The sequence below is a fragment of the Populus nigra genome, chromosome 12, assembly GCF_951802175.1.
Source record: "Populus nigra chromosome 12, ddPopNigr1.1, whole genome shotgun sequence".
NCBI classification, from domain to species: Eukaryota; Viridiplantae; Streptophyta; class Magnoliopsida; order Malpighiales; family Salicaceae; genus Populus; species Populus nigra.
The window spans coordinates 193,636-432,175 of NC_084863.1; the positions used below are offsets into that span (position 1 = coordinate 193,636).

The 238,540-nt window shown below is 36.0% G+C and overlaps 30 protein-coding genes and 1 non-coding gene across 51 annotated transcripts; 14 read left to right on the forward strand and 17 right to left on the reverse strand.

The window, feature by feature from the left end:
• Positions 1-44,769: 44,769 nt before the first annotated feature.
• On the forward strand, positions 44,770-49,089 carry LOC133669880 (uncharacterized). The gene is made up of 8 exons (XM_062090208.1): positions 44,770-44,927; positions 45,733-45,814; positions 46,115-46,301; positions 47,046-47,200; positions 47,453-47,596; positions 47,706-47,809; positions 47,931-48,075; positions 48,788-49,089. The coding sequence occupies exons 2-8, from the start codon at positions 45,743-45,745 to the stop codon at positions 48,866-48,868; spliced, it is 888 nt and encodes a 295-aa protein (XP_061946192.1). The 5' UTR covers positions 44,770-44,927; positions 45,733-45,742; the 3' UTR covers positions 48,869-49,089.
• Positions 49,090-49,452: 363 nt separating this feature from the next.
• Positions 49,453-53,570, reverse strand: LOC133669879 (aspartic proteinase-like). 3 transcript variants are annotated; one of them, XM_062090205.1, is made up of 14 exons: positions 53,194-53,570; positions 52,733-53,100; positions 52,602-52,662; positions 52,404-52,498; positions 52,205-52,317; positions 51,909-52,077; positions 51,771-51,810; positions 51,374-51,438; positions 51,132-51,245; positions 50,988-51,052; positions 50,166-50,322; positions 49,967-50,086; positions 49,772-49,860; positions 49,453-49,671 (listed from the first exon to the last, which is right to left on the reverse strand). In XM_062090205.1, the coding sequence occupies exons 1-14, from the start codon at positions 53,231-53,233 to the stop codon at positions 49,587-49,589; spliced, it is 1,581 nt and encodes a 526-aa protein (XP_061946189.1). In that variant the 5' UTR covers positions 53,234-53,570; the 3' UTR covers positions 49,453-49,586. The 3 variants fall into 3 exon arrangements, with proteins under 3 accessions (XP_061946189.1, XP_061946190.1, XP_061946188.1); XM_062090206.1 differs by having other exon boundaries at positions 53,250-53,569; XM_062090204.1 differs by having other exon boundaries at positions 52,733-53,569.
• Positions 53,571-59,876: 6,306 nt separating this feature from the next.
• LOC133670072 (probable L-cysteine desulfhydrase, chloroplastic) lies at positions 59,877-63,429 on the forward strand. Of its 2 annotated transcripts, none has more exons than XM_062090496.1 (2): positions 59,877-61,381; positions 63,160-63,429. In XM_062090496.1, exon 1 carries the CDS (start codon positions 59,905-59,907, stop codon positions 61,375-61,377), a length of 1,473 nt encoding a protein of 490 aa, XP_061946480.1. In that variant the 5' UTR covers positions 59,877-59,904; the 3' UTR covers positions 61,378-61,381; positions 63,160-63,429. The 2 variants fall into 2 exon arrangements, with proteins under 2 accessions (XP_061946480.1, XP_061946479.1); XM_062090495.1 differs by having other exon boundaries at positions 59,881-61,381; positions 63,153-63,429.
• A 1,997-nt stretch (positions 63,430-65,426) lies between these two features.
• On the forward strand, positions 65,427-69,353 carry LOC133670093 (uncharacterized). 2 transcript variants are annotated; one of them, XM_062090549.1, is made up of 4 exons: positions 65,427-66,024; positions 66,159-66,512; positions 66,594-68,583; positions 69,051-69,353. In XM_062090549.1, exons 1-3 carry the CDS (start codon positions 65,975-65,977, stop codon positions 68,554-68,556), a joined length of 2,367 nt encoding a protein of 788 aa, XP_061946533.1. In that variant the 5' UTR covers positions 65,427-65,974; the 3' UTR covers positions 68,557-68,583; positions 69,051-69,353. The 2 variants fall into 2 exon arrangements, with proteins under 2 accessions (XP_061946533.1, XP_061946534.1); XM_062090550.1 differs by having other exon boundaries at positions 66,594-68,578.
• Positions 69,354-69,845: 492 nt separating this feature from the next.
• Positions 69,846-71,411, reverse strand: LOC133669433 (NEDD8-specific protease 1). Of its 2 annotated transcripts, none has more exons than XM_062089563.1 (2): positions 71,054-71,411; positions 69,846-70,787 (listed from the first exon to the last, which is right to left on the reverse strand). In XM_062089563.1, exon 2 carries the CDS (start codon positions 70,713-70,715, stop codon positions 69,987-69,989), a length of 729 nt encoding a protein of 242 aa, XP_061945547.1. In that variant the 5' UTR covers positions 70,716-70,787; positions 71,054-71,411; the 3' UTR covers positions 69,846-69,986. The 2 variants fall into 2 exon arrangements, with proteins under 2 accessions (XP_061945547.1, XP_061945546.1); XM_062089562.1 differs by having other exon boundaries at positions 69,846-70,728; positions 71,054-71,408.
• Positions 71,412-71,945: 534 nt separating this feature from the next.
• On the forward strand, positions 71,946-77,186 carry LOC133669104 (pentatricopeptide repeat-containing protein At1g62670, mitochondrial-like). 2 transcript variants are annotated; one of them, XM_062089126.1, is made up of 4 exons: positions 71,946-74,579; positions 74,718-74,777; positions 75,291-75,342; positions 76,470-77,186. In XM_062089126.1, exon 1 carries the CDS (start codon positions 72,181-72,183, stop codon positions 74,353-74,355), a length of 2,175 nt encoding a protein of 724 aa, XP_061945110.1. In that variant the 5' UTR covers positions 71,946-72,180; the 3' UTR covers positions 74,356-74,579; positions 74,718-74,777; positions 75,291-75,342; positions 76,470-77,186. The 2 variants fall into 2 exon arrangements, with proteins under 2 accessions (XP_061945110.1, XP_061945109.1); XM_062089125.1 differs by lacking the exon at positions 74,718-74,777.
• Positions 77,187-80,213: 3,027 nt separating this feature from the next.
• On the reverse strand, positions 80,214-83,857 carry LOC133669201 (uncharacterized). Of its 2 annotated transcripts, none has more exons than XM_062089253.1 (3): positions 83,470-83,855; positions 81,551-82,994; positions 80,214-81,467 (listed from the first exon to the last, which is right to left on the reverse strand). In XM_062089253.1, the coding sequence occupies exons 1-3, from the start codon at positions 83,744-83,746 to the stop codon at positions 81,134-81,136; spliced, it is 2,055 nt and encodes a 684-aa protein (XP_061945237.1). In that variant the 5' UTR covers positions 83,747-83,855; the 3' UTR covers positions 80,214-81,133. The 2 variants fall into 2 exon arrangements, with proteins under 2 accessions (XP_061945237.1, XP_061945238.1); XM_062089254.1 differs by having other exon boundaries at positions 81,315-81,467; positions 81,555-82,994; positions 83,470-83,857.
• Positions 83,858-86,758: 2,901 nt separating this feature from the next.
• LOC133669202 (uncharacterized) lies at positions 86,759-88,946 on the reverse strand. Its single transcript, XM_062089256.1, has 2 exons — positions 88,482-88,946; positions 86,759-88,038 (listed from the first exon to the last, which is right to left on the reverse strand). The coding sequence occupies exons 1-2, from the start codon at positions 88,741-88,743 to the stop codon at positions 87,038-87,040; spliced, it is 1,263 nt and encodes a 420-aa protein (XP_061945240.1). The 5' UTR covers positions 88,744-88,946; the 3' UTR covers positions 86,759-87,037.
• Positions 88,947-94,053: 5,107 nt separating this feature from the next.
• Positions 94,054-97,789, reverse strand: LOC133669200 (uncharacterized). 2 transcript variants are annotated; one of them, XM_062089251.1, is made up of 2 exons: positions 96,784-97,789; positions 94,054-96,350 (listed from the first exon to the last, which is right to left on the reverse strand). In XM_062089251.1, the coding sequence occupies exons 1-2, from the start codon at positions 97,043-97,045 to the stop codon at positions 94,360-94,362; spliced, it is 2,253 nt and encodes a 750-aa protein (XP_061945235.1). In that variant the 5' UTR covers positions 97,046-97,789; the 3' UTR covers positions 94,054-94,359. The 2 variants fall into 2 exon arrangements, with proteins under 2 accessions (XP_061945235.1, XP_061945236.1); XM_062089252.1 differs by lacking the exon at positions 96,784-97,789 and adding an exon at positions 96,435-96,555.
• Positions 97,790-101,327: 3,538 nt separating this feature from the next.
• LOC133669809 (nuclear envelope-associated protein 2-like) lies at positions 101,328-106,391 on the forward strand. 3 transcript variants are annotated; one of them, XM_062090113.1, is made up of 6 exons: positions 101,335-101,457; positions 102,061-102,310; positions 102,509-102,616; positions 104,865-105,326; positions 105,427-105,528; positions 105,963-106,391. In XM_062090113.1, the coding sequence occupies exons 2-6, from the start codon at positions 102,119-102,121 to the stop codon at positions 106,131-106,133; spliced, it is 1,035 nt and encodes a 344-aa protein (XP_061946097.1). In that variant the 5' UTR covers positions 101,335-101,457; positions 102,061-102,118; the 3' UTR covers positions 106,134-106,391. The 3 variants fall into 3 exon arrangements, with proteins under 3 accessions (XP_061946098.1, XP_061946096.1, XP_061946097.1); XM_062090114.1 differs by having other exon boundaries at positions 101,328-102,310; positions 102,509-102,592; XM_062090112.1 differs by having other exon boundaries at positions 101,332-102,310.
• A 467-nt stretch (positions 106,392-106,858) lies between these two features.
• On the reverse strand, positions 106,859-110,126 carry LOC133669808 (flocculation protein FLO11-like). Of its 3 annotated transcripts, none has more exons than XR_009833977.1 (5): positions 109,814-110,126; positions 108,091-109,563; positions 107,886-108,003; positions 107,418-107,804; positions 106,859-107,117 (listed from the first exon to the last, which is right to left on the reverse strand). XR_009833977.1 is itself a non-coding variant. In XM_062090111.1 (4 exons), exons 1-4 carry the CDS (start codon positions 109,878-109,880, stop codon positions 107,636-107,638), a joined length of 1,827 nt encoding a protein of 608 aa, XP_061946095.1. In that variant the 5' UTR covers positions 109,881-110,126; the 3' UTR covers positions 107,238-107,635. The 3 variants fall into 3 exon arrangements, 1 of the variants encoding a protein (XP_061946095.1); XR_009833978.1 differs by having other exon boundaries at positions 107,117-107,227; XM_062090111.1 differs by lacking the exon at positions 106,859-107,117 and having other exon boundaries at positions 107,238-107,804.
• Positions 110,127-113,505: 3,379 nt separating this feature from the next.
• Positions 113,506-116,013, reverse strand: LOC133668906 (serine/threonine-protein kinase haspin homolog). Its single transcript, XM_062088911.1, has 7 exons — positions 115,380-116,013; positions 115,228-115,289; positions 115,025-115,155; positions 114,863-114,933; positions 114,734-114,786; positions 114,195-114,261; positions 113,506-113,932 (listed from the first exon to the last, which is right to left on the reverse strand). Exons 1-7 carry the CDS (start codon positions 115,476-115,478, stop codon positions 113,813-113,815), a joined length of 603 nt encoding a protein of 200 aa, XP_061944895.1. The 5' UTR covers positions 115,479-116,013; the 3' UTR covers positions 113,506-113,812.
• Positions 116,014-122,576: 6,563 nt separating this feature from the next.
• Positions 122,577-123,375, reverse strand: LOC133668905 (uncharacterized). Its single transcript, XM_062088910.1, has one exon. The coding sequence runs from the start codon at positions 123,229-123,231 to the stop codon at positions 122,608-122,610; it is 624 nt and encodes a 207-aa protein (XP_061944894.1). The 5' UTR covers positions 123,232-123,375; the 3' UTR covers positions 122,577-122,607.
• Positions 123,376-134,928: 11,553 nt separating this feature from the next.
• Positions 134,929-139,755, forward strand: LOC133670055 (probable receptor-like protein kinase At2g42960). 2 transcript variants are annotated; one of them, XM_062090475.1, is made up of 8 exons: positions 134,929-135,340; positions 135,836-136,524; positions 136,629-136,733; positions 136,953-137,075; positions 137,144-137,314; positions 137,442-137,571; positions 138,691-138,903; positions 139,345-139,755. In XM_062090475.1, the coding sequence occupies exons 2-8, from the start codon at positions 135,860-135,862 to the stop codon at positions 139,459-139,461; spliced, it is 1,524 nt and encodes a 507-aa protein (XP_061946459.1). In that variant the 5' UTR covers positions 134,929-135,340; positions 135,836-135,859; the 3' UTR covers positions 139,462-139,755. The 2 variants fall into 2 exon arrangements, with proteins under 2 accessions (XP_061946459.1, XP_061946458.1); XM_062090474.1 differs by having other exon boundaries at positions 134,930-135,475.
• Positions 139,756-147,423: 7,668 nt separating this feature from the next.
• On the reverse strand, positions 147,424-149,634 carry LOC133669758 (S-adenosylmethionine synthase 2). The gene is made up of 2 exons (XM_062090025.1): positions 149,474-149,634; positions 147,424-148,926 (listed from the first exon to the last, which is right to left on the reverse strand). The coding sequence occupies exon 2, from the start codon at positions 148,916-148,918 to the stop codon at positions 147,737-147,739; it is 1,182 nt and encodes a 393-aa protein (XP_061946009.1). The 5' UTR covers positions 148,919-148,926; positions 149,474-149,634; the 3' UTR covers positions 147,424-147,736.
• A 3,167-nt stretch (positions 149,635-152,801) lies between these two features.
• On the reverse strand, positions 152,802-152,874 carry TRNAF-GAA (transfer RNA phenylalanine (anticodon GAA)). Its single transcript has one exon. It is a non-coding gene; the product is annotated as a tRNA-Phe (tRNA).
• A 640-nt stretch (positions 152,875-153,514) lies between these two features.
• Positions 153,515-157,420, reverse strand: LOC133669832 (E3 ubiquitin-protein ligase HEL2-like). The gene is made up of 7 exons (XM_062090157.1): positions 157,035-157,420; positions 156,587-156,871; positions 156,107-156,315; positions 155,956-156,004; positions 155,764-155,853; positions 155,576-155,638; positions 153,515-155,398 (listed from the first exon to the last, which is right to left on the reverse strand). Exons 1-7 carry the CDS (start codon positions 157,200-157,202, stop codon positions 153,842-153,844), a joined length of 2,421 nt encoding a protein of 806 aa, XP_061946141.1. The 5' UTR covers positions 157,203-157,420; the 3' UTR covers positions 153,515-153,841.
• A 3,021-nt stretch (positions 157,421-160,441) lies between these two features.
• Positions 160,442-164,468, reverse strand: LOC133670075 (ATP-citrate synthase alpha chain protein 2-like). The gene is made up of 13 exons (XM_062090500.1): positions 164,277-164,468; positions 164,017-164,135; positions 163,387-163,563; positions 163,133-163,294; positions 162,941-163,021; positions 162,577-162,628; positions 162,194-162,308; positions 161,999-162,080; positions 161,787-161,882; positions 161,556-161,657; positions 161,336-161,452; positions 161,129-161,245; positions 160,442-160,748 (listed from the first exon to the last, which is right to left on the reverse strand). Exons 2-13 carry the CDS (start codon positions 164,113-164,115, stop codon positions 160,677-160,679), a joined length of 1,272 nt encoding a protein of 423 aa, XP_061946484.1. The 5' UTR covers positions 164,116-164,135; positions 164,277-164,468; the 3' UTR covers positions 160,442-160,676.
• Positions 164,469-168,141: 3,673 nt separating this feature from the next.
• LOC133669472 (FACT complex subunit SPT16-like) lies at positions 168,142-173,043 on the forward strand. The gene is made up of 4 exons (XM_062089629.1): positions 168,142-168,224; positions 168,405-168,510; positions 169,378-170,676; positions 170,889-173,043. Exons 3-4 carry the CDS (start codon positions 169,395-169,397, stop codon positions 172,838-172,840), a joined length of 3,234 nt encoding a protein of 1,077 aa, XP_061945613.1. The 5' UTR covers positions 168,142-168,224; positions 168,405-168,510; positions 169,378-169,394; the 3' UTR covers positions 172,841-173,043.
• Positions 173,044-174,542: 1,499 nt separating this feature from the next.
• On the reverse strand, positions 174,543-179,439 carry LOC133669986 (FACT complex subunit SPT16-like). 2 transcript variants are annotated; one of them, XM_062090361.1, is made up of 4 exons: positions 179,045-179,439; positions 178,812-178,924; positions 178,667-178,703; positions 174,543-178,248 (listed from the first exon to the last, which is right to left on the reverse strand). In XM_062090361.1, exon 4 carries the CDS (start codon positions 178,174-178,176, stop codon positions 174,817-174,819), a length of 3,360 nt encoding a protein of 1,119 aa, XP_061946345.1. In that variant the 5' UTR covers positions 178,177-178,248; positions 178,667-178,703; positions 178,812-178,924; positions 179,045-179,439; the 3' UTR covers positions 174,543-174,816. The 2 variants fall into 2 exon arrangements, with proteins under 2 accessions (XP_061946345.1, XP_061946346.1); XM_062090362.1 differs by having other exon boundaries at positions 174,543-178,308.
• A 559-nt stretch (positions 179,440-179,998) lies between these two features.
• Positions 179,999-184,487, reverse strand: LOC133669987 (shaggy-related protein kinase alpha-like). Of its 2 annotated transcripts, none has more exons than XM_062090363.1 (13): positions 184,319-184,487; positions 183,373-183,547; positions 183,171-183,263; positions 182,812-182,871; positions 182,417-182,689; positions 182,101-182,175; positions 181,705-181,761; positions 181,479-181,619; positions 181,332-181,382; positions 181,064-181,159; positions 180,896-180,979; positions 180,436-180,538; positions 179,999-180,328 (listed from the first exon to the last, which is right to left on the reverse strand). In XM_062090363.1, exons 2-13 carry the CDS (start codon positions 183,484-183,486, stop codon positions 180,246-180,248), a joined length of 1,230 nt encoding a protein of 409 aa, XP_061946347.1. In that variant the 5' UTR covers positions 183,487-183,547; positions 184,319-184,487; the 3' UTR covers positions 179,999-180,245. The 2 variants fall into 2 exon arrangements, with proteins under 2 accessions (XP_061946347.1, XP_061946348.1); XM_062090364.1 differs by lacking the exon at positions 184,319-184,487 and adding an exon at positions 184,126-184,293.
• A 1,757-nt stretch (positions 184,488-186,244) lies between these two features.
• LOC133669569 (zinc finger CCCH domain-containing protein 3) lies at positions 186,245-187,576 on the forward strand. Its single transcript, XM_062089765.1, has 4 exons — positions 186,245-186,567; positions 186,710-186,770; positions 186,885-186,959; positions 187,286-187,576. Exons 1-4 carry the CDS (start codon positions 186,361-186,363, stop codon positions 187,390-187,392), a joined length of 450 nt encoding a protein of 149 aa, XP_061945749.1. The 5' UTR covers positions 186,245-186,360; the 3' UTR covers positions 187,393-187,576.
• A 202-nt stretch (positions 187,577-187,778) lies between these two features.
• LOC133669568 (pleiotropic drug resistance protein TUR2-like) lies at positions 187,779-190,565 on the reverse strand. Its single transcript, XM_062089763.1, has 2 exons — positions 189,874-190,565; positions 187,779-189,648 (listed from the first exon to the last, which is right to left on the reverse strand). Exons 1-2 carry the CDS (start codon positions 190,560-190,562, stop codon positions 187,875-187,877), a joined length of 2,463 nt encoding a protein of 820 aa, XP_061945747.1. The 5' UTR covers positions 190,563-190,565; the 3' UTR covers positions 187,779-187,874.
• Positions 190,566-196,823: 6,258 nt separating this feature from the next.
• On the forward strand, positions 196,824-198,945 carry LOC133669841 (polygalacturonase At1g48100-like). The gene is made up of 6 exons (XM_062090171.1): positions 196,824-197,237; positions 197,334-197,501; positions 197,594-197,638; positions 197,721-197,928; positions 198,031-198,112; positions 198,426-198,945. The coding sequence occupies exons 1-6, from the start codon at positions 196,824-196,826 to the stop codon at positions 198,943-198,945; spliced, it is 1,437 nt and encodes a 478-aa protein (XP_061946155.1).
• A 1,404-nt stretch (positions 198,946-200,349) lies between these two features.
• On the reverse strand, positions 200,350-203,707 carry LOC133670087 (uncharacterized). Of its 2 annotated transcripts, none has more exons than XM_062090526.1 (5): positions 203,400-203,707; positions 202,279-202,620; positions 202,049-202,153; positions 201,899-201,946; positions 200,350-200,857 (listed from the first exon to the last, which is right to left on the reverse strand). In XM_062090526.1, exons 2-5 carry the CDS (start codon positions 202,543-202,545, stop codon positions 200,615-200,617), a joined length of 663 nt encoding a protein of 220 aa, XP_061946510.1. In that variant the 5' UTR covers positions 202,546-202,620; positions 203,400-203,707; the 3' UTR covers positions 200,350-200,614. The 2 variants fall into 2 exon arrangements, with proteins under 2 accessions (XP_061946510.1, XP_061946511.1); XM_062090527.1 differs by lacking the exon at positions 203,400-203,707 and adding an exon at positions 203,219-203,364.
• A 4,188-nt stretch (positions 203,708-207,895) lies between these two features.
• On the forward strand, positions 207,896-212,698 carry LOC133670079 (inactive glucose-6-phosphate 1-dehydrogenase 4, chloroplastic). 2 transcript variants are annotated; one of them, XM_062090506.1, is made up of 12 exons: positions 207,896-208,312; positions 208,405-208,561; positions 208,953-209,188; positions 209,386-209,480; positions 209,927-210,041; positions 210,173-210,378; positions 210,516-210,624; positions 210,735-210,772; positions 210,877-210,997; positions 211,073-211,269; positions 211,974-212,174; positions 212,299-212,698. In XM_062090506.1, exons 1-12 carry the CDS (start codon positions 208,205-208,207, stop codon positions 212,534-212,536), a joined length of 1,821 nt encoding a protein of 606 aa, XP_061946490.1. In that variant the 5' UTR covers positions 207,896-208,204; the 3' UTR covers positions 212,537-212,698. The 2 variants fall into 2 exon arrangements, with proteins under 2 accessions (XP_061946490.1, XP_061946491.1); XM_062090507.1 differs by having other exon boundaries at positions 207,920-208,312; positions 209,106-209,188.
• Positions 212,699-216,108: 3,410 nt separating this feature from the next.
• On the forward strand, positions 216,109-216,465 carry LOC133669842 (protein NIM1-INTERACTING 3). Its single transcript, XM_062090172.1, has one exon. It carries the CDS (start codon positions 216,109-216,111, stop codon positions 216,463-216,465), a length of 357 nt encoding a protein of 118 aa, XP_061946156.1.
• Positions 216,466-217,974: 1,509 nt separating this feature from the next.
• LOC133669381 (pentatricopeptide repeat-containing protein At1g56690, mitochondrial-like) lies at positions 217,975-221,044 on the reverse strand. Its single transcript, XM_062089486.1, has one exon. It carries the CDS (start codon positions 220,866-220,868, stop codon positions 218,757-218,759), a length of 2,112 nt encoding a protein of 703 aa, XP_061945470.1. The 5' UTR covers positions 220,869-221,044; the 3' UTR covers positions 217,975-218,756.
• A 4,097-nt stretch (positions 221,045-225,141) lies between these two features.
• LOC133669265 (ADP-ribosylation factor) lies at positions 225,142-233,263 on the forward strand. 3 transcript variants are annotated; one of them, XM_062089330.1, is made up of 7 exons: positions 225,142-225,291; positions 225,815-225,978; positions 226,071-226,141; positions 228,382-228,501; positions 228,587-228,705; positions 228,798-228,879; positions 233,009-233,263. In XM_062089330.1, the coding sequence occupies exons 2-7, from the start codon at positions 225,831-225,833 to the stop codon at positions 233,012-233,014; spliced, it is 546 nt and encodes a 181-aa protein (XP_061945314.1). In that variant the 5' UTR covers positions 225,142-225,291; positions 225,815-225,830; the 3' UTR covers positions 233,015-233,263. The 3 variants fall into 3 exon arrangements, with proteins under 3 accessions (XP_061945314.1, XP_061945315.1, XP_061945313.1); XM_062089331.1 differs by lacking the exon at positions 233,009-233,263 and adding an exon at positions 228,969-229,231; XM_062089329.1 differs by lacking the exon at positions 233,009-233,263 and having other exon boundaries at positions 228,798-228,906.
• Positions 230,383-233,263, forward strand: LOC133669266 (ADP-ribosylation factor). 2 transcript variants are annotated; one of them, XM_062089333.1, is made up of 7 exons: positions 230,383-230,542; positions 230,936-231,099; positions 231,196-231,266; positions 232,423-232,542; positions 232,626-232,744; positions 232,837-232,918; positions 233,009-233,263. In XM_062089333.1, exons 2-7 carry the CDS (start codon positions 230,952-230,954, stop codon positions 233,012-233,014), a joined length of 546 nt encoding a protein of 181 aa, XP_061945317.1. In that variant the 5' UTR covers positions 230,383-230,542; positions 230,936-230,951; the 3' UTR covers positions 233,015-233,263. The 2 variants fall into 2 exon arrangements, with proteins under 2 accessions (XP_061945317.1, XP_061945316.1); XM_062089332.1 differs by lacking the exon at positions 233,009-233,263 and having other exon boundaries at positions 232,837-232,930.
• Positions 233,264-235,736: 2,473 nt separating this feature from the next.
• LOC133670143 (probable xyloglucan endotransglucosylase/hydrolase protein 23) lies at positions 235,737-237,066 on the forward strand. The gene is made up of 3 exons (XM_062090633.1): positions 235,737-236,103; positions 236,187-236,380; positions 236,487-237,066. Exons 1-3 carry the CDS (start codon positions 235,753-235,755, stop codon positions 236,896-236,898), a joined length of 957 nt encoding a protein of 318 aa, XP_061946617.1. The 5' UTR covers positions 235,737-235,752; the 3' UTR covers positions 236,899-237,066.
• Positions 237,067-238,540: the final 1,474 nt, after the last annotated feature.

Genomic DNA, 238,540 nt, shown 5'->3' on the forward strand with positions numbered 1-238,540 from the left:
GGAGAAAAAAGTGCAGATAACCAGAGAGAGGGACGAAGATTGCAGAGGTTAAAACTCAGGAGACGAATGGAGAATAAAGGGAAAGAGCTGGAATAGACGACACCACTGATCAACTAGCTAGCAAGCCTTCAACAACATTGCAACTCCTTCGTCTTCCTCCAAGTCTGTTCTTTTCACCTCTTGGCATGCCTTTTCCTTTATGATTGTACTGTTCAAGTGAAATATAATTCACTTGAACAATAGCCAGATCTTCTTTAAATGCATTTTCCCTCTTGAATAGTGTCTTGGCGTGAATGCATTATCCCTGTACAAGCATGGTTTATAGCACTGGAGTGTTTGTTTTTTTTTAAAATGCATTTTCCCTCTTGAATAATGTCTTGGCGTGAATGCATTATCCCTGTACAAGGATGGTTTATAGCACTGGAGTGTTTGTTTTTTAAAATGCATTTTCCCTCTTGAATAGTGTCATGGTGTGAATGCATTATCCCTGTACAAGCATGGTTTATAGCACTGGAGTGTTTGTTTTTTTTTTTAAAAAAAAAGCGTGCAATGGTTTATCATTTATGCTTAAGCACTGGAGTGTTTGTTGTAAAAAAAAAAGTTTTCTTGTGTGTTGCATACAACCAATACCTTAACATGTTTTGAACATTTTTTTTATATAAAAATATTGGAAGTTTCAAAAAATGTGTTTTCGCATGGATTTCTTAAATACAACAAAAATTATTTACTTGCATTTGTGGATTTTACAACATGTTTGTAAAACTCCAAAGGATATTGGCCAATATTCAAAAAAAATAAAAAATCTTATTTTGGGGGGAATTCATCTATTATTCACCGTTAATGTTTAGATAAAGAAATCCTAAAGGGATGAATATCCAAAATATTATTGGGAATAACTTGTTATTTTTCACTGTTAATATTTAGATAAAGAAACCCTAAGTGGTAAATATCCAAAATAATTTTCTAGGAATAATAAGTCATCACACATCCTTGAAAGAAGCATTGATTGTAATCGAGGACATTTTAATTTTTTACTCCATGGTTTACGAGCCGTGAGAGTATAAAATACAAAGACAAAAATAGGTTTTTAAAGCGCCCTAGATTTCTAAATTTTGGTCCCTTCTCCTTGCGATTTACGAGTCGCAAGCTCTTGAAATACTAAGGGAAAAATAAGCTTTTAATGCACATGAAATCTCCTTGGATTTCTATCTTAATAAATTTAGTTTGAATCAAACCTAGCTAGGAAAACTGATGGGATTAGAAAACACCAACACCATAGCAATTATAAAGCAAACCAAACACCAAACAACTTACCTTAGGTAGAGCGTACTATAGGAGTGCTAATACCTTCCTTTTACGCATCCAGTCCCTTGCCTTAGAATCTTTGAAATACCAGCTAGGGTTCCTAGTGATCAAAATACTAGGTGGTGACTCCTTTACACAAAAAAAAATGAAATCAATCGAGGGTCGCTGCGACGCCGCGCTCAGCCGCGAGGGTGCGATGCTTCTAATGAAGAGCTAGTATGTCATTCTCTAATTGATACTGTTTTTCAAAATTTGATTTCGTGAATAACCTTTGCAGATGATCCCAAACCTCCTTTGCTATCTCATACTTCGCCAACTGCGTACCTATAGAATGCTCAACAAAATTGTTGATCCAAGTAATGATCTTTGCATTGTTTGCTTCCCATGCATCTATCAAAACAACATCCCCCTCCTCAGTATTTTTAGGTATCACATAAGTCCACTAACATACCTTCACGTCTTCTTACCTTTAAGGAAATTTCTCATTACATAACTCCAGTACGAATAATTCTTTCCATCCAACCTCACACTCACAGACTGAAGCGAATCATCTTTTTCGGTAGCCATAATTAACAAACAAACAGAACCAGAATGCAAAAGTAGCGAAAGATAAAGTACTAGATTGCAGAAACTGAATAGATATCACAAATACTCAACAAATATCTTCTCGAAATTATACGATTACTCCAAAACACAACACAAATTGCAGAAGACAAAATACTAAAATAATTGCAGAAACTGAACGCAATTATCAAATTGCAGAAGCTGAAGGGAAGACGAAATACCAAATTTTACAGAAGTGAAAGATAAAATATCACTCCAAAATATCAACTCACTACAGAGTTGGATCCACGAAAGCTGTGTTTGGGATTAAGCCTCATTCTATAAAACCAGCTCTGATACTATGTTAAAACAATTTAATTAATACAAAAATAAATACGAACATGAAAGGGAAGAAAGTTAGAATTCTCCTCACTTGATTTGCATTATTGTTCTTCCTTTAACCTTAATACAAAGAGCTTATATATAGATTAAGCTGAAAATACTATTTTATCCTTAATAAATAAAACAAGATAAATATATTATTTAACAACTTAAACACTTTATTTTTACCTCATAAGTGAAGGATTCAATAAGAAGTCTTCCTGCAATTTTGATAATTAGCAGCCAGATAATAACAATGAAGGAGTAGGAATATTAAGTACCCTTGATTAATTGATGGCCATCACGTTTTCTTTTTATGTTTGATGAATATAAACATGGATTTTATTTATTATTTTGATTCCATGGGGACTTGAATGATTTGAGATTTTGGAGTTAAATGCGATAGTAATCTAACGCCATGAAAGTTTATAGCTATTGAAAGATTAATTAATAATTAAACATTTCTGACAAAAATATCGAACACCGGTAGAATAAATTGAAAGTCGAAGAAATTAATTACTCCAGGAGCCTTTGCAAGGAAAATCAGTGCGCACCAGCAGGTAAACTAGAGCAAATAGATTTAGGAACGCCTCAAACAAGTACAAAATAAAGATTGAGAAGGAAGATTGTCTACTATGGACAATAATTGCATAAATCAAGAAACCACAACCCCTCTTCTTGGCAATATGTTAGATTCCAGAACTAAATTCACTTCAGATATTCTATCCATCGATCGTCTTTCATTTCAGCTAGATAGCATCTTATACCAACAAGTGTAGAAATAACTTGGAAATTGATGGTACATTGAAAGAAAAAAAAGAGAGAGGAAAGAATATTCTTTCCCTTACAAATTAAAATTACTTTTTCCACCCTTTGAAGCTTGCCCAAACCGTTGGAACATTTTCTTTCCAGGCTAAATGGCTGGATTTTCAGTTAAAAACTGACCCCAAACTTGATGTTGACTTGGTCTGTTCAATCTTACCCATTACATCTTAATTTTTATACATTTTTTTAGGTTTACATGAGCCGCACATACAGACTTGCATATAATTTAATTGTACTCAGGATAAATACCATTTTCTATGCTTATAACAAATAATCATCAATGACATGCTGCATGACATTAACCACAGAGATTAAGTGGAAATATGTATGTGGTTTATTAATGAACTGCAACTGGTTCATAAATTTAGAAGGTTCCTCTTAAAGTATATTTGTACTTTTGTTGTTCAAAGATACCTTCAACGCTGTTAGTAAATTTGAGCCCCGCGAACATGCATGATAGTTGTATTGCTACAGAGCTCCCACTAATGATGTACCCAAACAATTACTTTCCGAAATGATTAACAAAACAGATTATAATAGAGAAGAGAACAAGGTGTGTGCATGAAACAAGAGTGCTACATTTAAATAACAATTTTTTATTATTATTATAAGCGAACTTCCATTCATTATTAATTACTTTGAATTCATGAGACAAACTACTGAATTAAGAATACATAATACATAGATTTAAACAAATGATATTACAATATGGACATTTTGTTTGATCAATGTGGATCAGAATTTAAGTAACAAGTTGACAACTTAGCACATAGCTGGACAACGTCTTGCTACGTTAAGCTGCATTCCCACCTGCTTGCTGAAAGATTTGGCGTTCAGATTCTGAGATTCGAGCTGCATGGAAGTTGGCAATGAAAACAGAAGCTTTGGAGTCGATACGGGGGTCGGGCTTCACAGAGACAAGTGGACCGTTGTCGTCGTCGAACGGCAGGATTTTTCTTGCTCCCATTCCATCATCGTTAGCATAGGATGCATCGTCACCTGTTCGTCGAGCCCTTCTACCCTTGAGAAAGCTGAAGAAAGAGGAAGCAGAAGGCTTCTTTTGCTTGTTGCCAACCATGATTTGATGAAGTGATGAGAAGGGGATTAAGGCTTAAGTAAGAAGTAGCTCTAGCTAGCTAGCTAGTGTGTTCACAAGGTAGTAGTTGTTGGTTTTGAAATGAGGAATGCAAGGCCTCTGTATTGAATTTATAGTAGGAGGGGAGGGAGGGAGGGAGGGTTTGGTCAGCTAATTAAGGAAGGTATCTTTCGATATATATCATAGTGGAGAATCTAGACTGGAGAATTCAAGGGTCACCGTGATTGATACATAGGAATGGCATGATGAAATATATATATATATATATATATATATATATATATATATATATATATATATATATATATAGAGAGAGAGAGAGAGAGAGAGAGAGAGAGAGAGATCTTGACCCTCATAAGTACTCTCTAGCTACTGTTTTGGTAAAACTTAAGGGCAAAGCATAAAGAATGTGGTCCGCAACTTAAATTAACCTGATAAAATGTTGGCCAATATCGACGACTCAAAGCAAACATCAATCGGTTGGCTGTCGATTAGTTTTTTTCTTCTTCTTCCTTGTGCTTTCTCCTCCTTTGAATTTGCCTTCGTTTCGTATACCTTTAACTTTGTTAGCTGTCGAATACCTAATTTTCTCGGGGGGTCCTTCCTTCCTAGCATTTTTCATCTCCTTTATAATTTCAAGCTTTCATAATTCATTACCATTTTATTTGTTCACAACTCCAATCAACATGCCAATTTGATCCCTTTTTTTCTCCTCCTCACTTTCATATGTACGTACCAACTATCCTCTTTTCCATAAAGTAGAAACCATTTATTCTTTGATGAATGATATTATTGTATTGAAGTCATGCATGGCCCTAGAAGAGATGCTTGCTTTTGTGTGCTCGTCTCTTAATTATTAATCGCTAATTAATGAGTAAACAATTATTGGTCAAGGCAATTAATCTTCCTTACATTGACCAAATTAAGCATGGAGTTTGGCAGATTTAGGTGAGGTGCATGCGTATGTTTGAAGGAAGAAGTTTCTACGTTGATCTTGCTTGCTTAAGCATGTAGTGTAATTAATTACATGGAACAATTTATTTTTTTAATTACCTCACTTTAATTTGAAGCTTGAGCAGCACATCATGTGCTTGAAAATGCATGATCTTACTAAGGTTTTATAAGCAATACCTTATTTATTAAAAAGAAAAGGGAGAAAGGTATTAAAAAAAGAGGGTAAAAAAGATTGATACTTGAAGATTTCTTTTAATTTTGAACCAATTGGTTCATGCACTTCTTCCTAGGGTTTTATACATTGAAAAGAATTTTGAACATGAATTCAACTTGGTTAAACAAGAAAAGGTATATACAACAAATATATTAATTCATTTTTATCTCAAACCACTCTCGAAAAACATTTAGCTTCCGTTGCTTTAAACTTACTCAAACTTAAATGACATCCATAAATAATGAGATATAAAAAAATAAATCCTATTATATTAGATTTATAAACACCTATGTGAGAATATCATTTAAGTTTATCTCGTTACGTGAACTTACAAATATAGATATGTGAAATTTATAAATAATGAATCTGAACAAGAAAAGGTATGTACAACAAATATAATAATTCATTTTTATCCCAAACCACTCTCTAAAAAAGTTCATCTCCCGTTGCTTTAAACTTACTTAAACTTAAATGAGATATGAATAAAAAATGATCCCATTATATCGGATTTATAAACACTTATGTGAGAATCTCATTTAAGTTTATCTTGTTAAGTTGAACTTACAAATATAGATATGTGGAATTTATAAATGATGAATCTGAACAAGAAAAGGTATGTACAACAAATATATCGATTCATTTTTAAACTCAAACCATTTTTTAAAAAAGTTCATCTCCCGTTGCTTTAAACTTACTCAAACTTAAAAGAGATATGAACAAAAGATAACCCTATTATATTGGATTTATAAACACTTATGTGAGAATCTCATTTAAATTTATCTTGTTTCGTTGGACTTACTCAAACTGAAATGAGATATGAACAAAAAATGATCTCATTATATGGGATTTATAAACACTTATGTGAGAATCTCATTTAAGTTTATCTCGTTAAGTTGGACTTACAAACATAGATATGCAAAATTTATAAATGATGAATCTGAACAAGAAAAGGTATGTACAACAAATATATCTACTTATTATTTTATTTATTTTTATTTCAAACCACTCTTTAAAAAGTTCATCTCCCGTGATACTAAATTTACTAAAACTTAAATGAGAATCATAAATAATTAAATATGAACAAAAAAAAAATCCTATTATATCAAATTTATAAACATTTTTATTGGTGTTGTAACCCATTTTTGAGTCTCCGCACAAAAAAAGAGAAAATACAAAAAAAAATATTATAAAAAATATAACAGTGAAAAGAGGATGCCAGAATACTCAAAAAATGATTGAAGAGGTTCAAAATTACAAAGATTAAAATTTGGTAGTATTTTGTTGACTGATAAGAGCCCTGTTGACAAAGAAAATTTAATTTGAGGAAGAAAAGTCCAAAATCATATGTTTATGGACTCAATTAAATTTTATTGAAGGTTTAATTGAATTTATAGAGGTTTTGATTGCAAGAAAAATTGATTTTGGAGTTAATTTGGGCTTTAATTGGAAGAAATTAAAGTTCTGGGGTCAAAATATATTTTTTTAGAGTTAATTTGGTCAAATCAAGGGCTTAATTGCATAAATATTGAAGTTTGATAGCTAATTAGGGACTTAATTGAAGAAATCCAAAACCAAGTTCCAAACTGAAAAGGCATGTAAATATAGGGGCTGTAATTAAAACTGGATCAGGGGCTAAATTGAAGAAATTAGAAGTTTATTGCTCAATTGAGGGTCAAATTGCATAAATTCAAGACCAAGAACCAAAGTGAAAAAGGCGGTCAACTTCAGGGCCGCTGTTTGATTTTTGGCAAGGATGCAATTGCATTGATTTTTAAATCAAAATTGCAATTTAGGACTTGATTGAACAAATCACAAATTAAGGACCAATGTGAACTCTAACACGTTTTTGCCGCCTTTTCCTTTTAAATGAAATAACGCATTTTATTCAAAACGACGCCGTTTAATGCATTGTTTATGGAAAAAAGAAAAGAAAAAAAAGAGAAGGGAATGGAACGGTGCTGTTTTGACGGCACTGTGGGTCAAGGTTGTCAAAAATGCTTTTTTGACACGACACGGAATATACAATATAAACTCGGATCGTAAACTCGAATCGTAAAATCATAAGTAAAAGTGAAATAAAGTAATAAACAATACAAATATCCAAACACTTAAAATACATGATTCAAATAAAAATTCATACATAATTTAAATAACTTTAAAATACAATACAATACAATTATGTCCATAGAATTTCATTAACTAAAAATTAACAAATTTAAAGCAAATAGTCTGTTGGTATGTCATATAAACTAAATATGACCTCATTGCCTTGATCTTCCTCGGCATGTATCTAGCAGTTCAACAATCAATATATATACCAATAAGGATGCATAGTGATGAGAATTGAATAAAATACAACAAAAAAACCAACATGGCAGCAAATAGATTTTTTAAATGAACTAAAATGAAACTATTTTAAAATTATAAGAAAAATGTAGCCTACAGGAGATAAAAATGAATTTTGTTCATTAGATTTTTTAAACAACAATACCGTCATAAGTTGTTCTTTTATCTCATTATTTATCAGACTTTCTAGGGAATACCAAAAGCTAAAGCAACACATACAAAGACCATTAGATCATGCGTCTTTTTGGCAACTGGGGTTGGTCGGCGTCTTTTTGAAAGGGTGTCGACATCTTTTTGAAGGGAGAGATGACGGTGACAGAGGAAGAAGAATCTTCTTCTTCTCTTGCTTCGCGCGTCTAGGGGAAGAAGAAGGCCCACAGTATGGTTGTTAAACTCGCGAGTTGACTCATATAATTTTACGAGTCAACTCAGATATATCGTGTGAAATCAGGTAGAAAACTCGAAAATCAGTAAACTCGGTTAAACTCAATCAAACTCGGTTAAAATCGGTCAAACTCGATGAACTCGGTAAACTCGGACCGAGTTTGACAAAATAACAAAAGCTATTGAATCTGTTCTCAGTCCTCTCCTCTCCATCCCGTTAGTCTCCCTAAAATTCCCCTTTTTCCTTTCCCCTTTCCCCAAATCAACCCTAGCAGAAGCAGATCTCACATTCTTTGATTCTCAAATCTTAAACCCAGCAAAAGCCAACGCCTTCCACTCTCTTTCTTTCTCTCAAAACCCCCATTTTTTTCTTTATTTTGTTTGCCTTCGATCTGATTGTCTCCGCCTCTTCGGTCTCTAGTTTCAAGTCTCCACTCTCTCTGTTTTGCTTGCTGGATTCTTTCATTAGTGGCCAGGTTTGCTTGCTGGATTCTCTCCTTCTCTATCATGTTTTAGTATACAAAAGAGGGCCATTAATCTTATATTATTTTTGGGTGATTTGGCAGTTAAATAATCTTAAACTTGCTGTTAATCTTGCAACTGGTGCTGAAAATCTTCCAGGTAGGAGAAGGAAAAAACGAGATAGGAGAGAGAAGGAGAAGGGCAGAGAGAAAAAAAACAGAGAGAGAAGAGGAGAGTAAGAGTAGAGAAGAGAGGGAGAAGATTGAAAAAAGAGAAGAAAAAGCAGAGAAAAGAACAAAAAACAAAGGAGAGAGGAAGAAAAAGGAGCAGCACCGTCGGCCACCGCGAACCACCAGCGACGCTGCCTGTCGACTCCAGCAACTCCGCCAACGACAGCAACCACCGCAGGTCAGCCCTTCTTCCCTTTTTTTTTCTCTAACTTCGTCCCTGCCTTCCCTCCATTATTCACGTAGCCTGTGAACAGTGGAGGGCACTGTTCACACGGGCTGGGCTGAGCCCAGCGCATGTAGTTGGGCCAAGTTCGGCCCAACCCATTTCCAAAAAATAAAAAAAAATATTGTTCAATATTTATGATTTCCCCCCTTTTTTATTTATGTTTTGTTTAATTCCGGTTTTTTTGTCATTTCAAAAATACAAATCCGGTATTAAGCTGCATTCCCAGCTGCTTGCTGAAAGATTTAGCGTTCAGATTCTGAGATTCGAGCTGCATGGAAGTTGGCAATGAAAAAAAAAGCTTTGGAGTTGATACGGGGGCCGAGCTTCACAGAGACAAGTGGACCTTTGTCGTTGTTGAATGGCAGGATTTTTCTTGCACTCATTTCATCATCGTTAGCATAGGATGCATCGTCACCTGTTCGTCGAGGCCTTCTACCCTTGAGAAAGCTAAAGAAAAAGGACTTCTTTTGCTTGTTGCCAACCATGATTTGATGAAGTGATGAGAAGGGGATTAAGGCTTAAGTAAGAAGTAGCTCTAGCTAGCTAGCTTGTGTGTTCACAAGTAGTAGTTGGTTTTGAAATGAGGAATGCAAGGCCTCTGTATTGAATTTATTGTGGGAAGGGAGGGGGGTAGGGAGGGAGGGTTTGGTTAGCTAATTAAGGAAGGTATCTTTTGACATATATTTTAGTGGAGAATCTAGACTGGAGAATTCAAGGTTCAGGTATTAATTCTTCAACTGCAGGCACAAAACTTGATCTTCATCCTCCATCTTTTAATTGGTCAAACAACCCATATCTAATGTTTTGAAAAATGGATCTGAAGTTAAGCTTCAAAGGAATGCATTAAACGTGCTGGAACATCCTACTAGGAATGAAGTGAATGATGATAACGATTTTGATACCAGCAGTTGCTTTGACATTGATGAACATGATTTCTACAGGGGCAGCGAGTTCCATAAAATTAGCAAGCCAAGGGTTCAACCAATCAGGCTCTGATACCATGTTAAAGTAATTCATGTCAAACATAAAAGGAAACTAGAATTCTCAATAATCTGTTTATTATGAGTGCTTAAGTTAACCTAAATACAAAGGAATTATATATAGGTTAAACTGAAAATATTATTCTACCCTTAATAAATAAGATTAGATAAATATTATTTAACAAGGAGAAAATTGACTTGACCCTCAGTGTAGCGTTGGTCACCTATCTAGTACTATGCTACTTTGAAACTGAGCAGTAGCAACAAATAATGTTCTTGACTAGCTATCTGTAACTAAGAGACTGTTTAGTATCGAGGTAGCTTTTATTTTTTTCTCAATTACAAAGGAAAAACAGTTTGGTTAACTAAATAGCTTTTATTTTTTGTACTAGGTCCCATATATAATTATATTTCAAATTTTAGTTTTGCATATGTTAAAATAACATGTTTTTTTATTTATTTATGGAGATATACTTTTCATTTATTTTACATGAAAAAAACTCATCTCATAGTAATTTTAATCAAACATATAGTTTTTTAAATCTTTTTTTTAAATAGCAACTAAAAATATTAACTTAAATCTACTTTTTTTTTCTCTTAAACTGCAATCATAAAAGCTATTACAACGCCAAATACGCACCAAGACTTTGTTTATTTTTAGGCTAACCGAGTAGTTGCGAAAAACATACAAGTCTAAGATGAGGACTGTTAGAGAATAATATAAATCATATCCTGAGACCTCACCTAATAGCTTAAACTATTGGGTTGAGATGGTTCTTTGACATGGTATCAGAGCCTTGATGGTCAAGTGGTCTCGAGTTCGAATTTCACCATCCCTATTTATTTGATAAAAAATTAAGCACAAGGTAATGTGAGCCTGTGCAAGTTTCAAGCCCAAAGGGCTTTCACTTGTGGGGGTGTGTTAGAAAATAATATAAATCATATCCTAGAACCTCACCTAATAGTTTAAGCTATTGGGTTAAGATGATTCTTTGATAAGGACAAACTAAACTAAACAGATAGAAAATTGAAAGTGGAATCAGGGAAATAAAAAAAGTAGTGAAAAGATGTAGCCATAGTGGAGTACAAAGTTTGAATTTGGAAGGTTTATAGAGCAGCAAGCACATGCATATGGTGGAACCATCAAAAGGGGACTTGTTATGAGGAATATCTGAACATTCAACGAAAAAAGAAGAGAAAAAAAAAAGGGTTCAACTTTTACTAATTAGATGGTTGCCATTCCTTACAGCTATACAAAAAAGCAAGCTAAAGACCCGAATGTCTTTGCTTTAGCTAGCCTGGAATCGATCAATACAGCTTACTGCAACATACGTTTTGCTTTGTCTTCTTTTCATTAATTATCAATCAATTACGTTATTTGAGAGAGGCAGAAGAGAACCGTTCAAGAGGGAGAGTTAAGCAGAATTACTCCCACTGTATACAATGAACGCCTCAAATATATAATCTGGTATATGATCATAGAGTTAATAATGCATACCTTGATCCCATTAACAAAAAGCATCTTCCATTTAAACCCTCTGTTAAGAAGGCATTGAGCTAGACAACTAACAATTAATTGTTAGAAAATTAAATACAGCTAGCTAGGATATACATATAAACATATATATATCAGCTAATAATTATGTCTGACACTCTATGTAGAAAGATAGAAGAATATATTGTACTAGCATGGAAGGATTCCTGGCAAGGAACCCTAGGGTGCAGGAGGGGTGGTCTCTTATTAGCTAGTTTAGTTCATTACATTGAGAATATGTCGAGCATGTGTTGTAGTTATGAAGAGATGCCTAGCTCATCGATATTGCATTTCTCCTTGAATTCTAATGGTACGCACGCAATGATATTATCATTCTGAAAGTTTTCAAAGCAACCCTCATCGATCCTTTTCTTTTGACTAGCTACATGTACTCAGAGACAATTATTTTTGATTCATTGCATATGATCATGAACAACTTTAGGCAACTTTATAATCAATATCATAATTAAACATTATAATGTCATTTTGACGTGTGTGTGTGTGTACTAGGTCAAGATTGAAGGTTTTTTCTTCGCATAAGCGTACAAGTACTTAAAGCCAAGACATGGCAGAGAAAAGTAACTAAAAAGGTCGCAATACAAAATTGGTACATCAAAGTAGAATTTTCATTATATTTTCTCCATCTAGAATAAGATTCGCAATACAACCATGCATATAAAAAGTTTATGAGGTATCTTTTTTCTGGGGATCTAATTTATAGTTTTATTTTATTTGTACAGCAGTCGCTCAAGGCCATTAATGAAAAGTTCTTCCTCTATACCTTCCTTAATTTAATTTTAGCAAACTCGTGATTAAGCTATAAGTGGGGTGAAAAGGAAAAGAATAAAAAGTGAGAGGTCTGTCATACAGAGATTAATAAAGGAAAAACAAAGTACAAAATAAAGATTGAGAAGGAAGATTGTCTACTATGGACAATAATTGCATAAATATTCAAGAAACTACAACCCCTCTTGTTGGAAATATGTTAGATTCCAGAATTAAATTCACTTTAGATATTCTGTCTATCTATCGTCTTTCATTTCAGCTAGCTAGCATCTTACACCAACAAGTGTAGAAATAACTTGGAAATTGATGATACATTGAAAGCAAAAAAAAAAAAAAAAATAAGAGGAAAGAATCTTTCCCTAACAAAATTAAAATTATTTTTTCCACCCTTTGAAGCTTGCCCAATCCGTTGGAACATTTTCTTTCCTGGCTAAATGGCTGGATTTTCAGTTAAAAACTCACCCCAAGCTTGATGTTGACTTGATCTGTTCAATCATACCCAATACATGTTTTTAGGTTTACATGAGCCGCACATACAGACTTGCATATAATTTAATTGTAGTCAGGATAGATCACATTTTCTATGCTAATAATAAATAATCATCAATAACATGCTGCATGACATTAACCAACGAGCAACCATAGCTAATTGATGGTTTTTTCCTGTAAAAAAAATGGATAAACTATCAGACACTATTTTTTCCCTAATGGATGATCAACCAATTTCTCCACCAATGATACAATCCCTTTTTCATGAAGAAATCTCAAAGCCTAAGTGTATAGTTGAAAATAATTGGGAGGCTTTAACCTATTGGTTAACCAACCTTTTATATATATATATGTGTGTGTGTGTGTGTGTGTGTAGGGCAATATACAATAGTAATGATGAGGTTACAACACAAGAGTATGACTACAATATTTCTAATATAGTATATTTCCTATATAGTACATTAATATGTCCCCTCAAGCTGAGGGTGGAGGATCAACCTGAAGCTTGAACCGAAAAGTAGTAAACGAAGCAGTAGGACGCAGTTTAGTAAAAACATCGGCAATTTGATCGTGAGAGGGGATAAAACGAATCTAAATCTCTTTCTTCACAATCTTGTCTCATATAAAATGATAGTCAACCTCAACATGTTTAGTGTGAGCATGAAAGATAGGATTTGCAGATAAGTAAGTAGCGCCTAGATTATTACACTAAAGGGTAGGAGCAGAGGTAGAGAGAATCTGCAGATCTCACAATAGATACTGAAGCCAGATAACCTTAGCAGTGCCATCAGCCAAAGCTTTATACTCAGCCTTGGTGGAGGAGCGAGCAGTTGTTCGTTGCTTGCTAGATTTCTAAGAGATAGGAGTTTGACCAAAGAAGACGAGATAATCACCCGTGGACTTGCGATCATCAGTACTACTTGCCCAATCTGCATCTGTAAAACCATGGAGAGCAAAGGAGGAACTGCGAGTGATATGTAAACCATAGGTGACCGTACCATGTAGATAACGCAGAATGCGTTTAACAGCACCCCAATGAGAATTTGTAGGAGCATGCATAAACTGACAGACTCTGTTAACAGTAAAGCAAATATCTAGTCGTATAAAGGTGAGATATTGGCGGGCCCCTATAATTTGATGAAACTGTGTAAGGTCAGAAAACAGAGGATCTGGCAGTATGGTCACTTTAGAGGTAGAGATAGGAGTATCGACCGGTTTACAAGAAGTCATACACGCTCAAGTGAGAATGTCAAGAATATATTTATGATGGCGTAACATTAGACCCATAGCAGTGGGTTGAACCTCAATTCCTAAAAAATAGTGAACAACATATAATTCAAGAAGTTTGAACTCTAAACTCAGAACTCAGTAACTGGATTAGGCAATGAAGCACAATAGAGTTACTACCCATACGCAGAATGTCATCAACATAAACCAGAAGATAGAAAATATCAGCACCAATAGACAAGATAAATAAGGAGGTGTCAACCTTGGAAGCAGTAAAGCTAATAGAGATCAGAAAATCACTCAGATAAGTGTACCATGCCCGTGGAGCTTGTTTTAAACCATATAAAGACTTATGCAATCGACACACATGAGAAGGAAGAGCAGAGTCAACAAAACCTGGAGGTTGTTTCATGTAGACCTATTCGGTAAGATCACCATTAAGGGAGGCATTATGAATATCAAGTTGATGAACTTTCCAATTACATGAGACCGTAATGGAAAACACTAATCTGACTATCGCATGCCTAACAACTGGACTGAAAGTTTTAGAATAATCAATGCCTTCCTGTTGAGTAAAACCTCAAGCCACCAAGCATGCCTTATACCGTTCAACATTGCCATCCAAACGGCGTTTGATCTTGTACACCCACGACAACCAATAACATTCATCGAATGATGAAAAGGAACCAAGGACCAGGTGTGATTAAAGTGTAATGCCTGAAGTTCATCACGCATTGCACAATGGCATGCCTCATATCTGTCAGCATCAGAGAATGTTAGGGGCTCACAAGCAGGAGAAGATAGTACCTGGCTGTTGGGTGTAGCAAACGTTGCTAGAAGAGCAATCTTCGGCAACCGCGGACGAAGAACCATCAGATGCTAACGAGCAGCAGACCGAAGGGTAGAAGGATCTGAACTGGGGAGATGCTGAAGAGGATAAGAGGAGAGATCAACACAAAGTTACAGACCTAGAGGAGAAGCAGAGGAAGGACCGGATCTCACAGCGGCAGAGTCAGGAGAGCTTGCTGCAGAATCAGATGAGGTTGCAGTAACAGACCTAGAAATATACGACCCTAAAGGAGGTAAACATGTTCCTGCAAAATGATCATTAGAGAAACATGCAGATGGTGACAGAAGGGTAAGGCTAGGTGGCGGTGGTATGGTGGTTGACAGGGGTGGGGGATGGTGGGCCTGTTTGGGTGGTGCTGAAGGTGTGCAGAATTGCCGGGTGAGGCATTTTGTGGGGCAACCGGGGGAAAATTAGGGGGGTGAGCAAGTTGGGCAAGTGTGTGAGCTGTGAGGAAGTAGTTGAGGGTCCTGCTAGCTGTTCAGAATATGCAAAAGGAAACACATTCTCATGAAAACAAACATGACGGGAGACATATATATGTTGAGAGGCGGAATCGAGACAACGATAACCAAGGTGTGATGAACTATAGCCTAAGAATACACAAGGTGAGGAATGAAAATCCAACTTATGAGCATGATACGGACGCAGAAACAGAAAACAAAGACACCTAAAAGTACATAGAAAATCATAATCAGGAGTACGATTAAACAGACATTCAAAAGGAGACTGATTTTAGAGGACAGGAGTAGGCCTGCGATTGATAAGATAGACTAAAGATTCAAACGCATAATTCCAAAATCATAATGAAGCACTACATTGACCTAAGACTGTAAGACCAGTTTCGACAATATGACAATGACGACGCTCAACACTGCCATTTTGCTCATGCGTACAAGGACAAATTAATCGGTGATGAATACCAATAGTTTGAAAGAAACTGTTTAATTTATGATATTCACCGTCCCAATCAGTTTGAACATATTTAATTTTAAATGAAAACTGACGTTCAATAAGTGTTTGAAAACGTTGAAAAGTGGAAAAGACCATCAAAAGAAAAGCGGAAAATACCATATATATTTTGTATGCGCATCAACAAAGATAACAAAGTAATGAAAACCATTAGAAGAAAACATAGGAGCAGGGCCCCAAACATCACTAAAAATTAAATCAAGTGGAGCAGTAGTTTTGTGACCCGTAGGTCGCAATGACAAACGCGAAGACTTGCTAAGCGAACAAGCTTGACATTGAACCAGTGACTGTCTAGAAGTACACATTATTTTATTTTTGAAAACTAAAAAATTAAAAATAAAAGACGTAGGATGACCCAATCGACGATGCCATAGATCAGCAGTGGTAGAGACGCAAGGAGACCAGTAAGCTTGAGGAATGGTGGTAGCAGAAGACTCCAAGAGAACATAGAGAGTACCTGTCATGGCTATTGTACCTGTTGTTGTTGGAGCGCCAACTACCGCGGGAACGACCTTTGTTACGGCTAAAATAGGAGCTGGTCTACTGCTGTGCAAGATGAGCAGAGGACAACAGAGATGGTGTAGGCAGTAGAGGTGGATTTGCAGCCAAGGATGGAAAAGAAGACTTATGCAGAAACTCATGAGTAAGAAGATGGCTGTAAAGGTCCGTGTATGACAGCGGTTCTGCCTTGGTCATGAGACTAGTTACCAAGTCTTTAAACTCACCACGAAGGCCATGAAATATATAGAGGTTGAAGTCTTCAAGAGAAAGGGGCCAACCAGCAACAGCCAATTCATCAAACAATGACTTGACGTGCTACATATATATAGTAACTGAAGCATCTCCTTGCCGAAGATCTTGAAAGGACCCATAGAGTTGTATAATGCGAGAATTAGATGGAGAAGCGAGCGTTTTCTCAAAAGTGTGCCAAGCACAAGAAGAAGTCTGACAATCAACCACAAGATGTAGGACGTCCATGGAGAGGGAGGAAAGTAATGCACTTAAAATAAGCTGATCCTGTTGCTTTCAATGGAGAAAAGAAGGGTTAATTGCTGAAGAAGAACTGTCAGAAACATGAGAGGAAGGACATGGCACTGAGCCATCAACAAAGTGAAAAACATCTTGACCAAAAAGATATGGTTTCATCTGCATTTGCCAATAGAGATAGTTTGTGGTTGTAAGTTTCAACGAGACCACTTGATAAGTGTTGGACAATGCAATGATAGAAGGAGTCATTGTCCCCGTGATGTGCAGGGGAATGGCAAAAACATGAGAGAAAGAGTCAAGGTTTGGCTCTGCAGGTTGGGGCTGCTGCTGATGGGAGAAAGAACTAATGACAGTAGCTTCAGAGTGGCTGGCTGGTTGGGCTACACCGCCGTTTTGGTGGGGGGAGTAGGCGGCGGCAGCAGAGTCCATTTTGGAGAAGAAGAAAGGATGCCAGCTGCAAGAAGGAAGAGGAGAAGGAGAGTTCTGACGGCAGAAAGCTCTGATACCAAGTTGAGAATAATTGGGAGGGTTTAACCTATTAGTTAGCCAATCTTTTCTAGATATATGTGTAGGGCAATATACAATAGTAATAATGAGGTTACAACATAAAAGTATGACTACAATATTTTCTATATAGTATATTTCCTATGTAGTATATTAACATGTATAAATACACCTAGTCACTAGGCAAACAAGGAAAAAAAATCCCATCCATGGCATTTTAGACAATTAAAGTCAGACAAATGTACAGCCAGACTTACAATCTAGAGTGATTCCTAGCAAGTACAACTTTGAAAACCAACCAATACTAGCCAAAGCCGCCCAGAGCTACGCCATTGAAAGCAAGACCAAACCAAACCACGTCAAATATGCAATCTCTAACTTTGACTTTATTTTTTATCTTATGTATATTATTTCACTTTACATACATATATTAACATAAGTATGGGAGAGTTCCATGTTCCTTAAAGAACTTTTTTTTTTTGTCAGACAAATCATAGCTAGATGTATGGAAACTTGTATACAAGTATTTACTTGTGTGTTTAAAACATTTGAGGGAACAAATGATGGTATATAAGAGGGGGGAAAAAAAGAAGAAGTTTTTCCTAAAAAAAATTATTTTACCCAGCTATTTAGGCTAGCCCAAAAAACTGGATTTTCAGCCAAAAACCCACCCTAGACATGTGTTGACCCTAACCTGGAATAATTTTCAGCCAAAAATTATACAAAATAACATGGAACAATTTTTAGGTCAAATATGCAATTCCTAACCTGGGTTTTTTTTTTCCTTTTCTTTTTGGATTTTTTTCCCTTACATATATATTCTGAATTAAGTATTAGAGGGTTTTCTGTTTCAGAGGACTTTTTTTTTTGTTAAACGAATCACAATTACTTCTCAAGCCCATTAACCCAGCGAGAGAGATAGATTAAGTGGAAAGTGAGTGACCATCAAGAAGAAGAAGATGGTGCACTAACATCAGCAAATGGTACAGAAAAGGAGCACATGCAGTGTGTGTATGTTGTTTATTAATGAACTGCAACTGGTTCATAAATTTAAAAGGTTCCTCTTAAAGTATATATATTTGTACTTTTGCTGTTCAAAGATACCTTCAAAGCTGTTAGTAAATTTGAGCCTCGCGAACATGATAGTTGTATTGCTGCAGAGCTCCCACTAATGACGTACCCAAACAATTACTTTCCGAAATGATTAATTCTTGAAAAGAGATTAACGAAACAGATTATAATAGAGAAGAGATCAATAAGGTGTGTGCATGAAACGAGAGTGTTACATTTAAATAACAATTTTTTTATTATTATTATAAGCAAACTTCCCAGCTCCTTGCTGAAAGATTAAGAATACATTGTACATAGATTTAAACAAATGATATTACAATGTCTTGCTACGTTAAGCTGCATTCCCACCTGCTTGCTGAAAGATTTGGCGTTCAGATTCTGAGATTCGAGCGGCATGGAAGTTGGCAATGAAAACAGAAGCTTTGGAGTCGATACGGGGGTCGGGCTTCACAGAGACAAGTGGACCTTTGTCGTCGTCGAACGGCAGGATTTTTCTTGCACTCATTCCATCATCGTTAGCATAGGATGCATCGTCACCTGTTCGTCGAGCCCTTCTACCCTTGAGAAAGCTGAAGAAAGAGGAAGCAGAAGGCTTCTTTTGCTTGTTGCCAACCATGATTTGATGAAGTGATGGGAAGGGGATTAAGGTTTTAAGTAAGAAGTAGCTCTAGCTAGCTAGCTAGGGTGTTCACAAGGTAGTAGTTGTTGGTTTTGAAATGAGGAATGCAAGGCCTCTGTATTGAATTTATAGTAGGAGGGGAGGGAGGAAGGGAGGGAGGGTTTGGTCAGCTAATTAAGGAAGGTATCTTTCGATATATATATCCTAGTGGAGAATCTAGACTGGAGAATTCAAGGGTCACCGTGATTGATACATAGAAATGGCATGATGAAATATCATATATATATATATATATATATATATATATATATATAGAGAGAGAGAGAGAGAGAGAGAGAGAGAGATCTTGACCCTCATAAGTACTCTCTAGCTACTGTTTTGGTAAAACTTACGGGCAAAGCATAAAGAATGTGGTCCGCAACTTGAATTAACTTGATAAAATGATGGCCAATATCGACGACTCAAAGCAAACATCAATCGGGTGGCTGTCGATTAGTTTTTTTCTTCTTTTTCCTTGTGCTTTATCCTCCTTTGAATTTGCCTTCGTTTCGTATACCTTTAACTTTGTTAGCTGTCGAATACCTAATTTTCTCGGGGGGTCCTTCCTTCCTAGCATTTTTCATCTCCTTTATAATTTCAAGCATTCATAATTCATTACCATTTTATTTGTTCAACTTGCCAATTTGATCCCTTTTTTTTCTCCTTCTCACTTTCATATGTACCAACTATCCTCTTTTCCATAAAGTAAAAAAAAAAAAACAGACATTTTCCATGAATACCTTTTCTTAATCATTGTAAAATCAGCTTTCTTTAATTTCTTTATCTTGGCCGTGTATATATATATATATATATATATATATATATTCGCTGTAAGGATAAGTAATATCACAACAAATATCTAGCAGAATATGTGTATGAATTGCATTTTCCAAATTACCTACGTACACTAATCATGATTTCTATTACAATTCCTTAAACATGTTTTCTGATGATTTAGAGAGTTTGAGAAAAATCTTCAAAGCATTGAAACAACAGAATAATTAATTTATAGTATAATTTAATTAATTTATAGTATAATTTATTCATTTTAATACACTAGAATTTGGATTAGCGTACTCTTTAGAAATTCTATACATAGTTCACTAGATAACGTCCTCTGAATATGACATTAAATTAATTAAGAGTAACTAAGACACGTTTTGTACTTTTAATTCTTTTTATCGTGGTTTTAGACTTTGACTTAATTACTCAAGAACAATTAAGCTAATTAAACAAGCAATTAGAGAGTTCGTACGTATTTCTAAACTCTAAATTCTACTCATATTATAAGCAATACCTTATTTATTAAAAAGAAAAGGGAGAAAGGTATTTTAAAAAAAAAGTAAAGCGTGCGTAAAAGAGGGTCAAAAAGATTGATACTTGAAGATTTCTTTTTTGAACCATTTGGTTCATGCACTTCTTCCTAGGGTTTTATACATTGAAAAGAATTTTGAGCATGAATTCAACTTGGTTAAACTAGATTAATTAAGAAGATAAATTTTGTTGAATACAACAACAAATTAAAAAATCTTGGTAATAATATTGATAAAGATCAAGGCTATATTATTTTCCTCAGTGATTACAACAGGGAATGATCAAAACCGTCTAGCTTTAAGGTGCGTACGTAGTATCTACAAACACTAATTAATACTATATTTATATATAAGGGCCAGTATTTGGCATCTATATGTGCATTCCCTACTTGTACTCAAGTGCACGGAACTATATATTTTTATACTTTTTTTTTTGCCTTTATATAACTTTTTTATGGGGACATGAATTTTTTGAAAATAAATTAATATATAATAAAAGGATAATGCCTTCTTGCTGTAAGCAACAAGCTCATTCATAATTACAATAAAATTGTGCTTATTCTAAGAGGAATGAATACCTTTTGACATAAGCCCAAAGCTCCAACCATGGCATTAAAGTAAGCAGTGACGTAGGCCTAGTCTCTCGCCCAGCCTTCTAGAAACCATTTATTCTTTGATGAATGATATTGTATTGAAGTCATGGCCCTAGAAGAGATGCTTTTGTGTGCTTGGCTCTTAATTAATCGCTAATGAGTAAACAATTATTGGTCAAGGCAATTAATCTTCCTTACACTGACCAAATTAAGCATGGAGTTTGGCAGATTTAGGTGAGGCCGTGCGTATGTTTGAAGGAAGAAGTTTCTACGTTGATCTTGCTTAAGCATGTAGTGTAATTAATTACGTGGAACAGTTTAATTTCTTAATTACCTCACTTTAATTTGAAGCTCGAGCAGCACATCTTGTGCTTGAAAATGCATGATCTTCTTGTTGAGTTTAATTCATATAATGAAGGAGATAAATTTTTATAAATGATGGTTTAATTAAGATTCAAACTCAAAAATGAAGGGAGGTTATAATTAACCTTAATTTATCTTGATCACTGAATCAAATTTTGGGATCACCATTATAGTACACATTACGATTTTCTTCGCATATCTTATATATATATATATATATATACCTCATTAAAAAGATCTATTCATGTGGAATAACATAAAAGACTCTCACAAAAAATCCAACTTTTTTCTTATTTTACATTTTTTATGGTAAGGAAATTCATTTGTTAGGAAGGTATTTCCCTACAAGGTAAGAGTGGAGAAATCTTGGGATGTATATTTGAAAAAGAAAAGGTGGTGATGGAAATTAAATACATTTTCCTTCCCTAAAAGTACTTTCCCCGATATCACTCTCTTTCTTGGCTAAAAATATAATGACTCATTTTAGTCTTTAATCATATCATAATTTAATTTCTTCATGATAAATGAATTATTTTAATTTAATCTTTTTAATCATGAAAAATATGTTTAGCCCAATTTATATATTTATGAAAATTAAATCTCTTTATTTATTTATTTTTCTTTTTGCCGAGCAAGCTCACAATTTTGGCCCAAACACAAATTAAATTGGGCTAAGCTTTAAAAAATAATCAGCCCGTGTTTTTGTTCCATGGGACACACTTGCGTTTTGAGTTTTGTCTGAAGACAAAACATAAAGGGGTTTGATTCATTGACCAGAAACCACAGATACAGAAGTTCAAAGGGCGAAGACTTTGTTGGGGTTTGGTTTCTCAGCTTCGATCCCATTAATTAATAATCAGGTAAATATAATTTACTTGTAATATCACACAAGCAAGCGGAATAACACAAATAAATAAAGCAGAATGCACAACCCAAACAACCAAAAATGGCATGCATCTGTGTAAGATTTTCATATCATTTTACATCAAACTTAGATTCTAAAATAATAAAATCTTAATAATTTAAAGATATCTCATCCTGCCCTCTAATTTTTCTTATCTATCTTTACATCAAACTTTTTAAAAAAATATTGCGTGGAATCTATAAATTATAAATTTGAACAAAAACAGTTCTGTTGCATAAGATCTATATAAAATCTAAATAAAAGACTGTGCATTAATATCACATTTGTATGGGGTTCATAAATATTAAGATTTAAAACAAATTTTATGTGCATCGAATATATATAAATTTAAAGTTATCATGTACCATTGTCTTAAATTCTTTCATCTCCCTTTTACATCAAACTTACAAACACTTGCATGGAATCATAAATAATAAAATCTGAAAAGAAGTTGATATTGTGACCTTGGAATTACAAATTTATATACATGCAAAATTTATAAATAAAAAACTTAAACAAAAAAAAGATATGTATAACAAATATATCAATTCATTTTATCTCAAACTACTCTTCAAAATCGTTTATCTCCCTTGCATTAGACTTCCTCAAACTTAAATGAGATCTATGAATAATAAAATATGAACAAAAAACTATCCCATTAAATTATATTATATTTATAAACACTTATATAAGAATTTCATTTAGATTTATCTCATTACATTGGACTTACAAACATAAATATGCGGAATTTATAAATAATGAATCTGAACAAAAAAAAAAAGCATGTACAACAAATATATCAATTCATTTTATCTCAAACCATTCTCTAAAAGAGTCAATCTTTGTTGCTTTAAACTTACTTCAACTTAAATGAGATCCATAAATAATGAGATATGAACAAAAAATAATCCTATTATATTGGATCGATAAACACTTATGTGAGAATATCATTTAAGTTTATCTCGTTACATTAAATTCACAAATATAGAAGTTTGATGGCCAATTAGAAATTTAATTGAAATAATCTTAAACCAAGGACCAAACCGGAAACGGAGCTAAAATCAAAAGATCTAATTACAATTTATCCGGGGGGCTTGATTACAAAAATACAAAACTCCAATGACCAAATCAAAAATATACATTTTGAATAGGAAAACGGTGCCGTTTCAGAGGCAACATCCATTCTCTTCTTCAGGAGCCGTTTCAACAGACAGGAATTTTTTCAGCAACAAAAGCCACAGATTGCTTCAGTTATGGGGAGCGTTTCACAGCTAATGCACGCCGCCCGTTACTATGTTTATGCAATAACGCATGCACTCTCTGGCTATAAAAGCAAGAGGAGAGACCGAGCAGACAGAGGGAGGAGGAAAAAGACGAGACAGAGAGGGAGAGCGTAAGGGCAGAAACAGTGGAGAAAAACGAGGGGGAAAACAGAGAGAGTACAGTGAAGAGAGGAAAGAAAACCGAGAGAGGGAGACGAATGAAATACAGAGAAAAAAAAGGTAGAAAGAAAAAAGAAGAGAGCAGAACAGGAGAGAGAAGAGGATAGGGAGGAGAGAACGAAGAAGACGACATAGAGAAAAAAACAAAAACAAAAACAGAGAGGGGAAAGACAGCAGAAAAACACGCAGAGAAGAGGAAGAATAACCATCGACCGGCCAGAATCAGCTCCCCAGGCCGCCGCCACCAGCACAACCACGAAGCCAGTGCAGAGAGGGGAGAACGTTGTGGAAAGGAGAGAAGACGACATAGAGAGAGAAAGGAAAAAAGAACAGGGGAGAACAGAGGAAGAAACGATAGGGCAGAAAGAAAACGGGGAAAATAAAGGAGGAGAAAACGAGAGAGACAGGGCAGAAGGGATAGGAAAGGAAAACAGGGAAAGCAGTTGAACCAGAATTTACAAATGAAAAGAAGAAGATGGAGGTCGCATGTTGTTGCCTTCGTTGCTTCTAGGTAAGCTTCTCCAACTTTTCAGATAATGCACAAACACTGTGCACTTTGAAGATTAATTACACCAGACTGTAGCAGGCGTGCGTGAATTGTTCACGCACGCTTGCTGGTGGAAACCAGCGGGGTCCAGCCTAGCTACATGGATTGAGCTCGACTCAGTTTAAAAAAATATTTACAAATATTTTGAAAAATTTGTGATTTTTCATGTATATTTTACTGCAGCTTAATCAATATTGATTTGTATTTTTATACTGTAAAGATACAAATCAAGTATTAAAATGCTCGGTTTTTGACAATATATATATATATATATATATATATATGTATATATATATATATATATTGTTTTCATGCATATGTCCAAGTCTCTTAAATTTTTTTTAAAAAAATCATATTGTATTTTCATATAACAAAGAAAATTTTAAAAATATGTATTAGCATGCATTTTGGCTTTCATAACCAGTTTATTAAAGTCTCAAGAACTAGACCAATATTTCAAAAATTCCAAAAAAAATATTTTGTTTTATTTTAATATCTAGGGTTATAATCTTATACATAAAACGTACTCCGGATATTAAATTTTTTTGTTGATGTTAAAATGGTTAGGTTTTATCCAATAAGATAAGGATCTCTTTACCGAAGATATCTTTTTTTAAACCATAGACAGACCAACAAATAGAGAACAACTTTAGATTTTATCAGACAAATAAAACAATGCAGCCTACTTTAGGTAGGGCGTATTTGGGGTGCTAATATCTTTCCTTTACGCAATCAATCCCCGTACCCGATCTCTGAGACCAGTTAGGATTCCTAGTGATCAAAATACTAGGTGGTGACTCCCATTCTATTTTTTTTCACTAATAAAAAACAAGAATTTCTTGTCTCCCCACATTTGCTACATTTTAGATAATTTTGAGGGTGGATATTTTTACCGCACACGTGCGACAGTGTATGTATAAAACATATATTAAATTAAAATTCTCTCATGCAACTATCTAAAATTCTCTTCTTATGATCAATTGATCAATCTTACAAATATTTATATGAGATTCATAAATAATACGAACAAAAAATAAACATATTATATTGGATTTATAAACACTTTTATGAGATTTATTTATAAAAAATCTAAACAATTACATGCGTACAACAAATATATCAAAATAAAGTTATCTCATACAGGTATTTAAAATTTTCTTTTCAAGATCGATCGATCAATCTTACAAATACTTATATTGAATTCTGAACAAAAAATAATCCCATCAATAGGATTCATTAACACTTTTATGGGATTCATATATAGGAAAACTAAATAAAATATGTATTTAAAACATATATTAAATTAAAGTTATTTCATACAATTGCTTAAAAGTTTATTCTCATAACCGATTCATCAATCTTAACAACACTTACTTACATGTATATGTCCAAACTAATGAACCTCTTCAATGATCAAGATAGAAATAGTTCTGCCAGTAAAGATGAATATTTTTTGTTCGATTTGATTTTGAGGTTAAAAATTTAAACTAATTTTTTTAAAAAAAAATTTAGAACTGCATCAAACTAAAAATCAATTCAAATCAATTGATTTTGATTTGGTTTGGGTTTTTTAAATAAAAGTCGGCAAAATCTAATTTTCTTTTTTTAGATAAATTAACCACGAAAGCCACCTTAGGAATTCATCAAATCCATCCATAACAAATTCACAATCACCATAGAAAACAGTTTTCAATTAACTCACAGAGAGTTTAACCTTACAATATGATATCAACAAAGCAAGCATTCACAAAAACCAAAAAAGAAATACTATTTTCCTTATCAGCTCTAGAACTTTAGCCCTCATCACACCTCAAAGCATTCCCCCACTGTATTTGATAACAAGTATTATGTTTTATCACTGGTTTCCCACTCCAATCAAACAAAATATACGTAAGATAGATTAGTAATTTTCTTTTGTCAAGCTAAGTTTTTGATGACTAATATGAGCAGGGTTACGGGAGAGGAGAGGAATCAAAGACATCTAGGAGAGGAAAAAAAATCGGTAGCAGGTGGAGGAGATCGACTAATCGAGGAGAAGGGGTCAGGGGGAGAGAGGGAATGGGGCGTATAACAAGAATGAAATTTAGAGTTTGAGTTTTTTGAAGAAAATTTTCAATTTCTATCCATGTTAAATTTAAAAGAGTGTTTAATTTTAATTTGAACAGGTTTAGTTTTTAAAACCGAGTTTAGTATGGTTTAATTAGTGTCAGACTTATAAAATTAAAACCAAATTGATTCAAAAGTAATGATTCAATTTGGATGATTCAATTTAGAACCAGAGTGTTTTTGATTTTTTTCTGTTTAATCAGTGTTTTAGCTTTTCACTCACCCTTACCTGCCAGCTCTATTTGTTACATCATGATAGAAAAATAAGAAGAAAAGAGGAAGAAGAAGGATCTATGAGAACCTCAATGAGCATGTGATTTAAATAATTAATAGTCATATATGGTAATTATGGTCGAGATTTAGAAGATGTTGACAGTGAGGTAACCCAAAATAGTTTATGTCCAGGTGTTACTGATCATATCAGAGTATCAAATTAATTACATATTTCAAGGATTATATTGATACGTATACACTTTATTTTTACCTTATAAGTGAAGGATTCAGTAAGAAGTCTTCCTGCAATTTTGATAATTAGCAGCCAGATAATAACAATGAAGGAGTAGGAATATTAAGTACCCTTAATTAATAACAATGAAAGAGTAGGATTTTATTTATTATTTTGATTCCATGGGGAACAATTACTTTCCGAAATGATTAGTTCTTGAAAAGAGATTAACGAAACAGATTAGAATAGAGAAGAGAATAAGGTGTGTGCATGAAACAAGAGTGCTACACTTAAATAACAAGTTGACAATTTGCACATAGCTCGACAACGTCTTGCTACGTTAAGCTGCATTCCCAGCCGCTTGCTGAAAGATTTCGCGTTCAGATTCTAAGTTTCGAGCTGCATGGAAGTTGGCAATGAAAACAGAAGCTTTGGAGTCGATATGGGGGTCGGGCTTCACAGAGACAAGTGGACCATTGTCGTCGTCGAACGGCAGGATTTTTCTTGCACTCATTCCATCATCGTTAGCATAGGATGCATCGTCACCTGTTCGTCGAGCCCTTCTACCCTTGAGAAAGCTGAAGAAAGAGGAAGCAGAAGGCTTCTTTTGCTTGTTGCCAACCATGATTTGAGGAAGTGATGGGAAGGGGATTAAGGCTTAAGTAAGAAGTAGCTCTAGCCAGCTAGCTAGTGTGTTCACAAGGTAGTACTTGTTGGTTTTGAAATGAGGAATGAAAGGCCTCTGTATTGAATTTATAGGAGGGGAGGGAGGGAGGGAGGGTTTGGTTAGCTAATTAATTAAGGAAGGTATCTTTCGATATATATCTTAGTAGAGAATCTGACACCGGAGAATTTGATTAATATGCGAATGGCATGATGAAGGATGCGTTTCTGGATTCCTAAAAAATTTGAATTTTTTTTTGTTAAAATTTAATATGATTTGTATGTTTTCGATTGTTTTGATGTGCTGATGTCAAAAATAATTTTTAAAAAATAAAAAAATATCATTGATATGCATTTTGACACGAAAAGTTATTTGAAAAATACTCACAACCACACTGCAAATATCATAAAAAGAGAGAGATCTTGACCCTCCTAAGTAATTTACTGCATGTTTTGGTAAAACTTAGCATATACAATGTGGACCATATTATTCTCCAAACATATTTTTTAAAATAAAAAATTTTTAAATTTAAAATATAATTTATATTATTCTCTAACAATTCATTTACTTTGCTTTATCCTCCTTTGACTTTTTTCTTTATCCTCCTTTGAAATCTTAGCCAATACTAATGACCCAAAAGCCAGGAGTACTCTACTTGACCCTCCTAAGTACTCTACTGTTTTGGGAAAACTTGAGGGCAAAAGCATAAACAATGTGGACCATATTATTCTCTTATCATACTTTTTAAAACTCTAATAATCCACAGCTTAAATTCACAGCTTAAATTCTTGGCCAATATTGAATACTCAAAGCAAACATCAATCGGGTGGCTGTCGATTAGTTTTTTTCTTCTTCTTCCCTGTGCTTTATCTTTGTTAGCTGTCAAATACCTAATTTTCTCGGGGGATCCTTCCTTCCTAGCATTTTTCATCTCCTTTCAGTTTTTTTCAGGGACACATGCACATATTACAAATAATTCTCTATTTCTCTGTTTTCAAATTACACACATATATTTTTTTTCTCTCGTAAGAAATTAATCCATTTTCATAAAGGAGAAAAACGTCATGCATGCATTCGAAATGCACGATTTCAATAATAAGTTATTTGATTTTATAATTAATAAAGAGGATGAATTATATTATTCTGTGTAATCATATTTTTATAATCTACTATAATAGTTTCTAATTAAATTATAAGAACTAATTAAGCACAGTACATATGAAAGTCGAAGAAATTAATTACTCCAAAAGCCTTTGCAAGGAAAATCAGTGCGCACCAGCAGGTAAACAAGAGCAAATATATTTAGGAAGGCCTCAAACTTCAATAAATTGAAACACTGTTAAATCTTTCAGTGTAATTATTTAATTATAGTTTCATAATTATCAACTAGTAGATCCTTAGATTCTTGCTTCACTAATAAGAATTAAGCACATATATCAATCCAGGCAAACATATAGTATCATGTTGCAGAAAAGCTTTTGCATTTTAAGTATTTTGTTAATTAATTAGTACTTTCAAATAAAAAATAAATATATTATAAAAAAATAACAGGTCTTAGTGTTTTACTATATACATAAAGACTTATAAGATTGTGAATTGCTATAGTGTAATGATGATTTTACTATTCCATAACAAAAACAATAAACTTGTCATTGAAAGTAAATAGTCTTTTCACTAAGATCTATTAATCATTATCTTATTGATTAGGACAAATTGATCTTCTTATAACTAATAAATGATCTTTTTAACACAATGAAATGATTTACTTACTCTTAAAAGAAAAAATAACTAAACTAGTAATCACAAGTTTTTTTTTTACTATTTTTACTTTCTTAAATATAGTAAAATAACTAAATTCTCCTTGGAAGCAATAATTACTTAAATGATGTTTAAGGGCTTTTTCGAGTTCTTTAAGGGCTTTTTCAAGTTCTTGATATGGTTTTTTTTTGTTATAATCAGGTTGACTTATGGGTAATTGAATAAATAAAAATATTATTTTTTTCATAAAATGGCTGACACGCGTCAATGTGTCGATCATTTATGTGTCATTCAGGCAACACATACGACATTGTCCAGTAGCTAGAAGCAGGCTTCAGTGGTGACATTCGAATCGTCTTGGCAACCTTGCCGTTCTTGAGCAGCGCATGTGGCCAATAGATTTCTGATTTGACGCCAACGATCTTTATATATATATATATTATCTCTTCTTGATTCTCGTGCTTAACTCTTCAATTTTTCGAAGCAATCATTCAAATTATTTTTCCTTCAAATTTAGTCTATGTTCTTTTGATTATTATTTTTTATTTAAGATAATTTACTAAATTGAAAAAAAAATGGATTTCACCTTCCTTTAGTTTTTTAATTTGTTAGATTTTGTCCCTTTTCTTTTGATTGGTACTTGTTTTTTTTAGATAAATTTTAAAATTGATTTTTTTTACAATTTTATCCTCCTTTATTTTATTTCTGTTAAATTTGATTCTTATTATTTTGATTACTTGTCTTTTTTTTACTTTGATATTTTTTTTTCAATTTCATCATTCAACATTAAACTGGTTGGAAATTAAGCTTCTTGATTAAATCTGGGTTTAGGATTTCACATGTTACTTGTTTTTTTTTAACTCATGTTTTTTTTTTAGTTTCTTTCTTTAACATTTATTTATTGAAGATTAAGCTCTATTATTATTTTTATTTGTTTTCTATATGATTTTCACTGATTTTGAAAGTCATCAGGGTTATCTCAGGTATTTTTATTTGTTGTTTTTTTGTTAAATTTAGCTTTTTTAAAAGAAATATTATTTTTAAATTAAGTTAAATTAATTGATTAAATCATGAGATGCTTGCTTCAAGATATTTTGTTTGGTTTGCTTTTTGGTTCGTTGCTCTTATAGCACATGCAACCTCTTTTGGTGTTATCGAGCAACCTTTCATGGTACTGTTAAAATCATCTTAGTGAGCTTTTTTTAATGGTGAGATGGTGTCTATGACATAGCAATGATGAGTCTTCAACAAGTTTTCCTTTCTTATCCTCTCGAGTATGCTTTTTTTATTACTGTTTTTTCCCCGCTTTATTTACTGTTGATGTTTTTTTTAATCATATTATTAAATTGACCGACCTTATTGAATGTAATCAAGTCAATGACTCGAATCTTAGATTTTTCTTTCTTCTTTAAAAATATTGGTGTTGGTTGAACATCTTTTTTTACTTCAGGAGAAAATTGACTTGACCCTTAGTATAGCGTTGGTCACCTATCTAGTACTATACTACTTTGAAACTGAGCAGTAGCAACAAATAGTGTTCTTGACTAGCTATCTGTAACTAAAAGACTGTTTAATATCAAGGTAGCTTTATTTCTTTCTCAACCACAAAGGAAAAATAGTTTGGTTAACTAAATAGCTTTTATTTTTTGTACTGGGTCCCATATATAATTATGTTTCAAATCTTAGTTTTGTATATGTTAAAATAACATGTTTTTTTTATTTATGGAGATATACTTTTCATTTATTTTACATGAAAAAAACCCATCTCATAGTAATTTTAACCAAACATATTTTTTTTTAAATCTCTTTTCTAAACAGCAACTAAAAGTATTAACTTAAATCTATTTAATTTTAATTTGAATAGGTTTAGTTTTTAAAACTGAATTGAATCGAATTTTTTTTTATTTTCCAAGTATTTTTTTATAATTTTTTTATTGGTTTTGTTTTTTGGTTAATTTATTTTTTGATTTTTTTCTGTTTAATCAGTTTTTTAGCTTTTCACTCACCCCTACCTGCCAACTCTATTTGTTACATCATGATAGAAAAATAAAAAGAAAAGAGGAAGAAGAAGGATCTATGAGAACCTCAATGAGCATGTGATTTAAATAATTAATAGTCATATATGGTAATTATGGTCGAGATTTAGAAGATGTTGACAGTGAGGTAACCCAAAATAGTTTATGTCCAGGTGTTACTGATCATATCAGAGTATCAAATTAATTACATATTTCAAGGATTATATTGATACGTATACACTTTAAAATCGAGTTTAGTATGGTTTAATTAGTGTCAGACTTATAAAATTAAAACCAAATTGATTCAAAAGTAATGATTCAATTTGGATGATTCAATTTAGAACCAGAGTGTTTTTGATTTTTTTCTGTTTAATCAGTGTTTTAGCTTTTCACTCACCCTTACCTGCCAGCTCTATTTGTTACATCATGATAGAAAAATAAAAAGAAAAGAGGAAGAAGAAGGATCTATGAGAACCTCAATGAGCATGTAATTTAAATAATTAATAGTCATATATGGTAATTATGGCGAGATTTAGAAGATGTTGACAATGAGGTAACCCAAAATAGTTTATGTCCAAGTGTTACTGATCATATCAGAGTATCAAATTAATTACATATTTCAAGGATTATATATGATGTTAGACTATATATTATCCTTACAATCAATCTAGATTAATTTTGTGAGTTATTGATACTTATACACTTTATTTTTACCTTATAAGTGAAGGATTTAGTAAGAAGTCTTCCTGCAATTTTGATAATTAGCAGCCAGATAATAACATGAAGGCGTAGGAATATTAAGTACCCTTAATAAATAAAACTAGATAATTATTATTTAACAAGGAGGAAATTAACTTGACTCTCAGTGTATTGTTGGTCACCTATCTAGTACTATACTACTTTGAAACTGAGCAGTAGCAACAAATAGTGTTCTTGACTAACTATCTGTAACTAAAAGACCGTTTAATATCGAGATAGCTTTTATATGTTTCTCAACCACAAAGGAAAAACAGTTTGGTTAATTAAATAGTTTTTATTTTTTGTATATAATTATGTTTCAAATCTTAGTTTTGCATATGTTAAAATAACATGTTTTTTTATTTATGAAGATATACTTTTCATTTATTTTACATGAAAAAAACCCATCTCATAGTAATTTTACCCAATCATATATTTTTTTAAAATCTCTTTTTTAAACAGCAACTAAAAATATTAACTTAAATCTATTTTTTTCCTTTTTTTTTATAGTAATCGAGTATATTATAAATAGGCGACCCCATTAAGAAGATAAGGGCTGAAATAAGAAAGATTACAGGGGAGAATTAAATCATAAAGAGAGCGAGGAATTTACAACCTCGACTAGTTAGTCCAGTTCATGATACATTCAGGATTTCTATAAAGATCGAAACCCGTGTAACTGAAATTTTTAACAGAGGACTTCAACCAAAAGGCCAACCGATGAAAGGTGAGGTCAAAAATCACATCCCAGTCTGGAGTTTTGGAGTCGAAGATCATATTGTTGCGTGCTATCCAAATTGACCAGTATAAACCTTTACAGAGAAGGGTAATTGCCTGACGTTGAAAATTTCCTTTTAACAGGCTGGACCATTCCTGAAGGTTTTGATTTGGGTCTTTTGGCAGACAGCCTACACACCCAAACCATCTGAAGAGTCTACCCCAGAGAGACCAAGATGTAGGACAGAGATGGAAGAGATGATGTATAGTCTCAATATCCTTGCAGTAGAAAGGGCAAAGAGCTTCCTCATAATTGATGATTCTTCTCTTAGCTAAGAAATCTTTTGTGCAAACATTGTCGTTTAGGAGAAGCCATATGAACACATCTATTTTCGGAGGAGCAAACCCTTTCCAAAGCAGAGCAGGGGAGTGAAGGTTTGTTGAAACAATTAAACCATCTAGAAGATGGCATCCTGAGGAGACTGTGGGATTTCCAAATCTTTCTGTCTTCACCATCAGAGAAGACTAGACCACGTTCCACTTCTGCTATCAAGCTTTCCCGCATACAGAGCTCGCGGGATCGAAGTGGTCTTCTCCAAGAAAGATTGATTGAGTTATCACTTTGGTTATGGACTTCTGCAATGCTTAAAGATTGCTGCAGGGAGAGGTTGTAAAGCCTAGGAAACATGAACTGAAGAGGGGCTGCATGGCCTAGCCAGGAATCAGACCAGAACCTGATGTTTCTCCCATCGCCCACCTTGAACCCGACATTGGATTGGAGGGGAGCAGATATGCTGTGATTTAAGGAAATTGCAGATACCAAGCCACGCCAAGTTGGAGATAAAGAGCCTGCAAACACAGGAAGGCCATTTACGAAATATGGCCGGTGCTTTCGTAGGATAAGATCTTGCCAACCTCCTACCACTCTTTTGTCAAGGTTCCAGAGCCATTTAAACATCAGAGCTAAATTTTTGTTGTGAATAGAACCCAACCCAAGACCTCCAAGCGACTTACTCTTAATTACCTTGTTCCAAGCAACCTTACAAATACCATGTGAATTTGAGGTGCCCTTCTAGAGAAAACGACGATTGATGGAGGATATAGCCTTTGTAATGCCCTTTGGCATAGTAAAAACAGACATGTAGTATAGAGGTAGAGAGTTTAAGACAGATTTAATAAGACATATTCTCCCAGCCATGCTCAGAAACTTCCCTTTCCATTTGCTTAACTTTGCTCTGATTGTTGACAATACCGGTTTCCAAGTGGAGAGCCTAGTTGGGTTAGCACCAAGAGGCAGCCCAAGGTATGTGACTGGGAAAGTGTCACTGCGACAGAAAATTGCGTTAGCCATACCTGAAGTGTATTTGTTGTCCAAATTAATTCCTATAAGTGAGCTCTTATAGAAATTAACTTTCAGCCCGGAGATGATCTCAAACCATCGAAGGATCCTCTTGGCATGCAGAAGAGAGGAATAATCATTTGGCAGGAAAATCAAAGTGTCATCTGCATATTGCAAATGGGTTATGTGATGCCCTGGTAAAGTCTGCAAGCCTTTGAAGTAACCCGAATCAGATGCCCTGTTGAATAAAACTGATAGCCCCTGAACTGCTATGTCAAATAGGAAAGGAGAAAGGGGATCCCCTTGCCTGAGACCCCTCTCCACACTGAATTCTCTGCTAGGAGAGCCATTTATGAGGATGGCCAATTTAGATGTGGACAAACATTCAGAAATCAGATTCCTCCAATGAGAGCCGAAACCCATATAGTCCATGGTAGAATCGATATGCTCCCACAATATCGAGTCGAAGGCTTTATAAAAATCTACCTTTAGCAAAAACCTGTGGTCCTTCTTGCTGCGAATAGCATGGACAACCTCGTTTACTATCATGAACCCATCTAGAATCTGACACCCCGCAATGAAAGCAGACTGGTTTACACTTATCACATCTGGCAAGACACTTCTCAGCCTAATGGATAATAGTTTTGCCACTATTTTATATAACCCATGAATCAAACTAATCGGCCGGAATTGGGAGAATCTGCACGACCCCTTAGTCTTCGGAATCAACGTTACAAAGGATGAGCCAATCCCCTTTGGTAATTTACCTGTTCTGAAAAATTCTTTGACCATCACAAAAATGTCGGAGCTGATAAGATTCCATGTCTTTTTATAGAAGGAGAAGGTGAACCCATCAGGACCGGGGGCTTTTGAACCGTCACAATCCCATACTGCTTGCTTCACTTCCTCCAATGAAGGTAATCTTTCTAACCAAACTGATCTTGCTTCTGAGATTTTAGAGAATCCCGAGCCTCCCATTTCAATTCTTTTGCATTGTGGCTTGGCAAACAGAGATGAGAAGAAGTTGACAGCACCCTCTTTGATGTCATTTGGAGAGACTAAAAATCTATCATTCAGTTCAATCTTGCTGATGTGGTTGCGGCCATTTCTCAAACTTGCCGAACGGTGGAAGAAACGGGTGTTTTTATCCCCTATTTTGCACCAATTTTGGCGGGATTTCTGTCTCCAAATATCCTCAATCTTCCTGCTGACATCCCAAAGCTCAGAGTTCAGATTCTTAAGCTTTGATTTTTCAGTCTCAGACAAGAGGCGCACCTCGCTTATATCTTCGATGGTTGTGATGGAGTTCTGAATGTCTTCAAGTTTTGTATTTTGATTACCGAAAGTGGATTTGTTCCATTGTCTCAGTTTTTTCCCCAAAGTTCCTAGTTTCTTTACCAATCTATACTCCCCTGGAAATTCCTTGCAGCTATCAGACCAGAGGATCTGAAAGTCAACTAAGAATGAAGGGTGAGACAACTAACAGTTAAGGAAGCGGAAAGGCTTCCATCCCCAATCAACCTTTGGTGTCTGAAGAAGCAATTGACAGTGATCAGACATCCCCCTAGGGTAGCGGCAGAGTGATAAGAATGGAAATTGAAGGTGGAACTCTGGAGATGCAAAGGCCCTATCGATACAGCTCATGGAACCCCCCCTAAACTAAGTGAAACGGCTGCCCTGCAGTTTGAATTCAATCAGAGCACAATCGGATAGGAATTTACGGAGAGCAGCTGACCCTGAATGATTAATATAGCCGCTACTTCTCTCATGAGCATGAAGAGTTTCATTGAAATCACCTATCATAACCATTGGTAATTCAAAGGCAAACTTCAGAGTGGTGATGTCTTCCCACAGCTTAGCACGGTCTTGCACAGAAGATGCAGCATATACACCAACTACCATGCAGTTAAAGGAAGAATTAACATGTTTGCCGCTTAGGCTGATCCATTGGCCCCCAAATTCTATGGAATTAACCTCAAAGATAGAGCTATCCCACATCACTATGATCCCTCCTGATTTGCCAACAGACTCTAGAAAAGCCCATTTAATAGTTACAACATTCCACAGATTTCTGATGAAGGAATTGCAGCAGTTATCTTTTTTTGTTTCTAATAGAAAGCAGATGCCAACATTACTGTTGAGCAACCTATTCCGGATGGAATATTGTTTGTTCAACATACCCAACCTACAACTGTTCCAAGCAAAGATATTCATAGATATAGCAAGACCAAGCCTGATCAAACTTAGAAGGGTAAGGAACTTACAGTTGATTGATTGATGTCCACTCGTCTACTTCTCTGTCAATGTTCCCCCGAACTCCCTCTTCATACCCTATAAGATCTTGGTAGATTCCCAATCCCAAAGCCGCTGCATCATGTAACATTTCCCGAGTCTCCTTGTCTCTATCAAAACCATCAACCTGATTATCCTTGTAGGCTGCTTCAAACCGAACATTTCCTTGTTTAATTCCTGAATTGAGGGAATCAAAGGAGACACCTTTCTCGGTAGTGTTGGCTACACTACCGCTAGCTTGCAACACTTTCAGTTTCCTTGTTTTGCTTCTAGCATTCCTGTTGTTTTATTTGATCGATTCTAAGGAGGCCTGCTGGCTGCACTAAGAGTTCAAAGGGCTTGGTAGACTAGTATGTGCATCACTGGTCTTTGTATCCATGGAGGCATGATTTGAGGTAATATCTGCGTGTTTATCAGAAGATGACTTAATAGCAGGGGATGAGCTATTATCTTTTAGATATTTGTTTCTGTAAGAGTCAGGAGCAACATCTGCTAAGCCTCTGTTAGCCAAAGCATGTCTGTTTTTCTTCACTTTCTTCCTTTTTATGCATGTATATTTAGGGCCAATTCTTCTGATTTGTCTAAGCTTCTTCCTTTTTCTTTCCTTTCGTTCCATATCCACCTCTTCTTGAGGTTCCGCCAGATCACGTATGAAATTCGAGTAGGAGTTCTGCAATTGGTTGTGATCTAAATTCAAGGTTCTTGCTGTTTTGGAGGAGGGCCTTAAATCCTGGGCTGAAGAAGTGTTAGATAGCCTTGTTCCTTTCACCTGGCCTGTGATGCCTTTTTTTCCAGTGCCCACTCCTGTAACTGATTGTACTGAGACATATGTGCTGCTGTCACTGTCGGTTGCCTCTTGCATGTTTTCCTTTAATCTGTTATCGTGTGACATTTCAGGGGGTGGCTGATATGTATTATTGTTTATTTGCTGATCTGTCGTCTGGAGGTTATGTGTTTCATCTGTTTCAGGGAAAAGGCAGGCGTTTTTTGAAATTGTGTCAGTATGATCCCAGTTGTTTGTTGGCCCAGTGTGCCCCTGACAGAAGATGAGAGAGAAATCACTATCCACATTCGTCTTTTGTTGCTCTGTTATAGTAGTGTTCGTTGCACAAAGGTCACCGCCAGGGTCAGTAGTCTTTAAACCCGCTGTTGTGACTTCATCTGAAGTTGCAAAGTCGTTGCATGACTCTTCATCTAATGGTGCAGTAATATCCATTGAATGTTTGATTGTAGACAGTAGGGGACAAAAATCCGGTTTCATTTCCATGATTGAGATATCAAATTCATCGCCATCTAAAACCAATAAAACATGCTCATTTAGAGTTTCAAAGGAAGTTGTGCTCAGCAACACCTTTACTCCCGTGAGCGATCCTTGGCTCACGCTGGTGATGTCGTATCCAACCATCTTCCCTGCTTTCTCAATGATGGATTCAATACATCTGCGGTTCCATCCTATCAAAGGTAATCCCAATATAGACACCCACACAAATCTATCTGTAGCTTTAGCTCCCTTTTTCCATGGTTTCAGATGAGAGAATGATGTTTTCAAAACAGAGGATCCATTAACCAGCTCTTTCTCCATAGATTCTCGATTTGTAAAGGTAATGACTGCTTGGCTTGCTCCCAGAAAACGAAAGCCCACTGTCTGCCTAATATTTTTTAGAACCATATGCTCAAGGTAAGCATAGTCCACGTCTGTGTTTATGGATCCCACTAAACTTCTCAGAAGTCATTCCTTGTCATCAGGGATAGACTCATAGTACACCGTCTTCTTTGGGTGCTTTGTGACAGAGAGAGCTTTAACAAATGTCCGGGAGTCCCTGTAGGTGAGTTTAGGCATGGCTTTTACTTGTGGTTGTGGTTTTATAACAAGGTCTGGTTTTTTCCCTTTTGGATCTTTTTGAAATCTGACTGGGTTTGCACGAATTTTGTATGAATCGAACCAGATAAGGTTCAAGCTGTCACAAATTTCAGATTCTTTTAAAGTGGAGAGGAAGGAAACAAAGCCAAACCGTCTCCCTCGTGATGTTTTTTTCCTGGAGACAAAAAGATTGGTAACATGACTAATCTTTGAAAGCCTTTTTTTGAGGTCATGATAATCTAACCATGATGGGAAACGTTCAAAAAAAAACTTAGAAGGGCCAATGACTGGGAAGGTTGTGTTAGAAGGAGGATTGTTGTTCTGGATGTTTCTGGTTTGGGGCACAGGTGTCGGGAGGCTTAGTGTAATAGGGGGGATGGAAGGTTGTTGTGGGTGTTTAGGTGGGGAAGGGGGAAGGGGAGGGTAAGGATCTGTGAACTTGAAAGTTGTGTTGACCGGTATTTGAGAGGCTAGAGTATTCAGAGTCTGTAGAGTTGTAGGAGTCTGGTTTGCAATGGTGATCGAAGGCTTTTTGGATGGGAGTATGTTTGCAGGTAACACCGTTACTTTTCTATTTGTGGAAATCAACATTACCAAAACAGGGAACTAAGTTTCCCAGCAGTAGCTAGCAGAGCTGTATTCTCATCATTCCTGAGAATACTGAGGAAGTGGTGATGGGTCGACTGAGTTAGCGGGAAGTGATGGACTAAGGTTTGTTTAGAAGAAACAGAGGAAGAGAGGGGGAAGATCTTGTGGGGAGCAGCTGGTTTTATTTCTCTAGTTTTGGTCAGGGAAGGGAGAGTAGATCTGTCGGTTGAGGGAGGGGAAAACTTTGGCTAATGAGAGGGGGGAGTGGTGTTGAGAAGGGGAGGCTTTTGTGTTATTGGGCGGCGGCTCTTTTCAAGATGTGAATCTAATTACCACAAACCAAAATCAAGAGCAAAAACTGACGAAGATCTTCAAGCTAAAGCAAGTTAGATTCCAAACCAAAACCAAGGCAGTTGCTGGTGGTGGTGCTGCAGCACGAGATGCTCCTCATTGCTGCTGAAACAAGTGGTCACGCTTCTGGATCCAAAGGAGCCGCTGCTGGATCCACCGCCGGTGCTGGAGCCGCCACTGCTGGAGCCGATCAGTTGGAGATGCTGGATCCGTTGCTGGTGGAGATGGATTTGGATCTGCTGCTGCTGCTGCGTTGCTGGAGCTCCTTGCCGCTGGATCTTGGTGTAGGGTCCTCTAAAATCTTCCTACTTTCCTTGAGTTTATTGCTAGCTTTTTTTGTCTTGCTTCAGCCAATTGTGTTGGGAGCCAGTTGGAGATGCTGGATCCGCTGCTGGTGGAGGTGGATCTGGATCTATGGCAGCTGAGAGGGAGGTTTACTTTACTGTAGCAACTTCCATGGTGATCGCCGCTTTCCAGTTGGAGATGCTGGATCCGCTGCTGGTGGTGCTTAATCTATTTTTTTTCCTCTTAAACTGCAATTGCAAAAGCTATCATAACGTCAAATACGCACTAAGACTTTGTTTATTTTTAGGCTGACCGAGTAGTTGCAAAAACATACAGGTCCAAGACGAGGACAAACTGAACTAAAAAGATAGAAAATTGAAATTGGAATCAAGGCAAGCACATGCATACGGTGGAACCATCAAAAGGGGACTTGTTATGAGGAATATCTGAACAGACAACGAAAGAAGAAGAGAAAAAAAAAGGTTTCAACGTTTACTAATTAGATCGTTGCCATTCCTTACAGCTATACAAAAAAGCAAGCTAAAGACCCGAATGTCTTTGCTTTAGCTAGCCTGGAATCGATCAATACAGCTTACTGCAACATACGTTTTGCTTTGTCTTCTTTTCATTAATTATCAATCAATTACGTTATTTGAGAGAGGCAGAAGAGAACCGTTCAAGAGGGAGAGTTAAGCAGAATTACTCCCACTGTATACAATGAACGCCTCAAATATATAATCTGGTATATGATCATAGAGTTAATAATGCATACCTTGATCCCATTAACAAAAAGCATCTTCCATTTAAACCCTCTGTTAAGAAGGCATCGAGCTAGACAACTAACAATTAATTGTTAGAAAATTAAATACAGCTAGCTAGGATATACATATAAACATATATATATCAGCTAATAATTATGTCTGACACTCTATGTAAAAAGATAGAAGAATATATTGTACTAGCATGGAAGGATTCCTGGCAAGGAACCCTAGGGTGCAGGAGGGGTGGTCTCTTATTAGCTAGTTTAGTTCATTACATTGAGAATATGTCGAGCATGTCTTGTAGTTATGAAGAGATGCCTAGCTCATCGATATTGCATTTCTCCTTGAATTCTGATGGTACGCACGCAATGATATTATCATTCTGAAAGTTTTCAAAGCAACCCTCATCGATCCTTTTCTTTTGACTAGCTACATGTACTCAGAGACAATTATTTTTGATTCATTGCATATGATCATGAACAACTTTAGGCAAATGTGCAAACATGCATATGAAAAGTTTATGAGGTACATTTTTCTGGGGGTCTAATTATAGTTTTATTTTATTAGTACAGCAGTCGCTCAAGGCCATTGAAAAGTTCTTCCGCTATACCTTCCTTAATTTAATTTTAGCAAACTCGTGATTAAGCTATAAGTGGGGTAAAAAGGAAAAGAATAAAAAGTTAGAGGTCTGTCATACAGACATTAATAAAGTAAAAAAAAAAGTACAAAATCAAGATTGAGAAGGAAGATTGTTAGATTCCAGAACTAAATTCACTTCAGATATTCTATCTATCGATCGTCTTTCATTTCAGCTAGATAGCATCTTACACGAAACAAGTGTAGAAATAACTTGGAAATTGATGGTACATTGAAAGAAAAAAAAAAGAGAGAGAGGAAAGAAGAATCTTTCCCTTACGAATTAGAATCACTTTTTCCACCCTTAATTTGAAGCTTGCCCAAACCGTTGGAACATTTTCTTTCCTGGCGCGCTAAATGGCTGGATTTTCAGTTAAAAACTCACCCCAAACTTGATGTTGACTTGGTCTGTTCAATCTTACCCAATACACCTTAATTTTTATGCATTTTTTTAGGTTTACATGAGCCGCACATACAGACTTGCATATAATTTAATTGTACTGATCAGGATAAATACCATTTTCTATGCTAATAACAAATAATCATCAATGACATGCTGCATGACATTAACCAACGAGCAACCATAGCTAACTGATGGTTTTTTCTTGTAAAAAATATGGATAAACTGTCAGACACTATTTTTTTTCCTAATGGATGACCAATCAATTTCTGCATCAATGATATAATCTCTTTTTCAAGAAGAAATCTCAAAGCCTACATGTATAAATACATCTAGTCACTAGGCAAACAAGGGAAAAAGAATCTCATCCATGACATTTTAGACCATAAAAGTCAGACAAATGTACAGCCAGACTTACAATCTGGAGCGATTCCTAGCAAGTACAACCTTAAAAGCCAACCAAAAGCCATAAAAAAAAAAGCTAGTTAAAGGCCATAAAAAAGGAAGAATGAGAAGTTTTTCCTAATGATTATAAATGATAAGGAATTGATTAACCGCCTTTAAGAGAGAGAGAGAGAGAGAGAGAGAGATAGGTTAAGTGGAAGGTGAGTGACCATCAAGAAGAAGAAGATGTGTTGTTTATTAATGAACTGCAGCTGGTTCATAAATTTAAAAGGTTCCTCTTAATTAAAGTATATTTGTACTTTTGCTGTTCAAAGATACCTTCAATGCTGTTAGTAAATTTGAGCCTCGCGAACATGCATGATAGTTGTATTGCTACAGAGCTCCCACTAATGACGTACCCAAACAATTACTTTCCGAAATGATTAATTCTTGAAAAGAGATTAACGAAACAGATTAGAATAGAGAAGAGAATAATTAAGGTGTGTGCATGAAACAAGAGTGCTACATTTAAATAATTAACAATTTTTTTTTTAAGAAAATTAACTTCCATTCATTATTAATTACTTTGGATTCATGAGACAAACTACTGAATTAAGAATACATAATACATAGATTCAAACAAATGATATTACAATATGGACATTTTGTTTGATCAATGTGGATCAGAATTTTATTAAGTTGACAACTTAGCACATAGCTGGACAACGTCTTGCTACGTTAAGCTGCATTCCCAGCCGCATGCTGAAAGATTTAGCGTTCAGATTCTAAGTTTCGAGCTGCATGGAAGTTGGCGATGAAAACAGAAGCTTTGGAGTCGACACAGGGGTCGGGCTTCACAGAGACAAGTGGACCGTTGTCGTCGTCGAACGGCAGGATTTTTCTTGCTCCCATTCCATCATCGTTAGCATAGGATGCATCGTCACCTGTTCGTCGAGCCCTTCTACCCTTGAGAAAGCTGAAGAAAGAGGAAGCAGAAGGCTTCTTTTGCTTGTTGCCAACCATGATTTGAGGAAGTGATGGGAAGGGGATTAAGGCTTTAAGTTAGAAGTAGCTCTAGCTAGCTAGCTAGTGTGTTCACAAGGTAGTAGTTGTTGGTTTTGAAATGAGGAATGCAAGGCCTCTGTATTGAATTTATAGTAGGAGGGGAGGGAGGGGGGGAGGTGGGGAGGGAAGGTTTGGATAGCTAATTAAGAAAGGTATCTTTTGACATATATCTTAGTGGAGAATCTGGACTGGAGAATTCAAGGGTCACCGTGATCGATACATAGGAATGGCATGATGAAATATCATAGAGAGAGAGAGAGAGAGATCTTGACCCTCCTAAGTACTCTCTAGCTACTGTTTTGGAAAAACTTACTTGGTTGACTGTCGATTAGTTTTTTTCTTCTTCTTCCTTGTGCTTTATCCTCCTTTGAATTTCGTATACCTTTAACTTTGTTAGCCGTCGATTAGTTTTTTTCTTCTTTTTCCTTGTGCTTTATCCTCCTTTGCCTTTGCCTTCGTTTCGTATACCTTTAACTTTGTTAGCTGTCGAATACCTAATTTTCTCGGGGGGTCCTTCCTTCGTCGCATTTTTCATCTCCTTACAGTTTTTTTCAGGGACACAAGCACATATTATCCTTTCAGTTTATAATTTCAAGCATTCATCATTCATTACCATTTTATTTGTTCACAACCCAATCAATATGCCAATTTGATCCCTTTTCTCCTCCTCCTCACTTTCATATGTACGTACCAACTATCCTCTTTTCCATAAAGTAGAAACCATTTATTCTTTGATGAATGATATTATTGTATTGAAGTCATGCATGGCCCTAGAAGAGATGCTTGTTTTTGTGTGCTCGCCTCTTAATTATTAATCGCTAATTAATGAGTAAACAATTATTGGTCAAGGCAATTAATCTTCCTTACATTGACCAAAATATTAAGCATGGAGTTTGGCAGATTTAGGTGAGGTGCATGCGTATGTTTGAAGGAAGAAGTTTCTACGTTGATCTTGCTTGCTTAAGCATGTAGTGTAATTAATTACATGGAACAATTTATTTTTTTAATTACCTCACTTTAATTTGAAGCTTGAGCAGCACAAAAGTCAATTCATATATGAGTTAGTTTTCAAAATTTTAAAAAACTATATATTATTTATCTAACCTTAAATTTCTCCCTCTAAGCATATACCGTATTCATCAAATTTTTCTAATGGTATTGCCAATAAAATACTCACTCTAAAAATTAGAATTATTTACTCATTTTCCATCGATAACTCTATTGGCAACCTTATTTACAAGTGAAATATTCCAATTCATATTCTGTTGAAAATCCATCTTAATTGTCGATGGAATTTTTCATCTCTGATTCCATTAGAAATATTTCATTACCTATTCCATACTTACTAAATTGCATTGTGATCAAATAAACTATTTCTGGTAAACTTGAAAATTAATTCAACAAAGTCATTTCTATTTAATTCATCTTCTTGTTGAGTTTAATTCGTCTCATAATTAATATATGGAAGAGAGGTGATTAACATTTTCAAATATATTTATATATTATCGATAACATAATTACCTTATCATTATGATCTCCCTCGTAAGAAAAAGTTTTTCTCCCTTCTCTGGAATAATTTTTTTCCTTGTTTTTCTCCATGCATTTTAAAATATATAATTTCACATAATTAATCTTATATATTTTTCAAGAAATAAATTCTTCACGCGTCAATATTTTCTTCCACAGAATCTTAAGAACTCATCTTATATGATCAAGCTGATATATTGAAGGAGATAAATTTTTATATATAAATTAAGATATTCAAACTCAACAATGAATTAAGGGAGGTTATAATTAACCTTAATTTCTTGACCACTGAATCCAATTTTGGGATCACCATTGCACACATTATGATTTTCTTCGCATATCTTATATGGAATAAAACATTGAAATACATTTTCCTTCCCTAAAAGTACTTTCCCCGATATCACTCTCTTTCTTAGCTAAAAATATAATGACTCATTCTAGTCTTTAATCATATCATAATTTAATTTCTTCATGATAAATGAATTATTTTAATTTAATCTTTTTAATCATGAAAAATATGTTTAGCTCAATTTATATATTTATGAAAATTAAATCTCTTTATTTATTTTCTTCTTTTTGCCGAGCAAGCTCACAATCTTGGCCCAAACACAAATTAAATTGGGCTAAGCTTTAAAAAATAATTAGCCCGTGTTTTTGTTCCATGGGACACACTTGCGTTTTGAGTTTTGTCTGAAGACAAAACATAAAGGGGTTTGATTCATTGACCAGAAACCACAGAGACAGAAGATCAAGGGGCAAAGACTTTGTTGGTGTTTGGTTTCTCAGCTTCTATCCCATCAATTAATAATCAGGTAAATATAATTTACTTTTATCAAATTTAATCAGCTTCTTCTTTTTTCCCCGACAATATTGAACCAAAATTATTTTTTTAGCTTGCTATTCATGGTCTTTACTTTTAGCAGACTTTAAAGTTAGGGCTTTTGAATCTTATTCACTTCATAAGATTTTGAGATGCAGATTATGTTTTATGTGGGATTTGTGTTGGTGAGTTTAGTTTCGATTTCAAGGAGATCACTTTGATTTTTCATAATTAATAGAGTTTGTTAGGGCATGGCATGGATTTGGTTTTTTAGCGTTTGTTGCGAGAAACCCTTTTGAGGAATCAGCTTAAAACTTTGAGAAAACAGTGAAAAAATCTAGCTTTGTTTGTTGTTGTTTTTTTCACTGTTGAGGAGATCCTGTGGATGTAGAGCTTGTAAAACGTATGTAAAATGAATTTTCTTAATGTTTGCATAGTATTTATGGAGTTTAGGATTACAAAAAGGGATGTTATTGTTTGAATTTTAGACTTCCTTATTATTTTTTTCTGCATTTTATAGACTAAATCAGGCTCGAGCATAAAGATTGTGAATCAAATTTTATGCTCATTGTTGCTGGCAACCAAAATCTGCTTTTATTTGTATTATGCATCTTGATATCACTTATTCATAACTGATAAGCTAATAGCTAGCATTTTCGATCTTTGATATTTTTCATGGAGTGTGTCTGCTGTGACTATATTTTAGGCTTAATTGAAATCTTAACTAGCACGTTTTTTTTTTCACTTCTCCTCTGAAACGAACCTTTTTATTATTTTACTTCTTGATTTTTTCTTAGGTGGTAGAAAATGGATTGCAGATGGTACATTGATAAACAGGAAACAAGCACCCACAATGAACAGCAACTTGACAGAGAGCAGGTGATTCTAGGTTTCCAATCCTTTTTTTTTTTTTCTAATCTGATGGATTGCATGGGAGATAGCTTATTCAGTACAGCTTGGAAAGGGTTAGAGAATATTTAAGTTCATGAACTGGGTCCATGTTATTGATAAATTGAAGATCGCTGTTTAAGTTTTGATTAATTGCTTTGGTATAAAAAGATTATATGTTTCTGTGTCAATGGAGTTTTCCTTTATGCCTGTGCGTACATGAATACTTGAGCATCATTTAATCTCGTGTAGTGATGTTTATCATTGGGATTTGTGGTATGTGCTTGACAGGACTCGCTTATTGAGGATTTCACAGAGGATTTTCGGTTGCCGAAAAATCACAGACCCACTGAAAATGTTGATCTCGACAATGTTGAACAAGCATCGCTGGACACAAAATTGACAGCATCAAACGTTGGTTTTAGGCTTCTCCAGAAAATGGGATGGAAAGGAAAGGGTCTTGGAAAGGACGAGCAAGGTATGTCATTAGTTGAGCCTAAGGGCTGTACTGGATTTGCATGCCACCCTCTAGTTATGACCTCATTGATGTAGGGGTCGTAAGAGGGAGAACATTAGTGGATATTTCTATCCTTCTCCTTTTAAAAAAAAAACATTTCATGTTTATTTGACTTGAACCTAATCTTTTGTTATTCAAGCACAAGCCTTTCACCATCGCAACACCCATAGCCTCTTGTGACTTTTAGTCTTTTAGTTGAGATGATTTGCGATATGACACGTGATCTTGAACTCATTGAAGTTGAATCATAATGCTTTGTGTTTGATACTCAAAGCCTCGATTTTCTATGAAACTAAACAATTATCTCAAAAACCTTTCGTCAGCTACAGTGATCGATGAATCCATATTTCCCGCCTTTTGATGTTCTTAAACCTTCTATTTCCAATATAGTTTTGATTGTAAGATCACCAGCTACAACTCGGATATATAATGTCATAGGTTGCAAGTTGTTAAACGTGCAGATATATTTACTTGCTGTCGATATTTTTTTTTTATTGAACTGTATGCTAACTGGCCCATTTGTAACCTACAATTATTCTTGCTCAACTATCCTGCTAAGTAGAGCGAAGTGGTTAGAGTTTCTAATCTATCATTTGCCTTTAGTCTGAATGATATGAGAAACATCGATGAGATGGATTTCTGTGGGATGTTTGCTTCACCTATGATGTTGTAATTTTAACAGTAACTTCTGGGTTTTATGTTCAGGAATCATCGAGCCTATAAAGTCTGGAATTAGAGATCCAAAGTTAGGAATTGGAAAACAAGAAGAAGATGATTTTTTTACTGCAGAAGAAAATATTCAGCGAAGGAAACTTGACATCGAGGTTGAAGAAACTGAGGAAGACACAAAAAAGCGGGAGGTATGCTTATAAATTTGTAGGAGATCATTATTAATATTTGGACTGGTAGATAATATTTTGAGGTTGATGCTTTTGTTTTTCTGAAACCCACATCTAATAACAGAAGGCAGCATATAGCATATATGCGTGTCTTTTGACGGGAATGGTATTATCATAGGGGAACATCAACTTTCGAAGCTCTTGAGAATTTCCTGCAGTTTTTATTACCTGGTGGCTTCTACTGCCTGCTTCGTGCAAATTATGAAAATTCAGGTATTAGCTGAACGGGAGCAGAAAATTCAAACTGAGGTGAAAGAGATAAGGAAGGTGTTCTTTTGTGATCTTTGCAACAAGCAATACAAATTGGCGATGGAATTTGAAGCTCATCTGAGTTCATACGATCATAATCATAGAAAGGTACACAAACTGTCGTAGCATTTGATGAGTTTCTTTTCAACCCCTGTGAATGCTATTACTTTCCATTTTTTTCACCTTTATCCTTGATACTCTTGGATGATTGTTTCAGCGATTTAAGGAAATGAGAGAGATGCATGGTACAAGCAGTCGTGATGATCGGCAAAAGCGGGAACTACAACGACAGGAGAGGGAGATGGCTAAGTTTGCACAGATGTAAGCATTCTTATTTTCCTTCACAAATGCATCTGATAATTCAAGCTTTTCCTTGTGCGTTTATTGTCTTTGAAATCTTTTCCTTGCCACATTTGTTTTTACATTGTTTTATGCAATATAGGGCAGATGCTCGTAAACAGGAGCAGCAGCTGCAGCAACAGGAAGAATCTGGATCTGCTCAGCAGAAAAGTGCAACTGCACTTGTGGATCAGGATCAGCGGAAGGCATTAAAATTTGGGTTTTCTTCTAAAGGGGGCTTTTCAAAGGTATGCAACTGAAGAATTAGAATTATATCATTATAAGTCATGTATGTGTTCTTAGAAGCTGTTTTCATGGCTTATGTATGTGTAAATGAACTGCCATATGTTCCATGACAAGATAGATTGTTGTGATATGATAATAACATGGTAGATTATTCAAATGTCCCTATCTCCTCCCTCTTATAACCTGGATAAATTGAGGTCTCTATGCATTGCAGTGAGCATGGATGAATTGTTCTCTCATTTATGCAGAAATTCTCACTTACCTAGGATTGTCTAACTTGCAAAGAACTCCCTATGATTAATTGCATTCATAAAATGCTTTGCCCTTCTGGATAAATGCTGCTTTTGTTAAGAACCTTTGAGAAATATATTATTTCTGCATGGAAATATTCTACTGTCGTGGATTTACAGTAACAAAAGTAACAATACTGTGTTCCGTTCTTGTATGTGGCATTCTGTAAAGTAATGTTGAATGCGTCAAGATTGCATTGATTGTTTCTGGATTATGACACAAGTAGTGATTCTTTTCAATTTAGAATGGGAGTTACATGGCCCTTTCTTTCCTTGTAATTGGTACCCATTTGAATTGGTCACCTGCTTCCATAAGTAATATCACAATGTTGTAGTAATTTGAGTGAAAGAAATCATTACTTGATGACTGAATAATCTATATGCTCACCATTTAACTTGTGACGCTTTTGCATTCCTTCTACAGAACTCCTCTGCCAAAGCTGCAAAGAAGCCGAAATCAGCTGTAGCCTCTGTTTTCAGCAATGATAGCGATGAAGAACAGTGAAGTTCAGCTGTGCACTGTGCATCTGTAATTCAATACTGTGCCTTGGAATACTCAAGGTCTTTATATTTTACGCATTTCAAATGACATGCTCTTGTGTTTTTAAACACTTGCCGCATATGTAATGAAGACGGTTTAAAAGGGGAGATTGGAAACTCTTATGAATTGACTACTGGCATGTAAACTCATGATTTTGCGAATAAAAATCTACTCTGTTGAAGAAAGAGATGAAAAAATAACATGAATTAGAACATGCTGTTTACGATGATGGATCCATTTTATGTAAAACAATCAGTTCCAATCATTTTGGCACAATTGATTTGCAGCAGTATCCATTCACCACCATGAAGGTGGGTGGCCTTACTGATAACTTGGTATCTATGAATCAAAGTTTTGCGTGATTATCATCGCACAGTACTTACTAATCAAAATTGTAATGTATTGTTTGGAAAGCAACAATATTAATTATAGTTTTTTTAATCAATATTGAGCAAATTTGTATATTATCGTTCCTCTGATGTTGCTGTGTATAATGAACTGAACTTGTTAAATATTTTTTTCGATATGTAGATGGTAGGGAAAACAGATTATCAAAGCATAGTCCTAATATGCCTAAAACAGCACGGACATTTTCAAGCGATTTCGTTACTAAGTACTCTGCAACAGCAATTGTCATAGGAACATCTGATCAAAACATTTCAACAACATTGCTAAAGAATCACTAAGCAGCCTCTGCAAAACCAACTTCCAGGTTACCATAGTCGAAGATGGTATGATACGCTCCCATGAATACATCACCAAGAATCCTGCAATCATGAATTTTCAGCTTAAACTCAAACAAAAACAGCGGAAAAGAAAGGTATATATGTAAACTGAAGCTATAAAATGAGGGCTAAGATAGCATACCATAGAGGACCACGTGGAGGCGGCACATCCAAAGCCATGAACCCACTGATGCAAACTTGAGCAATGCCTTCTCCAGTTTTCAGAATATACTGAAAACAAATAAGTGACTTTAGAAATATAGAAATAAAGAATTGAAGGTAATAAAGATACTTCAAATTGTATGCTTCATAGACGACAAGACAATGGAAATCTAACCTGCTCTGGAGTGAGGCTAAAAGGTTTATCTCCAATGGTAAATGTGATGTTTGGCATGGTTGAAATGCTATTGCAATCAATTGATGACTGTCCCATTGGACTTGGTAGGCTTTCGCATAACTGTAAAGGATCAAAAACCAAAACTTAGCACACAGATTTGAGCTTCTGAAAAAGAGGCAGGGTTTTGATATAAACCTACCTTATCTAAATAGTTGATTGCTGTTTCTTTTGTTGCCTTTTCTCTTAGTTGATTCTGGACCCAAATAACAAGCATCTGACAAGCAGTGCATGGAAGATCATTACCAGCAGATGGTTTCTCCTTGTTTTCCTTCTCAACCACTGACTCAATACCAGTGCTGTACAAGAAATCAGGTTTTAATATCAATCAGAATCACTGCTGAGGCACTTTTTTAATCATCTTATAAGGACCTTAAAACTCCTTTGCAACAAGAAAAAAAGAAGGAACTGGTCAGCAGAATCACAGAATTTCCTCGCAGTGCGATAATCATGACTCATGCACTTGCACTTAGCCCCAGTATCCTATAATGTGCACTTTCAATACCACACACTGCTATCAAATACTCTACTTGAAATCTTGAACGGAAATACTCTGATTAAAACAACTAAAGACGTGAAAATTGCGGTAGCTTCTGTTTTTTTCCCAACCACGTAGAAAAAACAGTTTTGTTAGTTAAATAATTTTTGTTTTTTGCACTAATCTCATATATAATTGCGTTTTAAATCTTGATTTTATAAAACTAAAATAACCTGTTTTTTTATTCATGGAGACCTGCTTTTTATTATTTTCAATGCAAAAATCTATCTCGCCATAATTTTACTTAAACATATTTTTTTAATTTATTTTTTTTAAAACCGTACTAAAAGTTATTTTTTAAAATCTATTTTTTAAAACAGCAATGGCAAAAGCTACCAAAATACTAAACTCATTAGTAATCTTGTGCAAAGTTTCTGTGCCAAACAAAGTAGATCATGAACCAGCATGTAACATAATTCTCCTTACCTTGAAGACTTAGCCTCATTGAAAATGCATAAACCTAGTTGCGCACATACTTTGCTGGGTTGTACCTGAGGTCCACAGCATAAAATTCTGGTATATACAAAAGTAGAAAAGTTCTTGAAATAACAAACTTGAAGACAAACGCACCCCTGATATTATGAGTTCCCATATTAAGTCTCCATAGTGAGAAACCACTTCCTTACATTCAGCGCTCACAAGCCCTTCTGCTCCAATGGCATGATTGATTTCCGTAATGATTGGCTGAAAATGATAGCTATTTAGTATATCTTTGAAACAAGGAGAACATAAGGAAGAAAGAAAAATTAAACTGTCAAGCAAGGAGGTCTGCTTGGAAAGAAGCTAATCACCAAGGAGGTGAAGAAACTTACTGTTGGACCAGCAAGCAATGAGGTTCCAGAGTCCACGATTGCAGCGCAACCCCCCTCGCAAAGACCTGAGAAATAAAGGGTTTATTGTGAGAGCTTTATTATCCCGGTTCTACAGATATGGAATTCCATTAGACTTCATGTGAGAATTTGCCATCCAGCTGAGTCACAAGCTCGGAAACACAGGAGCCGGGCCATGTAGAGAAATTAGATGTTAGGATGTGGCAATTTCTAAGAGAAGTGACTACTGACTCATAATTTCATAATAGGATTCAAGCTGTTTGCAGTTCCCATTTTAGGGAGTATCCACTGCAGTTTTTACTCTGCTAATACAGAATTATATGGAGAAAAGGGCATAGATAACATAAATATAAAAATGCTTAAGTTGACTGAAGATCACCTGTTGAATGTTTTCCTATAAGAAAATCTCCCATATTGATCTGAAAATGGGAAAGAACAGTGTAACTGAGTTTTCCCTCTTCGAAATTAGCACACGATAATAAGGTTAGAAATTGGTCCAAAGATGAAATTCTTGTACCTGCCAGTAACCTTTTTGGGTAACTGGAACGTAGGTATGCTTTCCCTTGAAGTGTTTTGGATCAACCCCTCCAAAAACAAGCTCGCCACCCTCTTTCGTCTCAGGATTTCTGTTGAGCCAGAATGAAAAGACCTCGTCGTCTACAAGATCTTGTTGCATCATATTGTACCTGCACTCTTTTCATGAATCAGTCTATCCGAGGTCCTAGAGGAAAGAACTGCAGACATGATGAATCTAAGTTCTTGCTTCCAAGAAGCATGGAGTCACTAAGAACTACAGTACAAACATAAACATACCACAATGGGACAACATTCTCAACTGAAATTTCCTGAAAACCAAGCCCAAGTATTCCATCAAACTTCCCCAACAAGAATGAAAGACTTCCTTCTTTTGTAGCCTCGACGAAAACCTGGATTACAAAAGTCACACACACAGTACTGCAAGAACAAGATAAATAATTCTCCAAATATACGTAAAATGGAACAGATAACTCACTTGATCTTTGACAACAAGGTCCCCGACTTGAACATTGTCTTGACTGAAGAAACCAGAAACTGATCCTGATCCATAATGTATTTCACAAAAGTTCCCTGAATCACAATTTGAAAAGAAGAATTTGAGTTTCAACCTCGCAACATAGCAGTCAATGTTGTCTACAACATCTACTTCAAGTAATTAACTTCAAATAATTACCATTCTTGGTATATGTACTCGACCGGCTTGACTTGTACTTGGAATGGAAATAGCAGGCAATCTGCAGGTGATTGTGAGTCAGTATCTCATCTCATATTTAGGACAGTATATTAAAAACCAGTAGAACTCACAGAAAAGTAGCATTTTGATGATGGAACCCAGAGGTTGGAGCTTCCAGTGTCAAATATGACAGTGAAGTTCTGCGGGGGCGAGCCAATGCCAATTTCTCCCAAGTATTGAGCATCCAAATAGTTTTTAAGGGGTATTATATCCCCATCTGAACTGCCTAAATCATGGACCCTGCTGCTTGCACCTACTCCTGCTTTTCCCTCCTGTCTAGCAATTCTGGCATCCTTAATAGTCTGAAGATCCAAATGGCGCTTCTTCAAACCTATTCTCACCAGGCCATTAGAGCTAGCAGGAAGAAGGAAGCATGTTAAAGCCCATAAACAGAAAGCCTTGAGAAGAATTTTACTCCCCATACGTGGATGCAATATGCCTGCGAGAAAGAACGAAAAAAAAAAAACAGAGTCAGTTGGACAGCTCAACTGTGTTCCTGAGCTGAACCAAGAAAATTGAAGAGACTGTGTACTGTTGAGCCTGAAGAGAGTGTAGAAATCAAGTGCAGACATAGGAGAGAAAAGATACTCCTAGTATCCTCTTAAAGGCTCTTCTGGGAGGAGACACACATTATTAGAAAGAAGAAACACCCTTTAATGCAGGAGAGGTACTTGCTCAACACATGGTTGTGTCTGGATTCATTTTGATTGAAAACAACCCTTAACTCTATCTGGTTGCTGCTTCATTCAAATTAGCTTCTCCGTGAATAGTCAGTTCCATCTACAATCCACAAGAAAAATGTTTCATAGTCTTTGTTTGTCTTGACTAGGGAAATTGCCTGGAAGTTCCACAAATTTCCAAACCAAACCTCTCGTGTCTTGCCCAATCAAGCTGAACATCATATGTATACTTGCTTGATCTTTTATGAACTGTGCTCTTTCCTAGCTATAGTACTAGACTGGCAGTATACTAAGCCGAAAAATGTAGTAGCAGAGCATTCATCCATCAAAACGGTGAAGTCTAGACTCTTAAGAGTACTGACTCAAATGCTAATGAGTATCTCATTTTAATGTTTCAAAAATATTTTTGAAAAAAATTTAAATTTTATTTTTTTATTTTAAATATTTTTTTAATATTATCAAATTATTTTGATGTATTAATATTAAAAAAAATTAAAAAAATTAATTTTAATATATTTATAAATAAAAATATTTTAAAAAATAATTATCACTATACTTCCAAGTACTCGTTATGTTGGAGTCACTCCCGCATAATTTAATTTTGAACCAAGACAAGGATAGAAGTTAAGTAGAAAGTTTTTTTATATCAATTTCATTATTTTTTAAAAATTCCATCCTTATTTTTTTAATAATCGATCTAGATGTCTTTGGATTGACCAAACCTACTGATTATGTTGAAAAAAAATTTATATAGTTTAATTTTAAACATAAACTAGATAAAAAAAAATTAAATTAAAATATTTTAAAATTAACACTTGTTAAGCTAGATTTAAAAAAAATAACAAATATTTATTTATAAACAGAATTTTTTTTTTCATGTTCAAAAATGTTTTGATCTAGCCTTTAAACTAGTTTTTATCCAAAAGGAAAACACATGCGATGTGATGTCATGATATTTAGAGAATGTTTGGGAGTAAGTTTTAATTTTTTTTATTAAAATTTGATTATTTTTTTTTAAATTAATTTTTTTAGTATTTTTGAATTATTTTTATGTATTGATACCAAAAATAAATTTTAAAAATTAAAAAAAAATTATTTTGATATTGTTTTAAGTAAAAATACTTTTAAAAACAACTGTTACTACACTATTAAACATTCTTAAAAAGCATGTTTAGTATTTACAATAGCAATTATTTTTTAAAATATTTTTTATTTAAAAATATATTAAAACTATATGTTTTTTTAATTTTTAAAATTTATTTTTAATATTAATATATTTCATCTAAAAATATAAAAAAATAATTTTAAAAAAATAAAGGTAACATCTATTCGCCCGCCCGCCCGCCCGCCATCTGTTCTGCAAAATGACACAGAGAGAAACTCATTCATCTTCTTCTTCTTCTTCTTCTTCTTCTTTTAATTTTATAAGTGCTTTAAGCTGCTTGCTTTAACTTTCAAGTCAGATAAATGTAGTAGTACAAGGTATATAGCTCCAACATGTACTCTTTCTTTTTCCTGCTAGGAGCAGTTGATTTCAATCAAAAAAGTTCTTTTTCATGAAAAAAAGATATATTGTTATGGCACCAAATAACTTCCAAGAAAGGTTTATTATTATTATTATTATTATTATTATTATTAAGGAACATAAAGGAATAAGCGTTCTTGCATCCGGGCTTTTCTTGATTTTGCTTTTTGATGGGCTAGACTCTAGAGAGTTGATATGTTTGAAGCATGACAAAAAGCCTGCACCTTTTATTATATTTCAGGTATTTAGGACATTGAATTGAATCGGCAGTGTGTGATAGATGGCATTAAGGCGCTTATTTGGGTTCTCAGAAGGGGAGTTGATGCGGTCAGTTTGTAAGCCTTGCTCTAGATTAATGAGGCAAACAGCTGGAATTTTTAGTGTTGTAGGAGCTTTTGGTTTCTAGATTCTCTGTAGGTTGCATTATGGTATGTTCTACTGTCCCTATTACGTTGTTCGTTGGCATTTGCTCTGTTTCAGTATAATGCTTTTGATGTTGTTAAATGACTGAAATGCGTGTATGCATCATCATCTTGCTTTTGGTGATATTTTTCATGTTACTGATTGTAAAGGTCATATACGATCAAGTCTTGAAAATGAGGTTGCATAAAGCTCGTGCCTTGTATTGTTGGAGGAGGTTTTGAACTTAGTGATCTTCCAGACAAAGTTGAGCACTTCGTTTCCAAAATAAGCATACGAATTGACATCCTAACATGAAAGATTGGCCATAATTTACCATCAAACCGAATATCACAACATACAATTGTGATCATGATGATAGTCTTTATTGGCTGTATCTTGGTCTTGGAGGAGAGTCATTGAAGATACTAAACTAGTATTTAAAGATGGGCAGTCATGAAAAACTCGGGGAAGACTTGTAAATGGAAGGGTTTAATCTAATTGGTGTTCCTTCTTAAAGAAACTACTGGGGTCATTTGAGGGGATCTCCTGCGTGTGTTGGGGTTGAATCAAATGTTATTCTCATTTTATTGACGCAACCTTGTTTTACTAACTTAATCTATTAAGTGTGTAATCTTGCGAACATTATCCAGTAAAGCATCCTGGAATTTCAGATGATATGCCTGATATGACTAGCTCAAAAGGTCATATAGATGACTGTCTCTGTTGCAATGGAGATATAAAAACCTATTAAAATGCGAAAAGATCAAAGAAAGGTGTTAAGAGTTTGTCAAACCATGGCAATATCCTGGAGATCAAGCGTGTTGATCTTTGAAGAAATCTTGAGTTGATTGTAAGTTGAAATATTTAAAGATTGAGTTGTGGTAAAATCTTGAGTTAGTTTCATCGTGTGCTGTTGAAACAGCTTTGATACCCAAGTCATAGGTACAGCATACTGTAGATACCGAAAAACAAGTAAAAAACTAGAACATTAAAAGTAGCATCACGTATATCAAAGCATTGGAAACTGCATGATGCGAGGAATTGCAGCTACAATGCGTCTTTCTGAAGCAATTTGGATTTGGTGCTTCTGAATTAATTTTTTTCAGCTTTTCGTTGATCATAAGACAGGCTAAATGATATTTTGATACGTGCATTTGGAAGGATTTCTAGTCCATTGTTGTTTTCCAGTTGTGCAGCCTGTTTTTCAATTTTGGTACACATTTAGCTATGGTTTTATCATTTCATATTTTGTATTCAACTAAACATTCAGTGTTCACCTATCATTGTTCATGCAGGTCCTAGAATTACAAATCCTAGGAGTCTTCTCGGTGGGCTGCTTGTGGAGCTATATGTTGGAGTTCAACTTCTGCTCTGCTGGTCCGCCTTTTCAGCCCAGAATGTGAAACCCAGAATATAGCTGCTTTATGACAAAGTAAAATGGCAATAGGTTACCGATGAGGGTTGAATTATGCTGTGGTAAATGAGCAATTTGAGACAATACATTTTCTCGGTTGACCACCAGGACCGAATTCATGCAGTGCCTGATTGTCCAATAGTTTGATTTTTTTATCAAATGACTGATTGAGTCTTGAATCAGCCCCCTCTGAGAGGCTGGAGTCAGAAGAGAACATATTTTTAGAATAGGGATTCGAGACAGAGAAGAGCAGTAGCTCTTATCAATGTTTGGAAAAGTAAAATAGCTATTGATGGGAGGCCTATTCTCAATTTTTTATGTTGTTTAATATTCTTGTGATTATTCGATCTGGGAAAGGTTCTTTAACACTCCTCTCACTTGCAGCACATATTTTTGGGCACATCGAGTGATGATACTACATGATATTTCCTAGGCCGTTGACCCTCTTTAAGGCTTCACTACCATATTGAATAAGATAGTTGAGTCTGGGTTCATCCAAAAAACTCAAGTCTTGTGATGAGTGATCTTTTATATTGTTTTAATTATTGGACGTGGGATAGGTGCTTTAACAAGTGCAACCACACCTGAGAGATAACAGCAAGTTTTGTTCCAAGAGCTTCAAGGCGACGTATTAGCCTGATTGTTAATTTCTTGTATATATGGAATTCCATTACACTTTCTGTAAACAATTTGGCATCAAGCTGGATCACAAGCTTGGAAACACATGTAGATAATTTAGATTCTAACTAGCTAGGATAAATATTGTAGCATTTTTCCAAGAGATCAAGTGACTTGTAATTTTACTCTGCAAAATTATAGCTAGCCTAGACTTCTTGGAGGCAAACCAGAACCCAACAAGAGTACACATAATCTTATAGCTAGCTTAACATGAAACAAGTCAGTAGAGGGTAGAAATGTGACAAAGTGTTTTGAATGATTTTGCTTCACACATACACACACATCTATACATGTATGTCTCTGAAGCAAATTAAAGTTAAAAATCTCAACTTTTTGTTATTGGTTTTGACTTGAGATTTATTTGATCATCATCAACAAAACAGGACGAGTGAGTGAGTGATTTGAAACATTTCATTTGATGTTGATACTAAACTTGTCGTTCAACTTTGCTTTCCATGGAAATGGAGGACTACTTCCCTTGCATCACAAATTGTCCATGAAAACCACCATGCGATGCCTGCTGCTTCTGCTACCTCATCCTCTTTTGTCGAGGACTTGTGAGTTTAACCCATTCAAATAAAGGCAGATGATCAATTACGCGTACATATAGGAGGGTGTCTGTCTAGTGATCATGCACAGCTCCAACTTTCTTTTGACATGACGCGCTCCTTTTTCTTGCACCATCTTCTATCAAGCCCCGCTTTAATTCCCTTGAAACAGTCCAAAATTTGTTGTCGTGCCGGATTGGTAAGAACGCAGCACTGAATTAAGAATACATTACAATAATGGTTTCTCGGCTTCACTCTCAGAGGTTTTTTAACACAAAGCTTGGCCTTTTAGTATCAGCAAAGGTCGAATGGAGGACAGAACAGAATCTTATAAAATTGTTAGTTGCAGAGCACAAGTGGGCATAAACAAATCACAGAAGATCAACGTATTTACAGGTCTAATCACTCTTAAACAAATCACAGAAGATCAACGTATTTACAGGTCTAATCACTCTTAATAATAATTCATTGCCATCACCTCTAGGCATACACACACACACACACACACACACACGGAGCCTAGAGTTAAAACCAATCAACCCAGAGTAGATGCTTGCTTCCTTTGACGAGACTGAAATTACACTTTGGGATGTACGAGGGAGGAACGAAAACAGCTTGAGATGATCAGCAAGAAATCATTAGAATCGGCTTTTGTTAGGGGAATAATGACTCCTCCTCCTCTAACTAGGAACACTGATACAAAAAGAAAAGGACGTTTTTCTTGATTGAAAATGTCCGCCAGCTAATCTTTGATATAAATTAATAAACTATAAGTAACCTCGACTAGTCCCTAATGTTTGATATTATTATCAATTGAATTTTAAATCCCATGACTTTATCAATTATGTCCCGAAATTAGACAATATCACCCTCTCTGTTCATCCACTATTAGCGACTGTTTAAAATCCACCATAGATATACTTTCAACATTAAATCATGATAAACTCCATTATTTTATATAAGAGGAAAGTGGAGAGAAAAAATTTCTATAACTGTCGACTAAAACTATGGTTTGTTTTCATGCCTTGAATGAAAGCATAAACAAAGATTTAAAAAAAAAAACAGTTATTAACAGAAAATTGATGGAGCGTCAGCATTGTTTAATATTAGATTATGTTTGTAGCTAAATTAATAATCAAGTAATACATTTAACAAAATTCTAAAACGGGTGATGAATTCACTATAATAATAAACAAAGTTTATTATAAATTGCTACAATAAATTTACCTTTGTATCTCTAGGTAGAAAAATTAAAAAGTTAAATTATGGAGGTTTAAAAAATTAAACATGAATATTATTATTATTATTTTTTAAAGTTATTTTTTACCATAAAATTATTTTTTTATCTCTCCTTCCATTATCATAATATCAAATTAGGTAACCAAGGGTTTTTCTAAAACTACTCTTTTAAAATTAAATAAAAAAAAAACATAAACTTTAAAAATACTCTTTCTAAATCTGCTGACTAAGGATTTCTTTTGGACTTTGCACAAACTCTACTTCTTTGCCTCTTTGGCAACGCGGCTTCGTTTCACCAGAACTATGAACATCAAAGATAATGTTTTTATTGCGATGCAATCTGCGGTGCACAAACGGCTCCTTAACTCCTTGTTATCGAGCAATATAATATAAGTAGAAGAACATTTCAAATGTTCCATGACATTGGAGTTTCTTACAATGCTCGTGTGAGTTAACACTCGAACATTTTATTTTTTTTCTTCTTTGTTATCCATTGAAGATACATACACTCATTTGAGTAAAGATTCAACAAGATCGTCCCCATTGTTTCTTACAGAGATACCATTTTCTTTTTTCTTGAAATGGACCCGGTCATGGTGAACATTGAACAAAGTCGAAGCATTTTGTGAGTGAAAGTCTGACACAAAGTTACCAAGACAAGAACAAAGGTATCTAGTTCCATTGGCCACTAGGGTGGGGATGTGGTGTCACGTAATTATCGAACTAGTTTAAGTTTAGTGAAGTTTGTGTTTTCCAAATGTCACCGAAACATTATTTTTCTCCTTTCGTCTCTTCCTTGCCTTCATCATTGCCATCATCTTACCTCTCCCTCTCCCTCTCCCTCTCCCTCTCTCCATTTTTCCTCCTCCATGCCATGGCTTCCTCCTCCTTAAAACACCATAAAAGCCACTCCCTCAACGGCTTCACCACCCCCGCCAAGAGAACAAAACTTTCTTTCATTTCTGACCCTGAAATCCAATCAGAATTCTCCCACCATGACCAAACCATCGCTCGGATCAACAACGGCAGCTTTGGGAGCTGCCCTCAATCTGTCATCTCAGCCCAACAAAACCTCCAGCTCCAGTTCCTCCGCCAGCCAGATAACTTCTACTTCAACACCCTCAAACCTTCTATACTTCATTCACGCTCCTTAATCAAATCTTTGGTAAACGCTCATTCTGTTGATGAAATCTCCCTTGTAGACAACGCCACCACCGCTGCTGCTATTGTGTTACAAAACTGTGCATGGGGTTTCAACGAAGGAAGGTTTAGCAAGGGAGATGTTGCTGTCATGTTGCATTATGCTTATGGTGCTGTCAAGAAGTCTGTTCAGGCTTATGTCACGCGTGCTGGAGGGGAAGTTATTGAGGTACACTTGCCCTTCCCTGTTGCATCAAAGGAGGAGATTGTGAGTGAATTTAGAAAGGCCTTAGCGAGAGGGAAAGAAAATGGGAAGAAGAAAGTCAGGTTGGCTGTGATTGATCATGTTACTTCGATGCCTAGTGTTGTTACTCCTGTTAAGGAATTAGTTAAAATTTGTAGAGAGGAAGGTGTTGACCAGGTTTTTGTTGATGCTGCTCATGGAATTGGGTGTGTTGATGTTGATGTGAGAGATATTGGGGCTGATTTTTATACTAGTAATTTGCATAAGTGGTTTTTTTGCCCTCCTTCTGTTGCCTTTTTGTATTGCAGGAAGAGAGGAGAGGATGGTAAAGGGGGTGATCTGCATCACCCTGTTGTGTCTCATGAGTATGGTAATGGATTGGCTGTAGAGAGTGCTTGGATTGGGACTAGGGATTATAGTGCTCAATTGGTGGTTCCGGCGGTTTTGGAGTTTATTAATAGGTTTGAAGGTGGGATTGAGGGAATTAAGAAGAGGAATCATGAGAAAGTTGTGGAGATGGGGGAGATGCTGGTGAAAGCTTGGGGGACTAATCTTGGGTCTCCACCGGAGATGTGTGGGAGTATGATTATGGTTGGATTGCCTGCTTGTTTGGGGATTTCGAATGATCCGGATACTTTGAAGTTAAGGTCACACTTGAGAGAGCATTTCCAGGTTGAAGTTCCTATTTATTTTAGGGCTCCAGTTGATGGAGAAGTTGATTCAATTACTGGCTATGCTCGCATTTCTCATCAAATTTACAACAAGGTTGAGGATTATTACAGGTTTAGGGATGCAGTTAACCAATTGGTCAGTGATGGCTTCACTTGTGCATCTCTCTCTAATTGAAGAGGTATGCCCTGTCCCGAATTGTATGCAGGGTTTGTAAAAGCTATCTTGATGATCATGACAAGGGTTTTCTGTGCCTGTTTACTCACATTGTCAATCTATGTGCACTTTTCGTTTGCTAATCCATTGATAGATAATCCATCAGTTTCTTTTATAAAAACACTCCACTTTTAAATCCGTGATAGCTAGGTGATTAGCCTAAGTTTTGGAACTGATTCCAATACGTTACGCTGTTGTGATTCAGAATATGCACATCTAAATTTGATCGTAATCGTGAAATTTCCCATAAATCAATCAGATTGCAGAATGTTTTTATGGAGCGAATCTTTTGTTGCTTGTCAACTCAGAAAGTTCAATGAACTCTGCTGGTTTTGTTATTGTCCATCATGATAATGCAGAGAAGTAATGCCTTTTTCAGATTTTCTGGGGATGAAATCAGTTGTGAAACTTTAGGTTGTTTCCTTACATTTAAACCATGGAAACTGGCAACTGGCCTTTCAAGAAATTTTCATGAGTAGAATTATGAAGAATAAGAATACAGTAACACAACTTGCTTTAACCAATATCGAGCTCGTGTTGAATCAATTAGTAAAGATCTGTGAAAATGAATCTGATCTTGTTAAAGATAGAGTCTGCAATAAAATAAACATCTATTCCAATGATTTTTGTCTTGTTTTCCTACTTAATAGTCAAAGACTGTCTATCAATCTATCACAATGATATAACAGGTTTACTTTCCTAGAGCAGTGATACCTTTCCAGTTTGGGACAGCCCTCGCCCAGGTCCATGTCAAATTCCCTAGCTTTTTGTCTTGATTTCCTAGTACTCTACTGGAAAGGGTATCTTGGCTGTGATTCAGGGTATTTATTAGGGGTCTGGTTTGGGATTACTAGCAAAACAGTATCTATTCAAGGACCATCCTTGGAATGTCTTGTCAACATGTTAGTCTTTGGATAGATGATTTCCCTGCCATTCCTTCTCCTGTTATTGAATCAACAGCGGAATTTTGCGCAGGGGATTGATGTGTGGAAGTTGTGCTTTTTTTTACTGAATACATAGACACAAATATTTAAATCGGTCGAGTGAAATTAGAGAGCATGATTTTAAGATAGTAGTTGCTGATCCTCCACAAGTTTCATGCTGCTAAATTTCTTTGCTTCTATGAATATCTCAATCTTGCTGTCCCCTTGTGATTGTTTGGTGCTTCTTTTGTTTATCCTTAATGACCTTAATGTTACTATACTTGCAGCACCTTGGCCTCTGAATTGAAAAAAAAAATTGGAAAAGAGTTGCTCATATGCAAATTAGGCCTCCCTTCTAGTTTGTTTTGTAAACAACATGATAATTGGTTAAGGTAACTATCTGATTAATTGTGGCTCATTGAGATCCTCATCGCACAGGAAGATCCATGCATTAGTCTCCTTGATCACAGACTTGACCGTTATTGGGGGAAAAAAATGATATGTCTGTTTTTGTGGGAACAAAGTCTTATGTTTTTTATGGATATAATTTTAATGATGTAGTAGGATTCAGTCTTTAGAGTTGTTACTGGTTGGAGCATGTGGAATTATAAATTTCTCTGTGCTCTTGCAGTTGGACGCTGCGAGGAACAAATCTTTTCTCTTCCTACATCTTTCTTTAACCAAAACTATAAACCATATTTGCATTTCAATCTGCAGTTTTTCAGTTCTTACTGTGCTGATGAAATCTGTGGAATAACGTATTAGTTTGATTTTGCTTCTTTTAAGCTGCCTTGACCTGGAATTTTCTGTTAGTTTGCAGTTCAATCTTCAATGAGGCACAGTAGAAACGTTTCCAATGACCATCAGCCAGTGATCATGGTTTCGGCACCACACTCAAAAGTTGACAAACAAACTTGAGATTGATGATGAGTATCAGAGTTCCAAGTTTGTTTCTTTACCCCTTTTTTTTTTCCCCCTAATCATTTGAAGTTGTAGAGGAGATGAACTTGTCTGTTGTTCTCCCAGGATATTCTTGTAAATATTATCCAAATAATTAATATAAACTATTTTCAGCATGCTTTTAACCCAATATGCTGTGGAGATTGTAGACATCTTATTAGTTATTCACTGGATCACTTTGAGAGAGAGAAAAAAGGACATGTAAAAAAAAAGAAAGTCAAATTCAGAACCCACAAACGTGATAAGCATATCTCTATCTAAGCTTTCTCTCTTCTCTTTGTATCTATCACTTTCTTTAAAGGAGGCCTGTAGAGTATTGTGTTGTTTTTCATACAAGGATTGCATTGACATTATGACTCTCCTCCCTCTGCATCTACTGTCTTCTTCTCTTTTTTTATATTTTTTTATGTTTTTGTAAATGTTAGGGACCAGGTTTGATATTGTTCTCTTCAAATATACTTCAATCCGGCTTGAAAGGTGTATTTAGTTCTCCTCTGTGTTTGTTTGAGATTACAGTAGATATTTCTTTTCAAATTTTTTTTAAAAAAATACTTTTAAATAATATCTTTTTAAAAAAATTAATTTTGTATACCAACACGTCAAAAACATTAAAAAAATTAATTTAAAAAAAATCAATTTTTTTTTTTAAAGATTAGACGGAAAAAACAAACATTGTCTTATTAATACGATGAAATTGTGTTTTTTCTCAATTATAATTTTAAAAATAAATATAATTTTAAAAATATTTTATTAATTAACACATATTACACAGCTTAACTATGTATATATTTTAACTAAAAACTCTTTTTAAAATAAAAAAACTTAATTTCATGTTCTTTTTAAACCTATTTTTTGAAACCGAGTAATTTGCTAAACGATAGCGCAGAGTAAAGTTGGGAGTGGGAGTCGGTAGCATTCATGGTAGGTGAACTCTGTGCAGTGTTATGAGTTATGACAGTCGGCCAGCCTCCATCATTTTGTTGCTGCAGGCAAAGGATAAACCAAGAAAGGCACATCCAGAGGAAAGTGGGCCAGGAAGGCAGCATTGGCTAGCTTACAAGATTTTGCACGTCATGCATTCATACTATTTGTTGGAGGAGGCGAAAGTGATGAGTCCACCGAAAAAAAAAAAAAAAAGAGATGATGTTTTTGCCTCTGCTCTTCACTGCTTATCCTTTCCCAAAAGTAAGAAGTACCAAAAAGAAAGAAAAAAAACAGGAACTACTGCTGAAGAATGATGACTCAATCAACACTTAAATTGGTTATTAAAAAAAAGTTAATTAATTGTTTTTAGTTACATGAACAGTACGGATTATTGATACCGACAAGGATAAGGGAAATATAGACATTGCTAATCACTATCATTAACCAACACTGTTATAAGCTACAAGTGAACTTTATACCAGGTTATAAGCTAAACCGAGATCATCTCGGGTTTTATCAGCACGCAAACAAATAAAAGAAACTGACTTTGCACGAGATTGGGAAGGGGGAGCTCAGCTCGCCATAAAAAGGATCAGATCAGCAACCAAAACGGGTCCCAAATCGGCTCTGAATTCCATTTTTTTAGCCGTAACCCATGAAAAGCTAAGACATGAAAAGGGGAGAAAGGGTTAAGATCAATCATGGTCCCTTTTCTTTACACATATACTCAAATCAGCTCCTATATTCTCTATGAAAGGCAATTTCAGACCCTTCACCCAATTAAATCACAGCATAGAATTCTCATTCCCGTTTAATTAATGCAAGAATAGCATTGGTAGGCTCAAATAACATTCTATTTAAAGTAAAAGGATTGGTTTTAACTTAGCCGTAACAAATTTCATTGGCTGACAGCATCAAACTCTTGAGAGATTCCCTACACTTGGTACCTCTCCTTTTTTTTTTTTATTGTATCAGAACACAAAAACCCACCACACACAAACACATGCTTTCTCTCTGGTTTTGTTCTGATTGAGGGACCAATTTGAATCCAAGTCCTGCTTGTACAAATTAGGGTGGGAAATTGAGCCAATTTCAGCAACTTTCTCTTCCTTTTTTTTTTCTGTAATAAAGGTACCAACTTTCTTTCGTTTTTCTCTTTATTTTATTGTTCATTTTATTATTTCAATTCATTAGGGTTCTTTTATTCTCTTTTTTTTGCTAATTCTGATTGTTTTTAGATTATTTGTTAGTTGTTCGAGGATAAAGTTTCGAACTTTACTGTTTATCTTGGGTTCTTAGTGAAATTGCTTTGTAATTTCTTTTCTGGGTTTCCACCGGAATGTTGTGAAATTAGCTGATTTTTATTAATTTTTTAGGACTTGGGTCCTTTTATTTGGTTGAGGCTGACCAAAAAGATTAATTTTTTTGCCCTTTATCGTTTTCGGATTTTGAAATTCCGAAAACCTGATATTAAATACCTGATTGTTTTCATTGCACCAATGTTCTTTAGTTTAATATTTTGCTGATAGTGACATGGAAGTTATCTTCTTTTAAATCTTTCTGCCTGCTGCAGCTTATTGAATAGTTCCATCAGGTACAATTGAGTGAAATTTTATTGGTTTCCTGTTTACTTGATGAGGTTGCAAGCGTAAACATGAAATCTTTAATTTGTTTTGTCTACATTGTTTTAGTAACTGAACACGGAGTTTTCATCCATTTGGTTGATCGCAATAATTGAAAGATGGGTGTTTATGACTGAATTTTTTAGAATCAACTCTGTCCATTCTTTACATACTTACAGGTATTGAAGAATTGCCAAGCTCACTGAGCTACTTGTGCTCTTTTAGTTATCTGTAAATGTTATGGTTTCTCATAGCGGATTACATTTTGGGTTCCAATTTTTTACTTTTTTTGTTTTTTTTTTTTTTGTTTTAGGCAGGTAATGGTGGAGATAAAAATGATAGCTATATGTCAGTTGGGTGGTGAATTTGTGACGGATAAGGATGGTACTTTGTCGTATAGAGGTGGTGATGCTCATGCTATAGACATTGATGACCAAATTAAGTTCAATGACTTCAAGGTGGAGGTGGCTGAGATGTTTAATTGCAGTGTCAATACCATGTCTCTCAAATACTTTCTTCCAGGCAATAAGAAGACTCTTATTACCATCTCTAATGACAAGGACTTGAAGCGGATGATAAAATTTCACGGGGATTCTGTCACTGCAGATGTTTATGTGATTTTGGAAGATAATTTTCTGCCTGGTGTCTCAAATTTGCCTGCCAGTAGGTAGTCTTCTTGATGCTAAGCTATAACTGTGGTCAATTTATTGATCTGTTGGAGTCACTTTATCAATTCTTGATTTTGTAGATCAAGCAGAACAACTCTGTCTGAAGCAGTGCCTCCTATTGATGCTCCTCTTGCCATTTTGGAGGATATCACTCAGCCTGATAACTCGCTTGTGGCACCTCTTGATCTTGACATTGTAGATGATACCAATAATGTTGATATTCATATTGAAGATCAGCAGATTGATCCTCTTGAAATTTCACCCATTCTTCCTCTTCTTGCTTCCAATGATGAGAAACATGCTAAAGGTGCACAGCAATGGCAGAATACTATTACTGGAGTAGGTCAAAGATTCAGCAGTGTTCATGAATTTCGTGAATCATTGCGTAAATATGCCATTGCACACCAGTTTGCATTTAGATATAAGAAGAACGATAGCCATCGTGTAACAGTTAAATGCAAAGCCGAAGGTTGTCCCTGGAGAATTCATGCGTCAAGGTTGTCGACCACTCAACTAATTTGCATCAAGAAGATGAATCCAACTCATACATGTGAAGGGTCGGTGGTGACAACAGGACATCAGGCAACTCGGAGCTGGGTAGCTAGTATTATTAAGGAAAAGTTGAAAGTTTTCCCAAATTACAAGCCCAAGGATATTGTTAATGACATCAAACATGAATATGGCATCCAACTAAACTACTTCCAGGCATGGCGTGGGAAAGAAATTGCAAAGGAGCAGCTTCAGGGTTCATACAAAGAGGCATATAATCAGTTACCATTTTTCTGTGACAAGATAATGGAGACAAATCCTGGTAGCCTGGCAACATTCACCACAAAGGATGACTCAAGTTTTGAGCGCCTATTTGTCTCATTCCACGCCTCATTGTATGGTTTTGTTCAAGGTTGCAGACCTCTTCTTTTCCTTGATAGCTTACCTTTAAATTCAAAATATCAAGGTACATTATTAGCTGCAACAGCTGCAGATGGGAATGATAGCGTGTTTCCTGTTGCTTTTGCATTAGTAGATGCAGAAACTAATGATAATTGGCATTGGTTCTTACTTCAAATGAAAACTGCACTGTCAACTTCTTGTCCAATAACATTTGTGGCAGACAAACTAAAGGGCTTAAAGGAATCAATTGCCGAGATATTCAAGGGCTCATTCCATGGCTATTGCCTACGGTATTTGTCTGAGCAACTTATTCAGGACTTGAAGGGGCAGTTTTCTCATGAGGTTAAGCGACTAATGATTGAAGACTTAAATGCTGCTGCCTATGCATGTAGGCCTGAAATCTTCCAGAGGTGCATGGAGAGCATCAAAAGTATTTCACTGGAAGCTTACAATTGGATCCTCCAAAGTGAACCGCAAAGTTGGGCGAATTCATTTTTTCAGGGTGCAAGATACAATTACATGACATCCAACTTTGGAGAGATGTTCTACAGCTGGGTATCAGATGCACATGAGTTACCAATAACACAGATGGTTGATGTGATACGGGGTAAGATTATGGAGTTGATTTATACAAGGCGGGCAGATTCCAACCAGTGGCTGACAAGATTAACTCCATCTGCGGAGGAAAAGCTAGAGAAGGAAAGTTTGAAAGTACATTCCCTTCAGGTGCTGCTGTCAGCTGGTAGTATATTTGAGGTTCGTGGAGAATCTGTTGAAGTGGTTGATATCGACCGCTGGGATTGTAGTTGCAAAGATTGGCAGCTTACTGGTTTACCTTGTTGCCATGCTCTTGCTGTCATTGGTTGTATTGGCAGGAGTCCATATGATTATTGTTCAAGATATTTCACAACTGAAAGCTACCGATTGACGTATTCGGAGTCTGTTCACCCTGTACCCAATGTGGACATGCCTCTTGAGAAAGATTCTTCTCAGGTTGCAGTAACTGTAACCCCTCCTCCGACCCGGCGTCCTCCAGGCCGGCCTACCACAAAGAAATATGGACAACAAGATGTAGTCAAACGTCAGCTCCAGTGCAGTAGATGCAAGGGTCTTGGGCACAACAAGTCCACTTGCAAAGTTGTAGAGTGTTAGAAGAGCTTTTGTAAAGTGTTAGGTGCTGTAAGTATTAGCTTTTGCCATGCAATGCAGTTTTACCTCTTTCATGATAAGCGATTTCAATTTTTACTTACTCCACGTTTTTAACCACACCCAGAGCTTTTAACTTGTATGCCTATTTTTCAAGGCCATATACCCAGAAATTGATCTATGTTTCTTGGCATGGCTCCGTGTATACATTTTGTTATATCCTTTTCCACAGGCATACAGTCATATACCTGCTACATGCTTCTGCAAAAATTTTGGTTGCCATTTCAACTTGTCAAGATGTTGACATGAGTATTTGCTCCATCACTTTATATACATGCACACATACACTCTCACATTTGCCGCCGCATGTTTTTACATGACATGGTGGAGTTCAATTCCTTATCTGTGAATATTGTTATGGGAAACGCCTACCTGTCCATCTAATTTTGAATTTTGTTGTTTGCATTCAACCAATCAATGCCCTTGTGTTTTATTAACAGGGATGACATCAAGAAGCAGAGGCATCAGAATCTGTACATGTAACAACTATTTTGAAGGGCCAGAAAGACCTATTAAAATGCTTGATTTAAGTGACTTGAATTGTGAGACCTTTAGTTTTGTACGGTTGGTTGCTTATCTTTATCTGGTGTTGCCTTTGAGCTTTATTTCTTTCGGAAATTCTTACTAGTTTGAACAAGAGTGCAATGACCGTGATAATAATGCTAGGAACGCGTGTTGCTGATGTAAACAATAGTATTTATGCTCAGATTTGTTATATGGGAAAAGGCTCATCTAGGTTTCAACTTTGTTCAGACGAGGATACAACATTGCTGGTTATCCCATCTGTGTTTCTTGTTAACTTTGTTCTTGAATTAGTTCATGCTCTTGTTTGTGGATGACAGGGATAAAATCATAGGCCATGACTATGAAACTTTACGCTTCCATTGCAAAGAATGGTATGGTTCAAGATGGATGGGAACGATGTAGCTCTACTTTTGAAGGTGGCAACGGCAATGGCTTGCACTCTTACCCCCACGCAATTTATAGGAATTGACTGAAAATGGGGGGAGAATTCATGGCTTAGCCAATGGAAACTGGCATAATAAACAACATAATCCTGAGAGAACAGAGTTATCATCCATGGAATAAATATGATAAAAAAAGGCTTGGCGTCGCACCATTTTATCCCATTCTTCAAGCCATGGGCGATCCGAAGTGCAGCAAAGTTGGATGATATCATGATAATCACGAAAATCAAGTTGTTTTCTAATGGTAAAGGAAAGAATAATCTTACCTTACGCATGAAAAATAGGTTTAATAACATTTCCTCAATTGAAATTTGAGTCACTAAAACATATGTTCCTCTTAGTGACAAATTTGAATCACTAAAACATCTATTCCTACAAAAAGAAAAAGAAAAGGACCCTACCCCTACGTCATTGTTTCCTCAGATCTTCAATAAGCTTCAACACTTCACCCCGCATTGTTGTCTCCAGATATGCATTAACCTCCCTTTCAACAGCAGACAACCAGTCACCATCATTGCCATTCCTTTCACATGAATGCCATCGGCAAATAACCTCAGCAATGGCCATAACATAAAGCCCACAGTCAAATCCATTTGTCTGCTGTGGTGTTTTAGCTTCTTTAAAGAAGGGAACAGCAGCAGACCCTACAGCTTTCATTTTCAGAGTCTTAGCACCATCTTTTGATGATGATTCACTGGCTGTGCCCATGAATCCCTTTACAGCTTTGTAGAGCTTCAAGGCATGATATCGGTGCATCCCCGGCAAGCTATCAAAATGCAGAAAGTAATTCTGGCTCCTATCATAAACAAGCAAGCTCCAATGTGTTCCCCTTTCAGCTGCACTGAAATCTTCGTTATCATTCACAGTAAAAAGAATGAGTTTCTTACTTGAAAACTTAAGAGGTTCCACAAAATCATTGACAAGACTCTGTTGATCTTGGCAATTTGCGAACCAATAAGATGTGGAAGGTGGAACTAACAAGATATCATTAGCATCAGCGTTATAAGAAGAAGATAAGTAAGCAAAATAGAAATCAATAATTTGGTCATTAAGATAGCATGGTCCTTTAAGGATATTCAAATCTGAAACTCTCAAAACCACATCCTTGTATGACAAAACAATCTCTTTGTCATCCATTGATTACAAGAACCTGCAAAATAACACAAAACAAGATAAACAATCTCTTTGTCATCCATTGATTACAAGAACCTGCAAAATAACACGAACCAAGATAAAAACGAAAAAGATTCTCTGCAAAAACAACAAAACACAATACCAAAGTATCTTACTTTTAACTCAAACTGACAACAGGATAAGTTAAAGAAACAATATTTACTCACATGGGAATTAGATTAAGACCCAGAAAACAAAAATTTATAACTTTTAACAAAAACCCAGATACCCAATCCTTCACAAAAACTGAAATTATAAGAAACTATTAAGCAAAAATTAGAAGAATAAAAAACGAAACTAACCTTATGGGCTTTTGAAGCGTTGAACCCTGAACCCCTTAAACGTAATAGAGTAATGAACTTGTTTCAAGAAAAGATCAAAGCTTTGCAAAGAAACATCCGGCTTTCTATATATAGAGCACGATGCAATCCTAAGCAAACCATCTGGCTTTTTCTTAATGGTAATTTCAGATTTATCCTTGCAGTTTAGGTGAATTATCAATGAGCCCCCAAAATGTTCAATATTAGCCATCCCTATCGTATGTTTTCATTTCTCAGTTGACCTACTAAGGTTCTAGTAAAGTTTCAATCACCCACCTTCTTTGTCATCAGAAGTGGTGGAATAATGATTTTGTAGAGTTAATATCAGTCAAGCACCCTGGAAACTGCTATGTTTGGTATTGTGGTGTTCTTATAAGTTGCATCGCAATAAGAACATGATTTTCATGTTTCATGTTTCTATTATGGCACAACCTACAATATAATAATAAACAGGTACTTAGCCTAGTTAATAAATTATTTATTCATATTATTGTTTAAGATTTAAATTCCAGAGAGAAGGAAGGGTTAACGAATCTTAAAATATTATATATTTTAGTTCTTGTATATTTAGAAAATTTAATTTATACTATTGAAAAAATCAGAACTTTTTGTGCTATAATTTGTTTTTTTAATCTAAAGTACCGATTTTATGCAATAAAACGAAAACGTTTTTAGATAACTTAACCTTTTATGTTGAGGATTTACTGTTTGTATAGACAGAAGGAATTGATGGAGGATTGTTGTACAGGTTGTGGACCAAATTGATAAAGAATATAGTTTTGGGACCAAATTAAGAGCTTGGTAATAGTTGGGGGACTAGTACGAGGGTAGACCAATAGCCCAGGTGCAACTCTCAACAAATGGCGAGTAACAAACACCCTTATGCATCTCGTCATAAACGAAGTCCTCAATTGCAAGGAGGTGAGCTAAGGAAGGACATCCTCAACTCAAACAAACACAGCCGATCAGTCTCTGGTGCTTCCCTTTTTCAGGTCAGTCATATGTCAGTCTTCATTGTCTGGTGTTTAGTAAAAAGTAACATGCTTTCACATTATTTTTGCCTTCATCAAGCTTAAAAAGAAACAAAGTTGTAGCTGTGACTGACTGCAATGCTCTCTCCTTCAACACTTTCGAAGACAATTCCCAAATGGCTCAATCTAAAATCATTCATTTCTTCAGTATCTTGCACTAATGCCATCCAAATTAACCCAGAAATCAATCAAAACACACCAAATATTACTGATTTTGATGCAAAGATTCAATCTTTGAGAAATAAACTGTGCCCAGATTACTTAATCAAGGTTTTGAAAAGCACCAGTGATATTAACTCTGCTGTTAAGCTATTCAAATCGGCTTCTCTTCAAAGAAGGTTTAACCACACTGATGATACTTATTATTGGATTATTTTCAAGTTGGGCATGGCTGAAAATGTTGAGGAAATGGAGGGGTTTTGTCAAAATATGGTGAAAGATAGGTGCCCGGGTGTAGAAGATGTTCTTCTTTCATTGGTTGATGCATTTGTTAGAAATTGTAGGCTTAATGAAGCACTGCGTGTTCTTTTTAATATGAATTTGGCTGGTATTAAGCCTTCAATTGATGTGTTTAATTTTGTATTGGGCGCACTTGTGGAAGAGAAGAGAGGGTTTCAAGATGTGGTTTTTGTTTATAAGGAGATGGTGAAAGCAGGAGTGGCACCTAGTATTGATACTTTGAATTATTTGCTGGAGGTTTTGTTTGAGACAGATAGGGTTGATTCTGCTTTGGATCAATATAGGAGAATAAACAAGAAAGGTTGTATTCCTAATAGTAGAACTTTTGAGATAGTAATAAAAGGTCTCATTGCCAAAAATAGAGTTGATGATTCAGTTACCATTTTGCATGAGATGTTGGAACTCGGATGCCTGCCTGAACTGAGATTTTTTAGATCTACAATACTTTTTTTTTGTGGGGAAGATAGACTGCAACAGGGGATAAGGTTGTTTAGGAAGATGAAAGATTCTAATTTTACCCCGGATCCCTTTATTTATGGAGCTTTGATACAATGTTTGTGCAAGCACCTTAGGGTGGATGAGGCAGTAAACCTTCTTGAAGAGATGATGGAAAGTCGGTTAACACCTGATAATAATGTTTTTGTGGATATTGTAAATGGGTTTTGTAAATTAGGGAAGATAAATGAGGCTATTAAGCTCTTGGAAGATAAACATGTGCACGTAACTTCTCCACACAATGCATTGCTCAGATGTTGTTGTGATGCCGATAAATTCTTCATGGCCAAAGGTCTCCTTGAGAAGATGTCTGAGAGAAATATCGATGATTGTGATTCTTGGAACATTCTTATCAGATGGCTTTGTGAGAAGGTGGGAGTGATGAATGCATATGAACTTCTAGGTAGAATGATTATATCTTCTTTGATTCCTGACTGTGCCACATATTCCGCTCTTGTTGCTGGCAATTGTAGATTAAGCAAGTATGAAGATGCTCTACAGCTATTTCTTCAGCTTCATGCCAAGTTCTGGATTTTAGATCCTGCTTCTTACTCTGAGCTAATTGAAGGACTGTGCAGGGGAGAAAAGTATCTAGAAGCTGTTAAAGTGTTTTGCTACATGTCTGAGAACAGATGTTCTCTTCAGTCTTTGTCGTTTAATATGCTGATCAAGGGTGTTCGTAACATGGGAATGCTTAATGAAGCTGTCAGGCTACAATTGTTGGCTTATAATTCTGGCACTTCTTGTTCCAATTCTACATGCAATTATATAATGCTTGGATTGTCTAAATCAGACAAGGGAAAACACATGCTTGCTTTTCTCTCACAAATGTTGGTTCAGGGTACCAATCTTGATATGGAAGCATATTGCATTTTGATACAGAGCATGATTGCACAGAAACAAATAAAGGATTGCACTTTGTTTCTCAATGTGATGGTTAATGAGGGCTTGGTACCTGATTCAGACACATTATATAAGCTACTGTCATGTTTGGCCAATCATTCTCAGCTGTATTTGATATCACTTTCACTTGATAAACTTGTTTCTGACTGTGAAGTTCTAGATTCAGCTATGTTTAACATACTTATTAATGGTCTGTGGAAAGAGGGCAACAAAAATGAGGCTCATCGACTGTTAGACTTGATGCTGGAGAAGGGTTGGGTCCCAGATTCTATGACCCATGGATTGTTGATTGGCTCTGGTAATAGGGAGGGGACAGGTAAGGGGAAATTGACATATATTGATAGCATCAAAGATAGTGTTAGTGACATTCTAGTCGAGGGATTGGGGGAAACATGAATCTGCATTCACTGAATGCCTTTTTTAAGGTGAATGGAATGCTAAGTACTTCCCCTTCCGTGGCAATTCTGCCAAGACGTCTTTGTTAGTTGGAGGAATAATTTGCGAGCCACATACTAGCTGAGGGATTGTTTGTAACATGAATCTGCATCCACTGAATTTTGGAAAGATAGAAGATCTCAATTTTTGACTCATTGCTGAGCCCAAATGGTCAGCCTGCAAAGGTAATTTTTTGTCTTTGTGATGATATTTCTTATTTTCTCTTATGAATCTGTTATTCTTTATTTTCTTGTTGTATTTTCTACTTCCATGCTATTCAATTTTTGCATCTAAAATATCCAAAAAACTCTTCATTTTGATAGTGTTGCATGGGCTGCTTCTATCAATCACAAATGTGGGTCACCTTTCCCATCCAGATGAGGGTCTCTTTCTCTCTCTCTTGTGTGACAAGAAAAATTTGTATTTTTCCATTAGTAACTAGATAGCATGTAGACTTTTCTGAAGCAAATATCATAAACTGGGTGGTTAATTTTATTGTTTCCCTAGTAGGGAAACCTGTGGCATTTTGTACACTGTTTTCATCTTCATCTTGAACATCAACTATACTATTTTTTGGCTTCATCTGATGCCATGGAGTCGTGTACACCCACACTTGCTGAGAATCACCTCTGTTCTTTTCTTTTTGACGAACGTACACAACTCAAAAAACTGTGGTCCTTTTTACCGAACAAAATTTTGTAGAATTTCTACCTTAATAAAAAAAAGTTATTGCATAAACAGCATCTTATGTTCTAAAAAGAACTCAGAATCGATCTGCATTTGCATTTTTTGCCGCCTTATTCACTATAATTCTAATGTGGACTAGCAACTCATGACCAGAGCAATTCGCACATGATAGATGGACTAATCACTATGGGCTGTTTTGATGTTTTCAGGTGCCTTGGAAGGTGACTGCAAATAGGAGAGATGATGGATCTTTAGAGCTAGGTAAATTGATCTTCTCTCTTTATATTTTTTCGCTTTTGCATTGAATGAAAGGATTGAGTTTCTCCGGTTTTCTCAAGTATCATTGCTTGGTGAGTTTGTTCTTTTTATCTGGGATTTTTCCATGACAATAAATAATTAGTGCCAACTTTTTGAGGCCATTTGAATGCCTGATTTGAAGATTCTTTACCTGGTTTTTTTTTTTTTCAAATTTCTACTTGATTTTTGTGCTATTTTGGTAGTTTTAACTTGTGCATTCTTTTGGTTACCTAAGTAATGTTCTTATGCATACAATGGTGGCTTTCAAGGTCCCAATTTCTCATTGGCTGTTGTTTTTATCATTTCATTGTTTTGGTTTCTTCAATTCTTACTAACTCTTTTTTCCTTTTCTTCTTCTTTCTTTTCTCCTCTGCTTTGTCTGCATTCGCAGTAGTTTTTATCCATTTTGGGGGGGAAGGGGGTTGTTTATTGTCATTGTATTTTGTAAATGGCCTAGTTATCATGTCATTATTAAGATTCATTAGTGGTCAAGAGGAAGGGGTTGTTTAAATTTTTAGCAAATTCATTTGCTTGTAAATTTATTTTTGGTGTTTGGTTGGCTGTCTAATTAGGTAAATTATGTTTCCCTCTTGTTGCTTGATTTGGATTCGTTTATGTTATTGTGCTAATTTAGTTTCCCTTGGTAATTTGTCTATTTTGCCTAAAACAGCAGGTTGCCAGAGCCTAAATCTACAATCACCATGATTTTAAAATTGCATTTTTTTTGTTTCTATTTCAGTTGAATTTGTAGGGATTGGTTCCTGTGAGGTTAGGAGTTGATATTTTTGCTCCTTCAAAAAATTATGCTCAACAATAAGTTAGCATTGTACAAATTCACTGCATCTTCATTATATATTTGAGCAACCAGGTGCTTTTTTTTTCCCCAATCCTTTTGTGTGCCAAAGCAACATAGCTTATTAGGGGTTGTAAAATCTCATGTACCCAGTTGTCATATCTAGCCTTGAAATGCATTAGAAGGGTCACATTCCAATCCTTTCTGGATTCCTATATGAGTGCAGTCTCTTGGTGATTATGTGATGGGATATAGAGACTAGACTGCGACACTGATTTTTGTCCTGTGAAACATGCAGGGTGTCAACACAGCATATGGAAGAAAAATAGACTTGCCTACAAGCTAAAGATATTTTCTGTTCAGAAATTCATCCAACTTGCATTCAAGCTCGAGGATGCCCTCTTTCTCCTCTTATCTCCAGCTTCTCGGATCTTCATGCCCATTAGTTTGCGGGCAGTTCCAGATGTATTTGTAGCTAAATTTGCTTGTTTAAAATCTTCAGTTGGTTTCTTTTGATCAGGTTCGGGTCTATTTTTCTCAATTCCTAATGGACGGTTCACAGCAAATTGATTGCTCTTGGAATTGGAAGGAATTGTTTAAGCTCGGAAGTATTATGTGGGTCAAAGTAAAGTAGTACCAAGTTTTTTTGGAGGCCACTGCATACCCCGTAATTCAGATTCAGCTTTAGCAACTGGCTGTCCATTTTAGTAGACTCCCTACCAAGTACAGACAATTGGAGAGGAGGAAGCAATCAGTCCTATTTGTGATTATGCAGCAGTACTAATGAATGTCGTGATCACATCTTCTTCTCTTGTGCTTTTACTAAAGGAGTATGGCAGCAAGTTTAGCTCTGACCAAGATAAACAGAGAGGTGGGGGGGACTGAAATTCTGAATCAAGTTGTCTCATTCAATCTCGGCAGAATTTTTTTATTTTTTATTTTTGGCTTTAAGCTGCTGTGACATGTTTGGAAAACCAGAAATAACACGATTCACAAAGCTGGAGATTTTTCAGGAGATTTTATTTTTGTTTTTTCTTTCATTTGTCTAGGAAAGCTGTGTCACCATTTTGTTCTCATTTATTTGAAAAGGAAAGAGTCGTTTCTCCTTCCCATAGCAAGGACCATGATAGGTGGAAAACTCGAACTGAGCAATGCGGCATCCTCTTCCTTTTTTTCTATGACAGCCACCAGGATTTGAGAGAGGGAGAGAAGATGACTGAAAAAACAAAATATTCAAGCCAGGTGAACAGGCTGCGTACTCCTGGCCACATATCCGCACTTGGAGTACCTAATAACCCGCAGCACCAAGAGTTCCATAACATATAAAGACAAATACAATTAATAAAGCAAGAACAAAGCCATTCCATTAGACAAAAACCATCATCTTGCCAAACAAGAAAATATGATGGACTGTTACAGTTCAGAGTCTCCAGGGAAGATTAGTAATTCTAAAGCTGGCAGCAGGCAGATTACTGGATCAAATCCAAGGATAAAGAGGAAGGAAGAAGGAAATCTGTACCGTGCATACATCTACTTCAGTGAAAAATAAATACATCAATTTCTTGAGATGAAAGTACAAAAGCCAATGATTAATTTATCGAACAAACATCAGAATCTTATGCATGTCAAAACTTGGAGATACATCGCTTAGCAAATCTCAAGTTATCTAACTCAAATGATAACGACGATGAATCTTTGCATTGCCTGCAGTCAACTGTAGAGATTAGATGATGGTCATCTCCAATGATAAAATGGCACAAGGAATACGCTACTTCTAGCTAGAAATTAATCTGCTGACTGAACAATCCTTGTTAACAATTACACTCACTAAAATCTTAGCTATGATTAACGTTCTTACCTAAAAACCTCGAAATGACGTAAAATAATGTCAAGTCATGGAAAAAAATCACTTAATATCTTCTTATTTAGTTTGTTTGGACCAGGAAAAGGCTCGCCCTATCACACAAAAAAATCCCCAAAAAAAGTACATACAGTCACAAACCAAATCCCCCTCCCTCCCGCGGCCTCCCACCACCACCATCCCAACAGAAGAAAATCGGTCCTTGTCAGTCCCTGGAAGAAGAAGAAGAATGCTGAAGAGATCGCTACACAAAAACTCTCTTCTCAGACGTTCTCCCAGCTGTGGAAGCAGAAATTAATGTGATGTAGTAGTTTGTTGTTATTATTTTTTCATAATTGAGGTGGATAGTGGTGGTCTGTCTCCTCATCATAACATTTTCTTGCCATTCTCTTACAGTTTCTGCTGCTACCATTTCTTTTTTTAATTTGTTATTTTAGCCAAAACTAGGCAATACTAGCATAATCCAAATTCATAAAGATGACATATATGTAAATTCAGTTTTGAGGATCATGAACTCCCTACAATTTCATCACAACTTGATCACAGTAAACTGAAACAAGACTCTTCGCGTAATTATCAAGAGCCATATCAAACCAAGAAGTAGCTTTATTTTTGGGAATCCTCCGTTCCAATTCTTGAGCTACAAGATTGTATAATTGCAAGTGAAAACAAGATTCATCGTCCATCTCCCCTGGTATAATTTCTTCATCCTAAATTTGATGCAGGTGGTTCTAATCAGCCAGTTATGGATCTGCCATAACTAGACTACGTGGATAGCTTTGCAAGAATGTTTATTGTCAAGGCTGAGTCGTGCAGGGTGATTGGCATGATGAAAAGGCCTATAACTTTTTATCCACCATCGTAGCAAATAATCCTTTCGACTCCATCAGGTAACTCACCTCAGAATCGTTGTACGGAAGGGTCGTTTTTGTCTCCAGGAAAACAATATCACCCATGTTGAACATTAGACTAGTCGATCTCCAACAATGAGCTTGAAAAGCTTTTACGATACCACACTCCATTCACAACTACACAAGTCTAGCGAGCGAGAGTGCTGACGTCTAATATTCACCAATACTAGGGTTGACATCCTCAACATCTGTCCACACACCTGTACTCGGTGTGAAAACCTCAGCTTCGGATATGAAATTTTACCGATTATCTGTACAACTTGCAACAATTTGATTTGATTTCAAACCATAGGCAATATGAAAACAACTATCACTGCATATAAGAATTTTAAGAGAGGGCAAGTGCCGATGGATTTTAACAAAAATTAACAGGTATAGCCGATGGTGAGACCTAGTGATGCAAGTGTTTCTGTCAGTTACGGATCTGCTACACCTGGGTTACGTAGATACTTTTGCAGACATATTTATGAATTGATAAGACAAGGTTAAGTTCAAGATAACGCCTGAATTATACACAGTGATCGGCCTAACAAGAAGATCCATGAATTTCAAAAATTAATATATCATAGAGATTAAAATATTTCAATTAAGTTATTTGAACTTCTATATATGAATAATATATACAATGTGCAAAAGTTATCGCTTGAAGTAAAAACCTTGAGTTTGTTAATTGATAGGTAAGCCCCTGAGGAATGATTTTAAGAAAGAAAGAAGGCAGCAAGCAAAAGGGATGCTCAAAGTTCCAACAGAGAGTTATCCAACAAGATGCGGTCGGTCTTGAGTGTCTTTGACAACACAAAAGTCAAAGTCACCGGACATTTAGACTTTTTGAAACACGGAGTCTGACTTATATAACTGAAAAGGACAGGGAGAAGGTAGAAGAAATGGTAGTACGATGTCTGAGTTCTCTGCATTGCAGTGTGAAGAAGTCAGCTATGTAAGAAACAGAAGACGGTGATCAGTCTCGAAAGTGGAATCTAGAAAAAGGAAACCAGTGGCATCTCAAACCAAAAATATCGGCTACATCGAGCAAGCGATGGCCAAAACTTTCATTTTCAGCTTGAAAAAATTAGAGAGAGAGAATTTAAGCATAGCAAGAGCCAGCTCAGCTAAAAGGTTTCATTTTCCTTGTCTGCTCGTTTGTTTATAGGGTTACATAGACATAGAATACAGCATTACTCAGTTCCCAGCATATGGAACCAGAACTGTGGCAGTGACATCTAGAAGAGTAAAGGGGCCAGAAAGAGAGACCTCTGAAAGAGAATGATAATGAGGAAAGACTCGGCTAATATCATTTCATTTAAATGCTTACACATCCATCAAAATTACACAAGCCAGCCAGAACTAGAGGTACCCACAAAATGCTTCGCGAGCAGCTCCGCGAGCATGCATTCAAACTTCTTTATTTGAGGTTTACACATACTTACCGAACAGTGGATAGATAAAAAAAAACAAAAACAAAAACATAAAAAAAAAGGCTCAAGGATCTGAAAACCAGAGAAGTTGCATCAACATCATCTTTGCAAATTGCAATGACCAAGTTCGACAACGCTTTGAGGTATATAATTCTTAGCATCCAGTCCCTGCAGCATACACCCATCATTATTTGTTGAGTTCTCCCATTCTGACTTCATATCTTCATGACTAATCATGGTCAAAATGTGATAGGTCAGTTTCTGGTAGACAACTTCCAAATTTGCAGAGTTGCAAAATAATTTCATATTTCTTTGCTGAGTAACTTGGTGCCTTCATCACTTAACTTCCATCTTCTGTATGTAAACTTGTTAAAAGGAATATATGCTAGAAAAATATATAATCTTCAACCACAGTTTCTGTAGATGGGTTGAATTGAAGCTCAGGTTTTATACTAACAAAGCAAAATCCCAGAGATGTGAGAGATATCCGAGAACAGAATGAAGACCACCACCCCATTGCACTACGTCCACCCTGAAAGGAAGACCCAACCGCGCATGGTAGCAGCTAGAAAAATGTGCCCCCTGAAAACCTGTCACCTTGACTTAGGTTGTCGAAGCACTTCTTTTAACTTTCCCTCAGGATAAACCTGGGAGATCTTCTCCGGCAACTTAAGATTAATATAAGATGGCCATTGCACTAAACATACCAGCATAAACAAACTCTAACCATTACTACCTATTCTCTAATTCTAAGGGCAAGAAGCCTCTTTTAAAATCAACCCCACTCACAGCCAAATGTGCCCTCTGTGGTGCCTGAATCCCCACCAAATGTGCCCTCTGTGGAGCCTGTATCCCATTTGCCCTCTGTGGAGCCTGTATCCCAGCCAAATGTGCCCTCTGTGGAGCCTGAATCCCAACCAAATGTGCCCTCTGTGGAGCCTGAATCGCTGTTAGCCTTTTCTGCTATTGTTATGCTAAGTGGTCTCCATCCTGATTGATGAGGTATGATCCATTTCTTATAGCCAATTACCATGTTCAAGATCTGAAGTACATCACCCAGAACATGTTCTTTCAAGCACTTACTCTTTAAAATAGTGCCTGCTTCATACCTGTACAATATACAACAGCATTTTCACAGTTAGAATTGAAACTCGGGAAATCAAACAGAGTTGAAGAAAATGGTGAGCTTAACCTGCACTCAGAAGCCAAGATTGCAGATCGTCCAGCAGAGGATCTCAGAAATTGATGAATTTCATTCCATGTTGCTTTTTGGATTTGTTTAGCTTTACCACCAACAGGGTTGACACATTTCCACAGTTTCTCATTTTTACCAACATACAACTGCATAGCACCTAAACTCCGAGTTGCTACCATCTGATGCTTAATGGCACTCTCAAGGGCCTTCTTAATGTCAGTATTACGGTGCTTCAGATCTCCATAGCGGATGCAGTCAGCTATATTTGTTTCAGTTGGCATTATCCTTTCACTTTTAAGGGTGTTCAAGGCAAGCAAGACCACTCCTATAAGGCCTTGAACATATTCGGAAGGTTTTGGGCAACCTTGACTCCCCCATTTATCACTCCCTGGAGCAACACTGGCTCCCATTGCATATGAGGATGATGGCGGATATTCTGGACCACCAGGGTACCTATGGTTTGGCTTCTCATCCCGGTAAACTGATGGCGAGTTATGTGCCATATTTCCATTTTGCGAGTTACTTAAGCTTACAGATCTGGGAAGTTTCTTCTTGGGATCATGTTTTAGCTCTGGATTTCGTCGTTGAGGGTTAAAGTTGACAGGGTGTCCGGGAATGTTCAAAATACCAATATCAGGTGCACTTGTATATGGTGCAGAGGTAAAGCTAGTTCCATTGGGTCTCACAGGCATTGGAGGAGGGGCGCGAGGATGAAGATTAGGATGGGGAGGATACAAACCACCTGCTGCAAATTCAGGTCGCATACCAGGATTGTTTGGCCTTAATTGTTGTGTATAATGATTTTGGTAGTTGCCATTGATGTGGGTGTTGTCACTCCAAGTAAAATTATTATTTCCAGGAACAAAATCCAGGCCAGGTCCACTTGGGGGAACTTTGGGGAAAGAAGGACCAGGTTGGTGAGAGTTTGAGTTGTGATGATCTTCTTGGGTCCAAAGAGGCGAGCTTGTTGTTTTGGATGTATTTGTTTGACTCGGGTTTCTTTGAATGTTTTTCCCTTTCTGTTTATTGTCATGACCCCTTGGTGTGTAAGGAGACTTCTGATTTGCCACATAAGGCTTCTCAGAATAGGAATCTACTGGTTCCTTTATTTGAGCGGCATCAGACACTGGAATCTGTTTCGTGTCTGAAGTGGACATATAGTTATTACTACAAAGTTTTTGTAACTCGCCTTCAGTGAGCGGCGGTCCTCCAGCCAAAAGACTCGTCCAAAGCCATACACTCTTCGCGGCTGCAAGAAGGGATGCGGATGTCTTCTGTGGTTGTGCTAGAAGAATATTATATCTTCTCATTCGCAACTGATGAAGAGCATTTGAGAAGTCTCGATCACCAGAAATCAACAAATAATTACCAGGCGCAGGATTGTCCACTGCCCAGAACAACATATCAACAAGTATCTTCTTATCACTTGCATCTTTCACACCTGTTCATTCATATTAAAGTTATGAACTACAATAAAAACAATATCCAAGCATCCACTTTCCTACACAATATAACAAACAACCAACACAAAAAATTCAATATTCAAAAACCATTACAGACCAGAACACCCTACTGATGTTGTAGCAAATTCATATATAGTCAACCCGCACTTCTCCTATTTTAATAACAAAAAATGAGATCTGATAAAAGAAATCATCAATAATTCAAAAGATTGCTGATTCCTCTTTGTTTCTTTATAATTTTCTACAACATTGCAAATCTTAGCAAACCCTTTCAATTTCAGACAATTCAGTCTCTTACACAAATTACATAACCCCATCACAGAATCAATAAAAACGACACCAAGAGAGCCAAAATAGTGACCAAGATCCCATTTTCTCGACTAATAAAAAAAACACTAAGAACCAAAACCCCAAGAAGCAAAAACATCAAGAGTACAAGTAAAATCAAGATACCTGCAGGGACATGATTGAGAGCAATCCCAGTACTAGAAAGAGCCTGTTGAACAGCAGAATCGATTCGATGGGTGTCACCATAAGCAGAAATAGAGACTGGACCACAATAATTCATCTTGACAAGGGCTGAACTTATGTTTTGTGCTATGGCATGGGGGTCACAGCCCATGGGAACATGACAATTCTCAATGTCCCACCAAACTGAAATCTTGGCAGTCATATACTGTGCCTCTGCTCCTCCTCCTCCTCCTCCTCCTCCTCCTCTGCCTCCGCCCATTGCAGACAAAGATCCCCGATAATCACGGTGGCTTTGGTGGCGGAGATTTAGAGGGTTGTGATGTCGTTTTGGTATCTACTAAAGTGGTGCATTGCTTTAGTGTTTTGTGGTGTGTCTGGTGACTTAAAGCTAAGTAGTGGATTCGAGGAGGAAAGGTTAAATGACGCTTGTATCCTTTCACTGGTAGCTGACAATTAGGAAATTACAGGGGCGGTTGCTAAGTTAGGAAATAAAAAATTATTTACCTTTAAAATTCCACAATATTTTAAAGAAGTTTATTCCTTCTTCTATATTTTACAAAAAAGTCAGAATTTAAAAGAATTTATTTCATTAAATACATTAGATTAATATGAATGCATGCCTTAATACCCCATCAAGAGAATGCAGACTTGATTGAGGCATAAATTAATCCCAAAAAAAAAACATATTTATGAACAAATAAAAAGAAAAAAGGTGGACTTTTATTGTTAATATGAGAGGTTGGAGAAATAAGGAGGATTTTTATCAATTTCTCGAAATTAAATATGGGCATGCCTCTCTTAAAAAGATTTTATCTTTATCAACGCGTAACAAAGGAGGGAAATAAGGAAGAGTTTTTTCATTTTAAAATATTTTTTTATATTAGCACATTAAAAATATTAATTTAATATTTTTAAAAATAAAAACAACTCCACTCCCGCAGGGAACACTTGGGAGTGTTGCGCTCGTGGTATTTGTTAGATTACCATGCATCGATGGATGACCCATGATGACTTTCTGTCTAAGAAACCGACGAATCATGCTTCGACATGTATGAATTACCAATCATCGTATGCCATGTCGACACAGGAGAAGAAGTCTTGAGCAAGGTTAGGCGTTGACGAGGAATGAGAAGGGTACGAAGTCCTCCTTTCCATTCTTACTTGTTCCATCTTGATTGGCTAATATCCTGCATTGCAATTGACTTAACTATCCCTGTAGTTTATTAACCAATGAGGGGAAGGAAGAATCCGAACGCCGGCAAATGGAGGGGCAAGGTCTGGGAAAGAAATTGTTAGTCTTAACAGCGAAGGAAAACTGGCGTCTCCCTCTCAGGAAGGAAAAGGGAAAGCAACAAAAATAAAAAAAATAAAAAAAAAAACAAAAAAGGGACGGAACCTGACTTTGTTGAAGTCCCTTCAGAGGCTGCTCAACGCGCACATCCAAGGAAGGCCATGACACTTTCTTTTATTAAATTAAAAATAAAATAAAAGAGCTACGCTGCTTTACTATACAGCGCCATGTTTATGAAAATTCAATGTTCTTTTATGATATTTATGATCTTTTATTAAAAAAAAAAACTAGGTATATTAGATCTTGATTCTTTTTGCTTTTCACTTCTTTTATTAAGTTGTTTTATTTTTTATATTTTAAAATAAATAACTATGATAACACTTTAGAAGATCACCTATTTATGTCATCCTGTGTCAATAAAACTATAACTTCTTATAACAATATTAGCAATTATTTAAAAGTAATTATATATGAATCTAATATAAACAAATCTGTATATAAATATTCAATAAGAATAAAATATGTATTCTTTATTCTGGTATTCTAAATTTTCTATATATTTTTTTAATTAACTATTTTTTATTTCTTCATACAAAATTAGACCAAAATACCCTTGCCATGTATATATATATATATATATATATATATACACACACAAACCCTTCGATTCCACGGAACGAAGCAAACGAGATGGAAAAGGTGAGGTATATACATGTACGAGCCAGAATTAATTAATGTGATAAGATCTGATTATAATTAAATACTAGTAATTATGAATTAATGGGTTATTTTCTAAGTCCTGTTTTTGCTTTTCTTTGATCCTCTGTAGGCTTTGATGAGTGCTTGGAAAGATGCACTCCGCAACACATGCACTCTGAGGACGTTAATTGAGCAAAATGCTGACAATCTTATTATCACAGAATATCAAGTGTTGTAAATAGGCAAGCAAGCAGTCCATGATAAATAAATAAATAAAGGATTTATCGATCTCCGAAACCTCTATCCCTCTCAGCTCTCCGACGATAGAAAGAATAAAGGACCGCCTGAGTTCTAATTTGTTCGTTGATCAGGGTGGGAGCTCTATAGTTTTTGGGATCGTGAAGTTCTTCTCTCTATATGATGTTGTATGGTTCTTGGTGAACCTTATTTTCACCATCAGCCGTCGTTGTTGATGGTTATGGACTGAATGGAGGGCATGGCAAAGAAGATGCTATTGAGCTGCATCGATCAAAGCATATTAATTGGTGCTGGTTAAGATCAAACAGAAAGATGGGAAATCCATTGCTGAACAACAATAAAAAAATCATATAATCATAATATTTTGAGTTCACAGGCTGACCGGCTCATCATGCATCTGATGACTGAAGAAGGCAGAAACTGTGAATATCTCACGGAGGTGGAAAGGGACTTGTGGGTCATTTCACCGGTGGCCTGACTGACGTGTAGCGTTGATTCAAAACAATGTTTTCTTTGGCTGGGGCCACCTCATCGGGAGGAGGGTCAATGGAATGAGATGTTGCCCTTATCTAGCTTTTTTTAATACGTGTACACATAGAATTGGATTAAAGAGTCCCCTAAATAAAACCATACAAGAACATATAAAAATGTTGTATGATCCGTACGGAATCAAAGATACCTAGTTTTAGGAGAGGATCATGTCTGTCTAAGAAATGCATGCACGGACACAACAATAATTCCACGCGTTTCTCCCCGAAGCAAAACCTCTTACCTCTCAAATTAAAAAAAAAAAAAACACGTGATAGAATAATAAAAAGTACTAAATAATAAAAACTATATATGAAGTGCTGACAGAGAGCACGTGAACGTCCATAAGTGTCCCCCGAAGCGACAAAATAACAACAGTCAGCTAACTCCTCCGAACTCCGAAGGTGTGCTTGGACTGCCGTCGAATCACATCTCTAAAGAATCTTGATGTTTCGTAGATATAAAAATTAAATTTTAAAAAACCAAAAAACCATCTGAGGATAAAATGCCAGAAACAATGGAATAAAAACGACATGATAGATACAGAAACTTGCGTTTTTCCCACGCCAAACATGTAAGATTACATAACAGTAAGCACAAAGAAGATTCTGCACCTTCTTCATGCTAATAAGATAAAACCGTAAATACCCCCAACATCCTCTCAGACAAGAGAAACACGGGAGCCATTGCACACTAATAGCCTTGTGGCAGGCATGTATAGTGCTGCCATACGATGTAGCAAGCCATCAAAACATTTTCCATGTCATTTCCCTTTTACTTTCGCACTTTTGCTTTCGCAGCAGGTGGTTTTTTCTTACCTTTGTCCTGTTTTGTTACGTTAACATGTCCTTTTGATCTTGGAACAACTGGTTTTTTCATTGAAACACCTTTTCTTGCACCGGCCACTTTCTTGTTTTCACCCTCTGGTTTCTTACTGGGGTCAGGTTTTAGCTCTGGTCCTTTTCCTCCACAAGACCCTTTTGAGTTTCCACCCTCTGGTTTCTTCTGGGGATCATGTTTTACCCCTGCTCCTCTTCTTGCACAAGACCCTTTTGAGTTTTCACCCTCTGGTTTCTTCTTGTTTTTACTTGCCTCTGGTCTTTTTCCAGCACAAAACCCTTTTGATTTCTTCTTGGGATCATGCTCTAGCCCTGCATTTCGTCGTTGAGGGCAAGAGCTGACAAGGTGTCTAAAATTGTTCCAACTACCAAAAGCAGGCACTCTTGTAGATGGTGCAGAGGTACAGCTAGTTCCGTTGGGTCTGGCAGGCATTGGAGGAGGAGCACTGTGGTAAAAAGGCGTGTTTATTGTTTTTGATGCATTTGTTTGACTCGGGTTTCTTTGGATTGTATTCGCTCTCCCTCTATCACGCCTTGATGTGGAAGGAGACTTCTGATTTGCCACATACGGTTTCTCGGAATAGGAATCTACTGGTTCCTTCATTTGAGCGGCACCAGACACTGGAATCTGTGTCGTGCCTGGACTGGACGTGTAGTTTTTGCTACCCAGTTTATGTAATTCACATTCAGGGAGTGGCTGTCCTCCAGCCAAGAGACTCGTCCAAAGCCATACATTCTTTGCGGCCGCAACAAGGGCTGCGGATGCTGTCTTGGGCTGTGCTAGAAGAATATTGTATCTCCTCATTCTCAACTGGTGAAGAGCGTTGGAGAAGTCTCGATCACCAGAAATCAACAAGTAATTTGCTGGCGCAGGATTGTCCACCGCCCAGAGCAACATATCAACAAGAATCTTCTTGTCACTTGCATCTTTAACACCTGTTCATCATGAACATATAAAATCATGAACATCAACTCTCCTACAGCATAACACATAAACAACACAAAAAAAACTCCGATATTCAAAAACCATTACAGACCAGAACATATCCTGCTGATGTTGCAACAACTGCCCTTCTCCTATTTCAATAACAAAACTTGAGATCTAATAAAAGAAATGATCCATGATTCAAAAGATTGCTAACTCCTCTTTGTTTCTTTATAATTCTCTACAACATTGCAAATCTTAACAAACCCTTTCCATTTCAGTCAATTCAGTCTCTTACACAAGTTGCATAACCCCGTCACAAAATCAATCAAAACAACACCAAGAAAAGCCAAATTAAATAGTGACCACGATCCAATCTTTCTTGACTAATCCACCAAAAACCAAGCACCCCATGAAGCAAAGACTTCAAGAGGTACAAGTGAGACCAACATACCTGCAGCAGGGACATGATTGAGAGCAATCCCAGTGCTAGAAAGAGCCTGTTGAGCAGTTGAGTTGATACCATGAGTGTCACCATAAGCGGAAATAGAGACAGGACCGCGATAATTCATCTCGACAAGAGCTGAGCTTATGTTCTGTGCTATGGCATGAGGGTCACAGCCTCTCGGTACAGCGCAGTTCTCTATGTCCCACCAAACTGATGTCTTCGCTTTCACATACTGTGCCTCTGCTCCTCCTCCTCCGCCCTCGCCCATTTCTGACGAAGATATCCGATAATCACGGTGGTTGTGGTGGCGGGGATTTAGAGGGTGATGATGTGGCTTTGATATCTATGCTGTGCTTTGCTTTGCTTTGCTTTGCTTTGTTAGAGAGAGGGGGGGCAGAGACGACGTCTTTATGCATTCCTCAGTGTGTGTTCGTGGTTTGGTGACTTTAAGTCAAGGTTGTGTTTGGTACGTTTTAAGTCATAACGCATATTAAATGCAGGTGTGCAATAAATATTCGCGATTGTATTTATCATCTGGGTAAACTTTTAAATATTTATAAACTATTTTAGATATTTATCTTAGTATATGTTATTTATTATTTACTAACGGAATTAAACTATATATAGCATGTAAGTTGAAATTAGTTGTATAAATAATAAGGTGAGAAGTATAACAAATAATTAAAAATCTTAGTAGACGAGCTGTTTCTGTGCTAAAACTAAAGTATGTTTTAAATAGATTGCCTTTATATTATTCCTATTATGTTGTCTTTTCTTAACAAGTGATATAATTAAAGGCTTGATAGTTCATATATATATATATATATATATATATAAAAGAACATCAAGCGTGTAAAATAATAATTAAATTTTCTATCTCATTGAGGAAAGAATCTGAATATTGGCAAATGAGAGGGCAAAGCAATCGGATGCCTAAGCTAAAGTAAACAGCACAAAACCAGGAAGTCTTAGGGGAGAAGGAAGAGGCAAGGAAGGAGTCTTGGACTTTGTGGTATCTGACAAAACCATGAGACTGCTATCTTACATCTTCCTGTCGGTCAAAGATGTCTTGTCATGCATGCATTTTATTTTCCTGATTGATTTTCCTGGCAACGACTAGTTCACTTTTGTTGTCAAAGAGGTGGAGAATGATCTGTATAAATTCCTTGATGATTATTACAAGTTTGCAACTGAATTGAATTTCTTTTTTTAAAAAAAAAAAACCCACCACCATGTTAACCCAAACTCAGATCTCCAAACCCAACAATATATATATATATATATATATATATATAGACACACACACATATACATAACCCGCTAGATGCCGTGAGTTTTTTTTTTATATAAAAAATATTAAAAAAAATAAAAATTTTAAAATCTTGGGGTTTTCTGCAAAGTTATACCCAAGAATCTTGGTTTAGCTGCAACACCTGACCTAAGAGTAATATTTATAGTATTAATAATAAAATTAAACTTGCATGACCCAAGTTTAAGTGAACCTGGCTGCAATATCGGACCCAAGAATATTGGATGTGGATCTGGCTATAAGGTCGTGTCATAAAAGTGTGATAATTAAATAGATTAATGGAAAAAACAAAGAAAAAAAATCAACATGAAAGAAAAAACTAATGAAGAAAAAGAAAAAAAAACTTGAATTAATTGGGTTAACCCTTTAAACCAGGTTATCCCGTAAAACCTGAGATTCGCGTCATGAAAGTTTGATAACTAAATAGAAAAAAAAATGACGGGTTTACTCAGAATTAACCGGGTTAACCCGTTAAACCAAGTTAACCCGTCAAGCCCAGGATACATGTCATGAAAGTATGAAAGTCTGATAATTAAATAAAAAGAAAATTAACTTTAACAAACTAAACTAAATAAAAAAAATAACTCGTCAAAAATTAAAAAGAAAAAACAAAAGAAAAAAATAGTTATATAATATAATATAATTATTATTATTATTATTATTATAATTATAATAAAAAAATGTGGGGAAAATTTAAAAAAATGAAAAAAAAACGTGGGGAAAGTTAAAGCTAAAGCTAAATACTCAACTAACTCAATATTGAAAAAATAAATTTAACAAAGATAATTTAAAAAAAAAAACATGTGGGGGAAACATTGCAGCCAAACAAAAACCGTGTAAAGAAAATACTATAGTAATCCATAGTGTTTTTTTTTTTTAAAAAAAAAGCTACAAAACTAAGTTCTCAACCAACTCAATATATAAAAAAAACCGACAAAGGCTATTTAAAAAAAACAAAAAGTCAATTTTGGGTAAAAGAAATGAAAAAAAAAACATGTAAAAAAAAAGGAAACAAAAGCGGGAAAAAAAAACACGTGGGGAAAGCTACAGTGTTTTAAAGAAAAAGACAAAAAAAACTAAATTTTCAACCAGCTCAATAGTAAAAAAATAAAATCAACAAAAATAATTCTGAAAAAACAAAACAAAAAAAAGAAAACATGTAAAAAATAACAATTTTAGGAAAAAAGAAAAACGAATAAAAAAACATGCGGGGAAAGCTAAAGCTAGATTCTCAGCCAGCTCAATATTGAAAAAATAAATTCGATAAAGATAATTTAAAAAAAAAATATGAAAAAACACTGCAGCAAAACAAAAACTATGTAGCGGAAACACTGTAGCAATCCATATTTTTTAAAAAAAAAACTACAAAGTTAAATTCTCAACCAACTTAATATAAAAAAAATAAAATCTACAAAGACCATTTTGAAAAAAAAAATAAAAAAATCATAAAAAAAAGAGAAAACAATGTATGAGAATATTATAGCAATTCACAATGTTTTAAAGAAAAAAACTAAATAGTTAAATTTTCAACCAGCTCAATATTAAAAAAAAATTAGCAAAGATAATTTTGAAACAAAAAAATTTAAAAAAAAAGAAACAAAAATAAAAAGAAGAAATCAATTTTGGGTAAAAAAAACTACAAAACTAAATTCTCAACCAACTTAATATAAAAAAAATAAAATCTACAAAGACCATTTTGAAAAAAAATAAAGAAATCATAAAAAAAAGAGAAAACAATGTATGAGAATATTATAGCAATTCACAATGTTTTAAAGAAAAAACTAAATAGTTAAATTTTCAACCAGCTCAATATTTAAAAAAAATTAGCAAAGATAATTTTGAAACAAAAAAATTTTAAAAAAAAAGAAACAAAAAGAAAAAGAAGAAATCAATTTTGGGTAAAAAAAACTACAAAGCTAAATTCTCAACCAACTTAATATAAAAAAAATAAAATCTACAAAAATCATTTTGAAAAAAAGAAGAAAAGAGAACAATGTATAGGAATATTATAGCAATCCACAATGTTTTAAAGAAAAAAAACTACATAGTTAAATTTTGAACCAACTTAATATTTAAAAAATTAGCAAAGATAATTTTTTTTTAAAAAAAAAGAAATCAATTTTGGGTAAAAAAAAAAAAACTGCTGCTACAGTGAAAAACCCACGCGTTTTAAAGTTCTTAGTAATATATAGCCATCTCCATTTCAAATATCAACCGTACATGGTATAAATTATTCTGTTTTTTTTTAATATATTTGAAAAAAATATATATTTTTAATTTTTTTCTTTTCTTTATTTTTATATTGTCAAATCATTTTAAAATATTAATATCAAAAATAAATTTTTTAAAAAATAATATATTTTTAAATAAAAAACATTATAAAAAATACTCACAGCCATGCCATAGTCTCTTGGACCAACGAAACCCCCCTCCAAGAACCTCTTTCTTCACGATTAAGAATTTGCTACAGGAAAAGTGAAAAGCTTTGTGGCTAAAAAGGGGGATCGGTCGAGTGTTTAGCCAGTACTACATATATAATTAAAGGAAGCAACAAGGGCGAATGAGAGCTTGGAATCCCTCATCGACCCTTTGCTCTCTGTTCCACTACAAACAGCTTCAGGCAAAGGATATGAAATAGAAAGGCAGAATAATTGTGTATAGGATGCGAAGAGGCTACAAAAATCACTGGAAATATTATGGGATAAATTATTTTCTAGAAATTTTTGCATATTATTCACAACAGTGTGTTCTATGATTTTCACTTCAAAACTGCACTGGCTTTTTTTTTAATAGATCTCCTCTGGGGTGTTAATCTCTTCCTGAATAAATATATGCACAAAGTTTTCTCGGGTGTTGGTGGGGGGCCCTCCGAAGATCAAGTCAGTACCATGTATTTTATATAGCAAAAAACATTAATGAAAGTATTAATGAGTTATTATGAAGATAGATAAGAGAAATAGGGAGAAGATGTAGAATTAAAGAAGAAGAAGTAGAGAAAGTGTTTTCGTCTCAGAGTATAAGGTTTTGAACCCCTTTCTGTATATTCCACTCCTTTTTTATATTGCTTGGCTTGACCTGCTTTATACAACGTAGAAGGGGTAGAGATGTAATCTCATAATAGTAAAATAATATTATTCTATTTCTTGTACCATCACATTTAATTAATATAAGCATGAGCTGCTTCTTCCTATTTAATAAGATGTGATGGGTATCATAATTACTAACCCGAATCAAGAGTATGACAGGCTCAGTGTGGAGTTATCTGTCAGCCGTGCACTCCACCTGAGGGGTGTTGGGTTCATACAACGTAGGAGGGATAGAGATGTAATCTCATATTAGTAAAATAATATTATTCTATTTCTTGTACAATAACATCTAATTGATATAAGCATGAGCTGCTTGTTCATATTTAATAGGATGTGATTGGTATCATAATTACTAACCCAAACCTAGAGTATGAGAGGCTTGGTGTGAAGTTACCTTTCAGTCGTGTACTCCACCTGAGGGGCGTTGGGTTCAACTCACATACTTTTCCAGTAGGAGTTGGATTCAGCTTGTAACTGTACTCAAGAATGGTCAGGGACAAACACGCTATAGCCCAACGTGAAGGTGGATGTTGTTGCATCCCTGATCCAACAGGGGGCTGGGCGTGGATGCATTCCTGGCCCATAGTGGAGCTGGGCGCGGATGTGCCCTTACCCAACTTGGAGTTGGGTGCGGGCATACCATGACCTAATATGGAGTTGGACGAGACATGTTCCTGACCTAATATAAGGCTGGATGTGGACGCATTCCTGACCCATCATAGGGCTGGATGTGGATGTACACTTACCCAACTCGAAGTTGGGCGCGAATATGTCATGGCCCAACCTAAGGTTGTGCGTGCCATAAAAAAAACATAACTCTATTTTGAGTTGTGACTTCTTAAGATGTCTTTTTAAATGAGGTGGGTTTATAGAAACCATGATAAGGAAGATAACGGAAATTAAGTAGAATTGTGTGTGGATTGAAAATGACTCTCCACTTGTTCTCTCTTAAGAATTATAAAAACTTCCTTTTCAATTGAGTGTGAACTGATAGCTTTGATTTGTCCGGTGGTGGAACTCTTGATGGCGAAGGCAAACTTGCTTGGAGCTGAAATACCTGTGGCAAGCACAAAAACTGCTCGTCGACCTCAAGTTTTTGGGATTTAAATGAATAAAAAACAGGAGTTTCACCTCAAACTCTTATTAATATTTAATTTAATTATGAAAAAAAAAGGGATAAAAATTCAGAATGAAATCGCAGCAGCGAACTGCTAGAAAATAAAAATGATAGATACAGAAACTTGTATTTTTACATGCCAAGCATAACATAAAATAAAAAAGAAAATTCGGCACCTTCTTTTTGGCTATTAAAACACGAGTATAAAACCGTAAATACTCCCCTACCTTCTTCTGTCTCCCCAAACCCCTAGACACAAGAAACTGGTACCAAACTCGCACACGGGTATCCATTGCACACAAATAGCCCTGTGGCATGGATGGTGCTCCTGCCATACTATATATAGCAAGCATCAAGAGCTTCAGCTTGCTGTCATTCCCCTTCTACTTTCGCAGCAGGTGGGTTTTTCTTTCCCTTGTCCAGTTTTGTTAGGCTAACACGTCTTTTTGATCTTGTAACTACTGATTTTTTCAATGAAACTCCTTTTCTTGCTCTAGCCACCTTCTTGTTTTCACCCTCTGGTTTCTTATCGGGATCATGTTTTAGCTCTGGTCCTTTTCCTTCACAGGACCCTCTTGAGTTTTCACCATCTTGTTTCTTCTTGTTTTCACCCTCTGGTTTCTTATCGGGATCATGTTTTAGCTCTGGTCCTTTTCCTTCACACGACCCTCTTGAGTTTTCACCCTCTTGTTTCTTCTTGTTTTCACCCTCTGGTTTCTTCTGGGGATCATGTTTTAGCTCTGGTCCTTTTCCTTCACACGACCCTTTTGAGTTTTCACCCTCTTGTTTCTTCTTGTTTTCACCCTCTGGTTTCTTCTGGGGATCATGTTTTAGCTCTGGTCCTTCTCCTTCACAAGACCTTTTTGAGTTTTCACCCCCTGGTTTCATCTTGTTTGAACTGCCTGGTTCCTTCTGGGGATCATGTTTTAGCTCTGGTCCTTTTCCTTCACCAGACCCTTTTGAGTCTTCACCCTCTGGTTTCTTCCTGTTTCGACTGCGTGGTTTCTTCCTGTTTCGACTGCGTGGTTTCTTCTGGGGATCGTGTTCTAGCTCTGGTCCTTTTCCTTCACCAGACCCTTTTGAGTTTTCACCCTCTGGATTCTTCTTGTTTAGACTTAGCTCTGGTCCTTTTCCTGAACAAAACCCTTTCGAGTTTTTGCCGTCTTGTTTCTTCTTGTTTTCACCCTCTGGTTTCTTCTGAGGATCATGTTCTAGCTCTGGTCCTTTTCCTTCACAAGACCCTTTTGAGTTTTCACCCCCTGGTTTCTTCTTGTTTGAAATGCCTGGTTCCTTCTGGAGATCATGTTTTAGCTCTGGTCCTTTTCCTTCACCAGACCCTTTTGAGTTTTCACCCTCTGGATTCTTCTTGTTTTGACTTGGCTCTGGTCCTTTTCCTTCACCAGACCCTTTTGAGTTTTTGCCGTCTGGTTTCTTCCTGTTTTCACCCTCTGGTTTCTTCCGGGGATCAGGTTCAAGCTCTGGTCCTTTTCCTTCACAAGACCCTTTTGAGTTTTCACCCCCTGGTTTCTTCTTGTTTGAACTGCCTGGTTCCTTCTGGAGATCATGTTTTAGCTCTGGTCCTTTTCCTTCACCAGACCCTTTTGAGTTTTCACCCTCTGGATTCTTCTTGTTTTGACTTAGCTCTGGTCCTTTTCCTTCACCAGATCCTTTTGAGTTTTCACCTTTTGATTTCTTATTTTTTTTACTGTCTGGTTTATTCTTGGGATCATGCTTTAGCTCTGGATTTCGTGGTTGAGGGCTAGAGCTGGCAGGGTGTCCAAAATTATTCAAACTATCAAAAGCAGGCACTCTTGTAGATGGTGCAGAGGTGGAGCTAGTTCCGTTGGGTCTGGCAGGCATTGGAGGAGGCGCATCGGGGTCAAGAGGCGTGCTTCTTGTTTTTGATTCATTTGTTTGGCTCGGGTTTCTTAGGGTTGCGTTCGCTCTCACTCTAGCACGCCTTGATGTGGAAGGGGACTTCTGATTAGCCACATACGGTTTCTCAGAGTAGGAATCTACTGGTTCCTTCATTTGAGCGGTATCGGACGCTGGAATCTGTGTCGTGTTTGGAGTGGACGTGTAGTTTTTGCTACGGAGTTGTTGTAATTCAAATTCAGGGAGTGGCCGTCCTCCAGTCAAGAGACTCGTCCAAAGCCACACACTCTTTGCAGCCGCAACAAGGGCTGCGGATGCTGTCTTGGGCTGTGCTAGGAGAATATTGTATCTCCTCATTCTCAACTGGTGAAGAGCGTTAGAGAAGTCTCGATCACCAGAAATCAACAAGTAATTTGCTGGCGCAGGATTGTCCACCGCCCAGAACAACATATCAACAAGAATCTTCTTGTCACTTGCATCTTTAACACCTGTTCATCGTGAACATGTAAAATCATGAACATCAACTCACAAACAGCACAAAAAGACTTCAATATTAAAAAACCATTACGGACCAGAACATATCCTGCTGATGTTGCAACACCTGCACTTCTCCTCTTCCAATAACAAAACTTGAGATCTAATAAAAGAAATCATCAATGATTCAAAAGATTGCTAATTCATCTTTGTTTCTTTATAATTCTCTACAACACTGCAAATCTTAACAAGCCCTTTTCTATTTTAGTCAATGCAGTCTCTTACACCAGTCACATAACCCCATGACAAAATCAATCAAAACAATACTAAGAAAAGCCAAATTAAATTGTGAACAGGATCCGATCTTTCTTGGCTAATAAAAAAAACACCAAAAACCACACACCCTATTAAGCAAAAACTTCAAAAGGACAAGTAAAATCATCATACCTGCAGGGACATGATTGAGAGCAATCCCAGTACTAGAAAGAGCCATTTGAGCAGCAGGATTGATACCATGAGTGTCACCATAAGCGGAAATAGAGACAGGACCACAATAATTCATCTCGACAAGAGCTGAGCTTATGTTTTGTGCTATGGCATGAGGGTCACAGTCTCTCGGTACAGCGCAGTTCTCTATGTCCCACCAAACTGATGTCTTGGCACGCACATACTGTGCGTCTGCTCCTCCTCCTCCGTCCATTGCTGACATATATCTCCGATAATCACGGGTAGGTTCGGTAGCAGAGATTTAGAGGGTGATGATGATAATGATGTGGTTTTGGTATCTATGTTGTGCTTCTTTTTTTTATCAGATCTATGTTGTGCTTCGCTTTGTTACAGAGAGAAGGGGGAAAGACGACCTCTTTATGCATTCCTGTGTGTGTGTTGTGGTTTGGTCATTGGTGACTTTACAAGGCTGTGATTAGTACGTTTAAAGGAGGAGTAAATGGAAAACTTAAGGGGGCTAAGTGTTTATTTATGTATTTTTGAGGCATGTCTTCAAAAGGTAAAGATTTTCCTTCTTTTTTTCTTTTTCTTTTTTTCTGGTAGAGATGGTGGAGGAAACTAAAGAGCACGAGGCGATGGTGTTTGATGAGAAGTGAAGCTAAAATTGAATTGCATGCATCACTGGCTACTGAATTTGATGCAGAGAAGGTGGAGAGTTTTATGAGTGAAGTTAATTTGGGACTGCAAGTGAAGACTGTGCTTCGTATGTTGTGCTTTCTCCGAACTCGAATGGTTAGTCTTCAGGTCGAAGAATTATTCCATCTGGAGACTGGAGATTAGATTCTGGAGGACAGAAGAATGGTTGCAAACAAAAGGAAAGAGGAGACGGTCACTTTGACGGTGGAGGTTCAAGTAATTGGCGTGAGCATCTTCACCGGTTTATGGAGTAGCTAGTGGGCATGTGATGCAGCCTCCACCGTAAAGAATTGTCAAATTCACTTGTTAGAACAATTCGGGAAAAAATTAATCAATTATCCCTATAAATTATGTTTTTAATATATCATCCTTGTAAATATATTTCTACTACTAATAGAGGAGACTGTCTATTTGACCCGCCCCGAATAGTTTTTTTCCCGAAAAAATAATGAGAATGGAGGTTTCTCTAGCATTTTTTTTCACAACAAAAAAAAAAATCACAAGTATAAATTAAAGGCTCATGTGTATTTTTAATTAAATAAATCAAAAATAATTGATCCAATAAATACAAAAAAAAAATGTTAATGCTTCTATTCTACTCGGATAGATAATTTTTCTTTCAAGGCAAAATAAAAATCATGTAGGTGCTATTGGTATTTTTTATATATAAAAAAATATAAGTATTAATTAAAAAAAATCTCGCATATAATAAAATACAATGATGATCATATGTTCATGCTTAGCTGCAATCTGGATCATAAGATCGTAATAATCAATCATGTAGAAAGAAAATTGAAACAAATTAAACATATAAAAACAAACATGAAACATATCACAAAGATCAATTCAAAATAAAATAAATGATTTATAAAAATTTAAACATGCAACTATTTTATATATGTGTTTGTGTGTCTGAGTAGCAATGTATTAGATCGACATGAGCTTCGTGGCTCAACTTGTTAAACCTGCAACTCGAGTCATGGACTTCATTGAATTTAATAAAATTATTATTTTATTCCTTTTTATTTTTTTGCTAGATATATAATAACAATAATTAAAAAAAATACTATAACTAGGGAAAAATAAAAAGATCAAGCTCGAGTGGGTAGACTTAGCCTGAGAGGCCGAACACGCATGGTCTTTAAAAAAAATGCCCCAACACATGGGCCTCTCAATCTAGAGCTACGTGCCTGAGCTTATATTTTTTAAAAAATATATAATCATTCACTCCTTTATATGTATATAAACTAAGGTAAAAAATGTGTCGTCTTCCAGCACAAAATTTGGCTACTGGGCACTACTATGGTGGTTGGGAAATGAAGGCTATAAAGTTTTTTTTTTTAAAAAAAATATTTTCATTTAAAAATATTTAATAAACACCCTGCAACATAAAAGTAAACAAAAAAAACCCATATGTCAACTTAAAAAACACCGAAAACACCAAGTCACACTAGATAAGAATTTTTTTTTCAACCTAGATTTGTTTTTTCAGACAACATTAAGACTCGAAACAACCGTTATCAAACTTTTCTAGTTGAACATAACCCATTGACACTGGATTCGATATTTTTTATGATTGGAATCGTGGCAATCGTGATTTTTTTTCTTTTCAACCAGAATTCAGTGAATTCCTTTCTTCTCTCTAACACATAGACCAGAAAATAAAAAAGAATAAAATTTCATATCAAAAATATATTTTAAAAATCTATAAGGACTGAAAATGCATCATTAAAAAAGTAAAAGAACCAAAATTAACTTTTTTTCAACTTTAAAACCACCACCCATTTCTCTATTTTGTTTCTTTCCTTGGTCCCATGTCTTTTGACTTTATTGTCCCCTGACAATCTTACTTAGATTTGCCATTAATTTAGGTTATAAATAGTGAAATTAAAAAAAAAAGCATATTGGGATGAAAAAAACAAAAAACTATGTCAACATGGAGTCCAATTATTAGTTTTTGCGCTTGAAAATTGTTTTTAAATAATTTAAATTTTTTATTTTTTTCGTTGCTTTAATTTAATATTTTTTTGGTGATTTTAGATTATTTTGATGTACTGATATTAAAAATAATTTAAAAAAAATAAAAAATATATCATTTAATATATTTCTAAATAAAAAATACTTTAAAAAAACAACCTCATTCAAAAAAATATAAATGTTTAACCATCTAAATTCTGGCAAGAGGAAACATAAGATTTAAGAAATAATTTATTTGCAGAGGCAACAACATGTAAAAGCGAATCGGAAGCTTGAAGTTTTGTCATAATTCTCGATGGAAGAAAAACAGAGTAAAAAAGGACGAAACTTTACTCTGTTTCCAGGAGGCAGAGCCATGAGTGGAAGGAAAAGACATGGGACCACGGGAATTCTTATGAAATTTGGTGTGCAACTTTATTATCAAAAACAATTTCGATTTTATTAAAAGAAATTTGAAGGTATATATATTATAATATTTTCAATGACGTAATTCCTTTATAATTTGAAAAATAAAATCTAATTTTCACCAACAACAAATTAAATTGAATCAAGCAATGATCACTCGTACTGAAATTTTAATTAAGAGAGTAATTTATCAATGATTTAGGGGTTTCCGTATAATCTTAGCAACAAAAATCAATTTAACCACACCCCCACTTACTCATTTTTAACAAAGCTGACCACACTACCCTAAAAACAGATATTGCTTTTAATTAATGTTCGTCAACATGTGAAGTAAATATGCAGCTATTATATTATATGTTTATTATTTTATATGACTAAGAAAATTATTGACTAAAATTTACATATAGACAACTTATTATTAGTCATTGCATTAAAAAAAATCGTGTATTTCATTATAGAAATAAGTAAAGCAACACAAGATTTCACTCCCTCCATAATTACATTATAAACAAAAAAGTTGAAGTCAAGAATGTGAAGATACAAGATCAAGATCAATTTGTAAATATATTCATAAAATCACTCAAATGTAATATTTTTTATCAAGACGAAAAGTGAGTTGAGAGTTGTGACTAAATCAAGTTTAAAAGGGATATTGAAAATAAACTAGATTTTAGTTTTAAAAAACAGAGGAACTGGTCGACCGGTTAGAATAAATTAAATTGATTGGTTGGTTTAATTGACAAAATATTTTTCATGTTCAGATTAGAATCTCTTTTAATTAGTTTAATTCTCTTATTATCTAGAACTTTATACTTATAAAAAGATTTGTAATTCAACATTAGCATTATATATAAGCACCCAAAAAAAAATAGTTAAAAGAGTTACAAGAAAAACATTAGCATTTTTTTTTATATAAAAATATGATATATTTAAATATCGCAATTCTAAATAGTAATAATTATCTTCTTGTGCTTTGAAATATTTACATTGAGTAAATATATCGTTGAAGAAACACGACAAGGTAAAATTGTAGTATTTCACTGATTTTTATTCAAAATATGTTACTTTGCATAAACTTTTAATTTACGGTTATAGTTTAAAAATAATAACAGAGGAATAAGGCCGACCCATAAAAATCCTACGGTCAAAACACACCCACGTGTCGCAACCAAAACAGTTTAGCTAAAACATTTGGATTTGCCGCGCTCAAAGTCAAACGAGGGAATCAAAAGTAAAAATGGAAAACACCTGTTTTTAGCTTCGGCTTTTGTCATTTCAGTAAACCCAAGGTTCGGTTTCACTCCGAACCTAAACTCTCTGTCACTATCTCTCTCTAGCTTGTCTCTGTTTCAGACATGTCTTTTTATAAAACAACAATAATAAAAAAACAGCTTTGATTTGATTGGATTTGTTTTCTCACTTGCACTAATTGACAATTAAATTAAAACCCTAAATTCATGCTGTCCGTCTGATTTTACCCAACTCCCAATCACCATCGTTGGACCATCCATACATGGCAATAACAAAACCTTAAGCTTGCCAAAAAATACATTCCATGTCGTTTCTCTCCTATCTCTTCTCTCTCTTTTTCTGCTGGTGGGTTTTCTTTCTTTCTTCTTGTTTTGTTAAGCAGACATGTTTTCTGTGATCTCTATCTTGTGTCCTGTGGGTAAAGATAAGTTTTTTTTAAAGAAAGTTCATTTCTTTGCAGAGACCCTTTCGAGTCTTGACTTGGTTGTGTGTTGTGTTGTGTTCTAGGTTGCTTGAGTCCAGCTTAAAGTTTGAATTTTTTTTGTGTTTTAAGCAGACCTTCCTTAGATGGTTCCTTATTTCTCTCTCTCTACGTTTATTTATTAGTTGAAAGCGACACACCCTTTACGTGCCCCTCTCTCTCTCCATTATAAATTTGGTCGAGATATTATGCATTATTTTGTGCCATAAAGAATAAAATAATAAATTTCAATTTTATTTATTTTTCTTGGACTAGATCAAGGCAAAGTATTTGAAATTGAATACAGTGGTTATTTATGAATTTGAACTCATGGGGTAACCTTCAAATTAAATGTTTTCACATGCAGACACCAAAGGCCATAGCTTTCGCTGCAAGCACTGCATAGACCAAATCATAAATCTTTGATTTTGTTTTCCTCTTTAGAAAGCAAGTTTTGAGTCAGTGTATGCATGTGTTATCTGTATCAGATCTTTGAGCAAAGATTCAGTGTAGTTGCTGTTTGATCAAAATCACCATTAAGTACTGATGTCAGTTTTGGAGAAACCATCATCAATATCTTCTTCTGTAAGAGAGACTGATCCTTTATTGAAGGATTTAAATGAGAAGAAGCAATGTTTTAGGAAAAATGTTGTTTCTTTAGCTGCTGAGTTAAAGGAAGCACGTAACCGCCTTGCATCTCAAGAGCAATCATTCGCTAAAGAAACAGTAACTAGACAGGTAGATGATTTCTGGTTTTGGTTTCTTTTTGTATGTTTTTTTGAGTTCTTTAGATTTAATCATTGCTTTCTTTCTTTTTGTGGTCCTTTTGATTGTGGGGTCATTAGGGGTTTTGTTTATTTTTTGGAGTCAATTAATCAGTGGCTGTGTGTTTTTAACTGGAAGCAGTGCTTTTGTGTGTGTTTTGATTTTTAACAGGAAGCAGAAAATAAGGCTAAAACCATGGAAGTGGAGATTAGCAGATTGCAGGAGCGATTGGAGGAGAAAAATGGCCAGCTTCAGGTGACAGCTTCTACCGCTGAGAAGGTTCCACTCAATATCCCAGCTTTGACTTCACTTTTTAGTTTCCTTTGATCTGAAATTCAAACATGAGTACTTATCATATTGGAGTTATTTGCTTCACGGAGTAAGTTGATCTGGGCTGTGAGGGTGTTTTTTTCTGTGCATCATAACACACAATCCACATATCTGATCCTCATCCTTTTGGATGACTATTGACCTTTTGGCCCTTTCAATTTGTTATCCTGGGTCGAGCCTTAAGGGGGAAAGGTCATCGGAATGTTTCAATTTTTTTATTGTTGTCCCCCATTGTAATCTATTAGCGTGAATGCTTTAAGATAACCTTTTGTTATGTTGTTGTCGGCGACCCAACTTCTTAGGTTTTTATTTTGCAAAATTATGGATTGGATTAGAAAGTTGGTCAAAACAGCTTCCTGCAATTTCTTTAGGATATTCTTAAGACAAAATGCTTTGTTTGGATGGTGTTCAAAATATCATTTAGTTTAGCTACCACTTTCATTAGGCTGTGTATTGATTGCTGTGATTCTTGATGGGGCTGCATTAATTGAAACTTTAATTGACTATGTAATTTAAAGAAATCATGTAGATTTCATATTTAGTTCTTGGAAGATTAGTTGAACAGTAAACGAAATATCTCATTTGCAAATTTGAAGGTGATGGTCGCACTTGGAAGCATTAAATTATCACAAGATCCATGTTATGTTGCACTTATCTCTGCCCCAATTATTTTGGTGATTTATTCCAAATAAATCCCAATTGAATGGCCATGTAAAATGGTGATGACTTCATACCAAATAATCCTGGGAATTGGGATCCTCTGCACATCAGCACCATTGCAGTAAAACTTAGTGAGATGAGTGATGAGATGTCAGTACAAACCAATAAAGGCTGGGCTAGTTTCTCTCTCTCTTTATGTTATGCCCCTTCCCAACCACAGCAAAAGGAAAAGGTAGGAGGAGACCTGTTTATTTGTGTTTGTCTATATGTCTTTATACATGTCTATTCCAATCATGGATAGAAAGCAATCGAGGCATTTAAGGCTACCATATATGTGTAGTAGCTTGTCACGTAAAAAGAAGCCATATAGGTTGCACTTGATGCCATCACCATCATGTTGGCAGATAGCATCAAATTTAACTACCAAACCATTGTATACATCCCTTTACGTAGGCAAGGATACTGTAATTGCCTCTTTACTTTTGACATTTCATAAGAGCACGTGAGACACTTTGTAATGGGAGTTTCATTGAGTTTTTCATGTGTTAGTAACTTCTCCAGAGTTGTAGCATGCTACTAAAAGAAAAGATGGAGGTCGAGGATAGAGGACTGACATTAGTAAATCTAGGGTAACACAATGATGTGAGATGCTATCTGTGGGGAATTGTACAAAAGTAAACCTCTTTAGCTTTTGTGCGTTGATTTATGCAATCAGATAAGAGTACAGCAGCTTATTATTGTTTCATTTAGAGCATGTCATTCTTTAGAACCTTCAGCTTTAATTGAAGACTTACTGTAGACAGTAGGAGTTTCTAGATCTGATATAATCTTTAAGCACCCATCATTTTGTAACAATTCAATCTTTAAGCAACCATTGTTACTCTCTTTGAAGGGATTACCTTGCAGGCATTTATGTACTGGTGGTCACCTCCTTGCACATCACAGTATGTCACTTTTCAGAAAACATACACGCATGAAACAGTTTATATTGACTGGATGATCATTGAGGAATTGGAATAATTAAAGAGAAAAAATCTCTGTGCTCCTAGCTCAAGACAACCTTTTGAATATTACAACATGGTGTCACAGTATAGTTTTCATGTATCTAAGAATTAACATACCTGTCACCTCTTGATATTGGGATGAGTTTTAAAAGACATTTAGGGGGTGTTTGAGAGTGTGGTAGCGGTTGTTTTTTAAAATGTTTTTTGCTCGGAAATACATCAAAATAATGTTTTTTCATTTTTTAAAAATTAATTTTGATATCAGCATTTCAAAACGATCCGAAAACATAAAAAAATAATTTAATTTTAAGCAAAAAAAAACCTAAATTTTCATGAAATGCTGTTTGGAATGCCGTTAGTTCTAAATGGCGCCTTAATGGAGATTGCTCATTGGTAGTTGTGTTACTGTATGATTTGCAATATAACCATCTCTGGATTATGAACCCTTTCCATTTTTATATTTTATCATCTGCAAGCTTCTTGCTTGTTAAGACTTCAGTTATTCTGATTTTTATTCTTTTAATTGGCCACAGTACCTCACAGAGTTGGATGGTCTCAGATCACAACTTGCAGCCACTCGAGCTACGGCAGATGCAAGTGCTGCCTCAGCTCAGTCAGTGCAGCTTCAATGTTTAGCACTGATAAAAGAATTAGATTCAAAGAACAGCTCGTTAAAAGAGCATGAAGAGCGTGTAAGCAGGCTAGGAGATCAATTAGATAATTTGCAGAAGGATCTTCAAGCAAGGGAATCTTCCCAAAGGCAACTGAAAGATGAAGTTATGAGAATTGAGCATGATATTATGCGAGCTATTTCCCAGGCAGGAGACAGTAAGGATTGTGAACTGAGGAAATTATTAGATGAAGTTTCTCCTAAAAACTTTGACAAGATGAACAAATTTTTAGTTGTTAAGGATGAAGAAATAGCCAAACTGAAAGATGAAATAAGAGTTATGTCCACTCACTGGAAGCTTAAAACCAAGGAATTAGAATCACAGGTGCATCTATCTTTAGCTGTATCTATAATCTCTTTAATTCTATTGTCATTTAAGGTCCACGGACCTGGTAATTTATGAGATTCAACCTGCTTGTTGGCAGTTAGAGAAACAACGACGAGCTGATCAGGAATTGAAGAAGAGGGTGTTGAAGTTGGAATTCTGTCTTCAGGAAGCTCGCGCTCAGACTCGAAGGCTTCAGAGGGTAATTTTTGTCTTTACTTTTTTGCCTGGAACTGGATGGTTGCATTGACTGCTGTGAATAAGACTTCCTCCTGTGTTGTTGGCTTTACCTTATCATTTTGCATATCAGAAGAGCACCATGCTTGAAAATGTTCAGATGCCTCCTTGCAGTATTTAGCTGTTTCATCAACTAAGTGAACCACATCAATGCATACTTGCTGTGCGCAAGTAGCTTCATTTTGACACGGGCTCATTTAGGTTCAAATTAATTGAACGTTCCACAACATCAAAGTCTTTTGAGTGGTTATTGTTGTGCTCTTCTGTTGATATTAGACGAGTCCTTTTTTCTCCGTAGTTTTTGGTGGTCATGTTCTTTCAACATGCTCAAGTTATTTCCACTGCTAGATTGCACTTTCATGTACTATTATTTAATTGTGTTTATATTCATCTTAACAGATGGGAGAGCGAAGGGACAAAGCTCTGAAAGAACTCCGAGATCAGATAGCAGCAAAACAGCAGGCTGTATCTGAGGGAAACAATGAAAAGCAAAATTTCTGGGAGACATCTAACTTCAAGATTGTAGTTTCTTTGTCTATGTTGATCTTGGTTGTGTTCTCAAAGCGATGAAAATAGTAGGCTAGATTGTTGTAAATGTCTTGTTATCATAGGTTTTGGGGAGCTTCAGAAGCCATTTTAGCTTGTAGAGATAGCCTAGAGTGGAGTACCTTTTCCTTGTGCAGTCTAGTCAAAGGTGCGTTTTTTGTTCCCGTTAGAACTAGAGTCCTCTAGTTATGCTGTACGTTTTAAATCTATGTACAGCCGTTTGGCTTCCATATTTGAACCCATGACTTGAAAAAGATTAGCTCTTTTATGCTGTTGATTTTACCAGCTGGATGGCATGATAATGACCTGCCTTGTGCAAGCTTTGCTATCATTTTTTCTTGCATTAAAATCTAGGTTTATATATATATAGATAGTTGTAGTCAAACCAGGACATTATTAATATTGTGGGGACAGGAGAGATCATGCTACCAACAGAATATGTCATCTAATTTTCAACCGTAAGCTAGGCTAGCTAGCTGATGCTGTGTCCTGATTCAAGTCAAGCGTTTGGTGCGTATTTTAAACAAAATGATTTGAGAATATAAATTGGCATCTAATGCATTAGAGCATCAAGTCCTCGTTAATCCTATTAGCCGTTAGGAGATGCTTTTCATCACCTAGCATGATTCAGGCTCTGGCGGGGTTGGCCTTTGTTGTTTTTCCCAGGAAATATGGGATGAACTTTTTGACTAATTTGTGTACTGAATTAGCATTTTTCCTATCTGGAATGGAAATTGAACGATTAGAGCATCTTAACAAATATGTTAACTGGTGTAAATTTGGTTTTTGCCAAAGAAGTCACAGGGCGATTTTGACAGTCGAGAAAATCTTGTATCCATCGTATGTGAAACTAATTCACCTTGTATAAATCTTTTTGCATGCAAAGACCATGTCTCTTGCTTGCTAGTTTGGTTTTAAACAGGTTGATCATATGGATTTGAAGCTTGGAAGCTAACATGGGAAGCAGATCCACTTACCATCTGAACTGAGCCTCCATAGGTTCTTACCCTGTAAAGGTAAGAGCTAAACTTTAGGTTTATCCTCATAAATCATCCACCTAAGAAACTTCTTGTATCCCTGCTCCTACCATGCACTCCTCAGCCATCCGATAAAAATTGCTAAAATAAGTGATCACAAATGTGAATAATTTAACTAGATTAATCAGAAACTCTGAACTACAAATTCTGCAACTTCGTGAAAATGTACAGGAACAAAATTGCCATCGTACATCTAGTACTACCCAGCCTCATTAAATTTCACTACTTTCAGCCTAATACTAAACATGTAAACATAGAAGTTGATTTGTACCTTCGGCAGTAAAGTCTTTACATTCTGCGCAACTTCCGGCCAGCCAGAAAATGTTATCAGGATGTTGGTGTTGTAATTCATTCTTTTGGAACTTCCCTCTAGTTTCTATTTCTTTGAAAGATGGTTCTGTACAGAACTTGGAAACTGCTGCAGTTCTGATCTTCTGCTGAAAGCATGAGCTTCCAATCCATTTGGTGTACATGAAGAAATTCTTTGTTCTACATGTCTAGAATGATTGTTCTGGCAACAAATGATGTTACCAAAATGGCACAACCAATAAATGGCTGCAAATTAGCTGACATGGATGCTGGAGGGTTAAGAATGGGAGGAGTATCGAACCCAAAACTTGAGGCAGGGTTGGTTGATGAGTTCAAAACTGCTGGAGTGCTGCGGAAATCAGAGTGTTAGTTTTTGAGTTATTGAATTTGTACTAAAGAGTTCCTAACCCACGGATGATAAAGAAATTACCCTGACACGCCAACAACCGGTGATGTTGTTGCTGGATTTGCAGATGAAGTTGTTGGCGCTGGCAATGATGGAGTGCCTGATGAAGATGATGATGTTGGATAAATACAGGAACCAGTGCCTGTTTCAATGTTATGTGAGTCTCTGAATATTCGGAACATTAATTTTAAGAACAATCCCAAATCTGTGAGTCAATCAGATTTCTTACTTGGATTCACATTAACTATAGTGGCTGTTCCTCCAAAATCACAGCTGGTTGCCGCAGGATTCTTCTGATAATAGCTGTTGAATGCAAATGAAGCGTGGTTTTGAAGAGAGTTTGGATTGTAACAATTCCCTCCTTGCTGGATCTGTGAACAATCTGCACCTCCCATTCCACACGCATAATCCAATGCTGATTGAAGTGCTGTCTCCGTCACTCCAGACCTGGCCACACACCAGCTCTGTCCTGGTATTGCTGGAGCATTTGTCGTTGCAGGAGGCGCCACAGGATTTGTGACTGGTGCTGTGACTGGAACATTGCCTGTTGGGGCTGGATAGGTTGTCACAGGATTAGTCACTGGCTGTGCACCTGGAACTGTTATAGGTGCTGGTGTTGTGACTGGATTGCTAATTGGTACTGGTGGATTGACAGAAGGATTTGCAGGGGGGAAATCGACAGGTGTGGTGTAGGGGAAAGGTAATGGAGTGGATACAGGATTGGTCGGTGTTACAGTGACTGGATTGGCAGGATTGGTAGCAGGGACAGTGACTATTGTTGGTGCTGGAGTATCTGGCAGGAGAGTCCCTGGTGGTGTTGATCCGGGATTTGTCGGAAAAACTGTAGGTGTATTGATTATATCATCATGTAAAGTAGTTCTGAAGTTTGTTAAGAGCTCTCTCCGAGATGAAGGAAAGATTTGTTCATGTTCCCTCTTCAGCTCCTTTTCCATGAAATCTTCTACCGAAGATACTTCTGCATATAATCCAGCTACCTGACCTGTGATCTTACTGTTCTCTAAAGATTTTGTAACCTTCTCAGCAAACTCAGCTACTTCTTTTGCACCAGGAACAACAAGGCTCCTGATTGTCATAGCTATGGGAACATCATAGGGAGAAAGTAGAGAAGTGACAGCTGTGACTTTTTGAATCATTGATTGAATAAAAAGATCTTTCATCCCCAGTTCTACATCCACATCAAGACTGGTTTCTACAGTGACAAAAGACTTGGTCCTCTTGATAGATCCCAAAATCCCATGGAGGTCATTTTCTTGTGTTCTATCCAAATTTTCTAAGAATGACAACGAAAATGCTACCGAGACCTTAACTTCACTGTCAACATGAAACCTATTCAGGACTGAATGGATTGATTTCAAAGTGTATAAAAGCTTTGGCAAGTCATTGTTGCCGCTTACAATGATGCTTTTGATGTTCACATGGGGTAGAAAGGTCACTAATAGGGTCTTAAACCAGGAGATAGCAGATGGTTTAGAATTTATCAAATTCTCAACCAAGCTGTCATCTAAATAAAGATCAACAGACACATTAAAGTTGGAAAGTGCACTCAAAACCCTGTGATCTGAAGCAAAAACTCTTAAATGACTTGCAAAGACCTTGTTTAGCTCAAGAAATGATACTGTTCTGCTAAGTGAAGAAGCTGCGGTGATTCCTCTGGCATTGTAGGAGAAACCCACCAGAGTTCCTGTAACAAAAAACAAGAAATGATCTAGTTCAACAAAGATTCAAACTTCAAAAAGTTTTAGCTCATCCATGAATTCAAGCAGCTAGTACTTCTTATTAACAGTGAATATGTGAGAGAAAAAAAAATAGAATAGAAAAGAAAAACTATATAGCTTTACACAAGTGGGGTAGGGGTAGGCTAAACTCTAACTCTTCTTTGCACTGAATTTTAAGGAGAGAAAAAGAGTGAACAAGAAATAAAAGATACTTACCAGAAGAGCTAATAGTGAGAAGAGACAAGAAGAATAAGAAGAGGCACTTTGATGCTACTCCGGCCATTATAATGAGAGGTGTTTTCTGGGTTGCTGGAGGAGACCCTATGGATTTTTAAAGAGATTCATACAATGGGAGTGTTGTTTAAAAGAGAATGCTCATGGAATATTGAGAGAGAGATATAGAAGGTGAAAAGGCGTTGCAGATAAAAGGTTAGGAGAGAAAAGAAGAAAGTTATAAAGGAAGGAAGGTGTTCCTTTGGCATGAAGGATGGGACTGGAAAATGTGCTGTTTCCCAACAGTAGAGAGAATCAAGTGATCAACCACTGCTTTTATAGCTTCTTTTTCATCTTTCCCAAAAACACAATTGGGCTCAAAACAGAAAGCATCTTCCTCCACACACCAAGACAAATTCCATAAGATATGCCCGCCCACATGCAAGTTACACAGTACAAATATAATAAGCAAAGATGGCATGCCTTTGTCTGCTTGTCCCAAAAGGGTTTCACAATACAAGGATGGCAAGGCCTGCCCTGTTGTGTTTCCCCTCATAAATGCTCTGCTACTGTTTTAAATTACCACAGTAAAATGTTTTTCATTTTTCTTGAATCCATCAATATTGCACTGTCCAACAAGAACTTATGCCATTGTTTTCTGCTGACAGCTCTTAACAAGCTTAAATTTTCTTTACTATATGTGCGAAGATTCTACTGCAGAACCTGGGCAGACAGCTAAAATATTTAAATATTAACACCTTATGAGAAAATGGATTTTTTTAAATTAGGACAATAAATTAAAAGTTTGAATAGAATAACAAAAATATTCGGTGAAATAATATATTTTCATCTTGTTGTGTGTTTTTTAAATGTGTCTAGATGTCGATATTTCTAAACGTGAAGAAATAGTTGTTTCAGAATAACAACATTTGTTAATTGTTTGGATATAAATATATAATTGATCGATGGTTTAACACAAAAAATATAATTTTATATTTTTTTTTAAAATGTTTTATGAGTAAAAATATAAATTTTTATCCAACTTGTAAATTGAAAAATAGACTTCAATTAAAATCTGAGTTCTTATGAGTTATTCTAAACAATTAGGTGTTACTCTGTTATAATTAGATGAGAATATGCTCTAGACAGATTACGTGGATGACCTAATAAATGTATTTATGGATCAATAGGACAAGTTTAGACTCAGGAAAAGGTTTGATCGCGTAATGATCCATAACTTTTGATTCGACCGTCGGATCGAGCTCATATTTTTACATGAGTTTTCGAAGGTTGTATACCTTATAATAGTTATGAAATCGCTATTTTAAAAATCTCACCCAGGACACTAGTTTTAACAATTTTATGATTTTCCTTGCGAATTGATTGACCTATTATTCTTGAATTTAAATAAATGTTACGGTTATGAACCGCGATATCAATTAATTTTTTTTTATAATTTCCAACAGCGACATATAATAGAGGTAACATCCAAAAATATGCTATTTCATCAAGATTTTTTTGCCATTCATTTGCATTTTACACGCTAATTGGCAAATTTATCCATCGAAAATGGTTGTAGTTTTTCGAAAGATAATAAAAGAATCAAGAACCACCAAGTGGGCTAAAAAAAATGCCTGAAAGTTTAGTTGAGACTATAAGCAAAAAGGAGAATGTACTGCTGCTCTCGGCATCCATCACCCTATCTTAGCAAAACCTTGAGGATTTGAGATTGATTGGACTGTGTAAAAGGAGGGTACCTAAGTCAAATCTGCTGAGCTCAACAAATCCCACTAATTGTTTTTATTTATTGAAGGCCAAAAGAGGCTTTGGATTAGGCCTAAAACCTCAACCATGTTTTTTAGGCAGTTTCTTCTAATTTTTCCAAGCCCACCATGTTCTTAGCAGACAAAACATCCTGTAAAGGAACAAAATTAGCATTCATTCACATAAGCTGCCTGCACTTATGATTCATCTATGTAATAAAACACCATGTAGAAGCTTGTCGGGTCAATTGCATCAATCGTCCCTCTTCTATGGGAGTTCGATTAATCACCCCCCCTACTACATTCTTTTCACAATCAAGACACTTGATTTATAACAATAACGCACTTATAATTTTCTATGATGAAATAACACGTGTCCATTTAAAATAAGAAAAAACATTTGGAAAAATAAAGTAAAATTCTTGAAGTTTTCTCATTTCTGCACCTATTTATCATTAAAGCCATCACAGGATGAGGGTCCTGATTGTAAAGAGAACATTCTATAGAAGGATCTTATTAATCAAATTAGTAGTAAAGGGATCCAGTTGATCAAAGACGTATAGTAGAGGGACCACATGGTGTAATTAGCCCGATGATTGTCAGTAGAAAGTAGAAAACCAATGGCTTTACACAGTGACATAGATACATTAGTGGTGCCTTAACCTTTGTAACAACATTATTAGTGCCACTTTCTATGGGATATATAAGATATTCCAATGGGTAGGGACAACCCATGTGGAATAACGTAATGTGCTTCTCTCCTTTCAAGTTTTGATGATTTCAAAAGCACCTTGGCTGACTAGGAAACACTTCATGGCCGAAAGCAAGCACAGTAGAGAGGGCGAGAAAGACGGTAGTCATACCTATTGGTGGTGATAAGGTTGACAGAAAACAGGAATCCATGCATGAACCCTGGTAAAAAGAAAAGAAGAAAGAAGAAAGAAGAAAGAAGAAAGAAGAAAAAGAGAAGATAAACTAAGCCCTAACAGAGATATTGGTACTTTAATATCTGATATATTGCCTTTTTCTAATCTAGTTTTGCCCCTTACTTTCTAAATGACGGATAAAATCAGTGTCATATCAAATTCCTTCATCAAAGCATTAGAGGCCTGGGATGTGCTAAGCATAATCTGCCTATAACTGATACTCACATTTCGAGTCATTTGCTGCTATAGAATCAGAGATTTAAAGAAAACAGATGCTAATTAATGACGTTCATCAAATTGTGTGTGTCCACACCTTTTGGAACATACCATGCTGGTTCCTGGTTAAGAGGATAGAAAGTGGTGTATCTCATCTTTGAATTCTTTCCATACTCTTCCAAGAGTTGTTTTTGGGCAGCCAGTGAGCATATTTTTGCTTGATAAAGGAAAAGGAAAGGGAAAGAAAGATTAAAAAGTTAATAGAAGCTAAAGTAACTTTTGTTAGAGCAACAATCTTGAGTGACATCATTTGCTGCACTGTGCTTTTGAGTGTGCACACTAAAAAGATTCAGAAACAGCAAGTTGCAGGTAGTTCATGAAAATATAACGCACGAGAGAGACCACCGCCCTTCAGTTTATTGTTGGAGTTACCTACAAATCCAGAGAGTGCCCCTTGCTAGTTTCTGCATTATTGTACAGATTTTGCTCAAAAGATGTCAAGTATTACTTGCACTTCGCTATCAGCGAGGACATTTGTAATTCCCATCATCAAGGATTTCTACTTCATAGCATGTGGTAGACAATTCTGAAGGATTAAGAATGAAAAAGAACAAGCCAAAACTAGTAGGATGATTAACCATCTATTCTGTAACACTAATCCATGTTTTGTCAGCTAGAATGTAACATTTGCATTCACTGAAAGCAAAAGAAGTAGATACACTCCACTAAATATACCTACAGAGGTGCACATATGAATCCCATCAATTCTTTGAGGAAGAACAGAGTCAAGTGATTCAGCATTCAAACTTTATTGCAAAGTGACCAAAAAGACAGTATAAAACATTGGGCAGCCTTACATGCCATCCACAGCCAGTTAAAGATCAGATCAACTTAGTGAACTTCAAATCAATGACATGAACTCTCTTTTCCTATGTTACTTGCACACTTAACATGGTGCATGTGTTCTAAAGATTATCACAAACTTTTGTCAGTCATGTCCTCCAATCATCACAAGATGCTAGTTGAGTCATAACTAGCATCTATGTTATAATTACAAAAAACTTTGATTGCATATTCCTTCTCACGGCTCATTTTATTTACAAAACAAGCAAGTTGCTGAAGAAGGGATCCAAAATAATGGCTTCCTTAGCTGAATTATACTTGCTGAGACGCCTTTTCAATGAGTGCAAATCTCCCTCGTTTTTTGAAGAGCGATCCTGGTATCACATTAACACTAAGTTAAGCACATAAAAATCTAACAATTACAGTCAAAATGGTTGTATAAGATTAGGATGCAGCAAAAACCTCTGTTTCTTTTTCATGGAACATATTAGCTTTCAATATATGAAAAGTTTTTAGGAGCCATGACTATGCTACACGCTGCTAGGAGGTGCTTTTATGTTAAGCAACAAAACGTGGAAAATTTGATAAATAAAAAAGATACCTCATTTCATAGTCTGTAGAAAAAGAGAGACTTACAAAAGATTTCTTCAGGAGCAATATGTCCACCAAGTATATCAACCACAATACATTTGTCTTGGGAAAGCTGTAGAAAATGAGACAAAACAGTCATACCATCTTTCCAATAACCAAACATGAAGTTTTGATAAGCTAGAAGAAAAGCCCCTGAGGCCTGAGCAAGTAAGAGAAAAAAAAGTAAAAACAACATTTTTTTGTCTTTCCTAGTGCTTGAAACCAAGACACCCTGATACAACAGGAAAAACAGCTGTGAAAATGACTCGAATGCATTTCTCCAAAATGTGACTTAGGGTTGTAGAAGAACATATGATTGCTTGTGATACAGCACAGGCAACCACATATGCAACATATCAGGAAAATATTTGTGCTGCACTGGATTACATTTTGCAAAAATAGGCTGTGCATATATGTTCAGCTGAATTGGCATAGATTTTAACTGTTTCATATCTAATGCCTTTTGAGCAAATGAAGTAGAGTAAAAACACCAGCATGCTCCTCTTATGTGTTCAAGAAAGATGAAAAGCGATCAACAATATCACCTTCCTTCCCAGAAGTCTCCAGTTACTTCCTTCATCTTCCTATACGTTTCTGCCTGCACATGATGTTAGGAATCAATTAGCCAATATTCTGAAATAAACAGGACCTACAGCTTGTATTGTGGCTCTTGCCTGTCTATCTCCTTTCGGGCCCTTAAAGAGATAAGGGTCCGAGGTTAAGTCCAGGAAGAGTATATCTTGACCTGTGTAAATAAGGGTCTGTTAGCTTATCATGAATCAAGTAAAATTCTAAACATTTATGTGGATAATATTAAGAAAAATTAAAGAACTCACCTGTATTAATTCTGGACAGAGTAAAATCAATTATTGAGATCAATAATCCTGAAGTTCTGAAAATCATTTTCTTCCCCTCCAGGATAAACTGCACTGTATTAGAGTCATTTCGACGCAAAAGAATGTTTCCCCTGCAACAAAAAAGTCCTAAATCAGCACCCATGCAAGAAAAACAATGTTATTTATTTCCAGAAACAACAAACCAGTGCAGGTCACGATGCTCAAATTCATATGCAGCTTCTGCGATAGCTAAGCCAGCTGTAACCTGCAGAGCACGATAGACACAGTAAATCTTGAAGGTGGCAGCTCAGTGAAGAATTGACAAAAAATGCTTGAATAAAATGTACATCATTACCTGAACCAATAAACTATGCACTTCATCAAAGTTTAAGAGCACAAAGCTTTCAAGGTCTTTCCCACCATGTTGTAGTACAAACACAACAAAGCACTGCATAAATTAATTGAACATGGTAAAAAAACCTATAAACCTTACTCTGGAACTTGCAGCACTGATGTCATACGGGGATTTTGCAACGTCAGCCAATTCAATGTAAATATCTACATATAAAACATGCATGTACATCGTGCGTGCAGGAAGCGGATGGATTTTTGAAAGCAGTCAGTTATGTCTATAAAAGCTCAACGCTAAACATGTTTCTCTGGAAACTCCTTAGGATGATCATTTTCAGAACCATGCTTTTCATCCCAATATTCCCATGCTCTGACCAAGGCAGGGTCATAAGGACCTTCGCACACTCTTAGACTGCGGATAAAAAAGAGATCATTAGATATCACGTACTGCAGAAAATCTAGAAAGTAAAAGTATTAGGCTGCAACAGATATGTAAATTAACTCAAAGATGAGTTTTCATATTATTCATAAGTTAAGTCTACCCTCTGCAAATCCAAGTCTATATAGCTTATAGCCATATGCTATTGCTCAGCTCAATTTGCAAAGCAAAGCCATTGAACAAACATAACACATTATGGATTTCTTCAATTCCAGAATGTAAGCCTACTGACCACACTAAAAAGAAAGCAACCTATTGCAGGTTATTGTTTTCAAAAGATACTAAGCAGTTGCAGAAAAAATATAGCAGTACTTGGATCACATGCTCTAGAATTTCGATGAATGTTGTGCAAGCGTTGTCCACGTCAGAATCATGTGATCTGATATTGTTGAGAGTTCGAGAAAGGATAACCTCCTCGAGCAATTCTTCTGATCTCTAGAACATGGAAAATCAAATGCTTCAGCAATAATAATCCACGAAGAAAGTGTCAATATGATAACCATGAGTACATTTCTGCCTATCACATGTTGACCATGAGTGACTTCACAGAAAAGTTATAAACGGAAATGTTGTTATTGTTTAATACCTTCTGTACTTCTCCATTTACCGGTAAATCCCCATCAATGGGGACTATTTTGCAGACAGTATTACCAGCTTCAAATGCTTCTCCATAAGTGCCTTCACCCACCTTGACAATATTATCTGGTTCACTGCAAAAACAAAGTTTTTTTTGTTACCAGTTTCAAGGATGAAGGAACTCAATTTAAATGACTCGGTGCTGAGTTGAGAAGAAAAAAAGAATAAAAAACTCAAGAACATAAACAACAGGTGTAACAACTGTAAAGATAAGTTATATGACTGAAGTCTGGCAGGTAAATTTGTGTGAATTACTGACTTCAGTAATGCAGTTATTACACATCGATCAATCACTTAAATAATACGGACCACCTCCAATCAATGAGTATGCCATGATCAAGATAATTCCCTGACCCTAAAGCACAACGAGGCAACTCTAACACAATATGTGCTTTTCTTCTCTCAAAAGTCTTACTTTCATCCTTCAAAAGACACAGCCAACAATTTTTTATAAGTTTTTAAGGGCAGATGTCTGATTACAATATTTTTGGTTCAGGGAATGCAAAATAGCTACAACACAACTTTCTACAGACCATACTGGAAGTTATTGATTCCAAGATAGGCTTCTGTTTCATTTTTCAACAAATGAAACTAATGATGGAAGGAACTAAAACACAGTTCAAATAAAATATGAACTGATCCATCATGATTTTTTATATGAACAGTCCAAATCAAAGTAAGAAAAAATGTTGTAAAAGTCAACCCCCGACCAAACAGCTGCAGACACCATCCAGATAAAATAATTGGTTCTTTGAAAAAAAATATTGTTTGGAAATGCATACAAATATAGAAAACTGAACAAGGTTTGTGTTGAAACTTAAACTCAATCCAAAAGGTCAAGGAAGGCAACCACCCACCGACCAGCCGCAACCGCCAGCCACCAGCCACCAGCCGCCTCCACACCTGCAGCCGCTAGCCGCCTTCACACTTGGAAAGTTTGAATTTTTGTATTTTGATTTCGTGTATAAATAGAGTGCCCAACTTCTGTTAAATTGTGTGGAGAGAATAGAGAGAAACACTAGAGAGAAAGAGAGGGTGTATTGTTAAGCTTTTGTGTTAATTAATTGTAAGCTTGTGTTTTATCCCCTCTGAGTGTTTCAAAGCCACTACCAGTGGTTTCTCCCACCAACAATTGGTATCAGAGCCTCGTTCTTTAGAAAACAGAAGTGTTTTGGGAGATATCTGAATTTTCAAAATTGTCAAAAACAAGTTTTGATCATTCCACCGTGTAGAGCTCATCCATACGAACTCACTGGCGCAAAAATCAGCTTGATCGGAGACCGAGGTAGCCTACACGCGCCACCTGAAGATTCTGCACTGTTTGACCACGCGCAGCTGACGCGCCCAGAGGTTGAAGACGAGTGCCGTCCACGCGCGCCATATTCAATTCATTTAGCCGAGCCGCGCCGAGCCACAAGCCGAGCCGATAGAATATTCCACAGAATATTCCCGGTTCACCCCAGCGAACTGCCCGCCGTACAAAATTGGTTTTTTGACTGGTTCACCCCATTTCTGACCCATTTGCAACAAATTCAGACCGGTTCCCTACTATTTCGACCATTCCGGATCGATCTACAGTGTCAGTTTGGCCAAATTCAGCTCCTAGAAGATGATATAGTCATTCAAAGAGTAAAATGACTACAGAAAGTACACAAACACTCATCCCGAAGCTGACCAAAGACAACTATGATAGTTGGTGCATCAGATTGAAGGCATTCCTTGGTTCACAAGAGTGTTTGGAGATTGTACACTATGGTTATGATGAACCAGAATCCAAAGAAGAAGAAGATGCTTTACAAGAGGCACAAAAGCTAGCCCTGAAAGTCAACATAAAGAAAGACAACAAAGCAAAGACGATCATCTATCAAGGTCTTGATGAAGACACATTCGAGATCATTGCTTCCGCTGAAACATCACATGATATATGGGAGGCTCTCCAACAAAAATACAAAGGTGTTGACAGAATCAAGAAGATTCGTCTTCAATCTTTGCGAGGTGAATTTGAGTTATTGCAAATGAAGTCCTCAGAATCTATTTCTGATTATCACACAAGGATTATGGTGATAGTCAATCAGATGAGGAGAAATGGAGAAGCCATCGTCGATTCCCGAATTACTGAGAAAATTTTGAGATCCCTAGATCCAAAATTTGATTTTGTTGTTGTCGCTATTGAAGAGTCCAAAGAAGTGGACAAGTTGACAGTTGATGAGCTTATGAGTTCTTTGCAAGCTTATGAGCAGAAGATTGTAAAGCGAAATGGAGATAAGACCATTGAGCATGCCTTACAAGCAAAGCTGTCTCTCAAGGACAGATATGAGCAAGGGGAGACTTCAACAAGTGGATATACCACTCAAGCAGGAAGTCAACAATCCAGAGGAGGATTCCAGAGATTCCAAGGAAGAGGTTCTTGGAATACAAGCTTTAGAGGAAGAGGTGGTAGAAACACCACCAGAGGAGGTCGAGGACAACAAGCATTCACTCCTAGAGGAAGAGGAGGTGGTTACAATAACCGTGACAAGAGGAATATCCAATGTTATAGTTGCAATCAATTTGGGCACTATAGCACTAAATGCAGAAGGAAAGCTCCGTTAGAGGTACGTGAGCAAGCCAACTATGTAGAGAAGGATGACAGAGGAGCATCTGCATTACTTGTCCAACAAGGACTTGATGAGAAACAGGAGAATATGTGGTATCTAGATACTGGAGCCAGCAATCACATGTACGGCTACCGAGAGTTATTTGGTGATCTAGATGAGACCAAACAAAGTCTAGTTACTTTTGGAGATACTTTAAAGGTTCCATTCAAAGGTAAAGGCAGCATCCCAATCAAGTTGAAGAACGACGATTCCAGCTACATCGCCGATGTGTATTATGTCCCAGCCATAAAGCAGAACCTGATCAGCTTAGGTCAACTTTTGGAGAGAGGATATACTTTTTACTCGAAGAATTGTCATTTGACAATTAGAGACAACAATTGGAGATTAATTGCCTATGTGAAAATGTCCAAGAATAGGATGTTTCCCTTGAACATCCAGTATGATGCAGCAAGGTGTTTGAGTGCCATCACCAACAGTGAAGAATGACTTTGGCACCTGAGGTTTGGACATCTGAATTTCACAAGTCTGAAGATGCTAACAAGCAAGAAGATGGTCAAAGGTTTGCCCCACATTGATTATCCAGATGAAATCTGTGAAAGTTGTGTCCTCAGCAAACATCACAGATCCAGTTTTGCCAAAGAAGTCAATTGGAAAGCAAAGAGGCCACTGGAGTTAGTACACACAGATGTGTGTGGCCCAATAACGCCTATGTCGATTGGACAAAATAGGTACTTCCTCACTTTTATTGATGATTTTAGTAGAAAGATGTGGATATACTTTCTGAAGAGGAAGTCAGAAGTATTCAATTGTTTTAAAAATTTTAAAGCAATTGTGGAGAAGCAAAGTAGCTACATGATCAGAACCGTGAGATCTGATCAAGGTGGAGAATATACAGCAAATGACTTTGAAGCCTATTGTACACAACAAGGCATCAGACATCAGACAACACCAGCTTATACACCACAACTGAATGGTGTAGCTGAAAGGAAGAATCGCACGATTCTTAACATGGCAAGAAGTCTGCTCAAAGCAAAGAAGTTGCCCAAGCAATACTAGGCTGAAGCTGTATCATGTGCAATGTATCTACTGAATCGCTGCCCAACCAGAAGTTTGCAAGGAGTCATTCCAGAAGAAGCATGGAGTTGTCACAAACCAAGTGTTACTCATCTACGAGTCTTTGGTTGTGTGGCATATGCAAAGATCCCAGATGCAAGAAGAAAGCTCGATGATAAAAGCGAGAAATGCATCTTTGTCGGATATGGTGAAAGAAGGATGGGATACAAGCTGTATAATCCCATCACGAAGAAGGTGATTATGAGTAGAGATGTTATCTTTGAAGAAGATAAATCTTGGGAATGGAATGATGATAAAGAAGCAGTCAAATGGATCAACATTGATTTGATCCTTGAAGGTGAAGAAGTACCAACAGTACTTGTAGAAGAACCGATTGTGCCAGCAGCTGAACCACAAAGTCCGGTACACAGATTCCCTGTATTCAACAGGAGGAACACACCAGGAGCATCATCATCAACACCACCATCAACATCCTCATCAGAAGAACCAAGAAGGATGAGAAATCTAGACGAGCTGTATGACGCCACTCAAGTCATGGAAGATACAACTCTGTTTTGTTTCTTTGCAAATAGTGACCCACTTAGCTTCAATGAAGCTATCACAGAAGAGAAGTGGATAAAAGCAATGGATGAAGAAATACATGCCATTGAGAAGAATGATACCTGGAAGCTGACTTATCTACCAGAAAACAAGAAAGCAATAGGTGTCAAATGGGTCTACAAGACAAAGAAAAATACAAAAGGAGAAGTGCAAAGATACAAAGCCAGATTAGTGGCTAAAGGCTACAAACAGAGAGAAGGCATTGACTATGGAGAAGTATTTGCTTCAGTAGCCCGGCTAGAGACAATCAGACTGATGATCTCACTAGCTGCACAACATAGATAGAAGATCTATCAACTCGATGTGAAGTCAGCATTTCTGAATGGCTTCCTAGAAGAAGAGATCTATGTTGAACAACCACTTGGATACATTGAAGCTGAAAATGAAGGCAAAGTATACAAGTTGAAGAAAGCTCTCTACGGTTTGAAGCAAGCTCTGCGTGCTTGGAATACCAGAATTGACAGGTATTTTCAAGATAATGGATTTGAAAAATATCCATATGAACACGCAATATATGTGAAGAAAGGAGCAGATGGCAGCATCTTATTTGCGTGCCTATATGTTGATGATTTGATATTCACCGGCAACAACCCTACCATGTTTGAAGACTTCAAACGAAGCATGGTATAGGAGTTTGAGATGACTGACATTGGTCTAATGTCACATTTTCTTGGCTTGGAAGTAACGCAGAAAGAAGAAGGGATTTTTGTATCCCAAAGCAGTTACGCCAAAGATATTCTTGAAAGGTTCAAGATGGAAAGCTGCAATCCGGTATCAACTCCAGTTGAGAATGGAGTAGAATTGAGGAAGAGTAAGGTTGGAAATGTTGATCCAACTTACTTCAAAAGCTTAGTAGGAAGCTTGAGGTACTTGACATGTACCAGACCGGATATACTCTACGGAGTCAGACTCATCAGCAGATACATGGAGACGCCAGACCAGTCTCACTTGAATGCAGTCAAGAGAATTCTTCGCTACATCAAAGGCACAATGAATGAAGGTATGTTTTATACCTCAAGTAAAGACTTTAATCTTGTAGGCTACTCGGATAGTGATTGAGGTAGAGATCTGGATGAAAGAAAAAGCACAACAGAGTTTGTCTTTTTCATGGGAGATACATCTTTCACATGGTCATCCAAGAAGCAATCGATTGTCACGTTATCAAGCTGTGAAGCTGAGTATGTTGCTGCCAACTCAGCTGTATGCCACTTAATATGGTTAAGGAATATGCTGAAGTTTTTGGGATTTCCTCAAGAAAATCCTACGGAGATTTATATTGACAATCGATCAGCAATCGTATTGGCAAAGAACCCAGTGTATCATGAGAGGAGCAAACACATTGATACACGTCATCACTTTATCCGGGAACATGTGAAGAATGAAGAAGTCCAACTGATATCTTGCAACACAAATGATCAAGTTGCTGACATCTTCACAAAGCCATTAAAAGGATAAGTATTTATCCGATTAAAGTTCATGCTTGGCATGATATCCCTCGATTGAGTTTAAATGGGAGATTTGTTGAAACTTAAACTCAATCCAGAAGGTCAAGGAAGGCAACCACCCACCGACCAGCCGCAGCCGCCAGCCGCCTCCACACCTGCAGCCGCCACCCGCCTTCACAGTTGGAAAGTTTGAATTTTTGTATTTTGATTTCGTGTATAAATAGAGTGCCCAGCTTCTATTAAATTGTGTGGAGAGAATAGAGAGAAACACTAGAGAGAAAGAGAAGGTGTGTATTGTTAAGCTTTTGTGTTAATTAATTGTAAGCTTTTATTTTTGTAATAAAACTTTGTTTTATTCCTTCTGAGTGTTTCAAAGCCACCACCAGTGGTTTCTCCCACCAACAGTTTGCACGCATGCATTGTTTAATGACCTCTTGTGAGTCAACAATATGAATATATGTGAGAGCATCGTGTAGGGGAAAAGAGCAGCTGCACGATGGGAAAAAGAACAAACCAATATTTAGAGAATACTTCCAGCAATGTCAAGGGAACTGACTGTCCACAGACTGCCAATAGCGCAGCAAATGGATCCCCATAATCACGATCTGATATAGTAGACGTTGAAGCTAAAGACAGTTTCTTAATTGCACCTTCAATGCCTTCACAACCCTCATCACACACCAACATAGAACTGCTCTTTTGTGAAAGAGAATTCCTTTCAAGTACATCTATACTTTGTAGATATGATTTAATTCTACTCTGGACAGAATGCGTTTTCGAATTAGTCTTCAAATCAGGATTTTCTGGAGTTATTAAATCCACAATGTTCAAGTCATGATCTGATAAAGTAGACGTTGAAGCTAAAGACAGTTTCTTAACTGCACCTTCAATGTCTTCACATCCCTCATCACACACCAAAATAGAACTTCTCTTTTGTGTAGGTGAATTCCTTTCAAGTACATCTTTACTTGGTAAATACGATTTAATTCTACTTTGGACAGAATGCGGTTTCGAATTAGTCTTCAAAACAGGTTTTTCTGGACTTATCAAATCCACAATGTTCATGTCATGATCTGATAAAATAGACGTTGAAGCTGAAGACAGTTTCTTAGCTGCTCCTTCAATTTCTTCACAACCCTCATCAAGTGAATTCCTTTCAAGTACATCTTTACATGGTAAATACGATTTAATTCTACTCTGGACAGAATGCAGTTAATTAGTCTTCAAAACAGGTTTTTCTGGAGTTATCAAATCTACAATGTTCAAATCATCGCCACACATAGGTTCCAAGGGAGGCATGGTTGGAGTTCCTAATAACTTTGAAAGTGTACTAGAAGGCCCACAACTTTAGTTTAACTTCTTCGCAATAAAGCCAATTCTCTTATCTTGATGACAAATGTGGTATAGCAACCGCATCAGTTTCATTGTCTGTGGCCCATGTACTAGAGCTTTTCGGAGATGGGCTCTCTTCCAGCAACTCAAAAGCATCAACCTCTTCAAAGTATTGCTTTTCTTTCTAAAAATCGGGATGTTATGCTGCTTTTTCCTTCAAACACCAGATATCAAAGCACAAACTTTACAAGGAATCAGAAAAGGAAGAAAAAAAAATTAGTGCTAGAAACTTGAAAGAGCAAATGCAGTCTAGAAGAAACCAGAATGGTAATAACAAAACATAAGAGAACACGGAGGAAATAATAATGGAGATAACTTTTGGAACGAGTGGTTTTCCTTTTTTTTTCTAGCCTGTTTTTGTCGAGGCTGATTGTCCACACAAGCAGCAACAGCTATACTTATCCTCCCTCTGAGTCTAGCACAAAATAATACCATTGCAAAAGGGGCATGCTAGTTAAGTTTGAGAAAAAAAGATTATAGCTTACATGACAGCATCTCGATTCTCAAACGCTGAAAATGTACTAGCCATGAATTTTCCTAGCATTACGTGAGTAACACACAGCACACACGAAAGTGAAAAGGAAAGAGCATGTAGAACGAGGATACTTGCAAATAATAGAACACATCAAAGCCTAATAATTCTACAGTTCGAAACTAGAATAGCACAAGTGATATCCTATGTGAGTGATGATAAACATCAAGAAACAACAACAAGAAAAAACTTCAACAATCCACCGATGCAAGACCAAAAAGAACCACAATCAACAAGAAAAAGCCATCATTTAGAGTTCATTGAAAAGAGGGAATTGAGATGAATTAACCTGGTAGAAAGTGAACGATTCCAACTGACACGTTTAGTGGCACGACCACCACCACCACCAAAACTCACTCTATTCTCCTCATTATCCTTCAACTCCAACTGTCTCCTGCAAAACCCAGAAACAAAAACACAAAAAGTTGCGTTGAGCCAGTGGCTGATCTCTTATTGGATTCTTTCCCTTACCGATGTTCCCTCCGTCTTGATTGACAGCTCACCTCCTTTTGTTTCCTGCACTGATCACTAGATATTGCCAGGGAGGTTTCAAAAAGGACACTAATCGCGTGCCCGGTTGACCTAGGCAGGGGTTGAACTCTCAATATCCATACTCATATCCAGTGCCCGGGGAATGCCCAACCTCACGGGAATAACCAAAGAGGGGAGGGAAGGCTTTCGCTTTCAATGGATCTTCCCTGCCCCGTACCAGACATCTAAGAGGTTCAAGCAAGCCCGAGCCTCCGATCGAGAAACCGTTTCCAGCTAGTCTCTGCGCTCCTTTTGGACTTTTGAAGCAGAACTTGAAAAGAGAAAAGAAAAAAGAAAGGAAGAGCGGGGTGCTGTATATAGAGTTGTTGAATCCCGAAATGATATATAAAGCTAGAGTCTTTATCATTTAACATCACAAGTTGGCATCTTGTGGAAGTTATTTGAATTTGGTGTGGTGTTTGTCTTCTCCTGCTTTGGTAAATGGGTTGTTTTTTTTTTTGAAGTGATTGCCTTCCTCCTCCTCCTCCTCCTCCTCCGTCAGCAATGATTTCTGACTAAAAATCAACTCTTCTTTCTCCACCTAAAACAACAACAAAAGTGTTCCTAGCTACTACATTATATTGATAGTTTATGGTAAAAAATTGAAGATTTTAAGGTACCTGCTTTGGAACCCATCATTAGTACGATGCCTCAAAAGGCTCTGACATGCCGTGCCAGAGAATCTACTGATCTCATCTTGTCAATACCCTATTGAGATTACAGGGAGGGAGTTTTGAAATGTTGGAGTTGATGCCTGGGCGGGAGTGGTCTCCGATAACGTGTAGTTTTTAAATTGAGAAGGTGAAAAACCACAAGGAAAGTGACAAAACGCCGTCGTTTATTTTTTGTCCTCAAATAACTAAAATACCAGAACAATTCAATTCAATTCAATTCATTTCGGCACTAAATTGTTTTTGTGGTTAGAACATTTTTCATAAAAAATAAATTTTTTGTTTTAAATAATTTTTTTAGATGTTTTTAGATTGTTTTGATACGTTTATATTAAAAATAAATTTTAAAAAATAAAAAAAATATTATTTCAATACATTTCAAGTGAAAAACACTTTAAAAAATAGTTATTACTATAATATCAAATAGATTCTTAATGATTTTTCAATTTAATTTTAAGGTAGATTTTAGACCACTTATGAAATTTTTTCATTTGACTTAGGCTTGGATTTAGTAATAAATTAGTTTATATATTTGCGAGGCTAGCTGGAATAATTTTTTTTTAATTGTAATAAAAAAAGTCAAGGTTAAAAAGAACTATTTGGTATTATTATTACTGTAGCAACTTTTAAAATTTTTAATTTGATTTTTTTTTAAGGATGAAATTATGTCTTTCTTTACTTGCTGTTTTCTTGTTTCAGTCTGTCACAAATTCAACAAATCTCTAACAATATCAAGAAAAGCACCAGTTTGAATGATTTAAATTAATGAATGGAAAAAGGCAACACGCGCCTTTATGCTTTCCATACTGAGGGTCATCACATACCAAGACATTTCTAATGTTTTTTCAAGACAAATCTCTAACAATATCAAGACACATCTCAAGCTGGTTGCACATAAAGTTCTGGTTTATCCTTGAAATCTGCGAAACATTGACATCTGCAACACGAGTGAAAGAGCTTAGGACCGGAGATCATATGATAATATGTTACCTGATCTGGCTTCTTGTCTTGAGGATCAAGAGTACGTATACTGCTTGTCATCCCAATTTTCAGACTGCCAATGAAGATGTTATATTGCTATCAAAACCAAAAAGCCAACACAACAATAAAGTAACAGGTTACGATGCTAGGTACTTAATTTCTTGGCCTCAGGTTCATTGATTTTCATTGGCGGGAGATGATCCCAGTCGGAGTAAGAACTGACAGTTCACTTCTCCATGCTAGCTGTCAATAAAGTTGCTGTATGTGGCATCAGAATGGACGATCAATATGTAGACGTACATAACTGAGCTGGTCAGTCTCACAAGAAACTTTCTTCTTGATAAAGCTAGATATTGAGCTGCATACGAGCTTCTGCAGGTATCCTAAACTACCATTCTCGTAACCATCTCAACCACCTATATATATCACTGATTTCCTTCCTATAAGGCATTCCCTTCTGAAAGCCACTAGAAATACCAACAGAATCAAGAGCTTCAAAACGCCAATATGCAAACACAGCAGCTATGAAAACTAGCAATAGAGCAGTCCTTTCTTTGGCTTGGAAAAAGGGCATTAATCTGCTCGCAAGTTTGCCCTGAAACGGCGCTCAGCTAGTTTCAGAACGCTTGTCCGTACTATTTTAGACATGGAGCATACCAATTTGTTAAAGTTGGTTTCTTCATCTACACACGACAGGGTGAGCATGTGCACGGAAAAAATGGGTGATATATCTTCATAGATGAATTTTTATATATATCCTTTCCCAAAACCGAGACACAAAAATCCTCTACTGTTATATCTTTCACATTTGCATCACCTCCATCTTCCCCATCAAGCACAGAAACCCGGCTCCCAATAACAACCGTGGAAGCATCACCATCATCTTTAAGCACCTCCTACTTCGCCAGCTCAATAGCATGGATAGCAATAAGTAACCTCTTTCCACGCTTTTTAAACTCTTTATCAGACAGAACAACATCAACTGGTTTCACTTCTGGCCCGCGCTTGTTTGGATACCTTAATTTGTACCTGCTGATCACCATCAGAGATTCTATCTCCCTCCTCGTCCTCGTCAAGGAAAATCATTGCTATCAGTGTAAGACGAAGACAACCTTTTCTTGCCCTTAGTACTGCTTGAAGAAGAGCCCTTCTTAGGTTTATTATCAGATTTTTGGTCCATATACACTCGCCAACATATCACTTACCGATAGCAGCTTCCCTTCCTTCCCATCTTCATCAACTGGCATAGCCATAGCTTTACCATCCTCTTTTTGCTTCTTTGCCATTGCAGCAACATCCAGTTGGCCAGATTAAAAAATAAGAAATTTACTAGAAGAAGAGCACTGTCATTTTTTCTTGAAACAAATTCTTCAAAGGGTACAGGGTTGAATTTCTTGGAGTACAAGTTTTGAAATTAAGCTACGTAGATTGATCATTAATCATCATCAAGATTCAACATCTTGGATTATTAAACAAATCAATCTGATTATTATACTGAATTGATCACTAATTAAGAAGAAACAAAACCTTTCCTCTCTGTTTTTTTTTTTAATAATAAAAATGATAGATATTCAATTCAACCAGTAAACAAATTCTCCCTCACACCCTCTCTCTATATATAGCTTTCCTTCTCTGGTTATGATGATAAATTAATAAGCCTCTGTCGGCCCTTTACATTCTCAGATTGGGTTGGGCCATTTGGGTAACCAGAGCCCTAACCCATAAATTATACAATAGTAATTAATACTCTAACTGTATAATATGAATATCGGGTTGCTTGAGCCTTGTCAATCTAATCAAAGTCACAATCCATTTTTTTCTATATAAAAAAATAAAGGGGTCATAGTCGGATCGATTTGCTGTACTGATAATATTAATTATATCATGGAAAATCAGTGATTAGCAAAGTATCAATCACTTCGCGATTTCATTTCATTTCAAGGTGACACTTTGTAGCAGCCACAGGTACCTACCCTATAAATTGCATGGATTATTTTGGATAATGCTTGTGGTTAGGGGCGCATAAGCATCGATCCACACCGATTTATTTTGCATGCCCTCTTGCTTTGCTTGCTCTCCCAATAATGGAAGTGGTCGATCATCATATATAATCTTTACATATTATTAGTATAAAAAAAACATGGTGTTTCCATGTAGCTGTGCACTGTTCCCTTGCACCTAAAGACAGTGCAATTTTTTCTATTGTTTCTGGCACGTGAAAAGGAACATTTTTGTCTCTGGATTTCTCGACTTTATTTAATATATACTTGTAGTTTAATTTATGCAATTATATTTTCATTGTATTTAAGTTCTTAAAAATAAAAAAAGAGAAAAAAAAAAAGGGAATTCGACCAATCCTAGAGCGAGGTTATGTTCTTTCAAATCACAATTTGTTATGATTTCTTCTTCAAAATTTCACTTCAAATTATAAAGTCGAGCAACCAGCTTCCCTTCATCTTAACTTGATGGAAAAAAAAGTGAAACATCATTATCGTAATATTTGTTTTTTTCTCACACACGACAAACAAGAGCCCATTTCGCTGAATGTACTCTTAATTAGGGTACTTACAGCGTTTATAGCTCATTTGACAAATTAGAGAATATCACCTTGGCAAAGAAGACAGGAAAGGAAAGTGCAGGGAACGCATAAAAGAGCCATTTATGGACACATGTATAGAAATTTGCAAGGAAGAAGACTTCTTCACACGCACACAATTGAAAAGGATTTATGATGCTGATGATAAGTAAGAATCTCCTCGACGAAAAGAAAAGGAAAAAGAAAATCTTGAGAACTTGGCTTGCATGCTTAATTAACTGCTAAAAAAATATTAGGCATTATTCACAAGCAAGAGTTGCGCCATATCAATATTATTAATAGATTAATTTGATGACTTGTTAACCCAGTTTTTAATTTTTATGAGAGATAATATAAATTATATCTTGAAACCTCATTATTTAAGTTGAATTAGTTATTTGATATGATATGAGAGTCTTGATGACCAAATGGTTATGAGTTTGAATCTCATCATCTCTATTTATTTGATAAAAAAATTAAGCATAAGTTAATATGAACCAATGTAAATTTCAAGTTTAAAAGGCTTTCATTTAAGGAGATACGTTAAAGAATAATAAAAATTATATATTGGGATTTCATGGATTGAATTAATTATTTGAAAGTTTATACTAAATTAAAAACAAAAACAAAAATCAAAATAAATCTAATTTATTTAATCTAACAAATTAACTCATTTAATTTTTGAACTCACGTTAACAGCTTAAAAGTCTGGCCTAAACCACGAATAAGGTTATGAACTGGTTTAATAATTTTTTTTTATAACCTCTAAGTTTGCCATTGGTTGCACGTAGAGGAGTGGGAAAAAGATTCGAGAAATTAATATTATCATACTCTTTAAAGAGGTTTGCTCGAGGGCACAAAATTCTAAGCAATCGATGCTTAACAGCTCTTCACGTCGTGGGCCATGATGGGTCCATGTATATATTTCCAGATTTGGCTACAAGATATTGACACATCATGTCTAGATTATCAAAAAGCCAAACTTAAAGCTTTAATTAAGCACATAATTATTATGACTAGAGTGCGATCAATCAAGTCCCATAGTCCCCGGGATCATAGAAATCAAATCCAATCTGATTTTTAAGCAAATGGGTCACGGGCTGATTAAATTAAGTTTAGTAACATGAGAGATTGCAGCTAGATTAACTCTACAGCGCTTGCTTTATAACTCACAGTTGGTAGATGCCTCATCAGCAGATAACTTTTTCTCTAATTTAGTACTTGTATGATTTTCACGAGATCACAATTACGTTAATCAAATCCAACATGGACCCGTTTCTCAGTTGAAGATTTGTGTGTTTATATGTAAAAGTTCTCAGCTTTGATTTCCCCCCCCTCCGGATCCCTCAAAGTAACCAAAGGCAGTACTGTCAAACTTTCTGTCTAATCCAATCTTAAAGTTTCTTTAAGAATACCCTTTGCGTGCATGAAATTCAATAATACATGATTCAAGTTTTTCGATGCTGGGTATGGATGTTCTAAGTTGGAATCCACGTTTGAGGCTGCAAAAAAGAAATTTCCAGTCCTGAGGTTAATAATAAGTGAAGATGCTGGCAAAAAGAGATTAAGATAATCAATTTTTGTTTTAGGTACGTTCCAACCACAATTTTAAAACTATTGGTTAATTAGCATGCATGATTTTATTTAAATTACAACTATAAAAACTACCGCAATATATATTAAACAAATGTATATTAATTTTAACATCCATTAATGGACTGGTGGCTTGGCTGATCTAGCAAATCTGGTAGCTCAAAGTGGATGTATAAAGCAAGAGGGATAGTATTAATTCATATCATCAAATCATAATTTTGTTATTAAGCTAGCTATTAACTCAAGTTTGCTCTTCCAATTCAGTACTACTCCAGTGCTGTGCTGCATTTAGTTGTGATTTTCCCGGCACAAGTAGCGCAAATTAAATGAGAAGACTTGAATATTAAAAGAAAAGGTGAAGAAAGTATATATATAGCAATATACAGACCATGGAGCTGGCATTATACAGGTAAAATGTGCATGCATGGAAGAATTACCACCACACTGAGAAAAGAGGCTGGGGCTGGTAAATAATTACTGTCATATATATCTTGGTACGTACGTATACATGGAATTAAAGAGGAGTTCAATAGAGGCAGTACATTTCAACCCACCATTCATGAAATCACAACCAAATCTTCATTTCAGTAGGGCACACTGATGAACCCACACGTCTGGCCTCTAAATTGTCTCTGCATAACTTCTTTACACATAAGAAAAGTAGTCATGTCTTGGATTAAAGACAGGCACTTTGTGTACATTATGAAGCCTCCTATTTCTGGTTGCCAATCAGGGATCGAGTCCCACTCCTAGCTAGCTTGATTTCGATCTTATCTGCTTTTCATAGCTCTCTTTTTATCGTCTAGTCTAGCTAGTACAATATCATGCATGCGCGCGTTTTTTCTTTTTTCTCTCGGGGTGTTTTTTAAACTGAGGCCAAGGGTTCTTTTTTAAGACCAGAGGTAGGTAGGTATACTATCAACAATCCTCATAGAACACATTCGGCTCGCCTTGAAAATAAGGCTTTTAAAATACCTTAACAGATAGGATTATAAAATGTAGAATTGCAGTCAACAAATTAAGGATTCAAGTAGCACAACTGGAACCACTCGAGCTTCTTAATTATATATAATGAGATGGATATTGTGGTGGTTTATCGATAAACTTACCAATCTTTAATTTCTTGTTGTATCTTTTGAGCTAACGAGTCTCCTTAGCCATCAAACAAGTTTTTCTCATCGCATTGATGCTGGATATAATTTCTTTTTTCAATCTGATCTTGTTAGATTGTGATAGTTAAATTAGAGTGCAAATCCACTTTTCATCACAACTAACAGCTAATAAATACCAGCAACTGTACGAGCTGACAAGATAAATATGATGAAATGTAGTCGATACATGCATACATACATTCATAAATTAAGAATCCAATATAATTAGTCACTAGCTAGCTTGAAGGTCGCAGACAATTAACAGACGTGCCAACTTGCCAAGCAAAAAAAGGCAAGCAAGAGCACTACATATATAATTTTTATAATTATAGTGATATTCTATGCTAGGTTTTCGCATATGCATGTCCCTTGAACATGGTGTCCCCTGCAAGGGAAGGAAACACAAGAGGAATCCAACTATATATTATACACACAAACACACTCCAGTGCTGGGTTTGTTAGGGTTTCTTTGTCTTATAGCTAGCACAAAACAAAATATACATATGGGGTATAGACCAGCAATTAGCAACAGGTACGTAGAAGGAGAGGGCGGGATTTCTTTTAATAATTAAATGTTAATACCCTAATAAAGTAGTATCAGAAAGCCTTAATCAATGGTCTGAAAGGATTATTATAATGAAACTGAGATGGAGGGGAAATACATACCAAGATCGATATGGACGGCTTATAACAGGAATCATACTGGCTTCAAATAAATAAATAAATTGGCATAAACAAATATATGATTTAGTTAATTAATGACTGTAATTCTTTTTCAATGTATAATTGCATGCATAATGCCTGGCCTTCTGGTACGATGCCAAATGAATTTATTTGCAGATAAGAGTGTGTTATTGGTTTAGTTTTCGGTTTATGTGACAACTATTCATGAATTGAAATAAATTTAAAAAATTATGATATAATAACCCATGTACACAATTAAGGACGTGATTCTTGAACAATTTCCATTAATAAGAATAAGGAATTAATGCATCAAATTAATGAATCCAAGATAGGGTTCAATTCAAATGATATTAAATAATTAAGTTACGGATGAATTAGCTAGTATGGATGCTAGCTCGTGATCAACTGCCCGGTCTACCATTTCAATAATTTAGGTAACCAAACGTAACAATTAGCTGAAATTCTTACCCTATGACTGTGATTTTTTATAAATAATTTTTATATTAAGTGACAGTTTAATATTGTATTTCTAGATATATTTTAAGAATATATTTACTTTTTTAAAAAAATATCAAATTAGTATTTTTTTAACAATTTTTTTATTATTTTAATGTGATATGTTAAAAATAAAATAAATTTAATTTAATATATTTTTAAAAATATTCATATTATAATATCAAACACCAAGCACGTACTATATTTTGTTTAAAAAATAAATTATAAGGTACTTAAATTTTGAGCAAGTGGTATATATAATATTACTGTGGTGGTCATGTTAGATGCAGCTAAGTCTATATGAACCTAGCTAACTAGCTGGCCAGTTCACCATTATATACGTACTAGCATTATAAATCCAATCAAATGGATAAACTTACCATCATCATCATGATTAATTAGAATTGATAAATACAAAATTTTTATATATATATATATATATATATATATATTCTCAAGAGTGAATTGAGATAAAAATATAAAAGATATTGACCTTGTGATTAGAAACTCGATCATGATATATTAATTGCATATATTCTTTATACATGTGTGTGTGTATATTCTAAGAGTTCATGCAGCCAACACAATTAGCAAACTCACATAAAGCACGACACGACCTTACAAGGTTTTGAAGTAATCCTTAAACAGCAAGTAATGAAGCTGCGTTAAATCCATGTCTTCTTGTCGGATATTACAATATCCTGCTTGACATCAGAGAGAAGTGAATCCACAAGGGCATAATTTATCTGCCTCAAATAGTCAGTCAGTTGATTGGGTTTTACACAACAAAGCTTTTAAATGGATAGATTTTAACGTCTCACATGCAGAATATATATTGTGAGAGAAGATCATGAGATCATAGGGTTCTCTTCATGGCTACGTACAGGCTGATGATCGATATGTGAGCTAATTAAAAAGGCAAATTTACACCTGCCAAATGGAATCAAGCTGGATGGAGGAAGCTAGCTTGCAAGATCATAGGGTTCTCTTAATTTCTACTTGAAGCTGCATCAACTATTTACAGCTCATCGATGAACTACTTTCTTTCTTGTCAGCAATAATAAATTAATGAACTACTGTTTACCCCTTTGAAGAGGTTGATCGTTGTTAATGGTGCAGCTAGCCAACCTGGCTAGTTTGTCTTGGTTAATGTTTTGATTCAGGAGGGATAAAAGAAGATGAAACATGTAAGATATTTCCGATTTCTTTTATGTTTTTCCCGTCTTCCTAGTATACTAATAAAACACAATAAATTATAATATTCTTTATTTGTTTCAACCATAAAAATATATTTAATAATACACCTCTCACATTGACTTTATATATTTAAGGAAAATAATTATTATCAACATTAATCTTGAATTTCAAATATCAAAAGCTTAAAAAGAGCTTTTCCTTTCTCCCCAGGCTATGAAAGTGTAGTTGCATATATTTTTTAAATAATTTTTTGTGTTAAAATATATGTTAATGATATTTTTTTATTTTTTAAAAATTATTTTTAATATCAGCACATCAAAACGATTTAAAATATACAAACTATATTATATCTTAATAAAAAATCATTTAAATTTTTTAAGAACGTAGATTTAACTGCGTTCCGTTACTAGAAAAGAAACAATTCTTCAGTTTTATTTATTTATTTATTTATTTAATTAAGAAGAGCAGGCCAAGCAAAGCAGGGCAAGGCAGCTAGTGACAGATAGTGCTGTTCCTAAACATTATAAAATCACATTAATGGCCCTTCTCTGCATCTTCATCATCATAATCACAAGACAGCCACTACTTGTTTATCTTAATTGAGATGTTTGACCATCTAATTACATTGATTAAGTAAAGTATCATCAAGTCTTAACATCCAAATAACATTCTCTAAAATTACAACCAAAACCTTTAGCTGACCACAATAAAATCATCTTTGAGTAATTTTGATTACATTGAAACATCATCATCTATATTTTCATTGTATTCTTAAATCAGTTTATGTATTGATTAAAACTAAGTATCTTTGGCCGATAATCCTAGAAACATGTTTCTGCATTAATATGATTTATTTAAATATTAATCTTAAAATTTGAATTTAAAAAAAAAATCCATCTTACTTACCAAATAACCACTTTATCTACCAAGTCAGTCACGCTCTCTGTCCTAGGATTGAGAAATAGCAGGGAGGAAGAAGCTTACAAATTTCCATGACTTCTCTTTTACTGTACTGCTTGACGACTGTATTTTGTTTGTGTAAGGTCTAATGTTGTAGTAATGTTAACTCTTCTAAACTAAAACTCATCACCTACCACAGATAACTCCGTCCCTTCTTCCTCTTCTCTTTTCCCCCCCCCCCCCCCTTCTCTTAAAAAGATCTCAAATTTCCATGTCCATCATCCCCTACTCTTTACCACAAGCAACAATAAAGCCCCTTTCTTCTTCTTGTCATTTGTGGCTTTGGGGCACACAGAAAGCTCCACCCCAGCTTAGATTAACGCTCACATTTTCATTTCTTGAAAGGAAATCTACGCTTTTTTGCTATATAACTTTACCCTTTCACAATTGGATTCATTTGGGTGTCTTCCAGGTGTGTTGCTTTTGACATTGGTTTTTGGGTTTTGTTTAGTCTTTTGAGATCTGGGGTATTGAGGAGTTGGTATGGCGAGGGCGTTTCAAAGATCTATGCTTTAAAGGTTTCTTTTGTGAAGTTCATTATAGAGAGGTAGAAAGATTCAAGCTTTTTCTTTGCTTTTCACTTCTTTTCCTTTTCTGCCTCTTAATCCATGCTCATTTTGTCAGCAAAGATTGTATTCTAAATGAAATGTTTCTCTTATTTTTTTTGGGAGAGTCCTATTCTGCTGTGTTATCTAATCTGTTCATTTGCTCATTGAAATGCCTGTTTTAATGTCATTGTTTTATCTGTATGGTTTGTGTAGTCCTGAATTTGGTTAGCTTTTTTTTTTTTTTTAGGAAAAGGATTTTGTAATGTGTAGAGAAGTAGTTACGCGATTCTTCCTGTGAGATTCTGCATTGATGGGATTGCTTCTAATGTATATATATGTGTTTCATGTTAATTATGCAGGGTTTGGGCATCTGAAAAGGCAAGATGGCCAATGATCTAAACGCTGAACTATCCAAGAAAACTGCCATTTTGGGTCTCAAGGTCTGGGAAGTGATTGGAATTTGTGTTGCATTATTTATCATAATCATCCTCTCTGTACTGTCCTTCTGTTTAACTTTACGGAAGAAATCTAAAAGAGATAGAAACCGTCTTCCCCTTAGCCAAATCCCAACTATTTCCAAGGAAATTAAGGAAGTTCGAGTGGAACAGGTATCAACAAATGAATTTGTACCTCGTGATGGGATTCTTCTCACAATTCATGACAAGTCCAGTGACAAAGAATCGGATAAGGTCTTGGTTCATCTAGGCATGGGGAAGGGGACGAATGGAGGCAATATGAGTCAGTCAGATTCTTTTCATCATTTAGAGAAAGATTGTGGATCACAGTCAGGTGAAGAAGGGAGTTCCGGAACAGTAACTGTATATAAACCTTCTTCTTCATACCCTATTACTGCTCCTTCTCCGTTGATTGGTCTGCCTGAGTTCTCTCATTTGGGCTGGGGTCACTGGTTCACCTTGAGGGATCTTGAGCTTGCAACAAATCGGTTTTCGAAGGAGAATATCCTTGGTGAGGGTGGATATGGAGTGGTTTATCAGGGACATTTGATCAATGGCACTCCAGTGGCAGTAAAAAAGATCCTGAACAACTTGTGAGTTTGAAATTAGCTTTATGATTCTTGTAAAATTTCTTACAATTGATCTTTTCGTATCACTTTAAGTTTTCTTCACTCACAACCTCTTTACTCTTCTTTAGGGGCCAAGCGGAAAAGGAGTTTAGGGTGGAAGTTGAAGCCATTGGTCATGTTCGACACAAGAATTTGGTTCGTCTTCTGGGATATTGCATAGAAGGGACACACAGGTACAACATTTTTTTTTACCACAGATGATGCTATATAGTTTAGAGTTGAGGTCATTTGCTCACACGATTCACTTTGGGCTTTATGCCTTAGGCATCAACTCATTATCAATAGAAAGGTTCTGTTTTGTGGCTTAAGAATCTGATTGCTAGCTTACCTGCCTGTTATGCAGAACTGCTCAAGTTCTTATCATTATGATCTAATACATAAAAACATTGCAGGATGTTGGTTTATGAGTATGTCAACAACGGAAACTTGGAACAGTGGCTTCATGGAGCTATGCGTCAGCATGGATATCTTACTTGGGAGGCCCGCATGAAGGTTCTACTTGGCACGGCTAAGGCGTAAGTCAATTCTGTTTAGTCCCTCGTTGGCCTTCAGGTTCCCAAATGACTTGGTATGTTTCTTGCAGTCTTGCCTATTTGCATGAGGCCATTGAGCCAAAAGTGGTGCATCGAGACATCAAGTCGAGTAATATATTAATTGATGATGACTTCAACGCTAAGGTTTCTGATTTTGGCTTGGCCAAGTTGCTTGGTGCTGGCAAAAGCCATGTAACGACTCGAGTTATGGGAACCTTCGGGCAAGTACTTTCTGCAAGTGTATTCTTACTGGTTCTTTCCTTGTTACTCTTGTTCTTTGATGGAAGAGGATCATCACTTTTAAAATCAACCCCATTCTTCTTGCCTTGACAAAATAAAATCTTACAGATATGTGGCTCCTGAATATGCAAATAGTGGACTCTTGAATGAAAAGAGTGATGTTTATAGCTTTGGGGTTGTGCTGTTAGAATCAATCACCGGAAGAGATCCTGTAGACTATGGCCGCGCTACTCATGAGGTATGGCTATTTTACTTTTGCATTCTCTACCAAGTTTTTTTAATCTGTCTTGAGTCCCTGGCTATATCATCAATAAACCAATGCAATTCAAATTTACTATAATGGTTACTAAATGCCACTCAATTTTAGGGTTCTAGTCTAGCCTAAATTAACTTCACACTTATCAATTGCTTTTGTTTTTTCATGAGTTATGGTTGGTGAGGTTAAGTGACAGAGAATTGACTGTTTAGATAAATGGTCTAATAACTGGTTCTGTGCTCAATAGCTAGGCTAAGTGACAGAGACTGAGGCCTAGGAATAAGTGCTTCTACTCCTGTCTTCTACATTGCTATTTTACTCCAAAGAGTGTTTAACCTAACATAACCAAGCCAAACTCACATCGGTGATTACCCTGTGAATTAACCAAAATCGTTAGACATGCATTATAAGGGCTAACCGTGTGGTTCTTGAAGTACTGCATTCTCTACAATACAATCATTCGACAAACTTGACATCCCATTTAGAGAATTGGATGAATTGAAATGAAGGTCATTTGTTTATTTATGTGCTGTAGTAAAACATGATAAGAAATGAATTAAACTATAAGCCAGTGAGTATTGAGTACTAGTTATCTATTTCTGTCGCTTTTGTATCAACTATCCCTTAACCCTAAAGAAAAGTTAAAGAGGAAACATGATAAGATTTTTTAACCAGATCTTTACTCATGCTAGTCAGGATGATTAGATGCCATTTCTATTTCCATATAGGTTAGCGAAGACCAGTGGGAGAGATAGGGAATTATTGGTTTTTGTTATTATTATTATTATTGATCAGGGGTAACAATATAATAAATAATAAATGAACGTGTCTAGTATCCTATGAATGAAAAACGTGAACTATTTAAATTTTCTAGATACTGACAGCCTAGTACATCATCTAGTTTCCAAATTAGCTTTCTAGGCTCATTCAGTTTCAAGCCTGATCATGCCTAGTCGAGTTTATTAAAGACTCTTAGAATTGTTGTCCTGCATCATTATTCCTCCCTTGTAATTATTGAGGCCATATGTTCAGTAGCTGGAAGTTTATTCTCTTTGAACAGCTTTTAAAGCTGTGTTGATCATTAAATCATCTTACTGGCAGGTAAATCTTGTGGATTGGTTGAAAATGATGGTCGGAAACAGACGGTCTGAAGAAGTAGTAGACCCAAATATTGAAGCGAGGCCATCAACAAGAGCTCTAAAACGTGCCCTGTTGACCGCTTTGAGGTGTGTTGATCCAGATTCTGAAAAAAGACCTAAGATGGGTCAAGTTGTTCGTATGCTCGAGTCTGAGGAATATCCCTTTCCAAGAGAGGTTGGTTTCTGACTTCACTTATACAGTCCAAAATGCATCTGATCACTTGTAACCAAAATCATTTTTGAACATGAACATGTGTAATCGCTTGCATCCTTTGTGCACAAAATGGTGCACCATGGCAGCCAAGATATCATGAATGATGGTGCTACCTCCATCCTCATAATTCTTGGCTGTTTTTGTGCTTGAACATGGATGATTGCTTGATTGCATTCTTTGATTTTTGCTATATTGCACAGATTGTGGGCCATGGGAGCCAAAATATCAACACTGATCCTCTATATTCTCGAGTCTTTCACTGTTTTTGTGCTTGTTCAGTATTTACTAGAGAAGGAATTACCAGCAACTCACTTTTAGCTTTAAATTTGATGTTATGAAATTTAACAACGAAGAAACATGGCTTTTGGCTGAATTTGGAGTTCAACTTGTAACTGTTTTCAGGATCGGAGGCATCGAAGAACTCGAGGAGGTAGCATGGAAATTGAATCTCAAAGGGAAAATTCTGACACTGATCGCAGCGACTATCCAGGTTCAAGATCTGAAAGCCGGCGAATTTGACAAAACATGAGACTCATTTAGGGAATACAAGGGACTTATAAATTGAGATGGTTATTCTTACAATTTTTCCGGGGTGCCTCAGACATTAAAATGTTGATACCTAGGACACTGAACAGGGGGGACAAGTGATTTTCTTCTTCTTTTCTCTTTATTATTTTTTTCTCATTTTGTTGTATAGGGAGAGATGATTTGTCTATGTATTGTTATGGACTTGGTATTGTGAAGAACCCATGTTACTTGGGGCCTAGGGTGTGTACAGAATTGGGTTAGCAATTCAGAAACTGTTTGACGAAATCCTCCCTCTTGTACTGCCTCTCTCTATTTCTCCCTCTCCTTCCTGATCCATATTCTACACCATGGAACCTGACTATCAACCTAACTACTCTGTGTTTGATTCATTGACCAAGACACAGTTAAAAAAACAAGCCCCTCCTGATTTTTGAACTTGCTTACTTATGCAAATTCTGCTTTTATGCAAAGTAATTAATTCGAGGCAAATCAAATACAGAAAGACAGACAGGAAAGGCTTCTTAATCTCAAGACTGGAAACAAAAGAAAGGAAAGGCTTCTTAATCTCAAGACTGGAAACAAAAGAAAGCGAAAGCTCTGATACCATCACAGTTTAGAGTTTTCATTGAGAATTGTTCATTATATAGAAAGAAAAGACACGCTAAAAAAGAAAAGATAAGCTAAGAAAGGAAAGAATACATCAGGAAATAATACAGGCTGATATAAAAAATACTACAGACTGATCTTTAATTCTTAGAAACAGCTCACCTACATAACAGTTCTTCGGAAGTCTTCATGTATTTTGTTGCCCGAACATCATCGACTATTCCTCTTCAAAGTTCTTACCTCTTAACCAATCATGTGAATGAACTATTCTAGGAGTACTAGTTCTCCACTGAGCTGAATGTGGCTCACATTTAGTTAATCAAACCCTAAGCTTGAAGGAACTGTCCCAATGAGCTAAAGGGAGAAGCTAGGTTAATTAGTTGGCAAGCCAATACATTAACAAGCCATCCACATAGCATCTCAATACCACCACTTAATTTTGACAAATCTCAAACATCTTCCGATACCTAAAAAATCAGACTGATTGTTTCCAGTTAAACACTCGCACAACAAGGCCACTGCTACTATAAAACTAAAGACAAGTCCGGTACTAGTGGAAATAACACCAAAACATATAAAGTAAAATGAAGGTTTCTGATGCAGTTCAGTTGGAGCAAGCAAACATCATCCATCCCCTAGGAATTCAAGAACCTGCAATCATTCAGAACACAAGCAAAGATTCAGCAGCCTCATGGTATACAGGGCCAAATAGAAATGTAACCACCATATTGCTCCAGTTCAGTAAACCACCTCATTGTGTTTGCAGCATAAATCATACACGTACAGGCTTCCAAGCCCTGAAGTCAGGTCAATCGAAGCTGTCAAAACACTGCCAATACCCTCAAGGCGATAGAGCAGGAAGCTGTTTATGCATTCCTTCTTGTACTTGTTGCTTTCCCTCCGTTGTCTTTTGATGTTGTCAAACTGAGGCTTTAGTTCTCGCACCCTCTTCCAATGCCGATGCAAAGGGGACCCAGAGTTCTAGCAATTGAAGAATATTTCATGCGTTTTTAATTTTTCTAGTAGTGATCGTCATCATCGGGATTACTGAATAAATATCATCAACAACAAAATATAATTGTGATGTGAGCGGGTCAGCTGTATATTTTCCACCACTAAATTATTTTTATTAAGAGAATTTTTTTTTATGTCTACCCAATCGGATTTGTTCATGTTAATCGACTTTTAATAATATTTTATTTCACTTAATTAAAAAATCAATCTAAATTAAACTCTGAAATTCTTGAATGTTAATATAAATCGAGTTTAATAACAATATTTTTAATAAAATAAAGAGATCATAATTTCATTTTTACCAAGAGATTGTGAAGTTGAATTATGAAAAATCCTGCTAGCTTCATTCATAAGACATAAGTAGAATATCAGAAGGGGACATGTATTATTTGAAAAGCAAAGATTGCATTGTCATAATATTGTCTTTGCATACCAGAATTTATGTAAAACCAGGATCGATGATCCACGTTCAGTACTCCATTATTTATTGGGGGTGGAAAGGCTTCATTTTGAGTTTTGCCTTGTTAGTATTATTGCGGAAGAGAGCTTATTCGCCCTGTGAATGATCTTGGCTTTAATTTCCTTGCAGTTTCATTTGATTTTTAGATGCAAAGGGTTGGACTTAGTACCAATTAAGAACTTATGCTGTTTTTATAACAACGCTCTTACGTTGTCGACCATGAAGCCGGGTTCTTACAAGTCGAGATGGTTATTCTTGCTATTTTTTCGGCGTACCTCAGACGTTAAAATGTTGATATTTAGGACACTGAACAGGCGGGACAAGTGATTTTCTTCTTATTTTTTCTTCATTATCTCTCTCTCTCTCTCTCTCGTAGAGCTAGGGAGAGATGATTTGTTTATATATGTATTGCTATGGAATTTGTATTTTGAAGAAGCCGTACTGTTACTGGGGGCCTAGGGTGTGTGTACAGAAATATTGGGTTAGCTATTTCAAATTTTCAATAATGTTATTAATTACTGGGGAGAAATCCTACCTCTTCTACTGCCCCTCTCTACATCTTGCAGCTCCCTCTGTGATCCCTCCTCCGTATTCTACACCATATATGGAACCTGGCAACTACGTACTTTTGTGTTTGATTAATTCATTGACCAAGACACGGTTAATTAAAGAAGAAGCCCCTCCTGATTTTAATTAGAACTTGTGTTGCTTGCTTACGTTTGCAAGTCTTGCTTTCATGCAAAGGAACTGGAGACAAATGAAGTTCAGGAAGACTGCCATGAAAGGCTTTTTTTTTTTTTTAATTATTATTATTGTTATTATTATGATAATTGATAGTATTATTAGCAATAAGCGACAGCCATTAATTAGAGATTAATGGCCACATCAAAACATGCATGCTTGACTGATTATATAATAGCTTGACTGCTGGGGTTTGCTTTTGGCCTAAAAATTTCAACATATATACTCTCGCCTCCTGATAGAAACTCCCAATGGACCACCTTAGTTTGATAAGCTTTCTCCTCGTCATCGTCTTCCTTAATCAGGTCTTTAGCCAGTAAAGTTATGTAGTAAGCATCACGACATGCTCTCGTGATATTTGCATGATGAACTCGAACAAACTCCATCTTTTTTCCCTGCAACAACAAATATTAAGAATCAATACACGGCACAAATCCAACTCCATTGTCGATTACTACTGCCCAAATTGCTGCACTTGGACCTTTCTCTTGTATTTTTTGTTGTAATAATATTCGACAGCAAATCTGGCCATTCTGTTGACAACTCCGAGTTGAGAAGAGTCATTAATATCAATGGGGGATGCCCAACAGTAGCCAGGTGGAGGAGGACGAACAAGATCAAAACCCTAAAAAAGAAAAATAATATCGATTAGTTATGAGAAACTTCAAATCACAAGAACAAGAACAACAAGAATCTGTTTGTTAAAAAAGTTTCGTAATTACATCGGATGCGCAATAAATCTCAGAATAGTGCACCAAAAGATCCCTTTCTTCCTTTTCAAGGTATTTCAAACGCCGAGTATATTCATCAGGTTCGCCTCCAACTACATGATAGACGTCCCAGCCATCGTCCAACTCAACCACCCAGTATTTCCTTTCAGTTTTCCCCTCCTCCTCCTCCTCCTCTTCAACATCATCACCATTTTTTTTAATCTTATATTTTTTTTTACTGGGGTTTGTTTTTGGCCTAAAAATTTCCACATCTATATCTCCTGATCGAATATCATCGTGGATCACCTTAGCTTGATAAGTTATCTCGTCACCATCATCCTTAATAAGGTCTTTAGCCAATAAAGTTATGTAGTACACACCGTGAAGGGATCTGCAGAAATTTGCATGATGAACTAGAACAAACTCGATCATTTTTCCCTGCAACAAGAAAAATTAAGAATCAATAACGCAAATTCAATTCAATTATCAAGAACTAATCCCCTAATTGCCGCCCTTACCTTTTCCTTATATTTTGTGTTGTAATATTCAATAGAAAATTTGGCCATTCTGTTGACTGCTTCAAGTTGAGAAGAGTCATTAAGATCCATGGGGTATGCCCAACAGTAGCCAGGTGGAGGAGGACAATCAATATCAAAACCCTAAAAAAATATAATAAAAATCAGTTATTAGAAACTTCTAGCCACAAGATAAGCAAGAACAAGAACAATTTTTTTGTTAAAAACACTCTCTTAATTACTTTCGATGCAGAAGCAAACTTATTATAGTATAACAAAAGATCCCTTCTTCCCTTTGGTTCGTATCGTAAACACCGAGTATATTCTTCAGGGTCCTCTACTACACGGTCAGAGTCCCAGCCATCGTCCAAAACCACCCACCCTTTTTTTTTAATCTCCTCATCATCATCATAATCATCATCATCTTCCTCCTCAACCTCGTCTTTCTCCTCTTCTTCCACGTCCATGACTATAGCTGGAGGAGAGACAGATACCTGTATAATTATTTTTGTGATTTTCTCCTTCTCTACCACCATGGCCATGACTTGTTCGGGATCCTTGACAGTGGACACATCAATAACAGAGCAATACTCTTGTTTTTTTGTTTCGTTCTCCTCTTCACCATCCAAAGCCACAGCAACGTGTTGATCTAATTGGTCAAGATCACCGAAATAAACCTTTACCTCCAATACAGGAGAGACCCTTTTTTCTTTATCGATTTCGTCCTGAACCCCTTCCCTCTCTTCCTCCATGAGTTGTTGAATGTTTTTCAGATAAAAAAGTATCTTTTTAGCAACTTGCTTGAAATCAGTGATAGCAGGCGACTGATCAATCACACTATAATCCATCATTTCATTTCCCTCAACCTTGTGATGCAAGGCAGGATTTTCATTTCCATAATCACTAGAAGCCATGTTAGGGTTGGTTGGTGGTTGCCTGTTTTGGAAGATATTTGTAGATAGAACAAGGAAGAGAAGCTCAAGAATATTTGTTCCTAATTGAGGATTTATTAAATACAGAGAGGGGTGGGAGAGAATCCCACTTGGGCTTAATTCCTGCTTTTAATGTTGTTAATGCTGTCATTATTATTATTATTATTATCATTATTATTATCTATAGTAATTACTTTTGATGCATGCCATTTATTAAATCATATTAAAATTCACATATTTCAAATATTCTAATAATTATTAATTGTAACGTTTTGTCTTCTTTAATTAACCTGTATATGTATACATAAAAAGAAAATTTACTATATCAGAAAAAACCTCCTGGAGATGAAGTGGGAAAAAAGAAGAAGTATAAGATCTAATATATTTAATTATGTAAATAAAATAAGAGTGCAATTTAATTTGGCATGGAACAAATTATAAAATACCTCCAATTTTAAGTATCTATCTAGCAAAAAAATTAATGAAAAAGTCAGGAAGAAAATGTTGTACCTAATTAAACACTTAATTACTATAAAGCATCAAATTAGGAGAATATCATTGGCTTCTCTTCATGCATGACGAATTTGGACCTCCCAATCTCTTGCAAGTAACTCTCTTTTGCCGTGGAAATCAAAGACAAATTGGCACCGATTGTGTTTGTAAGAAATGGACCACCACTTTAGAATCAGCTTCCGGCACCAGAGCTTCCGGCACCTATCGTCCCGATTAAGCAAGTTAGGGTCCTTTGGTCACTGCCCACATCTGATCAGCTCTAATGGAAGTGCAGTGACCCACGTTAGCGGCAAAACCCCTCAATAACCATATATGTGCCCAAACTATATATCTCCAGAGGAATCCATGCATGTTGAGAAACAAACCTTAAAATTACAATGAAGAAGATGGAATTTGTGTTGAGAGGGAATTAATTATAGTTCAAAATGTGTGTTTTATAGCTTGAAGATTCATCATCTATATATAACGTTATCATAGTTGCTATATATATTGAATGACCTATAACTTAATTTCTTCAAGTATATATTTCCTTTTAATATTTAGCTTTTTTATTTAAGAAATGAATGATTACTCCCGCAAATTAAAGAGCGACAAATTTATTTAATGGACAAGCTAGTCTCTTTCTTTATTCCCCGTCAGAACACCATTGTATAAACAGAAAATATTTCATCTTCGTATCATAATTTAGTTTATTTAAAACCATTAAGTCTTAATTAATTATTATCATTTCAAATCACCAATTAATTTATACCAACTAGAGCAGTTAGTATCATCACTATATATTCAGCTTCAGATATTATTTTATTTTGAGATAATATAAATTATCGTATAAAATAGAATGAAATCTAGGATAGACGGAAACTGTTAGTATAATGGTGAAGTGTTTATTTGAGATTATGATAACGGTTGTAATTTAAAGTTTTTTTTTTTTAGAAATGTATTAAAGTAATATTTTTTTATCTTTAAAAAATTATTTTTAATATCAACCCATTAAAACAATAAAACATTAAAAAAATAATTTCTAATAAAATTTAAAATTTAAAATAACTTGGTTTCTAAAGAGGCCTTAAAAGTTGTTGAATTAAGAAGCCCACAAGAGGACAAAAAATAATAGATTGAAAGAGAAAAAATAGGAGAAAAAAAAATGATTGACTAATAATGGATTAAGATGGGTAAACCAAGATTAATTTTTTTAACTAATGGATTTTTAAAATTACCCAAATTAAGATTTTTAAAGTTTTCGTTATTAGATAACTATGCAAATTTAATGTTGGTAATTATCATATAGTAATGTCGACATTACTTTCTTATGCATAAATTCAACTGTAATGATTATTTTAATTTGTTGTGAGTGAAAATAGAAGGGTGGGTGGGTTAATGGTTATGGTTTGTCCTAGTTAAAAGAATTCTGTCAATTAACGACGGTGACCTGGTACACGATGGACTCATGATTAATTGAGGTTTCACTTTCAATTGCATATATTTTGACAAATGCATGTTTCTTTCTCCCAGTTAGCCCGTACTGGAATGATTTTGCTACGTTGATCTCCATTGCAAAGAATTTGTTAAAGAAGAAGCAAGGTTATTACACTCAGCCTGGTTTATTAATTGGTTCAACATCTGAATTGTAAGTTAGATAAATTAATTCACAAAAAAAAACACTTTAAGATTTTTTTTAATAAAACTTTTTAAAAAATAAAATTAGATGTTTAACAAAGTCAGCCGAGCTTTATAGATCAATTTTTATCTAGTTTAATTTAAAACCCAGCCCAAACTATTTCTCGGATTGGCAAATCCCGGAGCTCATCAACATTGACAAGAAGGCAAGCACCTGACCGAGACTGGTGGGTTCGTAACGTGGTTACTCTAGCTATGAGTTGCACTATAATTCTTGGGAAAAACTTTCCATAACAGCTGCGTAAGTGAGTTTTTTCATGACAAAATCTCGTCAGTAAGAGTCCCAATAAAATTAATAAGTGCTATTTTCGACGAAAAGTTTAATCTGGAAAGACAGGATTTGTTGTCGTCGCAAGAACTATCTTATGATAAACTGTAAATGGTGTTGGTGAGAGATTGTTAATTGTGAGTGGAAGTTGGAAAATATCTTCGTGAGGTGCTCTCCACCTATATACAAATCCAAAAGAGTTCAAGGAATGATTGAAGAGAAGGTGGCCAATTGATTTTCTCGAGGAAAAATTATTATTTTTGGTCGAAAATCAAAGTTACCCTCGCGACGATTAATTATGCTTGGATATATACACACAGCACAGCAGGCTGCCAGGATGATCTTCCCAGAGGAGCTTTATTTGCTCTGAAAATCTTTTCATTAGTTTGAATTGTTGGAAAGCAATCTGTTTCTTCTATCCTTTGGACAAGAGAGTTTAGCAACTGAGTAGGAATATATGATCATATTTCATTAGTTTCTGCTAACAATCTATTAATTTGTAAGAGAACAGAACGGGTAAATGGTAGTACAGCAATCATCTTATTCCACAGTGAAATTCATTTATCTGTAGTTCATCCTTTTACAGCATTACATCTCTCTTCTCTTCTCTTCTTAAACAATCTCATGAAGTATCAAGGCAGCTCTTCTTGTTTAACTAAGACTCGAGACTCCACATGTATTCTTATACTGTATGGCAAAAGCATACGGATGAAATAATAAATAAAATAAGCAGCGAAACAAAACAAAGGCGAGAAAACAGTTGGAAGACTCTTGGGTTTCAGGGATGCTGCCAAGAGCAAGCAAATTATTGATCGCAGGCCATGCCACTTTTACTGTTGGGGCTTCTCAGATTTGAGGGGCTTCACTACCTCCCATGTGAAGTCAGGGTCATCCCTTCCAAAGTGACCATAAGCAGCTGTCTTCAAGAACCTGCCATTGCCACCCCTCTTAAGATCCAAGCTAATGGCTATCATTCCAGGCCTGAAGTCAAATTTTTCCTTCACAATGTTGAGAATCTCCTTGTCTGGGATCTTTCCAGTCCCATATGTGTCAACAAAAACTGACAGAGGTTCTGGCACACCGATAGCATAAGAGACCTGAACAATGCATCGGCGAGCAAGGCCACTTGCAACAATGCTCTTTGCTGCCTGTCTAACAATGTAGGCACCACTCCTGTCTACCTTAGTAGGGTCCTTGCCGGAGAAGGCACCACCACCATGTGCTCCCCAACCACCATAAGTATCGATAATAATTTTACGACCAGTAAGTCCAGCATCACCGTGTGGTCCACCAATAACAAACCGCCCTGATGGGTTGAGGTGGAAAATGGTCTTCTCGTCAAGATACTTCTCAGGGATGACAGGCTTAATAACGTGCTCTTTGAGGTCAGCAGCAATCTCATCATTAGTAACAGTTTCATCATGTTGCGTGGAGATTAGAACAGTGTGCACCCGTACTGGAACCATAGCACCATTTTCATTGAAGTACTCGACCGTGACTTGTGTTTTGCCATCAGGTCTCAACCAAGGGCAGGTTCCATTCTTGCGAACTTCTGTAAGGCGGGCACCGAGCTTGGTGGCAAGAACATGACTAAGGGGCATAAGCTCAGGAGTCTCATCGGTGGCATAGCCAAACATGTGACCTTGGTCACCAGCACCAATCTCCTCAGGGCGCTTTGTAAGATGACCATGGACACCCTGTGCAATATCAGGGCTCTGCTGCTCAATGTTAACCAAGACATTGCATTTGTCCGCATCAAGACCAACATCATCAGAGACAAATCCTATTGAACGGCAAGTGCTGCGCACAATCTTCTCATAATCTACATTCGCTTTTGTGGTGATTTCTCCAAAGACCATGACCATGTTCGTCTTGGTGCAAGTCTCACATGCAACCTTGCTGTCTGGATCTTGCTCAAGGCAGGCATCTAGGATTGCATCCGAAACTTGATCACAGAGCTTGTCGGGGTGACCCTCGTTCACAGATTCAGAAGTGAACAAAAAGGTTTCCATTCTCTCGACTGCAGAGCAGGAAAACCACACACAAATTTCAATATCTTCTAACAACAGTAATGTCAAAGTATCACTAACACTGCCAATTTTCTTCGAATTAAATTAAAGCAAGAATAAGATGATCCCATCGCTCAAGCCCAAACAGAATTTCAACCAAATCATGTAAAAGCCTAAAACAAAGATCAAACTAAGCAAGACCTTCTGACATACTTAGAGGATCAATGAAAGCTATTCTTATCTCTAGAGATGCATAAACAACCATCTTCCTAGATCAAGAAATGATTACAAAGAAAGCCCGTTAGGGTTTTCATGATGATAAAAGAATAAGCTAAAAGTGATCTAAATTCACTTCAAATAAGCTAAGAGAATCAAGATTCAATATCACCAATCCAAAATCTAAATTCCCATGTAGAAAAGCACAAACTTAAATTCAAATCAAACCAAAAGCCAAGTCATTTTCACACTTTGACATTACATCAAGTTTAAAACTTCAAAACTCAATATACAGCATCTAATTTCACAACAAAAATAAGAAATCAAGATAAAGAAATGTACCCTTGAAATGAGAGGAGAAAACTCAAGAGAGAGCAGAGCAGAGCAACAACAGATCTTTGAGTTATTACAGGAGCAAAGAACTCTTTGGTGGGTCTTACGTTCAAGCCTTGGCTCCTTATTTATAGACAGAACACAACAAGTGGACCTTCAGTTTCATGCTGGTGTCTTAAGATTTTTGGTCTATTATTGGATGTTGAGTGGGGTCCATGTTTGTGAATGTAAAAGATCTTAGCTGTTGGATATGAAAAGTGGAAGGTGAGGATTGATTTGAGTCGGTGGAGATAATGACAGGGAACAAACCCACCGATAAATTACGAGGGGGAGAGAGAGAGAGCTGGTGAAGAGATGGCTCCTTGATTTTTTCACCAACCTCCACCGTGTATTAGCCAATCTAGGTATTGATTAACCATGGAGACCGAATCTCAAAATAAAAGCGGGTTTGGTTTTTTGTTTCTTAGACTTTTCAACCCATAATCGTTCCTCTCTTTCTTTACGTGGTGTCTGCTTTCTATATCTTGCTTCATTCAATAATATTTAATAAGAAAAAAAAACTACAATTTATAATTTTTAAAAATTTATTTTTTCAGATCATAACAGTAAACACTAAAAAAATATAAACACCCTAGATCCGTTTTAAAGAAGAAATACAAATCAAATTTATATAAAAATCTTATACAGTACTTCAAGATCCAAAGGATGTGTAAGTGAATCCCAAGGTGATTAAAAATATTTCTCATTTTAATAAATATAATGTGAAGTGAAGAGCATATGCATGGCTCCTAATAACGTCTCCATGCCTCTCATTTTAGGTCCAAATCTGGGGTCATGAAACCATGTTCTTTCCCTGCATGCCTGCCGACACTCAGAGTTATGAATGCAGGTACGCGTTTACGGTCTGCACATGGGAAAAGAAAGGAAAGACGGTTCCTTCCATGCTGTCTTGCCAAGAAGAAGAAGAAGAAAAGCATTTAATAAAAGAAAATCCTTTGACTGAAGTACTTCCATGGCAGAATATAGTAACCTTTTGTGGTGGTGTCATGAAGACCATCAAATGAGATTATTATTAGTTAATGGTTTTATTTTGGATTAATTTTAGGTTAAGGTAATTTAAGGGTTGGTTAACCCCAGAGAAGACAACTAACCAATTATAATATTGTTTGTTGTTTTTTATTGCAAATTTAAAATTATTTTATTAAGATCTTTTTAATATTATCAGGTATATAAAAACTAAAGTTATAGTGTATTTTTGGTGATTTATTTTTTTATCCTCTCTTTTTTCCCTTAACTATTTCTCTCTCTTAGTATATCAGTTTATATCTCATCTTATTTCTTGACTATTGGATCTTTATATAATTTTATGTTGACTTTTGTAGATGTTAAGTAATTTCACTTTTAATTTCTTGAGTAAACAACCTCTATTTTCAATAAAGATTTTTACAAAACCAATATTTTGAATTATGGTTATTTTAAAGGTATGTTATTTTTTAAATATTTTTATAACTTGTGTTATTTTTCAAAACTTTTACTAGCAGAATACACCTTAAAACTGACCCAACATGTCATTATCTTGCTCTAACTTCTATCTTAAATATTTGGGATACACAAATAGTGTTTGGGAGTGTTTATTCAAAAAAATATCAAATTAATTTATTTTTTTAGTGATTTTAATATGCTGATGTAAAAATTAAAAAAATATATATTAAAAGATTATTTTTATATATTTTTTTCAAAAGCAGATAACATAGAGTACTATATTAATGTAATCCAGTTTCCCAATCAGGTCCGAAGTAGAAACGGTTCTCTTCTATATAATCTGGTCTTGAAATTAAGAAAAGGTCTAACACGTGACAAGCCCTTTAGAATTATTGGTTGGTGGTTAAAGTGAAGATAGATAATCGCTTTACAAATTATTTGTGTTTTTTAAATGGGTTGGTAAATAAATCTAGTCAAGGGAAGGACTTAATTGGTTAATTAAATCTTCAATTTTATTCAAAGACTATATATTATGATACCAGCTGATTTAACTAATTAATTATCTATTCTAATTAACACTCTCCTATTATGAATTAAACATGTTGAGATATATTAAGTATAATAATATATTTTTAAAAAAATTAAAACATTTCTTAAAAAACACGTTTTTTATCAAGCCATCTGTAAGAGTGTGATTAAACCACGTTTTTTCTTAAAAAAATAATAATCTGATGAAAAGAATTTGAACGTGGCCCGTAACAAGATTGTGCGTGTGGGTTGGTGAATTTGGTGGGTCAGCAAGGAAGGAAGGAAGGAAGGTAGTAGGTAAACTCAATATCAAAACAGGTGGTGACATGGCAACAGATGAATTCCTTCTTCATCATCTCGCTCATGCATCGCTCGCTGCTAAAACGATTAGATGAAAACCACGTTAGTTTCAAGACATGTTAATTTCTCTGCAAACTTGGCAAGAACACACAGATCAATCTCAGCACGTTAAGATGATTCAGAGTCATCAACAGAGTCCCTTTCTGACTCAGTACTCTTCTAATTCCAATCATGCATGTGTAGGCAAGGCATGCCTTCACGTTTTCTTTCTCAAGAAATCTTCCGTGCCTGCTTGCTTGCATGCATCAGTCAACCTTCTACATTATATAAAAAAAAATGATGTTTTTGTTACCGTACACCGCAGGCCGAACAGTTTCTAAATCAAACAGATTGAGGTGTGAAGTTAAGAGAGCTACATTAATGCTGGATTAGCAAGAAATCCACAGTAAATTAACATCCACCTATATATATTACCTGAAAAACTATTCTTTTCCCTCCTTTCGAACAACGAAAGGATCATTAATTAAAAAAAGAAAATTCCTAGGGAGATAAATTGAATTACCCAAAGATAATCTTAAAGTTCTTCTGCTCTTGGGCTGCCATGTTGCTTTATATATATATATCTTCTGTCAGGGTCTTCACTTTCTGGGCTTGGTTTTTTGAGGGTGTTCCCTTTCTCATTTCCGAAGCTTAATTAGTCGGTCCATATCAAAATAGCTGCTGCTAACCACCGTAGTATATTATGGACTGGTCCTTCACTTAAATTGATCTTGATTTGAAGTGTATTGGTGGACCTTCAGGCGGTGCTGGCAATATTTCCCCGGAAGGTGACGGGTGGCCGGATTGTTTCTATTCTTGTTGAAACTGTTACCACTCTAGGGTGTTGGAGCTCGAAGAATCTAGAATTGAGGTGGGAAGGGGATAAGCCGACACGATGCTAACTGGATTTGGCGGGAAAAAAGGTTATTAACTAACCGATTAAATTATAACCGCCAGCGCGTAACCGCTGGGGAAAAAAGAAGAAGAATGCGGTGAGCGTGGATCGAACACGCGACCTTCAGATCTTCAGTCTGACGCTCTCCCAACTGAGCTATCCCCGCCTTCATGCTCATTCATCTTATATTTATTATATATATTTTCTAAAAAAGAACTACTCTACTACGATAATTTGTGGTTCCTGCGAGTGAAGTGACAACATTATTCTTCTGTGTGTGGCATTGGATATTGGTTGTTTATGAGCTTAGATAATCCATCTTTTAAAATCTATCTAAGATTAGTCATGATTCGGCGGTGATCTAGTCCAAAAATGTGATGGGAATGGGAAAGATTAATAGTTATAAGAGAATTAAAGAAAAATAAAAAGGGAGAAAAAATCCAAGTCTAAATAGAAGATGAACGGTGGAAATAGGAATAGTAGTTTCCTATTTGCTAGCCCTATGTATTTGCTTGCTGAGACTGTTGCATCTGCTAAAAAAGAAAGTTAATCTGTTCTGTTGAAGAAAGAAATACGTAGATATATGCGCAGGCACATTGGCTAACGAAGAAGAAAGGTCATTTGAATTTAATGTCCTTGATTTCATAGGCTATATATAATAAAAACCTGTATTCAAGATTTTGTATAGGAGCTCGGATTCCAGACCTTTCGTTAGAGGTAAGCATAGTTGGAAGGAATCTCTTCCTGCGGCGAATAAAGGAAGAAAAAGGGCTATCTAATGGATATAATGCAAGCAAGGAATCCTCTTTTTGAACTTCCACACGCAGAATAGTATATTAATATGATATTTCCAACTCAACCAAATTGTACTCAAAAAGTTGTATTTTGGCAAAGGAAAAAGGAACCAAGTTTTTTCGCCATTTTCCTAAAACAAAACAGTTAAAGTTCCAAAAGCTTGAAACATTCCTGGTTAGTTTTTGAGGGAGATAAACCTCTGATCATCTAATGTACTGACAATATGTATGCCTAGTAGCAACATGCCCTAATATCCACACAAAAAGGCATTAATTAAGTCTGGTTCTGGCTCTTTCTATACTCACAAATTGGCACTTCCACCAAGCCTCCATGTAAGTTCATCGTTTGCGGTTGTTTTGGGTCATCACCACAAGCTTTCGGCCTCCCCCATTTTTCCAAACTCCATGAACTGGCAACACCACAGCTATATCTGTGTTCACATCTGCTTTCTCATCTTTTTCATCAATACCAGCATCAGAATTACTAGCATCTGGCAGTGAGGCAGTGGAAGTACCCCCGAGACGGTTCTTCAGGAACTTCGTGGTTTTTTTCCGAGGTTTATTCCCTCCTCCCCCGGCCCCCACATTCTTCTTCAAGCTCACACCAGCTGCCTGAGCAGCATGTTCACTCTTTGGCTCCCTTGACAAATCCAAGTTAGCTTGTTTGTCAACCAAAATCTTTGATTTGCCTTTTCCACCACAATTCCCATCCTTTGGTAAGATCTCCACCCTAAGACTATCTGAAAAAATGTTCTCAGAGCCACTGATAACATTATCATCACACTTCTCTTTGCCTTTCTTTGAACATTTCTTGCTTTTGGACGGACCATTGCCAATGCTCAAACCATTCCCCCCCACATTGAAATTATAAATCTCAACAAGCTCTCTTTGCTTCTCAGCTTTGGGACAAAGTCTAGCCAGCTCTAGGACAAGATGTGACAGGCCAAATTGATGCACATAGGCAAGATACTCTGCAACATCAATTATGTCACGGTGATACTCTCTGGATATTATCTTGAATGCAGCGAATTTGTCCTTGTCAAATTCTAATGCAGCACGAATTTTCTCCACTAGAGCCTTATTAGCAGATTGAACATCCTCAACCTTCAGCATAGGTGAGGCACTTGTAGACATATTGTCCACTTGAGTGGCAGACAGAGAAGGAACACTTGAAAGAGATTTGTGAGAAGTCCTGTCTGCAGGATTTGGAGCAACGCTAGCTTGGCTGACCTTGCTATTACTATTTGAAGTCCTTGATGAACTTGCAAAATTAGAAGATACAAGAAGTCCATTAGCCCTTGATGACCCAGCCTGAGGAGAGCTCGTGTAAGTAGATAGAACAGATGAACTCGGAGATCTGGATGAAGATAAAACCCTAGAATCCGACACAGGTCTTGACTGGTACGAAATACTAGCTAATGAGTTAGGATGATTGTTTGCTGCTGGCAAAGCCCGAGAAGAATTAAGAACTTTTACCATGTTTTGGCGGCTAAAGTGAGCAGCCATTGTATTCCCACTCAACCCTCTCAAACCATTTCTGGATGTCCGTTGGCTGCTTCTTGGAGCCAAAGGAAGTGGGGGAAAGGATGTTTCTTCCATTGGTACTCTGCTAGTGTTCCATCCTAAAACGTGATGATATCTTGAAGGCAGCTCAGAATCTGTGGTGGCTAATGACTCAAAAGGGTTAACAATCATATCAATTTCATGTTCCTCTCTATGAGTAGAAACTGTTTGCGCATTTGATGAAATATCACGAGACCTTTCAGCATTGGCAGTCTCAAGACTATCTTCAATGGCCATGTTCATTTGATAGACTGACGAATTTGAATGACTATCACGACCACCACCACGCCGATCATGTTCATTAATTTGCCGAAACTGGAAACTCACAGGTATCTGGATGTAGAAAATGGAAGTGGCATGTTATTATCAACATTATAAAGAATAAAATCATTAAATGATCATGAATGGCTAGAGAGTGCTCAGGTGTGGTAGACTTCAACATAAAATGAAGAACACGGAAAAAGCCGACAACATTGGTAACGTGCAAGAATTCAAAAGATCCATACACACCTGAAGTAGAGCACTGCGCTTAGAACGAGACATGCGCCCTCCATGTTCCATGGCATTATGCCTCTACCGATATCAGAAATACACAAGTCTTCTTAGTCATATAGTACACTCTAGAAAACATAAAAACTGAATTTTAAATATTGACAGCCAAAGCAAAATTGTGCATCATGAATTCTGCTAGATATCACCTTCAATTCGAATTCAGTTGCAAAAACAATAAACTTTCTTGCAAGGCAAGCCTCATCCTCGCATAAGTAATGCTCTTGACGAAAATGGATCTGAGACATAAAGTCTCGTATGTTAATTAAAAAACTAAGAGTAACCATGACATACAGTAAAAAGCAAGTGACTAAGAAATGTGCAAACAAAATACAATCAACCTCCAAGTAATCATAATTGTTAAAGTATTCATATTGTCCAGGATGCTGCCTGCATTGAACAAAATAAATTGGACATATGAAAGTGTACATTTGATAGAACAAAATGCTAAATAACTTAAACACTTTTCTAAGGAAATATGCATGGGTTTACCTTTGGCATATGTGGCAAGTAAAATGATCAGTGGACATGTGCAGGTAAAGCTCATTATCTCCATAAAAAGGATTCTCACAGAACTCACACATAGGATGTCCTGTAAATCCACCTCTTTCGCTTTCATTGCCATCAACCACAGAGTCACCCGTCCTCACATGTTGAGTCAATTGTTCTCTATTATATAACTTCTGCTCACTTATAAATATCTGGTTCAAAACTTAGTTAAGTCAGAGAACACAAGTGTGGCTACCAAAGCAGAGATCAAGAATTAAAATTTTCCATTGATACGAGACAATCAAATCCTACAGTACATTCTACATTGAATAATCTCATAAAGCTATGAAACATAAACCATTTCAGAATCTCATATTTCACACCCATTGATGCTCATTCTTCAAATACCAAGCTAAGAAGCAAAGGTTAACAATAAATCATCATATCACATAAAATATGGATACAAGGAAAAATATCTCTCACCTTCCTACCTTCCAAACACAGACTGCACATAAACAGGCTATGCCTGTGAAACAAATGAGCCTTCAATTGCTCAACGCTATTAAACTCCCTTGACCCTCCATTCTTCTTGTTGCAAACATTGCATGATAACTTACACATAGCTTTGATCATCTTATAATGATCAAAATCATCAAAATAAGCTTTTGTCCCTTCATGATACCAATACTCCCCTGCTTTACCCTCACTTCCATTAACTTCTCCTAAACCCTTGAAGTCACTTATCATCCTTGTATAATCCCCTAATGCCTACAAAAAACCAAAACCCAAAAATTTAAAAGACCAAAACTTCACAGTATATAAATCAAAACCCAGATATTAAAACCATCATAAACAACAAAAAGACCGACACTTTTCAGCAAAAGATCAAAACCCAGAAATAAAAAGACACATAGTAGATGAAATAACTAACCTTAGTGACAAAGATGGTGTTGGATTCTGATTTGCAAATGCAGCAATAGAAATCATTGCAAATGAAACGAAGACGAATGATGCAAGTAGAGCAGACTTCTTTATGGAGACATGGTCCATAAGCAACCCATTCAAGGGTTTCAGCACAAACAGCGCAAGTATCATCCATTTTTTGATCTGTGCAGAGATTTTGATCAAATTTGTGAATAAATCAAAATGGGCTTCTTATTTTTTGTTGTTGTTGTCAAATGTTCATGGGAAGCTGAAAGCTTTTGACTTCGATGCAGAGAAAATTATGGGTTTTTTGGTGTTTTCTTTTTCGGGAAGCCAAACAGAAATTGATCGAGAATTGCAAAGAAAATGAATAGGCAGGGGACAGGGCATATGTTTATGGGGAAATGGTATGGTGTAAGGACGACTAGTCGTTCGTGTAATCACTTGACTCTAGGATTGGATTTAGAGCGTTTCAAAAAAAAAATATAATTTTTTTTAAAAAAATTATTTTTTTATATTTAAATATATTAATATTAAAAATAAATTCTTAAAAAATATATATTATTTTAATATATTTTCAAATAAAAAATATTTTAAAAAATAACCATAACAACTATATCAAACTACTAATAATATTTAAAATTTCTATAAAACATATTAAAAAAATTAGATATAATTAAGATGTTTCACAACTTCATTCAATTTATCTAGTGTATACCAAACTTATTAATATGCTAATTTAAAATTTAGCTCCTACTGAGTTTTTTAAAAAATATATTTTATTTTTTTATTAAATCAATATTATTTTAGTTCTTTTTAAAAAAACTATAATTTAAATTAATTAGTTAACCCGTGTCATTGATCATTTGGACCCGAATTAGGTATGCAATTGTGCATTATGCACTTAAGCCTATTTAACTGAACTGTTCGTGCAAAGTCAGAAAAAATCATGTCTATAGAGAGGAGAAAAGGGCACGACAAACATAGTTTGGATACTGCAGTAGAAGTTTATTTGTTTTTCCTCATTGTTCTCTTTTTTTCAACACTCTTTGGAGATGCTTGCTGCAAAGTACAAACAGCTAAACATATCACTGCTCGCAATTTCTTGACAGAGGTGGAAGAACATACTTGAAACTTGAAAGTCTCCTTGAAACATGTCCAAATAACTGAAGAGAGGATGCAGAGAGTTTTATTCTTGCAATCTTAAAATTGAAAATAGAATAACATGAATGTGAAAATGGCATGGCTCCGCTCCATCCAGCAAGGAATCCTGAAACAATTCTTTAACCGGCAATGAGATGTGTATTTTCATGTGGTTTTCTTCTCTTTTTTTCAGTCAAGTTTCTGCATGATGTTATAGGGTAATAACACAGAGAAGAGAGAAAAAGCTTCTCTTTTCTTGCCTGTCATGCTCTGTGAGGTGTGGGGGGGGGGGGGGGGGGGGGTATGCCTCAGACAACACCATTAAGGAGGATGTAAAGAACCTGTAATAACTTTAACATAGATCATCTATTGATAGGACTTGTTTACATAGTACTGACTAGTTTGAAAGGCAAGCCCTTCATAGAGCAACTAGCTAATGACAGAGACTCGCAAACCTGAAACGTAGATACTAATGCATGAAGAGCCATAATCTTCAAAACAATCACACAAGACCAAACAAAAGAACAAGACATCAACTGAAACAAACTTATTGAAACTTCCACAGCTAAATCAGGTTCAAACCCCTGAATGACAGCCTCAAACCAGACCACCAGACAAGACTAGATCTGGCCTCTTGTTCATGGTGGTGAGCCAATGACACCAGTACCTGGGATCCTGACACAACCAACCCCAGGGTAAGAGCAAAACCCTGATGGCCCAAATGCAAAGACTGGGCCATTAGGAGTTGGGATAAAACCACCACTGGTACCAAAGCCCCCTAGATAGTTCTGAGGGTGGTCAACTTTCTCCTTGGTGTCCTTCAGTTTCCTTCCTGCTCCAACATTTGAGGCAAGAACCAACATGAAAATGGCAAGGATCAGAAGCATCTTTTGAGTTCTCTCCATCTTAGCACTTCTCTCAACACTTGGCTTTGACACTCTCTACTTTTCTCTCTTACTTGCAATGTAAAGAACCCTAGCCATCCCCACCCATCTTATAGTACCCGAGGTTTCTAATTTAAGTAAGTGTATGACCAACTCTTTTACAAATAGTAGTAAACATGGAAAATAGTTGGATGTGATAGTTACTACATATGTAGATACAAAATTGAAGTCTCGGGTCCATCACTGTCAAAAAAATTACTCCATCAACCATTCACCAGCTCAAATCATGTAAAAAAACTTTAATAACCTTCACTTCTCCTGAACATTATTGAAGCTTGTCTTCTATTCCTAATTCTCAAGAATCATAGTTCACAATCCTTAAATACTAATTAATTACTAACCAACCGCTGCAAATGGGAGCTTTCTGGTCTGTAACAAAATAGAGCATTAAAGCATCTTGTGTTGGAAGTTACGACAGCCTACTTAAGGGCAACGTGGTCCTCTGAGTATCGAGATTCTTCCATTTCTCATAGACTTGAGCTGCCTACAAAGTTATGAACTGTAAATTTAAGCCTGAAGTGAAGGCTTTAGTCTTTGAATTTATGCGGGCCTTACCTAACAAAAACTAGAAGCTATAAAGGCCCTTCAAATGTAAGACCTCTGTTTTTCTGTCGTTAATGCAACCTTCCATTTTCCTACTCCATGGTTCGCATTTACTCACTCCTAATACATTTCTACAAAAGGATTTCACTGCAAGGAAGGCAGCTCGTAAATTTGTGACAAGAACTGTAAAATATTAGGTTGGTATAGATCTTTGTTGGAGGGAAAGTCCATCGGAAACGAACTGCACTGCCATTACCACTTCCTTGCCATGATCATTTGCCAGCTGCTACCCGCTATGACAGAGAGGGGAAGGAGGAACAAGTTATTTTTTAGTCATGACAGGAAACTGAACTGGCCAGACGAAAATGGGGTTGGTGGTATTTGTTGATAGAAAACTGGGGAGAGTTTCGTGGTAGTGCAATAACTTTTCTCGGTCTCCCTGGTGAACTACGAGTCTAGGACCTATTATAAGATCACTTTTACATTCCCTTACTCTCCCAGAACCCTTCAAACAGATTTTTTTCCTTAATCAAATCCAGCCCATATGAATCAACAAATACAAGCACGTTCGACCCTCATGTACCAGTGTCTGTCGGCTAACATAAATTAGACTTGGAAAGCCACTTTCTATTCTCATGAGCCATTGGGTTGAGAACCAACAGAAAGCAGGCAAGACTCAGCTATGCTATGATGCGACAATCTATCGGAGAAGAATGAGAATAAATTCAATAAATATAAGATTTGATAGCATGAAGAGATGTGGCTTGGGAATTTCATAGGAAAATAACAAAAGTGACTTGCTCCAACAATAAATTGATAATATGCAATTATACAGAGTTTAAATCGTGTCATGCATATTTCAAAACATTGATTCAAGATTATTTATCATAAGGGAAAAATTGATGCTAAGTCTGCAATAATCCAGCTTGCGCCTTCTACACTAAATTATTTTCTCAGCACACCTTGCCACACACATTTTCTTGATTCACGCTGACAAAGGAGAAAAACAAGTTGTGAGACTATGCCGTAGACATGATGCAATCAATGGCTTGCTTGCAGATGCTTGTCATTGTGGCCTCGGGTCCATAAACCTGAAAACAAAAGAAATTGGCACAGCTCAGCTTCAAATATAACAAATACAGAGGATTTCCGGATCTGATTCTTCAAAAGTGAAGGAATGGAAGAGAAAGAAAACTCTCCAAGCACATAGAGGATCTTGTGTTTTATTCGAATCAATTCATGTATTTCAAGGTTGTGGGCAATTGAACTTTATAGTTAAAAACTCCAGTGACACTTAGGACCCTTGGGTTTCAATTTTACTAAACAATACTGAAGATGAAGTGACTTTTCTCCAATTAACAGTATGCATTTCAGCTGCTTACAGTTTTATCTAAATTCAAAAACCAATAGCCCACAAACTCAAAAGAAATCTAATGCCCAAAGAACTACAGAAAAAATAGTCATTCCGTACCTCAAGAGGTACTCCCAATTCCTCTCCCAGAGTGCGCATCTTGGCCAAACCAATCTGATAGTTTGGACCACCTCTTCGGACATAGAGGTGCATTCTTGCTGCCTTTAACTTGGATTCCTACGAGAAGAGGAAGAGTTAAACGTAGAAACAGGCAACCTAAACCAGGAAACTATTGACAGCAGTTTGAATTGATTCAATTAGACAAACCTTCTCCCTCAATGCTTGTATGATACCGTTGAAAGTAGCAGCAACATCAGTGAAGTTAGCAATGCCTCCTCCAATGAGAAGGGCTCTTTTGCGACCATCAGGATCAGCAGTTGCACACTACATTAATGATCGAGGAATATTGTTACATAATATATGAGAGACAGCATAATTGTGAGCAAGGATGCAAAAATAGAAAAGGCTTAAATTTATTGTCTCTTACATCAATGACAACTCTTGCATATTGCAAGACCTCCTCCTCGTTTGGAGCTCCACTATACTCTGCATAGTTTCCAAGCTCTGATGCATAGCCCAAATCTCCAACCTAGTTAATGGGGAAAAAAGAGTCTTACAAGTAAAATCAACAAGCACAGACCTTGCACCAACCAATAAAATAATGCCAAAAATGAGATGAGAGGCAGGTAGATTATAGCATATCCCATGGAGCACCTACAGTATCGGCATATATGACACTGGCACCACCTCCAGCTACCATCGTCCAGATTCTTCCTTTTTGGTTCAAAACAGTGAATTTCAAAGATGCACTTGTCTGTAAACACATGAATATGATTAATGCATCTAATTCATGTCCACATGGATTCCATGTCCATGCTTGAAGGTATAGGTAATTAAAAGTATGGTGAAACAGGCATTCACGTAAATTACCTTTTCATCCAGTGAGTGGATGAAGCTTTCAGTAGAACTCAGAACTCTTCCAAAAGGCAGAGGAAACTCTATGTTACCCCACCTGAATGTACCAAAATATTTTGGATGAGAGACAAAATATATTAGTAATATACCTTAACTACAATCTCATGTCAACTGAAGGTTCCTGAAAAGAGGGTGTGAATGTATACATACTTCTTGAAGTTCTTAAAAGCAGCAGTGTCGTCCAACTCTCCTCTCATATCCAGTGGATATGGCTCCCCATTCACCAGTGTAAATGGATTCATCTCTAGAAAACTGAAGTCCAGATCTATGAAGTACAAGAAAAGCAATCAGAAGTGAATTTATTGCTAGCATGAATAATATTTGGTGTAACAAGTCAGCAACGAGGTCATATAAAAGCAAGTATTAGATTATTCTCAACCCTTTCAAGATCCTCGATAAAAAAATAGTTAGTTTCTATTCTACTGTTTCATGTACCATAAATTTTAATAAGATTCAAGTGCATATGATTAGAATTTTGTTCACAGAGTCATGTAATTTCCTACTTTAAATGAATGTGGCAAGAGCACGCTCACCTTGAAACACAGAAAAGACACCGATGATGAAATCACCAATTTTTCCTCGAATCTGAGATAGAGTATTAAAGTTGTATCAGCAAATTCCAAATATATATGAAACGATTCAGAATGCCAGGTAACAAGAACTTTCAACACTAAGATATTTTAAATAAATCAGAGAGGATATTGTAATTAAATCAAAGAGTAACTAGAATCTAAAGGCATTAAACATGCACCATCAATTAATAAACCTAGGAAACTATTTTTTATCAGCAAGAATCAGATTTTTAACCTTATAATAATTTTGATTAGTGAAATATGCTGGATCACTCATCACCAGAATTTATTAAATCAGTGATAAATTTAATATAAACAAACTCACCTCCAGAGGAAGTGTAGCAATCAAAGGAGCACATGCTTCCAGTGTCATTGGCTTTTCAGTAGGTAGGAATATGGTCTTAACCTGCACAAGGCCAGAAAACCAAAACCATGTCAGTATTTAAATTCTAACAGTAATGAGATCCAAAAGTAATAATATGAGAAGAAATGAAGAAGATTTACATTGTGGGCATACCTTATCCCAGTTCTCCTCAATTTCAATACCTCCACATTCTGAGAAGCTAATGGTGCAGCCGAGTCTTTCAGAGACAATTGAAAAGTAAAACTCTTGGTCATGTGGAACAAATGGTTCGACTATAAAGGTAGTTATTGGTGCCTTACAGCCACCCATCTCAACCTAATAAACCAGATCCAATTTGTCCATCAATAAAATATCTAACCACACAAACAAAACCAAGAATTTGCCATGCAACTTGATCCAATAATCACCTCAACGCCAAGGCGTGCCTTCACAAAGTCAGCAACTTGAGCTAGATCTAAATTCAAAGCTACCAAACCACTCTTCCCACGCTTTCCGAATAGCATGTCGGGCTTCACAACCAATTTTGTAGATGAAATCCATGGCTCCTGGTTCGTTAACTCCGTGAAATCTGTACCTTCTGTCACCTAGACACAATAACAAACTATCTCGTTACTTGCAACATCAAATCCAAAGCAACACCAATCCCATTACCAAGAATGAATTTTCAACAGGCCAAGTAAAAAAGAAACTGCAATTATGGGTAAACACAACTAGAATTTCCATAAAAACCAAGCTAAAGTTACCAACTTTATTAAAATATGACAACTTTAATCACTACCTCCAAAACAGAACTTTCAAAAAACCCAGTAGAAGATTGAAACCATGTCAAAAACCCAGTTTTAATTCCACCAAAATCAAGCTAAAGTTGCAAAATTTAATCAGATAAGATCCAAATTCCAATCAAAGTAATCAAATTCAAACTTGATAAGTGCATAGGATACCCAATGATCAGAACAAATCATTTCCAAAACTCGACACGACGCAAACAAAACACAAGGATACAAAGAGAGATCAATAGGTTAGAGGTAAGTATGTACCTGAGCAGAGCGGATCAGGAGATCAATACCAGAGAGACGTTTCAAGTGCTCTTTCAGGAGTCTCTTGGAATCATACTCTCTTATCTTCTTTCTTGCCATTTCAACAATTCAAAGATGATCTACAAAACAAACAACGTATAATTTGCTAGCGCTATGTTATTGCAACCCTCTGCTTTTATCTCAGCAAAGAAACAAAATCTTGAATGAATTAATGAAATGAATGATCCTGTTGTGCTTGTAACAGAAGATTTAAAACTCACCAAACAACAGCAAGGTTGTGTCTTGTAAGAGAGAGAGAGAGGGTTTGGTTGGTTGGTGTTTGGTGGAGGGTGTGGTGGTAGGCGAATTCCACGAGGCGGAAGAGGAGGAGAAGTTGAAATAATTGTTTTGTTACTTTATCCAATCAGCAGCTACTCAAATCATCATGTGCACTGTGCCCACAAGCATGCACTAGTGTTCCAACTGTTCATAAATGAGAATGGTGGTTGTTTTTCATATGGTCCCTCTTTTTTTACAGTATACTTATTATGGTCACTTTGGGTGAGTTCATGAAATGGGAAATTATTAAAGTGGTTGATCCATTGCTTATGTTTTCTTTAGAAACTTATTAAGGTGTTCTCATATTAACCTGGTGATCAATAAAGATTAACTATTTTTCAAATAATTTTAAGGATACATCTTGATATTTCTCTTATAGTTGAAACTCAAAAATTTACTAAAATTATGAATTTTTTTTATCACTCATGTAATTAATAATAATTAAGTTAGGTTTAGTTATTGTTTTGGAATAAAAAAGACAAAAACAATGAGAATATAAAAGACTATCTTTATATGTTGTTTTATTAATATTGGACAAAATATAATAAAATATAAAAAGATATATTTTATGCGTATTATATATCATTGTCAAACTTACATGTTTAAAAAATAATGATATATTATTTCTCTTTATTTTAGTTTATAAGAGAGTTAAATTAATAACAACATAATAGTCCTAATTATAAAATATATAACAGCCCAGCAAGTGAACCTTGGATTTGAGGCTTGGATCGATATGAATTTAAAAAAAAATAGAGGAGGGATTAACCCGACGTAACTTGGTTCACTCGCAACCTGAGGGTAAAAATTTCTAGAAAAAAAATTGTTCAAGATAAAGTCGTTTTGATCCTTTTAAATTATTTTTTTTATGTTAACCCAAGTTGCTTCTCCCGACTTATGACATAAACTTTGCCCGGGTCAAGTTATAAAATTATAATGATAATCACTTTTATCATTATATGTTCTAGTTGAACAATTTAAAAATTAAGAATTTTTTTATATGGATGTTTTAGGAATAAAAGTTATAAATAGTCTTCGGAGATATGTCTCATCTATATTTTTTATTTTGAACATACAAAAATTCACTTTAAAAAATTTAATGATTGATTAATTTTATGTTTTTGTTTTTATTTTTCAATTAAACACATTTTTATCTCTTCTGATGCAATATAATAACCAAACTATACATAAATGCTTCGTCAATATACTATTTAAGGTATCTATGCTTCTAAGAATACATTGCATGAATATTAAAAAAAAAATCATAAGCTTTTCCTTAGGGGAAAAAAAAAAGACTTGCAAGAGTTTTTGAAAAAATACATTTTTTTTTTCAAAAGAGGAAATGTAAGCAATAAAATAAAAGTGCAATATTTTCCATCATATTTAAAAAACAAAGGCTATTTTTGGATTTCAAAGATTTTAGAAGAAAAGGTGAACTTAATTCGTTAATCTTATGATGAAAATCGTTTTATTCTTTCAAAATAGGAGATGAAAAGTATATTGATGGTCATTATAAAGGATGGGGAAGGCAATTAACTCTTGCAAGAATTGTAAAATGTTTCAAAACATTATTTTGAGAATAAAAAATGTTATTTTCTCAAAGCATATCATTGCCAATAATTTCATTTAAGAATTCCAACTCCTTGGCCAGTGGTCATTAGCCCACCAGTGATACATTATTGGAGGCAGCCGAATCAGAAATCAGTCCACGCAAACAAGACTTTGACTATTAACTTTGAGAGTGTAATAGTAATAGTAATTTATTGTTCCGGTTATAAATTTATTTTATAAAAATTATTATTTTAAATTAAAATTATTAAAAATTTATATAATTATTAATTTTAAAGATGATAGAGTTAGTTAAGATTCATACAAACTCATCCTAACAGTTATATTAATAATAATAATAAAAAACTTTGATTATTATATAATAATAATTCAGGAATGAAAAGACCAAGATGATCGAAGGCTTTCTTCTAGTCTTGCTTGCCAAGGACTTTTTTTTTTTTTTTTTTATCTTCAAATCCCTTGGAAACCACTGCTCATTGGCACTCGAAAACACAATCCCGTTTCTTCCTCGCTGCTTTTTATCATCAGGCTGCCAAAATACCAACAAAGCTTAACATGATACCTGCTCATCATCCATCTCATGAACAGTGGTAATATTCTCCACTGGCATCCGCAAACTCAAGAGCCCTGTCAACTCTGAATAAGTCGAGACAAGGAGCACCCAACTGCTTCGATGAGGCATCCCTTTATCTCGTTCCAGGCAAGAACATTTGATCGTCGTCGCGCGCGGTTCTTGAATACATGTCTTATTATAATGGAAGTTTCCCTGATTTGCCTACTGCATGCAGTCAAGGGCTCAGTCCCTGGTCTGGTTGCAACATCACAACGCAGACTCCTTGCCTGTAAATTAAGGGCATTCGTTCTCCATCAAATCTGCTCTCATTAATTTCGTTGGATTTACAAATGCCCAGTAAACTTAAATATTCATGATCAAGATTCAAGGGGGCGTTCTCCACTGATTCTGAGGATACGCAGTGATGTCGAATGTGTAAGTTTCATCAGTTGTTCCTCTTTAGAGCCTGTTGGAAATATTAACATGAAAAGATAGAAAATCAAGTACAGTTTCTAGGCTAAAACAAACAAGCACAGGCCATTCTCCAACCTGGTTTACTGCCCTCGTGTTGTTTTAAAATGTTAATATTTTTATTATTTTAATTAGAACATTTAATTAATTTTATTTGTAATCACCTAGTAATGCTCTTGTAGTGGGATCGATCGACCTTGCTAGCTAGAATTCTTTAATTAAAGGACTGCATGATCGATGTTTGTGGCGTTGCACCTAGCTAGTGACTTACAGTAATTGTTTTACCCCAGCTAAAGAAATATTAATTTCTATAAAAATCACACATTCATTTTTATTTTATTTTTATTTAGTCACGTATTCATGAACAACAAGGAATATACACACACAAAAATTTATAGGATCTTGTTTCCATTCCATTACTGGTTCAAAATCTTTCATATCCTGATTATATCTCTTGATATATATATCACCATGGGTGAAAGAAGGGCTGTAAATTTATTGGTTTTTATATTTATTTCATACTAAATAAATATAAAAATATAATCAATTGCATACTCATCGTATTATTTTTTAAGATAAGATTCAAACTCAAATATTTAATTTAATAAAATTATAGGGAGACAGTTTCTTGTTTCCATTCCACTACTGGTTCAAAATAAATGGTAGGTCGCTTCATGCATGGGCAGGGTGGAAATTCTTTTATATATATATAAATAAAAGAAAACACGATCAATTAATTTTAATCCCAAACACGCAATTAGATCAATTTAATCCTATACATGCAAACACGACCCCCAACTCTAAATGTGATTTAATTAAACTTAAATCAAATAATCAACCCCTTCCCGCCACAAAGAACACACCTCTCCTCTATTTCCCGCTATTTTCCTTAACGAAAAAACGACACCGTCGCTACCCTCCCTTCAACTCAATTAAAGGACACAAAAGTAATCCCCCTGAAAATAAAATTATTTATAAAAAATGGACAATTCATAATTTACAGACAGAGATCCATCCATGCATGGTTTTATCCACATCTGTAAGATTATTTTTTTGTGCAGTCGAGGTCGGTTTTACAGTTGTGTTGTAGTCACCCAACACCAACACGTCCACCTTCACCCCAAGGACACGAAAGTAATTCACCATACCAAAGGATGGCATCCTTGTAATATTTTTAACCCCCAATACTTAATATGAAAGACAAAACCCCATATATTTTCCTCTAGAAAGCTCGACATCTCTTCGCGCTCTCAATTTTTTTTTCTAAAAAAATCTTCATTTTCTTCAATCAATTTTTGTAAGCCCCCCCCTCCCCCTCCCCCTCCTTTTCTGTTCAAAATCTCTTTATTGAGCTAATTTTTAGGGTTTTTATATTTGTTTTTTAATCGATTTTTCTCATGTCTAATCATTACATTTTATGTTTTTGTCTTTCGTTTCAAAACCCTAGTTTATCTCTCACTCTCTTCCTTTCTTGTAGGGCCTTTGCTACATGAGTTATAAGCCGAATTGGCCGCGAATGTTTTCGCTTTATTGATTGAAGATTGCTCTGGTTCAGCACTGCTGCTGTGAGGGAATTAAAGAAGGTGAGTTTTTATAGGGTTTCTGTTCGTTTTTTACTGTACGTGATAGTGTTTTGAAGTTGGGGAAGTTGTGATCTTGGATTTTAATTGAGTGAAATTGACGTGGGTTGGTGGTGTTTCGTCGTTATTGAGTGAAAAATGGATGGTAGCGAAGGCATTTAGGGTTTTGAAGAGGAATTGAAGTTGAGACTGTTTTTTTTTTTTTATGTGTTGATGGTTTGTTGTTGTCGATTAGGGCTGAGAAATTGGGTTTTAGGCTTGTAATTTAATGGTTTTTGAAGTGGAATTGAAGTTGATTCGGGGTGCTTTTGGGTGTTGTCTATCAAGGCGGAAAATTTGGCCTTTCGGCTTGTAATTTGAAGGGTTTTTTTTATAAAAAAATTACAGAATTGGTCATTGGCTTATCAGGGTTATAGTATGCAAGAGGCTGAATTTTGAAGGTCTCGTGACTCTGCTTTGTCTCCTGCCAAGGGTTGTTATTGTTTCATCTGTGTCTGGTGACTAAGTGTTGCAGTTGCTTTATCTTTTGAACTTGCTAGTTTTACATCATATGAAAGAATCAAAACGCTAATTGTGACCATTGGTTTAGGGGGTGGATTGGGCATGAACTGAAATGCATAACCTTTTCTTCTATTTTCAGCTTGTCAAACTAAAAGGTTTTGAGCTAACTGTATATGCCTAGAGATTTTTCTACAGTAATTATTCTCCTAGTTACTATCATATCCATCTTGAATATCTTTATTTTTTTATTCTCAAAAAAATAATTTGTAATCTAATTTGAAGTTGGTTGAATGTCTTTGTAAGCTTAAAGTTTGATCAAGACTTTGTTTGTTGCCCTTTGTGTTGATTATTTGTGATGTTTGGCTGTAGAGTTACTACAGTTAAAGATGGCTGATCGGCAGCCTTCAAATGCTGCAAGAAATGCATATGCTATTGATGTGGAGAAGTTTAAAACACGGCTCAAGGCGCTTTATTCGAATTGGAATGAGAACAAGGCTGATTTATGGGGGTCGTCTGATGTTGTTGCTATAGCAACACCTCCACCTTCCGAGGACTTGCGGTATCTGAAATCGTCAGCTTTGAATATTTGGTTGCTTGGGTATGAGTTTCCAGAGACTGTAATGGTTTTTATGAAGAAGCAGATTCACTTCTTGTGTAGCCAGAAGAAGGCTTCTTTGCTTGAAGTTGTGAAAAAACCTGCTAGGGAAGTAGTGGGTGTTGATGTTGTGATGCATGTGAAGGCGAAGACTGATAATGGGACTGGTCTGATGGATGCTATATTCCATGCTATTTATGCTCAGTCGAGTGCTGATGGGAAAGACACACCTGTTGTTGGACACATAGCGAGAGAGGCTCCTGAAGGAATTATTTTAGAAACTTGGGCTGAGAAATTGAAGGGTGAGGGCTTTGAGCTTGCTGATGTCACTAGCGGGTTGTCTGATTTGATTGCTGTTAAGGATGCTGATGAGCTCATTAATGTGAAAAAGGCTGCTTTTTTGACTTTTAGTGTAATGAACAATGTTGTGGTGCCAAAGCTTGAGAATGTTATTGACGAGGAGAAAAATATCACCCATTCTGCTTTGATGGACGAGGCAGAGAAGGCCATTTTGGATCCCACTAGAGCTAAGGCAAAGTTGAAGGCAGATAATGTTGATATATGCTACCCTCCAATATTTCAGAGCGGAGGAGAGTTTGATCTCAGGCCTAGTGCTGCAAGCAATGATGAGCCCCTGTACTATGATTCGGCCAGTGTAATCATTATTGCTGTCGGGTCTCGATACAACAGTTACTGCTCAAATGTTGCCCGGACTCTAATGATAGATGCCACTCCCTTGCAGAGCAAGGCTTATGCAGTTCTTCTCAAGGCACATGAAGCTGCTATTGGTGCTTTGAAGCCTGGGAACAAAGTAAGCGCTGCTTATCAAGCTGCCCTGTCAGTGGTTGAGGAGGAAGCTCCTGAATTGGTTCCAAATCTGAGCAAATCAGCTGGGACAGGCATAGGTCTTGAGTTTCGTGAGTCGGGACTGAATCTTAATGCCAAGAATGATCGAGTTGTGAAAGCAAAAATGGTTTTCAATGTGTCTCTTGGTTTTCAGAATTTGCAAAATCAGATTGATAATCCCAAGATTCGGAATTTTTCATTGTTGCTTGCAGATACAGTTATTGTAGGTAATCTCATGATGCTCTGCTGCTTTTTCTTCATTTACACCCTATTGTTTTTCCCAATTGCATATCAATTTTTATGACAATCGAGGAATTTTCTTATCTTTTATTCCTTAAAATGCTTTTTTCCCCTAATGTTACATTCTAAACTGCTATTATTACATTGAATTCTGATTTTTTTTTAATTCTCATTCTTCTCCATGATCTGGAAAATGCAGGTGATCAAAATCCGGATGTGGTGACTTCGAAGAGCTCCAAAGCTGTTAAGGATGTGGCTTACTCTTTTAACGAAGGCGAGGAGGAAGAACAGAAACCTAAAGCTAGAGCTGAGGTGAATGGCGGGGAGAACTTGATGTCTAAGACAACATTGAGGTCTGATAACGGGGAGATCTCAAAGGAGGAGCTTCGGAGGCAGCATCAAGCAGAACTTGCCCGCCAAAAGAATGAAGAAACTGCTCGGCGACTTGCTGGTGGAGGAAGTGCTAAAGGAGACAATCGTGCTGCTTCAAAGACTTCAACTGATTTGGTTGCCTACAAGAATGTGAATGACATTCCTCCTGCTAGAGACCTAATGATTCAGATAGACCAGAAGAATGAGGCTGTGCTTTTGCCTATTTATGGGAATATGGTGCCTTTCCATGTTTCCACAATCAGGACAGTTTCCAGCCAGCAGGATACCAACAGGACCTGTTACATTCGAATCATTTTTAATGTTCCTGGAGCAGCTTTTAATCCGCATGACTCCAATTCATTGAAGCACCAAGGGGCTATTTATTTGAAGGAGGTGTCCTTTCGTTCAAAGGATCCTAGGCACATAAGTGAAGTGGTACAGCTGATCAAGACACTTAGACGGCATGTTGTGGCCAGGGAGTCAGAGAGGGCTGAGAGGGCAACCTTGGTTACCCAGGAGAAACTACAGCTTGCAGGGAATAGATTCAAGCCGATAAGGTTGACTGACCTATGGATTCGTCCTGTTTTTACTGGCCGTGGAAGAAAGTTGCCTGGTGCTCTTGAAGCTCATGTTAATGGATTCCGATTTTCTACTAGCAGATCCGAGGAGCGCGTGGATATTATGTTTTCAAACATCAAACATGCATTTTTCCAGCCCGCAGAGAAGGAAATGATCACTCTCCTGCACTTCCATCTTCACAACCACATTATGGTGGGAAACAAGAAGACCAAGGATGTGCAGTTTTATGTTGAGGTGATGGATGTGGTCCAGACTTTGGGAGGTGGAAAGAGGTCCGCCTATGACCCAGATGAGATTGAAGAAGAGCAACGGGAAAGGGATAGGAAGAATAAGATCAATATGGATTTTCAAAGTTTTGTGAATCGGGTGAATGACCTTTGGAGCCAACCCCAATTTAGTGGACTGGACCTTGAGTTTGATCAGCCTTTGAGAGAGCTTGGGTTCCATGGAGTGCCCCACAAAGTCACATCATTCATTGTCCCAACTTCAAGCTGCCTGGTTGAGCTGGTTGAGACTCCTTTCCTTGTTGTCACCCTGGGTGAGATTGAGATAGTCAATTTGGAGAGAGTTGGTCTTGGACAGAAAAACTTTGATATGACCATTGTCTTCAAGGACTTCAAGCGTGACGTTCTCAGGATTGACTCCATCCCATCAACTTCACTTGATGGCATCAAAGAATGGCTTGACACAACAGACATCAAGTATTATGAGAGCAGATTGAATCTTAACTGGCGACAGATACTGAAGACAATCACTGATGACCCACAGAGCTTCATTGATGATGGCGGGTGGGAATTTCTGAATTTGGAAGCTAGCGATTCAGATTCTGACAACTCAGAGGATTCAGACCAGGGTTACATACCATCAGATGCAGAACCTGAGTCCGAGTCCGAAGATGATGTCTCTGACAGTGAATCACTTGTGGAGTCTGAGGATGATGATGAGGAGGATGATGAGGAAGACTCCGAGGAAGAAAAGGGCAAGACATGGGAGGAGCTGGAGAGGGAAGCAAGCAATGCAGACAGGGAAAAGGGTGACGATTCAGACAGTGAGGAGGAGAGGAATAGAAGGAAAGTGAAGACTTTTGGGAAGTCTCGACCCGCTCCGAGACCCGCCCCCAGACCTGCTCCGAGACCTGCCCCCAGACCCCCTCCCAGGACCGTCCCTGGTAGCATGCCCAAGAGACCCAAGTTCCGGTAGATTTGATAGGAAATCTCGTGTTCTTTGTTATTCATGTTTATCTGTTTAGCAGGTAGCAACAGCTGCTGCCTTAGAATGCAGGCCTTTTACTTGGGGTTAGAACCATTTGTAGTGGTAGTTTTTACGATTTTGTTATCTATCTATTGCCTTTTGGTCATCAAGTAGTTTCTGTTGGGAATAAGATCAATTCCTAACAAACTTAATCTTTGCATCAGTTATCAGTATCTTTCTGCTATAATCTTCATTTGCATGATGTTCCTACGTGCACTGTAATGCAGTCCTCCACAGCAGACCATGATCCAGTAGTTGTTTTTAGCTTCAAAAATGCTGCGCCATGGATTGCATGAACAATTTCCTAGACTTGTGTGGCAGAACGAGCTCCTTGGATGGTATCTGGGTCAGAAGATGTGTGCCTAGAGAGTCTTCATGTTTGCATTAATCTCCATCCTTGTTTGGCAAGGAGTGCCTGGTTAAGATGTTGTGATGATGTCCCAAAACCCAAACCACCTCTTATCTTTGATGCATGCATAGACCTCATCACAATGGTTTAAACAGGAGAGAGAGAGAGAGTAGAGAACTAATAGGGTAATGGTAAGATACAAATTTTATGTAAAAATAATTCAATTATCCAAGCTAAGTGACACATAATAATGGAAATAGTATACAATAAAAGAAAGCAACACTTCATCCATCATAAAATCAAAGAGAAAACTGGGAAAAAAAGCCTTGAACAAATGCAGCCATACCCATCTCTGAAAACATGAGCACGTTGCTGATTTCATGTTTAGCATAGCAAAACAGACAACTATCATGATGGATGCACGGATTGAAAGACGCAGCAAATCTGTAAGTAAAATAAGATCAACTCTTTCAAAACAGAAAACAGCTCCATGCCATGCTATGAACCAGAGAAAGCAGAACATGGGAACCAATGACTTGCTGCGAAACATAATGATGTGGGAGAGTTCAAACAATACAATAGTTCTGAATAATCAGGTGTGGATGATCTTTCATGAACGAATTATATAGAAACCTTAGCAAATTCATTTATGACTCAATGAGACAAAGCTAAGATTAAGAAGAGATCTCTTCACATCAGAGGAACATCTTGACAAGAAAATACCATTTTTGATTTGATGATTGAATCAGGTTTAATTTTTTCCAAATAATTTTACAGGTCTAGTTTTATAAAAAGGCGAAGACCTCAAAGTTTGAAAGATGTTATTTGAGCTTTTTTTTTTTCCAGTTTAATTTCAGATTTTATGTTGTGTTTCTTTTTTATATATGATTTTGATTTTGAAAGGTGAGAGAATATACAAGAGATAATTATATAGTAATAAGTATGAATTTGAGTTCTTGTGCGAGAACCCATTTCGAGAACAATGCTTTCTCCTGTTCACTGTCTTCGCATTTGGTGTATCCGTTTGAGTGACAAAGAAACCTCTATCTCTGTGACAAAAAAGGAGGGGTTTTATACACAACACGCTCAGCACCATCAACTGTACAGGAGTCACCATTTTGGCCACATGTGGTTGATCTTGCCTCCGATGCCATCAGTAACATTTGAGGAAACCAAATGTGGAATTTAAATTTGAAGATCCAAACGCAACTCATCATATTCTAATCGCTGGAAAGGAAATGATCCGAGGAGTACATTCACAAGCAGGAGATTCAAGGTAAAAATGGAAAGAAGCAGAAAAAATATACGGAAAGCTCTGAATTTGGATTCCACTATTTTACAAGTAAACGAATTGTTATGGCTGTGAGTTTCAAAACTAGTTTACAAGTAAAGAGTCTATAATCCAACCAGTTCGTCCAACGAGCATATAAAATAACAATACCAAGAAACAGAGAGGAGAGAAATCCAAAACATATGCTTCCTTGCAAGAGACATTATTCTGGCTAGATTATGTAACTACCACCTACAGAGCTGCAGCTGCTAGTTTAACAAGGCATAGAGGCATAGACACCTTTGGTCACCTTAGCTTGGGTCTCTTGTGAAGACCGCTGCTCACATTTCTTCTATCAGGTTGTCGGGTTACTGGCCGAGCTGGTGGCCGAGCTGGTGGCCGAGCTGGCGGCCTAGCTGACGGTCGAGCAGGAGCTCGAGCTGGTGGCCGAGCAGGAGCTCGAGCTGGTGGCCGAGCTGGTGGTCGAGTGGGAGCTCGAGCTGGCTCTCGAGCCTTGCCAAATGCCTTGATCTTCCTTCTTTTTCTCTCCTCCTCACTATCTGAATCATTCCCCTTTTCCCTGTCAGCATAACTTGCTTCCCTCTCCAACTCTTCCCATGTCTTTCCTTCCTCCTCCTCTGAGTCTTCCTCAGAGTCCTCTTCCTCATCATCCTCGGATTCCACCAAAGACTCACTTAAATCATCTTCATCATCGGAACCTGAGTCAGATTGCACATCTGAAGGCATGTACCCCTGATCTGAGTCTGCTGAGTTTTCAGAATCTGAATCACTAACTTCCATGTTTAAAAATTCCCACCCACCATCCTCTATGAATTTTTCCGGATCATCAGTGATAGTTTTCAGTATAGGTCGCCAATTGAGATTTAATCTACTCTCGTAATACTTGAGGTCAGTGGTGTTAAGCCACTCCTTTATGCCATCCAGTGATGTAGAGGGGATAGAGTCTATTCGAAGGACATCCCGTTTGAAGTCCTTGAAGACAACAGTCATATCAAAATTCTTCTGTCCAAGGCCAACTCTCTCCAGATTAACTATCTCAATCTCACTCAGAGTTATCACCACACAAGGTGTCTCTATCAGCTCAACCAAGCAACTTGATGTTGGAACTATGAAAGCTGAAACTTTGTGGGGAACCCCATGGAACCCAAGCTCTCTTAAAGGCTGATCAAACTCAAGGTCAAGTGCTTTGAATTGAGGTTGGCTCCATACATCATTCACCCGGTTCACAAAGTTCTGGAAGTCCATGTTTATTTTATTCTTTCGATCCCTCTCGCGTTGTTCTTCCTCGATCTCATCAGGGTCATAGGCTGATCTTTTACTCCCTCCAATTGTCTGGACCACATCGATTACCTCAATATAAAATTGCACATCCTTGGTCTTTTTGTTCCCCACCATTATGTGATTATGCAAATGAAAGTGCAGGAGAGTAATCATTTCCTTCTCTGCTGGCTGAAAGAATGCATGCTTAATGTTACCAAACATTACATCAACACGTTCATCAGGCCTTGAAGTTGAATAGCGCAAGCCATTTGTGTGGGATTCAAGTGAACCAGTCAATTTTCTTCCACGACCACCAAAAGGAGGACGGACCCATAGATCTAACAATTTCATTGGCTTGAATTTGGAAGATGAGAGTTGAAGCTTTTCTTGACTAACTAAGGTCGCTCTCTCAGCCCTCTCAGATTCTCTGGAAGTTACCTGTCGACGTAGTGTTTTAATCTGCTGTACCACTTCACTTATATGTCTAGAGTCCTTCGAACGAAACGAAACCTCCTTCAAGTATATTGACCCTTGAAACTTAAGGGAGTTTGCATCATGAGGGTTAAAAGGGGTGCCAGGCACATTAAATATTATCCGTATGTAGCAAGTTCGGTTATTATCCTGCTGACTAGACACACTCTTCACAGTGGCAACATGGAAAGGAACCATGCTTCCATGGATTGGTAATATTATGGCTTCATTCCTCTGGTCAATCTGAATCATAAAGTCTCGAGGAGGGGGGAGATCATTGACATTCTTATATGCAATTAAATCACCGATTGTCTTCGCACCACCGCGATTATCTGTTGCAGCAGAACCCCCACCAGCAAGCCTCCTCGCAGTCTCTTCATTCTTTTGGCGGGCAAGCTCTGCCTGGTGCTGCCTTCGTAGCTCCTTCTTTGACATTTCATGGTTGTCTGACCTGAGTGTTGCCTTAGACAAGGTGGTCTCACTCCCTCTACGTTCAGGCTTGACTTTTGGCCGATCTTCTTCCTGATCATCCTCATTGAATGAGTATGCCACATCTTTAACAGCTTTAGTACACTTTGAAGTCACCACATCTGCGAACTTCTCACCAACAATCACTGTATCTGCAAGTAAGACAGAATATTTCTGGGTCTTTGGGTTTTTGGTCTCTGCCTGCAAATGCTGAAAGCCAAGAGACACATTGAAAACCATCCCTTGTCTCATAACTTGATCATTCTTGGAATTAAGACTAAGCCCTGACTCACGAAACTCAAGGCCGATTCCAGTTCCAGCAGTTTTCGTCAAGTTTGCAGTTAATTCGGGAGCATCCTTCTCAACCACAGAGAGCGCTGCTTGATACACAGCACTGACCATGTTCCCAGGCTTCAATGCACTGATAGCTGCTTCATGGGCCTGAAGGAGGATCTCATATGCCTTGCTCTGCATCGGATTGGCATCAATCAGATAAGTTCTTGCAACATTTGAGCAGTAGCTGTTGTATCGAGACCCGATTGCACATATGATCACACTAGTAGAGTCATAGTAGAGGTTCTCATCATTGCTTGCAGCACTCGGTTTCAGATCAAACTCTCCTCCACTCTGAAAAACTGGAGGATAGCAAATATCAACATTCTCTGCCTTCAGCTTTACCTTAATTCTTGCAGGTTCCAATATTGCCTTCTCTGTGTCACCCATCAATGAAGAATGGGAGATCTTCTTCTCCTCATCAATGACCTTTTCAAGCTTTGGCACCACAAACTGCTTCATTACTGAAGAACTCAAAAACGCTGCTTTCCTTACATTTGTAAGCTCAGTGCTGTCTTTGACAGCAAATAAGTCCGAGAACCCATTTGTTACATCTCTTAGTTCACAATTAACGTTCTTTACCTTTTCATCCCATGTCTCCAAAAGCTTCCCTTCAGGACTTTCTCTTGCTATACGTCCAATGACAGGAGTATTATGCCCATTAGAATTTGACTGAGCTAGGACAGCATGAAAAATGATATCCATCAAACCACTTCCATCATCATTTTTGGTCTTCACGAGTATCACAACCTCAACACCCACAGCCTCTTTGGCAGACTTCTTCACAACATCAAGCAAAGAAGCCTTTTTCTGGCTACATAAGAAAAGGATCTGCTTCTTCAGGAAGACCATAATCGTCTCTGGGAACTCATATCCAACCAACCAAATGTTCAGTGCTGATGACTTCAGATACCGGAGATCCTCAGAAGCCGGAGGCGTTGCTATAGCAAGAGCATCAGAAGCACCCCATAGGTCACTATGGTGTTCCTTCCAATGTGAATACAACATGTTCAAGCGCTTGGTGAAGTTATCCAAATCTATCGCGTAAGGACTGGCAGCTCCTGTAGGCTTCCCATTTGAGGGTTTTGCATTAGCATTCCTATTTTCAGTCATTGCATGTGGTTCAAAAACAGATCTTGATTTCTCAACAACTGAGCAAGTCCCGCTAGATGATCAGCAAAAACACTGACAAATAACAAATAGTCATCAGTTCATTTCCTTCTCTCCATATGGAAAAACGTTGACCTGGATACACTTTGATTAGCCATGATCAACAATATGCAAAATCAGAAACCAACAAAATATTTCAGAGAAACTAGAACAATCAGAACTTCCAATGTTGCAAGAAATTAAAATCTGTTCTGAATCTTGATACTAAGATTAATGAGCTATCAGATCTTAATTCATAAACTACAGTTGATGAATCTTCTATGCACATCTACATCTTTTCAATTTGAGAAAGATCTGATTTTGGGATTTAAGTTCATTGTTTAAGCCTATCATTCCCAGATAAGGAAACATTCTAAATTCAAAAATTTTACAGTTCTTTTCTACTTTCATTCATTTTGTCAAAACCCAAACAAAGAATTGGATTAGAGCTTACATATCTCAGTCTTCCCTGTAGCAGGAGCAGAACATTCCTGCACTCAGAAATCAAAAAATGAAAAAAAAAAAAGAGTCGTCAATAACTTCACATCCAGAAACATCCATTGACCATACTAGTAATCAAAGAAAGATTGCTCTATCACCTCCTCTATCTGAAAAATCTCAAACCTCAATTCAGTAATAAGCAATCACGTATCCAATAAAAAGGTAACAAATCTCAACGTCTGCAATCAAAAGTCTTGATCTTCAGAACCAGCTACACAACCCCCCACAAAAAAAGGTCAGAATCTGGAGCTAAATCTGGTGCTTGAATTCATTGAATTATGAAATAACAAACAAAACCCAGATAGAAAAAAGATTGAAATTAAAGATTTACCACTAGTAGGCACCTATGGAATGTTTATCTTATGATTCACAAGAGAAAACTCGAGGTCAAAGGTGTGAACTTTTTTAGAAAGAAATGGATGACAACGACAAATGGATTGCTTCTACATGGGGGATTCGGAGGTACAGAGAGAGTGATTAATGTATGACAGCTACAATGAGGAATGATTAAGATGGGAAGCTGAAGAGAGGGGGAGCTAAAGAGGCCAAAAGGGTCATCAAATCAATCAAGTTGTGGAAAATATGTAATTATATGCAAGGTTCTTCTATGGATATTTCTCATGTGCATGTGTCTAAAAAAAAATATTCACTCTCACATATTCATTTGCTTACAGAAAATTTACTTTTTGTTTAATGCATTTTCCTCTATTCAGAAGCCCAAAAATGGCTGTTAGGCACTTTCCAGCCAATCGACATCTCAATTACCATGTGTATAAATCAATTTAAGGTTAGTTTAAGATTGAAGTTCACCCCCAATAAGTAAAAATCTGGCATCTATATATATATATATGTGTGTGTGTGTGTGTGTGTGTGTTTGTGTGTGTGTGTGTGTTAGGGGGTGGCAATGTACATTTTCAGGATAACGAGGTTTACGGTAATCCATTCGAAGTTTTTCTTAACAATCTTTGTTACACAGGACTGGAGTCCTTGTCCACAGTTTGCATCCAAGTTCGAAGAACTCAGTCGAAGAGCATATTACCAAAAACATGGGCTAGCTACTTCTTTGTCGAAACAGATGATATCTGTTAAGCCCTCTTCATCAACACTTCTATGGCTATTTATTTTTGCATTTAAAAAAAAAACTTTGAAAAAAATAATTTTTTTTATTTCAAAATAATTTGTTTTTTTTTATTCTGATATCAAAAATAAATTTTAAAAAATTAAAAAATTATTATTTTAATATATTTCTAATTAAACTTTCAAACAAAAAAACACTTTTAAAAAATAACAAAAAACTATAACTCACATTTGATCTTTAGCTGTTCACTAACATTACAAGGTACAGAGAGTAATCAGACCGCCAATGGAGGCTAGGGCAAACATCAAGTACCATTGTCTCTAAATCTGCGTTTACATAATATAAATGGGATACAACAAAGATGCACAGGGAACCAAGCAGCATAGATACGAGAGAACAATCATAGCTTTCCAGATTGGGACAACACTTGCTGAGTTTGTAACATTACATAAAATCATAAACCAAGAAAGGCACATTGTTTTCTTGCATGCTCGGGTACCAATTTGACCAACATCTCAACTGACACCCCCTTCAATTCTAGTTGAATATCAGCAGCAGTAGAAACAACAAAAGTAAGTACACGAGATTAATGAATTATGAACTCAAATTCATGAAAAAACAATTTCTCTATAATAATTTCATACCATGAGATTTGAAGTTAAATAATGGTGGAAGGAAACGCCCATTTGGCAAGCGGGTGTTTTGGTCACGGAGCTCGTCAAAAAAGGGATGCGTCAAGGCATCCAACTGAAACCAGAGTAAGCACATAGTAGTAAGATAGCTTCGAATCAAGCAAAAAATTAAACAAACCCAGAGGAAGTGATCACAATGAGCACCTAACAAGCTCCGTTCTATATAATCAACACCAGGTAAAAATATCTAACAAGCTTCAGTGTTCAAAATCAAGCAGTAACAAAGTTACAATTGTGCAACGGACACAAGTCCATGTTCAAGTGACAGTTTTATCTAAACATCAGGCTTTCAAAGTAAAATAGTAAAAACCAATGCTAGGGAAAGAAACATAGAAATTTAAAGAAGGTTATGATACATTCACAAAATTATATGGTCATATGGAGCAGAGTATTATTCCAGAAAAACACTCACAGCTGTGCACCGCAAGTTAGGGGAGTATTGTAGTAATCTTGAAACCAGATCAACTGCTTCTGGAGGCATGCGCTTGTGGAATATCTAAGCATGAAACAAACAGAAGTTAATGGATGATAAGAAGGTAATAGCATGAACCACAAAATACAAATCTAGAATTTATAATACCTTGTGCCAAGGATGAGCTTTAATCTGCGGGAATTTGTACTCTGTATAATTTGGGTTCATGCACTTAATTTCCTCCCTTGTTGGAGTGCCCAAAACCTGGAAAATAGAGCATTTTATGAATTAAAATCAATCACGGATAATGTCAGTCCCAGAAGAAATGTATATTTTACCAAAGAGTAGACAACTTTCTTTGATGTGATAAAAAAAAGAAAAAACTCCACTTAATGTGTAGACAGAGCAATTAGAAGGTTCAAGGTACTAAACTTACCTTGATAATCTCAACAAGCTGGTCGACTCCACTCTCACCAGGAAATAGAGGCTGACATAATCAATACATTTATTAAAGCTTGTTGTGGAGATCATAATGTGAAAGAAATTAAAAAAAAAAAAAACCTTGTCTACAAAAGCTTCCTACCTGTCCAAGCAATAGCTCAGCAAGCACACAGCCAGCAGACCAGATGTCAATAGCTGTGGTGTATTCAGTTGCTCCAAATATAAGTTCAGGTGCTCTGTAATACCTAGAGCAGATATAAGATATATTTGGCTCCCCTTTAACCTGTCAGAAGAAACAGTATCCCAGTAAAAAAATAAAAGCAAATGTGAAGACCAAACAGTAAAAAATAACAAGTAGCAAAGCATACCAAGACTTTAGCACTGCCAAAATCACATAATTTAACCTGATGTGTATGAGGATTCACCTGCATCAAGAAAAAATTTGAAACTAACTTTAAAAAAATGCTTGGTGACATCAAATAAATGAGTGTATAAACAAAACAAAAGATTGTGTCCTCCAATCAAGGAGGATGATCGCTTTACTTACATAAGACAGGTTACAACCAAATATTTATATTTTTTTAATCAACTTTTGTTGAAGATGTATAGAACTACTTACGGTTCCACAACAATTAAAGTATCACATATACATTCTACGTTTTCATTCCCCAAAAAGAAAAAAAATGATAAATTGGTGATGGTGGACTAGAGGAATACACTAAACATATACACGTATAAGCCATAAAATGCACACAAAATCTTACCAAAAGGTTTTGAGGTTTAATGTCACGATGACACACCCCAATAGCACGATGGATGTATGACAATGCCCTAAATATCTGCCAAGAATCAACATGTTAACATCTTGCCAATATTTCTAATAAACAATACCTCCAAGATGATACTGTTTCAAGTATTGAGGCAAAAAATTTAGGTGCCTTGGGAGAAAGAAATAACAAAGTAATGGATAAAAAAAGTACAAAAGAAGAAAATGGGTCCACAAGAACAAGGACATCTAAATTTTACACATCTTAAGCACAGACCACTGTAAAAAACCAATTCAATTGAATAGCTCCATACCTGATATGTATAGAGTTTGACATATATTAGTGGCATCTTCTGATTCAACTTGCGGTAGTGTTTAATCACACGATGAACAGTTTCGGGGACGTACTCAAGAACCAGATTAAGATAAAGCTCATCTTTCTCAGTCGTTGAAAAGAAGCAATGCTTCAAGGAGACAACATTCGGGTGGTCAAGGAGACGCATGGTTTGCAGCTCACGGTTCTTGTACCTCTTATCTTGAAGAACTTTCTTTATAGCAACAGTTTCACTGGTCTCTAAGCATTTTGCCTAAAACCAAGTATGCAGAAAGGCAAAATGGAAACATGAGTACTCGGTGACAATCTAGAAAGAATGTAGCAATACACTATCGAGAAATATTCAGCAAAACACTATAGTCTAAGACAGCATACCTGGAAAACAACTCCAAATGAACCATTCCCAACAACACGCTCAGCCATGTAACTTATTGTCTGCATAGTTTAAATAGAAGAAAGACATATTGATTACGATAAAAAGAATTATAATACAAAACAAGAGAATGGGACATCCCCTAATAAACAAACTAAAATGCTGATTCATCATCTTTAATTAGAAACGGAGAATAATGCATAGGATGGAATATGTGAAAAGAACTTCTCCCAATCAGGAAGCAAATTGGGCCAGTCATTTTAAACCCCATCACGCTACATCCTGAAAATTACCCTCAAATTGCAAGGGGCTCTTGACTTGCTAGAAGATATTAATGGAGAAGGAAGGCGGACAATTATACCTGCTTTGGCTGGCCATTTCTACCACCAATTGTTGTTACTATAATATGACCTGTCTCTGTACCATTGCCATCCACTACTGTTGCCTCCATGTCCTAAAAATACATGCCTGAGTTGAGAGACTATATCCAAAATCCACCAAGGACAACAAAAAAAAAGTGGCAAAACCAATGATAAGCAGGAAAGATGTGCTAATCACCATACTTTGTCATCCCTAATTTTCATGTCATTCATTTCCTCAGGTAACTTGTCCACGCCAGCATTATGGACACCAGCTTCTCTCAAACCCGAGGTAGGTGCCACCCCCGCAGAAGCCATTTGCTAGACAAAAATAAATTATTCTGTCTTACTCTCGAACTTCAGTGGAATTAAACATTACCTGCAGCAATCGAAAAATGTTAGAACTCTCAACTAATTGATTGAAATTGCATCAAACACATGATATCAATCCATTCATCTTCCACAATGTAACAGAACTAAACCAAAACCCACGAAATAAAACTCAAGGTCAATTACAAAAAGCTAGTACTTCAACAATAAATTCACACTCTAAAGTTTATCCACTTTACTGCATAAATTAATGACTGATGAATACGCATAACAAAACAGATCAAGTCAGGTTCTACACGTAAATTCCTTCCCCAGGTTCAAAACCAAGAAGCTCAAACACCAACACAGCAGAATACAAAGAAACAGGAGATAAATTAACACATCAAAAGAAAACATCACTTGAAGAAATGACAAGCAAATGAAACCAGTAAAAGTATTTTGATCTCCACGAAATATACTTAAAAAAATTACAATAAAGCAAACATAGACCACTAAGATCTAACAATAAAAACAAACAAATCATCCCAAAAAAAATTCCCAAGACAATAATTAACAAAAAAAATCACAATAATTAACAAAAAAAATCAAAGCCCAAGAACATAATCCACAAAGAAAATCTAAAATTACCCCTCCAAAAACACAAGACAAACCAAACCGGATAGAAAAATCAAAGCTTCAACAAGATCCAACACAACCCAGAAGCCAATACACACAAATTATCTCAAAATCCCCAAAAAGTTTCAATCTTTGCATGCTTGAATAAAAAAAAATAGATGCAAACTTTGAAAAAAAAAAGCAGCACAGGCAACAAAAATAATACCAATAAAGCCGTTTTGGAAAATAAGAGGAGGAAGAAGAGATGGTCAGGCAATGGAAAGAGGAAGTGGGGAAAATAGATCCATTTTTGTGGGCAATAACATAAGCAGATGCCTTCCAATACAATACACTATAGAAAGTGCTTTCTTTCTCCTTTTATTTTTATTTAGGGTGTTCTGTCCTCTCTTTTTTCATTGTATTTGTTATATTTAGTTAAATTTTTTTCTTTTTTTATGGTTAATGCATTTCCCCAAATGTTATTAAATTCAGTTTGATTTTAACAAAATTAAATTATAATTAATTTGATCACTAATTAAATCTCTAAACTCTAATTAAAAACTTAATTCATTTTAAAAAAAAAAATTCAAAAGAAACTTTTAAATTTCTTTTTTATTAATTCGATCAACCCCAATTTATGCCTTGTAGTTAGTGGATTCAAGTCCATTATAATTTCGAACAGCCCTTTCCAACAATGACAACAAAATAAAAATTATGAGTTGAAAAGATTGACTTTTTAACATCTAACAAACATATCAAATAATACATGATATTTTTTTTAAAAATATTAAATTATAATAAAAAATAATTTAAAAAGATGTAATTTAATTGATTAAAATTTAAATTTACTTTTTAAAAATTACCAATTTGAGTCTTATAAATTCCAGTGCTACTATAAACTTACATGATTATTAACTTCAGAACTCGTAAAATTAATCAAGATTCACCCAAATTAACTCCAACATTCTCATTAATTGAAAAAAAATACACTGACAAATACAATGGGAGCAAAAATGAGTAGCATTGACAAATGTTTTATATATATATATATATATATATGTGGAAATAATTGGAATTTTGAAGAGAAAAAAGAGAAGATTTTGACAAAATGGAGCACCAAGTAAAGTACAACAGTTCTCACATTCAAAGGTAGCTATCACAAAGGAAAACACAATTCTACCCTTGAAAGAAAGAGAGGCTAAAAAGCCGTGCGAAAAGTCAATGGGAGGGTTAGGCAAGGATGCTTTGATGTGTAGTGGGACCCAGTGAGAGGCATGTTTGGACAATAATATATAAGCCTTAGTTAGAGGGGACAACCCTAGTTCAAAATCTAGACTTTCCAATCTTTTAAACTTTGAGGCCAAAATTCTTAACGACGGTGGGGTCCATATGTCTTTTTACAAAAAAAAATAAAAATTTAATTATAAATATATTAAAATAATTTCTTTATATCTTCTTAAAAATTTTAATATTAGAATATCAAAATCATAAAGAAAACACTTAAAAATATTACTACTACAATATTAAACAAATACTATACAAATATGAAATATCTTTCTATATTAATTTATATAGATTAAAATCAACATCCATTTCTTCAACCTAATCATCCAAATATATATAAAATTATCTCACTTCAATCAATCAACATTATAATATTATGTGTCTACATAACATTAAAATTGATTCGAGCATATTTTTAGATGTTAAATAAAATAATACCTTTATGTTATAATGTTCTTATAATATACTTCTATATATATATATATATTGTGCAGAATATAAATAACTTCAATGTAATTATGATGATAGAACAATTCAAGTTTCTCAGGATGCTAGAAATCTTTATTTTTCCAGGTTTTTTATTCCTTCCAGGTTTTTTTTCGTTTTGAAAATAAAATTATCATTTTTGTAAATTTCAAAAAAATATATTTTTTCTTAGTGGTTCAAGGGATATTTTTATCTACAAAGTGAGAGAATCCTCCCAATCTATACGAATAAATGATAAAATATCCCTAAAAAATTTAAGTGAAATAAAAAATTTCCATCCAAATTGAAACCTTGATTTTTTTAAAAAAAAAGATGATCCGAGAATTAAAAAAAGATTATAAAAAAGAAAAGGGCTATAAAGCCCAAGAGTAGACCGGACCTAGCCTGTCTTCTTCCTGCAAACAAATGAGCAGTAGTGGTTAAAACCAGGCAGCACAGCAAAAGCAAAGGCTGCTAGCTCTCTTTCTCTGAATCTGTAGAGACAAAAAGAAAGAAAGAATGCCCGTAGGGAAATACTACTGCGACTACTGCGACAAGCAATTCCAAGACACCCCACATGCTCGAAAGCGCCATCTTCAAAGCTCCTCTCATTTACGCGCCAAATCTCTCTGGTTCAGCAGAAACAGCAACAACAACACCCTCAATTCCAATAACACTGATGCTCGTGGCTTTGTTAAGGGACTCTGCAACCGCTTTGTCAAAACGGTATTATTATATTTTATATTTTCTTGAAATTTATAAGTTCAATTCTTTTGCATTTGCTATGATCAGTCTTGGGCTGGTTGGATTCTTTGATGTGTTCTCTTGTTTTCATTTAAAATGGTGGTGCTTCTTTGTGGTTTTGAAGGGTTTTTGTCCTTATGGAGATTCTTGCAAGTATTTGCATACTAATTTTGCTACTAGTCAAGGTAAAATTTTTGCTTTTATGGAGAATTATATAGCTGGGAATTAAGTGGTTAATCTGTCATGGAAAAAGATGGGGTCTTTTTAGTGTCTAAGAATGTGTTTGTTTTGACATTTAGGAACTGCTTTCAAGGATAATGTTCAGTCACCAACTATGCCTGGAAATCAATTGGCTGGGGGCAGTTCTTTTCCAGGTACGTTTGGAACTAAGCTTTTGAGGATTGTTAATTCATGATCTTTTGCTGTTGAATCTACTTGGTTATTTTATTCAAGGTTTTATCCTCTTGTGTTGTATGGAACCATGTTTAAAGATTGAATCTTGTGTTGCATGGAACCATATTCAAAGATTGAATTTTTAGAATATATATGTTAGTGATGATGTTGCGGGTGTGAATCGCATTGTATCACTGTCGCTGTTTTCCTATAATGGACAATTATACTGGCTACATCTAGGCCTTATAAATTCCTTCTTTTCGTTACTGATTTTGCAGCCTAATTTTGTCATTTTCTTGATTTGCAGGTGTTGCGGTGAGAGAGAGCATGGGAATGTCCTGGGGTAACCTGCCTCCATCACTAAAGCCTCCAGAGGGTGGTTATCCGCCTCTTCCGTTCGTGGATTGGGGATAGGTCTTTTTTCTGATTTGGGCACTGCTTTTTTTTTTTTTTTTTGTGGTTATTATAAAGTAAATTTTTACCTATCAACTACTTGATGTATCATCATCGTTTGCATAGTTCCTTGATTGCATCAAGGTATGCTTTGCTGTGTAAAAATGTTAATTGCTTATATATTACAATAACTGGAATTTGAATATGATTTCATCTTCTCCTTTGTAAGTCTTTTGTGGATTGCAAGAATTTTAGTGATCTTTCTTAGATGTCATCCATTGCCTGTTTTTCTCATGTAATGCTTTTGGCTTCAGTGGTTATATTTGGATTTATTAATGGTATCAAAATAAGCACATTCTCTAGCCAGCTTCCATTGGAGATTAGGCAGGCATTGGGTTGTGGACAAGGGAACATCTAGACTAAATGAATATTGTTTTAAAAAATGAATATACATGGAAAATCTTGTTCAGTGAACTTGCCTCCATCTGATTCTTACAATGGATCTATGATTGTGGAGGTGAGTTGTGCTTCAGCACAATAAAGAAGATGAAGGCTAGACTGGCAAACAGTACACACATTGCAGACAATTTGAGTATGTCTGTATCCATCCTTCCATGATCCAAGCTTCTTAACAATGCCAATTTATCCCACACATACGAACCGTCTGGAAACCTTGGGCAACCACAATTTGCTGCACACTCCTTTGTATTGCAGTAGAAACTGATAGAGGTCATCACATTCATTGCAAATTGGAATGGATTGCTCCAATACATCCATCGGTAGAACCTTATGTCGGATAGGACAACAACTACACCAGAAGCTGACACCCACATTGATGTCACAATTGACACTGCAAATGCGGCTAGCGTTGGCAGTGGTGCTAGGAAAGTTATCATCATCCCGAAATATGTTACACACAAAGTAAAAATGAAGAGTACTAACCAATACTGTAGGAATTCTGCCATGGATCCTGTTCCAATTCCTGCCATACCATTCCCTATCCCTACAACTGCAAGTGTAGCAATGAAAATATATGGGATCTCACCAACTGCCCATGATACCGGGTAAAATACTGGAAGATACATTCCAGCCCTTTTCTCCCGGAAATAGACTAACCTGTCTGTGCCAATCTGGGGAATAACATTGTTGGCTGAGATCACTCCGATGAGTAAAACTTGCATGTATATGTATAGCATACGTGAAGTTGCACCATATGTGTCCTTGTATTCAATTCGATAGTACAAGGATCCCATCAAGAGTCCAATCATTATGCAGCCTGTAAGTCTACCATATGTGTACTGCACATTCCTCCACAAGAATCTCTGTGTTCTTAACAAAACCCAAATGGCTTGCCGTGAATATGGAGCTGAGTAAGTGGAAAATTGATCCTCTGATGCTCTTTCCTTGATCAATTTCTTTGCATTGCTGATTGTTTTGCTGTTGATCTCCTGCAAAAAACTAGTTTGATATATCTCTGCGTAATTTATTTGCGGAGTTTGCCCCTTTCGTATACCTAAGCCAAGAGCTCTCATAACAAAGTTAACTGGAGTTGCATTTTCAGAGTAACGAGGGGCCTTCGGGATTGATGTGAAATACTCCAGCAACTCATTGCAGTTATATCCCACCGGGCCAAAATATGCTTGATGCCCTTCTTCTGTTAAGATGAGAGCCAGGTCGAAAGAGGACAGTATCCGTCCATTAGCATGTGTAAGAGTGGCGATAATGACTCGACCAGAACGGGACACTTTAGATAGAACATTGAGGACAGTCGAAGTTCCAGTGGTATCAAGGCCCAATATTGGCTCTTCTAGAAGGAGAATGCTTGGATTTGCAGCCAGCTCAACTGCAATTGTTAACTTTTTGGCTATTTCAAATGTCTTTCCAGTGGAGTCGCAGAGGGAACCTACAAGCTGGTTCGAATACGGAAGTAAACCAAGCTGGCTGAGGACCAGCTCAACATGGATGTTACGCATCATGGAGCCAACTTCTTTTCCTAGACGGAGTGCAGCGCTGAATTGAAGAGATTCACGTATAGAGAGGTAAGGTTGATGGGCATCAAGCTTCTCAACATACCCAATTAACCGACAAAAGGGAGCTCCTGGTCTGAAGCCATTTGCCTGTAGGTTGCCTGTACAAGCGACCCTACCAGCCAGGCATTTGAGCAGTGTGGCCTTATTTGTTCTTGTACCGCCTAGTAAAGCTAGCATGTTCTGGGGTTCGGCATAGCCTGTGATATTGCTGAAAACTGAGCTCCTTTCTTTATTTCCCTCATTGTACCTGATGGATGAATTATCATGTCAATACATATAAATGGAATGCATACATATAAATGGAATGCAGGAACCATCCTTTTCGTTTTCTACTTCAAAGTTTTTTTATTAGGTTTAATATTTTAGATGATTATGTATTAGTTTAAAAAAATCCAAGTTTGAGATGGTTTAGGAGCACCATAAAAAGAGCTGAGATATGGAGTTTTGGTTTCAAATGGATGATAAAGCTCACCTTGTGAATGACAAACCCTCAAATAGGAGAGTCACTGGCTCCACAGGAATTCCTAGCCCGTTCCTCTCTATATCCACACGAAATTGCTCCATCCATGCATCAACTGTGCCGTTGTTCTTCATTTTTCTGTAAATTGTCCCTGAATTTTGCGGTGAAGGATACGTGGAAGCATCATATTTTTCAGAATTCTGACTGAAACTGTAGTTAGATTGAGATTCACTGTCTGCATCTTCTTCATAATTGTAAACCGTGGTGGACTTTCTGACATAGGGCAATGACTGGCTTGTCTCCACAAATTCTATGTTCTTTAGCCCTAATAGTGTCAAGATACTAGCAAAGGCAATCCATCCTAGCAGAATGACATAAGGTAGCCAAGGTCTCTTAGAATCTTCAGAAAGCTCATGAAAGGCCAGGTATGCTTTCCCAACTGTCATTGTTGGGAATTGGTCACAAAATGGGAGTTGGCCAAGGTAGTTGGAGCAAGGATCTGGGTAACCCTCAATGAATTGGAACCTGCAGAAGGAGACGTTAGCCCAGTGAACTGGGTTCACATACATGAGCCATTTCCAGTAATATGGCATGTTGGAAGGGTAGATCACAAATCCACTGAAGAGTAGGAAGATTGAGACTAGAAGACCTGCAGAAAGTAAATGCAACTGCATTAGATGGCTATTTTTTTCTGACTGCATCAACATGGCAGTTTTCCCCTAAGACTTTAAGTCGAGGACACATGTTTGTGAATGGCTGCATTGCCTTCATTAAATACAGCATGAAGACCTTTGCCTCATGTCTTTAGAAGTCCTGATGCGAGGAAAATGAGAAAAAGTTGGCAAGGTAACGAAAGTATGAGGTTCAGGTATTAGATGGATAGTAGAAAATGGAGAACTACATAAATAAATAGTGAACCCTTTTGTCAAGATAAACGAAGTACCTGCCAAAGCATTCCCAACCTCTGGAATTGAAGAGATGGTACTTAGAAAGAAGAAGACTGATGAACCAAAGTATGCCACTAAGAATAGGAGGGACAGATATGCAAATAATGGTGACCCTTTTCCTGCCATTGATAGCCCGGCAAGAAAATAAGCAAAGAGAGTGTATATCAATGCCTGCAAGGATTAGGATATTTAGGTTATATGAGAGCTATGATTGATTCAGCAGAGGAAAAGAATTCAACGAAGAGTACTTCTAGGAGGGTCTGTGGGAGATTGACTATGCAATTGGCAACTATGTACGATGAAACTCTGAAGAACCTCTGTGCCTTGTGCTTGTAGAAGATTGGCCTTTGGAGCATGTACAGAGGAAGCTGCACCAGGTTTATGAGCATTATGCTCATGGTGGATACAAAACCAAGTGCCCTTATTGAGTTCATTTTCTGTTGGTTGTATTGACCCCCTAGTTTGTAGAATAGTGTTCCTGCAAAAATGCCTAGCAGAACTACCTGTAAAGTTCAAGGATGAATTAGTTTCTAAGTAAGATGCAGAACGTATGATACTCTAAATCGTTGTGGCTACTGTAGATTGACATGGTCAGATAAGTTCCTTTAATCTGCATGAGCAGGAAAGCTATGGAGCATATGGTAGTATTAACCTGGAGAAGCCTTAATTTGATTAAAGCATGAAGCCTTTTGGTGATCTTGATTTGCCTTTTGACGAGAGTCTTGGTGGATTTCCACCATGTTTGAACAAAAGGCCTTTGAAACTGCTCCCATTGGGATTGGTACTCCTCTTCCTACATAACAGATCATTCCGGCATGTCATATCAAGCAATGTTGTGATTGATTTCTCATATCAAGTATGCTGTAAGTTTTTGCCATAGTACTAATTAATGGGGCTTAATGATCATATTTCCCTCACATTGCTCCTCTTTGTTGTTGGGTGGTTTGCACTTACCTTTTCTTTGTAACGCTCCACCTGGAGACGAATGCAACCTCTTGCCTGCTTCAACATAGAGTATACATGTGAGGCGCGTTCGTGTTGGATTCTTTGGGGCACAACAGAAAGGTATTGCATTTCTTCTTTGTTCAAAGATATTGCTGTGACTACATCTCCAATCTGTACTCTTCCTGTACTCTCTATCCCCCCTGAATGTCCTACCTTTCTGGAGAGCTTGGCAACTACTAATTCTGCAACCACTCAACTTGTAAGTATGGTGTGTTCTAATGAGTATCAAATTGGATTGCACAGCTTATACCAACAGTTTCCTGATTCGTTGTCAACTAGCTTGTTTACCTGTTTCTCGACTTGACTGGGCACGAGCTGAGAGGTGGTGTTTGGATGGTCTCTTAAGGGACAATCCTAGTCCAGGCTCACTTTCTACCCAATAGGTATACTTCACGTCATCTTCATCAACAATTCTTATTATATCGTTGTAGTGATCTGAAATCTTATAGCACGCCACAAGTTCATCTAGCGTAAATGATCTTGTTCCTTGTTCCTGATACTGGTAACCATTTCCAGCTGCAATATCTTCGAGAAACTCATTGGACTCAACATGGGAGGGCTTAGTGTAACTATAAAATGAAAGATATTGGTTTTTAGCATTATGCTGGATATATTGCTGTTATGAGAATTTTATTTACGCATGCAGGAATCAGTTTCACTCAGCTTTAACTAAGCATACTCTGCAGACTAACCCAAGGTTGGAAAAGTAAGGGATAGCATCTTGACGAGGACCTTGGAACAGGACATGACCATCACCAAGTAATATGATCCTATCAAAAAGATCAAACACCTCCTGTGAAAGTTGGGTGAGTGACATGATTGCAGAAGATTGCTGAATCCTGCTTATGGTTCTTATGGTGTCCACTAGATCATATGTAGCCGCTAAATCAGAACCTGAAAATGGTTGATCGTAAAGCATGACAGAATATGTTCCAAGAGCTAACTCGGCTGTTGTGAGTTTTTGGCGGTCAGTGTCAGAAATTTCTTCTCCTGCTAGTTTGTGTTGTATTTCCTTCAAGCTTAGAATTTCTAGCACATACTCTAGTACAGGATCCTGCCTTTCCACAAGTGCATGTGCAAAGAATTTTCTCATCTGAGGAGTAAAGTTCTCTGGCCGAATGCCCTGAGTACAGTCCCTTGCAAACTCGAGTGTCTCCCTAACTGAAAGAAATGGAATGTGCCTGCAATTTTTACAAGATTGAAGTGAAATGGTTATCTGCTTCTTGTTGCTTTTGTCTTCGAACATATCATTTCACATGTTCATGTAATTTTGTTGTTTGATCACAGGAAACTTACTTGTTAAGCTGGCCATTTATGTATGCAATAAGTCTGCTCAGAGAAATCTCAGAGGCATATTTATCATTGTACATCACTGCTCCTTCCAAGATCAAGTTCTTAGTCACTTTTACTCTCCCTGCTATGACTTCAAGTAGACTGCTCTTTCCACTTCCTGTAAGATTTCATTAGCAAAGGAACATCAAACAGTGTAAGCATCGTAAACTATGCTAATTACTTTGTGACAGTCTTAAGATTCCAGTTTTCTGTTCTACTGCAACACATTGAGTGTCATTGTGCTCAGGATATTACCAACAATCCTTGCTCAGTGTCTTTCTACGTTCCTATGGTTTGCATGAAAAGAGAAAAAAAATTGAGATTTTTTACTATCAACTTTACTTTGTAACTTGTTTGATGAGAGCATAAATTTTGACTACTTCCACCATGAAGTTCCTAGCTTGTCACGTTCATCTGGTTTTGTAGACTTACCTGGTGGACCAAGTAAAAGGGTCATTGAGCCAGGCATAATATACCCATCCACGCCCTTCAGAACCTGCAACCATGTTGAATCCTGTTCTTGCAGAAGAGTCTTTATGGGTCCAACAAAGCATGTGACCACCTTATTTCCAAATGTTTCGTATGTGCCATCGGAAACCCGAAACTTCCTTGTCAACTTTATATTGGAAAACCGGACTACCTGCAACACATCCCAGTTTCTATTAAACTACATGTTTATTGACCAGGTGTGTGTCAATGGTCAAGTTGTACAGGCCTGACACTGTTACATTAGGAAAACGGTATAGGAGTTTTCTTTTAAATCTTTTTATGATTTTTTTTTCTGTCTCTTAAATAAAAGACATCTGAATAACAAGGGTAGAATCAACTCATAAGTCATCAAGTTTTTGATTAATTAATTAACTAACAAAGTTCAACTGTTAAACATAGTCAAATTCTGGGGCATCTTAAGAAAAATTGTGAGATCATCATGAACTGAAAGAGACAAAACTAGAAGCTCCAGGACAGCCAAAATGAAGATTCTAATCTAATGTTTCACATTCTTGTCTACTTCTAGCAATAACAAGAAAAATAACTGGTGTGGTTGTTCACCTTATTAGCAGATCATTCATCTACAAAAATGTAATGCTAGTGCATTCAAGGACATTAACATAAAGTCTAAGAGTCTGTCAGGCCATGGATGGAAACATGATCTGAAATGAGGCAAATGAATGCTTCATGTTCACAGGCCTGAAACCTTTGAAACTGCATTTCAGTCTTTCTGATTTTCATCAGACTGCAGAGCAAAACTGACCCTTGTTAGTGCACATAAGCTTCCTTCTGATTCTTCCGAGGAAAATGAAGAATGTTGCTACTTGTAATTTCATTAACTTCTTATAAATCACAGTGAGATATGGTTAGACTTTTTAGAAATCACTGTGAGATATGGTTAGACTCAAGAGCTAGCTAGGATTCTTAGTGTGATCTGGTACCTTTCTGATAATCCTGGAGCCACCCTACAAGATAAGGAATATATAGAGAAAACTAATTACCTGTTGGGGGATAGGGGGTGTAATCTTTGCCATATCACGAAGATAACTTACAAAGCCATCTCTCAACAAATAATCCATTCCCATAAGGTCTTCACTCTTCCTCCTAACCCTATCAACTCCCCCCTCTTTTATTTCCTCGATCTCGTTTTCCTCCTTACCAACAACCTTGCCAGCCTCTTCTCTCAATCCATGCCTCTTCATACTCTCATACATTCTCAGGGCGACATGCCTAGCTGTCTCAGGTGATGCATTCGCAATCTTACGTCTTATTTCTGGTGATGCCCCGCCCGAGAATACAGGCGTATTAGCCCTTGTTGTAGCTGGTGTCACGGTGCCTTGAGTTGGCAATGTTATCACACTGTCTCCTACCACAGAAATATGTTCACTATCAACTGATGACTGTCTTGTTGTCGGAGGAACATGTTCACTACCAACTGGAGACGGTCTTCTTGTTGGAGGAATACATTCAATACCAACTAAAGATGGTGTTCTTGATGGAGGTTCACTAAATTTGGCATCATCCCGAGCCCACCACATGAAGCTTGGATGAGAGTTCAACTGATTGGTCATTTTCGGAACCTCAAAAGCAAATGGCACTTTGAGTCTATCCAAGTTGTAGAGAAGTCTTAAGAAGAAATGATTATCCTAGGAGAGGTGAGGATTCAGGCATGGCATTGCTACAGACATTTTAATAGTCTGCTGATCGAAGTGGAAGTCAGATCTCTCTGAATAATATAAACTCACTAGATCACCAGTTATATATATTGTGAAAGGCGGCTGGAGAAACGCCAAGTGGAAGATGGAGGCAGAATGATGACAAGGAGATGAGGACAGACTGTTACATTGAAAGGAATAATGATAATCCAGGTTTTCTTTAATTTTGCATGTTTCACAGGTCATTCACTTTGTTTAGCAATGATAATGACCATTGAACTGTAATACTAGCTGGTTAGCTGTTACCTACAACAAAAATGTTGACTGAGATCATATTTGTAAAACCTGATCTCGGGATTAACCCAGGATAAAACTTGGATCACAGCTCAGGAGGGTCGATAATTTTTTTTTATAATGTCATTCTAACCAAAAAAAAAATCAACAGATTGGGTGCCCGGTCATCCAGGTCAGCGGAGTTTTTTCTTGACTTTGATTCAGTTTCATGTTGATGTGTCAGCTGGTATTGGTTCAACTAGGTTGGAAAATTAGGGTCCTGTCAAGACCAATTTTTCAGTTTTGAAACAGGAAATACATGGATTTCCCAATCTAAATGACTCCAATAACCAAACATGACCACTTTAATCCTTCACTACTAAAAACTTGGACAAATCTAACTAGAAAAACTGAAATGCTACAAGCTACAAGTATCTAGATACTCTGTCTTGGTCAACAGGATTGATCCGCTAAGTGATGAAGTCAAACTCATAATAAAGATTTTGCCACTATTAATTAATCTTATAACTCTTATTTCATTTCAACAGGATAATTAGAATCCACATATTCTTTAACTAAAGACACAACGATAGATAAAAATAACGATATAAAATAAATATGTTTATGATATAATTTTGAAGTTAATTTTTATACTAAAATATAGAGATATGTCTCTTCTAATTACCATCTCCATTTCAATCTCAATTTGTGTGCAAATTAATCCAATTACACCTAGGAGAAAGTGATTTCTAAATGGAACTGGTCGGTCTCATGCCTTCACTGCATCATCGTACACAAGAACCCCTCCCAAAAGGAGCTTCCACTGAGAATTCCTAAGTATAAAACGCAACCTCAGTTGAAATAATTCCATGTACCATGCATGCGCATAATCCTCACCTTTTCACCAAGTCCAGTCCTCTAGCAAGTTGTAATAGTAATTCAAGTGGTCACACACCGCAGACAACACACGTCATTTAACTGTTTTCAACTCCCTCAAACGTGGGTGCCTTGCTTCTCTTTTATCTCCTCCTAATCTCTTCCTCCACTCGTTAAAAAAGTTCCATAATCTTTCCAAACTCAACTTGTCTTCTTTGAATTCAATGTCCAGAGCGTGAACATGAACTTGGCTACACCTAGTAGCAATCAAAACCAAAGCCTCCTCTACTCTATTGTACTCAAGTTGAAAGCTTTCTGTTTGTTCTATAAGTAGCCCATCTTTTTTCTTATGCTTACATTTATTCCCTCATCAAGTATGGCAACCATGACATCGTCTAAAATTCTCCTTTTGGCCTTTGCTTTCTTCTTTACATACATTGAAGGAAGAGTTCATGGAAAAACTAAACCAAAACACTTGCACATTGTTTCTCTCATTTCACTACCACCTGCTCCTGCTCCTGCCCCTGCTCCTCAGGCTGCTAGTCCAAGTTACTATACAGATTCTCCAAGTCCTGGTCCTAGCCCTAATCTTGTTCGAAGTCTTGCCAACGTCTACAATGTACTATCTTTTGGTGCTGTTGGTGATGGTGACACAGATGATACACAAGCATTCAAGATGGCTTGGGACACTGCTTGCTTTCAGAATGAACCAGCCATTCTACTTGCTCCTGATGACTATTCTTTCATGATACAGCCTACTGTCTTTACCGGACCTTGTAAAACTAGCCTTGTGTTCCAGGTAAAAATTTTTGTTATTGAATTGAATTTCAATATAGTACTCAATTTCATGAGCAGAAGAAAAAACTGATTTGAGTATTTTGCCTGTAATGAGAAGATTGATGGGACTATAATGCCACCAGATGGGCCTGAATCATGGCCAAGTAAGACGAACAAGAGACAATGGCTAGTGTTTTACAAGATCGATGGAATGTCAATGCAAGGAGGTGGTGTTATAGATGGCAGAGGAGAGAAATGGTGGAATCTACCCTGCAAGCCTCACAAAGTAAGCCATTTTACTCAATTTCTTGGTCAGTAAATTATTTTCTTGAGTAGTTCTGTGTTTTTTAATTTCTCTAGCTAACTTGCTGAACTTAGGGGCCTAATGGCGCAACACTTCCTGGCCCTTGTGATAGCCCAGTTGTAAGTACAAAACCAATGCATTCTTTTCATCAAGGGTTTCATGAAAAGTTCTATACCCTTTTATTTTTATCGAAAAATGCAGGCTATGAGGTTTTTCATGTGCTCCAATTTGATAGTCCAAGGACTTGAAGTGAAGAACAGTCCCCAATTCCATTTTCGGTTTGATAACTGTCAAGATGTCACTGTACAAATGCTCAGCATTAAATCACCACCTCGAAGCCCAAATACAGATGGGATTCACATAGAGAACACAAACAATGTCCAAATATACAATTCAGTCGTATCCAATGGTAATTGATTCCATGTCCTTTTGCACTTGAGAGTTGTTTTTCATCTTTTCTATGAATCACTCTCTTGAGTGCATGCCAATTTTCCTCTGTTTTCTACTCTAGGTGATGACTGTGTATCAATTGGAGCTGGTTGTCATAATGTCGACATAAAGAACATTACCTGTGGTCCAAGCCATGGCATAAGGTAATATTTAGTTTAAGCTCTTGCCAAAATTAATACTATCTTCACAAAAGATGAGTACAAAAGTTAGGCGCCATCAAAGGGATACTTAAGCTCAAATTTCAACTTATGGTGGACCAAGATTTTTAATGCTTATTACCCCCTAATCTAATCAATTAGACCCGGCAACAAATTCCACGAAAATAAAAGAGGGAAATCGGCCTAGCAGCGATGAAGGAATAGAATTTAATGAGTTGACAGAGTCGTTTATTAGCATTCTATCAAGAGATGTTCAAAAAACTTGGCCAACAATTGGTTTCTGATTTTGTTGCTGCAGCATTGGCAGCCTTGGAATCGGCAACTCGAGGGCATGCGTGTCGAACATCACGGTGAGAGATTCGGTAATCAAGCGTTCTGATAATGGTGTCCGGATTAAGACATGGCAGGGAGGATATGGTTCTGTATCTAAAATCTCTTTCCACAACATTAACATGGAAATGGTCCGCAATCCAATAATCATAGACCAATACTACTGCCAGACCAAGAACTGCGCTAACCAAACAAGTGCAGTTCACATATCTGATATTTTGTACACAAGCATTAAGGGCACATATGATGTTAGGAGTCCACCCTTGCACTTGGCTTGCAGTGATTCAGTCCCATGCACTAACCTCGAGTTAGCAGAAATAGAGTTGCTTCCTGCTCAAGGCCAATTTGTGGCAGATCCATTTTGCTGGAATGCTTATGGGGCAATGCAGAATCTTACCATCCCGCCAATTTCTTGCTTGCTGGATGGAATCCCACAATACATAGGGCAAAACACTATACATCAGTACTGTCAGAATAATTTGTATTAGACCTGTATGTAAAAGTAGCTAGATATAGTTACTAGTCAAAGAAGAGAAGGCTATCACTGCATAACATGGAATTAGAGGTTTTAGTTCAAGAAAATTGCACCCTGATCCATGTTATATGAAACCTCTTGAAGAGTTACATCGAACAAGTGCGGTGACTATTGGCTATCAGTTCAAGTCTTCCAATCCAATTGTATTGATGAATTTTTAGACTACAATTAATCTAAGCATAACCATGTCTAAAGATTTGCCCATGAAAACCATATTTTCTTTTTTCCACCAAAAAAAAAAAAAACATTGTTGAGGCAAACCTAATAAAAAATAAACTCCTTTATATAGGTAGTTTTAATTTTGCCACCATAAAATTTTTTTTATCAAATTTTCCACAAAAATTTCATAAATTCTCGATTAAGTCTAAAGTAAAATAATTTAATTAATTACTCTAAGTACAGTAGTTTAATTAATTGGTACAACTACGTTTTGTTTTGGAGGGTTCGTGGTGTGATTCAAGAAATTACAAGGGCAGGTACCTCATGCACTTCTTCTCCTACAAAGCTTTTAAAACCCTTTCCCCCCCTCTAATAATCATCAACAGCATTCTCTCCTCTCATTTGTTGTACAACTTTGATACATTTCTTTTATCTTCATCATCTCTTTATGCTTTTCCACCTCCAAATATTGCTTCCTTGAACAATGGCCATACATATATTGTTGGTCATAGTATCATTAGTCTTGACAAAAGTTTTTTGTGAAAAAATCACAGTAGATCGGTTCAGCTACTGTGTTATTGGGTCTAGTTATACATTCAGGGGTAATGATAGTGGTGGTTGACTATGGTAATTAGTGCCATGTGAGCTAGAGACTGGGCAAATTTCTCCGTCGATGATGGAGTTGTACCAAAATTAGCAACCATGACATTGGCAACAACCTTCCACGTAGGATAGTATGCCATGGTGAGAATCCCATGAAGACAATTGCAAATCAAACCAGTCGACAATTTCGACTTGCTGGAGGGGTCAGTGTGGTGCTTCTTGATATTGGAAGACAGACAAGCAATTTGTATAATTCTTCCAGTAACATAATTGGCATGATGGCTCAACAAAAGTGCAATGCGGGTTATGATCTAAAAGAGAATAGGTTGTGATTTCAAAGAATTAATTGTGAATTTTAACGTATTGATTACTTGATGTATCAATTATGTGACTTGCGAACATTGCAGCATTATTAACATGCAGCTGTCTAATTTTAATATTATGTTGTAATTTGAGTAAGCTTAGTGCTTAGATGCCAATGGAGCTCATATCCAAGATCGCTGATCGAGAGATTGAGTAATTGTTTTCACTTTTCAGGAGCAAAGCACAAGTCAGTGGAGGTAGTAAACAAGTAACATGTACATTGCTACAAAGATAATAGCAAATTGGAATCTTATTAATTCACACAGTCAACTGAGATTCAAGAACATTTCAATCAGTAGCCAAAACCTTTTGGAAAAGGTCGAAGAAAGTACATGATAAGTCTTTGTGCAACCATAAATACACCTTTTTCACTCACCATACACTCATCTGTTTATTTGAACATTTCAATATAGGCACTCATCTTAACAATTGTTGTCGATAACAGGATAAGCTCAAATGCTTGTGGTGATAAAGAGCAAGATGGATGCTAACAGATCTTACAAATACAAAGAAGCAAGTACCTCCAACAAGGAAGCAGCAAATTGCATCTGAGTCTCCTCGTCTATGGTCAAGAAAAGAGGTACATGCACAAAGAGAGACTTTGTCCCATTTTGCTCTGCAAACCGAAGGGAATGGTAGTAAACATAGTTGCACACAAATCGGCCTGCATCATCGGATGTCATCACCTCATAACCTTTCTTTGCCAAGCACTTTGTGATCTCCTCAACAGGAAGAGTAGTCTGCATGCGGCGAAAAGAAGAAACCCTTTTAGTAAGTGTAGCAGAACAATGGTAAGAGTAAACAAAGTGCTAAAATAGTTATTCTAGTGAGAGTAGCAGCATCTTTACAATGCACTCAAAGATATCCAGATATCTCCACATCCTACCTAACAGCAGCATTAGAACCCAGTACGGTATTTTTTGCAACAAAAAGTATCTGCCAGCTTAAAAAAATTGCCAAACAAAGAAAAGAAAAGACACTGCAAGAAGAGAGGATAGTTTTCTCTATATTTCATTTACTTAATCTGGTTCTGTCAAGGCAACTCACATATATAATAAAATAGATTCTAGTTTACATAGACTATATAATATAGTTATAAGCTTCCCCTCATCCAATCTCTCTTCTTAATGCCAAAAAAATTGCAAAGAGAAGAAATATAGGGATCGATATCCACTGTCACTGCAAATTTCCTTACGTTTCCTTTGTCAATAGCAATTGGACAGCGAATTAGTATCAAGACAGTTTAAGTTGTGATGGTTCAGCCCTAAAACATTCCAAGAAATAGATGGACAGTAAAAAAGTGCCCCAAGAAAACAATCAATCGATAGCAGTTTCACACCGTAAACATAGTGACGAGGAAGTCCCAAGTCTTGTCAGCTTTCAAACTGAATAAAGCACATCATTCCAAAGTCAAAGTTGGGGCCTCCAATCAAAGAAGAAAAGGCAGCTTGTAGTAAATAAAAAAAGATGAAGAAAAGGCAGCTTCTATTAAACTAAAAATCAATACACACGCTCTTAATACCTCTGCTTTACAAGTAAAGAAACATTGAAAAGAAAAGATTGGTCATGGCACATTCTGCAATTTAGGTGCCATGGAAAAGAAAGGATGTCATAGAAAATAAGTAGCCTTGGATACCAAAAACACGGTCCAATTCCAAAGAAAAGGAGAAAAAATATATCATAATAAGATACCAAAAAACAAAGCACTAATGCCAGCCGACATAGCATCAACTTGCTGAGAAATAAGGGCAAAGAAAGAGTGCATTGAAACACAAATATACCTCTCGAACTCGTGAAATTCCACCATCTGAAGGAATTATGGGTACTTTCTGCATACCAAAACAATGGAACTCTTAAAAACGAAGACAGAACAAAGAAAAATCTAAAGGCTCGGAACAACTAAAATAAAAGATCTTAATGATAAGTCTAACCTGTGGTTTCCATCCCATCTCATCCGGACAGCGAAAAGTAGCTTCATTGACAGCTTGATGCTCAATGGCAAATCTTGTTGCCCCACTATTGACCCCAAAGTGTAGCTGAATGAATCATGTCACAAAAACACAATCAAGCGGCATGCAGAAAACCGAAGACCTAGGAAAGAGTCAGACAAGCAGTATGCACGAAGCTGAGAAATGATTTCAAAAGATATATGGATAAGTACCCAAATAATTCTTCCAGGACTTGAAGATTCATAATCCTTTGAGTTTATGGCAGATTGAAATGTCTGGTAAAGTGGAGAAACTCCGCCTTGTCCTGCAGCCTCAAGAACATTGCAACTCCCCAGGATCACACCTTTTGGCATGCCCTTCTTCTTCATGTACTCTTTTAGATTACTAACAATTGTCTCAGTTGGGTTTTCAGCTACTCCATGGAATTTCTTGAATCCTGTCACATGGATTGTTACAGCTGGAAGTCCTTCAGACCCCATTAACAACTCACTTTTTTTAGATTTACTTGATCGAAAAGTTACTATAGCATGAAAATTAAATTGAAATCCAAGCACCTGCAGGAAACAACACAAAAAATTAAGTTCGTCAGCCACACTATTAGAATCAGTTAAGAATGATAGAACATGGAACTACTACATTTACAATTATCATCACCATTCTAAAACAAATTACAATGCCTTAATACTTTGTTATAGTAAGTGACAAAACGAAAACTGACTCACTCCTTAAGCCGAAAATCCTATCAATGTTTGCTTAAAAATTACTGAAACTACATGCTGTAGACATAATTTAGCTACCATGGCAATGCATTTCAATTAAGAAACATTAAATGACTAGAACCTGAAGAATTATACTCCTGAAACAAAGTTTCACAACTTTCTGTAACTTTGTAAGAAAAAACTGGCAATCCAAAGTACTACAGTGGCAGAACCAATAGCCTCAAATCAAGATAAAACACAACAAAGGTGTCAAGTTATATCTTTATTGATCAAAAGAAGATGAACAAGACTAATAACCCATGTCAAGATTCTGCAAACAAATCTGATAGTCTAACACAAATTCAATTAAGTACCACCCAGCTAAAAAAGATCACAACTTTCAAAGGAAAAAAAAAAAAACAACCCCAGATGAAAAAAACCACTGTTAATCTACCTGAACTCAAAATTCAAGTTGATTCACAATCAAGAAACAACTGATCAAGGACCACCAGATAAGCATATATATATAGAAAACAATAAAAACCCAGAAATCTAAGAAAACGAAGGGACTAAAAAGCATGTATCTTGAAATTCAAAAAGAAGAAAAAGATAAGACCTTTCATAAATTTTCTTACCCGTAATCTTCAAAAGAAGGAAAGTAAGAAAGGAAAGAAAAAAGGGGCAATGAATGACTCAACCACCAGGGTTATTTATTGAAAAAAAAAAGTTTATTTAACACTAATGAAGAACTGATAAAGATTCCCATCAGTTTATAAGAGAGAGAGAGAGAGAGAGATGAAAAATTAACGAGGTATATAGTACTTGGTTTTTTCCATTGTAGAGCAAAACAAAGTTTACTGTGGATTAGCAAGTGAAATTATTATTTTGCTTTTACGTGGAAAAATTGGAAACCTTGGTGGTAGGTGTCGTTTGATCATTTTCATAGATTCACTTCACCTGACATTAAAAGACTGTTAAATGATACATTAGTTTCATCTATTTTATTTTAACGAAAAACAAGACATTTATTTTTCACATTGATTTTTTATAATTTTTTAGTTCGTTGACGATATTCTAGTATTTTTTTAAGTTAGAAAAAATAATTTTCATTTAAAAAAATTATTAACGTGTCCATTACACATCAGCAAATAAATATATTTATATCTTTTAAGTGGTGATTGCAATATCTTCCAGTGATCAAATTTGTTTTTTTATTGTTTTTATAGAAACACAATAATGTTAATTTTCTAATTATAGAAATGAGTAGTGATTTGTTGTAAATGGTGGTTTCTTTTTTTATTATTATTTTTTTCTTTTTTTTCTATAAAAAATATAAATTTATTCTCTTTCTTTTTAATTTTTTAATTTTATGTTTTTAATTATTTATTTTCATCATTGGCTCGTTTATAAAAAAAAATTATGTTTTCAATTCAGTCTTTAAAATTACAATTTATCATATATTATTTTTCTAGTTCAATCTTTATTCTTTTGATTTTTTATTTTTTTTTCTTGGTTTTGTTGTTAAAGTTTTATTAGTTTTTAATTTTATTATTCAATCAAAATTTATATTGTTTTATTTTTTTTATTTTAGCCCTCGTTTTTTTGGTTTTTTTTCTTTTGTTAAAGTTTTTTTTTTAATTTAAACATCCAATTTTTTTTTAATGGCCTCTAATTTATTTTTTATTTTAATTTTCACCCTCATTGTTTTAATTATAATTTTTTGTATGATTGATTTTTTTTCTAATTTTATTCTTCGACATTTGATTTGTTGAGAATTGAGTTTCGTGGTATTTTTATTTGTGGTGTTTCTGATCTAATATGACATAGGTAATGAGTTTGAAAAGTTAATATAGTTAGTTAATTTTTTTTTTATAAATTATTCTCATAAAAAAAGGATTGGTTTTGTAGTTATCTTTAATTTTTTTTTATCAGTTTGTCTTTATCTTATAACTTAGACCACGAGTTTTACAGACTTTTTTAAATAAAGGTTTGTTCTCAATCTTACTTTTTTGAGTTGCAATTTTGAGATTTAAATTTTATAATTACCGGTAAACCTAGATTTAACATGACCAAAAAACACCCAAAAATTATTTTCCTTAAACTCAATTAAGATAAGGACACAATATTTCTTGGAAGCAACCGAAGGAAAGACCCAATTCCCTTGAATTCTGCTTAAAGGAAGAACTCATTCTCATAGGTACAAATATATTTTGGATCCTATTCTCTTTATACTCATTAGGTATATAAAAATCTTATAAAGACACATTATATTTCCATCAACATAATATTGTGTAAAGAATAGTGTGTAAAAGTTCTCTAAAAACCCATTATATTTCCATCAATAGATAATGAATCCTTCAATAAAAAAAGTTTAAAATCTTCATTATCTACTGCATATTTATTTTCAGAATATCTCTCTGTAATATTATTTCATTTTCTCTCAAGAAGTCATTAACTTCATCATCAGATAGTTTTTAAATTTATTAAAAATAACTTTTTGCAAGCATCAAACACCTATCTCTGATCACCTTAGTCAGAAAAAAATAAAATCAATAAATTAACCGATTATCCAAAACACAAGTCTTGCAATCAAGCTATTTGGATTTTTTTTAAGATATCATCAATTACAATGTGAGAATGCAATTTTAAAATCATTTAAAAATGATATTTTTGATTAATTTACAAATTAACTTGAAAATAATATACTGTCAAGTAAAAGAAAGCTTTGGATCTTAGTGTTGTAACTGTGTCTCAATAATTTCCTCAAATAAAGTAAATTTCAAATCTCTTTAACCATAATTTAAAGGACTAACTATATATATATATATATATAATTCACGACCTGCCGTGTCTTCAAAGTTCATTATCTTATAATACTTATTGTGACTCCTATAAAGGCAAAAATCTACCTTCTTAGCAGGCAGAGTAGAAGGGTACTTATGCTTGAGGATGGACTTAGCTCAGGGTCTTCTGGGTTGTGGACACACTCACTCAAACTATAGGTTATACACCTGGGATTAAGGATTCATGACATATTTATAAGAAAATACATGGTTTAGGTCCAAAATTATTTCTCAAATATTAAGAAATGGTGGGGAAAGGCACGGTGGCTGGCACATGCTCCACATGGAGTGAAAGGTGTATTCAACGTTGTGTACTCATTCATTCATTGACCAATCGCAGGTGCAAAAGGCACTTTGGTCTGCCGGAATAATAAAAGTTACGGCGAGTGTTGTTGTTTTTTTCTTGTTTTCTGCTAGCAAGTGATTTGTCGTGTTTTTTTTCTGCAGACTGCGCATCAAATCTCTCTGCTTTTATCGCCACCAGCTCATATTCTTCCGTTTTATCACCGCCACTACTGCTGCTTTGTCTTTGAGTTTTGTCTCAGGGCAATCCGCTTGCTTGGGTGTCCATCACATCAATCTAGACACATTCACAAATACACAAACGAAACCCTACAAGATTAGCTTCAATTAATCAGCTGATCATAACACATTACTTTAATATCAAATGAGATTAGCTTCAAATGATTCTATCCATTTTTATTTGGTTTGAGTATTTATTTGCTGCTATGAGATGGGGCCAAAGAGTAAGCTGTGTTTAGTCCCTGTAGATTCAACAGTACTCCATTTCAACCCCTGTAGTTTAAACAATTAAAGGATTTGGAAGCTTTGGCCCTCGAAGAAGCTGTGATTTTTGCTAATGATGCATAAGTTGTTATCCAAGGTATTCGTCGCAGGAACTCCAGCCTTGGTGACCTATGGACACTGCTCCATTAGTTCAACACTTTGATACTTGTCAGTTTCCTCGAGTATATATATAATGGGACAGTCGATAACGTGACCCATAAAATTAACCCTTGTCGATTTGTTTGTCATTAGAAGCAGCTAATCACTCTTTTTAATTACATTTAAGAGATTAAATTGGTATAATCTAAAGTCATGATCTGGTGATGCAACAATCTCTTTAAGGGCTAGATCAAGGTTTCCCCAGAACTATATATAGGCTCTAGTTCTTACTTTTATTTGTTTGTTTACAAGAACAGAATACTCCATGCATCACGCAGGCAATGCCTGGAATGTATTAGACTATTGCTTAGAATACTTTCTCTTTTTTTTGTGCTGAGGAAGAGAAAATTTCCCTTGAATGGATAATGATTGATCAACAATGGAGGGAAGTAATAGTGGATCACGACCCCCTGTAATTCATTAAAGAAAAGAAAAACCATCAAAATGTTGTCAAATTAACTATGTTTTTAATTTGATTTTTTTTTCAATTAATCTTATTATTGTGTGCAATAAAGTAGAGTTGTGATATCATGGATTGGATTGTCAACTTGGCTCAATCATGGAGTCAGCTGATTAAACCATAGTTTATTAATCTAGATATTTGCAAATTGCAAGAAATAAGAGAGTGGTTGTTTGTTGACTAATCAATGCTTAAATATGCAGCCGACCTTATGGATGAGGCCATGACGTGGACAAGGAGGCATGCAGGTTGATTAATTGATATATATATATATATATATATATATATATATATATATATATATATATATATATATATATATATATATATAGAATGAAAGCATTAATTTGTACATTAAATTATTTAAGAATGAAAATTTAATTATATAGATTATATTAGCTATTTATTTCACCGGTGCCTTACCAAGAGTTGAAGATTTTTGTTGCTTGATAAATAGTGGCATAAGAAACAACACACTAATTACTGGCCAAACAAGCTAATCATGGGCTGATTGCATATACACCTTCTATATAACCCGAGGTGATTTGATCAATTTAGTTTATCTATATATAACACCACTAATGAAACCTCAAATCTTCAATTTTTCCTACTTTTTCATGATGGTTGGTTGGATCTTCCTACTCTAAGCAAATAAAGGTTTTAGAGAAATCATCAACATCCAACCCAATTTATTTTCTTGTGACATTCAAGTTAGCAAGGATAAAGATATTAACATCAAGAAGTTTTTAGAATGTTTCTGTTCTATCAAGTCCACCCATAAAACTATAAATCAATTTAGTTTTTTTCTAAGTAAAATAATATTGATTTGATAAAAATAATTGATTGATATAAAACGTTAACGAATCATCGATTAACCTACTAGGTCGATTTACAACTATGTCCATGGTAGCCATACTACTAAGATCCAAGAAAAAAAAAATCATCACTAACCTTCCAAAATACCACAAGCACAAACAGCCCATTGTAATTCCTTGCTCACGTTCTGTACTAGATCACCACGTAGGATCCACACACCCATCGAAGTAATAACCAATCAATCACCGGAAAAGTTCCCTTTACAGTAATCTAATCCACAACAACCAGTTTCACCCATCCTCAACTCTCTCGCTCTTTTATCATGGCTAACAGAACTGAACCTTTACTGTCAAAACCCCACTAAAACCCAGAAAGGATGTCACTTTCTTTTCCAGCTTTATCAATACCCTCTTGGGATTCTTCAACTTCTAGACCCATTCCTCAATGCTCAAGTTCTCTTAATGTCTCTGCTGGTAGCTTGCAGGTTAGTGATACTTTGCGTTTACACTTTTTGGGATTCTGTAAGTGTCATTTGAGTATATTAAGAAGTTTGTTGCTTTTTGTGGTTTGTGCTAGGTGGTGACAAAGAATTCTGGAGGAGGTGCTGGTTTATGTAGAAGTTTTTGTGGATTAAAGCTATGGGTGATTGAAAGATTCAATCTTTGGAAAAAGAATAGGGAGTTTGGACCTTTGAAGGAGTTCATGACTATTAAGAATCAAAGTTTGCCAGATGGTTAGTTATTCATTGTTAATTGTGATCATTGTTACTTGCGAGTGCAATGTGTTGTCAATTTTAGTTGAGTTTGTGGTGAAATATTGTGTTAATGGTTCATTATAGTAAGAACTTGTGTTTAAATCATCATACTAAAAGAAAGAGTTTGTGTTTCGTATAAAGATGCATTGTTGAATGTGATCATTATTAATTTTAGTTGAATTTGTAGTGAAAGTTTGTTTCTTGACTGTAGATTGGTTGAATAGTTGTGTGACAGTTTGTATGTTGAGTGTAGCTTCGTGGTTGTGATTTTTTTGCACCGAAAGTTCGTGTTTTGTTGTGATGATTGTACCAAAATGGTGTGTATGTGTGTCAATGTGAGTTGTTGTGAAAGTATGTTTTCTGCGTGAAGATTCTGCTGAAGAGACTAAAAGACTTTCGAAATCTGAAGAAAGTTCATTGCACGAGCTTCAAGCTGATCCCTTCACAAATGTGCTGCCTTCACGAAGTCATTCCTTGAATTATGCGACCGAGGGTGGTAGAGGGCCTTCTCTCTGCATTGCAGTTATTGGAGCTACTGGTGAGCTTGCAAGGGCGAAGATTTTTCCAGCATTATTTGCTCTGTATTATAGTGGCTTTCTACCTGAGGTGAGGTTTACTCTGATGTCAATACTTTATGTTTCTTTTGTGTACATTTTGTTGGTTTTACTTTATCTGTTAAACCTGGTATGTGGGTATGCCTCTATCATAAAGGGAAAGGCAGAAATACATGAATTAACCAACTTAGCTTTTACTCCAGTTTGCACTTGTATTTTCTCTCAGTTTGACTAGTTCTGTCGATGCAGGATGTTGTCATCTTTGGTTATTCAAGAAAGGATTTGACAGACGAAGATCTGAGATCCATTATAGCTTCAACATTGACTTGTCGCATTGATCATCAGTATGGTTCTTTTATCACCTTACGAGTTTTCTTGTGTGCACTCTAGTGCCTACAATTTTTTTTTCCAAACGATGTGCCAGAATGGTGAAAATGTGTAACTATTTCTTCCAATTTGAAGTTGATCCACACTCATTTGAAAGACCATTTCTTTCTGAGCCTCCTTGAGAAATGACTAATACAAACATAGTGAGTGGCTATCAATAAAATCTCACAGCTTTAGGTAACAAGTGCGGTGCACAGTGAGAATATTTGATATCCACACCCGAGGCCTGTCAATTGAGTTGGTAATACCAACCACGACGATGCCTATTAAGATATTCTGTAAATTGAAGTAATTGCTAGAAATAAGAATATAAAGAACTGCGCATATGCTTATGTCTCATGGTTATCCATGCATCACAGACGCTCAACTTTGCATTAATGATCAAATTTTGGAAATGTTTCAGACAGAACTGTGGTGACAAAATGGAGGCTTTTCTTAGCAAAACTTATTATCTCAATGGAGGTTATGATAACTGTGTCGGGATGTCAAAGCTAAATGCCAGAATTGAGCAAATTGAGGTATACGTATACTGACGACACATGCTTTGACCTTAAAATTTGATTTCTTGCTATGGAGGGTTTTTGTTGACTGTACAATAGATTAACTGGACTATTTGATAATTGATTCTGTAATAGTGTAACCAACGCAGGGGGGATCTAAAGCAAACAGGATATTCTACCTATCTGTGCCACAAGAAGCACTTCTTGATGTTGCATCCTGTCTAGCTGATAATGCCCAAACTCATAAGGGCTGGAATCGGATAATAATTGAGAAACCTTTTGGGTTTGATGCACTGTCTTCTCAACAATTCACAAAGTCTCTTCTCTCTAAGTTTGAGGAGAAGCAGTTATACAGGTGCCAGTTGACATTATCTGTTCTGTGTGTCTGAATATGCCACCTGTTTCATTTATTGATATTCATTCAATAATCATGTTTTCTTTTTGTAACTATTCACTTTAGTTGATTTATGGCTTAAATTTTGCGCACTTCAGGATAGATCATCTTTTAGGAAGGAACCTCATTGAGAACCTCACAGTGTTAAGGTTCTCTAATCTGGTCTTTGAGCCATTATGGAGCCGAACTTATATACGCAATATACAGGTCAGTTTATACATCTTATCAATTTATTTGACATCTATGATGTGATGAACCTCGAAACACACCTTTCTTGAATATACTGCTCAGTCACTGAATCGTTCTTGATAATTCAGATCATTTTGTCAGAAGACTTACACTCGCAGACAAGAAGGTTACCATGATCAATAATTTCTTTGCTAGAGTGCTCAGTAAAGTGAATTATGGCAACCATAGGTTCCAAATTCAATATTTGATATTTTTCACTATATTATGCAGGTATTTTGATGGTTATGGGATCATTAGGGACATAGTGCACAGCCATATACTTCAGACAATAGCATTACTTGCCATGGAGCCACCAATAAGTCTTGATGGAGAAGATATTAGAAATGAAAAGGTAATTGATCATTAGATGCATGCATTGTGAAAACAAACATCAATTCATCTTATCACATTGAAAGCTTCTTTTCAGGTCAAGGTTCTAAGATCAATCCGCAGATTGGATCCTAGTGATGTCATTCTTGGTCAATATAAATCTACTTCTGGAGACAAAGTAAATTTAAACAATTTGACACCAACCTTCTTCGCTGCTGCGTTATACATCGATAATGCACGCTGGGATGGTGTGCCTTTTCTAATTAAAACTGGCCTGGGACTCATCAAACACAGGTGAAAAATTAATTGTGGAATTTGTGCTCTATATAATTAACAGTGATATAACTTCTTAGCTTCATCAGTCTTTTTGCTAAAATGTAACCTGCTCCTCGACCTAGATTGTTGTCTAATTGTGGCACCAATTGTCATGCCTACTTTTTGTGCATTGCTTGAGACTTGATTTTGACTCAGCCTTGAAGTTAATTTAGTGTTTAGTGATTTGTCTTCCAAATGGGTCTTGAGAAAGCAATCAGGATCTCTCACCAAAAAAAAAGAAAAAAGAAAAAGGCAACCAAAACCTGATTTAGATATAGAAAGTATATAGTCTAATCTTTTGGAATAGAGAGCTTACTTGAAGTTTGCATCAAGTTAGGAATTGACAGATTAGCATCTTCTGGGAAACTTCTATAGATAAAAAGAAGATTTAAATTTAAAAAACCATGGTGCTTTAATTATGAGATTGCCTGATTTCTCCTTGGCTCTTCATTGTTTTCAAATTGAAACACGAAGGTTCAGGAATGCAAACTGTCACATTCAGGTGTACATAGCTGAACTCTCGAAATTTGTACGGAATGAAGCTAGAGAAACAGGGGGATTATGTGGGGTATATACATGCTCATGCAATTTGTGTTCTTTAATTTATGTGAGGGAAAGCAAATTTTGTACTATTTGATTACACTATATTGAGTTTCCTCACCATGATGAACTACATGATGCAGAGTGGAGATACGTATAAATTTCCATAATGTCCCAGGAAACCTTTATCGTGAACGCCTTGGGCATAACGTTGATCTGGCTACTAATGAGCTGATTCTGAGTGATGCACCTGATGAAGCTATCCTGGTCAAGATTAATAATAAGATTCCAGGACTAGGCTTGCAGTTGGATGCTTCTGAACTTAACTTGCTCTATAAGGACAAGTAAGCACTTTCATGTTGTAAAACTTGTTCTGTTGAAACTCATATTTTCTTAAGCAAAGCCAATTCAGCACCCACTTTGTTCTATAATTTGATGTCTGGCATACTCTTTATGTTAATACTCTAGGTATAGTGCGGAGGTGCCCGATTCATATGAGCATCTTCTTCTTGATGTCATTGATGGAGACAACCATCTCTTCATGAGAAGCGATGAGCTTGCAGCTGCATGGAATATTTTAACTCCAATTCTACAGGAAGTAGACAAGAACCGTGCAACACCAGAACTATATGAAGTGGGAGGTAGAGGTCCAATTGGACCGTATTATCTTTATGCAAAACATGGGGTTCGGTGGATAGACGACTGAAGCTTGTTAAAGGCAATAAATCTGGTGTTTGAGAACTACTAGATACATGATAGGCTGTATACAATAGTCTATCTATCTGGACTGCAAGAAATAAATGCGTTGAATATCATGTAAAGTTGGCACTAATTTACTGAAATGCGCAACCAACATGTTTCCCTGTTTGATTTTCTGCTACCAAGTCCAGCTGCCTCGACTAGCAAAATAATGGCCTGTCAAGGGCGATTTTGAAGCCTCTTCTCAAAAGCTTCAAATTGCCATAAAATCATGGAGAAATGCTTTGAAGATCTCTACCCGTCTTTTCTTACAATTTCTGATGTAAGATTTTCAGTTCCATGCTCTTGAGAGACCATAAATTTCAATCATCTGCTTTGTATCCTCCAATATCATGATGTGCTCTACTTCCAGGACTTGAGTTGTGTTCCATTAACCTTGCATACCCTGTTAGTCTGTTTTAATAAATAGTTTTATAATATTAAATATATTAAAAAACAATTGATTTTTTTAAATAGCTTTTTTTTCATTGGAATGCATGTATGAAAAGATGCAATATTTATACTATTTAAGAAAAGCTATATTACTAATTTGGCTCATCGAGCGAACTTCTTTTCTCCCTCCCCTAGAGATGCTTTTACACTGTGTACTTTCACGTCAACAAAGTTGAATAGTGACCCATTGCAGTTTTGGATTTGCCAGCCTAGCGTGGCCCATTGCAAGGATATTCGTGTGAACAGCATAATGTTTAAAATTCAGCAGTAATAATGTGAATGCAGGCACCACATTATTGTAAGGATTTCTCTTTTATTTTGAGTTGAAAGGTATCTTTTTTGTGCGTTAATTTCGGCTAACTCTTCATGAAAGCCTATAATTGTGTTAAACTCATCCTGGCCTGGCAGGTTAATTGGAGAATCCGCGAATCAAAACCTAACCAATCTATATGAACTCGGTAAAACTCGATAGTTAACCCCATCAAACTCATAAGATCTGCACTGATAAATTCTTTCTAAGAAAAAGAATGGAAGGTTATCATAAAAAAATGATCGATGCAGGCAATCCAAGTCTTTTCCTTAGATCGAGTATGACAAATATTGAACTCGAGCAATTATACAAGACAGCTCTGCTCGCCAGTTAGGTGTACAACATAAATCCAAAGGCTTAAGATCACCATCCGTTGCCCATGTGAATACAAAGGAGGTCAATAATTATGATCCAACTCTCCTCTCTTGAATCTATTAATGCCAAACGATCTCTATCCATTGCAATTTCAGATTCCTACGAAAGTAGTTGGAAGTTTCTTGTTAGGGAAGGTGTTGCTTTTATCTCACAATTCTATGCTTGATGACGAACAGCTAACAACTGCCCACATAGAAGAGTTCAGCTTTGCCTGAAGCCAAACTTGATTTGCTCCACAAATTTCATGTTAGGTTTCAAGATGTGCTCATCTTAAAAGACAACAACCACAAAGCTATCTTACCAACAAAGTATTAGATCATCGCATGACAATAGCTGATTAGTTGCAACTGTGATGGATACTTGCCATGAACAAGAGGAAAACAAAACAAGAGACTTGTAGCGTGTAAATTAAGGAGAGGCAGAGCCATCAAAGTATTCTCACAGAAAGTCTGCCCGCCCCTAAGGAAGACTCGGAGGGCATTTGATATTGTGGTAAATTACAGTTTTTAAAAAAAAAAACCAAAGTTTCGAGAGAATTTTCATTAATGCTCGTGTAAAATTATAATGTTTATTAGTTGATTAAACACTTTTAAATCTGTAATCGAAAGAAAGCACAGACCAGGGAAGAAAAAGAGCCTTAATATACACAATGTTGTTAGAGTGTCATGGTGCTTGCATCAAGTTTAAAAGTTATGCAGAAAGCATCCATCATGGGCAGCAGCCAGCGACTTTGTTGCCATTAATCTTTTCCATGCCCAGCACCCACAACAACATCATCCAATCTTACTAGAGGATAAGAGAAAACCGTCGTCACCGCCGTCGTCATTATTATTAGAATTTTTCTTGATAAGAATATACTTGAATCAGTTATCGTACATCTAAACTAAATTTATTTCTTTCTGATTGAGTTCCAAGTAGAGCATCGATGTCTAAGTAAACTAATGCGTTCACATTAAATCAAACTAGAATTTGGGTCCACGCTTTGATGCGGGTGGGATAAAAAACTAATAATTGCATTAAAAAAAAAAATATGAGTATTGTTATTTTTACTCGAAAGCGATGAAATATTTGAAATGATGATTAAAAACTCGATTAGTTTATAAGATTAAATTAATTAATTGTTATAAACATTAATAAATAAATAAAAAATGATGTGACTTATTTGATCTAGCGGGTTAAGAGTGAACTGGTTGTTTAGTTTAAATGGCAATTTAGTTAAAAAATAATTCATGTTTTTGTTATTTTAACCTTGTCTGACCCTAGTTTAAATATGAAACAACAAATTGCCAAAGGAATAGATCAAAAAAAATTAAGGGGGTAAAATAAAAAGACAACGATACACTATATTAACTCAGGTTAACACGTGAAATATACAACTCGAATAATAGACACGACTATAATAAATTGATAATCTATCTATTTCATTTTCTTCCCCTTATTCTTTTTCTGGTTGGGCGTTGATTGGATCTTAATTGACCATAGATTGGATTAAATCTAGAAGGAAATTGATCAACCTAAGAAACCCCAAAAAAAATCACAAAACACAAAATCAAATCGGGTTGTATTTTTCTTCCACGACTTCAATTTATTTTTAGGTAATATTGATATTTTAAATAAATATCATCAAGCTATTTTCATCAAATAAAACTCATTGACACTCATATCAATTAATTTGGAGGCCATGATATGTGAAAACAATGATTTTTTCTTTCTATATCAGAATCTAACTAAACTTTCTCTCTTTCACAAACTAGTGAATAAAAAATAATAAAAATGAAGTTATGTAACAAAATAAAATTTAGAAAAACATAAGGGGTCAAAAAGATCCAGGTCTGTAAATTAGAGGATTAAATTGGACCCTTCACACCAACTTTAAACTTACCATCTATTTCGAGGGCTTTTTCTAAGTTGGTCCGTCTCCTTTCAATTTTGTTCTTATCCAAAAAAATATTTAGCAATTGGGTATTAATTTTGCAATTAAAAGACTCCATGGTTGGGAAAAAAAAGCTAGGGACCAAAATAATAATAATAAATTATAAAATAACAAAGCTCCAATCTGCCGCGCATAATGAATGTGTGAATAGAGTACTTCGAACTGTTACAGACCTATTTCCGTTTAAGGTTAGTTTGTTATTGTAATGTTATATGAAGCCCCAAGCCCATTTCTGTCATAGATTTCTTATGATACGCGCAGTACCCCATCGAGTCAACTCACACGGTTTCTAGTCGTTGGCGCACTCGTCACTAGCTATAAGTGTAGAATTAATGTGGTTTGGATAGCCTACTTGCTTGTGTGCTAAGATATGCTCTATTGTCTATTGCTTACGTACGCTTCTGTCTTTGTTTTTGTTTTTGTTTTTGTTTCTGTTTCTGTTTGAGGAAATAGCTAAAGCTAGCAAGGCATGGAGAGGGAGACAAAGAAGAGGAAGATGGAGTGTATTGCAGAACAAGAAAGAGAGAAAGAAGATGAAGATGAAGAGAAGATGGAGAAGTTCTTTGCCTTGCTGAGACGCAACAAAGAAATGCATGATCATATAAGAAGAAACTCAAATGGAATATTTAAAGAGAGAGAGGAGATCAAGAAAGCGGAAGAAGAGAGAGTCATTGTGCGTTGGAATCCATCATTTCAGCCAGAAGATTTCTCGGAGGATGGCAAGGATAGTAGTGGTCAGGTAGCTGGTCCTTCCAAGAGAAAGCATGAAGAGAAGAAGGATAAGGGAGAAGAAGGCACTGACTTGGACCTAAAGCTTTCATTGTAGAGATAAGGGTGGGCGGCCTTTTCCTTTTCTTCTTCTTTTTCTTTTTCTTTTTCATGGTGAGAAGATGGTCAAGCTTTTAGATTGTTAGCATTAATGCTGTGCTGAATTATCACAAATATTTTGTCCTGCCTCTCTTGTTTATTTGGCTCTACGAAATAATTAAGATTTTTTTTTCCTTCCGATATTTTCCAAGTAGTGGGATCACTTCTAACTTCACTCTTTGAAGTGGCAACGCTAGGCCATGTTAACACTTGATCGATGAAAACTTTTATCCTCGATCGATGAGAGCTCATGTGGTGTTTTTGTATTCTTGTACGAGTCCGAGATACTTTAGAAGTACATACCTCCTTCCACCAAAAACAAGGCCTAGTTTGGTAGCCTGCAACTCTATGGGCAGTACCTTTGGAAATTTGGAAGAACTTTGTGGAAATGGCTGCAGGCTTTACAGCTTGTCAAAGCTTTGAAAACAAAATTTGAACCAGGAAGAGATATGAAACATTAGTTTATGATGCTTCTCTTGCCCACCGGCACAGTGGCCACCAATAATTCATGCCAGTTGCTTAAAGCACCCTTTTCTTTTGTGCTGGGGCAGCCAAAATGATGCTCAGTGTTTCCTAGATACTTGTCTCATCATATTACTATTACTTGCTTTGAAAAGTCATGCTCCTCATTCATCAGCAATTCCAAAGATTAGAGGATCAAAGTGCTTAGCCAATAACAGGTACAGTTTCAGATATCACAGAGCCCAACAGGAACAACAAAGACACTTGTCAGAGAAGACAACTGAGTAACTATTGTGCAAAAGGAAAAAACATTCTTGAATGACGCAGTACTATGACGTTATGTAATCAACCACTTGTTTATAGCAACTTTGAAAGGAAGCATCCTAGTTGATTCATTTCAGTCATCTTCATTGGACCAATTTAAAAGGCATCACAAGCTACAACAGGTCCAGGTCCCCACTTGGATGACATATTTTTCTATGAATATTGGACCAGGGCTGTAGAAATATGCAACCAAAGTCACTTTGCAATAAAAAGGCAGGAGCTGATCAATTAACAAAAGTCATAAAAGTTTGTTGAAAACACACTACAAAATGGAAGAAGAAAGGAAAAACAAGCATAAAAGTTTGTGCTGAGTACAAGGTTGCATGTATGCTCAGTTGGATGGGCTTTAATTTTGCATTTTTATATTGATGAATCTTTCATATTCAAGGTTATCAACGATATTAAAAGATGGATTATGAATTAATTTCACCTAACAGTAAAAATCTCAGATGGTCAGATTACACTCCTGATAAAAGATCAAGCATTCATAAATCCTGCAAAATTGTGTTTTCATGCAATGCATTTCTATTATTCTGGCTCAATAGCAAAATTCACTCCGTTATGCCATTGCACCAAAGAACATTTCAAAGTTAAAACAAAGACATTCAAAATTCATACCAGACATATGACCACTTTCTTTCCCTATGAATGTCAATCAACAATACTTTGTATCCCAAGCACCTCGGATCAAATTTTACTCCTGTCATTTCATGGATCTAGAGACAGAGTGTGTTTAATACCTGCAGAAGCGTCAGAAGATGTTCGTACATAGGATAATGGAAATGTAAAATCCTTGAATCTCGTTACTTGAATTGGTTGGAATAACTCAAACATTTTATATATACAAAAAAAAAAACTTAAACCAAGCAAAACTTCTTAGTTAGACCGTTAACGTAAGGATTTAGCATGTATGGAAAGCTGGAAGTTTCTCCCTCTACAAGCCATACTCCAGAACTAACTGTAAGACTTCTACTTTTTAATCCTTTGCGGCTGCTTGTCCACTCTATTTCTTGCAAACTTCCAGTGTTAAAAGTATTGATTGCGCTAATTGGAGGACAGTTCTTTATGTACCGAATACTGCAAATATGAGGAGGTAGGCACAGACATCCAAAAGATGCACCAAAGCATCAAAATCTGTAGCCTTGATAATTAACACGCAAAACTTCTGAAATTGTTTTTCCCTTCAATTTTCTGCTCTTCTGGAGAAAATGTATGTATGACTACGTACCTCTACGTACCTGGACTTCATAATGGCTTTTAAGAACTCCTGTCAGAATGCTGCTAGTTTAGTCATCAGCATTCAAATGATTGCTGGTATAATCATCTGAATGCAGGATTGCTCCATACAACATCTTTTGGCACCAAAATCTCTGAAGGAGGAGCCCATGAAAGGTTTCTATCCTGATTTTGGCTTCAAAAACCACGACCAAAGTTGGCATCAATCCATTAATAAGGTGCTTGTAATTACCAGAAGTCTCTGCAAGAACACAAGCCATCCTTGAAGTGATGGAATCTATTAGCATCCCTCAAAATAATCTCTCTCCCAGTTACTTGAGCTATTAATTTAATTGCCGAATGGCAATCCCCACAGACTCGGAGATTTTTCATCACACGAATAGGCTTCCCTACTGGCACTTTCAGAAGTCCATATGCAACAGCCATTTTCTCACTGTGGTGCCGTAAGCTGTGCACTTTATCTTCTTCATCTACATCATGCATCACAAAACTACCATCAGGACAATATCCAGCTTCCCTTAAAGATGCACCTAATTTTTCCAACTTTTTCATTATCATTTCATGCTCAGGATGGCTTGCGCTGCCTCCCCCAGTGAACATGTGCACTTTATTGTCCACTTCAATCCAACTACAGCCAGGTGATTTGCTCACATTCCTTGCTCTCATTGTTTTTCTCAGTTCTGCAACATCTTTCCATCTGCTTTGGGATGCATAGAGGTTTGATAGCAGGATGTAAGGCCCAGCACTGCTAGGCTCAAGCTGTAGAAGTTTCTTTGCCGCAATTTCAGCCAAATCCAAATTCTTATGGGTTCTGCATGCACTTAATAAAGCACCCCAAACAATAGCATCTGCTTCCACAGGCATATTTTCAATCAAATTCATTGCCTCATTTAGCTTCCCTGCTCGGCCAAGCAGATCAACCATGCAAGCATAATGTTCAGTTTTTTGATCCACTTGATATTTTGATTTCATTGACTCAAAAATTTCAAGCCCTTCTTTAACCTTCCCGGTGTAACCACAAGCTGAGAGAACTCCAATAAAGGTAATTTCATCAGGTGCAGCACCTGAAGAGAACATCTCATGGAAAACTTCCAAGGCTTTCTCTCCAAAACCATGCTGCGCATAACCAGCAATAATGGAATTCCACATGACAATATCCTTTGAAGAGAACCTATCAAACACCCTTTTTCCTGTCACAAGATCACCACACTTGATATACATCGTGATCAAAACTGAAGAGACGTATATGTCTAAATCAAAGTGGGATCTTACCAACTGTGAATGAACCTGTCTACCATGATCAAGACTTGCCAAGCTACCACAAACGGAAAGAATACTTATGATGGATGGGAAATTTGGCCTGACCCCTTCCCTTTGCATCAAACTAAATAAAGCAAGCGCTTCCAATTCAAATCCTTTTCTCTCATAAATCTTGATCAACGCACTCCATGTCCCATCATCCTTCTCCTTCATTTGATCAAACACCCACCTCGCTTTCCCCACCTCCCCATTCAATCCAAACCCCATGATCATCTCATTACAAGCAGCAACTGGTTTAACAGGCATTGCCTTAAAAAGTTCAGCAGCCTCATTAATCCTACCACTCCTCGTATACCCCTTCAACATTGCTGTCCATGTCACCTCATTCTTATCCGGCATTACTTCAAACAACTTCCTAGCCACATCCACCTTATTATTCATTGCATACCCACTAATCATACTAGTCCAAGCAACCACATTCCTTTGAGGCATCTCGTCAAAAATTTCTCTTGCCTCGCTCAACCTTCCTTCCGAACACAATCCACCAATCATATTAGTGCTAGCAACAACATCCTTCACTGGAATCATATCAAAAAGCCGTCTAGCCTCGTCAACACGTCCATCTTCAATCAAACCGCCCAACATCACAGTCCAAGAAACGACATTTTTTTCCGGCATTCTCCAAAACAATAATTCAGCCTCATTTATCAATCCCTCTTGCACATACCCTCTAACCATCGAGGTCCATGAAACCACATTCCTCTCAGGCATTTTATCAAACACTTTTCTCGCTTCAGAAATCATTCCATTCTTAACGTACCCGGAAACCAAACCATTCCAAGAAATCGTATTTCTCTCAGGCATTTTATCAAACAGTTTCTGGGCTTCACCTGGCCGTTTGTTATGAAAGTAACCAGCCACAATTGCATTCCAAGAAGTAACTGTTTTGCTTTGTAAATCATCAAATATATTTCGAGCTCTTTCTATTTGGCCAAGACGTGCAAAATAGGAAATTTGACATTGGGTTATTGCAGCAGAGCTTGAAAAATAACTTCTATTTGGAATCAAACGGAACCGCATTGATAAACAAAAAGCTAAAGTACCCAGATGGCAGAAACAGTTGAAGTTTAGATTTTGATGATGCCCGGAAGCCGAAAACAGTGGGAAAAAATGGGATAAAGTGTTAGTTACTCGTGTAGTGTAACTAAAGATGACAAGTGGTGTCTGAGTGACCTGTCGTAGGAAAGTAAAGTAAAATTTACGGGGAAATGGTTTTTTAGATGGCCTAGAAATGATTTAAAAGTAGTTTTTATGGTTAATTTTTTCTTAATTTTAAAAATTTTAATTTTCTAGTTAAAAATAGTTTTAAGAAAACACCTAGGAATAAACTTAGGAAAAGACACATATTACGAAACTAATCTAAATAAATTAAAATAATATTATTTTAATAAAAAATTTAATAAAAAAATCAACAAAATTTAACTAGATCAAACTACATTCTATTGAGTCATCATCTTAATCTTAATTTTTAATTGGATCAATTGAGTTTTTTTTTATTTTATTTTCAACTCGAATTAGTGTAAACTGTGATTTTATTGGATCTCGGGTTAATTTGTCAAATCTATTTAAGTTTTAAAATATTATAGTTAACTTTTATAAGAATTATTTAAGTGTGAGAAATATACTTAATAAAATTATTTGAGAAATGAATTTAATTTTCATTAAGTTAAGTGTAGAATGATAAAAAAAATTATTGGAAAAAAAATTAGAAATAATAAGGGTTTAATATAAAGAGTGTTGGACCCATGATTAATGGAATGTAACCTGTCCTTAGCCAACGGACCCGAACCAAAGCTGCCCGAAAATAAAATAAAATGAACAAGAAATAATAATGGTTTTTGTAAGTTTTACACATATTAAATAAAAGATAATAAAAGGTGAATTCATCATTTATCTTCTCACGAAACATTGTTTCACGGAATGGTATTTTGATTTATTTTTATTTCTTTTGCTTTTGTTTTTTCTTTTCTTTTTTTAATTACTTTTTTTAATCTTGAATTTACATGGATATTATAAATTGTGAATTTAACAGGTTAATCCAAGTTGATTTAAGTTATTTTTTGTTATTTTTTAATTTTATCTTTTAATATTAGATTGATTAGGAATTCTACTTTTATAATTTATTTTTTATAAGATTATCATAATCTCATAACTAGAACTACGGATTTAATAGGTTAACTTAAGTTGATCCAATATAATATTATCTAAATATTAAAAAAATGATGTAACAGCCTGACCCAATATACTGTATATTATCCGCTTTGGACCTTACAGCCCTCACGGTTTTGTTCCTAGAGACGTGAGTCCACTTCTAAGCCTAACGCCCCAAAACATGTACAACATGTTAGCAATAAACACTACTAATAAGGTCAACTACCAAACCCTTATTCACCGATGTGAAATATTACAAATAATGTCAGTTTGAAATTTTTTATAGTTAAGTTGTCCAAGTTATATTTGAAATTATTAAGTTGATTAAGTTATATCAAAATAACTCTATATTATTTAAATTTTTTTTACTATAAAATATATTAGCAATATATAGATATTATTTTTTTTTATATTAAAAAAACTTAATTTGACCCCACAGCATAACTCACGATTCAGTGATCAATTATTCACTATTAAAGTGATTATCAATAGTTGCTGTGCTTGCTATATACGACTAGTGGCTTCCTAACTCATCCAATTTCAGTGACAATCATAGCAGAAAATGGCAAAAGATTAGGCAGCAGTACCTTCGTTTCTCATTCTTCTCAAGAAGGCGAAAGATAATGAATTTTCCTGGAGGTGTGTACAGGAGAATTGCTTGTAGTTCTTAGAGAAGATTCCTTATTAGAAGGGCAATCCAACTTACTATTGTTGCCATGTTTACAATTTCAAGAACAGTGCAAAATCTTCTCTATCAAAGGCTGCGCCATACTTCCGGTTGGTGCCACTGTCAAAAGTCTCTAGAGAGTAATTAGATAGGTTGCATGGAGGTATCATCCTTGTTGGCTGCCGATCAATATCGGCGAAAGAAATCAAATGGAGTATGCGGTGAAGGAAGAGTAAGCCATCGACGGCGCTTTGGAGGCTGTAGTCGTGTCAGCTGCTTCTATGCACTGGATCCCATCCCAACTTGCAGAGCAGTGTCTTTCATTGCAGATCTGATATGAAAAATGTTATGATGTTCATTCTATCAATACTCACTTGATTCTGTAGTGTACATCTCTTTTTTACCGAGTTGACGGTATTTGAAAATATGATATTAATTATTTTTTTAAAATAAAATTTTAGATATGTAGAATCTGAATACATCAAAATAAAAATAAAAATTCAAAGTGATTTTAGACCCAATCGTAAGGTTATGGACTTCAATATCATCATCATCAGCAGCAGCAGTGAGGAAATGTTGATTTTTTTTTACAAGCAATATATATTATTAAGTTAAACCGTCAAATCTGAAATTCGTGTTATGAAAATTTGATAATTAAATAGGAAAAAAATTGACGGGTTTACCTAGAATTAACCGGGTTAACCCATCAAATCAAGTTAACTCGTCAAATCTAGGATACGTGTCATGGAAGTCTGATAATTAAATAGAAAGAAATTTAACATTAACAAACTAAATTAAACTAAAAAAACTAATTAAAAAGAAAAAAAATCCGGGTTAGTTCGTCAAACCTGGTTAACCCATCAAACCCGAGATTCGTATCATGAAAGACTAATAACTAAATAAATAAAAATTAACATTAACAAACTAAATCAAACAAAAAAAAATCATTAAAAAAAAATTAAAAAAAAGAAGACAGTTCTATAATATAATATAATAATATAACATATATTAATAAGGGAAAAGTAAAAGGCACGAGGAAAGCTCCAGTGCTTTCCTCAAGTCTTTTAACTTTAAAATTTTTAAAACTTGGCTCGTTTTAGATTTTTAATTAAATTAAATTAAATATTAATTTAATTAAACTCAGTTAATCTAATCAAATCTAATTTAAACTTAGTTAAATCAACATAAAAAACAAAATAAACTTATTTTAATAAAATTGAAGAACTTAAACACTCCTGAGTTATCTAATAACTCATATATATATATATATATATATATATATATATATATATATATATATATATTTAGAGATCAATTTTGAGAGAGTTTACAATTATGATTTAGAATATATTTCGCTTGAAGGTGTGATGGTTTTTTTAAAAAGATACAATACCTTTTAAACATAAATCATATTTTTAAAAGTTAAAAAAACATATTTTTTACTTAAAAAAAACATAAATTACCTCTCATCCAAACACTCCATACAAAAATCTATTAGAATGTGTTTGACAGTGTGGTAGCAGTTGCTTTTCAAATAATTTTTCGTGTTAAAATATATGCTAATAATTTTTTTTATTTTTTAAAAATTATTTTTGATATCAGTACATCAAAATAATTCAAAACATACAAATTATATTAAATTTTTTTTAAAAAAATTGACCTTTTTAGGCGGTGCAAAGCAACCTATCTCATTGGTTAAGCTACGCAAATGAATGTCTCTTTTTTTTTCACGTGGGGTGTCCGGGTCAGCTTGCGCGTACCATGACTATTCCCCATGACCCACTGGATATCCTGCAAGTCCAGGGACAGGTTAGGCACCGCGGGGGTGACAGGCGTACATATAAAGGGTCGGACCCGAGACGAGGACGGAACAAGTCACACGATTGACCACAGCAGCTAGACCCTCAAGTGTAAATAAATGTATCTTTCGTTGGCTGAGATGTTGAGAAAGCCAAGTCGTCGTGAGACAGAATCAATTAAGTATAGTGAGGCAACCAACAGGAAGATGAGAATGGCTATTCAATACGTGTTTGGTAACGACTTACAAATATTTTTTATTTGAAAATATTTTTTTTATTTTTTATTTTTAATATCAAAACATTAAAACTATTAAAATAAAATATCAATATTATACACTTTTAAATATAATCTAAAAACAAATATAAACAGTACCTTAATCTTCTAATTAGCCACACATATTTGCCACCTTCCAATATGCCTTTCTTTTCGGTTTTTTTTCTTCGATACTTCTTTTGTTGTGATATTTTACAACGCATAATGTCTTTTTCTTAATTTTTTAATTAATTTTTTAGATTTTTTTTGTTTCTAATACATTACATCAAAATTATAAAAAATATTTTTTAAAAAAATCACTTTAAAAATCTGCATGTAACACGAAAATAAACGGTCCTTCGAAAATCAACTAAAAAATGTGGGGTCTACAAATTGAATATCAATTTTTACCCTAACCTCGTTAAATCACTACGCCGTTAACTCATCGCTTCCATCAAGCTAAGATCGATAAATAGAGCCCGTATCTGTTCCATTTCCTTCATTTCTTACTCTGGGCAGCTTCTCTTCTCTGTAGACCCTGCCCTCTCCCTCCCTCCCTCCCTCACTTTCTCTGTAAGCCATCGCCATCCCTCTGTTCCTATTGATTTTGATATCGTTATTGTAGATCTTGATCTGGGCTTTGGTCAGATTAGTCTTGTTTTGGTTGTATAGGCTGTTTTTTCTTTCTTAAAAATGGTACATAGATCTGACCCATGTTAGATTAGATCTGTTTTTTGTGTGTTTGTTGAGTTTTTATATGACCCTTTTTCTTGTTTTCTTTGCTGGTGTTGATTTAAGAGATTTCATGAATCAATAAAATTCGGGTTTGGTGTGAAGTATTGAAATGAAAATAAAGGAATTGAAAAGAAGACTTTATCATGTATATAAGCTTGGATCTCTTGATTTACTGGTTTTTTTTAATTCTCTGATAGGTTGAACATGTTGTTTGTGAAACAGTATGAAAAAGAAAAGTTTTTGCTTGTGTTTGTAAATGTTGGTTAAGATCTTGCTTGCTTGCATGTATTGTTTATTTTGATTGATTGACGTGATCAAAGGCATCTTTTTTTGAAGATTGATTGTTGGGATTTTGATGCAGGCTTGATTTAGGAAAGATGGGGCTTTCATTCACTAAGCTTTTTAGCCGTCTTTTTGCCAAGAAAGAAATGAGAATTCTCATGGTGGGTCTTGATGCTGCTGGTAAGACTACCATCTTGTACAAGCTCAAGCTTGGAGAGATTGTCACCACTATTCCTACAATTGGTATGGAAATTTACCAGTACCTTATAGTTATCTCAGTACTGAATTTATCGTGCACTCTTGTATTGTTTGCTTAATTGTCTGTTTCTATTTAGGGTTTAATGTGGAGACTGTAGAATACAAGAACATAAGCTTCACTGTCTGGGATGTTGGTGGCCAGGACAAGGTATGTACATGTTGTAGATTGTAATGAGAACTTTGGCTATAATGACAATATTAGGAAAATTTGTCGAATTGTTGTCCATATGTGTCATTGATATTATTAAAATTTATCAAATTGTTGTCTATATGTATCAAAGTGTTTGTGCTTGTCTCTTGCTGTAAATGTGCCTGTCCTGTACTGATTAGATTGGCTCCATCAGCACATAATCAAATCATAAGCTACATGGGTTAATGTTGCCATTTTCCTTTTTCTGTATGAAAGGAGAAGCTAACAATTGTGTTGCTGAAATTTTACTAGTAGTTGCAGATGCACACTTATACATGCCTTTGTAGTCTACGTTTCCATTAGCACACAACAAATATGTATGTTGAGTAGAGTCATCTTTTCTTTCATGGATTTTCCTCTTGTTGGAATGAGCAAGCGTTTGCTGTCTGGTTGTAAATGATGTGTTGTTGAAGTATTGGTTGTTTATGTGCTTATCGACGGTCTTGTGCTGGCTCGTTGAATTCCACCAGCACATAACATATTCGTAAGCTACATCAATGAACCCACCTTGTCTTTCAGTTCTCCTGTCTTTGTGAGGAAAGCTTTCAATGGTGCGGTGTACATCATAAATCTTATATCCAATGTCATGTTGTTAATGCGTGTGATTATATTTCGTGCAATGCATGTATTTGTTCATTGGTGGAATTTGGTTGCATTTTTTTATGCTGATCAATCAAGGATGTAGTTAAAGTTGAATTTGATTAGATGCTTTGTCATTTGCACACAACAAATACATAAGCTATATTGAGTAGAGCCATCTTGTCTTTCATGGTTTTTCCTCTTGTTGGAATGAGTAATGACAACCCATGATATGGCAGGTGTTTTGTTGTCTGTGGTTGTAAATGATGTGTTGTTGAAGTTTTGGTTGTTTATGTGCTTATCGACGGTCTTGTGCTGGTTAGTTGAATTCCACCAGCACATAACATATTCGTAAGCTACATTAATGAACCCATCTTGTCTTTCAGTTCTCCTGTCTTTGTGAGGAAAGCTTTCAACGGTGCGGTTTACATCATAAATCTTATAGCCACTTTCATGTTGTTAATGTGTATGATTATATTTCGTGCAATGCATGTATTTGTGCATAGGTGGAATTCGGTTGCATTTTTCTTATGCTGATAATCTAGGATGTAGTTAAAGTTGAATTTGATTAGATGCTTGTTATTTGCCAACAACAAATACATAAGCTATATTGAGTAGAGCCATCTTGTCTTTCATGGTTTTTCCTCTTGTTGGAATGAGTAATGACAACCCATGATATGGCAGGTGTTTTGTTGTCTGTGGTTGTAAATGATGTGTTGTTGAAGTTTTGGTTGTTTATGTGCTTATCGACGGTCTTGTGCTGGTTAGTTGAATTCCACCAGCACATAACATATTCGTAAGCTACATTAATGTACCCATCTTGTCTTTCAGTTCTCCTGTCTTTGTGAGGAAAGCTTTCGATGGTGCAGTGTACATCATAAATCTTATATCCAATGTCATGTTGTTAATGCTTATGATTATATTTTGTGCAATGCATGTATTTGTGCATAGGTGGATTTTGGTTGCATTTTTTTTATGCTGATCAATCAAGGATGTAGTTAAAGTTGAATTTGATTAGATGCTTTGTCATTTGCACACAACAAATACATAAGCTATATTGAGTAGAGCCATCTTGTCTTTCATGGTTTGTCCTCTTGTTGGAATGAGGAATGACAACCCATGATATGGCAGATGTTTTGTTGTCTGTGGTTGTAAATGTTGTGTGGTTGAAGTTTTGGTTATTTGTGTGCTTATCGACGGTCTTGTGCTGGCTAGTTGAATTCCACCAGCACATAACATATTCGTAAGCTACATTAATGAACCCAACTTATCTTTCAGTTCTCCTGTCTTTGTGAGGAAAGCTTTCAACAGTGCGGTGTACATCATAAATCTTATATCCACTGTCCTGCTGTTAATGCATATGATTATATTTCGTGCAATGCTTGTACTTGTGCTTACATTGAATTTGGCTGTGTTATCATTTATGCTGATCAATTAAGGGTGTAATTAAAGTTGAATTGGAATCATGTATATAAAAAGCAACCTGCTCATGTGCTGTCTGTCACCCAGGAGACATTTTCCATCGTTCTATCCTAAATATTTTGGGCATTTCATTTTTATCATGTTACATTTTTTATGGTAAAGGAATTGTTTTCAATTTACTTTTCTAATTTGCACAGATCCGACCATTGTGGAGGCATTATTTCCAAAACACTCAAGGGCTCATCTTTGTGGTTGATAGCAATGATCGTGACCGTGTGGTTGAAGCTAGGGATGAGCTGCACCGGATGTTGAATGAGGTAGTCATAAGCTTTAACTCTCACTTCTTACTTTTGCTATTGTGGCTTTATGCTTTTTAATAATGGAAATTTATTGTTTGAATAGGATGAATTGAGGGATGCTGTGCTACTTGTGTTTGCAAACAAGCAAGATCTTCCAAATGCTATGAATGCTGCTGAAATTACAGATAAGCTTGGTCTTCATTCACTCCGTCAACGCCACTGGTAATTGATAACATCTCCATCGCCAATTTGTGGATAGTTTGCTGCCATGTAAATATCCCGGGGATGTCATCTGAGCTGTGTGTTTATTGCAGGTATATCCAGAGCACCTGTGCCACTTCTGGTGAAGGTCTCTATGAGGGACTAGACTGGCTCTCCAACAACATTGCTAGCAAGGTAGGGTCCTAACACGTGCCTTGTAAGAAATAATGATAAAAAGTCTTCGGGTTTTGTTGGATGTAACTTTGTCTGCTGAATCGTGGCAGGCTTAAGAGATGGGTCGATTTCTGCAGCTTTTTGGGCAGGATTCTGCTTCAATTTGGGAGACATTGTTAGGTTGTTTGGTGTTCAAGGATTCCTTATCCTGTGAGATTGTTAAGAGAAGAATGTATTTGTTTGGTTTTGTAAGATATTGTTACTGTAATAGAAATTGGCAAGTTATCCCTAATAGATACTAAAATAATTCATGATTCACAGTTTTTAACATGATGTATCTTGATTCAAGTTTTATGCTACTGGGGCTTTTGTAGAGGATGATTCTTTCATTGACCAGCCATTGCTTGGTTCCGGCGGCTGCCATTTTAAATTACAATAATGCTGTGAAACTTTGACCGAATGCATGTACATCTCCCGTGCTGACAGCTAGCCAGTCTTCAGACACATGTATTTACATCTTGATTCTGTTCATGGCACCAGGAAAAGTAAAATGGAAAGAACCGGCTTCTAAGAGAAATTTCAGTCTGTGCCTCTCTACATCATGAGCCTAACTTTTCCTATTTGGCCGGCCAGCTCCGTACTTGGGTTATTAACGATTCTATGTTTTTTTTTAATCAATTCCAATAGATTTAATGTCCAGCATAACCTAATCTAAATCAATTCAGAGTTGATTTGTATTTCTTCTAAATTTCTAATCTAAAATTCATGATTTCTTCTTGAAATGCTATTCAAATTGCAAGAAATTGCTGAAGTAGATCTAGAACCCCTTTAAGATATTATTCAAGTCTTCAAATCTCAATTTCTTCCTTGTTATCGTGACCATGCAACCCCTCTGCTTTGATTATTCTGCTTCTCTGATTTTTAATTAGGTGTTTAGAATTTTCCTATCTTCCCTTTTGTTTGCAGTTGCCGGAAGAGAAGAGAATCCCATCTTTTCTAGGCTAATTTACTCTTTCATCTCTTCTTAAGCATAATATGACTTTTCCTTCCTTTTTTTATTTATTTTTATTATTATTATTTTCTTGATGCCGCACTGTTTTTATACCTTTTTCAATTTTATTTTTAATATAAAAAATAATTTTTCTAAATCTTAATTTAATTTTTTTTATTAGTCAGAAGTTTCAATTAATACTACTTACTCGTGACCAAAATCTTACTTCAAGTCAGGTTGTTCTATAATCATGGGTAGAGGTATCAACGAACATTTTCCTTTCTTTCTTTTCTTTTTTTCTTACCAATTTAATATTCAAAATCGATAGAAGTTAGCTGCTAAGTAATCGAAGATATCACAAAAATTAATTAATTAAATTTAAAATACATTAATAAAAATAGATAATGCACACAAACACAATGGTAAAATTTAATATTTCTGCCAAATTAAATAATAAATGAAACTAGTAATTAGAAATATAATAAATCCACCGTCCCAAAATAAGAGTACGGTCCAGAAACTGAATCTCACTTTGACACTAACGTCATTAAGTCAATAACGGCGTTAACTCACGTCCATGGCTAGATTCTATACGCGCATAGATAAATATCCCCTTCTCTTTCTCATTTCTTTCATCTCCCATCTCTGCACATCTTCTTAGTAGATCCTGCCCTCTCTCTTCGTCTTCGTTCTGTAAGTCGTCTCTCTCTCTATATATATTGTTGGTGTTATTACTGTAGATCTTGATTGGTCTTATTTTGGTTCTAAAGTTTGTTTTTTTGTTTTTGTTTTAAAGGGTTCATAGATCTGACCCGTGATAGATTAGATCTGTTTTGGGATGTTTGTTGAATCTTTTGACGACCCTTATGCTTGTTTTGTTAATCGTTATCAGCATAAGGGAGATCATGAATCTATAGAACTTGGGTTTAGTATGAAATAATGGAAGGAAAGTGAAGGAATTGAAAGGAATGGGGTTTTTAATGTGTTAAAGTTTGGATCTTTTGGATCTGTTGATTTTTATATGATTTTTCTTTTATATAAGTCTGGATTTGGAGTTTTTGATTTACTGATTTGTTTTTGATGCAGCTGAGAACAAGGAAAGATGGGGCTCTCATTCACCAAACTTTTTAGCCGTCTGTTTGCCAAGAAAGAAATGCGAATTCTGATGGTGGGTCTTGACGCTGCTGGTAAGACCACCATCTTGTACAAGCTCAAGCTCGGAGAGATTGTCACCACCATTCCAACAATTGGTATGTTCTCGAAATATTACTGGTATTTTAGGGTTGTTTTAGTTCTGAATTTGTTTGGTTTGGGTAAGGGATGCTTATATGTGGATTTCATTATAGGGTTTAACGTGGAGACTGTGGAATACAAGAACATAAGCTTCACTGTCTGGGATGTAGGTGGTCAGGACAAGGTATGGAAACTTCTGCTATACTGTGATGAGAACTTTGAATATAATGGTGGCATTAGGAAAACTATTTAATTTTTATCTTTTTGAGTTGCTGATTCATTAATATTTCAGCTTTAATCATTGACTTATCCTGACATGATGTGCATTTATGTTTGTACTTGGTGTCTTTGGTTGTAAATTGTGCTATGGAAGGTCTTGTGGTGATTAGGTATTGCTTCATCAGAACATAAAAAAAACATAAGCTACATGGATTTAGCTACTTAGTGTGAATCGTGCTCAAGTAACAAAACATGCACACACCTTTGCTGTCTAAGTTTGTCTTTGGTTATATATGTGCTTATGAATGGTCTTGTGCTGATTAGATGCTTGTCTTTAGCATGCAACAAAAACATAACCTATGAGGAGGAATGACTATCCCATGATATGGTGGATATTTCATTGTTTGTTGCTGTGAGTGGTTGAAGTTTTCGCTGATGCTTGTGCTTATGGACGGTCTTGTGCTGGTTAGTTGGTCCTCCACCAGCACATAACATATTCATAAGCTACACTACTGAAGCCACCTTGTCTTTCAGTTTTTTCCTTTATCTTTGTGAGGAAAGGACATCCCAGCTGTGGCGTGCATTATCATAAATTATATAGCATTATGATAAATTATATAATTGCATTCATAAATGGGTATGCTTATATATTACTCTTATGCATTTATAAGCAACAAAAATCAATATGCTTGTCATGAACGAATTCAGAAGCTACATTACTAAAAGCCACCTTGTCTCAATTTTTCCTTTGCCTTTCTGAGAGTATCTGGTCTTCACTTTGCACAATCACTAATGATAGTGCTTAAATGTTTCCCTATGCATTTATTTGTGTTTGCACAGACCGTGATAGCATCCTTACAGATGTTTAAGAAACTGTTTGATGTTGAATAATTGAGTTGCCAGTCTCTCTGTCATGGTTTGGAGTCTTTTCTTTTATGCTGATCAAATAAGGATTTAATTTTAGCTCTAGTTGTTGGAAGCATGAACTTAGAATTGCCAGTTTATGAACAGGGTCACCTACTCAACTTCTGCTGTCAGAATACAATATCTTGTACTCATATCATATCTCATGTTTGGTATAAGGATTATTTTTTCTCAAATTGCTTTTCTAATTTGCACAGATCCGACCATTGTGGAGGCATTATTTCCAAAACACTCAAGGGCTCATCTTTGTGGTTGATAGCAATGATCGTGACCGTGTGGTTGAAGCTAGGGATGAGCTGCACCGGATGTTGAATGAGGTAGTCATAAGCTTTAACTCACTTCTTACTTTTGCTATTGTGGCTTTATGCTTTTTAATAATGGAAATTTATTGTTTGAATAGGATGAATTGAGGGATGCTGTGCTACTTGTGTTTGCAAACAAGCAAGATCTTCCAAATGCTATGAATGCTGCTGAAATTACAGATAAGCTTGGTCTTCATTCACTCCGTCAACGCCACTGGTAATTGATAACATCTCCATCGCCAATTTGTGGATAGTTTGCTGCCATGCAAATATCCCGTGGATGTCATCTGAGCTGTATGTTTATTGCAGGTATATCCAGAGCACCTGTGCCACTTCTGGTGAAGGTCTCTACGAGGGACTAGACTGGCTCTCCAACAACATTGCTAGCAAGGTAAGGTCCTAACTCGTGTTTTGTAAGACATAATGATAAAAAAATCTTTGTGTTTTCTTGGATATAACATTGTCTGCTGAATCGTGGCAGGCTTAAGAGATGGATCGATTTCTGCAGCTTTTTGGATAGCAGTCTACTTCAAATTGGGAATCGTGCTAGGTTGTTTGGTGTTCAGATTTTTAATCCTGTAATTGTCAAGAGAATGTATGTTTGGTTGTGTAAGATATTGTTACTGTAATAGAAATTGACAAATTATCCCTATAGGTTTTAAAATAATTCATGATTCACAGTTTTTAACATAATGTATCTTGATTCAAGTTTTATGCTAGTGGAGTTTTTCAAGAATTGTGCTTCTTTCAATGGCTGGCTTCATTGCAATCTCTCAAGTAATGTAGTTCTGCGGGCCGGTCAAATTTTTGAGTGTACAGAAGGAAGCTACTAATTGAAAAACAAACTTGGAAGAAAAAAGAAAAAAAAAGATTTGATGGAGATTCATTGTCATTTTACGGTGGATATCGCTTATTACAAAAATAAGTTTGCTATCACTTGTCATAAAATAAAAATAAGTTTGTTACTATGGTTTAAACTTAGATGTATTATTTATATTCAATCAATTTTATTTTATTTAAGAATAAAATAGAAAGACCATTCTATTTAATTTAAAAATAAAATCTAATTGAAAAATAAATTTAACAAAGAATAATAAATATAAAAATCGAGATAATCTAATTAAATAAAAATATCGAAGTGCAAAGACAATCTCACACTCATCCATTGGTCTGGAGGGGGCAAAGCAGCAAAGGTGAAGCTGCTTCGGCAAAACGGATAGATACTTCAGTGCTGTCGATTCACATGCTTTCAGTAGTCCTTTGTAATTTCCTGTAGATACCTTCAGAAATACTTGCACAACAATCTTCAGTCATATACTCACATTTTCATAGTCATAAACTCACTAATTAAGGATTTCTATAAATTCTGGATCGGTTGCGCTATCGGTGTTCCAGAGTTGGTTCAACGGTTAGTTCAGCCTGCACTGATAAAGAGAATGTGACTGCTAAAGAAGTCCTAGGAAATGAGCAGGAGTTGAAAGCCTGGAATCATTTTCTTGTTCATCTTAGGTGAAAATGATTGTAGGAGAGACTGCATGTAAAGGACTATAGCATTATAGCAGATGAGATGTGGAGTTTGACAACTTGACATGAATGATTTCTATATAAATCTGTAGAGCCATGAATTAAGGTAGTGTTGATTAATGACTCGAGAAAAAAAGATGTAAACAGCGGTGAAAAAAGGATACTGATCCATCCCATCCTCCAAAAAAGTTTTTATTGCCCTAACACTGTTGCAATTTTAACGAAGTAGTCAGGATTTCAGCAGGTGCCTGTACTGACACAAAGCTGTTATCCCAGCAAAATCAGACACGGAAATGAGAATGTCCAACTGCTTAATCCTTTCAATTAAAAAGAAATATGGGTTCACTGAGAAAGCAGGAGGCATACCGCCATACCCCTTTCAAAGGCAGATATTGCTGCTGGTGTTGCTGATTCCTTAGCTATCATATACTTTAATTATTTTTTCCAGCGAAGGCCATAGTCCATAGATGCTTGCTGAAAACCCTCCACAACTAGCTGATAATCCTTTACACATTCACCAAGAACCTTTCTAACCTCTGGAGTAGTAGCTTTATTAAGGAGTGTGAGTATAAACACCGGTCTCGGTCGTACTTTTCAGAGCTAGGCCAATAGTCAGATGAGTCAGGCCAACAAGGTCTATTGATGGAGACATGATGCTGTCATTGAAAATTTTGATGCAAAGGTTATGGTCCTGAGTTTCGCGGCAGTTCTTTGGTTTGCACATCAAATTGTGCAGAATGGATCAAGAAGAGCATCAGCACTGAGGAAAACAGGAAAGAATGGCCAAGGACAGAAGCCATGTATTTGTTAGAAATTGGATAGATGAGTTGCATGGGGATGATATGTGTGCTCTTAGGACTTTTACAGCAACGATGGTCAAATTAGAATCTATTATGTTTCCGAAATATCTCTGCAAAATTTGGAATGCAATAAAATTGAATTTACTCTCAATATTAGATTTTGGGAATGCTATTCTTGCATAAAATATTTCATTAAATCATTTTTAGAAATAATTTTTAATTAATTAATACTTTGAAATAAATATAAAAAAAAATTAGGATTTATTAGATTAACTAGCTAGATCCAGTTTAACCGAGTTATCTAGCAACTTAATTTAACATAAAATTTAACTTGGGCTAGGTTTTGGAACGGTAAATTACAAGGTCAACTTGCCGTGCTTAGCAGCCTGGTTTAATAAATATCATTTACGTGTACACAGCAACAGCTTTGATGCTAACGAATCCATACACAATCCTTACCACCACCGACTCAATGGTGACGGTAGTGGGTTTAGGTAAGAAAAAAGCATGGTGATAGGAAGTGGTGGACCAACAAAGCAACAACCAGGTGACTGCTGCTGGAAGAAAACTGGGCCTCACCTGGTGTCACCAAATCTCCATCTTTTTTTATCAAATATCCCATGCAAAACCGCGTTTCATAATTTGTGTCTGTGAATGTCATTGAGAAAACTGGGCCTCATCTGGGGTCACCAAATCTCCATCTTTCTTTTTTTTAATCAAATATTCCCATGCAAAACCGCGTATCATAATTTGTGTCTGTGCATGTCATTGATTACACTCAATTCATTACTATCTTTGTCCAACTGGCCACAGCTGCAATGAACCTTCCTACACACTTCCTTCCTTTCAATGCACAACTCGTCAGGTTACCAAAACTCGTACTATAAATTCCAACCAAGACATGCACAATACACATCTCCTCACTTCCAAACAACTTGCTAAACTGCATTTCATTGTATCCATGGCTTTTCTGCTTGCTTCTTCAAGTGTTCCGATGTTATTGATGTTCTTGGTCTCTTTTACAGTCAGTTCTTTGATGGGGTCATCTCTTGGTAACTTCTACCAAAACTTTGATATTACATGGGGAGATGGCCGTGCTAAGATACTCAACAATGGTGAGCTTCTTACTCTCAATCTTGACAAAGCTTCTGGCTCAGGGTTCCAATCCAAGAACGAGTATTTATTTGGAAAGATTGATATGCAACTCAAGCTTGTCCCTGGCAACTCTGCTGGCACTGTAACTGCCTATTATGTAAGTTTTCTTGATATTAATTACTTACTGTTTCGATTAAGAAAGTTTAAGCTTAGTATTAATCTGTATGTTTATGTTTTCAGTTATCATCAAAAGGGTCAACATGGGATGAGATAGACTTCGAGTTCTTGGGGAACTTGAGTGGCGATCCTTACATTCTCCATACCAATGTGTTTAGCCAAGGCAAAGGCAACAGGGAGCAACAATTTTACCTCTGGTTTGATCCAACTACTGATTTCCACACCTACTCCATCCTTTGGAACCCACAAAGAATCATGTAAGTTAGCCACTCCTACCTCCCATAACTAAATCCATAGTTACCAGGCTAATTTAGAGTTCCAAATTAATGATTTCTTGTAATATTTTCTTCTCTTTTGTACCAGTTTCTCTGTAGATGGCACCCCTATTAGAGAATTCAAGAACATGGAATCAAGAGGTGTTCCATTCCCAAAGAATCAGCCAATGAGAATTTACTCTAGTTTATGGAATGCAGATGACTGGGCTACAAGAGGTGGCTTAGTGAAGACTGATTGGTCAAAAGCTCCTTTCACTGCCTCCTATAAGAACTTCAATGCTAAGGATGCTTGCGTCTGGTCCAATGGTGCATCTTCTTGTGGTACAAATTCCTCCGCTGCTACAGCCTCCTCCGCCACCAACGCTTGGCTTTCAGAAGAGCTTGGTTCAACAAGTCAAGAGAGGCTAGAATGGGTCAAAAAAAACTACATGATATACAATTACTGCACAGACGCTAAGAGGTTTCCTCAAGGACTTCCGCCAGAATGCAACACTTCTTAAAAGGAAGGAGATACAGTCACACAGCAGGACATGGATTATAATACTTAAATTCTTTCATTATTTTTTTTCCTCATGCAAATTAGAGATCAATGTATGTATGAATGTACGATTTTTTATTGAAGTGTTTTCCAATAATATGTGTTGAATTAAACAAGTTATATTATATTATCCCCAACATTGTATATTAATTTTTTTTTTCTCGTTAAAACATCTAGTTAGCTATGAACAATGAGTCTGTTTATTTTTGTATTTTAAAAATATTTTTTTAAAAAAAAATTTATATTTTTTCTTTGTTTTATATTATCTTTTTAGTGTTTTCAGGTAATTCTAATGTTAAAAATATTTTTTAAAAAATATATTATTTTGATGTATTTTTAAATAAATTTGAAAAACAACAACTACCGCAATATCTTCTTAATTGAAATCTCAAGTTTAATGGTTTAGGTTAAACTGCAACGGGATGATTGGAATATGGAAGTAGTTATTTTTCAAAAAAACTTCTGTTCGAAAATATATTAAAATAATATTATATTATTTTTTTAAAAAAAATTATTTTTTATATAGCAAATAAAAATTAGCAAATAAAAATAATATATTATTTTAAAAAAATTAAAAAATAATTACTTGAAAAACACTTTTAAAATATAAAAATAAACAAATGAAAACGTTTTTTTTTTTTTTTTGTCGTGAAGCAAATGACTAAACTTCAGAAAATGAGGGTTTGGTAAGAGAGAGTTGGTGTGAGCTAGGAAAATGGGCTTGGACCAATAATTAAGTCAGCATCGAAGCTTATTTTGTGATCCTATTCAATGATATGGGCTGTCACAATGCAGAGCACAGTTTTCAGAACTCACTCGATGATCCACCTAGCTATATGGGTTTTGGTTCGTGAGTTGTTAAATCAAATTCCAAAACAAACTCAAAAAGAGAAGAAATCGTGAAGAGAAAGACTCAAAATAAATGAATGGTTCAAATTTTATTATTTTCTGGGATAAATTACACCCATAAGATCGATTTGTGTGTAAGATTGAACTAGAGAAGATCGAGTTGCTAGCATGCAACAAACAATAATATTATAGAGCAAGGACAACAACATCAATGCGGCATTTCATGCCCAGTGACTAAGGCCATGGTAATCAGAATCCTCATTTGCCTGTTCCTATCAGCCAAAGGATTTGGAGTTGGCGGTGTGCTCAAACGATCGAGCTTCACAGTTGGCTTGTGTTCTTGGTATATCATGTTCAACCTTTAAGCATACCAGCATAATCTTTCCTGTTAAAATATTGCAAGCCAGTCTGGAAGGACGACTTCACCATGCCACAAGCACTCTCGCAAGCCATATAAGCACCCTTCGTTGAAGGGTTAGTTGTGTTCTTCACGAGAAGGACGATATAATCATAGGTGTTGCTTGCGTTTTAATTTTATTGCGAGGTCTATTGCTATATAATGCTGTGAGGCCAACATAGTCTGTTGCAGGGGTTTTCATGTTTTCATGGAATGCCTTGTTGCAGAAACCGTACTCTTCCATCTGGCGACACGTACACTCTGTCGATTAAATCTTGGGTGCTTTGGGCTTCACTCAAGGTAGGGTTGGTCAAGAGGAAGATGGCTAGAACAGGAAAAACAGAGGAGAAACATTGAG

What these genes read in the sequence shown, in the direction of transcription:
- LOC133669569 (XM_062089765.1), top strand. Translation starts at nt 186,361, where the DNA reads ATGCCCGTAGGGAAATACTACTGCGACTACTGCGACAAGCAATTCCAA. An exon ending in GCAACCGCTTTGTCAAAACG is followed by an intron (nt 186,568 to 186,709) that starts GTATTATTATAT and finishes GTGGTTTTGAAG; the next exon opens with GGTTTTTGTCCTTATGGAGA. An exon ending in TAATTTTGCTACTAGTCAAG is followed by an intron (nt 186,771 to 186,884) that starts GTAAAATTTTTG and finishes TTTGACATTTAG; the next exon opens with GAACTGCTTTCAAGGATAAT.
- LOC133669202 (XM_062089256.1), bottom strand. Translation starts at nt 88,743, where the DNA reads ATGGGCGAGGGCGGAGGAGGAGGAGCAGAGGCACAGTATGTGAAAGCG. An exon ending in CAATCATGTCCCTGCTGCAG is followed by an intron (nt 88,039 to 88,481) that starts GTATGTTGGTCT and finishes CATGATGAACAG; the next exon opens with GTGTTAAAGATGCAAGTGAC.
- LOC133669266 (XM_062089332.1), top strand. Translation starts at nt 230,952, where the DNA reads ATGGGGCTCTCATTCACCAAACTTTTTAGCCGTCTGTTTGCCAAGAAA. An exon ending in CACCACCATTCCAACAATTG is followed by an intron (nt 231,100 to 231,195) that starts GTATGTTCTCGA and finishes ATTTCATTATAG; the next exon opens with GGTTTAACGTGGAGACTGTG. An exon ending in ATGTAGGTGGTCAGGACAAG is followed by an intron (nt 231,267 to 232,422) that starts GTATGGAAACTT and finishes TAATTTGCACAG; the next exon opens with ATCCGACCATTGTGGAGGCA.
- LOC133669104 (XM_062089126.1), top strand. Translation starts at nt 72,181, where the DNA reads ATGCTCTCTCCTTCAACACTTTCGAAGACAATTCCCAAATGGCTCAAT.
- LOC133669201 (XM_062089253.1), bottom strand. Translation starts at nt 83,746, where the DNA reads ATGGGCGGAGGCAGAGGAGGAGGAGGAGGAGGAGGAGGAGGAGCAGAG. An exon ending in TCTCAATCATGTCCCTGCAG is followed by an intron (nt 82,995 to 83,469) that starts GTATCTTGATTT and finishes ATGAATGAACAG; the next exon opens with GTGTGAAAGATGCAAGTGAT. An exon ending in ATCTTGGCTTCTGAGTGCAG is followed by an intron (nt 81,468 to 81,550) that starts GTTAAGCTCACC and finishes TATATTGTACAG; the next exon opens with GTATGAAGCAGGCACTATTT.
- LOC133669381 (XM_062089486.1), bottom strand. Translation starts at nt 220,868, where the DNA reads ATGCGGTTCCGTTTGATTCCAAATAGAAGTTATTTTTCAAGCTCTGCT.
- LOC133670055 (XM_062090475.1), top strand. Translation starts at nt 135,860, where the DNA reads ATGGCCAATGATCTAAACGCTGAACTATCCAAGAAAACTGCCATTTTG. An exon ending in AAAAAGATCCTGAACAACTT is followed by an intron (nt 136,525 to 136,628) that starts GTGAGTTTGAAA and finishes ACTCTTCTTTAG; the next exon opens with GGGCCAAGCGGAAAAGGAGT. An exon ending in CGAGTTATGGGAACCTTCGG is followed by an intron (nt 137,315 to 137,441) that starts GCAAGTACTTTC and finishes AAAATCTTACAG; the next exon opens with ATATGTGGCTCCTGAATATG.
- LOC133670072 (XM_062090496.1), top strand. Translation starts at nt 59,905, where the DNA reads ATGTCACCGAAACATTATTTTTCTCCTTTCGTCTCTTCCTTGCCTTCA.
- LOC133669842 (XM_062090172.1), top strand. Translation starts at nt 216,109, where the DNA reads ATGGAGAGGGAGACAAAGAAGAGGAAGATGGAGTGTATTGCAGAACAA.
- LOC133669841 (XM_062090171.1), top strand. Translation starts at nt 196,824, where the DNA reads ATGACATCGTCTAAAATTCTCCTTTTGGCCTTTGCTTTCTTCTTTACA. An exon ending in AAACTAGCCTTGTGTTCCAG is followed by an intron (nt 197,238 to 197,333) that starts GTAAAAATTTTT and finishes TGTAATGAGAAG; the next exon opens with ATTGATGGGACTATAATGCC. An exon ending in GCCCTTGTGATAGCCCAGTT is followed by an intron (nt 197,639 to 197,720) that starts GTAAGTACAAAA and finishes CGAAAAATGCAG; the next exon opens with GCTATGAGGTTTTTCATGTG.
- LOC133669433 (XM_062089563.1), bottom strand. Translation starts at nt 70,715, where the DNA reads ATGGATGACAAAGAGATTGTTTTGTCATACAAGGATGTGGTTTTGAGA.
- LOC133669472 (XM_062089629.1), top strand. Translation starts at nt 169,395, where the DNA reads ATGGCTGATCGGCAGCCTTCAAATGCTGCAAGAAATGCATATGCTATT. An exon ending in TGCAGATACAGTTATTGTAG is followed by an intron (nt 170,677 to 170,888) that starts GTAATCTCATGA and finishes TGGAAAATGCAG; the next exon opens with GTGATCAAAATCCGGATGTG.
- LOC133669808 (XM_062090111.1), bottom strand. Translation starts at nt 109,880, where the DNA reads ATGGCCGGAGTAGCATCAAAGTGCCTCTTCTTATTCTTCTTGTCTCTT. An exon ending in TATAGTTAATGTGAATCCAA is followed by an intron (nt 108,004 to 108,090) that starts GTAAGAAATCTG and finishes ACATTGAAACAG; the next exon opens with GCACTGGTTCCTGTATTTAT. An exon ending in CCGGTTGTTGGCGTGTCAGG is followed by an intron (nt 107,805 to 107,885) that starts GTAATTTCTTTA and finishes TGATTTCCGCAG; the next exon opens with CACTCCAGCAGTTTTGAACT.
- LOC133669809 (XM_062090112.1), top strand. Translation starts at nt 102,119, where the DNA reads ATGTCAGTTTTGGAGAAACCATCATCAATATCTTCTTCTGTAAGAGAG. An exon ending in CAGCTTCTACCGCTGAGAAG is followed by an intron (nt 102,617 to 104,864) that starts GTTCCACTCAAT and finishes AATTGGCCACAG; the next exon opens with TACCTCACAGAGTTGGATGG. An exon ending in CCAAGGAATTAGAATCACAG is followed by an intron (nt 105,327 to 105,426) that starts GTGCATCTATCT and finishes GCTTGTTGGCAG; the next exon opens with TTAGAGAAACAACGACGAGC.
- LOC133669758 (XM_062090025.1), bottom strand. Translation starts at nt 148,918, where the DNA reads ATGGAAACCTTTTTGTTCACTTCTGAATCTGTGAACGAGGGTCACCCC.
- LOC133670079 (XM_062090506.1), top strand. Translation starts at nt 208,205, where the DNA reads ATGTCACTTTCTTTTCCAGCTTTATCAATACCCTCTTGGGATTCTTCA. An exon ending in AAGATATTAGAAATGAAAAG is followed by an intron (nt 210,998 to 211,072) that starts GTAATTGATCAT and finishes GCTTCTTTTCAG; the next exon opens with GTCAAGGTTCTAAGATCAAT. An exon ending in CTGGGACTCATCAAACACAG is followed by an intron (nt 211,270 to 211,973) that starts GTGAAAAATTAA and finishes TACATGATGCAG; the next exon opens with AGTGGAGATACGTATAAATT.
- LOC133669200 (XM_062089251.1), bottom strand. Translation starts at nt 97,045, where the DNA reads ATGTCAGCAATGGACGGAGGAGGAGGAGCAGACGCACAGTATGTGCGT. An exon ending in TCTCAATCATGTCCCTGCAG is followed by an intron (nt 96,351 to 96,783) that starts GTATGATGATTT and finishes CACGATGAACAG; the next exon opens with GTGTTAAAGATGCAAGTGAC.
- LOC133669987 (XM_062090363.1), bottom strand. Translation starts at nt 183,486, where the DNA reads ATGGCTTCTGCGGGGGTGGCACCTACCTCGGGTTTGAGAGAAGCTGGT. An exon ending in TTGGCAGTGCTAAAGTCTTG is followed by an intron (nt 181,620 to 181,704) that starts GTATGCTTTGCT and finishes TTCTTCTGACAG; the next exon opens with GTTAAAGGGGAGCCAAATAT. An exon ending in AGCTTGTTGAGATTATCAAG is followed by an intron (nt 181,160 to 181,331) that starts GTAAGTTTAGTA and finishes TCTATTTTCCAG; the next exon opens with GTTTTGGGCACTCCAACAAG.
- LOC133669265 (XM_062089329.1), top strand. Translation starts at nt 225,831, where the DNA reads ATGGGGCTTTCATTCACTAAGCTTTTTAGCCGTCTTTTTGCCAAGAAA. An exon ending in CACCACTATTCCTACAATTG is followed by an intron (nt 225,979 to 226,070) that starts GTATGGAAATTT and finishes GTTTCTATTTAG; the next exon opens with GGTTTAATGTGGAGACTGTA. An exon ending in TCACTCCGTCAACGCCACTG is followed by an intron (nt 228,706 to 228,797) that starts GTAATTGATAAC and finishes TGTTTATTGCAG; the next exon opens with GTATATCCAGAGCACCTGTG.
- LOC133668905 (XM_062088910.1), bottom strand. Translation starts at nt 123,231, where the DNA reads ATGAACATTGTGGATTTGATAAGTCCAGAAAAACCTGTTTTGAAGACT.
- LOC133669832 (XM_062090157.1), bottom strand. Translation starts at nt 157,202, where the DNA reads ATGGATGATACTTGCGCTGTTTGTGCTGAAACCCTTGAATGGGTTGCT. An exon ending in ACAATTATGATTACTTGGAG is followed by an intron (nt 155,854 to 155,955) that starts GTTGATTGTATT and finishes TTTATGTCTCAG; the next exon opens with ATCCATTTTCGTCAAGAGCA. An exon ending in CAACTGAATTCGAATTGAAG is followed by an intron (nt 155,639 to 155,763) that starts GTGATATCTAGC and finishes TGATATCGGTAG; the next exon opens with AGGCATAATGCCATGGAACA.
- LOC133669986 (XM_062090361.1), bottom strand. Translation starts at nt 178,176, where the DNA reads ATGACTGAAAATAGGAATGCTAATGCAAAACCCTCAAATGGGAAGCCT.
- LOC133669568 (XM_062089763.1), bottom strand. Translation starts at nt 190,562, where the DNA reads ATGCAGTCAGAAAAAAATAGCCATCTAATGCAGTTGCATTTACTTTCT. An exon ending in GAGGGTTTGTCATTCACAAG is followed by an intron (nt 189,649 to 189,873) that starts GTGAGCTTTATC and finishes TTCATCCATCAG; the next exon opens with GTACAATGAGGGAAATAAAG.
- LOC133669880 (XM_062090208.1), top strand. Translation starts at nt 45,743, where the DNA reads ATGGATTGCAGATGGTACATTGATAAACAGGAAACAAGCACCCACAAT. An exon ending in AGCAACTTGACAGAGAGCAG is followed by an intron (nt 45,815 to 46,114) that starts GTGATTCTAGGT and finishes TGTGCTTGACAG; the next exon opens with GACTCGCTTATTGAGGATTT. An exon ending in ACGATCATAATCATAGAAAG is followed by an intron (nt 47,597 to 47,705) that starts GTACACAAACTG and finishes TGATTGTTTCAG; the next exon opens with CGATTTAAGGAAATGAGAGA.
- LOC133670075 (XM_062090500.1), bottom strand. Translation starts at nt 164,115, where the DNA reads ATGGCAAGAAAGAAGATAAGAGAGTATGATTCCAAGAGACTCCTGAAA. An exon ending in AGGCACGCCTTGGCGTTGAG is followed by an intron (nt 163,295 to 163,386) that starts GTGATTATTGGA and finishes CTGGTTTATTAG; the next exon opens with GTTGAGATGGGTGGCTGTAA. An exon ending in TTGCTACACTTCCTCTGGAG is followed by an intron (nt 162,629 to 162,940) that starts GTGAGTTTGTTT and finishes ACTCTATCTCAG; the next exon opens with ATTCGAGGAAAAATTGGTGA.
- LOC133670087 (XM_062090526.1), bottom strand. Translation starts at nt 202,545, where the DNA reads ATGGGGTCTGAAGGACTTCCAGCTGTAACAATCCATGTGACAGGATTC. An exon ending in GTCCTGGAAGAATTATTTGG is followed by an intron (nt 202,154 to 202,278) that starts GTACTTATCCAT and finishes TGATTCATTCAG; the next exon opens with CTACACTTTGGGGTCAATAG. An exon ending in AGATGGGATGGAAACCACAG is followed by an intron (nt 201,947 to 202,048) that starts GTTAGACTTATC and finishes TTTGGTATGCAG; the next exon opens with AAAGTACCCATAATTCCTTC.
- LOC133669879 (XM_062090204.1), bottom strand. Translation starts at nt 53,233, where the DNA reads ATGTCTGCACTTGATTTCTACACTCTCTTCAGGCTCAACAGTACACAG. An exon ending in GAGTACATATACCAAGAATG is followed by an intron (nt 52,499 to 52,601) that starts GTAATTATTTGA and finishes ATTGTGATTCAG; the next exon opens with GGAACTTTTGTGAAATACAT. An exon ending in CAATCAACTATTTAGATAAG is followed by an intron (nt 50,087 to 50,165) that starts GTAGGTTTATAT and finishes GATCCTTTACAG; the next exon opens with TTATGCGAAAGCCTACCAAG.
- LOC133670143 (XM_062090633.1), top strand. Translation starts at nt 235,753, where the DNA reads ATGCACAATACACATCTCCTCACTTCCAAACAACTTGCTAAACTGCAT. An exon ending in GCACTGTAACTGCCTATTAT is followed by an intron (nt 236,104 to 236,186) that starts GTAAGTTTTCTT and finishes TTATGTTTTCAG; the next exon opens with TTATCATCAAAAGGGTCAAC. An exon ending in TGGAACCCACAAAGAATCAT is followed by an intron (nt 236,381 to 236,486) that starts GTAAGTTAGCCA and finishes CTTTTGTACCAG; the next exon opens with TTTCTCTGTAGATGGCACCC.
- LOC133668906 (XM_062088911.1), bottom strand. Translation starts at nt 115,478, where the DNA reads ATGCAGTGCTTTGTTGTGTTTGTACTACAACATGGTGGGAAAGACCTT. An exon ending in TCTGTCCAGAATTAATACAG is followed by an intron (nt 114,934 to 115,024) that starts GTGAGTTCTTTA and finishes TTATTTACACAG; the next exon opens with GTCAAGATATACTCTTCCTG. An exon ending in GCCCGAAAGGAGATAGACAG is followed by an intron (nt 114,787 to 114,862) that starts GCAAGAGCCACA and finishes CATCATGTGCAG; the next exon opens with GCAGAAACGTATAGGAAGAT.
- LOC133670093 (XM_062090549.1), top strand. Translation starts at nt 65,975, where the DNA reads ATGACTGAATTTTTTAGAATCAACTCTGTCCATTCTTTACATACTTAC. An exon ending in CATTCTTTACATACTTACAG is followed by an intron (nt 66,025 to 66,158) that starts GTATTGAAGAAT and finishes TTTTTGTTTTAG; the next exon opens with GCAGGTAATGGTGGAGATAA. An exon ending in TCAAATTTGCCTGCCAGTAG is followed by an intron (nt 66,513 to 66,593) that starts GTAGTCTTCTTG and finishes TTGATTTTGTAG; the next exon opens with ATCAAGCAGAACAACTCTGT.